Below are 288358 nucleotides of genomic sequence, written 5' to 3'. Positions count from 1 at the left end.
GAGAGGGGGGGGAGGGAGACAGGGGGATAGAGGGGGGAGAGAGAGGGGGGGGAGAGAGGGGATGGGAGAGGGGGGAGAGAGAGGGAGAGAGGGGGAGAGAGGGAGAGAGAAGGGGGGTGGGGGGAGAGAGAGAGAGAAGGGAGGGAGACATGGGGAGAGAGATGGTGGATAGAGAGATGGGGGGGAGAGAGGACAGATAGAGAGATGGGGAGAGAGGGGGGGAGGGGGGGAGAGAGAGGAGAGATAGAGAGGGGGCAGACAGGGGGATGGAGGGGGGAGAGAGAGGGGGAGAGGGGGAGAGAGAGGGGGGAGAGAGGGGGAGAGAGGGAGAGGGGGGAGAGAGAGGGAGGGAGAGGGTGAGAGAAAGGGGGGGGAGGGGGAGTGATGAGGGGAGAGAGAGGGGGGGGAGACATGGGGGAGAGAGAGGGCGGATAGAGAGATAGGGGGAGAGAGGGGGGGAGAGAGAGGAGGGGGAAGAGAGAGGGGGAGAGAGGGGAGAGAGAGAGAGCGAGAGAGGGTGTAAATAGAGGGGGGTAGAGATAGGGGGAGAGAGAGAGGTAGAGAGGGAGAGAGAGATACGCGCCCCCTGCTGGCTCCTGGCTGTTTGAAGGGAAGTGCAGAGTTACCGCCTGATTGCCTTTCAGCATGGTGAGCAGAGATTTCTGTATGAAGAACAGACAGTGACAGTCCCGATGCAAAGACGGTGATGCGATCCCAGGGTGGCGATCGGCATTTCTGCTATGTTGAACTGGTTTGCAGAGTCCCGCAGAAGTAGGCTGGAGGAGAACGGCGGTCCTCCTGTGTTCAGCTCTGAATCCCATGCCAAGAGAGCGAGCCAGTCCCTTGCTGTAGAATATATCTGATTGGTCACAGCACCAGTTTGTCAGCAGATTTGACTGAAACTCTGTTCACAGAATCAGAGTTGATTTCAGGGAGAAAAAGCAGCCAGATCTGTTAGTAAAAGCAGCACACATTACACACATTACACTTTTTAGGCTCACAGTTAACCTCTTGATTGCCTCTTGATGTTAACCCCTTCTCAGCCAGTGCAATTAGTTCAGTGTCAGTGTACAGTATTATCACTGATCACTGTGTTAACTTCACTAGCGACATCAGTGTCAGTTAGCGTCCCTCCCAGCCAGTGTCAGCACCAGATTTCCCGCCACACTATCACATTCACACTATAAATTGCTATAAGTTGCTGATCACCTCCATTACTAGTATAGTCTGTATGGATTAGTGTCTTGATCATGATCAGAACTATACTAGTGTCCCCAATAATAGTGCCCCCAAAATCTCAGTTTGGTTTTTACCAAAGATATGTATCAGAATACATTTTGTCCCAAATGTATTAATAAATTCATTGGATATGCTTTATCACAGAATGTAGAAAATATTGTTTTTCTATATTTTTTCTAATTTTTAAAAATCATTTTCTGTATTTTTTGTTTATTTAATAAAAAAACAAAATACCCAGCGCTGACCAAATACCACCAAAAGAAAGTTCTATTTTTGTGGAAAAAAATGATAAACCTGTAAATTTCATTTGGGTGTTGCATGACCGAGTAATTGACAGTTTAAATAGCATAGTGTTGAATAGCAAAAAATGCCCTGGTCATGAAGGGGGTAAAACCTTCCTGAGGTCAAGTGGTTAAAAGCAAGCATCATTTTGAAGTGTTTTCAAATATTCAGAAAATTTTTGTACAAATTTTTGTCAATACGAATATTCAAAATCTATTAACATATATGGCCAGCCTTAGGCAAAGTTTTTCAAATCCAAACAACTCCACTATCAGAAACTATAGAAAAAAAAAAAGAAGCACTGAAACGTTATGAGCAATCTGAAGATCCATAGCTGTGAAGTGGGTCTTTGACCGGTCAACTGTTGATTCTGAGAAGAAACAGAGTGACTATTTAGGGAGCCATTGCGGCACAGTTTCCTGCCTCGTTCACACTTAGAAAATAAAGTGCTTGCACATGGGGAGCCAACACAGAAAAGCTGGATTGTGTCTCCAGGGCAAAAACAAGGTGAAATGATTTTGCAATGGCTGATGGAACGTGCTCAAGATGCGTCATTCATGCTCACCTTTATTAATGACATGCTCCTGTACAGAGTTGTGCAGAGTTATTATACCCCTTGGGATTTTGGCCAATTACTCCTCGGGCTGGTGATGTTGATGTAACTACACCACACACACTGAGTTTAGTGACTGCAAAACAGAACTATTAAACTTTGATGGAGTTATAAGAGAAACTAGTGTAGCAAGGCGGCAGAAAAAATACCAGGGGAGTTGGGGAAAAACATTGAGCTGGTACTGTGTGGCACCTCCCTGTTACTGTGTATATATTATATTATATTATATCCACTTTTGTATACATGTAAAAGCAATATTTTTTGCTTGAAAATTAGTTAGAACCCTCAAACATTATATATATATATATATATATGGGCGGACTGACCATTTGGAAACTCGGGCACTGCCCGAGGGCCCGGGGTCAGTAGGGGGCCCCATGAGATGCCTGTTACCTTTTTCATAGGCTTCTTTGAGTTTGGGCAAGGACACAGGGGCCCCATGATCCCCCATTGCCTAGGGGCCCCATGAACTGTCAGTCCGCCCCTGTATATATATATATATATATATATATATATATATATATATACAGATACCGGGGGTGGACTGACAACTCATGGGGCCCCTAGGCAATGGGGGATCATGGGGCCCCTGTGTCCTTGCCCAAACTCAAAGAAGCCTATGAAAAAGGTAACGGGCATCTCATGGGGCCCCCTACTGACCCTGGGCCCCATATATATATATTAAGAAGAGGCCCTAAAGAATAAAATGGTGTTTCTTTTATGTCACATGGTATTTGCGCAACGGATTTTCAAAAGCAATTGTTTGGGGGAAATGGGTTTCAATACAAAAAAAAAAAACACAACGCATGACCCAATTTATTTGTAAAATATAAAAGATGATAAAAGTTACACTAAGAAAATACAGTGAAGGAAATGCGTATTTGATCCCCTGCTGATTTTGAATGTTTTCCCACTCACAAAGAAATGATCAGCCTAAAAATCAAATGTTCGGTGTATTGTAACACTGAGAGACAGAATAGCAACAAAAAAATTCAGCAGAAATGTATGTCTAACAAATGATGACTGATCTGCATGTTCATGAGGGAAATCAGTATTTGATCCCCTTCACAAAACATGACTTAGTACTTGGTGTCAAATCCCTTGTTGGCAATCATAGAGGTCAGACGTTTCCTGTAGTTGGCCACCAGGTTTGCACACATCTCAGGAGGGATTTTGGCCCACTCCTCTTGGCAGATCCTCTCCAAGTCATTAAGGTTTGGTGGCTGACGTTTGGCAACTTGAACTTGAACTTTCAGCTCCCTCCACAGATTTTCAATTGGATTAAGGTCTGGAGACTGGCTAGGCCACTCCAGGACCTTAATGTGCTTCTTCTTGAGCCACACCTTTGTTGCCTTGTCAGTATGTTTTGGGTCATTGTCATGCTGGAACACCCATCCACAACCCCTTTTCAATGCCCTGGCTGAGGGAAAAAGGTTCTCACCCAAGATTTGACGGTACATTGTCCCGTCCATCGTCGCTTTGATGCGGTGCAGTTGTCCTGTCCTCTTAGCAGAAAAGCACCCCCAAAGCAGAATCTTTCCACCACCATGTTTGACACTTGGGATGGTGTTCTTGGAATCATAGGCAGCATTCCTCCTCCTCCAAAATACGGCGAGTTGAGTTGATGCCAAAGAGCTCAATTTTGGTCTCATCTGACCACAACACTTTCAACCAGTCCTCCTCTGCATCACTCAGATGTTCAGTGGCAAACTTCAGATGGGCCTTGACATGTGCTTTCTTGAGCAGAGGGACCTTGCGGGCACTACAGGATTTCAATCCTTGTCGGTGTAGTGTGTTCCCAATTGTTTTCTTGGTGACTGTGGTCCCAGCTGCCTGGAGATCATTGACAAGATCCTCACGTGTAGTTCTGGGATGATTCCTCACTGTTCTCATGATCATTGACACTATATTACACCCAAAATATAAACCCACTATATTAAACCCAAAACCAAAAATGTAATATATTGCAGCTTACCAATCATTAAATGTTGGCTGCATTAGTTTTCTTTTCTTTTGCTTATTTGCATCTGTTTTCACCTGGTGATCTTACCAGTAACATACCTAATGTATTAGTGAAACACAACTCTGGAGGAAGGAGCCCAGGACACAGCAGACCGTAGCATTGACAGTCTGGAGGGGAGGCGGTGTTAAATGTGTTAGCAGATTTTAATACAATTACAAATTGAAACCAAACTCCGGCTAACACTTTATAATCAATCACAGCAATAATTTTTTTCTCTTTTTGGGATAAAGGTTTTACATGAACAAATAAAAGCTGTAAGAATCTCTGTCGGTAGTAATTGGATTGTCTCATCCATGTAAATCGATACATTCTGCTGAAGAGATTGAACTTCTGAAAAACAGCAGACTTGCTGGCTGGATCTCCAGATAAAAATAGAAGAATAAAGTCAAAAAAGGAAGCAAATGCAGCAATCACAGCTAGGAATTGGTAAGTTTGCTCTTGGGGTTAATATTGCTTTAATTCTTGATGACTGGATTAAAATCACGGTGCTACTTGTGTGGATATAAATGTTGGGGTGCCTTCCTGACTCTCATTAGAACTGAAGAAGTGGCATGGAGAAGCCCTAAAATGTCTTACAGAACAAGTCCAGTTGAATGTGACTGACTACATGTTCTTCTAGCTACTATATTATATTCATTAATTCGGACCTTGCACAGGAGCGACTCCCACCTCCCTGTTACTTAAGCCAGTCATAGATGAACTGAAATTCAGCTAGTTCAGCAGGGACCAGCCGCTGAATTTTGATCCATGTATGGGTAGGCTGGCTCAACAATCAACCTGTCTTTTGTTTTTTGTTCGATCACTGCCGGCGGCTATAGCAGGCAGCCGTAATCATTGTATTCTGATGGCTGGGAAACCTCCTGCAGTCAGAATACAGAAACTCCATTGGAGAGATTCCCCCATCAACACTGAATGTATTGATGGGGGAATCGAGCAATTTTCTTTCCTGCAACTCATGATTTCTGGAAAGGAATTTGCTTTATGTATGGCCTGCTTAAAAGGCAGCATAATATTTTAGAAACACACCTGTAGAGGGAAAAAATTATAATACACCTGTCTCTCTTGTGGCCTCCTGTGGTGCAGGAGGTGATGTCAACCTCCTGCTGACAAGATCCTGGGGAATGATGAGAACTTCAAATCTTACATCTTCTCAACAAAATTTGAAAAACTCTACATTCTCCAGATCTACAGTAATTGGAAGAAGGATGAAGTCAATGCCACCTAGGAGCTGCAGACGGAACCCTGGAGAAGGGCAGGCAAACTATGTTTTTTTTACCTTTTACAGCATTTTTTTAAAATATTTATACTACTTTTTTGCAAAGTGAAGGATGCCCTTAAAAAGTGGATCTTGCGTTTTATCTGCAAGATCCACTTCAAAGGTTATCCAAACCCAGGAACAAAAATTTAATATATTGCAACTTATCAGTTCTTATGTGGTGGCTACATTGGTTTTCATTTTTACACCTGTTGATTTTTTAACTTTCTTCTGTAAACTACTAATCTACCCATTAATAGAGATGAAGAGAGGAAGACATGTTTGAAGTTCAGCGAAACACACGACAAAACCTCATGTGCGCAGGTGTAGCATTTAGGGGTGGAGTAGATTCTCCTCTTGGCTACTCTTGTCATTGTGATACACACAACAGATCTGGCTGCCCTCTTAGGACTATGGGTATCCATTCACAAGCTACAAAACAATAAAGAAGAGAGTACACTGACCTAGTGCATTACCATAAATTCATTTTTACTAAAATGTATAAAAAGAGATGGGTACTCACAAAAACATGTTGTGTACAAGCATATCAACAGATAAAAACAAGACCACCTTCAAGTCCATCGTACAAGATTGATAATATGGGAAGACCTCTAAATGTCCATAAATGTCTAACGCGTTTCAAGGGTCAGACCCTCTTCTTCAGAGCCAAATTCATGAATAATGAGTCACCTACCATACCATACCATATAGTTAGCCATACACTAAAGATCTCTCCCCTCCCCCTGCCTGAAGGGGGTGTGGAAAGGAGGGGAGGAGAAAAAGGGGGGGGGGAAGAGGGGGGAGGAGAAAAGGGGTACGAAATAAGGGAAGGGAAGGGAATGTAACACCAAATCACATGAGCAACCTGTCACTGGTACCACTCCAGGGGCTCAAACCTATATGATAATAATTACATTTTGTTTTGTGGGTTTAGGTATAGTTAAAAACTCCAAAGATAACATAAGCTCTAGGCAAGCACCTAAATACACAAAAATATTAATCTGTGAAAATAGTTGTAGTTTTGTATGACCAGATTTGTAGATCTAAACCAATCACTAAAATCTCACATAAGCTTTAAGATATAAAGGTTTTTTCAACATTTTTCAAATTTCTTTTAATTTGCTTTGTTCATTAAAACAATACTTGAAGATCACACCTTAAAGGTTGTTGTTCAGGAACCTCCTGTTATGGGGTGACAACCATCCCCTACCTGTATTCCTGCGTTGTCACCCCATCAAAAGGATGAACTAGCAGTGATGGTCCCTCAGCCAACCAAGCTAAACCAGACTGCACACCAAGCAGGCATTTGTCCAGATTAATGAATGTGCTACAGGTAGGCCCAACACAATTGCTATTTCCTACTGCCTGAGGTCCTCCATGTTCCTTATCAATTTGGTTGCTCTTGTAGCGCTACCCCTGCAGGAGCCTCTGAGTATGATGGGTCCTCTGTTCATTGCCTCGTCCTTCCCAAGGGTAAAGACAGTGAAGCACAGCATATGATTCATATTACCCAATAATAGTGCTGTATCAAAAGCAGGCACCAAACAAATTAGGAAAGGTAATCTTAATGTATTATCACTGAGTAAAGTTGATAACCAAGTAAAAAAAAAAAAAGAGGCAATTGTGATAATACAGATCAGTATACACCCCTCCACTCTGTTTTGTTACCCAGGTTGGACTTCAGACATGTCTTCCTCTCTTTTGCCAGACTGCTCTGGAAAGCTCTTCCTCTTTGCATTGCGGGAGCCGAGAAGTGCACATCGGTCCTGGTGTGTACAAATCATTCATGGTGTGAGTGACCAGAGACAGAGACTAAGACCTGGTGGTGGAGACACTTGGAGCAGCACAGCATAGACCACAGAGATCAGATCTACACTGCTGCACAGGCAGGAAGGAGCATCCTCTTACTGTCTACTTCCCACCACTGATCACTGGAGGCATTCTGTGGAGAGGCTGAGAGGACCACCTTCTACAGCAAGAGTTGACAGCTGCACCGCAGGGTCTGGTCAGAGGGCTCACCCATTGTTCACACTGCTAGTAAGGCCTGAGTTATTGGAGGCAGGACATTAAGTATATTGTATCTATACTGCATCTTTACCACACCTTTACTGCATCTTTACCACATTTAAACTGCATGCTGATTTACTAAAACTGTTGTTAAGTGCACTAGCGCTTCTTAAAGGGCCCCACAGTAGCCGACAGAAGAACAGTGACTGCCACTCCTGTAAAACCATCTTGCAAGTCCTTTTTGTTCTCTTCTACCAGTACCTTAGTTTGTATGGGCAGTGCCAACCCAGTATAGAAATTTCCTGTGCTATCTGCCTAAGTTGCACTCTTCTCAGCATTGTCCCCAGTACTCTCTGTGCTCTGTGGTCCTAACACACTTCCTGTCCTAGGGTGACAATGCTGCTCCTCCATAGATACAGTACAGTGTGTAAATTACAAAAAAAGTAGCAAAAACTTGACACTTTAGCACTCAAAAACGGTGAAAGCCTCCATTGAAACCACAAATGGACTAAAGTCAGGCAACCCATACTGGAAGGAAAGGCGGTGCAGCCCTCTTCGAATCAGGGAAATCCTATGATAAAACAAAAAAGTGTGCAAACACCTAGTGCATTATCTTAAGGCACTTTATTCTTAAAACAAAAAAAGTATACTCACAAGCCCAATAGGCTGAAAGCATGTGTACACACCAACACAAAGTGCATTCATTGGCATTTCCATCCCAGTAGGTGAACGGATGACAAAGCCAACTGACGCGTTTCCAAATGGTTGGATAGGATGGAACAGCAGACGAATGCACTTTGTGCTTGTGTGTACACATGCTATCAGTCTAAGGGGATTGTAAATATTATACCTCTAAATGTAGCGCTCCTTATTGCCAAAATAGTAAATTGTAACAGTAGTTGTAAATATGATTTTAATTGTTTTAAGAATTAAGTACCTAAAGATAATAAGGGGCAGCACAGTGGCTAAATAGTTAGCACTTCCTCCTGGCAGTACTAAGGTTGTTGGTTCAAATCCTAGTCACAGCACCACCTGCATGGAGTTTGCATGTTCTCCCTGTGCCTGTGTGGGTTTCCTCCAGGTACTCCAGTTTCCTCCCACACTCCAAAGACATGCTGGTAGGTTAATTAGATCATTTCTAAATTGGCCCTAGTATGTGTATGTATGAATGTAAGTTAAGGATCTTAGATTGTACACCCCTTGAGGGTTAGGGACTGATGTGAATGTACAATATATATATAGTATATATAAGGTACTACGTAAATTGACAGCGCTGTATAAGTACCTGAAATAAAATCATGCACTAGGCATTTTTTTTTGTTTCAGTACAGTGTGTGAACATTGTCACCCTAGGACAAGACATGTATAACTGACAGAATCCCCAGGTAAAAATAAATGCAGCCACTACATCTAAGAATGGGTAAGCTGTAATAAAGTCAATTGTTCTTGGGTTTAGATGTGCTTTAACAAAATAAAACAATAAACTTGCTAAAGAAAAGTTTGTGCTCATTCTTTATTCTGTACAGATAATGAGCTTTGTATTTTCCAGAACTCAAAGTATCATAAACATCCCAATTTCCAAACACAGCATTGATTTGCTTATAGCCTATTTTTCAAGTACCGAAATTTCATCCAGTTTTATCTTACTTTATCCCATCTATGCAACTGTAGCACTTTCAGCTGCAGGCTGCCTTAGAGAAATGTGCCTTAATCCATTATCTGAATCCAAAAGTTACTTTTTGTTAAAGTTTAAAAGCCAGACAAAGTAAAACTAAATTCGAATGGAGGTAAAGGACAAGCAATCAAGGCTTTCCGCGACACACTGTCATATTCTGTGGTAACTCAATGGGGTGCTACTCTAATGGTTTAGCTCATGGTGGGGCGGTACTGAACATCAGGGTACATTGCAGTCTTAAAAGTTTCATTGTGTTTAGAGAGCGTTACTCCTGGGTCATGGCCTTGACATTGAGTAAGAGAAGCCACGTTGCTGTAATGAGGGTCATTTATGAAGTTTTGAAAGAAAAGTCAGACTTGTTGTGTTGTCATGATAAAAGCAGAACTCCGGGCAAAATTGTTATTTTCCCATGTAGTGGGGCTGCTTTAAATAAGAATCCCATGCAACATTTTTATTTCCCTATGCCCACACTGCATGGGTTAACTACTCATTTTGTCTAGGGGCACAAGGAAAAGCTCCCCCACTTCAAGTGGTGGACTGTTCCTGCCACCCTCACTCACAGTCTATGGGCGTGATGGTGTCATTCACAAAATTGATAGCGTGCGGGGTCGCAGGAGTGATGGGGACCAGTCATACGCTCAGATGATCAGTGGATTAGGTAAGTATATCCCCACTCTCCTCACCCCAAGACAAAGCGAGCAGTTAACCCATGCAGTGTGGGCATGGGGAAATAAAAATGTTGCATTGGGTCCTTATTTAAAGGAATAAAACACAAAATAAAAAGGATGGAAGCAACCATTACCCAACCTCTGCACTGCATACAATACTTTGGACAGTGAGCTGAGTTTCTGGTGTAAATTGCCTTGCTTCCACCATTCTTGATTCTACTGTGTTGGAAGCAGTAGCCCTGCTCTAAGGACAATCTAGACATCCATGTCACCCGCTAAATTAAAAGAGGTGCTCAGCAAAATCAACTTGCACTGTAAAATAAATATAAAGCAATCAAATACCACCCCATAGGAGCTGCTAGACTGGGCACTCCTACTGTTTTCAGTGATGACCTACATTTAACTGGACCCAGTCTATTTGGACCCTTCAAAACACAGACACACTAACAGTGTTTATCTGGTTTTATTAGGACAAATGGCAACAAGACCTTCAGAGAAGTATTGGTTAGACAGATGCCATTAGGGCAATTGTCTACTAGCACTACATGCTTGAATTAGAGATGTTTTACAGTATGACTTCAGGACACCTTAGAAAAATTTAACAAATTGGCCTCTTGGGGAAGATCGATCATGATAAAGGCCTTCACGCCTGATGGTTCTTTGTTGGATTCTTGGTGCTGCACACCCAGTGACATATTGTGGTAGAGCTAGAGTTTCTTCTACTGAGTTTCCTTCTCTCTCTGTAGCACCCTCCTAGATAGGTGCTAGGTTAGGTAAATTTAGCTCTGGCTCACCGTAATCAGTGCAGCTGCTTGTGATTAGTTAGGTCTGTACTGTGTTTCACTGGTTGCAGGTTTGACTGTTTCCCCCTAGCTGGAAATATTCTAGAAGATGGTGGGCTGGAGAAGTCAAATTAGCAGCTGAATATTTATGTAGCCCTTGCCAATCCCTGGTGAGAGTTGCTCAGATAGTAGCTGCGAACGGGTATAAATACTTTGAGACCTGGAACAGAAGTGTCTGAGGAGGAGATTGCAGACTAGGGGGGCTAAATGCCCCCTAGGGCAATTTTGCCATGTGCACGCAGCTCATCGAGGCCTCAGCTGGGCTAGCTGGAGGGCCTAGTTTGCTAAAAGCTGCTGGAGCTGATTTGGGGGCTTTTCTTCCGAAGATCTCGTGTGGCATCACTGAGAAAAAGTGTCTGGAAGATATTGACAGGAGGCAACTACCTATCTGGAGACATTAGTGAGTACAGACTGGTGTGAGAGATCCTATAGACTGTGTGTTGTTGCCACCCCTCAGGTGCTATAGAGTCAGCTGTGTGTTCAAAGAGGACATTGTGTCTAATGTTCTGAAGAGCTCAGTCTATTTAATTCTTAGTGAAAGGACTCTGCTCAGAGTATCCAAAGAGGAAGATTCATATCCCCAATTTGCTACTGCAAAGCTCAGTCCATCATCTGCTTGTACAAGGACTTGGCTCATAGTTCTAAAGAAGGAGGTTCAGTCCCCTCAAAATTGCTACTAAGAGTTACTGAAGTATCCCACAGTTACCCTACTCCAGGGGTAGGCAACCTGAGAGCCGCAGGACTACAAGTTCCATCATGCCTCTGCAAGTCATAGCTGTAACTGTCAGTTTTGTAATCTTTGCAATGCCTCATGGGAAATGTAGTTCCACAACAGCTGGAGAGCCGCAGGTTGCCTACCCCTGCCCTACTCCAATCCAAGTTCAAGTGCTATATTAAAGCATCAGAAATGCATACCCCGTAGGCCACAGGTGTCAAACTGGCGGCCCTCCAGCTGTTGCCAAACTACAAGTCCCATGAAGCATTGCAAGATTGACAGTTACAAGCATTAATCCCAAAGGCAGAGGCATGATGGGAATTGTAGCTTCGTAACAGCTGGAGGGCTGTCATTTTGACACCCCTTCCGTAGACCATTAATTGAGCTTAAGGAGTGACTGTGTGCTGGGCAATTCGGGGAAAGATACCTAAGGGACCTTTACCACTGCCGGTTCTAACGGGGCTACCGCTACATCTCTTTTTCTATTGTTCCTACCTACTCCTATTTATAATATTTCTGTTTCACCCAAAGTTCCTTTTTGCAGTACAGACCTCAAACACTGTGCCTATGGAGCTTTTCTTCGGCCCTAAAAGTTTGAGGCTGCTTTTTGTCTGTAGTGGATGGAGAATGGAGCATACCCATGACTTGTTCATAGTTATGAGACATTGACTCTATAATAATGTCTTTTTTCATTATAAATACAGGACATTACTTTTAAATTGATGGAAGCTATGCTAAAAATACTCTTGTTACTTAATTCAGTGTTTGTGTATTGGCATATGCTATTATGAACCACACTATGGTTTTCAGTTAACAACTTGCAGAACATCCACCCCCAATGTACTGTGGACAGGTGGCCCACGCAGGCAGAGTGACATACTGATACATTTATTTATTTATTTCAGGTACTTATATAGCGCCATCAATTTATGCAGCGCTTTACATATATATTGTACATTTGCATCAGTCCCTAACCCTCAAGGGGTGTACAATCTAAGGTCTCTAACTTACATTCATATACTAGGGCCAGTTTGGACAGGAACCAATTCATCTACAAGCATGTCTTTGGACTGTGGGAGGAAACCAGAGTACCAGGAGGAAACCCACGCAGGCACAGGGAGTACATGCAAACTCCTGGCAGGTGGTGCTGTGGTTGGGATTTGAACCAACAACCCAAGTACTGCCAGGTGGAAGTGCTAACCATTTAGCCACTGTGCTGCCTGCCATTGCTGCCTGCTTCTGGTTTTAAGGTGCACACAGCAGGAGTCTTTCAACAAGTCCCCTTCAATCAGTCATCGCTGGGACCTGCTGATCGACTGTGTCCAGTCACAGCCCAGGGGCCCTGTGTTGAAATTCAATACAGGGCTCTGTACAGAGGGATCCATCTCACGGTTTGCTTTGCAGGCATGCGAAACAAAGAGATCTCTTAGTACAAGCAGCACATAATACACACATTACACATTGATAGGTACACATTTAACCCCTTGATTGCCCTAGATGTTAACCCCTTCCCAGCCTGTGTCATTAGTAAAGAGTATATTATTATCACTGATCACTGTATTAGTGCCACTGGTGATGTCAGTGGCAGTTAGTCATTTCCCCCCTCCCAGTTAGTGTCAGATTTCCTACCGTACTATCGCAGTCCTGTTATAAGTCTCTGATCACTGCCATTACTAGTATAACAAAAGAAAAATTCCAATATATATACCATCATTTGTAGTTGGTATAATGCAAACCAATTGATATACACTTATTGGGGTTTTTTTTATCAAAGATATGTAGCAGCATACATTTTGGCCAAAATTTATGAAGAAATTAGATTTTTTAAATTTTTTTTATTGAATATGTTTTATAGGTAACACTTACACTTCCAATTCTTGGACACGTGAAATGGATCTAAGGCTTCCATAGATGCTGTTCATATTCGATATCACACACTTCACACTTCCCTGACAAAAAATCCTGCTCAACGGTCAAAAGACAATATATCTCCTAACTCATTTCCTATTTGTGGTACATTTCCTGGATTGTAATATTATGTTGACAAAATGTTTAACAACGTTATGTTTTGCATTGCCTGTTATGCTTTGACCCATCTGCGACACGGGAGTCGACATACAGCAATCTGTCCAATTTTGGATTCACATCTGTATATGTATTGTTATGCCTGATTTCTTCTAATAAAAATCTTTTTTGGAAAAAAAAATGTTTTATAGGAGAAAGTAGAAGATATTGGGTTTTTTTTACATTTTGGGTCTTTTGGGTTTTTGTTTATATTGCAAAAAAAATAAAAGAATCCAGTGGTGATCAAATACCACCAAGAGAAAGCTCTATTTGTGTAAAAAAAAAATCTTTCGGAGTTGAAGTGGTTAACCAGTTGAGCTCCAGAGGATTTACTCCCCTTAATGACCAGGCCTCTTTTTGCTACTCGGCGCTGCACTAATTCAACTGATAATTGCGCGCTCATGCAATGCTGCACCCAAACAAAATTTACTTCCTTTTTTTCACACAAATAGAGCTTTCTTTCGGTGTAATTTGATCACCTGTGCGCTTTTTATTTTTCATGCTATAAACAAAAAAAGACCAAAAATTTTGAAGAAAAACAATATTTTTTACTTTCAGCTATAAAAAATATATAGTAAACTCAAAGTTAGTTATAAATTTAGGCCAAAATGTATTCTGCTCCATGTTTCTGGTAAAAAAAATCCCAATAAGTGTATATTGATTGCTTTGTGTGGAAGTTATAGAGTCTACAAACTATGGTATAAATACTGCAATTTACGCCATTTTTCTTTGCTATAAAACATGTCCAGTAAAAAAAAATGCAAAAATCAAATTTAGTCATAAATTTCTGCCAAAATGCATTCTGCGACATGTCTTTGCTAAAAAAAAACCCAATACGTGTAAATTAATTGTTTTACGTGAAAGTTATAGCGTTTACAAATGGCGGGAAAGATACTGGGATTTTTAGTTTTTTTTTTATACTAATCAGGGACTTATGGCAGCGACCAGCGACTTATGGCGGGACTGCGACGGACATTCTGACATTGGGGGGTACTAACTTGGGGTCACTGACATCCCCAAAAACACTAATACAGTGATCAGTGCAAAAAAAATACACTGACACTGTACTAATGGCAATGGGGAGGAAGGGGTTAACTTTATTTTGCAGGGAAGGTTTATAGGAGTGAGGGGGAGTGTTTTACTAGGGGGCGGGGTGTGTACTGGACGGGACAAGGCTGATCGAGAAAGGGAAACTGTTCTTTCTCGATCAGCTCATCCTCGAGCTGACAGGGAAGTGACAGACAGTACAGCTACTGCAGCTGTGCTGTCTGTCACTGTTTGCTGCCGATCGCCGGGAGATAGCCGGTAAGGACTGGCTGTGACCCGGCGACTGACATCTGTGGCGGTGATCGGCAGGACAGATAGGGCGGCGGAGCGCCTCGCGCGCGCCCCCTAGCTGTTTACAAAACACACGTTTTAAAACGTGGTTTTGCCTGCGAGTGCCGCCCTGCCGCCGTATATCTACAGTGGCTGGGCGGCAAGTGGTTAAAGCAGAGTAAAGTAAAAAAAAAAAAAGTTTTTGTTTCAAAATTTTCAGTTGTTTTTCATTTAAATCGCAAAAAATAAAAAACAATGATGATCAAATGCCTACAAAAGAAAGCTCTATGTGAAAAAAGTGATATATATTTTGTTTGGATACAGCATTCCATGACTGCACAATTACCTGTTAAAGTAGCGTAGTGCAGAACTAAAAGGTTAATGTTTTTTGCCTGAGGGGAAGCATATGTACCATTCTATATGTAATTATACAATATCCCTCTCACTGTATATTGTGAAAACAACAAAAAGGAGTCAATAGATTGTTATCAGTGGTAGAACTCAGTAACACAATGAGGAGAATTGGGATGAAGTTCCTTCTTCTTGCCACCTGTGAGAGGTCTTGCCTCAAATGCACTAGCTGAGTGGAAAGTGACACCTACGGCATTTATTTCCAAACCAAAGTGAGAGGGATGCTTTAACCACTGCGGCAGAATTGCAATCTATATACCCCAGATAATCGCTCACTAATTTATAAATCAGTTTTAAAGTCTGCTGGCGGTGGGACCCTTTAAAGTTTACAGCGGAGTGCTCAACCTTCCAATGAAGGTACTTTAAACCTGCAAAGGTAAGTATATCTTTGCAAACTGTCCCAGACAGTCAACAGAATGAGTGTAGTGATTCCCTTTAAAGTGTTACTAAACCCACAACAGTAAAATCAGTCTGTATATGCAGTAAAGCATGCTTGTTATACCCACTGTGGAACCTAAGGGGTTAATCCCCTGCATTATGTTAAAACGCTGTTTGATCCTGTCTTCTCTGATCCTCCCTTTCTTCCAGTGTCTCCCTCTTATCTCCTGATAAGACATATCGTGTGGAGTCACTCTGCACATGTTCAGTTTGGTGTGTATTGATAGAAAGTTTTTTTTTTTTCTTTGGGAGAGTGCATGTGATCAGCACAGAGCCAATCAGCACTGTCCAGACAGAGGTCAGAGGTTCTGCATCCTACTAGAGCAGAATGAAAACTCCTCCTACAAGCTTTAATATGTGCTCAGCTGGACACTGATAGAAGTCATAAGACTGCTGTATACTGCTGATGAGAAAAGGTATTTAGCAGTTTATATTTACTGAAATAATTGTATTTCCATGTTGTTTGTACTGTGGGAGACCAGATATAGTGATTGCAGGGTCCTGGGAGACCAGATATAGTGGATGCAGGGTCCGGGGAGACCAGATATAGTGAATGCAGGGTCTGGGGATACCAGATATAGTGAATGTAGGGTCCGGGGAGACCAGATATAGTGAATGCAGGGTCCGGGGAGACCAGATATAGTGAATGCAGGGTCCGGGGAGACCAGATATAGTGAATGCAGGGTCTGTGGAGACCAGATATAGTGAATGCAGGGTCCGGGGAGACCGTATATAGTGAATGCAGAGTCTGGGGATACCATATATAGTGAATGTAGGGTCCGGGGATACAAGATATAGTGAATGCAGGGTCTGGGGAGACCAGATATAGTGAATGCAGGGTCCAGGGAAACCAGATATAGTGAATGCAGGGTCCAGGGAAACCAGATATAGTGAATGCAGGGTCTGGGGAGACCAGATATAGTGAATGCAGGGTCTGTGGGGACCAGATACAGTAAATGCAGGGTCCAGGGAGAGCAGATATAGTGAATGCAGGGTCTGGGGAGAGCAGATATAGTGAATGCAGGGTCCGGGGAGGCCAGATATACTGAATGTAGGGTCCAGGGAGACCAGATATAGTGAATGCACGGTCTGTGGAGACCAGATATAGTGAATGCAGGGTTCAGGGAGACCAGATATAGTGAATGCAGGGTCCTGGGAGACCAGATATAGTGAATGCAGGGTCCGGGGAGACCAGATATACTGAATGCAGGGTCTGTGGAGACCAGATATAGTGAATGCAGGGTCCGGGGAGACCAGATACAGTGACTGCAGGGTCCGGGGAGACCAGATATAGTGAATGCAGGGTCCGGGGAGACCAAATATAGTGAATGCAAGGTCCAGGAAGACCAGATATAATGAATGCAGGGTCTGGGGAGACCAGATATAGTGAATGCAGGGTCCGGTGAGACCAGATATAGTGAATGCAGGGTCCGGGGAGACCAGATATAGTGAATGCAGGGTCCGGTGAGACCAGATATAGTGAATGCAGGGTCCGGGGAGAGAGGATATAGTGAATAGCAGTTTATATTTACTGAAATAATTGCATTTTCATGTTCTGAGTACTGTGGGAGACCAGATATAGTGAATGCAGGGTCCGGGGTTTAGTAACACTTTAAAAAAGCTCCATCATTGGCAATAACGTCCCAAAACAGGTAAAAGTAAAGTTTTGCATACAAGAGAATGGCCAAAGGCCACTCACCACTCCGGTGGATGTCCTCCTAGGTTCAGTCTGCCCTCTGATGGTTACTCCCACTGGCTCAATGGAGGCCGATGAGAGGCAGTATTTTTAGACTGGTAACTACTGGCTATTGCCAACCTTAGCAGTGTTCCATTGCATTTCAATGTGTTCCATTGCATTTACAGCTTCTAACTGTCTTTTATTTTTAAAAAACTGTCCCTTTGCAGAACCAAATCCCTCTGTCCCCCTGACCTTTTCAGCTGTCTTTCATCTTGGTCTGACCTGCAAAATGACTTAACGTATGGCCCTAAACTTTGCTAAAACGTCCCTTCAACCTTTATGATATTGAATCGGTTACCTTGAATGTCCAATATGAAGGCAACATATTGGTAGCACACAGGGCATCTGTTAGAAATCTTGGGACCCCAAACAGCCAACCTGACAGGGCCCTCCCCAAAATAAACACAGTTTACTATGCTTTGGTTTATGAATGAACACAGTGAGTGTTAGGTACCGATCACTCATTGTGTTAATTCAGGAAAGGAAGGGCCTGGTAAATGTGACATATTTACCAGACCCTTCCCCTGCTCTCCATCCTGAAAGATCCTATTGTGTGCTTGCATCTTCCGGTGGAAAGGAGAGGAGGGAAGCCGGCAGCACTGTGAAGGTGGGGGCAATGTATGGTGCACAGAGAGGGTGAGGGGTGCAGCTGCGGGGGGCAACCGATCCCCTGTATGTTGATCTCTGCAGCAGCTGAAAGCCAGCAGGAGGGAGAGGAGAAGCTTTCAGCTGCTACAGAGAAAGCCATTAATCGGTTCCAGTAATTGCCCTGAGTCACTCAGCTGCCTGGGCCCCCTGCTGGCCTGGGCCTTGTACAGCAGGACTGGTGGTACCCCCTTATCCACAGCCCTGGTAGCACATATGGGTTTAACCAGTCATGTTTTTGTATTCATTTTTCATGGTCTGCATACAAAGGTGGCAAATGGAGTGGGGGGGGGGGGGCAGGACCCCCTTCCAACAGCAATAACGTAGTATTACCATTGTACCTAGTTACTATAATAATGTGCACCCACTCTTCCACTTAGTGTTTGTGTGGCTCTTTTGGCTTCTTCTGTATCCTTGACATGTAAATAGCCAGCAAAGAAAGTCAGGGATGGGTTACTTCTTTGAAATTTTCCCAGTAGGTCCTATGTACACAGTCTTTTCCCTGGCCTCATGTGACAATGCTGGGCATTGGGCTATATTCCTCAACTGTAGGTAGGTCACAGATAGGACAGGACCTTACTGCACTGTCTGACAGGGGTGCCTGAATCACAAGAAAAACAGGATTACATGTCCATAACAAAAGTTTTCCTATATGTATTTCAACTGTGTTTAGCTGTTTCCCTGGATTTCATATTTGACTTTGCCCACTGGACATTTTGAAATGGATTTTTGTACAGCAATATATTCAATCTGCATAGGATGAGCTATTTCACATCCAGGAGAAAAAAAACTGAATAAATATTTTAAATCTCCTTTTCATCCATATTCACAGGCATCTGCCCTGCCAGTAGACCTCTCCATATTTCTATAGTCTGATTTATAACTAGGATGAGGGCAATTTCAGCCTGCAAGGTGGAATACTGATTAGAAAGGAAAGTTTTCTTGGACACTTTAGTTAAATAAATATATATTTAGTTAGACATTCTTTGAGAAGGACGAGTAAGAAATGTCCAATGAACAAGTCAATAAAGACAATTTGGGAGATATATTCCATATGTTACGGTGTTACTAGTCACTCCTAGTAGACAGCGAAGGATTACGTAGTGTCCATAGAGTGCCTGAGTTGTCCAGAGATTAATGGCATTGTATGGCTTGGCACAGGTTTATGGAGCAATAATCATAAAGAGGTATGTATACATGAAACCCCAAGGACGTCTAAAATCCGGCAGATGGTGTCATATATTTTACTACCTGATTGCTGCTCAGAAAAAAAAACTCAGATTGTTATCATGAGTCTATTTAACTTAGCTTGGCCATTTTTCTCTGTCAACCAAAGTCATAAGCTTTATCGAATGTACTCATGGGCAAAGCTATTAAATCCTACAGAAACCTGTGGCTGAAACGATTTAAAGGGCAACACCCTATCCTCCTTATCCACCAAACCTTGAACTTCCCCGCCAATAGACTTGAATGGGTCCCGCATTAGAGACAGTACGAGTACTACCCCATTGTAGTCCCATTCTGGGATAAATTTAAATTTTAACCAGCCTTCCCTCCCACTTCTCTCTAACCATGATGATAGTTTTTTTGCCTCCTTACCTTGTGAAGCCAGCAATATTCATCTAAGTTCCTGGAGCACTCTGCCCCAAAGAGGGCAGCTGAATGGTCCCAAGGTTCTTTCCCCAATTAGCCTACTAGCAGCCAGGCACACGGTTTCTGCCACTCTTCGGGCTCAATGTTTAGTCTAGGACAGGGGTAGGCAACCTTAAAGAGGTGGAGATCTACCTGAACAACATGGGAGAAGTCCAAGATCACCGGGCACAGTGTTGCCTCCTCACACCCGATTTAAACCTCTGAACCCTCATGCACACTAGAAGTTTTGATAAGGCTGCTAACATTAGCTGTGTAAAGTCACGTTAAAAATGTGAGTGTTTTAGTTTTTTTTAGCATTTTTGCATTTGCTTTTAGCAGCATTTTCCTGCATTTGCGTTTTTTTTTAATCAAGTTGGGCTGGTGGCCCTGAGTGGAGTTACCCAACCTACCCATTCACCAAGGTATTCATCAAGCTACAATGTGATTTGGTGCCTATAGCGCCATGCCTCCATCTCTATTTAACAAATACACAAAACAAACAAAGTCCAAAAACGCTGGTTTGTGGCTTTTTACTGCGTTTTTCAACGTTTTTTTTAGCATTAAAGCGTTTTACAGCTGAAAAACTCCTCTAGAAACCTACTAGTCTTGTTTTTTTTTTCCAGCCAAAAAACGGTGATTGCAGTCTATGTATGCATGGACACATAGGATAACATTCTGGGGGGTTAGTCCAGTATGAAACCACATAGAAAATAATTATCTCAGAATCCTAAGAAGTGTCACATAAGGGTGCAAGTCTGCGTCTACAGACGTCAAGAAGTGTATTAGTGACAAATAAATCTTCAAAGTGGTGTAAATCCATGTATGTGGGAAAGAGAGTAAGTTGCACTAACCAGACAGCACAAATTATAGCGCATTTGAGTAATCAGGACCAGGGGCGGACTGACCATTTGGAAACTCGGGCACTGCCCGAGGGCCCAGGGTCAGTAGGGGGCCCCATGAGATGCCCCTGGTACCTTTTCCATAGGCTTTTTTGAGTTTGGGCAAGGACACAGGCAGGGGCAGACTGACAACTCATGGGACCCCCGGGCAATAGGGGATGATGGGGCCCCTGTGTCCTTGCCCAAACTCAAAAAAGCCTATGAAAAAGGTACCAGGGGCATCTCATGGGGCCCTCTACTGACTCCGGGCCCTCGGGCAGTGCCCGAGTTTCCAAATGGTCAGTCCGCCCCTGGACACAGGGGCCCCATGATCCCCTATTGCCTGGGGGCCCCATGAGTTGTCAGTCCACCCCTGATCAGGACCACTCCTGGTCATCATCATCCTGGAATGTATGGAACACTACTGGCAACAGGTCTGCACACAGCCTCTCCTCCACTGACACTCTCCGGATCCCGCGGAAGATTCATTTCACTTTTACGCACCCAATGGTAAGCACTTACAAGGGATCCACCTTAGTGGCTCAAAATAAATGAGCCAGAGAAGAAAGTGATGCATTTCGTGCACTTGCACATTTTCAAAGGGGCCCTTTGAAAACGTGCAAGTGCACGAAATGCATCAGCGAGAAGCCTAAGCCAGTGACATTATATTGCCTGAGCCAAGAGGGAGGCTGGTGGCCATCTTGGATTTTGCATTCCTGTACACGATAGCTGCATTATGGTCCAGATCACTTTCTTCTCTGGCTCATTTATTTTGAGCCACTAAGGTGGATCCCTTGTAAGTGCTTACCATTGGGTGCGTAAAAGTGAAGTGAATCTTCCCCGGGATCCGGAGAGTGTTAGTGGAGGAGAGGCTGTGTGCAGACCTGTTGCCAGTGGTGTTCCATACATTCCAGGATGATGATGACCAGGAGTGGTCCTGATCAGGGGTGGACTGACAACTCATGGGGCCCCCGGGCAATAGGGTTTCATGGGGCCCCTGTGTCCTTGCCCAAACTCAAAAAAGCCTATGAAAAAGGTACCAGGGGCATCTCATGGGGCCCCCTACTGACCCCGACTTGCCCGAGTTTCCAAATGGTCAGTCCGCCCCTGGTCCTGATTACTCAAATGCGCTGTAATTTGGTCTGGTTAGTGCAACTTACTCTCTTTCCCACATACACCTGATACATGGATCTACACCACTTTGAAGATTTATTTGTCACTAATACACTTCTTGACATCTGTAGACACAGACTTGCACCCTTATGTGATGCTTCTTAGGATTCTGAGATAATTATTTTCTATGTGGTTTCATACTGGACTAACCCCCACCACGAGGGAGGCTGGCAGCCATCTTGGATCTGCATTTTACATTCCCGTACACCATAGCTGAATTATGGTCCAGATCACTTTTTTTCTCTGGCTCATTTATTTTGAGCCACTAAGGTGGATCCCTTGTAAGTGCTTACCATTGGGTGCGTAAAAGTGAAGTGAATCTTCCCTGGGATCCGGAGAGTGTCAGTGGAGGAGAGGCTGTGTGCAGACCTGTTGCCAGTGGTGTTCCATACATTCCAGGATGATGATGACCAGGAGTGGTCCTGATTACTCAAATGCGCTATAATTTGCGCTGTCTGGTTAGTGCAACTTACTCTCTTTCCCACATACACCTGATACATGGATCTACACCACTTTGAAGATTTATTTGTCACTAATACACTTCTTGACGTCTGTAGATGCAGACTTGCCCCCTTATGTGACGCTTCTAAGGATTCTGAGATAATTATTTTCTATGTGGTTTCATACTGGACTAATCACTCAGCTCATTTCACATACGTTTGTAAATACGTCATATGCTGATGCACTTATGTTTATGTGATGAATTGTATGGATCATTTTATCTGAGCGCTGCATTGTTTGATATTATTGATTAAGAGGGTTGGAGGTTTAACCTTTTTTATGCAAGCTGCTATTTATATGTTTCTAGCGCTCCTTTACCATTTTTTATTGATTCTGGGGGGTTTACTAGCTGTAGAAAAAAACATAAAAAGCCAAAACCAGCCGCTGTAAAAACGTCCCGTGTGCATGAGGTCTAATTGTCGTACTACCATGTCATAATCATGTGCATTGCACGGCAATCATGGGTTTAAATCAAGTGGTGAGGAGGCAACATATCGTCTCCTCATCACCTGTCAAACACACTCGGATTGCTTTCCAGAGGAGCAGCGCTGCCTGATGCACTTGTGAATGAGCCCTTTGTTGCGTTCGGCAGCAGCTCCCTTGGGACTCGTTCACACGTATGTTGAGAGGGGGGGTAAAACTCTGTGGTTGAGTCGCGCTTTTGCTGCCCCCAATCCCCACCCCTTTTAGGTGCTGAGGCAGCAGCCAAAGGTGTACACATGCCACAGCAGGAATTAAACACCCTGTTGCTTTTGGTGGGTGCTACCGCCTGCTAATTGTGACCTATTCAAATAAAAGGGACCACTCTGCAAGCGCCCCCCCAACTGCATGCTTTTGCTGGGTTAAAGCAGGTGGTGAGAAAGCAACACAATGCTGCCTGCTTTAACCCCTTGTTTGCTGTACTGCACAGGGGCTCTTACAAAGCAGCTTCATTCACTTGAATGAGTCATGCTAGGCAGGTGCTACACCCACCATGACAGGACATATAACTCCTGCTGCAGCTTCAGCATGTGTACACCCCCGGCCACTGTAGCTATAGGAGGTGTGGCTGTGGTGGAGGTGGTAAAACATGTCCTAACTATGGGTTACCACCCCCCAAACTTCAAATGTAAATGAACCCTTACAGTTCTGAGCCCCCTAAAAGGCTGCTTTAACACTGATGAGCTGCGGTTTACCTGCACCGCTGGTGCAGCACAGTGCATCTGCAACTTTCCTGGTTTGCTGCACTTTGCCGTAGACTTCTATTATATTCTGCAGGTGTGGTGCACTTTCCTGCATTCAGGAGTTTTGGTGTGCTTCAGAAAGTACACCACACCCGCAGGATTTAATAGATGTCTATGGCTCAGCACAGCAAACCTGCAGGAAAGCTGCAGGTACACTGCACTCAGGGGTGTATTTACCACAAGGCAAACAAGGCATTTGCCTAGGGTGGCATTTTTTTGGGGGGCAACACCGCCCCCTGAAAAAAGGGACACTTGCGGCATGGGGACCAGGTGGGTACCGAGAGAGGCTGCTTGATGGTGTATGCAGAGCCCAACTCTCGTTCCCAGGGATGTCCAAAGCTATGAAGGTGAGTGTCTTTTTCTCTCTCGCCGGGGGGAGGGGAATGTGTGTTAGTGGAAAGCTCTCTTGGGTGGGTGGGGGGGCAGGGGTGGTGTTGGTCAATGTCAGGCTCTCTCCGCTGGTTGGGGGGGTGCGTCCAGTTTTTGTGTGGCCTAGGGCAGTACAAAACCTAAATACACTACAGACTGCACTGCATTCAGTGTGGGTAAACCGCAGCATGTCAGAGTGAAAGCAGACCTGTACTGTTATGCCCAGTGTATTGCTTCACACTGACCTGAAGATCTCTTCTTTCCCGCTGATGGCACCACTCTGGAAAGTACTAGTTGGGATAAGAGGTGGAGTTAAGTTGGCGTCACTCCACAAGGGACAAGAGCCAGCACTACAGAGAATGCATTGGGTTATGCAGCTTACTACAGCTCCAACTTTACAAGTAGTCCCTCTGCATTGCCCTCTTTTTGATGCTCTGGGATGGCAGGTCAGCAAGCCCAGACCATGATCTACCAATCCTCTGGCTAAGATCTACTGGTAGATGGTAATCTACTGGTTGCTGACCCCCGAACTAGGGCATTTTCTCACTGCACCAGTACAAATAATATAAGTTTGGCTGGTGGCCCTGAGTGGCGTTACCCAACCTACCCATTCACCAAGTTGGGCTGGTGGCCCTGAGTGGAGTTACCCAACCTACCCATTCACCAAGGTATTCACCAAGCTGAAGTGTGATCTGGTGCATATAGCACCATGTCCCCATCCCTATTTAACAAGTACACAAAACAACTCATGTCCATGACACTTTAAATGAAGAATGATGCTGGACATATACAGTTGCAAGAAAAATTTTGTGAACCCCTTGGGATTACGTGGAGTTTTGCATGAATTGAGCATAAAATGTGCTCTGAACGTCATCTAAGTCACAACAATAGAAGAACACAGTCTGCTGAACATAATACTACACAAACATTAGATGTTGCCATGGTTTAATTGCACATAACATGTAAACATTCACAGTGCAGGGAGGAAAAAGTATGTGAACCTTTTGACTTAATAACTGGTTGACCCTCCTTTGGCAGCAATAACCTCAACCAAACGTTTCCTGTAGTTGCAGATCAGACCTGCACAACGATCTGGAGTAATTTTGGACCACTCCTCTTCACAAAACTGTTTCAGTGTAGCAATATTCTTGGGATGTCTGGTGTGAATCGCTCTCTTAAGGTCATGCCACAGCATTTCAATCGGGTTGAGGTCAGGACTCTGACTGGGCCACTTCAGAAGGCGTATTCTGTGCTGTTGCAGCCATTGTTTTGTTGAATTACTTGTATGCTTTGGGTCATTGTCCTGTTGCATCACCCATCCTCTGCGGAGCTTCAGTTGGCAGACAGATGGTCGTACGTTTTCCTGCAAAATGTCTTGATAAACTCTGGAATTCATTTTCCCATCAATGACAACAGTCCGTCCAGGCTCTGAGGCAGTAAAGCAGCCCCAAACCATGATGCTCCCTCCGCCATGTTTTACAGTGGGGATGAGGTTTGATGTTGGTGTGCTGTGCCTTTTTTTCTCCACACATAGTGTTGTGTGTTCTTCCCAAACAACTCAATCTTGGTTTCATCTGTCCACAGTATATTTTGCCAGTAGTGCTGTGGAACATCCAGGTGCTCTTTTGCAAACTTCAAATGTGCTGCAATATTCTTTTTGGACAGCAATGGCTTCCTCCGTGGTGTCCTCCCATGTACTCCATTCTTGTTTAATGTTTTCCTTATTGTAGATGTGTCAACAAAAATGTTAGCATGTGCCAGAGATTTCTGTAGGTCTTTAGCTGACACTCTGGGATTCTTCTTTACCTCATGCAGCATTCTGCGCTGTGCTCTTGCAGTCATTTTTACAGGACGACCACGCCTAGGGAGAGTAGCAACAGTGCTAAACTTTCTCAATTTGTAGACAGTCTTTCTTACCATGGACACATGAACATCAAGGCTTTTGGAGATACTTTTGTAACCCTTCATGCAAGTCAACAATTCTTGATCGTAGGTCTTCTGAGAGCTCTTTTCTGTGAGGCATGGTTCACATCAGACAGTGCTTCTTTAAACCAGTAAACCCAAAACAGGTGTGTGTTTTTTAAGGGCAGGACAGCTGTCAGCAACACATCCAATATCATCACACTGATTGGAGTCAAGGTTGGCTCACTCCTGGCTCCAATTAGCTCTGGGAGAAGTCATTAAGCTAGGGCCTCACATACTTTTTCCTCCCTGCACTGTGAATGTTTACATGTTATGTGCAATTAAACCATGGCAACATCTAATGTTTGTGTAGTATTATGTTCAGCAGACTGTGTTCTTCTATTGTTGTGACTTAGATGACGTTCAGAGCACATTGTATGCCCAATTCATGCAAAACTCCACATAATCCCAAGGGGTTCACATACTTTTTCTTGCAACTGTACAAAAGGTAATAACTGTTTGGGGGCGAGTTGATGGAAAAAGTAAAGGTGTGGTTGTTAGGTGTAGGTGGGGTTGGTGAAGCGGTGAGTTTTCAGGAATTGCCTAAAGCCAGGGAGAAGAAGAGACAGCCATTGCTGACCTTCTGAAAAAATGATTTTCCTAGCGATCATTAATAATAGCTTTAATAAAGGGGAGTGCCCATATATCTTGTGTGTGACATCATCAGTTGCCACAGAGTTCCATGGCTTCCCTGCATTGCTCCCCAGACTGAACTCTGAAGGCCAGACATCTCTGTCTCTCCCCCCCTTTCTCTCTATTCTCTCTCTCTCTCCCTCATGCAACTTTATATGTCAGTATCTAATGTTATGCAGTGAGTGAATATATACATGTGCTTTTATTGAAATATTAATACAACTACGCTTGGAAGGTGTCTCTCCCCCCCCCCCCTCTTTTTCTCCCTGTTGAAAATTCCACAGGACCACCCAAGTTCCTACTTCTGAGAGGTGCAGCAGCCATAATAAGTGTTTGCTTCTCCTATGTATTGGACTTTCAAGGACTTACAAAGTTTGTCATCACTGTTATAGCATGTACACATGTAGATTTCATCACTATTATGCCATGTACACTTGTATATTTCATCACTATTATGGCATGTACACATGTATATTTCATCACTATTATGGCATGTACACTTGTATGTTTCATCACTATTATGGCATGTACACTTGTATGTTTCATCACTATTATGGCATGTACACATGTATGTTTCATCACTATTATGCCATGTACACATGTATGTTTCATCACTATTATGGCATGTACACATGTATGTTTCATCACTATTATGGCATGTACACATGTAGATTTCATCACTATTATGGCATGTACACATGTATGTTTCATCACTATTATGGCATGTACACATGTATGTTTCATCACTATTATGGCATGTACACATGTAGATTTCATCACTATTATGGCATGTACACATGTAGATTTCATCACTATTATGGCATGTACACTTGTATGTTTCATCACTATTATGGCATGTACACATGTATGTTTCATCACTATTATGGCATGTACACATGTATGTTTCATCACTATTATGGCATGTACACATGTATGTTTCATCACTATTATGGCATGTACACATGTAGATTTCATCACTATTATGGCATGTACACATGTAGATTTCATCACTATTATGGCATGTACACTTGTATGTTTCATCACTATTATGGCATGTACACATGTATGTTTCATCACTATTATGGCATGTACACATGTATGTTTCATCACTATTATGGCATGTACACATGTATATTTCATCACTATTATGGCATGTACACATGTAGATTTCATCACTATTATGCCATGTACACTTGTATATTTCATCACTATTATGGCATGTACACTTGTATATTTCATCACTATTATGGCATGTACACTTGTATGTTTCATCACTATTATGGCATGTACACTTGTATGTTTCATCACTATTATGGCATGTACACATGTATGTTTCATCACTATTATGCCATGTACACATGTATGTTTCATCACTATTATGGCATGTACACATGTATGTTTCATCACTATTATGGCATGTACACATGTAGATTTCATCACTATTATGGCATGTACACATGTATGTTTCATCACTATTATGGCATGTACACATGTATGTTTCATCACTATTATGGCATGTACACATGTAGATTTCATCACTATTATGGCATGTACACATGTAGATTTCATCACTATTATGGCATGTACACTTGTATGTTTCATCACTATTATGGCATGTACACATGTATGTTTCATCACTATTATGGCATGTACACATGTATGTTTCATCACTATTATGGCATGTACACATGTATGTTTCATCACTATTATGGCATGTACACATGTAGATTTCATCACTATTATGGCATGTACACATGTAGATTTCATCACTATTATGGCATGTACACATGTAGATTTCATCACTATTATGGCATGTACACTTGTATGTTTCATCACTATTATGGCATGTACACATGTATGTTTCATCACTATTATGGCATGTACACATGTATGTTTCATCACTATTATGGCATGTACACATGTAGATTTCATCACTATTATGGCATGTACACATGTAGATTTCATCACTATTATGGCATGTACACATGTAGATTTCATCACTATTATGGCATGTACACTTGTATGTTTCATCACTATTATGGCATGTACACATGTATGTTTCATCACTATTATGGCATGTACACATGTATGTTTCATCACTATTTATGATGAACAGTCAATTTACTGCTCCAGCTAGAATCATTGCAAGTCTCTGGGCAGAGCTATGCTCAGGGGGGGGGGGGGGGCACAGGTTGTGACTGGAGGGCATTTGCTTGCTAGATCAATACAAATAATATATAATGGACTGCTGGACCTGATTGGCCCTGTCATTTGGCCTATACAGTAAATAGACACACAATAGAGATGCTAGTTGCACTATCTATATGTCTGTATAGGAAATATAATCTGGGGAATATGGCAAACATAAAAAAAGGTGTTCAGAATTATTTTCTGAAAAAATTAACTGTGAAAACGTTTCATGAATGTAGAGTGAAAGTAAGCATGGGCTTAGTTTATTTATTTCTTTTGGTAGGATTGCTAACCCTTGTCCTGGTTTGTACAGAAATCCTTGTATTGGTAATCCCTGCATGGCATGGTCTCCGTCACAGCTGAAGTTGTAATGTGCAGCACCACCTGCTGGTAACATCTGAGACTATTTAAAGAGACTTTTAGGGCCCAATCACATTTTTGCGGTAATAAAATGTGACTTTTACCTTATGTTACCGCCGCATATGTTAATGCACAAACCACAGTGCAGCGCAGTTTGAATACAACTAAAAAAAATGACAGTTACGCGCACACACATACAAGAGTGTACCGCAATGTATGTGTCATGCGTTGTGGCATGCTGCATTAAAGAAAAAAAGATCATGTCTATTTTTTGTGTGTTAGGGTGCCCTATCATCTCATTAATAATGAATGGGCCGCCTTGAAAGGGTTAACACTTACCTGTCCCGCCAACCGCATCACTGATCTTTGTTGCCTTGAAGACCCAAGATGGGCTAAAAACCATATTGCATCCATTGTATTTTGCTGGATGCTGGACACACTCCTAATTACATGGCCCCTAAGTCACTACAGCCCGGGTCCACATGCAGTCTTTCGGCACTTAAGGGGCAGCCCTAGGAGCCCCTGAAGACAGTAGTCTTTGGTTTTCTTACCTAAGTTCTTACTTGGACCAGTGAGTAAAAAATATTAGAATTGATTCTAATTGGTAAAATATTTGGTTTATTTCTTTCATATGTAGCGCCCTTCTAGGTCAGGTCGCTAATGAGGTCAATGGAAATTTTCGGTTTTTTTTGGCTCCTCTGTAGCCAGTAGAGTAGAATGAGATTATTTTTGTCTGTTCTGGGTCTCTCAGGTTGCAGGCTCCATTACTTCTCCCAGCCTTCTAGTAGGTGCTAGAATGTAGTGGGCTAGAAGAGGCAGGGCCTGAGTTTGAATATTTATAGGACTCTAGCCAATCCCTGAAGAGGTGTGCCCAGAAGGTGGAGAGAGAGTTCTTAAATAGTTTGAGGCTTGGAGCCTAGGGGGTTCCTTTCCTGGAGGAAGAGATCCCAGCCTGGATGGGGTACGGCCCTTCGGGGTAAGTCAGCTGTGTTGAATGGACTTGGAGGCTATTGCCCTGTATAGTGACTTTATATATTGTTATCCTCTCTTAATTGATTGCAATTCATTTTATTGCCTTACGCTTATGCATTACATGGCTGCTGTACTGTAATGTATATAACCTTCTCATTGTGTGGTTTAGCACATCCAGGAGCCCCCAGTGTGTGTAGTTGGCATACACTTCCATCTAGTTGGTGTTGGGGGGTTAGGGGTGTCAGTGGGCTGGTATTTTTCCCCTCAGCTCCTCTCTCTCCAATCAGTGAGGGGGGTGGCAGGACGGGAGGGTTCTCCATTTAGGGGAGGGGTGCATTGTGGGTCCCTGTGGGGGTTGTTGGAGGGTTGGGAGTGTTCGGTGGGGTGGGTTGTGTCAAGGGTTGGATCTTGGAGGGTTCAGGGTAGGTTAGTCCCAGTGGACTAATTCCATTCTTGGTCCATTCTTGAGGGTCTCCCTCTGGAATTCTCTGGGGGGGGGGGTGTCCTCTGTTATGCAGGATTGTCATGTCTCTGATGGATTATTACTGTTTTTGGTGCATAATAAAGTTAATTTGAGGTTAGCCAATTAGGTGTGCAACCTATTTTCTTCCCTTTCTTTTGTTTTTGATAGTTGATTAGGTAGCACCCTTCTGGATACTCTGCTAGCACCTCATTTTTCAGATATTGTTTGTGGACTCCCCAGCAGGGGCGGACTAACAACTCCTGGGGCCCCCGGGCAACAGGGGATCATGGGGCCCCTGTGTCCTTGCCCAAACTCAAAAAAGCCTATTAAAAAAGGTTCCAGGGGCATCTCATGGGGACCCCTACTGACCCAGGGCCCTCGGGCAGTGCCCGAGTTTCCAAATGGTCAGTCTGCCCCTGCTCCCCAGCATTTCCCATTCCCCTTTTCCCTGTTTTGTGATAAGTTAGTTGAAAGACTGCTGAGAATTCACTGAGGTCCCAGATATGCTAAAGTTGGGGGGGGGCTATTTTTCTGGAAGCTGTTAAGAGACAGGTAAGGGGGTACACTAAGGATCTGGCGTAGAGATACCCGGCACAGTGACTAGTCAGTATTGGAAAGGATCAATCCATGTATCTGGAAACGCAGTGAGTAGAGACCTGGAAGTGGGATCCTAGTGACTGCTTTCTGTTTGACGCTTTATGTGACTGTTCTAGTGGGAAAGTGCCAAAGTGGGATTCATTCTATTGGGAGTCCTGGGAATATCTTGTGCACCGAATTTTGGAGTATCCCAAATCCCCCCTACAACCCATCCAAATTCAACAAGCATTAAACCTTAAAAAGACACTCACTGCCTGGTCATTGGGTTGTGAGACTGTGGAACTGCTGTGTGTCTGGCTACACACACTTAGGTATAGAGCGTGGGACAAATCTGCAAGGCACGTTTGGGGACTCTGCTACACATATTATCTTATTTTTCTGGGATGATATGATTTCTTTCTTTTTTATGTTTTTTATACTCTGATCTTTGAGTTGTGATACGGATAAAATGTTTTGTTTTTTTTTTTTTTGGTGGGGGGGCTATAGGGAGCACTAATGTGGATGCATGGATCTATAGGGAGCACTAATGTGGAAGCATGGTCATAGTTCCACATTAGTGCTCCCTATAGATCCATGCTTCCACATTAGTACTCCCTATAGATCCATGCTTCCACATTAATGCTCTGTATACACACAGCAGTTCCACAGTCTCACAACGCAATGACCAGGCATTGAGTGTCTTTTTAAGGTTTAATGCTTGTTGAATTTGGATGAGTTGTAGGGGAGATTTGGGATACTCCAATATTTGGTGCACAAGATATTCAGAGGACTCTCTCTATTCTGCCTACTCTCTGCATCATGAAGTCATTTTTTAAATTAAAGTGTTACTAAACCCAGGACCCTGCATTCACTATATCCGCTCTCCCCGTACCCTGCATTCACTATATCCGGTCCCCCCAGACCCTGCACTCACTATATCTGGTCTCCCCGGACCCTGCATTCACTATATCTGGTCTCCCAGGACCCTGCATTCACTATATCCGGTCTCCCAGGACCCTGCATTCACTATATCCGGTCTCCCTGGACCCTGCATTCACTATATCCGCTCTCCCCGGACCCTGCACTCACTATATCTGGTCTTCCCGGACCCTGCATTCACTATATCTGGTCTCCCCGGACCCTGCATTCACTATATCTGGTTTCCCTGGACCCTGCATTCACTATATCTGGTCTCCCACAGTACACAGAACATGGAAATGCAATTATTTTAGTAAATATAAACTGCTAAATACATTTTCTCATCAGCAGTATATAGCAGTCTATCAGTGTCCAGCTGAGCACTGGTTTAAGCTTGTAGGAGGAGTTTTCATTCTCCCCTGATTATCCTATTGGGCTGCATAACCCCTAGCCCTCTGTCTGGACAGCGCTGATTGGCCCTGTGCTGATCAAATGCACCCTCCCATGAAAAATGAAAACTCTCTAGCAACACACCAAACTGAGCATGTGCAGCTTTACCCCAAGGCTCTGTTCTATCAGCAGATGGATTGGGGACAGTAGAAGAATAGGAGGGTCAGAGAAGACAGGATCAAACAGCCTTTTTATACAATACGGAGGATTAACCCCTTAGGTTCCTCAGTGAGTATAACAAGCATGCTTTACTGCATATACAGACTGATTTTACTGTTGTGGGTTTAGTAACACTTTAACTAGTTTTTTAAAATATTACCTTTTTACAGGCACTTTTTTGTTTTTTAATAAGCAATGGTGATGTGGTCAGGTGCACCCTGGGAAGGCTATACCGCCAGTGCCTTCCTAGGTGATCTTGTCTGATCTTGCATATGTGTAATACAAAGCAGGTCATGTATACCACATGTGTTAGATCTCTTACAATATGTCCACTTTACAAGGTCTAGGGCAGCTTGTTATTGTTCAAAAACAAGCTTTCCCAGGTCTCATACAGCGCATGAACAAAAGAGATTTGAAGCACGTGCCATATATGATCTGGGGTGGCATGTTCAAGAACAAGCTGCCCTAGATTGCACATGATGCATGTGGCAGGTCTGTGGACCTGCAAAGAACAAATGAGAAAAAGTCAATGACTTGTTGAAAAATGGGCAAACCAATAAAGAAATAAGCATGTCTCTGCTGGTGAATGTGTTGGTTTCCCTAAATACAATAGATAAGTATAAGCAGTATAAAAGCACTTGCCCTCCAGAGGATTTCCCCCCCTTCCTGACCAGGCCATTTTTTGCGATACGGCACTGCGTTACTTTAACCTCCCTGGCGGTATGATTATTTCAGATTTTTGGTGCTGAAAGCGGTACCATTATTTTGCATGGAAATATGTAGTTTTATATTGTAGGCTGTAATTTTTAGGAATAACTCACTGAAATCTGTCCGAACAAGAGTCTATTAAACATCCCGGGTAAGATAAAATTTGAAACACGAAATCATAAATTATAATTTAATAAATGAGTGTAGATAAGAAAGTGAGCGCACTCCAGTGAGCGGCAAATGCACAAAAAGGAACCACGAGCCCTTCCAACTGAAATAAACAAAATAAAATAAAATAAAAGTGCAGCGCTGCACTTTTATTTTGATAATTTAATAAATAATCACAAAAAATAATAATATAATAATAATACATGTTATTCAATAATATAATCAAACCGAAAACACTGAAATTTGAAATATAGCGCCAAGTTCGCACATCGCTGAGCAAAGTCGCAAAATCGTTTTCAGTGTCTGATGAGGAATTTCCCCCACGAATCATTATCACTCAATTCTGCAAGTGGTTCTAATTTACTATCGTTGTTCTCTAGCTGATCTAAACCCGCTTTTGACCTAAAGGGACACTTTTTGGACGCCATGGACATTTCTCAGTTTCCAGGCAGAAAGAACATACAAAACGCAGGCAGGGCGCAGGACAAAGCACTCGGGACAAAATGTATGTGAAATGGGTTGAAACAGCAATGTTTTACTATGAAAAATGTGTTTTGAAAAAAATGACTTTTTTTACATTTTTAAATTCCCCACCGCCGGCAGCTGCACCCGTACGTCCCGACGTCACAGGGACCGGAACACAGAAGCCTGATGCCGGCATCGGCCGGAGGAGATGGCTGGGGACGCTGCAGGGGATGCATCGCGGGAGCGAAGGACAAGGTAAGCGCTGCAGGGACTCCCTATGCAGCGCCGCATGGTAAGCCCGAGTGTAGCTCGGGGTTACCGCTTTTTGCACTGACACGGGAATACCGTTAGGGAGGTTAACTAACAGTTGCGTGGTCATGCAATGCTGCACCCAAATTAAATTTATGTCCTTTTTTTCCCCACAAACGGAGATTTCTTTTGGTGGTATTTGATCATCTGTGCATTTTTTTTTTGCACTATAAACAAAAAAAGAACAACAATTTTGAAAAACAATATTTTTGATTTTTTGCTATAAAAAGTATCCGGTATAAAAATTTGAAAAATCAAATTTCATCATAAATTTAGGCCAAAATGTATTCTACTTCATGTCTTTGCTAAAAAAAAAATCCCAATACGTGTAAATTAATTGGTTTACATGAAACTTATAGCATCTACAAATGGCAGTATATATATTGGAATTTAAAAAAAAATGTCTTCTATACTAGTAATGGCAGCGATCAGAGACTTATAGATGGACTGCGGCGGGCATTCTGACACTGGGGGGAACTAACTGTCACTGACATCCCCAGTGACACCAATACAGTGATCAGTGCTAATAAAAAGCACTGACACTGTACTAACGGCACTGGGCAGGAAGGGGTTAATATCTGGGGTGATTAAAGGGTTAACTGTGTGCTGTTTTACTATGTGTGCTGTGTGTGTTTTACATGGGAAACATGCTGTGCAGAGAAATACACAGCAGCATGTTATTGCTGGCAGGAAAGAGATCTATATTGTTTACACACAGGCCTCTCCCCTGTCAGTGTTACTCAGCGATCGCTGGGTGCCAGCGGGGAATCTCCGGCCGGGACCCATTGATCAACAGCTGTAGCCGCCAATAGTGGCGCACGCGCCTCCTACCCGGAAATGCAAGATCACACACATATATATATATATATATATATATATATTTACACAGCCCTGCCACCCTACAGCAGTAGTTTTGCTACAGAGTGGTAGGGAAGCGGTTAAGCAAGAATGCATATGCTTGTGTATACAAATGTCCACTAGAGGGAGGACTTCCAAAACTGTGCATGAAATAAAACAATGAAAATATGGAATAGCAAACAAGCTAAAATCTATTGAAGAGTTGGCAGCCCCGTATAGGACAGCATGCAAATTAACATTTTTCCAATTTACTGTTTGTAGTGATAACTAAGTCTCTTTTATGGTCAGATGACAATAAACATTCTCTTTTATGATGGATTGCTGAGAAACAAACAGTTGTCTCTATCTCTAATTAAATGCCTATACACTTCCCTGCTTTTTATATTCTTTGTCTGCAGTAAATCACGCTGATTTTTTTATTTCTACGCCCACTCCTACACTGTGAAAATGACCATTATTTTACAATGCAAGCTTCTGCTTCCTTCCTGATAATAAAACACCACTGCTTGTTGTAAGCAAAATGTCAACTGGTTCAAGAAATACTAATCAAACATGTACCATTGCCAGACAGTGTGTTGTCAGAAACTTCACCAAGGATCTACAACTCACACTATGCTGAGCCACGGACAGGTTAAAAAAAGTTAAAGACTGTCATTTTTTTTGTCTGTCTAGATTGCATAGATTTCCCCTCCCACCTTGTTGTGCCACTAGAACAGGCTGTGAGCAGAATCTCTCCAGTAGGAACATGTACAGCAATCAAAACACTTTCATTGATTTCATTGAAACACTTTCAACGGATTAGGACAGCTTTTTACTCCAGAAGAACACAGAAATAATTTTCTGGTTTTGGCAAACCCCTACTGAAGTCAATTTAGAGGGAAGAATGCCCCTTACATTGGTGGTCAGTGGGAAGAATGCCACTTACAATGGTGGTCAAAGGGAAGAATGTTCCTTACATTGGTGGTCAGTGGGAAGAATGATCCTTACATTGGTGGTCAGTGGGAAGAATGCCACTTACAATGGTGGTCAAAGGGAAGAATGTTCCTTACATTGGTGGTCAGAGGGAAGAATGATCCTTACATTGGTGGTCAGTGGGAAGAATGATCCTTACATCGGTGGTCATTGGAAAGAATGCCCCCTTACATTTGCGGTCAATGGGAAGAATGTTCCTTACATTGGTGGTTAGTGGGAAGAATGCTCTTTACCTTGGTGGTCAATGGAAAGAATGCTCTGTACATTCGTGGTTAGTGGGAAGACTGTTCCTTACATTGGTGGTCAGTAAAAAGAATGTTCCTTACATGTGTGATTAGTGGGAAGAATGTTCCTTACATTGGTGGATAGTGGGAAGAATGCTCTTTACATTGATGAATAATGGGAAGAATGCCCCTTACATTGCTGGTCAGTAGAAAGAATGTTCCTAACATTGGTAGATAGTCGGAAGAATGTTCCTTACATTAATGGTTAGTGGGAAGAATGTTCTTACATTGGTGGATAGTGGAAAGAATGCTCTTTACATTGATGGATAGTGGGAAGAATGCTCTCTACATTGGTGGTCAATGGGAAGAATGCTCCTTGCATTGCTGGTTAGTGGAAAGAATGTTCCTTACATTGGTGGTTAGTGGTAAGAATGTTCCTAACATTAGTGGATAGTGGGAAGAATGTTCCTTACATTGGTGGTTAGTGGGAAGAATGTTCTTACTTAGGTGGATAGTGGGGAAAAATGCTCAGTACATTGATGGATAGTGGGAAGAATGCTCTTTACATTGATGGATAGTGGGAAGAATGCTCTCTACATTGGTGGTCAATGGGAAGAATGCTCCTTGCATTGCTGGTTAGTGGAAAGAATGTTCCTTACATTGGTGGTTAGTGGGAAGAATGTTCCTAACATTGGTGGATAGTGGGAAGAATGTTCCTTACATTGGTGGTAAGTAGGAAGAATGTTCTTACATAGGTGGATAGTGGGGAAAAATGCTCTTTACATTGATGGATAATGGGAAGAATGCTCTCTACATTGGTGGTCAATGGGAAGAATGCTCCCTGCATTGCTGGTCAGTGGAAAGAATGTTCCTTACATTGGTGGTTAGTGGGAAGAATGTTCCTTACATTGGTGGTTAGTGGAAAGAATGCCCTTTACATTGGTGGTCAATACTTATAAGTATAAAAATACTGGTCCCAGGATGTTGTCTGCCCACTTCCTAGTTACAACGTACTTGATGATATCACGAGTGTAAGCTCTGCCCTACTCGCTTCGTCACAACCGACGTCATCAGAGGCACGGAACGTCCGGTATTTTTATACTTATAAGCACTTGTTTATTTTAACATTGTGAGTGGTTAGTCAACCTTTTTTTAATAAAAGTACACTTAGAGTTTTACACTATGTGAGCTTCTTTGACTCTATGTTATGTCACGAATGGTTATCTCCTATTACTGGATGTGATGCCCAGATTATCAAATACAGAGATGTGGAGGTGATATCAGGCTCACTATTGATGATAAATCAATATTGGTGGTCATATGTGGAGATTTGGAGGTGATATCAGGCTCGCTATTGATGATAAATCAATATTGGTGGTCACATGTGGAGATTTGGAGGTGATATCAGGATCGTTATTGATGATAAATCAATATTGGTGATCACATGTGGAGATTTGGAGGTGATAACAGGATCGCTATTGAAGATAAATCAATATTGGTGATCACATGTGCTAATTTAGAGGTGATATCAAGCTCGCTATTGATGATAAATCAATATTGGTGATCACATGTGGAGATTTGGAGGAGATAACAGGTCTGCTGCAGATGATGCATTACCTTACCAGCTTTTTGACTCTTTTTCGTTAAAAGGGTCTATTTGTTCCTGTAAAAGTAAACATGTTTCAGGGGTTCAAACACTTTCCCTTTATCAGGGATTTATATATTATGTTACAGAATTGTTTTTTCAATAATCAGTGGATTAAGAGAGCCGATACATCTGCGGGGTTCAAACACTCCCCCTTCATCAGAGTCTATGTATTATGTGACTTCAGATATGCCTGATGAAGGGAGAGTTCTTGAACTTCTGAAATGCATTGGCTCTCTTATTCCCCTGATTGTTTACTAAAAAATCACTCTAGATTCTATCAGAGCTGCTGTGGCACCATTACTGCTTCTACCATTTTAAGTTTTTATTTTTGTTTCCCTGCTGTGTAAAATTCCCGTACTTTGAGAAAATCTCAAGGGGTCAAAACAGCAAAAAGAAATTGGCAAAAGTTGAAACCCTGAGTCTAAAAAGAATCTGTTATTTTTTTATATTGCTGCCTGTGTCTCTATTGGAGATTCTCTTTCTGGCAACACAACATGAAATATAAATAAATCTCTGCAATGTGGACAGAAATACGTTCCTTTATTCCTTCTCCTCTCTACTAATAAAAGTGTTTTACTGCTGTCTGGGTCCCTATTGAAGAGATTCTCTTCACTTCCTATTTGGTTGACAGAACAGGAAGTGATGGGAAATCTTCTAAATGGGGCCACAGACCGTAATAAAAACATGACAGATTATCTAACCCTTACCTGCTCTGTCCAAAATGAAAATATTATATGGGTTATATTAGACAACAATTTACGTTATAAGAACTCATTGTTATTGTAGAATATTTATATTACAGTTTATGGCAAATATTATGTCTTCGAGTCTTATTCCCAGGAAAGCTATCCATAACTATTTCATAGGCAACAAGTTAAAAGCTGCAAGTAATTAAAACAACAAAGGAAAATGAATGCTGATGATACCTTGGCGCGTTGGTTTAATTCAGCAATGGCTCTTGATATTTAGCGCACGTAGTTCCTTATCAAGCTGGAAATTATTTTAGAGTAAAGCTGAAATGCCTCTTAGACTGTAAATGTACTTTAATTACTTCCTGCAGTAAAAGTTCTGTTCATACATTTGTAATTTTGTTACAGCAAGCTGAAAATTTTGAAAAAGTTACCCATGCCATTTTTTTTTCGCTTTCTACCTAAGGCTAGGTTCATATTTCTGCAGTTGGGGAACGCTCAATAAATGGTGAAGGGATGCCATTAACTCTTATTGGCACTCTCTCACATTAGCAACTACGGCGCATTTCATACACATCAAAATGGCACCATGTGGTTCGGTGTAGCAAGATTTTAAAAAAATGGTTGGGGACTTCTTCCATGTTTCTGCAGGTAGGACAGCACCTTGAAATGAATGGGCTGCCCTACGCAGAACGCAACTGCACAGGTGTGAACCCAGCCTAAGAATACTTGCGCATGAAAGTTATTGTAAAGCAATTATGTTATTGACATACAACTGCCAAATTTAAGGGTGTTATTTATCTAGTCTCCAGTGGTGCCCTGTGTTTCCTATCACACACCTGTACATCACTACAGAACACAGTAGTGATGTAGGGGCTGGCAGGTCAAGCCAATGGGCTCAGTGGTGGGACCAGGAATTGACACTCCCAGAAGTGTCAAATTGTAAAGGATCTTTGGACTGCATTTGTTTTGCATTATGGCATAGACTGGCAGCTCCAGCAATGGGTGAGTTGACTATTTACTTCTTTACTTATTTTCTTTCTAGAGAACCCATTTTTTGTCTTCTTTATTTTAGTGAAAGGTTGGTTTCAAAGAGACCATTGCAGGTAAAAGCAAAAAAAAAACAACATATATTTCAAAAGGTAACTTCAGAGCAAAGGGGAATAGTATACAGTATTGGTCTCCACACTGTGGTCCAGGGGCCTGATGTGTCCTTTTGCTTGCTTTTATCTGGCCCTTAGGGCACTGTTCCACCAGCTGTCACCAATGATGGAGCACCATTCCCTCTACTGACATAATCAATGGGGCACTGTTCTTCTGATTAATATCAACAAAGGGGCACTATTCATCCCACTAAAACCAATGATGGGGTGCTGATCCCAGAGCATTTTCTACTTCCACTGGCCACAGTCCTCCCCCCTTAAAGCCTGAAGGACAGTAAACCAGCCCTTTGCTTAGAAAGTTTGGAGAAGCCCAATATAGAGTGTCACTTGAGCGATATATCTGAGTCTGCTGGAGAAGTCTCATGTTTTTTGAATGTCTACACAAGGGAGGTTCTTACAGGTAAATGACATGCATAAAGTATGTTTCAGGCAAATATACTGTTATGGAAAGAATTTTATTGAGACGAATGGTCTGTTACAATGCCTCTTAATCACTCCTCTCTTTATTATGCATCTCCTATAGAGATGAGCGAATCGAACATGACGAAGTGGAATTCGTTCCGAAGATTTGGAAAAATTCTATTCGCGACGAATCCGAAGATTAGCAAACTTCGGATGCACGAATCGAATTTTCCCAAAAATGGCGGCGACATGTGTGGCGACGGAGAAAATGGACAGAGAAGATGGGGCGGGGATCTCTGGGAAGGCGCGCAGACAAGGCGCGCTGACCCATAATGCATTCATGACATGTGATCGCATTAGCCAATCAGCAGCCAGCCAGCACTGTGTAATGGTGGAGCTATAAATCGCGGCCATCTTAGAATTCTCCATTAGCCTCCGGTCATTCAAGAGAGACAGACCTGTGTGTATTAAGGGACAGAGTTAGGGCCACAGAGACTTTAGGGCCACAGAATCGTTACTCAGGGCCACAGAATCGTTACTCAGGGACACAGAATCGTTACTCAGGGACACAGAATCGTTACTCAGGGACACAGAATCGTTACTTAGGGCCACAGCTATCAAAGAATCGAAAATTTAAAGTGACATACACCCTTTTTTTTTTTGGTGGCTGTCGTGCACAGTTGGTGCTGCAGTTTGCCGATTGTGCAAAATAAACTGACTTTCTGCTTCACAACCACTATTGTACGTTCAAAGAGTTAAATCCATTTACACGCCGGGTGGCGGTAATATTTTTTGGGTGATTAGTGCATTCCAGTGACACAAACGTACAGTTTCCAGCCAACGGCAAGCTGCAATTGACCGATTGTGTACAATAAACTGACTTTCTGCTTCACAACCACTATTGTACGTTCAAAGAGTTAGATCCATTTACACGCCGGGTGGCGGTAAAATTTTTTGGGTGATTAGTGCATTCCAGTGACAGAAACGTAGTTTCCAGCCAACGGCAAGCTGCAATTGACCGATTGTGCTAAATAAACTGACTTTCTGCTTCACAACCACTATTATACGTTCAAAGAGTTAAAGCCATTTACACGCCGGCTGGCGATAATATTTTTTGGGTGATTAGTGCATTCCAGTGACAGAAACGTACAGTTTCCAGCCAACGGCAAGCTGCAATTGACCGATTGTGTACAATAAACTGACTTTCTGCTTCACAACCACTATTGTACGTTCAAATAGTTAGATCCATTTACACGCCGGGTGGCGGTAATATTTTTTGGGTGATTAGTGCATTCCAGTGACATAAACGTACAGTTTCCAGCCAACGGCAAGCTGCAATTGACCGATTGTGCTAAATAAACTGACTTTCTGCTTCGCAACCACTATTGTACGTTCAAAGAGTTAAATCCATATACACGCCGGGTGGCGGTAATATTTTTTGGGTGCTTAGTGCATTCCAGTGACATAAACGTACAGTTTCCAGCCAACGGCAAGCTGCAATTGACCGATTGTGCTAAATAAACTGACTTTCTGCTTCACAACCACTATTGCACGTTCAAAGAGTTAGATCTATTTACACGCCGGGTGGCGGTAATATTTTTTGGGTGATTAGTGCATTCCAGTGACATAAACGTACAGTTTCCAGCCAACGGCAAGCTGCAATTGACCGATTGTGCTAAATAAACTGACTTTCTGCTTCACAACCACTACTGTACGTTCAAAGAGTTAAATCCATTTACACGCCGGGTGGCGGTAATATTTTTTGGGTGATTAGTGCATTCCAGTGACATAAACGTACAGTTTCCAGCCAACGGCAAGCTGCAATTGACCGATTGTGCTAAATAAACTGACTTTCTGCTTCACAACCACTATTGTACGTTCAAAGAGTTAAATCCACTTACACACCGGCTGGCGGTAATATTTTTTGGGTGATTAGTGCATTCCAGTGACAGAAACGTACAGTTTACAGCCAACGGCAAGCTGCAATTGACCGATTGTGTACAATAAACTGACTTTCTGCTTCACAACCACTATTGTACGTTCAAAGAGTTAAATCCATATACACGCCGGGTGGCGGTAATATTTTTTGGGTGCTTAGTGCATTCCAGTGACATAAACGTACAGTTTCCAGCCAACGGCAAGCTGCAATTGACCGATTGTGCTAAATAAACTGACTTTCTGCTTCACAACCACTATTGCACGTTCAAAGAGTTAGATCTATTTACACGCCGGGTGGCGGTAATATTTTTTGGGTGATTAGTGCATTCCAGTGACATAAACGTACAGTTTCCAGCCAACGGCAAGCTGCAATTGACCGATTGTGCTAAATAAACTGACTTTCTGCTTCACAACCACTACTGTACGTTCAAAGAGTTAAATCCATTTACACGCCGGGTGGCGGTAATATTTTTTGGGTGATTAGTGCATTCCAGTGACATAAACGTACAGTTTCCAGCCAACGGCAAGCTGCAATTGACCGATTGTGCTAAATAAACTGACTTTCTGCTTCACAACCACTATTGTACGTTCAAAGAGTTAAATCCACTTACACACCGGCTGGCGGTAATATTTTTTGGGTGATTAGTGCATTCCAGTGACAGAAACGTACAGTTTACAGCCAACGGCAAGCTGCAATTGACCGATTGTGTACAATAAACTGACTTTCTGCTTCACAACCACTATTGTACGTTCAAATAGTTAGATCCATTTACACGCCGGGTGGCGGTAATATTTTTTGGGTGATTAGTGCATTCCAGTGACATAAACGTACAGTTTCCAGCCAACGGCAAGCTGCAATTGACCGATTGTGCTAAATAAACTGACTTTCTGCTTCACAACCACTATTGTACGTTCAAAGAGTTAAATCCATATACACGCCGGGTGGCGGTAATATTTTTTGGGTGCTTAGTGCATTCCAGTGACATAAACGTACAGTTTCCAGCCAACGGCAAGCTGCAATTGACCGATTGTGCTAAATAAACTGACTTTCTGCTTCACAACCACTATTGCACGTTCAAAGAGTTAGATCTATTTACACGCCGGGTGGCGGTAATATTTTTTGGGTGATTAGTGCATTCCAGTGACATAAACGTACAGTTTCCAGCCAACGGCAAGCTGCAATTGACCGATTGTGCTAAATAAACTGACTTTCTGCTTCACAACCACTACTGTACGTTCAAAGAGTTAAATCCATTTACACACCGGGTGGCGGTAATATTTTTTGGGTGATTAGTGCATTCCAGTGACATAAACGTACAGTTTCCAGCCAACGGCAAGCTGCAATTGACCGATTGTGCTAAATAAACTGACTTTCTGCTTCACAACCACTATTGTACGTTCAAAGAGTTAAATCCACTTACACACCGGCTGGCGGTAATATTTTTTGGGTGATTAGTGCATTCCAGTGACAGAAACGTACAGTTTACAGCCAACGGCAAGCTGCAATTGACCGATTGTGTACAATAAACTGACTTTCTGCTTCACAACCACTATTGTACGTTCAAAGAGTTAAATCCATATACACGCCGGGTGGCGGTAATATTTTTTGGGTGCTTAGTGCATTCCAGTGACATAAACGTACAGTTTCCAGCCAACGGCAAGCTGCAATTGACCGATTGTGCTAAATAAACTGACTTTCTGCTTCACAACCACTATTGCACGTTCAAAGAGTTAGATCTATTTACACGCCGGGTGGCGGTAATATTTTTTGGGTGATTAGTGCATTCCAGTGACATAAACGTACAGTTTCCAGCCAACGGCAAGCTGCAATTGACCGATTGTGCTAAATAAACTGACTTTCTGCTTCACAACCACTACTGTACGTTCAAAGAGTTAAATCCATTTACACGCCGGGTGGCGGTAATATTTTTTGGGTGATTAGTGCATTCCAGTGACATAAACGTACAGTTTCCAGCCAACGGCAAGCTGCAATTGACCGATTGTGCTAAATAAACTGACTTTCTGCTTCACAACCACTATTGTACGTTCAAAGAGTTAAATCCACTTACACACCGGCTGGCGGTAATATTTTTTGGGTGATTAGTGCATTCCAGTGACAGAAACGTACAGTTTACAGCCAACGGCAAGCTGCAATTGACCGATTGTGTACAATAAACTGACTTTCTGCTTCACAACCACTATTGTACGTTCAAAGAGTTAAATCCATTTACACGCCGGCTGACGGTAATATTTTTTGGGTGATTAGTGCATTCCAGTGACAGAAACGTACAGTTTACAGCCAACGGCAAGCTGCAATTGACCGATTGTGTACAATAAACTTACTTTCTGCTTCACAACCACTATTGTACGTTCAAAGAGTTAAATCCATTTACACGCCGGGTGGCGGTAATATTTTTTGGGTGATTAGTGCATTCCAGTGACATAAACGTACAGTTTCCAGCCAACGGCAAGCTGCAATTGACCGATTGTGCTAAATAAACTGACTTTCTGCTTCACAACCACTATTGTACGTTCAAAGAGTTAGATCCATTTACACGCCGGGTGGCGGTAATATTTTTTGGGTGATTAGTGCATTCCAGTGACATAAACGTACAGTTTCCAGCCAACGGCAAGCTGCAATTGACCGATTGTGCTAAATAAACTGACTTTCTGCTTCACAACCACTATTGTACGTTCAAAGAGTTAGATCCATTTACACGCCGGCTGGCGGTAATATTTTTTGGGTGATTAGTGCATTCCAGTGACATAAACGTACAGTTTCCAGCCAACGGCAAGCTGCAATTGACCGATTGTGCTAAATAAACTGACTTTCTGCTTCACAACCACTATTGTACGTTCAAAGAGTTAAATCCATTTACACGCCGGCTGGCGGTAATATTTTTTGGGTGATTAGTGCATTCCAGTGACATAAACGTACAGTTTCCAGCCAACGGCAAGCTGCAATTGACCGATTGTGCTAAATAAACTTACTTTCTGCTTCACAACCACTATTGTACGTTCAAAGAGTTAAAGCCATTTACACGCCGGGTGGCGGTAATATTTTTTGGGTGATTAGTGCATTCCAGTGACATAAACGTACAGTTTCCAGCCAACGGCAAGCTGCAATTGACCGATTGTGTACAATAAACTGACTTTCTGCTTCACAACCACTATTGTACGTTCAAAGAGTTAAATCCATTTACACGCCGGGTGGCGGTAATATTTTTTGGGTGATTAGTGCATTCCAGTGACAGAAACGTACAGTTTCCAGCCAACGGCAAGCTGCAATTGACCGATTGTGTACAATAAACTTACTTTCTGCTTCACAACCACTATTGTACGTTCAAAGAGTTAAATCCATTTACACGCCGGGTGGCGGTAATATTTTTTGGGTGATTAGTGCATTCCAGTGACATAAACGTACAGTTTCCAGCCAACGGCAAGCTGCAATTGACCGATTGTGTACAATAAACTGACTTTCTGCTTCACAACCACTATTGTACGTTCAAACAGTTAGATCCATTTACACGCCGGGTGGCGGTAATATTTTTTGGGTGATTAGTGCATTCCAGTGACATAAACGTACAGTTTCCAGCCAACGGCAAGCTGCAATTGACCGATTGTGCTAAATAAACTGACTTTCTGCTTCACAACCACTATTGTACGTTCAAAGAGTTAGATCCATTTACACGCCGGGTGGCGGTAATATTTTTTGGGTGATTAGTGCATTCCAGTGACATAAACGTACAGTTTCCAGCCAACGGCAAGCTGCAATTGACCGATTGTGCTAAATAAACTGACTTTCTGCTTCACAACCACTATTGTACGTTCAAAGAGTTAAATCCATTTACACGCCGGCTGGCGGTAATAATTTTTGGGTGATTAGTGCATTCCAGTGACATAAACGTACAGTTTCCAGCCAACGGCAAGCTGCAATTGACCGATTGTGCTAAATAAACTGACTTTCTGCTTCACAAGCACTATTGTACATTCAAAGAGTTAAATCCATTTACACGCCGGGTGGCGGTAATATTTTTTGGGTGATTAGTGCATTCCAGTGACATAAACGTACAGTTTCCAGCCAACGGCAAGCTGCAATTGACCGATTGTGCTAAATAAACTGACTTTCTGCTTCACAACCACTATTGTACGTTCAAAGAGTTAGATCCATTTACACGCCGGGTGGCGGTAATATTTTTTGGGTGATTAGTGCATTCCAGTGACATAAACGTACAGTTTCCAGCCAACGGCAAGCTGCAATTGACCGATTGTGCTAAATAAACTGACTTTCTGCTTCACAACCACTATTGTACGTTCAAAGTTAAATCCATTTACACGCCGGCTGGCGGTAATATTTTTTGGGTGATTACTGTATTCCAGTGACATAAACGTACAGTTTCCGGCCAACGGCAAGCTGCAATTGACCGATTGTGCTAAATAAACTGACTTTCTGCTTCACAACCACTATTGTACGTTCAAAGAGTTAGATCCATTTACACGCCGGGTGGCGGTAATATTTTTTGGGTGATTAGTGCATTCCAGTGACATAAACGTACAGTTTCCAGCCAACGGCAAGCTGCAATTGACCGATTGTGCTAAATAAACTGACTTTCTGCTTCACAACCACTATTGTACGTTCAAAGTTAAATCCATTTACACGCCGGCTGGCGGTAATATTTTTTGGGTGATTACTGTATTCCAGTGACATAAACGTACAGTTTCCGGCCAACGGCAAGCTGCAATTGACCGATTGTGCTAAATAAACTGACTTTCTGCTTCACAACCACTATTGTACGTTCAAAGAGTTAAATCCATTTATACGCCGGCTGGCGGTAATATTTTTTGGGTGATTAGTGCATTCCAGTGACATAAACGTACAGTTTCCAGCCAACGGCAAGCTGCAATTGACCGATTGTGCTAAATAAACTGACTTTCTGCTTCACAAGCACTATTGTACGTTCAAAGAGTTAAATCCATTTACACGCCGGGTGGCGGTAATATTTTTTGGGTGATTAGTGCATTCCAGTGACATAAACGTACAGTTTCCAGCCAACGGCAAGCTGCAATTGACCGATTGTGCTAAATAAACTGACTTTCTGCTTCACAACCACTATTGTACGCTCAAAGAGTTAGATCCATTTACACGCCGGGTGGCGGTAATATTTTTTGGGTGATTAGTGCATTCCAGTGACATAAACGTACAGTTTCCAGCCAACGGCAAGCTGCAATTGACCGATTGTGCTAAATAAACTGACTTTCTGCTTCACAACCACTATTGTACGTTCAAAGAGTTAGATCCATTTACACGCCGGGTGGCGGTAATATTTTTTGGGTGATTAGTGCATTCCAGTGACATAAACGTACAGTTTCCAGCCAACGGCAAGCTGCAATTGACCGATTGTGCTAAATAAACTGACTTTCTGCTTCACAACCACTATTGTACGTTCAAAGAGTTAAATCCATTTACACGCCGGCTGGCGGTAATATTTTTTGGGTGATTAGTGCATTCCAGTGACAGAAACGTACAGTTTCCAGCCAACGGCAAGCTGCAATTGACCGATTGTGCTAAATAAACTGACTTTCTGCTTCACAACCACTATTGTACGTTCAAAGAGTTAAATCCATTTACACGCCGGCTGGCGGTAATATTTTTTGGGTGATTAGTGCATTCCAGTGACATAAACGTACAGTTTCCAGCCAACGGCAAGCTGCAATTGACCGATTGTGCTAAATAAACTGACTTTCTGCTTCACAACCACTATTGTACGTTCAAAGAGTTAGATCCATTTACACGCCGGCTGGCGGTAATATTTTTTGGGTGATTAGTGCATTCCAGTGACATAAACGTACAGTTTCCAGCCAACGGCAAGCTGCAATTGACCGATTGTGCTAAATAAACTGACTTTCTGCTTCACAACCACTATTGTACGTTCAAAGAGTTAGATCCATTTACACGCCGGCTGGCGGTAATATTTTTTGGGTGATTAGTGCATTCCAGTGACAGAAACGTACAGTTTCCAGCCAACGGCAAGCTGCAATTGACCGATTGTGTACAATAAACTGACTTTCTGCTTCACAACCACTATTGTACGTTCAAACAGTTAGATCCATTTACACGCCGGGTGGCGGTAATATTTTTTGGGTGATTAGTGCATTCCAGTGACATAAACGTACAGTTTCCAGCCAACGGCAAGCTGCAATTGACCGATTGTGCTAAATAAACTGACTTTCTGCTTCACAACCACTATTGTACGTTCAAAGAGTTAGATCCATTTACACGCCGGGTGGCGGTAATATTTTTTGGGTGATTAGTGCATTCCAGTGACATAAACGTACAGTTTCCAGCCAACGGCAAGCTGCAATTGACCGATTGTGCTAAATAAACTGACTTTCTGCTTCACAACCACTATTGTACGTTCAAAGAGTTAAATCCATTTACACGCCGGGTGGCGGTAATATTTTTTGGGTGATTAGTGCATTCCAGTGACATAAACGTACAGTTTCCAGCCAACGGCAAGCTGCAATTGACCGATTGTGCTAAATAAACTGACTTTCTGCTTCACAACCACTATTGTACGTTCAAAGAGTTAAATCCATTTACACGCCGGGTGGCGGTAATATTTTTTGGGTGATTAGTGCATTCCAGTGACATAAACGTACAGTTTCCAGCCAACGGCAAGCTGCAATTGACCGATTGTGCTAAATAAACTGACTTTCTGCTTCACAACCACTATTGTACGTTCAAAGAGTTAAATCCATTTACACGCCGGGTGGCGGTAATATTTTTTGGGTGATTAGTGCATTCCAGTGACATAAACGTACAGTTTCCAGCCAACGGCAAGCTGCAATTGACCGATTGTGCTAAATAAACTGACTTTCTGCTTCACAACCACTATTGTACGTTCAAAGAGTTAGATCCATTTACACGCCGGGTGGCGGTAATATTTTTTGGGTGATTAGTGCATTCCAGTGACATAAACGTACAGTTTCCAGCCAACGGCAAGCTGCAATTGACCGATTGTGCTAAATAAACTGACTTTCTGCTTCACAACCACTATTGTACGTTCAAAGAGTTAAATCCATTTACACGCCGGGTGGCGGTAATATTTTTTGGGTGATTAGTGCATTCCAGTGACAGAAACGTACAGTTTCCAGCCAACGGCAAGCTGCAATTGACCGATTGTGCTAAATAAACTGACTTTCTGCTTCACAACCACTATTGTACGTTCAAAGAGTTAAATCCATTTACACGCCGGCTGGCGGTAATATTTTTTGGGTGATTAGTGCATTCCAGTGACATAAACGTACAGTTTCCAGCCAACGGCAAGCTGCAATTGACCGATTCTGCTAAATAAACTGACTTTCTGCTTCACAACCACTATTGTACGTTCAAAGAGTTAGATCCATTTACACGCCGGGTGGCGGTAATATTTTTTGGGTGATTAGTGCATTCCAGTGACATAAACGTACAGTTTCCAGCCAACGGCAAGCTGCAATTGACCGATTGTGCTAAATAAACTGACTTTCTGCTTCACAACCACTATTGTACGTTCAAAGAGTTAAATCCATATACACGCCGGGTGGCGGTAATATTTTTTGGGTGATTAGTGCATTCCAGTGACATAAACGTACAGTTTCCAGCCAACGGCAAGCTGCAATTGACCGATTGTGCTAAATAAACTGACTTTCTGCTTCACAACCACTATTGTACGTTCAAAGAGTTAGATCCATTTACACGCCGGGTGGCGGTAATATTTTTTGTGTGATTAGTGCATTCCAGTGACATAAACGTACAGTTTCCAGCCAATGGCAAGCTGCAATTGACCGATTGTGCTAAATAAACTGACTTTCTGCTTCACAACCACTATTGTACGTTCAAAGAGTTAAATCCATTTACACGCCGGCTGGCGGTAATATTTTTTGGGTGATTAGTGCATTCCAGTGACAGAAACGTACAGTTTCCAGCCAACGGCAAGCTGCAATTGACCGATTGTGCTAAATAAACTGACTTTCTGCTTCACAACCACTATTGTACGTTCAAAGAGTTAAATCCATTTACACGCCGGCTGGCGGTAATATTTTTTGGGTGATTAGTGCATTCCAGTGACATAAACGTACAGTTTCCAGCCAACGGCAAGCTGCAATTGACCGATTGTGCTAAATAAACTGACTTTCTGCTTCACAACCACTATTGTACGTTCAAAGAGTTAGATCCATTTACACGCCGGCTGGCGGTAATATTTTTTGGGTGATTAGTGCATTCCAGTGACATAAACGTACAGTTTCCAGCCAACGGCAAGCTGCAATTGACCGATTGTGCTAAATAAACTGACTTTCTGCTTCACAACCACTATTGTACGTTCAAAGAGTTAGATCCATTTACACGCCGGCTGGCGGTAATATTTTTTGGGTGATTAGTGCATTCCAGTGACAGAAACGTACAGTTTCCAGCCAACGGCAAGCTTCAATTGACCGATTGTGTACAATAAACTGACTTTCTGCTTCACAACCACTATTGTACGTTCAAACAGTTAGATCCATTTACACGCCGGGTGGCGGTAATATTTTTTGGGTGATTAGTGCATTCCAGTGACATAAACGTACAGTTTCCAGCCAACGGCAAGCTGCAATTGACCGATTGTGCTAAATAAACTGACTTTCTGCTTCACAACCACTATTGTACGTTCAAAGAGTTAGATCCATTTACACGCCGGGTGGCGGTAATATTTTTTGGGTGATTAGTGCATTCCAGTGACATAAACGTACAGTTTCCAGCCAACGGCAAGCTGCAATTGACCGATTGTGCTAAATAAACTGACTTTCTGCTTCACAACCACTATTGTACGTTCAAAGAGTTAAATCCATTTACACGCCGGGTGGCGGTAATATTTTTTGGGTGATTAGTGCATTCCAGTGACATAAACGTACAGTTTCCAGCCAACGGCAAGCTGCAATTGACCGATTGTGCTAAATAAACTGACTTTCTGCTTCACAACCACTATTGTACGTTCAAAGAGTTAAATCCATTTACACGCCGGGTGGCGGTAATATTTTTTGTGTGATTAGTGCATTCCAGTGACATAAACGTACAGTTTCCAGCCAACGGCAAGCTGCAATTGACCGATTGTGCTAAATAAACTGACTTTCTGCTTCACAACCACTATTGTACGTTCAAAGAGTTAAATCCATTTACACGCCGGCTGGCGGTAATATTTTTTGGGTGATTAGTGCATTCCAGTGACAGAAACGTACAGTTTCCAGCCAACGGCAAGCTGCAATTGACCGATTGTGCTAAATAAACTGACTTTCTGCTTCACAACCACTATTGTACGTTCAAAGAGTTAAATCCATTTACACGCCGGCTGGCGGTAATATTTTTTGGGTGATTAGTGCATTCCAGTGACATAAACGTACAGTTTCCAGCCAACGGCAAGCTGCAATTGACCGATTGTGCTAAATAAACTGACTTTCTGCTTCACAACCACTATTGTACGTTCAAAGAGTTAGATCCATTTACACGCCGGCTGGCGGTAATATTTTTTGGGTGATTAGTGCATTCCAGTGACATAAACGTACAGTTTCCAGCCAACGGCAAGCTGCAATTGACCGATTGTGCTAAATAAACTGACTTTCTGCTTCACAACCACTATTGTACGTTCAAAGAGTTAGATCCATTTACACGCCGGCTGGCGGTAATATTTTTTGGGTGATTAGTGCATTCCAGTGACAGAAACGTACAGTTTCCAGCCAACGGCAAGCTTCAATTGACCGATTGTGTACAATAAACTGACTTTCTGCTTCACAACCACTATTGTACGTTCAAACAGTTAGATCCATTTACACGCCGGGTGGCGGTAATATTTTTTGGGTGATTAGTGCATTCCAGTGACATAAACGTACAGTTTCCAGCCAACGGCAAGCTGCAATTGACCGATTGTGCTAAATAAACTGACTTTCTGCTTCACAACCACTATTGTACGTTCAAAGAGTTAGATCCATTTACACGCCGGGTGGCGGTAATATTTTTTGGGTGATTAGTGCATTCCAGTGACATAAACGTACAGTTTCCAGCCAACGGCAAGCTGCAATTGACCGATTGTGCTAAATAAACTGACTTTCTGCTTCACAACCACTATTGTACGTTCAAAGAGTTAAATCCATTTACACGCCGGGTGGCGGTAATATTTTTTGGGTGATTAGTGCATTCCAGTGACATAAACGTACAGTTTCCAGCCAACGGCAAGCTGCAATTGACCGATTGTGCTAAATAAACTGACTTTCTGCTTCACAACCACTATTGTACGTTCAAAGAGTTAAATCCATTTACACGCCGGGTGGCGGTAATATTTTTTGGGTGATTAGTGCATTCCAGTGACATAAACGTACAGTTTCCAGCCAACGGCAAGCTGCAATTGACCGATTGTGCTAAATAAACTGACTTTCTGCTTCACAACCACTATTGTACGTTCAAAGAGTTAAATCCATTTACACGCCGGGTGGCGGTAATATTTTTTGGGTGATTAGTGCATTCCAGTGACATAAACGTACAGTTTCCAGCCAACGGCAAGCTGCAATTGACCGATTGTGCTAAATAAACTGACTTTCTGCTTCACAACCACTATTGTACGTTCAAAGAGTTAGATCCATTTACACGCCGGGTGGCGGTAATATTTTTTGGGTGATTAGTGCATTCCAGTGACATAAACGTACAGTTTCCAGCCAACGGCAAGCTGCAATTGACCGATTGTGCTAAATAAACTGACTTTCTGCTTCACAACCACTATTGTACGTTCAAAGAGTTAAATCCATTTACACGCCGGGTGGCGGTAATATTTTTTGGGTGATTAGTGCATTCCAGTGACAGAAACGTACAGTTTCCAGCCAACGGCAAGCTGCAATTGACCGATTGTGCTAAATAAACTGACTTTCTGCTTCACAACCACTATTGTACGTTCAAAGAGTTAAATCCATTTACACGCCGGCTGGCGGTAATATTTTTTGGGTGATTAGTGCATTCCAGTGACATAAACGTACAGTTTCCAGCCAACGGCAAGCTGCAATTGACCGATTGTGCTAAATAAACTGACTTTCTGCTTCACAACCACTATTGTACGTTCAAAGAGTTAGATCCATTTACACGCCGGGTGGCGGTAATATTTTTTGGGTGATTAGTGCATTCCAGTGACATAAACGTACAGTTTCCAGCCAACGGCAAGCTGCAATTGACCGATTGTGCTAAATAAACTGACTTTCTGCTTCACAACCACTATTGTACGTTCAAAGAGTTAAATCCATATACACGCCGGGTGGCGGTAATATTTTTTGGGTGATTAGTGCATTCCAGTGACATAAACGTACAGTTTCCAGCCAACGGCAAGCTGCAATTGACCGATTGTGCTAAATAAACTGACTTTCTGCTTCACAACCACTATTGTACGTTCAAAGAGTTAGATCCATTTACACGCCGGGTGGCGGTAATATTTTTTGTGTGATTAGTGCATTCCAGTGACATAAACGTACAGTTTCCAGCCAACGGCAAGCTGCAATTGACCGATTGTGCTAAATAAACTGACTTTCTGCTTCACAACCACTATTGTACGTTCAAAGAGTTAAATCTGGTTTTATTTTTGGGGTGCTTATTGAATTAAAGAGTATGTCAGACAACACGCAGAGGAGTGGCAGAGGAGGCAATATTTCAGGAGTGAGCAGACGTGGCAGCAGAGGAAGGGATCGAGGCAGCACTAGTCGCAGCCAGAGGCCAGTGCTCCCGGTGTCATCCAGCGGTCGTGTCTCCACCGACAACCCTGCCGTCATCGATTGGTTGACTCGTCGTCTTCCTCTTCCCAGGTCACCTTTGACACCTACAGCCAACGGTCGGTGGGTACGTCAGACACAACCGTTAGTTGGCATGGCCCGGGAGCAAGCCCACTGAAATCACGTGTCCTCGACCTGCCCCTGTCCTTTGGTGTTCCCTCACCAAGCGAAGTATCGCATGCTGTGGGCTCAGCCCCACTGTACAGTGAGGAAGAGCTAACAGAGGGCGGTCAGGAACGGGGGGAGACATCCGCCTCTTCAGCAGCCAGGCGAAGAAGTACTGGCGAGGAGAGTGGCTCGGTAGCCGGTCTAGAGACAGGTCTGTCTCCTGACCCACACGCAGCCGAGGGGGCTAGTAGTGACGCGGAGACCCTAATTGATGATGATAAGGCTGATCGCACTTGGCAGCCTCGTCGTCATCAGGCTATTGCTTCCGCATCATCAGGAGAAGAGGGTGCCAGCTTGCCAGCGAGCAAAACAGTCGGTGGGTTGCCCAGGAGGCAGCAGGGTCGCAGCAGTGTCAGTGGAGGCAAACGGCCACGGAGTAGAGCACCAGCTCCACTGCAGCCTACCACCACGGCCAGTAGTGGTGCCGGTGTGCACGGAGGAAGTAGCAGTCAGCCAGTGAGGAGTAGCGGGGGCAAAGTTTCCTACTCGGCGGTGTGGCAATTTTTCGTCAAGCCGCCCGAGGAAGTAAACGTAGCCGTATGTCGACTATGTGGCCAGAAAGTCAAGCGTGGCCAGGGGGTCAATGTTGGGACTACAGCGTTGCGTCAGCATATGCAGCGTCGCCATTCGGTGGCCTGGGAAAACCGTGATAAAGATACGGCGGTTCTGCCTGCCCCAGCCCCCGCTCCATCACCCGCTCCGTTACTTGCTCCGTCACCCGACGTCAATCGCCCTCTATCAGCCAGTCAAGGCTCCAACACCTCTGCTGAGGGAAGTTGTCGCTCGTTGGCATCTTCCGCTCGTTCAGATGCTCCTTCTCCTGCTACTCCTCTTCACCGATTCCGTCAGCAGTCTTTCTTGGAATCCGTTTCCAAGAGACAACAGTTTGCGAGCACGCACCCGACGGTGCAGAAGCTGAACGTCCTCCTGTCCAAGTTGCTGGTGCTGCAGTCCCTCCCTTTCCAAGTGGTGGACTCAGCACCTTTCCGAGAAATGATGGCTTGTGCCGAGCCGCGGTGGAGAGTGCCAAGCCGGCATTTCTTTGCCAAAAAGGCAGTGCCAGCCCTGCATTCACATGTAGAAGAGATGGTGGGCCAGTCTTTGAGCATGTCGGTCTCTGCCAAAGTGCACGGCAGCGCCGACGTGTGGAGCTGTAACTACGGTCAGGGACAGTACATGTCATTTACGGCCCACTGGGTGAACGTGGTGCTGGCACAGCCGCACCAGCAACTTGGACAGGTCACACCGCTTTTGCCTCCACGTTTGCACGTCCTTGGTCCAGCAAAGATGTCCGCCTCTACCACCTCTTCTTCCGCCGTGTCCTTAGCCGCCACCCCCGTGCCAAGTCCCATTACCCGACCGGCATATCACATGTGCAGGGCGCAACGGTGTCACGCTGTGCTGCACCTGGTATGCCTTGGCGAACGTAGTCACACAGGGGAGGAACTTCTGAGTGTAATGAACAGAGAAATCTACAGATGGCTGTCTCTGCGCAAACTGAAAATCGGAACCATGTTGACCGACAACGGAAAGAACATGGTGTCTGCTCTGTGTCAAGTAAGGTTGTGCCATGCGCCATGCATGGCTCACGTGTTCAATCTGGTTGTCAAGCGGTTCCTAAAATCCACCATCCCATTGCAAGACATCCTTAAAATGTCACGTAAACTTTGCATGCATTTCAGCCATTCCTACACCGCAAAGCACACCCTCCTTGAGCTGCAGCGGCAGAACGGAATTCCACGGCATCGCCTGATCTGCGACGTTGCAACAAGGTGGAATTCAACCCTACATATGTTAGACCGCCTTTACGAACAGCGAAAGGCCATCACCGATTTCCTGATGTTACAAGCGGATAAAGGTACTCCCCTGTGTAACTTAGATGTCAGCCATTGGCAGCTCATGCGTGACACCTGCCGCTTGCTCAGGCCCTTTGAGGAGGCCACACTATTCGTGAGTCGGCAGGACTATGGGAAGAACGACGTCATTCCTCTGTTGCATGTCCTGGAACAAATGCTGTTAACAATGGCTGGTCAGGGTGCGGTAGACGTGGCGCACAGATCTCAACGCCACATGACCCCTGTGGGGGCAGGACAGGAAGAAGAGGAGGAGGTAGAGGAGGACATTGGTGCTCAGGAATTATTGAGTGAAATGGGTGGTTTTTCCACTCAGCGGACAGGAGTGGAGGAGCAGGAGCATCTGGTAGAGGAGGAGGAGGAGACAGAGGACCCAGACGCACCATGGCAGTATGCTGTGGAGATGGAGGCAGGGAGTCCCTCGCATTCCTTGGCACAAATGGCCCATAGCATGCTAGGTTGCTTGCGTAGCGACAGCCGAATAATAACCATCAGACAGAGGGATGACTTTTGGCTGTCCACCTTGTTGGACCCTCGCTACCGTTCAAAACCGTTTCACACCTGCTGAGAGGGAGGCCAAAATAAAGTACTATAAAAACCACCTATGTAGTCAGTTGGTCTCTGCCTTTCTGCGCCAACGTCCATCCTCAGACACTGTGGGCCCTGTGCGCTCGCGTTCCGCTGCCATGGCAGCAGGGGAGGGGTGGGGTGGTAGGAGCAGTGGCAGCTCCACCAGCAGCGTCTGCCTCAGTCTGCAGTCGATGATGAGCAGCTTTCTTCACCAGAGCAGTGAGGAAACTACTAACCAGCCGCAGCAGCAGCAGCATCAGGTGGACCTGGAGCAGGACCTCAAACAACAGGCTTGGGCCTACTTGGACAGCACCCTGCCAACCGAGGTAGACAATCCCCTTGACTACTGGGCAACGAAACTTGACCTTTGGCCCCAACTAGCTGAATTTGCCCTTGAAAGGCTGTCATGCCCGGCCAGTAGCGTGGCATCGGAGCGCGTGTTTAGTGCGGCAGGAGGTATTGTAACTCCGCGGAGGACACGACTGTCCACCCAAAGTGTGGAGAGACTCACGTTTGTGAAAATGAATCAGGCGTGGATTAGTCTGGATTTCAAACCACCAGTTCCTGACACAACTGACTAAATCCGCCATGAATCATGCCCCAAACATGTTATTAGGGACAAATGGAAGACCTCCACCTGATCCGTACATTTGTATATATATTTTATTGAGAGGCTGCTGGTCGGCCGACTCATGTTTTGCACATTTTTAATGACTTATACTCTGCAGGTCGGGCCCCTCATGAATTGGGGTTTTTTAATTATTTATACTTCGCTGGACGACCGTCACATGAATTGAACCTTTTTAATGACTTATACTCTGCTGGTCGGGCCCCTCATGAATTGGTGTTTTTAAATTATTTATACGTCGCTGGACGACTGTCACATGAATTTAAACTTTTTAATTATTTATAGTCGACCAGTTCCAGACCGATGGAATAGCAATTTTTTTAAATATTTATTTCACACGTGTTGTCCATCTCATCAATGAGGTGGACTGTTTATTTATTGGCCACGGTTTGACCCCCTCCTGTTTCTTACATTGTTAACTTGTTGTATCGGTCACGGTTTGGCCACATGTTTGGTTGTCTTGTTAAGATTTTCTGTAATGTACACAGTTACGCTTGACTTGTCGACTTTCCACAATCTACTAAGGTATAGCATCGCATCAAAGTTTTTTTTTTTTTTTTTGGTCTAAACCATTTGTTATAATGTCAATTTGTAGGATACGCCGCTGTAAGGCGACCTACTTTTTTGTCACTGTGTAGACATCTATTTATAGGCCGATGTTTGGCCAGAAAGATATATTTAGTAATAACCTAGCCGTTCAAGCCGCTCACTGAACACCTCGGGAATTGCTTTGTATATCTGTCGCCTTAGGGGCCGCTGTCTGGCGACATAATTTTTTGTCACTGTGTAGACATCTATTTATAGGCCGATGTTTGGCCACAAAAATATATTTAGTAATAACCTAGCCGTTCAGGCCGCTCCCTGAACACCTCGGGAATTGCTTTGTATATCTGTCGCCTTAGAGGCCGCTGTCTGAACAGCTCATGAATTGCTTTCTATATGTGTCGCCTTTGAGGCCGCTGGCTGGACAGCTGATGAATTGATTTGTATATATGTACTTATTGTCCGCTGTCCGGACAGCTCATGAATTACTTTTTGTATATAGCCTTCCAAACCACTCTCAGAATAAGTCATGATATTCATGCTGTGTATAGCCTTATAGGCCAATGGTCAATCAAGTCATGATTGTTATAGTGTGTATAGCCTTATAGGCCGCTGTCTTTACAACTTTATAATTCCATGCAGTATATAGCCCTATCGGCCACTTTCTGGCATCCAGTTGCTGTAGCCCCCATCACCACACTGTGCCACGGGCCCCTGTACCGCCTTCTCATACTGCTGCCAGATCCATCCTCTGCCATGTGCGTCTTTGTCGTCTGCTCACGCTGCTGGGTTCCAGTTTTAAACCTAGGCCTGTGTATGGCTTCCGAATACTGCTGCCTCCACTGCCACCCTGCGCCATGTGCCTCTGTCGTCTGCTCACGCTGCTGACGGCTTCCGCTTTTTAAACTAGTCCTGTGTATGTCTTCCGAATACTGCTGCCTCCACCGCCACCCTGCGCCATGTGCCACTTTTGGGTCTCCTCACACTGCTGCCAGGTCCATACTGATTCATGGCCCCCTGTACCGGCTTCTCATGAACGTGGTTCAGCGGGTTTGCATCACTTAACGGCAAATCGTTGACAAATGCTGGGACGTTCAGTGTTGTGCGCATTAAGCCAGACACCAAAGGGCAGCACAGAACTGTTATTACTCGCTCAAGCATGGCTGAACAAAACCAGTCTCTACCACAAATTGGACCCAGACCTGCCCAGGGTCTCGTAACTAGATTGCACGGAGGAGTAGAGTCCGTTATCGGAATTAAATAGACAAAACGCCACACCAAAAAGAGTGGCCATTTCCAACACCTATTCCAGAAAGAGGAACAACCCGTTTCATATACGGCCCGTAGACGTTTCACGTCTGCCACATTCAGTCGATTTAAGACGCAAGCTCCACTTCCTGTGGTCTCTGACCGTCGATATACCTTTAAGTGTCAGCTTTGAAGCTATATTCCCTCCGGAGCACTGACACTGGTGCCCTTCCGTCAGCATGCCTTTAAGTTTCAGTTTTCAACCATATTCCCCACAGAAGCCAAACTCTTGGGTATCCCAGAAGCTGCTCAGCGGGTCAGGGCAATAAAGCTCCCGGTTCGCAGGTTGTTCCGTCTTATGGATGGAAGTACGACGGTATATGATCTTCTTCGCACCCTCGGCATTACCTCATAAAATTTCTGCATTGCATCTGCAATCACAACGCTGACTTCCCGGATCGCCACTCAGCCATTGGACTCTTGATAGTCGTCTCCCCACACTGCTGCTGGGGGGACTTTAACCTAGGCCTGTGTATGGCCTTCAATTGAAGCTGCTTCCACTCCGCCACTCAGCCATTGGACTCTTGATAGTCATCTCCCCACACTGCTGCTGGGGGGACTTTTTAACCTAGGCCTGTGTATGGCCTTCAATTGAAGCTGCTTCCGCTCCGCCACTCTGCCATTGGACTCTTGATAGTCGTCTCCCCACGCTGCTGCTGGGGGGACTTTTTAACATAGGCCTCTGTATGGCCTTTTATTGAAGCTGCTTACGCTCCGCCACTCTGCCATGGGCCTCTTGGGTATCCCAGAAGCTGCTCAGCGGGTCAGGGCAATAAAGCTCCCGGTTCGCAGGTTGTTCCGTCTTATGGATGGAAGTACGACGGTATATGATCTTCTTCGCACCCACGGCATCACCTCATAGAATCTCTGCATTGCATCTGCAATCACAACGCTGACTTCCCGGATCGCCACTCAGCCATTGGACTCTTGATAGTCGTCTCCCCACACTGCTGCTGGGGGGACTTTTTAACCTAGGCCTGTGTATGGCCTTCAATTGAAGCTGCTTCCACTCCGCCACTCAGCCATTGGACTCTTGATAGTCCTCTCCCCACACTGCTGCTGGGGGGACTTTTTAACCTAGGCCTGTGTATGGCCTTCAATTGAAGCTGCTTCCGCTCCGCCACTCTGCCATTGGACTCTTGATAGTCGTCTCCCCACGCTGCTGCTGGGGGGACTTTTTAACATAGGCCTCTGTATGGCCTTTTATTGAAGCTGCTTACGCTCCGCCACTCTGCCATGGGCCTCTTGGGTATCCCAGAAGCTGCTCAGCGGGTCAGGGCAATAAAGCTCCCGGTTCGCAGGTTGTTCCGTCTTATGGATGGAAGTACGACGGTATATGATCTTCTTCGCACCCACGGCATCACCTCATAGAATCTCTGCATTGCATCTGCAATCACAACGCTGACTTCCCGGATCGCCACTCAGCCATTGGACTCTTGATAGTCGTCTCCCCACACTGCTGCTGGGGGGACTTTTTAACCTAGGCCTGTGTATGGCATTCAGTTGAAGCTGCTTCCGCTCCGCCACTCTGGCATTGGACTCTTGATAGTCGTCTCCCCACGCTGCTGCTGGGGGGACTTTTTAACCTAGGCCTGTGTATGGCCTTCAATTGAAGCTGCTTCTGCTCCGCCACTCTGCCATGGGCCCCTGTACCGCCTCCTCTTGCTGCTGCCAGGTCCAGAGTGTGTCATGGGTCCCTGTACGGCCTCCCATTGCTGCTGACTTTATCGCCAGACTCTGCCATGTGCCACTTTCAGGTCTCCTTACACTGTTGGTGGGTTCCATTTTGTGATAGGGTGCTGTATGGCCTTCCATTGCTGCTGCCTCCACCGCCACCCTGCGCCATGTGCCTCTGTCGTCTGCTCACGCTGCTGACGACTTCCGCTTTTTAACTGAGGCCTGTGTTTGGCTTCCTAATACTGCTGCATCCACCGCCACCCTGCGCCATGTGTCTCTGTCGTCTGCTCACGCTGCTGACGTCTTCCGCTTTTTAACCTAGGCCTGTGTATGGCTTCAGAATAATGCTGCCTACACCGCCACCCTGCGCCATGTGCCTCTGTCGTCTGCTCACGCTGCTGCCAGGTCCATACTGATTCATGGCCCCCTGTACCGGCTCCTCATGAACGTGGTTCAGCGGGTTTGCATCACTTAACGGCAAATCGTTGACAAATGCTGGGACGTTCAGTGTTGTGCGCATTAAGCCAGACACCAAAGGGCAGCACAGACCTGTTATTACTCGCTCAAGCATGGCTGAACAAAACCAGTCTCTACCACAAATTGGACCCAGACCTGCCCAGGGTCTCGTAAGTAGATTGCACGGAGGAGTAGAGTTCGTTATTGGAATTAACTGTGAGGGACTTTTAAACCTAGGCCTGTGTATGGCCTTCAATTGAAGCTGCTTCTGCTCCGCCACTCTGCCATTGGACTCTTGATAGTCGTCTCCCCACGCTGCTGCTGGGAGGACTTTTTAACATAGGCCTCTGTATGGCCTTCAATTTTAGCTGCTTACGCTCCGCCACTCTGCCATGGGCCCCTGTACCGCCTCCTCATGCTGCTGCCAGGCCCGTAATCTGCCATGGGCCCCGTACCGACTCCTCATACTGCTGCCAGGCCCGTAATCTGTCATGGGCCCCTGTACCACCTCCTCATGCTGCTGCCAGGTCCAGAGTGTGTCATGGGTCCCTGTACGGCCTCCCATTGCTGCTGTCTCCATCGCCACACTCTGCCATGTGCCACTTTCAGGTCTCCTCACACTGCTGGTGGGTTCCATTTTGTCATAGGGTGCTGTATGGCCTCCCATTGCTGCTGCCTCCACCGCCACACTGTGGCTCCACACTCTGGTTTTGGCCCCGTGACTGCCCAAATGAGTGAAGTGTGCGGTGATTCTAAGATCGACGGCACTCATCTGCATGTCATACTGACTGACAGTATTATTTCTCTTCCCCAGCAGACTCCAAGGGCATTTAAATTAAAGGTACAGTGTTCTGCACTAATATAAAGGCTCTCTGAAGCCTAGAAACACCCTTTTTATAAGTTAAATTCGCAGCGAATATATTCGGCTCGAAGCGAATTTATTCGGCGAATTCGGCAAATCACCCGAACCAAATTTTTGAATAATTCGCTCATCTCTAATCTCCTATATCCAGCCATCTCTAGATAGCAGCTGTGAAAACTGAGATTGGAAATCAGATTTTTGGAAAAATAGTCAGTTCTTACACAGTCAGTTTGGATACAACTCAGATAATCTGAGATTGAAGTACCACACCAAAAATGAATCAACCCGATACAGATTTAATACAAGGTATGATAAAAGACTTTATCACAAACAAACACATTTTAGGGGTCCGTTATTTGAATCTCCCTCTTGAAAAGACCAGAACAAAGACTCGCTGCTCCCTTGACTACAGAAGAAGACATAAACTAAATTTGCCTATCATCCTACACTAGGAGGGTGCTACACAAAGTAGAATAAAAACCAGGTGAGGTTTAGGACCACTGGATATAAGGGTCATAGACAGGAAGATAACATGCACCAGGATTTAGTTATTGTTGTTCATTCATAGATAACCAATTAGTAATGTAATACATTACAGTATTTATATGGTATTAGGAAGATATAATGTTCACAAAATAACGCTTTGTTTCACGAAAGAACAAAATGTATTCATTTTAAATAGCAAGAAATTTAATATCTTTAAAATATTCATGTGAAATCAGTTAATAATGCCGGTTTGTAATTATCTAGCACAGATATTTTTACATTTATTATGTATTAATTAGGTAAATTATTCAGGTGATGGAAGAAGTATTAATTTCATTATTTTATGATGATGGTAAAAGTGTAACAGAATGTTGTTTATTTCATCAGCGTCATGCAGAAGAACTGGCAGACATGTAGGTACTGCGATGGGTGCTGTAACAGCTCCATTGTGTCTCAGCTGCTCATAGCTGTTTTTGTACTACTAATGACCTTTCTTTTTCCCTCTGTTATTATCCATTCCTCTGTTTCATACACATTTCACAATAGCTGTGATATTTAACCTTGAAGTCTTTAACAGCTAAAAGAAGCCTGTAATTATTGTACATTTACCAAATTATTACTGGAAAAGTACAGAAGTCACAATTCTTTTAAATAAAATTGCAGTTTTCTTTCAAAATCCACCACGCAACAGTGAAATATAATAATTTGTACACTCCTGTTACAACTGCTAATTGGCTCTTGGAACTCATACTGGGGACAAGCCCAGTTGAAGCATATCTAAACCCTAAAACAAAAAATGTTTTATATTGCAGGTAACCACTTCTTAGGTGTGGTGGCTGCATTTGTTTTCTTTTTCTTTTTAAGGATTTTTACTATTATATTATTATATTATTATTTTATTATTTTCACCTGGTGAACCTTCAAATAACACCTTTCCTTATCCGTGACTATGTTCCCAACTCTTCTCCACTTTGTTCCCTGCTTCTGATTCACTATAGTACTTTAACTCCCCTGGAATACTTCCTTCTCTGAACCATAGCAAATAACGCCACTCACCCAAGCTCCACTTAAAGTCCACATGAATGCAGCTGCAATTCAGCCTTCCTACACAGGTGGCACTGTTTAGCAGCCGCCATAGGAAAGATGTTCCTGTTCCTCATGTTCCTCTGAGGCCTCTGTAGGTGTCATCAGGAGAACAACTGTCTGATTGGACTCTGCTGCCCTGGATGACTCAGCAGCCATCTTTAGTGTGAGCAGTGCTAATAAATAGTAATATCCTCCTTAAGTTAGTGTGAATTTGTAAAGTTGCTTGGTCAGGGATAGAAACACGCTGGTCAGAGACAGTGTGGCTAGAGCAGGGAAAGGTTCCAGTGGAGGAGGGACAACGTAGTGATAAATTTGCAATTGAACCTCTGTTTTAACATGAACTGTTAGACAGGGCTAATTTGGTTTTATTGTAGGCCAGCTGGTAAGTATGTAAATAAATATAATGGCGCCTATGGAAAGAAAGAGAAAAAATATATGTGTATGGATCACTTAATTGATATACCAGCTGCAAAATCCACCATAAATAAATAAAGTGTAACAAATAACACAATATATAAGTTGCGCTAGTAAATAAATATTAAAATATATCTGTGAATCAAAAAAAAATATATATAAAATATTATCCATGTAAATAATATTTATAAATACATATAAAAAAAAATTTTTTTATATATAAAAAAATGTCCAAACAAACAGTCCAAAATTTGAGATGTGTAATACAGATCCAAAAACGTGCACAAAAAAAATATAAATGTGACAATCCACATGTGACAATCCACCACCACAAATACTAAATAAACTTACCAGAGCTATAAAAAACTGAAGCATATATTGCTCTGGGAGCGGTGGTATCAGTAGAGTAATAGACCATTCATGGATGTGTCTTCAGGGAGTAATATTTTGCAGAACCCAGATCCAAGCAGACCAATTTCAAATTGAGCGAATGCTCTAGAATCAAATACCATCAAGGAAATCCACTTCTCCAAAAAGATCACCCTAATCGTATCCAAGAGGGGAAATGCCAGACACTCGGAAGAAACAAAAGAACTTCATGGTGCAGTATTATTAAAAAACAGCTTCCTTTATTATGCACTCATTGCACTTATCTCAAAAGGTGTCCCAGCCGACACCAGCGTTAACAGCATACAGGAATCACAATGAAAAACGAACCCAGCCACTCGGCACATGCGCAGTAGCTTGCTGGGAAATGTAATGACGTCACATCAATCAAGCTATGCCCTACGCGTTTCGTCATCGACGTCCTCACGGAGCGGATGGATGTGAGACGTTGCAACCTCATTAAATATGCACTGCACAAGAAACGATCAGCTGTCATCAATGGAGAATCAAGCGGACAAACCGCCCCAATGATGACAGATGTCCGCAGATGATAAAGCCATATAACAAATATATAATCTATTAAACATCAAAGGGCAAGGAAAAAATATAAAAATGTGTATCCAAATATATGTTTAAGAATAAATACAACTAAATAAATAAATATACAAATAAGAATAAAGGGCCAGTCACCCTATTAAAACTATATCTCAAGATTTGACCGCAGTGATTTAAAGGGCCAGTATACATAAAAAGGGGGAACTCTAACAATACAAAAATCATACAAAAAATATAAAAAATAATACAAAAAATATACAAAAAATATCAAGTAGAAGCATAGTCAAGGAACAAGCCAAAGGTCAGTATCAAGTGGTTGCATGTTGGGATCAAGTAGAAGCCTAGTCAAGGAACAAGCCAAAGGTCGGTAACAAGTGGTAGTGAAAATATGGATGGCAGCAGGAGTGACAAGAGTGAGATATTGGCTGGAGAGAGCACAATAATTTGGCAAGCAGGAAGTGCGAAGACATGGCTTATATTAGGAAGTTCATGGGAGGAGCAAAGAGTTCAAGGATCACGAGACACAGGAGGCAAGGCAAGATTGTCGAAAGAGATCAGACAGGGACCTGTCCAGCATCTCAGGAGACTCAGCAAGAAGAGCTACCACCAGACACAGCAGAAGTTGCAGGTTCAGACCCAGGTCCTGACAATGGGGCTCCAGAGGAATCTGTGAGTGAGAAAACTACAGGTCTTCAAACATAAAGTGGATGGCCACACACTGTTATGAGGTAGCACCAAAAACTTTTATTAGACACAAATCCACAAGTAAAACATCCCAGCACCTAACTTTAGTGAGACATGTTGCATTTCACACTGAGGAGTGCTTACTCATAACCTAACACATCTGAGAGCAATATCCTTTAAATCCATCACACACTTTGAAATTGCACAACAGAGCTCAAAAATATACTATACATGTTGAGAAAAGTGCCAAAATCCAATCATTTGGATTCTTTTTTGTTCTTGGTATATATGTTTTTAGAAGGTTTTTTTATTATTAATATTACTCATTCTACTTTTTGGTTTGTCTGTGGGAGATCCTAACTACTGTTTGTGCAATTAAAAAGTGTGTGATGGTATTTAAAGCATATTGCTTTCAGATGTGTTATGAGATATATGAGATTTTCAGATACATACCATAGTTTGTGGACTCTATAACTTTCCTACAGACTAAATAATATACATTAATTTGGGTTATTTTCACCAAAGAAATATAGCATAATACATTTTGACCTAAATTTATGAAGAAAAATTATTTATTTGCAAATTTAATCACAGAAACAAAGAAAAACATATTTTGTTTTCAAAATGTTTGGTCATTAGCAAAAAAATATAAAAATAAAAAAAAATTAAAAACCCAGTACTGATTAAATACCACCAAAACAAAGCTCTATTTGTGTAAAAAAAACTATGAAAATTGGCCTGGGCAGGAATGGAGTAAAAGTGCTTGATATTGAAGTGGTTAAAATGTGTTCACACCAGCGGCTGTTTGTCCTACTCCTGTAGCCTTCTGGGATATGTGATGTACCTATCCAAGGAGACTGTGAAAGCAGGACTTGCAATTCACACCTAGGCAAGAATGGTGGTGTTGAAGTGGTAGGGCTTCAAACATTTTTTTTCTGTTAAAACTATTTAATTAGCTGGACTAGCTTGACTGGAGAAATTTTGTATTGTCCTGCTCAGGTGCCATCCCATTTTGATGGTTATATATTAATCTGAGGAACCTGTTGTAATTTCTATGATTTTTTTAGCTATTGAAGAGATCTTCTTTAAACAACAACCCCAGGCTCTGTGTAAAATCAAGCAGCTTCTAGGTTGGAATGCAGCAGTTTTTAGGAAAGCAAGAGTAGATCATGGTTGGTCACTAGCAACCGAGGTCAGACATCCAGCAGTGGAAAATTGTGCATGGGAGTCAAAGGAAGTGCTAAGAAGTAAAAATATAAGTACCAATATATAGAATTATAATGTTTGATTTCCAATCAACGTCAATAGCGTACAACTACGATATAAGCTATTCTTCCTTACCGAGGATCGCGTTAACAGTTAGAGTTTTGTTGTGTTTGAGCCTTCAAATTCTCTTGCCCATACAATATAAAATTAATGTTTATTTGTGCCCATTACCCATTGGAAAATTAAACAAATATCTTGAAAAAAAATTCTACCTGTGTATGGCCAGCTATTGGTCTATATTCAGAATGCAGCAGGCCAGCCGCTTGGCAAGGGACTCAGAAGCAAGTATAGATCACTGGAGTAGTAGTATCTACTTCAATGATTTCCATCTTCCATGGGGATTGGTAAGGTACGGTATATCTAAGCTCGAACAATGTTTCTATGTATAAAATATCTATAATTGTAATCCTTCTTTAATACCTGGAGAGAGTAATGAAGGCACCAATAGACAAGAAGATGGAAGGTGCCAGTATTATGATGTATTCACCAAATCTTTAGGGAATATGAAGATTGCAGTTGGTGGGACCAGAAATATCAACAGTAAATTCAATCCATGCCCAAGATGGTGTTCCCAGGACAGCCCAAACACAGTGGTAATTTTTGAACCTTTGGTGACCTGGTACACCAAATGAAAAGCAGACATGTTTATTATGATTCATCTCTTGCCTGTTTGAGCACACAAATATGGAATAGGTACAAAGAGATTCCTGAGAACCCAACCAATGGAATGATGATTTCTTGGCAATTGCTATGGCCTCCTCTGTCACTTTTTCCAAGACATTTTTCATTGCAGTCATCATCTGGTAAATTATTCAATAAAGCTTCATATTATTTTTCTCAAACCAGCAACAGTCATATGTTTCCATTTCAATTTGTTCCTCATTATGTCAGCCCAACCTCTTAATTTTATCTCTTTTAGGTGAAGCTTACCGTGGAACAGCTCCAATGAAAAACTGGAGAAACAACATATTATTTCATTTATTACAGATATATACATAGCTCCAACAATTTACATATTGTACACATACAACAAGTTTAGTCAAATCTAACGCTAAACCTACTCTCAGACACATTCTAAGCCTAATCTATCTAACCCTGTAAAGCCACTATTCTGAAGCTGCTCAGGTCCGGAGCATGGATCCCCATGGATGCCCCATAGTAAGTCTAGAGGTGGTGTCATCTTCCAGGCATTTCTCAGCCATTATTGGCTTTCTCTCTCTACGAAGAAGCTACCGTTGGTCCCTATCCATTATGCATGCATATACAAATTAGGGGCAATTAAAGTGAAACTTTAGTGAAAAACCTATCTATCGCTAAATCTACTTTCAACCACATTCTAGGCCTAATCTATGTAACCCTGTAAAGCCACTATTCTGAAGCTGTTCCGGTCTGGTCCCTTGCTGAGTTAGTAATAAAGGAAAAACGGTTCAAAAATCAACTCGCCAGCCAGCTTGCCAACAACCAAATTGACCTGTCTAACAGTATGCGTTAAAAACGGGTTTAGTTAGCACACATTTGCAAATACATACGTAAGCCAGTTATAGACCGGGGCAGGTGCCATGTTTTATTTTCTGTTGTTTTTAAGGTGAGTGAGTGCACTGGGTGCCCTGGCTGCCATTGTGCTATATGCTGGGTGTTCTTTGCACTCCTGTACCTTTAAGAGGGGTGGGCTCCCTTCATGTGCACCTGCCCCTGGTCTATCCTTTAAATGCATGTGCCTCTACTATGGGGACTCTCAAATTTGTAGAGTTAGGACCACAGAATATCGGGGTGCCGTGATGTGGCTCTGTGGCTTACGTATGTATTTGCAAATGTGTGCTAACTAAACCCCTGTTTTTAACGCATACTGACAGACAGGTAAATTTGGATGTTGGCAAGCTGGCTGGCGAGTTGATTTTTGAACCATTTTTCCTTTATTACTGACATGCGTTGCCCGGTTCACGTAGTCCTTGCTTCATAAGCCAGTTATAGACCGGGGCAGGTGCCATGTTTTATTTTACCCATGCTGAGTTATCAGTGGCGGCTTCTGTGTAGAGCAGTGGCACCTGACAACAGATACCCCATAGTAAGACTATGGCAGGGGCGGACTGACCATTTGGAAACTCGGGCACTGCCCGAGGGCCCGGGGTCAGTAGGGGGCCCCATGAGATGCCCCTGGTACCTTTTTCATAGGCTTTTTTGAGTTTGGGCAAGGACACAGGGGCCCCATGATCCCCTATTGCCCGGGGGCCCCATGAGTTGTCAGTCCGCCCCTGGTCTATGGGTTATGTCATCTCCAAGGCATTTCTCGGCCATTATCTGCTTTCCCTTTTTACAAAGAAGCCACCGCTGGAGACCAGACCAGAGTTGCTTCAGAATAAACAAGTATTTTTTCTTTACAGAGTTAGACAGATTAGGCCTAGAATGTGGCTGAGAGTAGGTTTAGCGTTAGATAGGTTTTGACTAAACTTCCACTTTAAGGCCACTTTCACATGTGTGGGTATAAACAGGCAGTTGAGCAACGGTTTTACAATCCACCCCCATCCTGTCCTCCCATCTAAAGTCCTCAATACAGCTAGAGGAAGCTGTTCATATGCCATGGCTGCAATGCTTTGTGCCACAGATGCAGAAAGTTTAATGAGGCATAATGAGTTGGCAGGCAGCAACACTGGTCAAACTTGCCTGTAAGGAAATATGTCTTATTAACTGCCATCCATTTTTGTATAATGCCTCCATTTTAGATGTGTGAACAATTTAGTTTCGGTTTTGAGTTCCACTTGTTAATTCTTTAATTTCTTAGCTATGGTTTCTATTCTGATGAAACGGAACTACTTTATGTGGTATCCCTCAGTTTCTGTTCTTCACGTAACATATTGATAAGAATGGAATGTTTCATTGGTCATCCTAAGATCAAGCAATGCCTACAGAGTTCTGTATAACAGTTCTTGTCTTGCATTAAACATTCAGAGATTTATCTTGCACACTTCGGTGTCTGGAGCTTTATTTCTCCCAATCCTGGTGGGGAAAATAACGAGGACAGGGGGCTACAGACATAGGCTGATTCCTATCACTTGACCATTTAAGTCAATGAGGCCACACCGCAACACTTGGCTTGTGGTTGTGATTTATTACTCTCATTTAAAAGTTTAAAAACAAAAGAAAAATAAAAGGCACTCAGGTGACAGCTAGATCACATATCTTTGGGATGTAGGAGAAAACCCTCTTAAGAACAGGGAAAACATGCAGACAGTGTCTGGTTGAGATTCAATCCGAGGCAGGGGTGGACTGACCATTTGGAAACTCGGGCACTGCCCGAGGGCCCAGGGTCATTAGGGGGCCCCATGAGATGCCCCTGGTACCTTTTTCATAGTTTTTTGTAAGTTTTGGCAAGGACAGAGGGGCCCCATGATCCCCTATTGCCCGGGGGCCCCATGAGTTGTCAGTTCACCCCTGATCCGAAGACCCCAGTGCTGCAAGGAAGAGGGCTAACCACCAAAGCTAACCATACACTAGTGGATTTCCAAACAAATGTTTGTGCAAAAATTCATAGGAACATTCATACGTAAATTCTCAGTACATTCGATTACTTGACAAATGTTGCTAAAAAGTACTTTAAAATGTTGCTTGCTTTTAACAATCAATTGTGGAATGAATGGACTTTCTTGAACAAAAATCACATACATTTTTAGAAATGTATTTGTTGGAGAAAAAAATTCCATCCTGCTGCTTTGAATTATGTCATCACTGTGGCCGAAAAAGAACATGGCTTTGACATACTAGTGTATACCCAGATTACAGTGGTTGTAAACCACATGAAATATGAACAAAGCATTTCTATCTATAGTGTATACTTGTCTCAATAAAGAGCACTAAGTGTTGTTTTTTGTCTGCTGGTTCGTTCCCCTGCTATTAGCATGAATCACTTCTAACAAGTTTTCCTGACACCAAGAGAAAAATGGTGACAAGGGAAGGATCTCCACCAGATTGACAGCCTCAGCTCTGTTCCTGTGAGCTGTGTGGAGGGGGATGTGTCTCATCCCTCCAATCAGCTCTCAGAGCTCTTCTCACTGAGCTCTGCTGAGTGTTATTTCAGCTATCCGCCCCCTATGTTCTGAACCCTCAGACAAGACTTATAAATTCTGCACTTTAAACGGATGTAATAAAGAAAAGACTTCAGATAGACAGGTGCAACTTGTGTAGGAGGATTTGTTTCATCTTTGTGTATCACCTTAGGCCAATCACCTCACTGGGTATATGTAAGGGTTTACAAACACTTTAGGCTAGACATCCAGTCTTCAAGCAGCCAGCAATTAGGGGCCACCTTGTACTAAACTTTTAGAACATATAGTTACTGTGTTTTACAAGTACTCAGTTTTACAACGTTCTAAACTATTGTTTGATTGTTACATTTTATAGTTTTTTTTTCCAAATTTCTGCTCAGCAATGGTTCACTGGAAACTGGATGTACAGTTATTGTTCCCCAAGCTGCCATACAATCTTCCTGTGAATGTATGGAACAAATTCCTACTGAAAAAGAAGTCAATTAAATCCTTTTCCTTTATGTATCACTTTTATCATTCTTTAACTCTGCCAGAGGAAGAAAGGAATGAGTTAGAAAGTTTTCATTATTTAAAGGAGCTGAAGGAACATTTAAAAAAAATTTACCTGTACATATATAAGACTGAAACTTTTATAGGGATTTAAAGTATAGGTTATATACCTATACCTTAGATTGGGGGGACCTTAGATTGTACACCCCTTAAGGGTTAGGGACCGATGTGAATGTACAATATATACTGTATGTGTAAAGCGCTGTGTAAATTGACGGCGTTATATAAGTAACTGAAATAAGTAAATACGTATAACGCATAGTCTTTGAAATGCTGCCTTCCCACTTCTCCCTATGGCACTGCATACAATTTAGTATAAATCACAGTTTAAATACCTTATTTTCTTCATTTTCTTATATGGATGCATGACCGCAAGCAGGGGCGGACTGACAACTCATGGGGCCCCCGGGCAATAGGGGATCATGGGGCCCCTGTATCCTTGCCCAAACTCAAAAAAGCCTATGAAAAAGGTACCAGGGGCATCTCATGGGGCCCCCTACTGACCCCGGCTCTCGGGCATTACCAGAGTTTCTAAATGGTCAGTCTGCCCCTGACCGCAAGGCTCCAGCTCCTATGTGAAATGTACAGGGCCAATAGGAAGAAGGGTCAGCCACACACCGGAGGATGAATATAGTGTGTATTTATTGATCCATAGGACACACAAAACACCAGGACATGAATACAGGACTTGTTAACGCGTTTCACACAATCTCGTGCTTAATCATAACAAAGAAAACAAAAGTGCTCTCTTATATAGGTATTAGTTAATAAAGGACACCTCTCCTAATCAGCACTCCTGAATCCTGAGGATACGCCTACTGATACATTGTAACAAAACATATAAAACCATTGTATCAAAAGTAGTGATCTCAGAGAACAACAAAAAAGGAGGAAAAGAAAAAAGGAAAGTGAAATGGAATAAAAGGAGAAACAAAGAAAGAGATAAAGAATAATGGATAACAATAGTAATAATAATAATAATTGTGAAAAAATAATAATGAAAAATTATAAATGAAAAAAAGAATAACAAACACTGATAAAAGTGAGTAAATATCTCATGAAGATATGGGCTAAGAAGCAACATTTGTAAATTATCAAAATTTAAATATTAATATATGCAGAAAACGCATTCAAAAACACATAAAAAAACGCATGTCTACTTGAGATAAAATACAAAAAACCATACATATTCAGACCGAAATATATCAAAACAGCAGAAAAAAATATATATAAAAAGTAGCGCATCAAAAAACAACGCATCAAAAAAGAAAAAAAAAGAAAAGGAAAAGAAAGGAAAGAAGAGAAGAAAATCCCAAAGGGAAAAGAGAGATGGTATTAAAGATATGTGTGCACATGAATTATTATTATTTTATTATTATACAGGATTTATATAGCGCCAACAGTTTGCTCAGCGCTTTACAGTATTAGGGAGACAGTACAATTACAATACTTTCAGTACAGAAGGAATAGGAGGGCTCTGCTCATGGAGCTTACAATTTAAATGAATGTACAGGGCCGACAATAAGGGCTGAATTCCATAGAGCAGTGATATCACCCACCCGCATTCAATGTTCTAGGCCAGGGGTGGGCAACTGTGGCCCTCCAGCTGTTGGTGAACTACAAGTCCCATCATGCCTCTGCCTTTGGGAGTCATGCTTGTAACTGTCAGTTTTGCAATGCCTCGTGGGACTTGTAGTTCTACAACAGCTGGAGGGCCACAGTTGCCCACCCTTGTTCTAGGCGTTGTTGGGGGGGGGGGAGAGCTACCTCCCATCAGCCACACATTACACAGAGGAGACAAAGCTTTGATGTCACCTATTCACACAGAAAAACAAGAAAAAAGGTATTTAAATTGCATTTAAGCTGTTCTTTATGAAGAGCAATGGAAAGCAGTGAAGAGACAGCGATTAAATAGTTGTTTAGCATAAACATCTATTTTAAAGAGAGATTAGAGAATATTTTCAGTGAGTTATTATTGCAATGTTTACCTTAAGGTCCCTTTCATAGAGGGTGGACTCATCAGTGGATCTACTTGATCAGCGGGGGTCCTGTCTGCTGATCCCCACTGATTAAGCGGATGACACCGCCTGTCCATTTCCATCCGACTACCATCTGCTCTGATCTGATGGACGGACGGAAGGGGAACAGATCCCCATCTGTCTCTTTTTGGTGGATTGGATGTTGGCGGACACATGTCCATTTGCATCCACCGCTCCCTAGAGGAGAATAGCAGAACCGATTGGAAGGTCCGTGTGAAAGGAGTCTTTGTGTAGCTATTGTCTTGCCTCACCAGGTTCCTTTCTCTTTCCTCATCACTATGCCAATGAAATATTTAAAATAAAACCTTACCTACCTTATTTTAGACAGTTGATGTAATCACTGGGTCCTAGGGTTGTCACCTGTCCGGGATTTTGCCGGATAGTCTGGGTTCTGAATTGTGTGTTTAGGATTCAGTCTGCCTGAAACAGGGACACATTATTTAGACCGTACTGTGGCTACCCACTTGGACAGGAGGGGTGGGGGGGTATCATTTACTAGAACCAATTGGCTGTATTTTCCTCCACTTGCAGCAACTGAAAGACAGCTTCTCCTCCTCTCCTTCGTGCCATCATTCAGCTGCTGAAAGTGGAGGAAAATACTGGGAATCAGTTCTAGTAAATGCCGCCCCCACCACCCCTCCTGTCCTCACATTTACTGGCCACTTCCCTTTTTGAATGAACACAGTCAGTGATCGATACTGACCACCCACTGTGTTCAAGCATAACTGAAACATAGTAAACTGTATTATGATTCAGTTTGTGAATGAACAGGAAGCTGCTCAACACAGACCACTTCCCATTCATTCACTGTCCAGTGCAACTGAGGCTGCAGAGAAACTGGGGAATCTCTGTCTTATCCTTTTTTCTGTTTCAAATGTGAGACATCAGGGGTGTGTTTAGACCCCTGATATTTCATCAAAGCCCCTCAACAGGTCTACTAAAAAATAAATAAATAAAAATTAACTACTGACAACTTCTGCTCTACTGACACCATCCTTTGCCCTACTGACACCAATCTCTACCCTACTGACACATCCACTGTCCTACTGACATCATCCACTGCTCTTATGATACCATCAACTCCCCTACTGACACCATCCTCTGCCCTATTAACATATCCACTACCCTACTGACATCTCCCACTGCTCTTATGATACCAACAACTCCCCTACTGACACCATGCACTGCCCTACTAACATGTCCACTACCCTACTGACATCGTCCACTGCTCTTATGATACCATCAGCTCCCCTACTGACACCATGATCTGCCCTACTAGCACGTCCACTGCCCTACTGACATCATCCACTGCTCTTATGATACCATCAACTCCCCTACTGACACCATGCTCTGCCCTACTAACACATCCACTGCCCTACTGACATCTTCTACTGCTCTTATGATACCACCCGCTCCCCTACTGACACCATGCTCTGCCCTACTAACACATCCACTGCCCTACTGATGTCTTCTACTGCTCTTATGATACCACCCGCTCCCCTACTGACACCATGCTCTGCCCTACTAACACATCCACTGCCCTACTGACATCATCCACTGCTCTTATGATACCATCAACTCCCCTACTGACACCATCCTCTGCCCTATTAACATGTCCACTACCCTACTGACATCTTCCATTGCTTTTATGATACCATCAGCTTCCCTACTGACATCATGCTCTGCCCTACTAACACGTCCAATACCCTACTGACATCATCCACTGCTCTTATGATACCATCAGCTCCCCTACTGACACCATGCTCTGCCCTACTAACACGTCCACTGCCCTACTGACATCATCCACTGCTCTTATGATACCATCAACTCCCCTACTGACACCATCCTCTGCCCTACTAACACATCCACTGCCCTACTGACATCTTCTACTGCTCGTATGATACCACCCGCTCCCTTACTGAAACCATGCTCTGCCCTACTAACACATCCACTGCCCTACTGACGTCTTCTACTGCTCTTATGATACCACCCGCTCCCCTACTGACACCATGCTGTGCCCTACTAATACGTCCACTGCCCTACTGACATCTTCTACTGCTCTTATGATACCACCCGTTCCCCTACTGACACCATGCTGTGCCCTACTAATACGTCCACTGCCCTACTGACATCTTCTACTGCTCTTATGATACCCCCCGCTCCCCTGCTGACACTGTCCACTTTTAAGGTAGGCTAAGTTCAAATTTTTACAATGACATTTGTTTTATTAATGTAAGCATATTTTATGGTTACAAGTATGCTTTTGTTTTTTTTACCCATGTCCCTTTAAACTCCTCACACTGTTAACACAATTTGGCCACACTCACTGTTCACCAAGGCACTCCTTGGGGCACCTTAAGATGTCCCAAGTCTTCTACAATCCTATAGTGTATACTACAAGAAAAATTGCTGTGTGCCACTAAAATGCTCAGCTTTGGCTTGAAGAAAAGGTGGCAAACTTTCTTGGTCTCTGTGCCTCACTATGCAATGGAGGAAGGTCATGTATAGTGGGAGGGGATGGCACTCTGAATCAGTATTTCTCTACGGGACCCTCAGTCTTAGTGGGCAAATTTTGGGGTGAGTTATGCAAATATCGAAATGCCATGATGGGTGGGTATCAGTCTGAAGGAGCGCACATTCCTAGAAAAAATTAATTTGCATGCAAACTGCCCTAGGTAATGGCAACATGATACTGAGACTCAGTCAGTCATACTGGGGTTAAAATGGGTAGATGATGCTGGACATCCTCCAGCCAGGAAATGAGGTGGACTTTATGTGACCTGCTGCTGCTTCTAATGCACATTGTGAGAAGCTCACAGTGTGCAGTGAAATCAGAGTAGGCAATTACAGTACAGGAGAAACGCCGGTACAAATGTACAAGCATAGAGATCAGCTTTAAAGTGTTCAGTTAATTCTTAGAAAATACATCTCCTTGTGTCGTATTCTCCAGGTGAACTCTAAATTCAGAGTCAGAGTCTGCTTCACAAAGTCAGTTCTCAGCCACGGAATTCACCGTCCAGGATCTGTATGAACTAATATTTCATATCTGAAAGCTTTACAATTTATACTCACTCAATGGTTCAGTGAAGGCTAAATGGAAATTCATAACTCCCAAGGCTGCTATACAATCATCCAGAGGATGTACAGAACACATTCTTACTAAATAGTAATCATTTAAACATATGCCTCCATGTATCACGTTTATGACATGCCTGTTTACTAGACAAAAAGTGTGTGGCATTGATTTAAATTGACCCACCATGCATTTGAAAATGTTATAGGTTCTTCTACTTTAGAGGTGACGAGCAATGGAAAAAACATTTTATTGAAGAGTTGGTTTGGTGGAGTGGACCTCATTATTCGATTTGTCCGTTTGTATTAGTAAATTGGTCAAAAGTGGTCCAAAAAGCCCTGCATCAAGCCATTGCTTTGATTGAAAATTGTCAGCGCGTCTACCCACAGAGAGCCGATACTTCAAGAAAGCACATACCAGGTGCGGACTGACAACTCATGGGGCCCCCGGGCAATAGGGGATCATGGGGCCCCTGTGTCCTTGCCCAAACTCAAAAAAGCCTATGAAAAAGTTACCAGGGGCATCTCATGGGGCCCCCTACTGACCCTGGGCCCTTGGGCAGTTTCCAAATTGTCAAGTCCGCCCCTGGCACATACTCCTTGCAGAATCCAATAGGAATCCAGCTTTTAGAAAAAGTGCAAACCAGCAAGTGACATTGCAATAGACTTCTATTCACTGCACTGGTGTTGCCAGGGCTTTTTGTTGTCAGAGAATAGGTGCAGGAACCCTCCCCCCTTCTAAGTCACCCCTTGTTTCCGCACCCCCTACCCACATCCCAGTACCGCTCCGTTTAGAGAATACAGAGCCAAGTATTAGTTTGTATGGAATTTTTTATTTATAACATGAAAAGCAGTAACATAAGTCCCCTGAAGCCAGCAACACTAGCCCTACCAGCAATAATAGATTCCCCCAGCAAGAATGGACTCCCACAGCAAAATACCACCCTAGCAACAATAGACCCCTCCCTCAAAATTAGATCTTTTCCAGCAACAATTGACCTCCCAACAACAATAGATCCCTCTCTAGCAACAATAGATCTCCCCAGCAACAATAGACCACCATGCAAAAATAGTTCACCTCTAGTGACAATAGATCCCCCAGCAGTCAGCATCAATAGACCATCCAGCACTCCCCGGCACCCCTTGCCATTACATACATTCAGTGCTTGAGGTGCGTTCCCCTGCATTCCCGCTGAAAAAAAAGGACTGGGTGTTACAATGTGGTGGTTCACACTGCAACTCACTGTGTTGCACGCAGTACTTTTTAGGCACATACCACAGTAATGCTGTAGTGTAAACTGATACCATAACTTACTTAGGTTTAGACTTGGTTTCTCCCAATTTGGCACATGAGGCAAAAAGTTGTTTTCTTCAAATTCTGTCATCTGCGGCCAGTTCAGATCCTCGCATGGGACTTGATGGCTTTCAGGTCTGTTTTAAGTTGACTGCTAGGTTTTCGGGGCTTTTCGTTGCTTACGCTTTCTTTTAGATGGTGGTATCACGCAATTTTGAGTATACAGTGGTTGGGTATGCACAGGATGTCTATAGAAAGCAATACAATAAAATAAACAAGAAGCACTGGATCCGGTGTTCACCTTTTGTCAAGTGGAAGGTAGTAGTTACTCTTGTCAAATGGATCTAGGCTCTGAAAAATAAGAAGTAGGGGAAAAGTCCCAACAGGAGTTGGACATACCCAACTTAGGAGGTTCACATGAAGAGAAGAAACAAAACGCCAAATGATCAGTTCAAAAATCCATATAACCTTAATTCATGATAATGGAGTCACAACCTGTAGAAAAATTATGGTCAACAGGTTTTGGGTTCAACATCCATTTAGGAGACTCTACCACAGTTCATATCAAGAACTCTAGCAACCAACCACAGCCCTGCTGAACCCTCAAAATCAGATGTTTTTCTACTGGTTGTGACTCCATTATCAAGAATAAATGTTACATGAATTTTTGTACTGATCATGAACCACAGAAAGCATGACATTTTGTCTTGTCTACGCATAGGAACTACGCTGGAAACAGTTGCCAATGCAATCCCACCACATATGGTGTTAACAGGGTCAAAAATTGGAATCCAGTCAGGTGTGTAAAAGTAGATTTGTGTCCCTTTTTTTGGTGGGACCTTGTTTCCTGCACCCTGTACCCTGTTTCCAGTAGTGTGAGCTGGACTTCCTCTCCCTAGTTAGGATATATAAAGTGGGGAAGGAACTCTAGGTAGGGAGAGATTGGTGCAGCCATGACAGACTCCAATTTGTGGTGGTAAGAGTACCGTGTTTTTCTCTCTACGGGCCTTAGCTTGAGCCTGTGAATTAACCCTCCAGATGATAGATTGGGGGAATCATCACCATAGCCATGTAGAGACTCAAAGTACTGCCAACCAATCCCTCTATGAAGGATAATGTGATGTGCTTGGTGTAATATGCCTAATCTGCATAAAGGATAGTACATAGTGAAGGGCCTGAAGTATGACTTGGGCATGAGACCAGTATGAGCTCCTGGTGGTACTGTGGACATGAGATGGTGAAGAATTCCCTGGAAGGTGAGAAGGATTGGTAATCCAATCTCCTCTTGTTTCACGGCTCTACAGTAGACTCCCTAATGTGGGAACTGGCTTAATAACCCACCACTAGGGGCGGACTGACAACTCATGGGGCCCCCGGGCAATAGGGGATTAGGGGGCCCCTGTGTCCTTGCCCAAACTCAAAAAAGCCTATGAAAATGGTACCAGGGGCATCTCATGGGGCCCCCTACTGACCCCGGGCCCTCGGACAGTGCCCAAGTTTCCAAATGGTCAGTCCACCCCTGCACACCACTATGGAAACCTCCAACAGGTGTGCAGCATGCATATATGCTGACAGGAGGAAAGAGCAGAGTGGTGATTCATGAGAATTCTGCTGCTTCTTTAAAACCTAAGTTCACCTAAAAAATAAATAAAGAAATAAAAAATCAGCACAAGGGAGATTATTTTACCTTTAGTGAGATGTTTCCCATGTGCTGCTTTTACCAAAATCTTCCTCCTCTGATGCCCCCTACCCCTGCTGCTGTAATCTTCCAGTGCAGCAGGGGTTATTAGAACTAAGAAGCTGTGACAGGAACTCATAATGAGTGCCTGTCTGTGTCTGCCCTGTCCATCCAGCTGCTCCATTCACAGAAGCCATATACTGTGACTTTTGAAGTGCTATGAGATTAAACAAAGCAAGTATATAAAATATAAAACAGATAATTTATTACAACATTGTAATACGGGCAGCACAGTGGCTAAATGGTTAGCAGTTCCGCCTGGCAGTACTAGGGTCGTCGGTTCAAATCCCAACCGCGGCACAACCTGCCTGGAGTTTGCATGTTCTCCCTGTGCCTGCGTGGGTTTCCTCCGGGTACTCCGGTTTCCTCCAACACTCCAAAGACATGCTGGTAGGTGAATTGGCTCCTGTCTAAATTGGCCCTAGTATGTGTATGTATGAATGTGAGTTAGGGACCTTAGATTGTACGCCCCTTGAGGGTTAGGGACTGATGTGAATGTATAATATATATATATATGTGTAAAGCACTGCGTAAAATGGACAGCGCTATATAAGTACCTGAAATAAATAAATACAAATGTAAATCTTGATACTGCACATTAGAAACATTGGCAGCAGCACATGTAGAGATTCATGTAACACCCATATATACCAATATATGTGCCCCATACTTCTAATTTTTTAATAAGATTGACACATTTCCAGGTTCCCAAAAGTGTGTTCATCAAATTATGTAAACTTAAAAAAAACCCTGCTGACCGACCCTTTAAGAACGTCCTGTGAGATGAAACACATCAGGGCGGAGCCTGTGGTGACATCATCACATATGTCAGAGCTTACAGCAGTATAGAGATTTGGTTATGCCCTTTACATGTATTAAAAGTATAGATATACAGAATGCAGACCATTAAAGCTATCATTTTGGCACTGTGGGATGTTGTTTATTTCTCTTGCTGGATTGATGTAAGTGGTGCGAGAGAGGTGATATAACAGATTCCCAGCTGGTGTTCCCAGAGCCTGAGCTTCCATTAGGCAAACTAGGTGGCTGCCTAGGGTGCACTGCCACCTAGGGGCATCTGGGCGCAGCACAGGTCAGCATTCTATCTTTGTGGAACATCACCAAGTTATGAATGATCCTTCAGCTGAGGGGAGGGGTGGCAGAGGGGAGGAAGAAAGGACAGAGGAAGATGCCGGGTGTCCTGAGCCAGCAGCTGAGCTGCTGCTCCTTCCAGTGTTCCTCTCAGACTCAGTCCCTTACTGCAAGCTGGCTGGTGACTGCTGATCACTGTGGAGTTCCAGCCCTTCTCTTCCCATTCAACAGTAGAGGTGGAGCTGCGCCTGTGGAGGAAGTTAATGTCTGATTCTGATGTCTTGTGTCTGTGTGAGTGTGACATCCATCACATGTGCAATGTGTCAGTGAGTGATGACATCATCACGATCCCACAGCCTGCTCTTCTAGTGCCTGCTGATCTGTGTCAGTGTTGGTGGTGGTGTGTTGTGTTGGATCTTTCACTGTGGGATCGCTCAGTTCAGATGTTCTCGGTATGTGTGTGGGCTGGGCTGCCTGCTTTCACAGCATTTTATCTTTGCCCATTGCCTGGGAAATTCCAACTCTGTCAGTGCGGGATCTGTCAGAGTGTGGATCCATCATCCTCCATTCACTGCAACTGTCGCCCTGCCACTGCCAGCCACAGATACAGACCGTCCGTGACACTGATTTTGTTTTTAATATTGGTGCATCTTATGGCACTTATTTTTGCAAATTAAAATAAATTTAGCGGTTTCATGTTTTGCTGATTTAATATTTTCTACTGTTTTTAAAGATTTTTATTTTTTTGTGAGCGGCACAAGTGTCTGATATTGCCTAGGGTACAAAATAGTCTAGACCAGGGGCGGACTGACCATTTGGAAACTCGGGCACTGCCGAGGGCCCGGGGTCAGTAGGGGGCCCCATGACATGCCCCTGGTACCTTTTTCATAGGCTTTTTTGAGTTTGGGCAAGGACACAGGGGCCCCATGATCCCCTATTGCCCGGGGGCCCCATGCGTTGTCAGTCCGCCCCTGGTCTAGACCGGCCCTGGGTGTGCCCTGTGGTTCCCATGTCCTAGTAAACATCTTGCTATAACAGATCCTATGCAGTTCTGAGCACTTTAGGACCACCTATAACTTGGGGTCTTTGTGATCAGTAAGAGGCTGTGTGTGGCAATGGTGGTAGAACTCACCAGGAGATTTTAAATTGCAAATTCACTTGGATGGACTTTTGTATCTTATTATAAAACACAGATACATATGTCACTGAAGGTGTCGTACTTCATTTATTTATATTGTACTTTATTTTTTTATTTTATGTATGCATTTTATTTTGTTTATCAAATTATATGACAATCAGCTGTATCATAGAGTGGGCCAGGGTCACTTTCTCAACGTGTTTCACATATATCCCATATCAGGAGATATGAGGAAATATATAGTTAAAATGTATTGAAGTGAAAGTGCTGAACTCGCTGGATAAAAAAGTATTGGGGGGATCACAGGGGACATAAAATAGGTGAATCTGGATTATGAGGAGGGATCGTAGTAAGTAAATGATGCACCAAAGGAAGAAATAAGGAAACTCTTGTGTACAATATACAAAGAAACATCCATAGACATTAGCCAGGGGGTCCTAAAACTATGAAGTCTGGGCTACATCTGGCCCACTACACAATTTTATGCAGCCTGCAGCAACTGCTCATTAAAATGCCCCGACTGGGTGGCAATGGATGTGCTAGACTGTATATTATAATAGCCGTAACAGCAGAGAATCTCCCGTAGTCCTCAGAGCAGATTCTCCCTCCCCATCTCTATTGTCATTGATTGTTAGGACTGCCAGCATCCTAGCAGCTAATGACATGATTGCTCACCCCCAGCATGTACAGGAGAACCAGGAGGCACTCCTGGATGTAAAAGGGGACCCCGCTGAGCACTCCTGAATGTAAGGGGAGGCTTTCTTGGGTACTCCTGGATGTAAAGGGCTCTTATGGGCACTCCTGGATGTAAGGGGGGACTCTGATGTTCACTCCTGGGTGTAAGGGGGTGGGGTCTGATGGGCACTCCTGAATATAAGTGGGGTTCTGTTGGTACTCCTGGATGTAAGGGGCTCTGATGGGCATTCCTGGGTGTAAGGGGGAAATCTGATATTCACACCTGGGTGTAAGGGGGTTCTGATGGGCACTCCTGGATATAGGGTGGGGGGCTCTGATGGGCATACATGGATGTAAGAGGCTATGATGGGTACTCCTAGATATAAGGGGGGTTCTGATGGGCATTCCTGGATGTAAGCGGGGATTTGATTGGCACTCCTGGATATAAGTGGGGTTCTGTTGGGTACTCCTGGATGTAAGGGGCTCTGATGGGCATTCCTGGGTGTAAGGGGGAAATCTGATATTCACACCTGGGTGTAAGGGGGTTCTGATGGGCACTCCTGGATACATGGGGTGGGGGGCTCTGATGGGCATACATGGATGTAGGGGGCTATGATGGGTACTCCTAGATATAAGGGGGGTTCTGATGGGCATTCCTGGATGTAAGGGGGGCTTTGATTGGTACTCCTGGATGTAAGGGGGGCTCTGATGTGCATTCCTGGATGTAAGGGGGCTCTGATGGGTACTCCTGGATGTAAAGTGGGACATACATGGATGTAAGAGGGAACCCTCCTTGGTGCTTCTTGGTGCAAAGGGAGATCCTACGGTATACTCCTGGATGTAAGGGGGACTCGGATGGGCACAACTAGATGTAAGGGGAGACTCTGATATTTACTACTGGGTGTAGGGGGGGCACTTTGATGGGCGCTTCTGGATGTAAAGGGGGTCTCTGATGGGCTCTCCTGGATGTAAGTGGGAACTCTGATTGATACTCTTGAATCTAAGGGGGAACTCATTATACAAAAACATTTTTTGTCCCGTGAATATATGTAAAATATATAACATGGTCCCTGTGCTGAAAAGACTGGATCCAATCCATCAGGTGTCCAGGTCCCTCAACATCAGGTCCCCTGGTCTCTTGATCCTAAGGCGGTCTTTGCATTACTCCGATTATTTCAGATCTGTTGGATCTTTGTTCCACAGCAGCTTTCAGTGTATTTTTGCAGACTTGTCCTACATGCCCTTTCAGTCTCTGTCTTATGAGATCTAGTATATGTTCATCTTTTGAAGGAATTAGCATCTCATTTGCCATTCTACTGTCCCGAGCCGTTACATCTATCATTGAGTGAAATCCCACATATGCTGCATTTTGGCCTCATTTTGACATGTTCCATTGGGGGGTTGCTTTGGTGCTCCCTAATGGCCCTCGGTTTCTGGTGATCCACATCTGACCACTCTTGCTTTCTTGGATGGTGTATTCCGCTGGGACCTGGATCCCTGTCTCTCACCTTGGATGTCATCTATTTTACATACTGCTCTGACATATATTTTTTAAAGTCTTCTTGTCTTTATGAAGAAGATCTAGAATGTGGAATGATTGAAAAGCGTCGGGATAATTTTCCCTTCCTATCTGTATGGTCTTTGACCTTCTGTTAAAAGTCTTTTAATGTATTTTATAACAAAATGTGTATGTAATAATGTTGATAATTTTTATACCATAATGTCTCTGTAAGATATATGTATAATATTTCAATGCTGCAATAAAGTCCCACTGGGGGGTCATTTGGTACAGGTCCCCCAACACAAGAGAGGAGCAGCACACCCCCAAAAGTAGCAATGGGAATAGACAGGCATTAGACATTAGACTTGCAAATACTGTAGATAAGAGGATCAGCATGAAAGGATGGAGCAATGGACAGCATGACTTACAATAGTAGGAGGGAAGCAGAGACTGCATGTGTAATGAAAAAATGGCTAGACTAATAAATTCAGTACATTATTTCAAAACTATGCAAAAAACAAGATTTTCAATAGATGAACACATAATTATAATATTATTTAAATGCAGATGATCTCTTTCACATGTATCAATAAAGAGAAATGTATAAGATTTGTTTCCCCTGAAGTATTAGCAGTCAAACTAATAAGCAGAATTTGGAAGTAAACAAAAGAATAATTCACTTTTATTATCCCCGAAGTAAATATTTATGAGTGTTTCTGGATTTGAACATGTCGGCTCGGATGTCACGTTGTGCAATAATCACTCACGATAACTTTATTGAAGTGAGATATTTTTCCCAGTCTTCGTACTTTAATATAAAGAAATGATCGCAGATATCCTATATTGCAGCCAACGTGGGGGCTGTGCCGGCAATTAATAATCAGCATCTGCCGGCACAGACAAACGGTGGTGGACTTGGCTTTTATTTTATGGTTTCATTTTGTCACTGAACAAACATTTTCATAATGTAGCTGTAGATAAACTGTACATTATATCAGTAATTACAAAGATTCCTTCTTGTTATGGTCCTGTAATCTGGTGTAATTATAGAATCTATTTTGATACAAATGTACATCTTGTACAATTCGATGGACAGTCACATCTAGCACTTTCCATGTGTTTGTGCTAAAAAAAATAAATTCTCAGTATATTTGTTCTCTAATGACTATGTACTTTAAAGTTTTCTTTACAGCATAAATCCAGCACAGAGTTTTACCCATTTCACTGCCCCCGCTTACCCTCCATGAAGCCCCCCTATCCTATACATACTATACCTGGTCCAATGATATCACATCCTTCCTCTTCTTTTTTGGTGATGGAGGGGAAGGACTTTCTCCTGGACTTAGTGATGCTCACAAAATGGCATGTGAGCGCTGTTCAGTTCTAAATTACCGTAAGCAGAAGCAATGTACAGTGACCCTGACTGTACTTCTGCCAGAAGAGGACAGGGGGCACTGGACTAAGTGGAAGTTGAATATGGCCCTGAAGTTTGGAGAGGGTAAAAAGAATTTGGTAATATTTTTTTTTTAAATATGGGGGGAGGGGAACAAAACAATTAAAATTACTTGGAGTTCTCCTTTAACTCTTTGCCTCCCAGAGACTCTTTATACCATTCCCCACCAGGATGCCCTACGCATTTAGATTTTTCTTCCCTTCGCTCACTTTGCATTTTGTAAATTGATAAAAAAAAACAATTAAAATATATATTTTTAAAATTATTATTACTTTACAGCATTTCTTCACACCTGCCTATAACTTTTGAACAGTGATGTAGGTATATTTGTCAACTTATAATAAAAATAGAGCAGGGTATTTTTAATAGAACAGTGTACCAAATATAAGTGTTTAAAAAAGTGCTTAAAAATTATTTAAACTTTAATAAGGTATATAAATATAACATTTATATAACCTTTCTCAGAGATTTTGGTCCATATTGACATGAGTTACTGTTGCCTTTTTATCATCCCGAACCAGTCTGCCCATTCTCCTCTGGCCTCTCACATCAATAAGGCATTTTCCTCCACACAACTGCCGCTCACTGGATATTTTCACCTTTTTGGACCATTCTCTGTAAACCCTAGAGATGGTTGTGTAGGGATATCCTAGTAGATCAGCAGTTTTTTAAATACTAAGACCAGCCCGCCTGGCACCAACAACCTTGCCATGGTCAAAGTCACTTAAATCCCCTTTCTTCACCATTCTGATGCTTGGGTTGAACTTCAGCAAGTCGTCTTCACCGTGCCTAAATGCATTGAGTTGCTGCCATGTGATTGGGCTATTAGCAATTTATGTTACAAAGCAATTGAACATGTGTACCTAATAATTTGGCCGGTGAGTGTGGAGAGAGAGAGAGAATGAGAGAGAACGAGAGAGAGAGGGAGAGAATGGGAGAGAGCGAGAGAGAGACAGAGAGAGAGTGTGAGAATGAGAATGAGAGAGAGAGAACGAGAGAGAATGAGAGAGATAGAAAATGAGAGAGAGAGAGAGAGGGAAAGAGAGAATGAGAGAGAGAGAGAGAGAATGAGAGAGATAGAGAGTGAGAGAGAGCGAATGAGAGAGAGAGAGAGAGAGAGACAGAGATAGTGTGAGAATGAGAATGAGAGAGAGAACGAGAGACAATGAGAGAGAGAGAAAATGAGAGAGAGAGGGAGAGAGAGAATGAGAGAGAGCAAGGGAGAGAGTGAGAGAGAATGAGAGAGAGAGAGAATGAGAATGAGAGAGCGAGAGGGAATGAGAGAGAGAATGAGAATGAGAGAGAGAGAGAGAGAGAGAGAGAGCGATAGAGAACGAGAGAGATAGAGAGTGAGAGAGAGAATGAGAGAGAGCGAGAGAGAGAGACAGAGAGAGTGTGAGAATGAGAGAGAGAGAACGAGAGAGAATGAGAGAGGTAGAAAATGAGAGAGGGGGGGAGAGAGAGAGAGAGCGAGAGAGCTAGAGTGAGAGAGAGAGAATGAGAGAGAGCGAGAGAGAGAGGCAGACAGAGTGTGAGAAGGAGAAGGAGAGAGAGAGAGAACGAGAGAGAATGAGAGAGATGAGAGAGAGAGAAAATGAGAGAGAGGGGGAGAGAGAGAGCAAGGGGGAGAATGAGAGAGAATGAGAGAGAGAGAGAGAGAGAGAATGAGAGAGATAATGAGACAGAGAGGGAGAGAGGGGGGGGGGAGAATGAGAGAGGGGAGAGAGAGAGGGGGGGTGAGAGAGAGAGGGGAGAGAGAGAGGGAGAGAGAGAGAATGAGAGAGAGAATTTAATCATACACAATTACTGAGAGGTCCACTTAGAGTGATTGTTAGAATATGGGACATGTTTCAGGTATTTTCCTGCCATCATGCTGTGTATCAGGTGGAGAATCAGCCCACAAGCATGCAGTCATTGTCTTGTTTTTCTAGATAATCATTATAAAATGTTATAACATCAAGTGGTTTTCACATAAGGAAACTTAACCTACAATTTATTGTACTTTCCCTTGTCTCAAGTACGTAGTCATTTCTACTTCAAGAGGAAACACCTTAATCAACCAGCAGTAATATAACTGCCTTGGCTTCCTGGCAGAATTAGATAATGTTGTTAAAGCCGGTAGTTATAAGCAGGATTATATGTAAAGGGAATATGAACAAATTGCATGAATGAACTTGTTTGAATGATCGCCCACTTTACTAATCAGCTGACTGAAGTTTGTGTCTCTTGCTACACTTTGATGCAGCCAAAAAAAAAAAAAAGTTGCACTGCCGGCCTGTTCCTTCTGCCCTCTCTGCCATTCATAGCACGCTTATTACTACTCTCACACAATGTATGGCATTCTGTGAATGGGAACTCCTCTTCCATTCACAGAACCCTATGCATTCTGGGAGAAGGGTAATGAGAACAATATGAATGCTGGACAAGGGAAGAAGGGGGTGGGTGAGTGGCGCAACTTCCCTCAGTAGCAGTGGCAGCAGCTGTTAACTCTCCCAGCTTCAGAAGACTGCTGCTCAAGGCAATATCCATCCAGTAACTGTAAAGGTGGCAATGGCGTCGCTATGGGGGTGCAGGGGGGTGTGGTCCGCACCCAGGTGACACCCATCGGAGGGGTGACACCAGGGCCACCTCTACATACTGTACTATTGCTTGTAGAGCTGGAGCAGAGAAGTGCGAATGTGCCCAGCGTGCTCCTGCACCCAGCCGGCACAAGTCTTTCTAAGCAGCTACTTCTCTGTCACGCGGAGTGATCTACGCCCGACAGGAGCTTCCTAGTCATGCTGACATGACGTCATGATTCAGAGGCCGGCAGCGTGGGATTGAACAGAAGAAGAGAGTGCTGCATTGAGGAATGTGTGGGATCTGTTGGACAACATCTCGCTGATTGTCTCAGAAGTCTCAGTGATTTGGTTGGATCTTAAGTCTTCAGAAATCAGTGATGGAATCTTCTCATTGTCTACAGGCAACCTGCTTGTGGGTAACTTAGTCCAGAGCAGGGGCGGACTGACCATTTGGAAACTCGGTCAGTAGGGGGCCCCATGAGATGCCCCTGGTACCTTTTTCATAGGTTTTTTTGAGTTTGGGCAAGGACACAGGGGCCCCATGATCCCCTATTGCCCGGGGGGCCCATGAGTTGTCAGTCCACCCCAGGTCCAGAGTATTTATTTCACAGAAGAATCTACAGTGTATTCACTCTCATGTCCTAGTCCATCAGTCTGGGAAATACCCGCCTCTAAGCAAGCCTTGTGTCTGTTGGCTACCTTCTGTGAAGCTGCCCCCTTCCTGCAATCTATTCTGAGACTTTATCTGCTCTTTGCATGACACACATTGCATGAGTTTCTGAATACAGGTTTACCTCAGTTTACGAATTTAATGCGTTCTCAGGGACGTTTCGTATTGCGAAAAATTTGTAAACCGAAACGCGGTTTCCCATAGGAATGCATTGAAAACCAATTAATCTGTTCCGGAGGTCAGAAAAAAGTAAAAAAAAAAGTCTTATCTGTGCAAAACTCTTTATAAAGTGCACGGGGCCGGCGCTATAAACCTCCCAGGCACAATGCATCCTGGGGAAACTTACTTTGTATTGAGCAAAAAATTTGTATTATTATAAATTATTTTATTATATTATTTTCAATGGATTTTCATTCGTAAACTGAAAATTACGTTAACCGAGGCATTCGTAAACTGAGGTACACCTATATTTTCAGCCCCTGAGGATCAGATAGTTCCTGGCCTGGTAGATCAGACTTCCAGCTCTCGAGTCAGAGAAGTCTTCCTCTCCCACCTTCTGAAAGATTCCATCATTGTAAAACTCTCATCTCTTGGTCTATATCTGAAATGGGATTCTTTCTGCGTCTCCAAATCATCACCTTGGCAGGTGTCAGGAGCGTGGAAACTCTCCTGTTCCATGACAGCTGCTGGTCTCTTTCCAGTAGCCTGGTTTTGGCTGTTTCGCCTTCTCCCTGTCTGCTTGTCTACCTGCAAGGCAATTGATGTAGCCGGTCTCTGTGTAACGTACCTGGATAGTGAGCCTGACGTGAAGAGGCAGGCCTCCCGTACAACTCCGGCTCAAGGACCGCCGATGGTGAGACAGCGGTCGCAGGGGCTCGGTGGAGTATGAGTGCCTGTGATAAGTCCAGTTCAACTACATGACATATTTGATTTGTCCATTTGTATTAGTAAATTGTTCAAAAGTGGTCCAAAAAGCCCTGCATCAAGCCATTGCTTTGACTGAAAATTGTCAGCGGGTCCACCCACAGATACTTCAAGAAAGCACATACCAGGTGCGGACTGACAACTCATGAGGGATGGGGATCATGGGGCCACTGTGTCCTTGTCCAAACTCAAAAAAGCCTATGAAAAAGGTACCAGGGGCATCTCATGGGGCCCCCTACTGACCCAGGACCCTCGGGCAGTGCCCGAGTTTCCAAATGGTTAGTCCGCCCCTGGTCCAGTAACAGCTGATGAGTTGTAGGCAGGGTTCTGATGTAGCCGTGCTGGCTGGATGGATACTCGAGAGCTGTGTTCTGAGGATGCAGGGTCAGACAAGCGGTATCGGTCAGGCAGATCAGGCTTACAGCGGCAGGAGGAAGAGTAGTCGGGTCACAGGCCAAGTCAGCAATGGAAGATCAATCAGACAGGGGAGGAGACAGAAGAAGAATCCAAGACAAGCCAGAGGTCAGGGCAGGAAGCAATCAAGCGGAGATCAGGAACAGGCTGGTTCGGTATCAGGAGACAATCACAGGAATCAGGGAATACAAGCAGGGAAAAGACCATACGGGACAACTACTGCAGCCAGTTTAAATAGCCCTTTTGGCACCAGCACTAGTGACAGGCGCACACCCGTATGCACGAATGCGCATACGTGCACGCACGTGTGAGCGCCTATGTCCAAGTGCCTGCGCATCTGTTTGGCTAGTAAGAACTCTGCGCATGAGCATATTTGTGCGCTGTGGAACTTCACCTGCACTATGGGCAGGCCTTTCCTGACACTCTGGGTGGAGACCAAATCTGATTTAAACCAACCAAGCCCGCTGGCAGGGGAGAATAATTAATTTACAATGCTGTTTGTAATATGCAGCATGGAGGAGCATGGTTCATGTGCTCATTGACGCAGTAAATACCTTCTTCAGCTCTGTGTATACAAAGGAGCATGGGGGGAGCTTTGACTATTGACACAGCCCCAGATGATCCACATTGGCTCACAATTGATATGATCCAAAAATATTTAGACAGAATAAAGGTGAATAAAGCTCCTGGACTGGATTGCATACACCCACGGGTCCTTAAAGAATTGAGCTCTGTCATTTCAAAGCCATTGTTTCTAATTTTTACGGACTCTTTAATGACTGGCATAGTACCACTTGATTGGTGTAAGGCCACTGTGGTACCTATATTTAATACTTTCCCGCCTATAGCAGAATGTCGGCCGGGCGATCCTCTTCTCCCTGTGACTGGGCGTCATGCCGGGGGAGCGCAGCGCGACCGTTGCTCTCAGACTGTGTCCTTTGGACACAGAGCTTCCGCGCTGAAGGTAAAGAGCCAATTAAATTTGCCTTTTAACATATGATTGGCTATGACCTCTCATAGCCGATCATGAATATAAACACACAGTGGTCACTCACTGTTGCTATCTTCTCCTCCTCACACAACATCATGTGTGAGTGTGAGTTTTTCAAACCCTATCACTATTGTGAACCACACTGCCCCTAATAAAAAGAGTCCCTGTTAGTGCCACCAGTGGATCTGTCAGATCAGCCCATCAGTGGATCTGTCAGTGGAGCCATTAGTGGACTCATCAGTGGATTTGTCAGTGCTGCCATCAGTGGATCTGTCAGTGCCACCATCAATGCATCTGTCAGTGCAGCCCATCAGTATACAGCCCATCAGTGGATCTGTCAGTGGAGCCATTAGTGGACTCATCAGTAGATTTCTCAGTGCTGCCATCAGTGGATCTGTCAGTCCATTAGTACATAGCCCTTCAGTGGATCTGACAGTGCTACCATCAGTGCATCTGTCAGTTCCTCCATCAGTGCATTTGTCAGGGCCACCATCAGTGGATCTGTCAGGGCCGTCATCAGTGGATCTGTCATTCCGCCATCAGTGCATCTGTCAGTGCATCCCCATCAGTGGATCTGTCAGTGCAGCCAATTAGTGCACAGCCCATCAGTGGATCTGTCAGTGTAGCCCATCAGTGGACCTGTCAGTGCAGCCCATCAGTATACTTGTTAGTGTACCTGTCACTGCAGCCCATCAGTGCATCCATCGATGTACCTGTCAGTGCAGCCCATCAGTGCATCCATCAGTGTGCTCGTCAGTGAGCCCATCGGTGTACCTGTCACCACAGCCATCAATGCAGTCTATTCAGTGTACTCATCACAGAGTCGACACAACTGCCACCCATCAGCAGTGTACCCATCACAGCCATCCATCAGCAGCTTTTCTCCTCATACAGCCACAATCACCAGAGCCGCAATGTCCAAAAAATATTCTACTAGTGAGGAGGCCCTCAAAAACCTCAGCATGTCGGATGAGAGCAGTGGGGAGTGGGGAGCACTCACCATCTGATTCCAATTCAGAATACAAACCAGTAGAAGGCAGTGGGTCAGTGACCAAATCGAAGGAGGAAGCAGTCCTTCCTAAAAGGATATGGTGCTCTGAAGAGCTGGCAACAACGAGCAGCGCTATACACCCCAATGGTTAATCAGCAGACACTAATGGCACTAGATCCCAGGATGAAAAGCCCAATACCAGCACTGGAGCATCCCACCAGACCCCAAGAATTAGGGCCCAAACATATTTTCCTGATGCCCTGGCAAACCCTTTATGGCTGCCTTCAAGTTCAGGATCAGCTTCAATACCCCCCTTTCACCCCATAGTCAGGTGTGCAGACCAATACTGAAAATTTTTCTGAAATTGATTTTTTTTATTTGTTTTTCCCTGCCGATTTACTATAATACATTGTGAACCAGACAAACCGTTTTTGCTCAGCAGTATATTACTAACAATCCCAGTACATCCTACGCCCGTCCTTTTCTATGGAAACGTTTCACAATGGAGGAGTTAAAATTGTTTTTGGGCCTTATGTTTAACATGGGGCTTACAAAAAGGACCGAATTGCATGCCTACTGGTCCACCAACCCAATCCATCATATGCTCATCTATTCTACTGTAATGTCTCGGTCTGATCTGATCATGCGATTCCTGTATTTCAATGATAACTCACAGTGATCTCCCCGAGATCATTCCAGCTATGACAAGCTATATAAAATCTGCCCCCTAATAAATTATTTTACTAAGAGATTTGCGGAGCTTTATGTCCCTCAGCAACAATTTGTGTGGATGAATCCATTGTCGACTTCACTGGCTGGCTGGGATGCAAGCATTACATTCCCAGTAAAAGGGCCAGGTATGGATTGAAGCTGAACAAGCTCTGCAAAAAAGCTACAGGATATGTGCATGCATTCCACGTGTACGAAAGCCAGCTCCAGCCCCGAGTACCCAACCTGCATTGGCACAAGTGGCAAAATTCTCTGGGACCTGGCATTCCCACTGTTCCAAAAAGGTTATCAAATATACCTTGATAACTATTATACCAGTCTGGCATCTGTACCAAGGTACCACCCAAAAAAATAGAAAGGGCTTCCCACAAAGTTTACTAACCACTAGGCTACAAAGGGTGGAATCCGCAAGTCTGAGAAACAAGGGAGTGTTGGCCACGAAGTGGAGGCATAAGAGAGATGTTTACGTCCTGTCCACCATCCACAATGAAACCTCTGTGGAAATTCACGGAAGACGCGGTCCCATCCAAAAACCTGAATGTATCCACGATTATAATCGGTTCATGGGGGGTATATTTAAATGATCAGATGCTACAGCCCTATTTGTCAACAAGAAAGTCCCTCTTCTAGTATAAAAAAGTTGCAATTTATTTTTTCCATTTGGCCATTTACAATGCATTCGTCATCTGTCAAAAGTCAACAGAAAGACCCACCACCCTCCTCAAATATATAGAAGAAATTATCACTGCCATGATCTACCAGCAAGTATCCCCCCTCCCCCCGAAAACATTTGCTCTGATTGTGTCAGCAGACTTCATGAGCAACATTTTCCAGAAAACATTCCACCCACAGAATCAGGAAGAAGACGGGTATGCGACAGAAGAGGAGTTAGGAGAGACACCAGTGTTCATTGTCCCCAATGTCCCTCCCAACCAGGCCTATGCATCGGAACAAGGGCGGACTGACCATTTGGAAACTCGGGCACTGCCTGAGGGCCCGGGGTCAGTAGGGGGCCCCATGAGATGCCCCTGGTACCTTTTTCATAGGCTTTTTTGAGTTTGGGCATGGAAACAGGGGCCCCATGATCCCCTATTGCCCGGGGGCCCCATGAGTTGTCAGTCCACCCCTGCATCGGAGACTGCTTCCGACATTATCACAACACTAAAATATTAGTTCCCCTTATTTTTAACAGCCTGCCATTTCCCAGTTTCTAAAATCCGTGATAATCGTTTGCCTGCTGCCTCGATTGACCATGCCTTTGCCTTCCATGTTAACTAACCCTGGTCTGTTTACCGATGATGCCTCTGCCTGCCGTCTGGATTGTTTCTAAACCATTTTTCTGCCTTCCACCTGAACTGACCCTGGCCTGTTTACTGGCAATGCTTTTGCCTGCCGTCTGGATTGTTTCTAAACCACATTTCTGCCTTCCACCTGCACTGACCTCGGCCTGTTAATCGACCATGTTTTTTGCCTGCTGCTTGAACTGATCTTTTGCCCTGCTACTGTAGTATTGGGATGCAAGATAACACAGGGGTCTCACCTATGGGAGGGGCCTTGGCCCTTGGCCCTGAACTAAGATAGCCTGGCTAACTCAAGCCCAGGCTGCTACTCAGCCTTCCTCTCTAAGAAAAAACTAGCTATGTCCCCCTGGCTACCTGGAGGGACATTACAAATGTAAAAAAATGTTTGGGCTTTACAACCACTTCAAGACGTTCAAGGAAAAAAAAGAAGCAATACCCATTCTTCCAACATGATCAGTTTCTTCAATTTCTCAGTGTTATATAATTGCAAAATCCTTTTTATTTCACTTTTCCTTATAGTTCCTGAAAGGCACACAATGAGAATCACTTGTACTTTGATTCAATAAAGTGAAATAAAGGTCGAAATGCGGCATAATGAAAGCTATTTGTCAGGAGGTCAAATGATGTGTTTATATCCTCAGTCAGCTCTTTCAGTCTGGAGGCAATTTTTGAAGACATTTTGGGAATATTACATCTTGCTTTTACAGTATCTGCAACAAACAAATTATTTCCACCTCTAAATGGATATCACAAAAAGGCAAGACAGAAATTCAACTGCTTGAAATGTTACCAATAACTCATACATTTCAAGTGCGGTATTTTACAACTAAAGTCCAAACATTCTGACCCCCCTAGAGAAATGATGCAGCATTAAAAAAAATGTAATCTGAAAGTCCCTTTTGCTTACCTAAATCCACAGTCATGTGATGTGTCAGCTCCTAAATTGTCTGTTGTCCAGCGGTGGGGTCCTCTAATGCAGTGGCCTTCAAACTGCAGCAAATGGGCCAGATGCAACCCTTTGCTTGCCTTTACCTGGCCCTTGGGGCACTGTTCCTCCAAATAGACACCAACAGTAGGACATAATTCCTGCCACTAACACCAATGATGTGGCACTATCCCTAACATTGATTCCAATGATGGGGCACTATTCCTCCAACTAGTACTAATGATGAGGCACGATTCCTCCTCCTACTGACCACAGACGCTATGTAATTGTTTTACTCCCACTGACCACGAAACTTGGGACATTGTTTATTTTCACTGATGCCAGGAACATTTCTCCTCCCACTAGCCACAATCTGGCCATTACTCTAAAGTCAGAAGGACAATAACCTGTCCTTTTGTTTAGAAAATTTAGGAACCCCTGCCCTATGCAACCATACATGTCACAACCATACAAGAGGGGCAGCAAAAAAGTTGTCTGAAGGCCCAGATTGCAGCACTAGATTACTGAAAAGGAGCCAGGGACACAGGTGAGTAAAAGATGGCAGTGGGATGTAGTATGGTGGGTACAAGTGATGGGGGGGGGGGGGGGAAACTTAGCACCAAAAGTTTATTTTTGAAAAACCAGCCTGTAAAAGGAAAAACATAATACCTGCCTCATTGACCATAATGCAGATCTTTGCCATTTTACGAAACTAAACTGGACAAATCATCTTCAGCATCCAACCCAATTCCAGAATGATAAATCACTGACTGTGCACTGTATTTCTTCTCACATTCTTCTACATCATCTCTTCTAGGACACAGTAGCGAGGAAGCCTCCAATCGTTGGCGCCACAATACAGAGTACAGCATGTGTACAGGAATGTAATCCTATTTCCCCCTTAGAGCCAGGCACACAGCATTTTCTTCACTCTTCCACTGGCTCATAAAACAGTCTAGGGGTTCTTTTTTTCCCTTTTAGGGTTTTTATTGGAATTGGTTAACCTGGATAGGGATAGGGTGCATGGGTTACCCCCAAAACTGTAGAACTGGATAACTTGAGGGCTTCTCTATTTCTGGCTGCACTTCACAAAACTGTTGGCTGCACTGTACACTGCTCAATGTTCCAAAGGGTCTCTATGCTGATGGTGACCTGTGCTCCTTCCAGAGTTTAAAAGCACTAACTCCTCAGAAATAGGGTTGCTTCCTCATTCAGTCACAGGATCATCGGTTGCCTCCTGCCGAAATCCACCAGGCTCTTCCTAGTGAGGGAGATTTAGACTTACACTACCTTAGGTTAGCTGTACTTTTTCCCACCAACTTCCTCCTGGCTATCTTCCGTGACCTTCTCCAGACCCAAGTTGACCCCTGCACTTGAATTTGTGAATAGGCCCTTGACATAAGCCTAGGTAGGACCCTGGTGTCTTCACAAAGGCTTCTTTAGCACTCCTGCCCCAAGGTGCAGAGCCCCTGCACATGGGTCTCCTCCTGCAGAACCAGACCCAGGAACACTGCCACTGTTGCACCAGCCTCAGACCATTTACGGCTTCCAACCATCCCAGCCTCATCCCTGCGGTGTCCCAGGAGCTTGACTAGCCTACACAGCTCCCTACCATCTCAGCCCATACCCATGGCATCCTAGGGGAATGGCCAGTAGTACATGCAGGATGGAGAAGAGCGGCTTCATATCCTTCCACAGATGAGCTTTTTACTTCTTGTTTCTTCTGAGTGTTTTTTATGCTATGCCAATAAACGCAGCATATAATCACTGCACTGGTGCCTCCTTTGTCCTATGCTTTGTCCATATTGTATATTGTTTATATTGGATATTGTATTATTCTGGAATAATCTACCTCTGTACGCCAGAACCTTTAATATTTTAGCAGCCCACTTTAAACTGGGAGGATACTACAGTCTACATCCAAAATTGTACCAGGTGCTGAAGCTTCTTTGGCCAGCCATTGGCAGCATGGCTGTAATGTATGTATTCACAGGGTCTCTTTTTTTGCCAGCACAGTCCAAGCACTATACAAAACATAATGCCTTGTTTCCTATCAGGCCAGTTCAGTTGCGGTGGTGTGTGTTGAACAGGGGCGAACTGACCATTTGGAAACTCGGGCACTGCCCGAGGGCCCGGGGTCAGTAGGGGGCCCCATGAGATGCCCCTGGTACCTTTTTAATAGGCTTTTTTGAGTTTAGGCAAGGACACAGGGGCCCCATGATCCCCTATTGCCCGGGGGCCCCATGAGTTGTCAGTCCGCCCCTGGTGTTGAATGAAAGTACGGCATATGGTCCACTACATCGCACAGTGCTGCGACCAAGAGAAATTAATGAAATTACACTGTTCATCTTTAAAAATGCAATGAGCCGAAATCGGGGGATCACACTGATGTCATCCTATCCAGCACCAATTGCTGCGTTCTAGCCCAACTGCTGGTGTGAATGGTCCCTGAAACACCTAGACAGAATAACAAATCATTTGGCCAATAAAAAAGTTCACATATCTTTATTTCAACAAAAAAGTAAATCTGTTAACATATTAATGCATACTACAAATCACCTACTAAAAAACTCAAAATCAATACACAATATTGAGCTGCAGTTTTCTATTCCTGCAATGTAATAATGGTTTCATTGCCAGTAGCATCATTATTACATTTGGAAATATTCATTGACCGAAAATAAGAAATAATGTGCGCCAGTGCATTTGCTGGATCCAAACACACTAGACAATGTCTGGTCAGCTGGGAGACAGAACTTGTGATATCTGCTAATACCCAGCAAACATTTTAATCACCTTTCATAGATGACAGGTAACCTTTTTGTGAGCTGCTGTGACATTTTAAGGCTATTTGGTAAATTATTGTTAACCTCCTTGGCGGTATGATTCTTTCCGATTTTTTGTGCTGAAAGCAGTACCATTTTTTTGCATGGAAATATGTAGTTTTTTATTGTACGGCTGTAATTTTTAGGAATAACTCACTGAAATCTGTCCGAACAAGAGTCTATTAAACATCCCGGGTATGATAAAATTTGAAACACGAAATCATAAATTTATAATTTAATAAATAATCATAAAAAATAATAATATAATAATAATAAATTTAATTCAATAATATAATCAAACCAAAAACACTGAAATTTGAAATACAGAGGCAAATTCACACATCACTGAGCAAAGTCGCAAAATCGTTTTCAGTGTCTGATGACAAATTTCCCCCACGAATCATTATCACTCAATTCTGCAAGTGGTTCTGATTTACTATCGCTGTTCTAAAACCGCTTTTGACGTAAAGGGACGCTTTTTGGACGCCATGGACTTTTCTAAGTTTCCAGGCAGAAAGAACATTCAAAATGCAGGCAGGGCACAGGACAAAGCAGTAGGGACAAAATATATGTGAAATGCATTGAAACAGCAATGACAGCAAAAATGACATTTTTTAAAAATTTCAAATTTCCCGCCGGTTCCGGCGCCCGTACGTCCCGACATCACAGGGACCGGAACACAGAAGCCAGATGCCGGCATTGGCCGGAGGAGATGGCCGGGGACGCTGCAGGGGACACATCGCGGGAGCGAAGGACAAGCTAAGTGCTGCAGGGACCCCCAGAGCAACGCCACATGGTAAGCCCGAGTGTAGCTCGGGGTTACCGCTTTTGGTATAGAAATTTTACCCCGAGCTACACTTGGGATTACCGCTAAGGAGGTTAAAGCTCAATTTCACGTACAAAAAAAAGTTCATAAAAATATTCCTCCATAGCCACAAAGGATATATATAAATCCAATTGATGTGCACCAAATGTCTTTCTAAACCCAGATATTACCAAATAAAGCAGCAGTGACATCATCACTGTGGAGCATGTGACCTGTGCAGAGAGAAGAGTTGTGGGAGGGGCCCATCAGGCCCCACCCACTATAGGCAGCCAGCAAATAACTACAGGAGGGGGCAGCAACAAGACCAGTCCCCCTGCACAAGGAGAGAGAGCAGCAAAGAGCGGTCTTTATTACAGGAAACTCTGCACAGAGGGAAAGTCTCACACTGGATTACTGCACAGATCTGAAAGGAATAGACAAAATACACTGAGATTCAAGAAAAAATATGCATAGCTCTAGTACAGTGGTTCTTAACCTGGGTTCGATCGAACCCCAGGGGTTCGGTGAGTCAGTCTCGGGGGTTCGGCGGAGGTGACCCACACCCGACTCATATGATTTGTGATGACATGCCCAGTGGTCGGCAAGCCACGGCTCTTGTGTGCCGGGCGCCCACTCCCCTCCCTCCTCTCGGGCGGCAGGGACTCAAATGCAATGATTGGCCAGTCTCGCTGCCACTCACATCCTGATAGCCAGTGATTGGCTGTCAGGATGTGTGTAGGCGGGGCAGCGTGACGAACGTGAGAGGAGCTAGGCTCCTCTCACAGTCCGCCCTGAAGACCGGAACGGCGCGGGAATACAGCGAGAGGAGAGCAAAGGTAAGTGAATTGACACAGGGGGGACTTGGGGACTTAATATGGGGGATGAATTAATATGGGGAATGAATTACTATAGGGGGGATGAATTACTATATGGGGGATGAATTACTATATGGGGGATGAATTATTATATGGGGGATGAATTACTATATGGGGGATGTATTACTATATGGGGGATGTATTACTATATGGGGGATGAATTACTATATGGGGGATGTATTACTATGGGGGATGAATTACTATATGGGGGATGAATTATTATATGGGGGATGAATTACTATATGGGGGATGTATTACTATATGGGGGATGTATTACTATATGGGGGATGAATTACTATATGGGGGATGAATTACTATATGGGGGATGTATTACTATGGGGGATGAATTACTATATGGGGGATGAATTACTATGGGGGATGAATTACTATATGGGGGATGAATTACTATATGGGGAAGGAATTACTATAGGGGGGATGAATTACTATATGGGGGATGAATTACTATATGGGGGGATGAATTACTATGGGGGATGAATTACTATATGGGGGATGAATTACTATGAGGGGTGAATTACTATGGGGGATGAATTACTATATGGGGGATGAATTACTATATGGGGGATGAATTACTTTGGGGGATGAATTACTATATGGGGGATGAATTACTATGGGGGATGAATTTTCATACCGTTTGTTACAACATATCTTTGCGAGCAATCCTTTTCGAGGATGCTGGACATAAAGACGAAGAAAAGGAACAGACTTTGTTGCGAAAATGACATGAGAGTGGCACTTGCCAAGGTAATGCCACGCATTTCTGAACTGGCCTCTGAAAGACAACAGCAGAAGTCACACTGATTTGCGGTAAATATTCATTATTTTGTTTTTGTGTGAAAATCATGTTTTAATGGTTTTGTTCTTTGTTCTTAATGGTTTTGTTCATTTTGTGCACCTATGTATAAATATATACCTATGTTTTGAATTTTAAAAATCATATTTTTTTTTTCCAATTAAGAAGGGTTCGGTGAATGCGCATATGAAACTGGTGGGGTTCAGTACCTCCAAAAAGGTTAAGAACCACTGCTCTATTTAGACAATATATGCTTATCCTGGAGTTCAGCTTCAAAGCAACCACTATTCCTGAGTCACATCCATAGAAAAGCATGTTCCCTGACAGCATGCTGCAGAGAAGGACCCTTGTTCTTTGATTGGAAGCAGTGGTCTCTCTGTAGTGGTCAGACATGCCCCCTACTACTAGAGCAATCAAATCAGCAAGGACCGTGAGCTTTGCTAAATGGAGAACTATGGGGAATGTTTATCAATGAGGAATTGCTCTGGGGCCATCCTAAAAGAAATATAAACAAATTCTGACTTTTAAAGTCAGTTTACATCTACATCTCAGCATTCTGAATTTTAATCTTTAAGTCTAACCTTAAGAATTCTGATGTTTCATGTCATAATTCTGATTTTTAACCTCAGCTTTCTGACTTTAAATCTCTGACTTGAAATTGCAGAATTCTGACATTTAATTCCAGAACTGTGACTTTTAGTGCCCGGTCATACCAGTGCAATTGCAGGTGTGATTGTGAATTGAAATCGCACCTCAAATCTCATCTAATGAATGTGAATGTCAGTGTCTTAACAATTGGCATTTGCTGCAGTGTGATTTCTAAAGTAGTTCTTGTATTACTTTTTCTGCCGTTTTGTTGCGATTTCACATACATAGAATATAATGGAAATTGCACTGCAAATTGCAAGAAATCGTTGAAAATCTTCACAAGTAGCAATGAAGTCTTCAGAAATCACACCTCAAATTGCACTGAAATTGCACACAAATCACAGCGGTGTGACTGGTGACTTAAAATCAGAATTAAGGCTTTAAAAGTCCGAATTTTGTTTAACAAATCTCTTCTGGGATAGCCCAATGGCTCTTCCATACTCCAGAAAAAAAAAGTTGATACTTGTAGACTAAGTTTTGGTCTAAGCATTTTTAAATATTATACACACCACTCTATCAAAGCATACCTAAAGTCAAATGTTTTTATAATTTTGGAAGCAGTAGAGGAAAAATACATTTTTTATGTATGTGTGTATTTATTTATTTATTTACTGGTGTTCCATTGGGGAAGTGTTACTTCCTTCAGATCACATGGGAAATGATAGGAAATCACCCCAAACTGAGGGAAATCCCCTCTAAGACAGTTCTTGGCAGAACAAGATTTCCCCTCACCAGCTGTTCTGGTGACAACTCCTACATTTGGATTTCCCATTACTTTCCATTTCAGAGACAGTGGGAGTTGAAGCTTTCCTTTGTAAAGAATACCCAATCACATGCAAGGAAAGTAAAAGAAAAAATGTTTTTTGCTTGCACATGATTGGATGATGGAAGTTGGCAGCGCTTTCCCTCATTTATTAAACTCTGGAGCAACTTGCAAAGTACACAGTCTATGTGCCTTTATTAAATCTGACAACTCATGGGGCCCCTGGGCAATAGGACCCTGTGTCCTCACCCACACTCAAAAAAGCCTATGAAAAAGGTACCAGGGGCATCTCATGGGGCCCCCTACTGACCCAGTGCCCGAGTTCCCAAGTGGTCAGTCCGCCCCTTAATCAACCCTGATGGCTATCAATACTAATATAGAAGGTGATCTTCACAAAGACATTGGGGTTGATTTACTAAAATTTTAGAGTGCAAAATCTGGTGCAGCTCTGCCTAGAAACCAATCAGCTTCCATTTTTTTTTTTTTTGTCAAAGCTTAATTGAACAAGCTGAAGTTAGAAGCTGATTGGCTATCATGCACAGTTACACCAGATTTTGCACTCTTCAGTTTTAGTAAATCAACTTCATAGACAGCAATAAAAACATGACAGCGGTGCTGGCTGGTCTGTACCTTATCCAAAAGGAAAAAAAGTTTTGGCTTTAGAAACACCCCAGATATTATCTGTGCACATGTGATGTGTGCTCGCCCATCTTCCATCTCCTTCCCACTAATCCTATAACAGTATACTGTATAAATCACAATGTACTCCCAGCATGTTTGCATTGTTTGAGCCTGAGGTCCCCTTTAGTAAATGAAGTTCATCTGATTGTTCTGCATCTTCCAGACACAAGAATTCGGCACATATTTTTGACACATTCTGCAAAACATCAGTAGACAGAAATTTCCAGACATAACCCCATTTTATACAATCTGCACTTCTCTGGAAAAAAAAGTCTTAATGAGTTCCATAATGTTGCTAAATGTCCTTTGTACCAGCCTGCCAAAAAGATACAAAAGTACAAAGAAAAAGCAGAGCCCTTATCTTGTTTTCCTTGATTGTTTGAAGTTTGGATAAAAATAAAATCTGAAAAATGTATTTTCTGAGGTTTCTGATGACACAAATATCTGTTGCAGCAATACATGTGTAGAAAAACAAATGAAGCAAAAACAAAGTCTTAATGTACAGTCATGGACAAAAATATTGGCACCCCTGCATTTCTGTCAGATAATCAGGGGCGGACTGACCTTTTTCGAAACTTGGGCACTACCCGAGGGCCCGGGCTCAGTAGGGGGCCCCATGAGATGCCCCTGGTACCTTTTTTATAGGCTTTTTTTAGTTTGGCCAAGGACACAGGGGCCCCATGATCCCCTATTGCCCGGGGGCCCCGTGAGTTGTCAGTCCGACCCTGCAGATAATAACCCACTTTGCCCAGATAATTGTTGCAATTACAAATGTTTAGGCATTCTCATGTTTATTTCTTTTGTTTGTATTGGTATGACACAAAAAAAAGTTGAGAAACAAAATGCCAAATCTGACACATTCCACGCAAAACCCCAAAAATGGACTGGAGAAAATTATTGGCACCCGCAATGTAATATTTGGTAGCGCACCCCATGGAAAAAAATAACTGAAATCAATGGCTTCCTGTAACCATCAATGAGTTTCTTCCACCTCTCTACTGGAATTTTGGATCACTCTTCTTTCGCCAACTGCTCCAGGTCTCTCAGATTGGAAGGGTTCCTTTGCCCAATTGCTGTTTTGAGATCTCTCTACAAAAGCTCTATGGGTTTGAGGTCTGGACAGTTCAGTCTAAAACCATTTCTGGGGCTTTTTGACGTGTGCTTTGGGTCATTGTCCTGCTGTAAGACCCATGACCTCTGACGGAGACCCAACTTTCTGACACTGGGCCCTACGTTGCACCCCAGAATTCTTTGATAGTCATCAGATTGCATAATGTCATGCACACGGTCAAGACATCCAGTGCCTGAAGCAGAAAAGCAATCCCAAATCATCAGTGAACCTCCACCATGTTTGACTGTAGGGACTTTATTCATTTCATTAAAGGTCATGCTTCTTTTTTTGAAAACAGTAGAATTATGAGCTTTACCAAAAAGTTGTAATTTTGGTTCATCTGTCCTCAGCACATTCTCCCAAAAACATTTTGGCTTTCTCAGGTAAGTTTTGGCAAACTCCAATCTGGTTTTTCTATGTTTCTGTGTCAGCAGTGGGGTCCTCCTGGGTCTCCTACCATAATATCCCATTTCATTCAGATGGTGACGTATAGTGCGAGCTGACACAGTTGTACCCTGTGCCTGAAGGTCAGCTTGAATTTGTTTGGAAGTTGATCAAGGTTCTTTAGCCACCATTCGAACAATCCTTTGTTGCAATCTTTGATCAGTTTTTCTCTTTCGTCCACGTCCAGGGAGATTAGTTACAGTGCCATGGGCTGTAAACCTCTTGACAATGTTGTGCACAGTGGACACGGGAGCATTAACATACAAGAGATGGACTTGTAACCTTGAGATAGTCCATGCTTTTCCACAATTTTTGTTCTCAAATCCTCAGCAATTCTTTGCTGCTTTCTCTTATCCATTTTCCATGTGGCACACAGAGACACACAACAGAAAAGTTGAGTCAGCTTTTCACTATTTTAACTGGTTGCCAGTGTGATTTTTATATTCTCAGAACCTGTTAATTGATACAGGTGAGTTTAATAACAAATTACAGGAGCATCACAAACTTGGAATGCAATTATTTCTTACAATTTTGAGAAGGTGCCTATAATTTTGTCCAGTCCATTTTTGGGGGTAGAATGTATCAATTTTGGCTTTTTGTTTCTCCGCTTTTTTGTGTCATACCAATACAAACAAAAGAAATAAACACGAGAATGCCAAAACATTTGTAATTGCAACAATTTTCTTGGTGAAGTGGTGTGTTATCTGATAGAAATGAAGGGGGACAAGATTTTTGGCCATGACTATAAAATTTAAATATTTTTTTTTTCATTTTGGATAGAATAAGGGAGAGTTATAACCCCTGTCGGGTTTTTTTTTTTGCCATCTGTGTCCCATTGGGAAGATTTCATTTTACCTCCTGTTCCATAGCCACAAAAGAAAGAGGAAATCCCTTCAAACTAAGGGAATTCCTGGTTGTCACCAAAGCTAGCATCCCCATTGGAAGATTTCCCCTCTATTCTTGTTCTGGTGACAACTCAAAAGTTAGGATTTTCTTTCACTTTCAGTGATAACAGTAAACAGATAGAGAGGATGAATCTCCTTAACAGAGCACAGACAACAATAAAAACCTGACAGGGGTTGTGATCCCTCTCCACTCTAGCAAAAAGTAAAAAAAAAAAATAAAACTGTAGTCTAGGTTTACACTTATGCATTTTTCATTGCATTTTGCAGAAACGCACAGCAGTCCATTTACCATGATTTCCTGACTGGGCTCCCACCAAGGGGTCGCTCAGACTGACAGCCTAGCAGCTACATTTTGGCAGTATTTCTCCCTCCTTTCTCTAGGGCAGCAACAAACCCCTCTTTTACATGGTATGACCGGCAGGAAGCGGTAACCTTCATGAAGAGAGTGGGCAAACCTGTCCAGCCATGTTAACCCTTCCTTCTCTGGAACCACCAGCTCCACAGGTCAACCTAAGTACACAAAAAAGCATGAGCAAACGAATGCTGTAACTCCTGCGCTGGACGATGAGCTCCACAATGTCAGTAACCCCACATGGAGTACTTTTTGGGAATGCAAGCCTTGCTGCCCTCAACGGACCAGGGAAATCCAAAGAAGCTGTGTGCAAAGAAACAAACAGAGGTCGCACGGGCCTAGTGCATTACCTTCTAAAAATGTGATCTATTGAAGAAAAAGTAGTATACTCACAAAATAATAAAATCAAAGGGCTCTGAGGAAGTTGTTCTGCCTCGAAACGCGTCAGGATTTTGATGCCTACAGTCCCCCAACAGCCACCTTCTAGGGAGATTGGACCATGCTGTATTTTTTGTGATGTGCCTTTGATTTTATTCTTTTGTGAGTATACTACTCCAACCTATCCTTCCAGCCCCAAGTCCCATCTTTAACAAACTCATGCAGACTCCACCTCCGCAACATCGCCAAAATCCGCACGTTCCTAACCCCAGAAACCACTAAACAGCTCATCCATTCCCTCATCATATCACGACTCGATTACTGCAACTCCCTCCTTACTGGCCTGCCTCGCCGCTGGCTATCCCCGCTTCAGTCGATCCTGAATATGGCTGCCAGACTCATCCACCTTTCCAACAGCTCCATCTCCGCCACCCCCCTCTGCCAATCCCTCCACTGGCTTCCGATTGCCCAACGGATCAAATTCAAGATCCTAACACAAAGCCGTCCACCATACTACCCTGAACTACATCACTGACCTGCTATCCAAGTACCACCCAACACGCACACTCCGCTCCTCACAAGACCTCCTTCTCTCTAGTTCCCTGGTCTCCTCCTCCCATGCCTGCCTCCAGGATTTCTCCAGGGTGTCACCCATCCTCTGGAACTCCCTGCCCCTACCCATCAGATTATCACCTACTCTCCTCTCCTTTAGGCGCACCCTGAAAACCCACCTCTTCAGGGAAGCCTACCCCACCCCCTGCTAACCTGCTGACCTCCTCCACTCTTCCTACCACCCCATCCCCCACAGCTATCTCCTCCTATACCACTATCCCCTCCCTCCTAGATTGTAAGCTCCAAGGAGCAGGGCCCTCAATCCCCTCATGTTTTGCATTGTATTGTTATTGTTCTGTCCCCCATTGTAATGTACAGCGCTGAGCGAACTATTGTCGCTTTATAAATACTGTATAATAACAATAATAATAATAATATTCAGTAAATCCCATTTTTAGATCCGTGTGCCCTCTGTTTGTTTCTTTGCACACAACCTAAGTACACAGTGCAACATTTCTACATTGTAGCAAGTTGCTTTGACCGTAAGCATAGTTGGCCTGATTAACCTCAAAGCTTGAACACAGCGGAGGAAAACTTCCTAACACTTCAGAAACTTTTAGAAACACCTGCATATACAGTGAAGGAAATAAGTATTTGATCCCCTGCTGATGTTGAATGTTTGCCCACTCACAAAGAAATGATGAGTCTAAAAATCGAATGTTCGGTGTATTGTAACACTGATAGACAGAATAGCAACAAAAAACTCAAAAAAAATGCATGTCTAACAAATGATGCACTGATTTGCATGTTCATGAGGGAAATAAGTATTTGATCCCCTATCATTCAGCAGGATTTCTGGCTACCAGGTGTCTTTCATACAGGTAACAAGCTGAGATTAGAAGCAGTCTCTTAAAGGGAGTGCTGCTAATCTCATTTTGTTACCTGTATAAAAGACACCTGTGCACAGGAGCAATCAAACAATCAGATTCCAAACTCTCCACCATGGCAAAGACCAAAGAGCTGTCCAAGAATGTCAGCTGGCTCTCAGTTTTACAATCAGGGGCGGACTGACCATTTGGAAACTCAGGCACTGCCCGAGGGCCCGGGGTCAGTAGGGGGTCCCATGAGATGCCCCTGGTACCTTTTTCATTGGCTTTTTTGAGTTTGGTCAAGGACACAGGTTCCCCATGATCCCGTATTGCCCGGGGGCCCCATAAGTTGTCAGTCCGCCCCTGGTTACAATACACCTACCATTCAATATTTAGACTGATCATTTCTCTGTGAGTGGACAAACATTCAAAATCAGCCGGGGATCAAATACTTATTTCCTTCACTGTACATTGTTTTAAAAATAGGGAATTCTACATTTTTCTTAATTTAAGAATATTAAGTAGAAACTAAGTGAACAGTAAATATATAATTACTCATTATGCAGTTCTGCACCGCTGAACGTTCCTATTCTGAATGTTTCTGTATCACTTTGCATAATGAATGAGCAATAAGTGCATAATTGAGTGTGCAGAAAACGCCTCTAACTATCTGCATCCCAGGCCAATCATCTGTCCCTAATCACATGGAACACCTCAAATGTCTAAATAAACACAAACAGCCACAGGGCCCACCAGCCTGCTATTGATTTGTACAGGCATCCTGGCCCAGCTGATTGCACGCACATGCGATCACCTCCATGGTACAGTGATTCTTGTTGGTGTCTAGCCTTGAACAGCTGTTGGTGTTGAAGGACCTTCAAGCTGATATACATACTGAATGTGAGAAAACTTTTTAAGGAGAATTCCATCTTTTGCATAAATAAATAAATGCCCCTATATTGCAAACATGTGCACTTATTACTTTTTTGCATTTGAGTCTGCAAAGAACTATAATTGTGGTCATCAGATTGCAAGTGAAATGCTCCGACCTCTGTAGACTATTCCTCCAGCTCAGGTCCATGCCAAGGTACAGACTTTTAATTACAGACGTTTTAATGGACTACAACTTCGGTGACATCACTGCACTTGTCCTCTATTGAGAACTACAGTTCCTTTGCTACGGGGGGCAGATGGGACTTTTTGTGAATGAATGAAACAGAACTACAGTTCCTTTGTTGCGGGGCCAGTTGGGACTTTTTGTGAATGAATGAAGCAACTGTGCCACCACAACCATGAGCAGCTGTGATGAGTGAAGGTTGGACCTCCTAGGTGGTCTTGTGGAAATATATCTCTCTGGTCACCACTACTTTTAGGAATTGGCTGCTTTTTCCTATAAGGAGCTTTTACTGGTACTCTACCGTGACAAGGTTTAATAGTCTCAGCTGTCACTTTTGCCTAAGCGGTTTCTTCATTCCATCTCAACCAGGACGTTGTGTTATCATCTTTTTGTCCTAAACCTCAGACGAAAGAAAAGGTCCTTCACACCTTGGATGTAGTTCATGCCATTACCTGCTGCTATTCAACAGTTGGATTTCCTCTTTGTGCATTCTGAAGGCCCAAAAGAACGGTCATGGAGCCTCCAAATCTGCCATTTCTCAATGGATTCGGCAATGTATTTCTCAAACTTATGTAACACTACCCCCTTAGGAGTTGCTGAATTATTTTCGGGCTCCCTGTTCCTTTGGACCCCACTCTGAAATCCCAACACCTGCTGACACCACAGTACACTGAGCCAGAATAAACCACCACCAGAAAGTAAGCTCACACCCTGATTGAAGTAATCTGGTAAGAGGTTTATAGCAAACTTTAATATAGCTTGATTACACAGCATAAACAGACTTGTCATGTGCAAGGTCAGTTGATACTTGTGTCAGCTTAAATTAACAAAAGACAACACTTATCACAGTCTGAGTTAATGTTAGCAGGACTGCTTTTCAGAAACTAACCTGATACCTTCAATCTGAGGTGGCTTTACAGTCCCCAGTGATCAGCGAGAACTATCAGACCGGAAGACCAGCACACTTTGGGCCCTCAGGACCTGATGGCAGGGAGGTAGCCTGAAATAAGAAAGAGCTCTTTACCCCAACCAACCAATGTTCTCTTAAATGCGGTGAAGATTCTTCTGAGCGCGTGATGGGGCCCAGTTGGTGCACAATAGGAGGAAGTGTGAGTAATGGTTCTCTGAAGAGCAATGCAATAAAGCAAAGGAAGAATAGCACACCCTCTTGAACGCAGCAATGGACTTATGTAGTGCCCCTTTAAAGCACTAGTCACTACAAGATATAAAGCAGTAAGATGTTAGGCTGGCAGAACTGATTGTTGAGACAGAGCTGCTCCTCTCTAGACTACAAGACTATTGGTACAATGGGGGAAGGTCTGTTTAAAAGAGTAAATTGTTGATAGTGGTGACACTGTGGCTCGGCCTGTCGAATAACTGTCAGTGTTCCCTTTCTTTAGTAATCCTTGGGACTCTCTCACCCGAGGCCTGACATCTGGCGAATCCTGGTGGTCTTTCTCTCTCCTCCAATGCAGCCTCCACGCTCCCTCCAATCCTGCCCACAGCATCCCATCCAGTCACCTGCTGGCAGATTAGCTTTCTAGACAATGCAGCAAAGTCAGCGATCCACAGATTCTCCTTGCCTCTCTTCTCTTTTTTTCCGTGGCCTAATCCAGTCTCCCAGTAGTTAGCACACTCCTCTTTCCAGATCTCTCCCCTCTCACCCTCTGTCCAGTCTCCCAGTCTTTTGTATATATATCCCTCCACCCACACGCCAGCTCCTCTGGGAAATGTAGTTTCTAGATACACTGCTCCTTAGCAAAGTCCTGCGGTTCAGCATACAAGTTCCATGAGGCTTTTGTGCAGAGTGTGAATGCCACTGTTCTGTACACTGCCATCTTTTGTTCACTGTAACATACTTGTAGTAGGGTGTTACACCTAAAGGTGAGCTTCTACTTTTTTTTGGTGAGATCAAATTCTGCTAGAAGTGTTGGTGCCTCCTGGGCTAGTAACCATCAGGCTTTGGTAGCTCAGGTTTGTAAATATGATACTTGATCTTCGGTTCATACTTTTACCAAGCTTTACTGAGTTTGTTCCACTGAGTACACTTCCTTTGGGCAACGCGTTTTGCAGGTTGTTGGTCCTTACCTGTTCATGGTTGGTGGCTGACTGCCACCTTCCCCTCACATCATTGCTTTCGAATGCCCCTCCTTCTCATTGGTTCATGGCTTGCTACGGAAACTGGAGCCTGGACTAACAGAGAGGGATTTTGCCTAGGAGAGGACTTTCTGCCTTTTCTCTCCAGTGTCCAATCACCTGAAGGTGTCAGCATAACCCGATTGCTATGAATATGAAGATGGTCTCTGTCCTGTGATGGACTCAAACAAAAGGATTTTACAGGTAAACCAACAATCTGATTTTCTCATATTCTGCCCAGGCATACATTGTACAAATTATACAGATTCCTTTCAACACCTTTTGGCTCCTCTAGTCTGGTGTTTCTCAACCTTTTTTTCAGTCAAGGCTTTAAAATTATGGATATTCTCATGACAACCCATTGTAAAATGTAATGAGCTATTCTAATAGTTTTACATAACGCAGCAACATCCACACGTGTAGGACACCCAACATTAGAGGTGATTATTCTTACAAAGCAAATATTCCTTTGCAAACTGGAACTGACTAGTATTCCAGTGTTTCTCCTTCAGTTTCTCTCCCTCCTTCAGCTAATGTAACCCCCACTGCCGACGGAGAAGGGCGAGGGAGGGGCAAACAAAGATGCTGTGCAGGCAACCGACGTCCTCCTTGCCAACTAATGATGTAATTGGTTGTTAGGATGCTGGCAGGTTGTAAAAGAGCGCAATGAAAACCAAAACTGAAAGGCAGGCTTGATCCACCTGCTGGCTTGTATACAATTTTTAAAGTGTTACTAAACTCCAGACCCTGCATTCACTATATCTGGTCTCCCCGGACCCTGCATTCACTATATCTGGTCTCCCCGGACCCTGCATTCACTATATCTGGTCTCCCCGGACCCTGCATTCACTATATCCGCTCTCCTCGGACCCTGCATTCACTATATCTGGTCTCCCCGGACCCTGCATTCACTATAACTGGTCTCCTCGGACGCTGCATTCACTATATCTGCTCTCCCGGATCCTGGATTTACTATATCTGCTCTCCCAGGACCCTGCATTCACTATATCTGGTCTCCCAGGACCCTGCATTCACTGTATCTGGTCTCCCCAGACCCTGCATTCACTATATCCGGTCTCCCCAGACCCTGCATTCACTATATCTGGTCTCCCCGGACCCTGCATTCACTATATCTGGTCTCCCCAGACCCTGCATTCACTATATCCGCTCTCCCCGGTCCCTGCAATCACTATATCTGGTCTCCCCGGACCCTGCATTCACTATATCTGGTCTCCCCAAATTCTGCATTCACTATATTCGGTCTCCTCAGACCCTGCATTCACTAAATCCGCTCTCCCCAGACCCTGCATTCACTATATCTGGTCTCCCCAGACCCTGCATTCACTATATCTGGTCTCCCAGGACCCTGCATTCACTATATCCGCCCTCCCGGGTCCCTGCATTCACTATACTTCCTAGACTTTTTCTGAAGGGATCCCTTCAATGATGCCTGCCTGACAGGTGTTATTTCCTATTCTTCAGGCATGGAGTTTTGTGCCCAGCTCCGTGACTGGACAAAGGAGAAATTGGCTGATCAGACTACCACGATTCAAGACATCATCCCTTCAGAAAAAGTCCAGGAAGTGACGAAACGCGCCAGTGACACGTGGCGTCTGACCCACTGACGTTTTCCGGAAGTACAGCCGCGGCCATTTTGGAAGTGGGAACATGCGGAGGTTCCCTTATATGATGTGATCTGTAGATGTGTCTCTGTGATGGGTAGCTGATATCTGCAAATTTTAATGTAAGTTGCCAAATACATTTTTATACTCTATGGTACCTTCTCTAATTGCCCATTCATTTATGAGGAGAGTGGAGGAGGAATTCCAGGACTGATCTGGACCCGGGAGCCTGATGCCATCTCTTATATGTTTGTCAAGTCTGTTTGAAACATCATTGGGGAGAGTGGAGGAGGAATACCAGGATTGATCTGGACCCGGGAGTTTGATGCCATCTCTTATATGTTTTACAAAGTTTGTTTGAAACATTATTGAGGTAATTATCCACTACTACACGAGTTGGAGTGCTGTTTGTTTTGTGCAGTGGGTTAAATAATAACACTAAATCGTCACAGAGTATGATAGCACTGGTCATTTGAGTGGATCGCTATTGTTGGTTGCAGTGCTCACAGATAGAGTGTTTTTCACATTTAGAGTTGTTTATATATTTTATATATATGGGTGTATATGTTTAAGCACATATACTGTATATATATACTTATATATATATTTTTTTTTCACATGCACAATTTTAGTGTTTGATGTGACTCACTATGTATGGCACGTTTTTCCTTTTGATTTAAGGCTAATACACTATGTTGTGTTTCTTTTGGTTTTTGAGGTATATGAATATTTGGACATTACTTGAAGATTGAAAATAAGAGATATTTTCTTGGAAGAAAAAAGAGGACTATAGTTTTTTTGGAATTGCACTTGTGGACATTTGGATAAGGAGGATATTTATCTATATTTATTTTATTTCTATTATTTATTTATTATTCTCTATTTTATTTATGATTACTTTTTTAATGTATTAATATAATTTTGGAAAGGAAAAAGACTTTATAATTTATAGTTTTGTCAGCTTTCAAGGGTGGAAGTTAATGTTTTTCCTTGGGTTTATTTCAATAATTTAAAATTATAGTGTGCTAATTTAGCTACTTATGAAGGTCAACATTGCCCGACTTCAGCCGGAAGAATGGCGTAAATTATTGCAGGAACAGAGAGGAATTTTATGTGATAAAGGTTTGCTGAATGTGACATAAGTTTGGTACAGAACTGGAAAAGTGTTGCATAAAGAAGGATAGTTGGAAGGAATTCAAGAAAATGGCGATTGTATAATGTATGTGTATCACAAAATTGAAAATGGAAGTGTGCTAAAACCACCGCCCTATGACGATAGAATTCAGAACAAAGGAGGACAGGAACAGCCCTGCCCTTCGTCTAATGCCTACTTTATTCCCACCACCCCAGCCCTGCCCAGTACACTTCCCACCAACAGCCATCTTGCTGCACCTGTATTGTCACTTCCTGCCCTGCCCAGTACACTTCCTGGTAGCAGCCATCTTGCTGCACCTGTATTGTCACTTCCTGCCTTGCCCAGTACACTTCCTGGTAGCAGCCATTTGCTGCACCTGTATTGTCACTTCCTGTCCAGCCCAGTGCACTTCCGCCTGGTGGCCATCTTGGTACACCTGGAAGGCCTAAATAAGGCATATACCCAGTTCTCCCTGTTCTAAACCAGGATGGTTTCTACCACACTCCCGTTTTCCCCAATATGGAAGTGTCACCTTCACAAGCCGGATACATGTATGACAATGCATTCGAGTCTGATGATTAACAACCACAAGCAGGAAGGATGCCGATAGGTATGACTCCCAAACCTATGTCAGATGTCCAATTGAATGACGATGCATCTGAATGGAGTGATCAACAGCTGCAAGCGACAAGGGCGCCAATAGATTTGACTCCCAAACCCACGCACAGTGGGTTACAACCTAAACAGGAACAGTACACAAGACAGCCCTGACATTCAAGATTACCGGAAGGGGCACCGGTAATGTATGTCGCTTTTACCCCATCACAAGCAGCGGCTTTAGTGACGAGTCTGCCTGACCAAGAGAAACAGCCAATGCCCTTTTACCGCAGGGTAGTGCAGATACAAGAAACTTACTCAGCTGCTTGGAAAGACCTGCTCAGTCTATGCCAAATTAAAGCAGGACATGTTTTCTGGCCAGTTATGCAGACGGCCTTCAATGATGCCTGCCTGACAATTGTTATTTCCTATTCTTCAGGCGTGGAGTTTTGTGCCCAGCTCCGTGACTGGGCAAAGGAGAAATTGGCGGATCAGACTACCACGATTCAAGACATCACCCAAGATAAAGGGGAGTCTGTGGAGAAGTATTATGCCAGACTCATACAGGCCTTTGATGATCTGGGCTTCTCTCAATATGAAAAGGCACACACCCACATGCTCTCAACAGTTTTTGTCTCAGGGCTCAAAGAGGATATCAGGAAAAGGTCTGATGGTGTCCCGCCCTGAGTACCGCTCTATGAAGATGTCTGACTTACTGTTGGTGCCAGAGGCATAGAAAACCAAAAAGGGAAAAAAAAAGCGCCCCTTATGGTGGTCAATGACGAAGATCCCACCTACACTCGTCCACCACCATTGTCCAATATGAGGGAAAGGCTCACCTGTTATAACTGTGGAAACGGGGACACTTTAGAAGAGAATGCAAAGCCCCAAGATATCCCAGACAAGACAGGGACCCCCGGGAAGGGCAGCGCGAATATCAACCACCACGCCCCAACTCTCCTTAGGAAATGGGCAAACCCGTGTCACCCCTTATGGCAGTATCCTCAAACAAGACTGGGGGACCGTGTAGCTGTAATCCAGGATATTCCCCAACCTAAGGCAGCTAAAAAACTGCATGCCTTTCTTGGACTCATAGCCTACTGCATTGCATGGATCCCTGATGCATCGGTCCGTATGCAACCACTCTATGATGCTCTCAAGTCTGTGCCATTTACCTTGTCAAGCGAGGCCCTGGACAATTTTATTCTGCTGAAGCAAGCAATATCCACCGCTCCTGCCTTGGGACTTCCAGATTATGAGAAACCTTTCAAACTGTTTGTGTCAGAAAATCAAGGTCACGCCACGGGGGTCCTAGCTCAAGAACATGGAGGGCAAACCAGACCCATTGGGTACTATTCTTGCCATTTGGACCCCGTAGCTAGGGGTGGTCCTTCATGTTTAAGAGCCGTCTTCGCTGCTCAAGCACTGTTGGACAAAACTTCAGATCTCATTTTAGCACACCCCCTGTTTCTTCTGGCACCGCATGACATTGCTGCCATCCTGAATCAGGTACAACCCCGACACCTGTCCACAGCCAGACATCTACGATTGCAAATCTCCCTCCTCATTCCTGACAATGTGACCCTCCAAAGGTGTCTCACCCTCAACCCAGCCACCCTTCTGCCATTTTTCGAGGGGGGAGAAGAAGGTGAAGGTGAAGAAAGAGATCTCTGCACTACTCCACATGACTGCCTTGAAATGATGCGCATGGAAACCACACATCTTCCTACAGTGAGTGAAATTCCTCTGGAAAACCCTGATTGCACACTTTTTGTGGATGGCTCCAGATATGCAGATGAAGGAGGCAAGTACCACACAGGTTATGCTGTGACCTCGGAATTTGAAATTCTACAAGCAGGAGCATTATCACCAACTTTATCTGCCCAGGAAGCAGAGCTTCAAGCCCTCACTACAGCGTGTAAGATGGCAGAAGGTAAAAGAGCCAATATTTACACAGACTCAAGGTACGCCTTTGGAGTAGCGCATGACTTCGGTATCATCTGGAAAGCCAGAGGGTTTCTGACAGTGGCTGGAACACTGGTAAAACACGGCCCAGCCATCAAGGATTTAATGGATGCACTGCTCCTGCCTGACCAAGTGGCTGTCTTGAAGGTTAAAGCACATGGTAAACTGAATTCTCAAGAGGCCAGAGGGAACCACTTGGTGGATATAGCTGCCAAAGAAGCAGCGAAAAACCAACAAAAAACGTCTGAGGTGGCTGAAGAGGAGAGTGAGACCTCAGTACAGATACTTTTGGCGGTGCATGTGCCATCTGACAAGCAATACCTGATCTCTATGCAAATGGATGCATATACAGAAGAAAGGCTGGAATGGATTGATAAAGGAGCAGACTACAATGGAGAATTGTATTCGATGAAAGGAAAAAACTTGTTTACCAAAACATATGTATCCAGCAGTTGTCCAATGGGCCCATGGACATGCACATCTCTCTAAGAACTTAATGAACTCTTTGATCAGCAAGTATTACTGGGCTCCAGGGATAACGACCTTAACCAGAAATTACTGCGCTTCGTGTGTAGTATGTGCAAAATGCAACCCAGGGAGGACGGAAAAGACACCGCAGAAACATCTGGCAAAACCCCTCTATCCATTCCAGAGGGTACAGATTGATCATATACAGATGCCAAAAAGTGGCCAATTTGCCCTAGTGGTGGTGGGCATGTTCTCTGGTTGGCCGGAAGCCTATGCTGTTACAAACATGACAGCCAAGACCACGGCTAAGAAACTACTGAGTGAGGTAGTCTGTTGATTTGGGGTCCCAGAGGTGATAGAGAGTGATCAAGGTCCAGCCTTCATAGCAACCCTTACAAAAGAGATTTGGACAGCACTGGGGGTCGAGTTTGCCCTACACACCCCATATCACCCTCAAAGCAGTGGGAAGGTAGAAAGGATGAATGGGACTCTAAAAAACAGGATGCTAAAGATGGCCCAAGAGACTAACATGAGTTGGCCAGACAGTTTGCCCATTGCTCTGTTTAGTGCCAGACACACACCCCCGGGGGAAACATGCCCTGTCCCCTTATGAAATTTTGTTTAGCTCAGCCCCCAAACTTGGCTGTTACTTTCCGCAACAGTTGCAATTACAATCTGATGTGTTAACTGATTAAATGACTGCATTATCACGTGAATTAACCCGTATCTATGTCCAAGTGTTTTCTCCATTCCAGATTCTGAGTCAGATACAGGAACTCACAGCCTATTACCCGGAGATTGGGTATTAGTAAAGACATTTATGAGGAAACATTCCCTTGAGCCAAGATATGATGGTCCATTCCAAGTTCTGCTGACCACAGCCACTTCTGTCAAGGTGGCCGGGAAGAACACTTGGATACACGCCGCCCACTGCAAGAAAGTCCCAACCCCTGAGGACAAGGTGTCATCTACACCATGACAGCTATGTTGTATATCCTTTTTCTTATGAGTCTGACAGAGGCTCAACAGGTGGATATCACCGAAATAGGTGACACCACTATATTTTGGTACAACTCATCCAACATTCATGTAGCTATTTTCACTTTTGATTTCTGTAGTATAGATCCCATGTGGTGCTATGACCATAATCTATATGGTTTTGACACAACGAGCATGTTCCGATAGTAGTGACCAGGTATATATATATGTGTCATGGATGAGTACTGGGGACCAAAAGATTAGAATCAGATTGGAAGGGATTTGGACTGGTGAGTATGATCTTGCAAAGGTCATTATGCCTCTCCACATCCTAACAGAAGATACCCCTGACACATACACTGACTCAGCATCTAGGCACAGGAGGAAGCGGACAGCTCCCTCCGGAAGTTTTGACCCACATGTGTATATAGATGCCACTGGAGTCCCAAGGGGGGTGCCTAATAAATTAAATAATAAATAAAGCCAGAGACCAAGTAAAAGCAGGCTTTGAATCCCTGATTCCCATGATAACTGTTAATAAAAATGTAGATTGGATAAATTACATATACTACAACCAACAGAGGTTTGTGAATTACACCAGAGATGCCCTCCAAGGAATCGTTGACCAGTTAGCCCCTACATCCTACATGACATTCCAGAATAGGATGGCTCTGGACATGATTTTAGCAGAAAAAGGAGGTGTCTGTAAAATGATAGAAGGAACCGGAACATGTACATATATTCCTGACAATACTGGCCCGAATGGTAAGGTTACTCTGGCTATAAAGAAATTAGAAGATCTGTCAGTGGAGCTGAAGAAGAACTCAGGTATCACAGACCCGTGGGATCAATATTTTAGCTGGATGAGTGGGTGGCAAAAAGTGCTCGCCCAAATAGGGGTAACGGTATTAATAATTCTAGTTCTTTTAGCTCTGATTGTATGTTGTATTCTATCATTTGTAAAGAAGTTAATAAGCAAGGCTGTAGACAACAGCACACCTATATTTCTCCATCAAGAAGAGGAGGACCCCTTTGTGATGGAAGAGGATGAACCTTTCACTCCTCTACAGTACCTCCCCGTCAACAGCAATTTCACAATTTTGTAGGGATAGCATCTGACTTCCTTATGTACAAAGTCTGTGGCAAGGGGGGTGATGAAATAGTCATCACCTGTCTAACGTACAGCATAAAAGAGTTCCAAGGTACATAAGGACAGATGAGCTAGGTTTTATAGGGACAGAGAAAAATAGTCATTTTAAGGGGGGACTGTGATGAATTTGGTAAAATGCCTATTCTGTTTCCTGCTTAAAATATACATTTTATACATATTTACTTTGATACTTTTTCATATTTCTAAATATATGTGTTGTGCGTATATATATATATTTTTGTCTGCTGGGCTTTGCAGTCCTCCTTAACTTGTTTGCTCAGAGTGATGTTCTCAACCCTTCCCTTCGCACTGAGAGGATTTTACTTAGATTTTGACTATGTGAGGGGGAGTGAAAAAAAGATAACGGGCGAGAAGCAAGCTTCAAGTTTCTACATTTCTCCTATATTTCAGCCAAGCAAAATGTGCCTTTTAGAATGTGACTGTATATACGTAATAGTGACGTATACTCTATTGTTTTCTATGTATTGAAGGTTAAGCACCGCCCTGTAATAAACAGAGATGAGATGATGTGAAAGTGGTTGTACTGGACAGTTGTCCGTGTAATTATTTTCCGGCGTGCACGCAATCCATATCTCAAAATTAGGAACAGCAGCAGAAATCCTACCCTGAGCCGGATTGTGGCTCTCACAGCCTTTTTACATTCACTATATCTGGTCTCCCCGGATCCTGCATTCAGTATACTAAACAATATGATAGTGTGACAAGAACACACCTATCTGAAAAAGAAGGTTTCTAAGTAATCCACGCGGAGTAGTGTAATTCAGTATATCTGGTCTCCCCGGACCCTGCATTCAGTATATCTGGTCTCCTCGGACCCTGCATTCAGTATATCTGGTCTCCCCGGACCCTGCATTCAGTATATTTGGTCTCCCCGGACCCTGCATTCAGTATATCTGGTCTCCCCGGACCCTGCATTCACAATATCTGGTCTCCCAGGACCCTACATTCACTATATCTGGTCTCCCCGGACCCTGCATTCACTATATCTGGTCTCCCCGGACCCTGCATTCACTATATCTGCTCTCCCCGGACCCTGCATTCACTATATCCGCTCTCCCCGTACCCTGCACTCACGATATCTGGTCTCCCTGGACCTTGCATTCACTATATCTGGTCTCCCCGGACCCTGCATTCACTATATCTGGTCTCCCCAGACCCTGCATTCACTATATCTGCTCTCCCCAGACCCTGCATTCACTATATCCGCTCTCCCTGGACCCTGCATTCATTACATCTGGGCTCCCAGGATATTGCATTCACTGTATCTGGTCTCCCAGGACCAGGGGCGGACTGACAACTCATGGGGTCCCCGGGCAATAAGGGATCATGGGGCCCCTGTGTCCTTGCCCAAACTCAAAAAAGCCTATGAAAAAGGTACCAGGGGCATCTCATTGGGCCCCCTACTGACCCAGGACCCTCGGGCAGTGCCCGAGTTTCCAAATGGTCAGTCCACCCCTGCCCCGGACCCTGCATTCACTATATCTGCTCTCCCAGGACCCAAAAATTCACTATATCTGGTCTCCCCGGACCCTGCATTCACTATATCTGGTCCCCCCGGACCCTGCACTCACTATATCTGGTCTCCTCGGACCCTGCATTCACTATATCTGGTCTCCCAGGACCCTGCATTCACTATATCTGGTCTCCCCGGACCCTGCATTCACTATATCTGGTCCCCCCGGACCCTGCATTCACTATATCTGGTCCCCCCGGACCCTGCATTCACTATATCTGCTCTCCCCGGACCCTGCATTCACTATATCTGGTCTCCCCGAACCCTGCATTCACTATATCCGGTCTCCCCGGACCCTGCATTCAGTATATCTGGACTCCCCGGACCCTGTATTTACTATATCTGGTCTCCCCGGACCCTGCATTCACTATATCTGGTCTCCCTGGACCCTGCATTCACTATATCCAGTCTCCTCGGACCCTGCACTCACTATATCTGGTCTCCCTGGGCCCTGCATTCACTATATCCGGTCTCCCCGGAATCTGCATTTACTATATCTGGTCTCCCCAGACCCTGCATTCACTATATCTGGTCTCCCCGGACCCTGCACTCACTATATCTGGTCTCCCACAGTACACACAACATGGAAATGCAATTACTGTAGTAAATATAAACTGCTAAATACCTTTTCTCATCAGCAGTTAGAGCAGTCTTGTGACTTCTGTCAGTGTCCAGCAGAGCACTGGTTAAAGCTTGTAGAAGGAGTTTTCTTTCCGCTCTAGGAGGATGCAGAACCCCTGACCTCTGTCTGGACAGTACTGGTTGGCCCTGTGCTGATCACATGCACTCTCCCAAGAGAAAAAAAAACCTCTCTAGCAATAAACATCAAACTGAGCATGTGCAGACTTGCCACTGCTGCTCTGTACTATGGCAGAAGGATTGGAGACAGTGAAAGAAAGGGAGAAACAGAGAAGACAGGATCAAACAGCCTCTTTACACAATGCAGAGGATTAACCCCTTAGGTTCCACAGTGAGAATAACAAGCATGCTTTACTGCATCTACAGACTGATTGTACTGTTGTGGGTTTACTAACACTTAAAGCGATTTGCCAAGGCACCTCTGAAAATGTGTGAAGGCACCCCGGGATGAGAAAGGCTGCTCTAGTCATTTCAGACTCTACAAATGTGTATCTGTCATTGTTCCAGGCTCACTGAGGAAGAACAACTGAATGTCAAGTACAAAAAAAAAAAGTGTGAGCCGCAGACAGAGAAGTAAATACAGAATCAGGTGAATGCCAAGTTGTGAGATTGCTGGGGACTATTACTCGGTGTTGGGTTTATTTATTGCTGGAAGCCATGCACTCCGAACAGTCCTTGTCCGGGAAGATTCATAGAGGAGGTCATGTGGATGGGAAGGTGAACACAAACCAGTCTAAGTGCCAACTATGACAAAGCACAGGAAGCAATGTAACAGGGACAATGGAAAGCAATCCAGGGCCAGTGTCATGACTGCGACCCGCCTCCTGGTTTTATCCTCTCCGGCCAGCTCTCCCGAGATTTCATGTCTCTCCAGCCCTCCCCGCTGCCATTGGCTACGTGTGAGTCACTGACAGTGTGTAATCCAATGTGCTACCAGCAGGGGCGGACTGACAACTCATGGGGCCCCCGGCAATAGGGGATCATGGGGCCCCTGTGTCCTCGCCCACACTCAAACCACACCCAAAAAAACCTATGAAAGGTACCAGAGGCATCTCATGGGGCCCCCTGCTGACCCCGGGCCCTCGGGCAGTGGCTAAATGGTCAGTCCGCCCCTGGGTACCAGTATGATAGGAGTATAAAAGTAATATCACACCCCAGTACCAAACTGCACTCCTGTACTGGAGAGTCCCACTATCACAATAGAGGCAGCCCCCTTCACATCAGAGTCCCCCCATTACATCAGAGTCAGTTCCCTTCACATCAGAGTCTCCCCATTACATCAGAGTCAGCCCCCTTCACATCAGAGTCCCCCCATTACACCAGAGCCAGCCCCCTTCACATCAGAGTCCCCCCATTACAACAGAGTCAGTTCCCTTCACATCAGAGCCCCCCCCCCCATTACATCAGAGTCAGTTCCCTTCACATCGGAGTCCCCCCCCATTACAACAGAGTCAGTTCCCTTCACATCGGAGCCCCCCCCCATTACATCAGAGTCAGTTCCCTTCACATCAGAGTCCCCCCATTACATCAGAGTCAGTTCCCTTCACATCGGAGTCCCCCCCCATTACATCAGAGTCAGTTCCCTTTACATCAGAGTCCCCCCGATTACATCAGCATCAGTACCCTTCAGATCAGGGCCCCCCAATTACATCATAATAAGCCCCCTTCACATCAGAGTCCCCCCCCCATTACATCAGAGTCAGCCCTTTTCACATTAGAGTCTCTCCATTAAATCAGAGCATTCCCCTTTTTCACATCAGTGCCCCCTTTCCTCACATTAGGGGCTCTTTTCTCAAATTAGAGTCCCTCTATTACATTAGAGCCCCCCCCAATCAAGTTTTAGTCCCCCCATCACACTGAAGTCCCCTTTTCACATTAGATTCTCTACTATACATCAGAGTCCCACCATCACACTAAAGTCAGCCCCCTTCACATCACTGTACCCTTATTTCACCAGAGTCTCCCTTTCACATTAGAGTACCTACTACATATCAGAGTCCCACCATCACATCAGAGTCCCCCTTCACACGTGAGTCCCTATTACATCACAATTGGCCCCCTACACATCAGAGTGCCTCCAATACATCACAGGCCCCCTCCCTTCACACCAGTTTCCCTTCTTCACATTAGAGTCCTTCTATTACATTATAGTCCCCCTTCACATCAGAGTCCCCCTTCACATCAGAGTCCCCTATTACATCGAATTTGGCCCCCTTTACATCAGAGTCCCCCCCCCCACCTCCCTTCACTCCAGTTTCACGTCTTCACATTAGAGTCCCTCTATTGCTTTACATTGCTTCATTATTTTAGAGTCCCCCTTCACTTGAAAGTCCCCATTGCATCACAATCAGTCCTCTTCACATCAGAGTCCCCCATTAAATCATAGCCCCCTCCCTTCACACTGGTTTCCCTTCTTCACATTAGAGTCCTTCTATTACATTATAGTCTCCTATTACATCAGAGTCCCCCTTTCCCATTAGAGTCACACTTTACATCAGGGTCCCACCATTACATTAGAATCACCCTCTTCACATCACAGTCTTTGCATTATATCAGAGTCACCCATTTCACATTAGAGCCCTCCATGACAACAGAGTCAGCCCTTTTCACATAGGAGTCCCCCCATTACATTAGAGCCCCGTTCAAATTAAAGTTCCTCCATTTTATTAGAGCCCCCCCATCACATCAGAGTCCTTCTATTACATTATAGTTCCCCTCGGGGTGGACTGACTATTTGGGCACCCGGGCACTGCCCAAGGGCCTGGGGTCAGTAGGGGGCCCCATGAAATGCCCCTGTTACCTTGCATAGGCTTTTTTGGGTGTGGTTTGAGTGTGGGCAAGGACACAGGGGCCCCATGAGTTGTCAGTCCACCCCTGGTTTCCCTTATCATTTTAGAGTCCCCCTTACTCTTTAGAGTCCCCCCCTCTCGAATCACAGTCCCTGCATTACATCTGAGCTCCCCTTCATATGAGTCTCCTCCATCACAGCACACCACACCAGGGTTTCTCCATCACATCAGAATATCCCTATCACATCAGAGTCCCCCTCCTTACATTAGAGCTCCCCTTCACATTAGAGTCCCCCCATTACATCACAGTCAGCCCACTTCACATCAGTATCCATCCATGACATCAAATACCCCCTGCCCCCCCCCCCCCCACACACACACACACACACACTCACACAAACACACACATGCACACCAGGTTCTCCTCTTCACATTAGAACCCCTCTATTATTATTATTATTATACAGGATTTATGTAGCGCCAACAGTTTGCTCAGCGCTTTACTAAATGAAGGCAGACATGACAGTTACAATACAATTTGGTACAAGAGGAAACAGAGGGCCCGGCTCGTTAGAGTTTACAATCTAGGAGACATTGTAGTTCCCCATTACATCAGAGTCCCCCTTCACATGAAAGTCCCCTTTTACATCTGAGTTCCAGCATCACATCAAGGTCAGTCCCATTCACATCACAATCCCCTCATTACACCAGAGTCGCCCACTTCACATTAGAGACCTGCATTACATCAGTACTGTGGAAGGAATAGTGCCTGCAGAGCAGTTGGTGAAAGAAGGTTTATTAAAAATGATTCTAACTTAAATGTGATAAACTCAAATAAATAAATAAATACATTTATAATTGTGACAGTCCCATACATCATGATTGTGATCCAAAATCGATATTTGATATTTGAAAATATCAATTTTGGATCACAATCATGATTTATGGGACTGTCATAATTATAAATTGATTTATTTATTTATTTGAGTTTATCACATTTAAGTTATAATCATTTTTAATAAGGCATCATTTATTGTTATTATTTTACAAATTAATTGAAATATTTATCACATTAATGTATTGATGGTAATTATGGAATAAGACACATTTGATTATATATTTAGTCAATTATTCACTTTACTGGGAATGCTTTGGAGATATTTAACCCCTTGCCTACCGGGCACTTATACCCCCTTCTTTACCAGGCCAATTTTCAGCTTTCAGCGCTGTCGCACTTTGATTGACAATTGACAATCTTGCATGAACGCAAGATTGTACCCATATGAAATTTGTATCATTTTTTCTCACAAATAGAGCTTTCTTTTGGTGGTATATAATCGCCGCTGTGCACTTTACTTTTTGCGCTACAAAAAAAAAATTGCAAAAAAAGTGAAAAAAAAAGTTTCTTTTTTCTATTATAAAATTTTTCAAACAGGTAATTTTTCTCCTTTACTGATGTGCATTGATGAGGCAGCACTGATGGACACTAATAGGTGGCACTGAAGGGCACTGATAGGCGGCACTGATAGACAGCACTAATGAGGTGTCACAGATAGGCAGCACTGATAGGTGGCACTGACTGGCATCACTGCTTGGAACTGACTGGCGGCACTGCTAGGCACTGACTGGCGCAACTGCTGGGCACTGACTGGTGGCACTGACTGGCAGCACTGCTGGGCTGCACTGATAGGCACTGGTGAGCACAGGTGGGTGGCACTGGTGGGCACAGTTGGTGGCACTGGTGGGCACAGTTGAGTGGCACTGGTGGGCACAGGTGGGTGGCACTGCTGGTCACAGGTAGGTGGCACTTCTGGGCACAGGCAGGGGCAGACTGACAACTCATGAGGCCCCTGGGCAATAGGGGATCATGGGGCCCCCGTGTCCTTACCCAAACTCAAAAAAGCCTATGAAAAAGATACCAGGGACATCTCATGGGGCCCCCTACTGACCCCAGGGGATCATGGGGCCCCTGTGTCCTTTCCCAAGCTCAAAAAAGCCAATGAAAAAGGCACCAGGGGCATCTCATGGGGCCCTCTACTGACCCCGGGCCCTCGGGCAGTGCCCAAGTTTCCAAATGGTCAGTCCACCCCTGGGCACAGGTAGGTGGCACTGCTGGGTGGCACAGGTGGGTGCACTGCTGGGCACAGGTGGGCGGAACTGGTGGGTGGCACTGCTGGGCACCGATCATCTGGGCACTGATCATCAGTGCCCTGATGATCGGTGCCGATCCCTGCTCTGACAACTGTTGGTTCTCGGCAGTACTTTCCTCGCACTCTGACAGCATGAGGAAAGTGCAGCCGAGAACCGGCAATTGCATTTCCCGGTGATCAGAGTGTCATTGGACACGGCTGATCACGTGGTAAAAGGCCGCTGTGATTGGCCTTTCACCACATCACGTGATCAGCTGTATCCGTAGGACACAGCGATCATGGAGATCGCAAGGTGCGCGCGGAGAGTGCGTTGTGGGAGGACGTCATATGACGCCCTCCCAGAACTGGCCAGCCACAGTGCAGCCGTCATTCGGCTATCTGCGGTTGGCAAGTAGTTAATTAATTTAAATTTTGGAGCGCAACATTTTTGTTTGTATTGTTATTTAGTAAGATACTATTGCGCATGATTATGAGGATGTGAGTAATGTCAGCGAACCACAGTATTTAATAATTTATAATCACAGTGGCTCACAAGTAAATATTTATACATTTGGTGATAGAAGGTTGCTCCAATGTTCCAGTAGATAGGTGAAAGAAACTCATTGATGGTCACAGGGTGCCATTGATTTCACTTATTTCTTTCCCAGGGGTGTGCTACCAAATATTAAAGTGAGGGTGTTAATAATTTTGCCCAGCCCAAGAGGCAAGTCCTCGAAACGCATCAGCCTATGGGATGTCTACACTCCCTACTGCGGACTGTTACTCAGCACGGTGTTGACTAAGCTGTTCTTTTATGATGTGCCTTGACTTTATTGCCATTTGTGAGCAGGGGTGGACTGACCATTGGGGTACTCGGGCACTGCCCAAGGGCCCAGGATCAGTAGGGGGCCCCATGAGATGCCCCTGGTACCTTTCATAGGCTTTTTTGGGTGTGGTTTGAGTGTGGGAGAGGACACAGGGGCCCCATGATCCCCTATTGCCCGGGGGCCCCATGAGTTGTCAGTCTGCCCCTGTTTGTGAGTACAACACCTACTTTATTTCTTATTAAACATTTCTTTATGGTAGTGCACTAGGCCTGTGCACCTTCTGTTTGTTCTTTCCTCATTTTGGGGGTTTTGCCTGGAATGAGTCAAATTTGGCTTTTTGTTTCTCCACTTTTTTTTTTTTTTTTTTATTTTGAAGTTTCTCCAATTTTTTTGTGTCCTACCAATACAAACAAAAGAAATAAACATGAGAATGCTGAAACATTTGTAATTGCAACAATTTTCTGGGAGAAAGGGTGCATTATCGGACAGACATGCAGGGGGGCCAATATTTTTGGCTATGATTGTATAAAACATTTGGTTTAAAACTATGAAAAGTTAAAATATACTGACTACCAGCCAGGGGCAGACTGACAACTCATGGGGCCCCCGGGCAATAGGGGATCATGGGGCCCCTGTGTCCTTGCCCAAACTCAAAAAATCCTATGAAAAAGGTACCAGGGGCATCTCATGGGGCCCCCTACTGACCCCGGGCCCTCGGGAAGTGCCCCAGTTTCCAAATGGTCAGTCCGCCCCTGCTACCAGCCATTATCATTTCCCTTTAACACAACGGATCTTGAAGTACACTTCTCTTGCTTTTTTATGGAGAAGCATCATAGTGCTCACTATTTATTCTGTCTGTGGTTGGGGGCTTCCAGGAGATGTTAGTGACACTGGAAGTTCTTGGATGTGTTGCATTCTCTGTACTGGAGGGAACATCTGGAATTCTTTGTGCTGAGACTAGGTCATAGCAGCAAAGCCAAATGCAAATGCAACCTTATGTTCTCTGCCTGGATGATAAAAATCCATCACACAATCGGCTTCCAGGGACAAGATAATAAGAAATAACTCTGTAATATCCTTCTTAGTATAAATCATATAAAGCAAACCGGAGTCTGGCGAAAAGTAACCCTGAGAGATTATATTCAATCAAATTTTAAAGAGTAACAGCATCTGTTGAAGACCTTACTGTGACCAGAGGAGATGGATTTTATTAGAAGGTTATTAACCACTTGCCCTCCAGAGGATTCCCCCCTCCTTCCTGACCAGGCCATTTTTTTGTGGTACGGCACTGCGTTACTTTAACTGACAATTGCGTGGTCATGCAACGCTGCGCCAAATTAAATGTATGTCCTTTTTCCCCAATGAATAGAGCTTTCTTTTGATCACCTGTGCGTTTTTTAATTTTTTGTGTTATAAAAAAAAACAACTGAAAATTTTGAGAAAATAACAATATTTTCGACTTTTTCCTATTAAACATGTTCAGTAAAAAAATGTTTTTCAGCTTTCAGCGCTGTCACACTTTGAATGACAATTGCGCGGTCATGCAACTCTGTACTCATGAAATTTTTATCATTTTTTGAGACAGATAGAGCTTTCTTTTGGTGGTATTTAATCACTTCTGTTTTTTTTATTTTTTGCTATACAAACCAAAAACAACTGAAAATTTAAAAAAAAAAAATGTTCTCTTAGTTTTTGTTATAAAATTTTGTAAATAAGTGATTATTCTCCTTCACTGATGTGCGCTAATGAGGCTGCAATAATTGGCACTGATAGGCTACACTAATGGGCACTGATAGGTAGCACTGATGGGCACTGATGAGGAGGCACTGGTAGGTGGCACTGATGGGCATTGACAGGCATTGCTGATGGGCACTGAAAGGCAGCACTCATATATGGCACTGATAGGCGGCACTGATAGGCGGCACCGATAGGCGGCACTGACTGGCACTGATAGGCAGCACTGATTGGCACTGATAGGCAGCACTGACTGGTGGCACTGATAGGTGGCACTAACTGGCATTGATAGGTGGCACTGACTGGCATTGATAGGTGGCACTGAAAGGCAGCTCAGATGGGCACTGATATGTGGCATTGATGTGCGCTTGTAGGCACTGATATGTGGCATTGATGTGGCACTGATGAGCATTGGCAGGTGGCATTGATGAGCACTGACAAGTGGCATTGATAGACACTGACAGGTGGCACTGCTGGGGGCTACACTGATCATCAGGGCACACTGATCAGTGTACATGTCCTTTCTGAGTAATGCTGATTACTGGCTCTCCTCTCCTCTCGAGCTGTTAGCGTGACAGCTGGTGAGGAGAGGAATGCTGATAGCCGGCATTTCTTTACATGCGATCAGCTGTGATTGGACACAACTGATCACATGACTGAGCCAACGTCTTTGGCTCTTTCCGTTGATCGGTGATCTGCTGTGTCCGAGGGACACAATGCACCACCATTCGCCGCGCTGCATGCCCCTGGAGCCGCGCACGCACGGTTAGAGTGGGAGGACATCATATGACGTCCTCCCAGAACGAGAGAACCGCCTTGTGCCCGCCATTTCCTTATATGGCGGGCGGGAGGCGGTTAAAAATCTGATTTTGTCATACATTCAGGCCAAAATGAACAAACGTCAATCAAGCAACCAGGGGCGGACTGACAACTCATGGGGCCCCCGGGCAATAGGGAATCATGGGGCCCCTGTGTCCTTGCCCAAACTCAAAAAAGCCTATGAAAAAGGTACCAGGGGCATCTCATGGGGCCCCCTACTGACCACGGGCCCTCGGGCAGTGCCCGAGTTTACATGACATGCTAGCAGTAAAAAAAGGAGCAAATGTACAGAAATTTCCCTTAGGCTTTATAGATTGTAGTCCATTACATATCTATGAGCTGGTGTGCGCTAAATGCCAATGTTCTTGTAATTATAAAAGTAATAACAATTACACTAAACAGGAAAACATAAACCCCAATCACACTCTTAGGTCTTCTCTAACAAGACAGAGATAATCCCAGCTTTGTGATATGACTCGATGCTTTCATTTCTCTATGTGGTCACTGAGCCCAGCACAGGGGACATCCATCTCCCAAGATGGCTATAGAAGCTCTAAGATCATTTCTGTTACCATGTTACTGTTTATATGCTAAACAACCAAGACTTTTCCATGTTTCAGCTTTTAACTTGCAACTATGTATCCAACATTTCCTTCCTGAATTGACATTAATAAATCGCAGAAGCAAACACGCATTCATTTAGATCTTGCTGAGCCGAGGGTGAGAAGGTCAGATCTTTATGTAGAAAAGACACGTGGGTCAATTTATAAAAGCATTACATTTGTGCTATCATTATAATCTGCATTATTTCCTAATATATTGTATATCATGGGAAATGTTATTTTTAGTGCTTTATAGAATGGATTATTTTGGATTTTACCCTTTTGGTGCCAGAGGCATTTTTCGCATTTTTTTGCACACATGTTAAAATAATTTATTTATTATAGCCATCAATTCACGCAGCGCTTTACACATATATTGTACATTCACATCAGTCTCTAACCCTCAAGGGGTGTACAATCTAAGGTCCCTAACTCACATTCATACATACACATACTAGGGACAATTTAGGCAGGAGCCAATTAACCTACCAGCATGTCTTTGGAGTGTGGGAGGAAACCAGAGTACCTGTAGGAAACCCACACAGGCACAGGGAGAACATGCAAACTTGAGGTAGGTGGTGCCATGGTTGGGATTCAAACCAATGACCCTAGTACTGCCAGGCGGACGTGCTATCCACTCAGCCACTGTGCTGCTCTATGTTAAAATCATTATTTTAGGCTTAAAAGCAATTATATTGCAGCTGACCAATTCTTAGATGGTATGGCTGCATTCGTTTTCTTTAGACTTTCTTTTGTCTATTTTCACCTGGTGATCCAGGCAGTAAGTCAGTTGTTTTTCAAAAGAGCAAGCTCTCTTTTAGATGTATCAGTTTACAAGGATGACAAAACCATTTACCACTGACTGGGGTGCTTACAATGGTCAGCTTTTATTAATTTATGTAAAACGTTTATCCCAAAAGGAAAAAAAAAACAGTTTGCTGTAACTGATTTTAAAGTGTTAGTTGGAGGTTAACATCAATTTGTTAGTGTATTTAAATCTGATAGTATATCTAACACTCATTCCCCCTTCCCCAGAATGACAATGCTGCTATCCGAAGGTTCCCCTGTACTCCTTCATCCAAAGTGGGGTGTTCTAATCAGGGGCGGACTGACAACTCATGGGGCCCTCGGGCAATAGGGGATCATGGGACCCCTGTGTCCTTGCCCAAACTCAAAAAAGCCTATGAAAAAGGTACCAGGGGCATCTCATGTGGTCCCCTACTGACCCCGGGCCCTCAGTTTCCAAATGGTCAGTCCGCCCCTGGTTCTAATACAGGAGGTATGTTACTAGCCAGATCACTGGGTGAAAACAGAGGGGAAAAGAGAAAAACTAATGCAGCCACCATATCTAAGAATGATTAAGCTGTAATATATTACATTCTTGGCAAACAGAAAAATAAATATGCAGTGCTAAAGAACATGAAATATCTAATGTTGATAATAAAAGGTAAATATGTGTAAACATATGTTACAGGTGAGCGCTATTATTGGCGCAAAAGTAGTGAAGTGATGAGTGCGTCTATGAGTGACGCATCAATATAGTACAAGCCAAATGATAAGGTGACAATGGTGGTGAGTCCAATTGATTTAGTTGAGGACTAAATTGTCCAGTGCTTATCTGTTCCTGTCCTAATTTATCATTCTAGCTTTGGAATGTGCGCACACTGGAAGAGACTCACGCTGACACACAAGTTCAGTCTATGAACACTTCTAGTTTATTATAATGAGAAAGTGAGCTTATATATGCAAAATGATGCAAGAGTCATGTGAGAACAGCATAAGCATTATATTAGTCTTTGATTGGTCATTTCCACACGAAAACAATCTCCGTCATGGTATAGGTGTGGTCTTCTTCCAAGTCTTATCTTATAGAAAGAAAAACATTCCTTTGTCTCAAGTTGGCACGATGGGAGGGGGGGTCGGTGCGTGTGAGCAGACATTTCTTAAGCAAGGATTTCTTAAAGTACCACAAAGCCCAGCAGACAGAAAATATTCACACAACATATGTATTCATACTAAACATTTATAAATATGAAGAAAGAAATAGTATTAAAGTATAAAAGTAAATATGTATAAAAATGTGTGGAAAAATGTGTATATATATATATATTCAATAGGAAACCAAATAGGCATTTTACCATATCCATCACACAATCACAAGATATAATAGTCCATAATGCGAAGTGATCCGTGCTCCGTGCTGATAATTGCTGGTGCCAAGATCCAGTAAAATTATACACTTACCAGAAGTACATATAATATACGCATTATATGTATATCCTTATAATAGGGTCATCTGGGTCTGGTCTAGGACTGCCGGGTCATCAGGCTCAGAAGTGGACACTCAGGATGATGCAACTCACACTCAGGGGTCTCATTCCGCTCACAAACCCATCAACACATCTCCAAGTAATGGCTTCACATTCCAGGATGGCTCCACCTTATGGGGCTCGTAATGATCAATCCAGAGGACAAAAATAGTTCTGATAGTGTAGTAAGTTTATTTATAAGAATATAAAAGTATCCAGGTAAAAAAACAACAAACTCACATGTGGTCACAAAATGAAGGGGAGTGGCAGCAGAGGGGAGGAAGAAAGGACAGAGGAAGATGCTGGCTGTCAGGGGCAAGTGTAGCAGCTAAGCTGCTGCTCTTTCCAGTGTTCCTCTCAGACTCCATCCTTTACTGTAAGCTGGCTGGTAGCTGCTGCTCACTGTGGAGTTCCAGCCCTTCTCTTCCCATTCATCAGTGGAGGTGGAGCTGTGCCTGGGGAGGAAGGTAATGTCTGATTCAGATGTCTCATGTCTGTGTGAGTGTGACCCGGCCGGCCATCCATTACATGTGCAATATGACATCATCACGATCCCACAGACTGGGCCTGCTGATCTGTGTCAGTGTTGGTGGCGGTGTGTTGTGTCGGATCTGTCACTGTGTGGGATCCCTGTGTTCAGGTGTTCTCTGTGTGTGTGTGGGCTGGACTGCCTGCTGTCACAGTGTTTTATCTCCCCCCATTGCCTGGGGAATTCCAACCTGTGATCTGTCAGAGTGTGGATCCATCATCCTGCACTCACTGCAACTGTCACCCTGCCACTGCCAGCCACAGATACAGTCAGTCTGTGACACTGATTTTGTCTTTAATATTGGTGCTGGTGGCATGTTATGGCATTTATTTTTGCAAATTAAAAGAAATTTAGCAGCTTCAGGTTTGGATGATTTCATATTTTCTATTTTAAAATATTTTTTTTGGGGGGGGGGGGCGGGGGCGCAAGTAGCTGGTCTTGCCTAGGGCACAGAATAGTCTAGCACTGGCCCTGGTTGTGCATGTAATGTGTTATGTGCATGTAAATGGAGGTGGGGCTCAAGATTTTTGGTGTGCTTTTTAAATGCTTGGGTGTACCATTAATTTCTTTACACTTTTTTCACTTAACTTTATTTGTATCACATGGGAGCAAAAAGTGTAATAGCATATATATAGTGACAGGTTCTCTTTAGTGATCAGGAGTGTTTTAAACCTCTGATCTCCCCTGCACTCCAATGAAAGCATTAATAAACCCAAAAGCAAACATTTATTAAATTGCAGCTTACTAACTCTTAAATGTGATGGCTGCATTCATTTTCTTTTTTAGGCTTTCTTTCTTCTATTTTTATCTGGTGATCCAGCAAATAAGTCTTATGTTTGTCAAAAAAGAACAGGCTCTCCAGCAGAATGTATCAGCTTACAGGTATGAGACAAACCATTAACCACTTACAGGGGTGCTAACAATGTTCAGCTTTTATTTATTTATGCAAAACCTGCTAGTACATCTAACATCCCCCCCCCCAGACTGACAATGCTGCTGTTCAAAGGTGTCCCCCGGTGCTCCCTCATCCAAAGTGGGCATAAAACAATTCCTGCACCTTGCCTCTGTACAGGAGTTTTCTGTAATACAGACCAATAATTTCTGCTCTCTCTCCTTGTGCAGGGTGACTGGTCTTGTCTCCACCCCAACTGTAGTTTTCTGCAGGCATCCTGTAGTGGGTGGAGCCTGCTGGGTCCCTCCCACTACTCACTGCTGCTCTCTCTCCTTGTGCAGGGTGACTGGTCTTGTTTCCGCCCCTCCTGTAGTTTTCTGCAGGCAGCCTATAGTGGGTGGAGCTTGCTGGGTGCCTCCCACTAGTCACAGCTGCTTTCTCTCCTTGTGCAGGGTGCCTGTAGTCTCCGCCCCCTACTGTAGTTTTCTGCAGGCAGCCTATAGTGGGTGGAGCTTGCTGGGTTCCTCCCACCAGTCACAGTTGCTTTCTCTCCTTGTGCAGGGTGCCTGTAGTCTCCGCCCCCTACTGTAGTTTTCTGCAGGCAACTTGTAGTGGGTGGAGCTTGCTCGGTCCCTCCCACTACTCACTGCTGCTCTCTCTCCTTCTGCAGGGTGACTGGTCTTGTCTTCGCCCCTCCTGTAGGTTTCTGCAGGCAGCCTATAGTGGGTGAAGCTTGCTGGGCGCCTTGCACCAGTCACAGCTGCTCTCTCTCCTTGTGCAGGGTGCCTGTAGTCTCCGCCTCCTCCTGTAGTTTTCTGCAGGCAGCCTATAGTGGGTGGAGCTTGCTGGGTCCCACCCACAGCTCTGCTGTCTGCACAGCCTGTATACATCACAGTGATGCTCTCACCACTGCTTTTGAAAGGTAATATCTGGGTTTCAAAAAAATGTGTTGTACACAAGGAAGATGAATATTTTTTGTGACTATTGTGGGATATATTTCAATGTAAGTGTTTGTGCACAGAGATCAGATTTAAAAATCAAAAACAATTTCTAAAAAATATGTATGCAGCTTCCATCTTCCCTGGTTGAACTAAATTCTATGCCAATGTTCCAGCTAATGGTACCGATGCATAATTCACATAGTCATGAGGAAACATTGTACACCATGACCTGGTGGGTATTTATTTTCCTACTTCAGGTACAGCAAGGGTGACATGAAACAGATCTTTAAATAACCACAGGATGTGAAAGAACAACCATCAGATTTGTAGTGTGTGTTTAACCCCTTGCCTACCGGGTACTCTTACCCCCTTCCTGCCCAGGTCAATTTTTAGCTTTCAGCGCTCTCGCACTTTGAATGACAATTGCGCGGTCATGCAACACTGTACCCATATGACATTTTTATCATTTTTTCACACAAATAGAGCTTTCTTTTGGTGTGTTTTTTATTTTTTGCACTATAAAGGAAAAAAGGGCACTGTATATTTTGTTTCTTCCTACTTGTATCTTCAAAATAAATGGATCTTATGTGCACTGTTCTTTTAGTGCCTGGATTTTTAGGAGATTTTAAGAGGAGCTGAATTATGGAAGTTGTGCCCAAAGCCAGAGGGTAAAGGACTGGTCACCAGTACTACCTGTGGTCCTAATGCAGCTGATCTTTCCCCATTACTGACTTACTATTCTTTTGTTCTGTACTGTTTGGAGGGGCTTCGCTTCCTCATGTCAGTGCTGCCCTATAATAACTGGATGGTGGGGTGCTGTTCAAGAAACATCAGGAGAGATGGAGGAAGCACAAGGCCATTGAATACATGAAGCAGGGAGGGTCTTGCACTGCAGCTCCTCAGGTACAGTTTCCTCTGCAAAGAAACGGCAAACCCAGATACTCCTGCGCTTAGGGATGGACTCTGTATGGATAGGACCACATCACAAATTTCTTGGGATATGCACGCCTTGTTGCCCTCAAATGACCGGGGAAGTCCAAAGGTACTGAGCAGAGAAAAACAAACAGAGGGCGCACCGGCCTAGAGTATTACCTTTAAAAATGTATTTAACCTCCCTAGCGGTCTGATTATGTCAGTATTTCTGTGCTCAAAGCGGTACATTGTTTTCAATGGAAATATGTTGTTTTTTTATTGGAGGCCTGTAATTCTTAGGAATAACTCACTGAAATCTGTCCGAACAAGAGTCTAGTAAACATCCCGGGTATGATAAAGTTTGAAACATGAAATCATAAATTATAATATAATAAATAATCATTAAAAATAATAACATAATAATACATTTAATTCAATAATGTAATCAAACCAAAAACACTGAAATTTTAAATAAAGCGCCAAGTTTGCACATCGCTGAGCAAAGTCGCAAAATCGTTTTCAGTTTCTGATGACGAATTTCCCCACGAATCATTATCACTCAATTCTGCAAGTGGTTCTAATTTACTATCGCTGTTCTCTAGCTGGTCTAAAACTGCTTTTGACCTAAAGGGACGCTTTTTGGACGCCATGAACGTTTCCCAGTTTGCAGGCAGCAAGGATGGTAAAAATGCAAGCAAGGCACAGGACAAAGCACTCAGAACAAAATGTATGTAACATGGTTTGATACAGTAATGTTATACTATTAGATTTTAGTGTATTGAGTGAATATGAAATTTTTACATTTTTTAATTTCCCGCTGGTTCCGTCTCCTGTATGTCCCGTACGTCCCGACGCTCGCAGGGAATGGAACCCAGAAGACAGATGCCGGCATTGGCTGGAGGACATTGTCGGGGACACTCAGGGGGGACATCGCGGGAGCGCAGGTCAAGGTAAGTGCTGGAGTGATCCCAGAGCACTGCTGCAGTGTATTCCCGAGTGTAGCTCGGGGTTACTGCTTCTGGTACTGAAAGTTAACCCCGAGCTACGCTCGGGAATACCGCCAGGGGGGTTATTAAATTATAAAAGTAGGTATTGTACTCACAAAATGACGATACAGTCAAAGGCAGATCATGAAAGAACAGTTCTGTCCAATCCATAATGGGAACTCTGGACCTCCAACAGGCTAACACGTTTCAAGGACTTGCCTCTTCCTCAGAGCTTCCTCTGCAGCAAGGAGAACCTCAAGCCACATGGTAGTGATATCAGCAGATCTCTCTTTAAATCTGAAAAGACTATCAATCAGTGGCAGCAGTGCTTTAAATGATCTCACAAAGCAGATATACAGCTATGAGCCTGAATGCACAGGAGGTGCTCTGCTATTTTTCAGGACAAATTCGAGACAAAAAGAAGATTTTCCATGGTACTGCTTAGGTGCAATTTCTAGATGTTCTCTACAACACTTGTGGAGTTCAGGTCTTATCCATAAATTTGTATGCACAAAGAAACGCAGAATGAATGTTTTAAATTAAACTCTCAGTGATCGTTATTGCATAGTTCACCGTAATGACCCATTTAATGGGATGTATAGCACATGACATTTAAATTCATTGTTCAACACAAATTAGAAAATTAAACAAATTACTGTGAATCGATAGAACAGAGCCATTCCTCTATATTATAAGAAGCCCCAGTTAAAGGGATCTCCAGCTTGTAATATCCATTACAGATCATGTAAACTTAAACTGTTGATTTTACTACTGATATGAAGGTTTTGCTAGGGTTTTGAAAAATGCAGGTCCATAATACTTATGTTTATATACTGCCCTCTAGCTTAGCTAGGTTTTGTTGTTTTATTTTTTTAGGCAGAGGCTGAGTAGCAGCCTGGGATGAGTCAGCCTGTGAGTGAGGTAGGAGTTCACCTCAAGACAGGTTAAGGAGGTTCTAATGTCAGAGATTCTGAAGCCCTTCCACCTCTCCAGAAACCTGAGAGCTTTCTGGAGGAGGGATGGAAGAGGGGAGGAAGCTCAGATTTTCGTACTTAGGGGGACCTTGGCCAATCCCCTGGCAGGATGCTGGGCATGGTGACCAAGGCAACCCTTAACCACTTCCCATCCGTCCCATGTATATAAACGGCTGAACGGGAGCAGCGCAGAAGCGGGTTGTTGTTCATAAATGGCGCCCACCATTTTGGACTGTGCTCGCTCCCCGGGAGCGGGCAGCACCGATCGCTGTATGGGACCTCTGTGTGAGGTCCCGATCATGTGATCACTGAGTCTATACCTCTTTTAATACAAGAGAGGATTTTGCTCGCTTTAGAAACCTCAGCTTGGCATTTCATGCCATTATTAAGCTTGTGATCTACTAGAATTCCCAGATCCTTCTCCACCATTGATTTCCCCAGTTGTACCCCCCCAGTATGTATGATTCATGCATATTCTTAGCCCCCAAGTGCAGAACCTTACATTTATCAACATTAAACTTCATTTGCCACATAGTTGCCCAATTACACAGAGCATTGAGGTCGGCCTGTATAATTTTTGGAGTTATTATCAGCAATTGGCTCAGACAGTTAGGACTGGAGAGCCTGGGATTTCTGACTAATTATATTTCAAGTAGTCTCAAAGTGGTAAGCTAAACAAACTTAGATTACAAAGGTTCTCTTTATACATTACTGCTGTATTTCACAACATGATGTGAATGGCAGTGAGAAGCACCACATTACATGGTTTTAGCTAAGTCTTTCTGTAGGCTCTGATGTTGGAGGCTCCTTGGGCTCCCAAGATGCAAAATCGAGGGATCTTTATCTAACAGGAGTACAGGCTGACAGCTGCTGGCTTCTATTTTCATGCCAGCTGATCATGTTAACATTTTTACATATGTGACAGGGTTTCTTTAACTTCACCTACTTTAAGGTCCAAATGTTAAGGATGTAAAAATAACCAAACTTTAACACCTAAAAGTGTTTCTCTAGCCTAAACATTTTTTATTTTTATAAAAGAGTATAAAAGTGTTAACACCCCTGCAAGGGCGGACTGACAACGCATGGGGCCCCCGGGCAATAGGGGATCATGGGGCCCCTGTGTCCTTGCCCAAACTCAAAAAAGCCTATGAAAAAGGTACCAGGGGCATCTCATGGGACCCCCTACTGACCCCGGGCCCTCAGGCAGTGCCCAAGTTTCCAAATGGTCAGTCAGCCCCTGCACCCCTGTCATGCGTGAACATTGTCACCAAGACATGGTGATGTTTTACATGGGAAATCTAAAAGATCAGAACAGGAAGAGGGGGAAATATTCCATGGGAACAGAGGTTCTGGTGAAAACTGTCTAAGAATGAACTCCCCCTCAATTTGTAGAAATCTCTTCTCAGTACCTGTTGGGTTGCTGAGACAGGAAGAGATGGAGAAACTCCCCAACAGAATACAAGCAGTAAAACAAAAGAAATACATTATCAATCTCTTATCTTTTGAAAACATTTATTTTAGATAAAAATACAATTTAATACATTTGTAAAGTCCATTCACTGAAATATGAGGACTAAACCAAAACTAATGCAAAAGTGGGAATAACTTTTTTAATACCTTACATAGGTTGTTCACATTTCACATGTTGATAGGGATACTCTTCCTCTATAGTAATTCTTCTTTTTCATTGCAGGTAAATAATGGATTCCAAGCAGAAGCAATGTGCTGTCTTTGAGTTCTTGATGAAGGAGAGGTGAGGGCTGTCCAACATCCACAGGAGGCTACAGAACAGGGGCGGACTGACCATTCGAGCACTTGGGCACTGCCCGAGGGCCCGGGGTCAGTAGGGGGCCCCAATGAGATGCCCCTGGTACCTTTCATAGGCTTTTTTGGGTGTGGTTTGAGTGTGGGCAAAGACACAGGGGCCCCAAGATCCCCTATTGCCCGGGGGCCCCATGAGTTGTCAGTCTGCCCCTGCTACAGAATGTTTATGGAGTTGACACAATTAAAAGGAGCAATGTCTTGTCATTGGTGACTCTTCTCAGTGGTGTCATCTCTAAACTTTCTGTAACCTCCTGTGGATGCTGGACAGACTGCAGACCTGCTTCATCAAGAACTCAATGACGACACATTGCTTCTGCTTGGAATCTATTATTTACCTGCAATGAAAAAGAAAAAGAAAAGGTACTATAGAGGAAGAGTTACCCTGTCAACATGTGAAATGTGAACAACCTATGTAAGTTATTAAAAAAGTTATGCCCACTTTTGCATTACTCGGTTTAGTCATCACTTTTTTTAAAACAGGAATTGTTTTCAGCGGGAAAGCAGGGGAATGCAGTTCAGGCACCTCCCGCACTGAAAGTATGTAATGGCAAGGGGTGTTGGGGTGTGCTGGAGGATCTGTTGTTGCTGGCTGTTGGGGGATCTATTTTGTGTGGTGGTCTATTGCTGCTGGGAGGTCTATTTTTGCTGTTGGGTGATCTAATGTTGATGGAGGTCAATTGTTGCTGGAAGGGATCTACTGTTGAGGGAGGTGTCTATTGTCTATTGTTGCTGTCTGCTTGAGAGTTTACTGATGCTGGGAGATATGTTGTAGCTGCTGGGAATCTATTGTTGCTAGGTTGATATTTTTTTTTGGGGTCCATTGTTGCTGGTGGAATCTATTGTTGCTTGGGAGGGTGTATTGCTTCTAGCTGCAGGGGATCTATTTTTCTGCTTTTCCTTACAAATTATTTAGCACAAAAAAATTGATACTTGGCTCTGTATCCTCCAAAAGGAGTAGTACTGGGAGGTGGGTAGGGGGTGGAACAAAGTGAAGGTGCTTGGAGGTGGGTTTAGGAGAGCATAGACAAGAAGTGACTCAGAAGGGGGGAGTTCCTGCACCTACTTTTTGAGAAAAATAAAAATCCCTGTGTATAACAGCAGTAAAAGAGTGGGGAATACTGAGAAATGTGCCTGTAGGCATTTATCATAGAGAAAGTCATCCATGTCTGTAAAGGACCTTTCAGCAAGGAACAGCTTGTTGATGTCAGTCTCCGCCCGTATCACCCACCTACTGAATGATATATCAGACTGGATGTCGCTCCATTTCCTCAAATTGAACCTTTCCAAATCGAGCTCCTGATTTCCCCCCCAGCCCGTGCCCCCCTCCTCCCCACCCTCTCCATCATGACCAACAACGCCACCATCAGTCCCACCCCACAAGCCAAAGTTCTAGGTGTCACGCTAGACTCAAACCTGTCCTTCCAACCCCATGTCCAATCGTTGGAAAACTCATGCAGGCTCCACCTCTGCAACATCTCCAAAATACGTTCATTCCTAACCCCAGACACTACTAAACTACTCATTCACTCCCTTATTATCTCATGTCTGGACTACTGCAACTCCCTCCTCACTGGCCTACCTCATCACAGACTATCCACGCTATCCTGAACTCAGCGGCCAGACTCATCCACCTTACCAACCGCTCCGCATCTGCCACCCCCCTCCTCTGTCATTCCCTCCACTGGCTTCCGATTGCCCAACGCATTAAATTCAAACTACTAACACAGACATACAAAGCCATTCATAACGCTGCCCCAAACTACCTCACCGACCTGATACCCAAATACCACCCTACCTGTAATATTCGCTCCTCACAAGACCTCCTACTTTCTAGCTCCCTGGTCTCCACCTCCCACGCCCGACTGCAGGACTTCTCTAGGACTTCCCCCATCCTCTGGAACTCACTACCCCAATCCATCAGACTGTCACCTACCATCCTCACCTTTAGGCGCACCCTGAAAACCCATCTCTTCAGAGAAGCCTACCCCGTCCTCACCTAACAGTCGATCTCCTCTTACCACTCCATCCCCCACAGCCACTTCCTCCTGTACCACTATCCCCTCCCTCCTAGATTGTAAGCTCGAAAGAGCAGGGCCCTTGACCCCCTCGTGTATTGTTACTGTATTGTCTCATGTACTGTCAACCACCATAATGTACAGCGCTGAGCAAACCTTTTAGAGCTATATAAATACTGTATAATAATAATAATAATTATAATCTAAAAATGTCCCTCGGTTAGATCAGATCACAAAGAAAGCAGCTCAGCCTTTTGTTCCAGAGGATTGAGTGTGAAGCATGAAATAGATCAAAAAAAGCTTTACGAGTAAACAGGCATATCAGTTGCTTTGCTGTATGTATAACAATAATGTCAGTGTAGTTTAGATCATGTGGATAAGGCTTTTATCATATGCAAATAGGAGATCAAACACAAAGGAAAAATACAGTTAGGTTAATAACATTGCTGTTGCTGGTGTGCTTTGTTGTGTTAAATATTTATTAAAGATATTCACAGATATTTATGTTTCCATTTTAGGATATGCATTTAACACATAATGATACAATGCATCCAGAAAGTATTCACAGCACTTAACTTTTGCCACATTTTATGTTGCAGCCTTATTCCAAAATGGATTAAATTCATTTTTTTCCGCAACATTCTACAAACAATACCCCATAATGACAATGTGAAAGAAGTTCGTTTTCAAATCTTTGCAATTTATTGAAAATAAAAAACTATACAAACCCCATGTACATAAGTATTCACATCCTTTGCTCAATACTTTGTTGAAGCCCCTTTAGCACTAGTCACAGCCTCAAGTTATTTTGAGTATGATGCTACAAGCTTGGCACACCTATTTTTGGGTGATTTCTCCCATTCTTCATTGCAGTACCTCTCAAGCTCCATCAGGTTGAATGGGGAGCGTCGGTGCACAGCCATTTTCAGATCTCTCCAGAGATGTTCAATTGGGTTCAAGTCTTGGCTCTGGCTGGGTCACTTCAGTTGTTATGTTGGCTGTTTGCTTAAGGTCGTTGTCCTGTTGAAAGATGAACCGTCGCCCCAGTCTAAGGTCCAGAGCGCTCTGGAACAGGTTTTCATTAAGGACATCTCTTTACATTGCTGCATTCATCTTTCCTTCGATCCTGACTAACCTCCCAGTTCCTGCTGCTGAAAAACATCCCCACTGCATAACGCTGCCACTACCATGCTTCACTGTAGGGATGATTTTGACCAGGTGTTGAGCGGTGCCTGATTTCCTCCAGACATGATGCTTGGCATTCAGGCCAAAGAGTTCAATCTTGGTTTCATCAGACCAGAGAGTTTTGTTTCTCATGGTCTGAGAGTCCCTCAGGTGCCATCTGCCTTTTACTGAGGAGTGGCTTCCTGCTGGCCACTCTACCATACAGGCCTGATTGGTGGAGTGCTGCAGAGATGGATGTTCTTCTGGAAGGTTCTCCTCTCTCCACAGAGAAACGCTGGAGCTCTTTCAGAGTGTCCATTGGGTGCTTGGTTACCTCCCTGGCTAAGGCCCTTCTCACTCGATCGCTCATTTTGGCCAGACGGCCCGCTCTAGGAAGATTCCTGGTGCCTCCAAACTTCTTCCATTTATGAATGATGGAGGCCACTGTGCTCATTGGGACCTTCAATGCTGCAGAAATTTTTCTGTACCCTTCCCCAGATCTGTGCCTTTATACAATCTTGTCTTGGAGGTCTATGGACAATTCCTTGGACTTCATAGCTTGGTTTGTGCTCTGACATGCACTGTTAACTGTAAGACATTATATAGACAGGTTCATGACTTTCCTAATACTGTCCAATCAACTAAATTTCTCACATGTGGACTCCAACTAAGTTGTGGAAACATCTCAAGGCTGGTCAGTGGGAAAAATTCAAAACAAACAACAGATTGCAAAAGAAAGTAGACCAACCCCCCAAAAAAATTTCTTTCAAATTTATTAATAGTAAAAAATCAGGTCTCAGCATGTAGGCCCTTTACAAAATAATCTAGTGTGGGTGACTGGGGACAAAGAGAAGGCAAATTTATTAAATCCCTTCTTCAGCTCTGTATATACAAAGCAGCATGGGGGAGCTCTTGTCCATAATGGGGATGATGTTGACACAGCCCCAAATGATCCTCAATGGCTCAAAATTGATTTGTTCCAGAAATATTTAGAAAGAATAAAAGGTAAATAAAGCACCCAGACCCAAAAGGGGAAGTTTCACTTTAAGGCTAAGTCCCCAGATACCTGCTCCCACTTCTGCTGTCAATCGCCTAGGTGATCGGAAGCGGAAGTTGTCCTCCTCCCTCCCACCCTGACAGGTCCCAGAAATCTACGGGGCCATTCACAAAGCGCAGCGCTTCTGGCGCATGCGCAGTGGGCACCCGGCTGTGAAGCCACAAGCTGTCACAGCTAGGTGCCCACACTGAAGATGCCGGCGCCATAAAAAAAAATCTGAAGAATATATTTAAAAAATATATATATTTTTAAAAATATATTTTTATAAAATATATTCTTCAGATTTTTTTTAGCATACAAAAAGTCATTTTTACATATATTTATAAATGCATTACAGAAATGTACATTTATATTTTTAAAGACATTTAAAAATATTTTTCATATATTTTGTAATAAAAATGCATTTCAACATGATGTATATATATATATATATATATATATATATATATATATATACACACACACACATACACACATTTATTGAAATATATTTTGAAATATATTGAATATTGCCAAAATCATAGCATTTCAAAAATATGTCAATATATTTGGGAAAAGAATTTTTAAAATATATTTTAAATATATTTTTCTTCCATATGAGAAGCTTCATTGGGTACATGAGCGCGCACTTGCCAATTGAAGTAACACAAAAATGCCCCGGTAATGAAGGGGTAAAATCTTCCGGAGCTTAAAGTGGTAGTAAAGTCACTTTGTATATTTTTACCTACAGGTGAGCTTATCATAAAACTTACCTTTAGGTAAAATGAATATCTCCTATACGTTCGCCGCAGAGCAGCAGCTGGTGACCATACCGGAGCATGCGCTCTGAAGGAATGGTATACTCGTGCCATTCCTTCAGAGCTGTGTACCATGGCCGAAAATGTCCGCATGCATGGATGGCAGTGTCGTCATCGGTGGCTTGGCCATTCAAGCAGCTGCGACCCAAGAACCCAGAAGGAAGACCGAGTGAAGATGGAAGCCTTCTGAAGTGGTGACAGCGTGCTGCTGGAGGGCTTTGTTCTAAGGTAAGTCTTTCATAATGTGTTTGTATGCAATGCATACTAGTACTTTGTATTACCTTGCAGCAGGAACCTTTTTTTATGTTTTTTTTTTTTTTTTTTTAATGAGTTTACTACCACTTTAAGTGGATACACTAATCATTCAAGTATAAGAGCATTTTTCAGCCCAAAACACCCAAACATTTCCACAGACAAATTTAATTTTATTATTTTTATTTATTACAGATACTTACATAGCACTGTCAATTTACACAGCACTTTACATATATATAGTACATTCACATCAGTCCCTAAGGTCTAAGGTCCCTAACTCACAGTCATACATACACATATTAGGGCCAATTTAGACAGGATCCAATTAACCTACCAGCATGTCTTTGGAGTGTGGGAGAAAACTGGAGTACCTGGAGGAAACCCACCCAGGCACAGGGAGAACATGCAAACTGCAGGCAGGTGGTGCCATGGTTGGGACTTGAACCAATGATCCTAGCACTGCCAGGTGGAAGTGCTGGTAGTACTTGATAAAATTCAGAGGACTCCTGTAAGCCAAAGAAAGTTAAAGCGCTGCCCTGATTTGAAAAAAAAAAGCTATATTTTCAACATAATAATCACTTTTTTGTCTTGACACCCCCCCCCCCCTTCATCCTATATTACTCCATCTGTTCCAGCGACAAATTGAAAATTACTTTCGAGTCCAAAAATGAAAAGTTGGTGTCTGAAAGAAGCAGGCCAAAAATGTCTACCTTTCCCGAGTCCAACAGATTAAATTTTCTATTTAACTGGCATGTTGTAAGATAAATAGACTGAATTCCAGAAGTCTCCATAGAGATGAATAATAGCAGACAGATAAGGTGGTCCATGCAGATTTTTGTTTAATTAAAAATATATATTCTCAAAAGGTTTGGATGAGTTAAAAAAAAAAAAAGTTTCATTGATATGTGCAGCTGTCAGACGAATTATATATTTTTAATTATAACTTCAGCTACCATTTCTGGAAGTGCTGCTGACAACCCAGACAAGACAGAATATTCACAATCCTTTTTTCACCTTCAAATATGTTTCAGATGCTGAGGGTGATGAAAATTCTATGGAGCATTACGATAAATATTGAAAATATTCACAGATATGTATTTATTTGTTTTGAGAAATTAATTTACCACATTATGATACAGGATGTTGTGGCGCGCAGCGTCAGAAAAAAATAGTACATGTCCAGTTTTCACCATGTCGTGGTGCATTTGCAGCCTATTCAAGGAATGAGTTGCCTTATCGCAATGCACATTAACGCGCCCAACACGTTGTTTTACCATCATAGTAACATGGATATCTGAATGGACCCAGAGGTGCAATGGATTTAAATGGCACCTGAGGTTACAGAAGCTCTATCAACCTATTTGGACCCTCATTACTGTTTAATTTTTTACATAAATTAAAACAGACAGTGAAAATAGGTAACCTAAAAAAATTAAAGAATAACATAAAAATAATAAAATAAAAAAGTAGGTAAAATAAAAATTTATAACCAGCAATACACAAACAATTAAATACTCAAAAATACAAAGAACACTAATTATTATTACTACTGTTATATTATTATTGGTAGTAGTATATTGCAGCTGAGCAATTATTGTGGCTTTGGTGGCTACATTGATTTTCTTTTTCTTTTCTTTTTTTTTTCCTTCATGTTCACCTGGTGATCCTGCCAGGTAAGTCTGTTATCTATTTTTAACTTAATTTAACAGACCAAGCAAAGGCAGCACAGTGGCTAAATGGTTAGCACTTCTGCCTGGCAGTACTAGGGTTGTTGGTTCGAATCCCAGCCATGGCACCACCTGCCTGGAGTTTGCATGTTCTCCCTGTGCCTGTGTGGGTTTCCTCTGGTTTCCTCCCATACTCCAAAGACATGCTGGTAGGTTAATTGGATCCTGTCTAAATTGTCCCTAATATGTGTATGTATGAATGTAAGTTAGGGACCTTAGATTGTACACCCCTTGAGGGTTAGGGACTGATGTGAATGTAAAATATATATGTAAAGTGCTGTGTAAATTGATGGCGCTATATAAGTACCTGAAATAAATAAATAAGGTGGTAGTTAGAGGGATGAGACTTACCATTTCCAGGGTGCTTGCATTGGTCAGCTTTTATTCATTTATGTAAAGCCTTTATCCCAAAAGGACAAAAAAACTGTAATTGCCCTTAGAGCATTAGTTGGAGTCCAGTTTAATTTTGTGAGTCAAAGTCATGTGAATCTGTTAGCCTTTCACAAACTAGGATTGCACCAATACCTATATTGGTGCCGATACTAAGCATTTGCACTATTATCGGTACTCGTGCAAATCTGTGCAAATGCTCCAATACCTGAAACTGATACCTTCAGGCTCAGTTCTTTCAGCTGTCAGTAGGATTCCCCACTGACAGCTGACATGCAAACACAAAAAATCTGGCAATTACCTCTTGTTAACCTCCTCAGCGGTATGATTCTTTCCGATTTTTTGTGCTGAAAGTGGTACCATTTTTTTGCATGGAAATATGTAGTTTTTTATTGTAGGTTGTAATTTTTAGGAATAACTCACTGAAATCTGTCCGAACAAGAGTCTATTAAACATTCCAGGTATGATAAATTTGAAACACGAAATCATAAATTATAATTTATTAAATAATCATAAAAAATAATAATATAATAATAATAAATTTAATTCAATAATATAATCAAACCAAAAACACTGAAATTTGAAATACAGAGGCAAATTCGCACATTGCTGAGCAAAGACGCAAAATCGTTTTCAGTGTCTGATGACGAATTTCCCCCACGAATCATTATCACCCAATTCTGCAAGTGGTTCTGATTTACTATCGCTGTTCTCTAGCCGGTCTAAAACCGCTTTTGACGTAAAGGGACGCTTTTTGGACGCCATGGACTTTTCTAAGTTTCCAGGCAGAAAGAACATTCAAAATGCAGGCAGGGCACAGGACAGAGCACTCGGGACAAAATATATGTAAAATGCATTGAAACAGCAATGACAGCAAAAATTACATTTTTTTTAAATTTCAAATTTCCCGGCGGTTCCGGCGCCCGTACGTCCCGACGTCACAGGGACCGGAACACGGAAGCCGGCATCGGCCGGAGGAGATGGCCGGGGATGCTGCAGGGGACACATCGCGGGAGCGAAGTACAAGGTAAGTGCTGCAGGGACCCCCTGAGCAACGCCGCATGGTAAGCCCGAGTGTAGCTCGGGGTTACCGCTCTTGGTACTGAAATTTTACCCCGAGCTACACTCGGGAAAACTGCTAAGGAGGTTAAGGAGAGGGGACTGCATGTCCTTCACAACTGATGGCTCATTCAGCTGTTAAAGGGCTTCACCTGCTGACAGCTGAAGTGTAAACAAAAGAAATGTTCTAGCAATTGGAGCTGTCAAAAAAAAAGCAGCCTGACAATGTTTATCAACAACATTGCTCAGTCTAAAACAGAAGGAAACATTGTTCCATTTTGTATCTATCTGTTTATTCATCTACAGATCAAAGGGATGAACTTCCATCTGCAGATGAGGTCAGTTAAAAGCAACCTGTCAAGTAAAAAAAGTTTTGGGTGTTTTTTTGTTTTTTATTAAATGTTCCTCTGTTAAACCCCTTATTAACTCTAATTTACTCTAATCAGTCTTAAATAATTCCTTGTTCTCCTTCTTCACTTAATTATTATTTTCCTGCTGATTTTATTAATGTGTTCATTTCTATTTATTAAACTGTTAATGATTAAAACTTTTTTTTTGCTTTGTTCATTAAAAAAAATAAATGTATTTCATTTGTAAATAACTTTTATATGCTTTGTACCAGAATCACAATTGTACTGTCATCTTAACCACTTCCAGACCGGACACTTTTACCCCCTTCCTGACCAGGGCAATTTTCAGCTTTTAGCGCTATCACACTTTGAATGACAATTGCGCGGTCATGCAACACTGTACCCAAATGAATTTTTTACCATTTTTTTTAGACAGATAAAGCTTTATTTTGGTGGTATTTATTCACCACTGGGATTTGTATTTTTTTTTGCTATGTAAATGAAATGTCCAAAAAATTTTTTAAAAAGTGTTTTTTTTATAAAATTTTGCAAATAAATAATATTTCATCATAAATCTTAGCCAAAATTTATTCCGTTATCTTTTTAGTAGAAAAAAAAAATCCAAATTAGTTTATAAGCAAAAATTATAATTTTTAAACATTTTTATTTTATTTTTTTATATTATTATTTTTTATTTATTTATTTTTTTTTTACATACTGTCACCCTAGCAGTACAGTGTCACCATGGTGACACTGTACTACTTGTGAGGGGTGATAAAGATTTTTTTTTTTTTTTTTACACTGATTGCTTTTACACCCATATAGGATGTAAAAGCAATCATTTCTCTTTCTCTCTGTGTGCATTCCTGCACTCATTGAGAAATACAGAGTGAGCTGTGATTGGTCACAGCTTGTCACATGGTACAAGGCTTTTGTGAATAGCCTTGTACCATGTGACCTCTGTGATCATTCACAGATTTCACACATAGTAAGCAATGATGTCACAAGTGACATCTTGCTTACTACTTTGCATGTGATCACTGATTGGCCAATCAGTGATCACATGATCGGGACCTCGTACAGAGGTCCCGTCCGACGATCGGTGTTTCACTGTGTCCGGAGGACACAGCGGGCACCGGATCGCGGTGCTGCGCGCTCCCAGGGAGCACGCACAAGCAGGGAGCACGCACAAGCACCCTGCAGTGCCACCGTCCGGCCGTTTATATACAACGGCCGGTCAGGAAGTGGTTAAATAGGACAAATTACAGAATAAAATGTGCACTTTTTATGTGCAGTAACACTATTTATTATTAACACTGCTCAAAAAAAGAAAAAAATAGTTTTTTATCATTTTGTTACATTCAGTTGTCTAAGGGTTGTGAAAAAAATACCACTTCTGCAAGACAATTTTCATAAAAAGAAAGCCTTGTTTGTCCTTAAAGTGTTACTAAACCCACAACAGTACAATCAGTCTGTATTTGCAGTAAAGCATGCTTGTTATACCTACTGTGGAATCTAAGGGGTTAATCCTCTGCATTGTGTAAAAAGGCTGTTTGATCCTTTCCTCTCTGTTCCTCCCCTTTTTCAAGCGACCACCACTTATGTCCAGACTGAACCGTAGGCATACACATGCTCAGTTTGGTGTGTATTGCTAGAGAGTTTTTATTTTTTTGGGAGAGTGCGTGTGATCAGTACAGGGCCAATCAGCGCTGTCCAGACAGAGGTCAGGGGTTTTGCATCCTCCTAGAGCAGAAAAAAACCCTCCTCCTACAAGCTTTAACCAGTGCTGGGCTGGACACTGATAGAAGTCACAAAACTGCTCTAACTGCTGATGAGAAAATATATTTAGCAGTTTATATTTACTAAAATAATTGCACTTCCATGTTCTGTGTACTGTGGGAGACCAGATATAGTGAATGCAGGGTCCAGGGAGACCAGATATAGTGAATACAGGGTCCTGGGAGACCAGATATAGTGAATGCAGGGTCCTGGGAGACCAGATATAGTGAATGCAGGGTCCTGGGAGACCAGATATAGTGAATGCAGGGTCCTGGGAGACCAGATATAGTGAATGAAGGGTCCTGGGAGACCAGATATAGTGAATGCAGGGTCCGGGGAGAGCGGATATAGTGAATGCAGGGTCCGGGGAGACCAGATATAGTGAATGCAGGGTCCGGGGGGACCAGATATAGTGAATGCAGGGTCCGGGGAGAGCAGATATAGTGAATGCAGGGTCCGGGGAGAGCAGATATAGTGAATGCAGGGCCCAGGGAGACCAGGTATAGTGAATGCAGGGCCGGGGGAGACCAGATATAGTGAATGCAGGGTCCGGGGGAGACCAGATATAGTGAATGCAGGGTCCGGGGAGAGCAGATATAGTGAATGCAGGGTCCGGGGAGAGCAGATATAGTGAATGCAGGGCCCGGGGAGACCAGGTATAGTGAATGCAGGGCCCGGGGAGACCAGGTATAGTGAATGCAGGGTCCGGGGGGACCAGATATAGTGAATGCAGGGTCCGGGGAGAGCAGATATAGTGAATGCAGGGTCCGGGGAGAGCAGATATAGTGAATGCAGGGCCCGGGGAGACCAGGTATAGTGAATGCAGGGCCGGGGGAGACTAGATATAGTGAATTCAGGGTCCAGGGTTTAGGAACACTTTAAAATAACAATATGTGTATTAGGTTATCATAAGTAATGACAAAGTTACAAAGAACAAACAAATCCATAGAAAAAATGTAAAAATTGCTCTGGTCCATAAAGGGTGAATGAATGTTAGAGCTGAAGTGGTTAAGGAGCGGGGCCGCTGCATCTTTAATAATCGACCACTCATTTAGCAATCAGACGGTTTCCCCTGCTGACAGCTGAAGGACAAACAAAACAGTTTGTGGCAGGTATCGGTAATTACAAAGTAAGTGCAAAGAAAAGTATCGGTACTCATACTTGCTGTAAAAAAAATGGTATCAGTGCATCCCTATCACAAACCTCCGCCCCCAGACTGGCAATATTGATGTCCAAAGGTGTTTCCATTGCTGCTTAATCCAAAGTGAAGCCATCATAGGAGGTGTGTTACTGGCCAGATCACCAGGGGAAAATAAAAGGGAAAAAAGCCTAAAGAAAAAGAAAACTAATTCAGCAAGCCTATTTAAAGTGCTTCTAAAGCCTCAAGGATTTTTTCCTTAAAATTGAACATTAGGCAAAAAAAAAAAAATGTTGAACATGCAGGAATTTTATGCTTTGTCCCTTCTGCATGAAAGTTACTTGCCTGTCTGCCCCGTACAGTGAGCCATGCATGCGCAGCTTACTGTACAAATTCGCTAACGCCAAATCTGACTGAACTCTCACACATGCGCAGGAGTGATATCATCCTCGCCCAACCAATTTCAGCAGCTGGCGATCAAGACCCTGAAGGTGTCAGCAGCCGGCAGGGAAGTGGGACCCCGCATCGCTGGAGCTGAGGTGAGTATAGTTCCGCTTTAATGCATTCTATGCATTAAGGAAAAAACCATATTGTGTACAGAATGCCCCCCTGTCCCTCTTATACTTACCTGAGCTCCACCACGATCCAGCACTGTGAATGAAAGCTGTGGCTCTCCTGGCTTTGTCCCTCCACACTGGTCAGACCAATAGCAGCGAGAGCCATTGGCTCCCACTCCAGTGACTAGGAAGCGAGGAGCAGGGCCGAAACCCACTGTCTGTGTCAATGGACATAGCAGCAGGACTCAGGAGCAAGCCTGCATGAGTGCCCCATGGGAATCTGCTTCCTATTGTGGGCACCAACAAGACAGGAGGAGCCAGGAGTGCTGGAGGACCAGGATCGAGGCTGCTCTGTGCATTCCTATTGCACAGAGCAGGTAAATATAGACATGTTTGTTTTGGGGGGTTTTTGTTTTGTTTTGTTTACTTTACAACCACTTTAGGGACTTTTAAGCTGCAATATATTATGTTTGTTTTTGGGTTTATTATTGCTTTAAATAAACTACTTTAAATTTCTTTCCCCCCAAAAAAAAAAACTTACACACATCATATAACAAAGGGAAAAGAAACAGTAGAATATTTTTTTGGCCTTTTTAACCAAATTTTCTCTAATCAATTCAATAAGTAAAACTAAGAATTTCCATTTCGGCTAAACAGTTTTTTTTTTAATCAATTTAACCCAAATCCCTATAAGTGAGAAGAAACCTCCGAATGGGACAACTTTTCCATTGGACAGCTGTCAAATTTCAAGTGGTTGTAAATCTCAGACATGAAATATGAGCAAAGCAAATCCCTCTACAGTGTGTACTTTTCTCAGTTACCAGCATTAAATGTAATTTCTGTTTGCTGCTTCATTACTCTGCTATCAGCATGAATCACTTCTGACAAGTTTTCCTGACACCAAGAAAAAAATGGTGACAGCTGTTTCACAGCCTCAGCTCTGTTACTGTGTGCTGTGTGGAGGGGCGGGGGGTGTTTCTTCCCTCCAATCAGCTCTCAGTGCTCTCCTCACTGAGTTCTGCAGTATGTAACTTCAGCTCTCCACCCCCTTTTTTCTGAACTCTCAAACAAGCTTTATAATTCAGCAATTTGAACAGATGTAGAGAAGAGGTAGCTGCAGATACACAAGTACAACGTCTGTAGGAGGATTTTTTTTCATCTCCATGTATCACCTGAGGCCAGTCACTTCACTGGGTATATGTAAGGGTTTACAACCATTTTACGTCTAAGACTTAAGTGAGAGGGCATCTCCCCAAGGGGGATACAAAGAGCAATATAACATTCACCAGACCCCTCCCTACTCTATCCAGAATGAAAATTGTTTTGTTGGAGTCCCACCTATGGTTACAACACAAGTACAGAATCTCCTTAATGCAGCATATGGGTTCCACAAAGTATACATTGCCTACATTGCATGGCAGGTGGTATTGATTGTAAAAAAATATTTGAGTCGTCTCTGGTGATGTGGCAGCGCAGCCTTGAAGCATATGGAGCGAAGGTGCTGGTCTAGCTAGCACAATATGATATATTAGCTAAGCAGCACATGGGGCCCACAACAGTTTCAAAGAAATATGAATGTACGTAACATGTGCACGTCAATAAGAACATTTTTTTATATTCCTTTTTAATATTCTCATTTTTTTAATATTCCTCCTATTTATTCACATTACTCTCTGGAGATTTTTCCCACAATACAAAAAATGAATTTATCAGAAATCATTAGTAGTTGTAAAATTTCTGCATGATAAATCTTAGCACAGCGATGACTTATTGTAAATGTGTCAAAGAGCACACCAAATGAAAAATCATTTGGAGTCCAAAGTTTTTATTGTCCAACTGGTCACAAAAAGCAGGTCAAAAGACAGCCAATGCATTTCGGGGGGCCACACAATCCCTCTTCATTCTCTTCAGCCTAAAACATGAAGGCAGATTGTGTGGCCCCGAAATGCATTGGCTGTCTTTTGACCTGCTTTTTGTGACCAGTTGGACAATAAAGACTTTCGACTACCAATAATTTTTCATTTGGCACTCTTGTTACATTTGGATTTCTCAACAGGGGTGAATGTCTTCTTTGGGAGGTCCTTGTCTTTGTGGTGAGTTGCCAAATACAGGCCATTTGGTTTCAAATAATGACTCCACATTTTGATATTCTGTGAAAAACACAATTTTATCCAGGTCTTATTACAATTTAATTTCTAAAGTAGGTGTTCTGAAATTTTGATTTATCTCTAATATTTTGCTTTAAGGACAAAATTTTGGACAGCATTTCTGCCTTCCATTTTGTTTGTGTTTTATTGTTGTCTGTGTCCTTGTTAGGAAGATTCATTCTCTTTAGTTGTCCTTATTACCTGTGTCACTGGGAATGAAAGTGAGGGGTAAATTCAAAATTTTGAGTCGCTACCAGAACAGGAATAGGAATTGTTCCAATAGGAACACTTGTTCCTGTGGTGTCTGAAGAGGGGATATCCCTCACATTGGAAAGATATTGTCTCGCCTGTTGAGTCTACATTACAGAAAGTGAGGGAAAATCTCACTAATGCGATACAAATGGCAAAAAAAACTGATTGTGGTTATCAGTTAAACAGTGATCTCGCAATTGAGGCCCAAGGGCTAGATGTGGCACTTGCCTGCATTGGGCCCTTGGGGCACTTTTTCTTCAGCTGATACCAACAATAGGGCACTATTTTTCCAACTAACACCAATAATGGGATACTATTCCTCCTACTGATACCAACAATAGGGCACTATTTCTCCAACTAACACCAATAATGGGATACTATTCCTCCTACTGATACCAACAATAGGGCACTATTTCTCCAACTAACACCAATAACGGGATACTATTCCTCCTACTGATACCAACAATAGGGCACTATTTCTCCAACTAACACCAATAACGGGATACTATTCCTCCTACTGATACCAACAATAGGGTACTATTTCTCCAACTAACACCAATAATTGGCTACTATTCCTCCTACTGATACCAACAATGGGGCGCAATTCTTCCCATTTAAACTAATGATGGTGCATGGTTTACTCCCACTAGCCACAGTCTGGTCCCACTAAAGCTTTAAGGACAGAAAACTGACCCTTTGGTTAGAAAGTTTGGAGACCCCAGATAAAATGAATAAAATGATAACAGTTTTGGCTTCATATATATTTGTAATAAATAAATTAAAAACTAATTTAAAAAGCTTCCCTCCTGTCTTAGCAGTAGTTTCCCAAACCTGACGCTCCCATTCATGTTATGTTATGTTTATAATGTAGCATCGGACATCACTGCAACGTACTATAGTTTATACAAGTGGTAAACCCCATACCCATTATACAACACTTTGCTGGTAGATATGTCATTCGATGGTTCCAGAAAATATCATTGGACCTAATGTCAGTTTAACCGCAAGATTGTTCTGTGCCCCTTTCATCTGTAACTGTCAACCAATGTCACTTATGAAACTTTGCATATACATTATACTAGTTTCTGATTCTACTCTAAAAATAAAGAATGCATTAAAAAGTTCATTAAAAGGTCAAATAATTTTAAAAAGTTGCTTTTGCTGCATTATTCACCTCCATTCTAGAGCTGTATCCTGTAGCACATCTTTTTGTACATACAATGTCCTCATTCTTCTAGGTTGAATGACAGCTGTCAACTTTCAACCCACTTCCTCTGAGCCCAGGATATCATGGACAGTGTCCAGCACCCCTCCACAATCTAGGTCTTATTACAGGGACTGTAAGAATTTGATGAAGAATACTTCCAGCACTGATTAGTAAAAGCAAAATTTTATTTCCCAGAACTAAAAATTCCAGATCCATGCACCTCTGTATGATGATCCCAAAACATGTTTAAGTAATTTATATAATGAAACATTTATTCTGTGGCTTACATTTAATAAAACTCACTTGCTGGCTGATTAAGGACATAGTTTTGGGCTCACAGCTGCACCCTAGGAAGGCTAAGCCACCGCTGCAAGTTTACTGTGAGATCTGAGTAGAAAAAAAAGCATGAATGGGATTTTTCCCCAAGATCTCACCAGATTTCACAAAATCTTGCAAGAACTCAGGAAGAAGCCAGCCGTCCCAAACCCATGCTCCACCTCTTAAGCTAGGTATGAGGTAGGTGTAGAGTTCAGTGCTGCTGCCTGGGTTGCTGATCCCCAACAGGAGATACTAAACCAATATAGGAAGGTGCACACCTGACAGATGTCCTTGCTAAAACATAGCTTTTATTAGCACAACCGGTACATAGTTACGTAGTTACATAGTTAGTCTGGCTGAAAAAAGACAAAGTCCATCCAGTTCAACCATTAAAAAAAAAGTTATAATTTTATACCCACAGTTGATTCAGAGGAAGGCAAAAAAACCCAGCAAAGCATGATCCAATTTGCTCCTGCAGGGAAAAAAATTCCTTCCTGATCTCCCGAGAGGCAATCGGATATTCCCTGGATCAACTTTACCTATAAATGTTAGTATCCAGTTATATTCTGTGTATCCAAGAAAGAATCCAGGACTTTTTAAAGCAATTCACGGAGCTGGCCAGAACCAACTCTTGAGGGAGTCTATTCCACATTTTCACAGCTCTCACTGTGAAGAAACCTTTCCGTGTTTGGAGATTACATTTCTTTTCCTCCAGACGTAAAGAGTGCCCCCTTGTCCTCTGTGATTGATGACCTCAGGGTGAATAACTCTACACCGAGTTCACTATATGAGCCACTGATGTATTTATACATGGAGATCATATCCCCCCTTATGTATTATACATGGAGATCATATCCCCCCTTATGTATTATACATGGAGATCATACCCCCTTATGTATTATACATGGAGATCATACCCCCCTTATGTATTATACATGGAGATCATATCCCCCCTTATGTATTATACATGGAGATCATATCCCTCCTTATGTATTATACATGGAGATCATACCCCCCCCCCCCCTTATGTATTATACATGGAGATCATATCCCCCTTATGTATTATACATGGAGATCATATCCCCCCTTATGTATTATACATGGAGATCATACCCCCCCTTATGTATTATACATGGAGATCATACCCCCCTTATGTATTATACATGGTGATCATATCCCCCCTTATGTATTATACATGGAGATCATATCCCCCCTTATGTATTATACATGGAGATCATATCCCCCTTATGTATTATACATGGTTATCATATCTCCCCTTATGTATTATACATGGTGATCATATCCCCCCTTATATATTATACATGGAGATCATATCCCCCCCTTATATATTATACATGGAGATCATATCCCCCTTATGTATTATACATGGAGATCATACCCCCCCTTATGTATTATACATGGAGATCATATCCCCCCTTATGTATTATACATGGAGATCATATCCCCCCTTATGTATTATACATGGAGATCATATCCCCCCCTTATGTATTATACATGGAGATCATATCCCCCCTTATGTGTTATACATGGAGATCATATCCCGCCCTTATGTATTATACATGGAGATCATATCCCCCCTTATGTATTATACATGGAGATCATATCTCCCCTTATGTATTATACATGGTGATCATATACCCCCTTATGTATTATACATGGAGATCATATCCCCCCTTATGTATTATACATGGTGATCATATCTCCCCTTATGTATTATACATGGTGATCATATCCCCCCTTATATATTATACATGGAGATCATATCCCCCCTTATGTATTATACGTGGTAATCATATCCCCCCTTATGTATTATACATGGTGATCATATCCCCCCTTATGTATTATACATGGAGATCATATCCCCCCTTATGTATTATACATGGAGATCATATCCCCCCTTATGTATTATACATGGAGATCATATCCCCCCCTTATGTGTTATACATGGAGATCATATCCCCCCTTATGTGTTATACATGGAGATCATATCCCCCCCTTATGTATTATACATGGAGATCATATCCCCCTTATGTGTTATACATGGAGATCATATCCCCCCCTTATGTATTATGAATGGAGATCATATCCCCCCTTATGTATTATACATGGTGATCATATCCCCCCTTATGTATTATACATGGAGATCATATCCCCCCTTATGTATTATACATGGAGATCATATCCCCCCTTATGTATTATACATGGTGATCATATCCCCCCTTATGTGTTATACATGGAGATCATATCCCCCCTTATGTGTTATACATGGAGATCATATCCCCCCTTATGTGTTATACATGGAGATCATATCCCCCCTTATGTATTATACATGGAGATCATATAGCCCCTTATGTATTATACATGGAGATCATATCCCCCTTATGTATTATACATGGAGATCATATCCCCCTTATGTATTATACATGGAGATCATACCCCCCTTATGTATTATACATGGAGATCATATCCCCCCTTATGTATTATACATGGAGATCATATCCCCCCTTATGTGTTATACATGGAGATCATATCCCCCCTTATGTGTTATACATGGAGATCATATCCCCCCCTTATGTATTATACATGGAGATCATATCCCCCCCTTATGTATTATACATGGAGATCATATCCCCCCTTATGTATTATACATGGAGATCATATCCCCCCTTATGTATTATACATGGAGATCATATCCCCCTTATGTATTATACATGGTGATCATATCTCCCCTTATGTATTATACATGGTGATCATATCCCCCCTTATATATTATACATGGAGATCATATCTCCCCTTATGTATTATACATGGTGATCATATCCCCCTTATGTATTATACATGGTGATCATATCCCCCTTATGTGTTATACATGGAGATCATATCCCCCCTTATGTGTTATACATGGAGATCATATCCCCCCTTATGTGTTATACATGGAGATCATATCCCCCCCTTATGTATTATACATGGAGATCATATCCCCCCTTATGTATTATACATGGAGATCATATCCCCCTTATGTATTATACATGGAGATCATATCCCCCTTATGTATTATACATGGAGATCATATCCCCCTTATGTATTATACATGGAGATCATATCCCCCTTATGTATTATACAAGGAGATCATATTCCCCTTATGTATTATACATGGAGATCATATCCCCCTTATGTATTATACGTGGTGATCATATCCCCCCTTATGTATTATACATGGAGATCATATCCCCCCTTATGTATTATACGTGGAGATCATATCCCCCCTTATGTATTATACGTGGAGATCATATCCCCCTTATGTATTATACATGGAGATCATATCCCCCCTTATGTATTATACATGGAGATCATATCCCCCTTATGTATTATACATGGAGATCATATCCCCCCTTATGTATTATACATGGAGATCATATCCCCCTTATGTATCATACGTGGAGATCATATCCCCCCTTAATCTCCTCTTCTCAAGAGAGAATAAATTAAGTTCCTCTAATATTTCCTCATAGCTGAGCTCCTCCATGCCTCTTATGACTTTGGTTGCCCTTCTCTGTACTTTCTCCAGTTCCCCAATGTTCTTTTTGTGAATTGGTGCCAAACGACTAAGGCCGTTTGCCAAAACATGTAAGCTTCTCTTGCTGTAATTTTACCAGTTGTGCTAATAAAAGCTATGTTTTAGCAAGGACATACTGTATTTTGAATGCACGCCTTCCTATCTTGGATCAGAAAAAGCCTATTCAGTCTTTTTTTTTTCTACAGAGACATCATTGATGGGCCAACTGTGAAAACATGAAAGAAGAAGCCATTGATGATGTCAGCTATTGAAAATGGCGCTATCTTATGGAAATATACTATCCTAGGAGGCAAGACATTCTAATTAAATATGTTGATTTTGCTATAGTAAGCACAACTATGGAGTTTAATTAAGGGAAGGGAGGAAAAAGTCCGGTTTTAATGATTATTAATATTGGGTTAAAGCAGAGTTCCAGACAAAATAAGGCAAAACGTTTTCTTTTTTTTTTTTTGAGATTTGGACAGTAATGAGTGGTTAGAGCCACTGTCATTATTTTTAAGGGGATAGTGAAAAGCTTAGAGAGTCTCCAAAGAAACACCTTAAACAGGAATTAAAACTTAAAGTGTTACTAAACCCACAACAGTATATTCAGTCTGTATATGCACTAAAGCATGCTTGTTATACTCACTCTGGAACCTACGGGGCTAATCCTCTGCATTGCCTAAAAATGCTGTTTGATCCTGACTCCTCTGATCCTCCCCTTCTTCCAGTGTCCCACGCGTATCTCCTGATAAGACATATGCACATAGAATTTTGTTTTTCTTGGGAGAGTGCATGTGCTCAGCATAGGGCCAATCAGCACTGTCCAGGCAGAGGTCAGGTGTCCTGCATATTCCTAGAGCAGAATGAAAACTCCTCCTACAAGGGTTAACCAGTGCTCTGCTGGACACTGATAGAAATCACAAGACTGCTACAGTTGTGCTCAAAAGTTTGCACACCCTGGCAGAAATTGTGAAATTTTATCATTGATATTGAAAATATGGCTGATCATGCCAAAAAATGCTCTATTATTGAAGGATGATGATCATATGAAGCCATTTATTATAAAATAGTTGTTTAGCTCCTTTTTAAATCATAATGATAACAGAAATCACCCAAATTGCCTAGATCAAAAGTTTCCCTCCCCTGGAATGTTTGTCCTTGGTACAGACACACAAGGTGACACACGGGTTAAAATGCCAATTAGAGGTTAATGTCCCACATCTGTGGCTTTTTAAATTGCAATTAGTGTCAGTGTATAAATAGTCAATGGGTTTGTTAGCTCTTACGTGGAAGCACTGACTAGGCTAGATACTGAGCCATGGGGATCAGAAAAGAACTGTCAAAAGTCCTGTGTAACAAGGTAATAGAACTTTATAAAGATGGAAAAGGACATAAAAAGATGTCCAAAGCCTTGACTATGCCAATCAGTACTGATAAATCACTTATTAAGAAGTGGAAAGTTCGTGGATCTCTTGATACAGGTAGACCAAGAAAGATTGCCAGAAGAATTGTTCGGGATACAAAATTGAAATGATATCAAAGTATTGAGAACACCCAACTTTCCAATATAAAGAGATAATTAAACAAAAGCTTAGGGTGTCTCCAAAGAAACAATACCAAAACCAAAGAATACAGAAAAGTACAAATCTTTATTTTTAAATCTTATTACTGTAGCCATAGGACGACCTTAGAAATTAAAAATATTTCACATTAACCAGCAATGCTTCCAATAACCCCCTAAATCGGTCAAGAACAAAAATGTCCAGAATTATTTCAGTGAGTCGCACATGAAGGAGCCTCTTGAAACTACACAGTGACAGATGGATAAATTATCAACATTCTTTGTGTATGCCTTGGAGGGACTTGAGAAAGTTCACAGAATTCGAGGGAAAGATTAAAAAAAAAAAACATCATCCTTGTATCAATAAATTGAAAGAGGTCTTCACTGTTTATGCAGCAGCTATCAGATGAGACCTTTTAAACAAGAACAGACATTTTCAATACAGACTTGCAAAGATGGTCACAGTAGTAGAAGCAAGGGGATAGCCTCATATCAGTGTTGAGAATAGTCTTTACCCCGATGGTGTTAATAATAATCTGTTTATCAGAAGGTTTAGAGGAACAAGGTTTTGTATAAATCAATAGGAAACAGATGTATAGCTTCTGTTTCCAAAACTAGAATACATGACAATTGTCCCCCAGAGATAGCATATTATTGTTGAGACTGCAATCTAAGGATTAAGATTATTCCCAACACCAATATGAGGCTATCCCCATGCTGCTACTACTGAGACTATCCTTGCAAGTCCGTGTTTGAATTGTATGTTTGAAAATTCTCATTTGCTGCTTAAAAAGAGTGAAGACCTCTTTCAATTAATTGATACAAAGACAAGGGTCTGTTTTGTAATCTTTTTCAAGTTCTGCCAAAGCATACACAAAGAATGATGTTGATAATTTATCCATGTGTTTTGGTGTAGTTTCCAGAGGCATCTTCATGGTGTGACTCTGAATAATCCTGGAGAATTTTGTTCTTGATGATGATATATATATTTTTTTTTATTAATGGCTGAACTGGATAGACTTTTGTCTTTTTTCAACCAGACTAACTATGTAACTATATTCACCCTGAGGTCATCACAGAGGACAAGGTGGCACTCTTTACATCTGGAGGAAAAGAAATTTCATCTCCAAACACGGAAAGGTTTCTTCACAGTGTGAGCTGTGAGAATGTGGAATAGACTCCCTCAAGAGTTGGTTCTGGCCAGCTCCGTGGATTGCTTTAAAAAATTCCTGGATTCTTTCTTGGATACACAGAATATAACTGGTTACTAAGATTTATAGGTAAAGTTGATCCAGGGAATATCCAATTGCCTCTCGGGGGATCAGGAAGGAATTTTTTCCCTGCAGGAGCAAATTGGATCATGCTTTGCTGGGATTTTGCTTTTCTCTGGATCAACTGTGGGTGTAGGATTATAATTGTTTTTTTTTAACGGTTGAACTGGATGGACTATGTAACTACTGTATGTAAGGTAAGGGCTTATTGGAAGTGTGGATGGGTGACTTTAAATGCTTTTCATTTTTTATGGTAGTCCAATGGCTACAGTGATAAGATTCTAAAAAGGATTTTTTTTTTACTTTTCTGTATTCTTTAGCTTTTTTATTATTATTATACAGGATTTATATCACGCCAACAGTTTGCACAACGCTTTACAAAATGAAAGTAGACATTACAGTTACAATACAATTTGGTACAAGAGAAAACAGAGGGCCCGGATCGTTAGAGCTTACAATCTAGGAGGAAGGATTGAGTAATACAAAAGGAAACAGCTGATGGAGGAAATAAATGGCGGTTTACTAGGTAGAAGCAGGATAGGCTTCTTTAAAGAGAAAGGTTTTCAGGGATCATCTAAAAGGTGGATAGATTAGGAGATAGCCGGACAGATTGGAGTAGGGACTTCCATAGGATGGGAGAAGCTCAGGAGAAGTCCTGGAGGCTAGCATGGGAGGAGGCGACAAGGGAACTAGAGAGCAGAAGGTCTTGGGAGGATCGCAGAAAGCGATTTGGTTGATATTTTGAGACCAAGTTAGTGATATAGTTGGGGGCAGAGTTGTGGATGGCTTTGTAAGTTGTTAGTATTTTGATTTTTATTTCTTGGGCGAGTGGAAGCCAGGGGAGGGATTGGCAGAAAGGGGTAGCAGACACTGAACGGTTGGTAAGATGGATGAGCCTGGCAGTAGCATTCATGATGGACTGGTGGGGGATAGCCTATGTAAAGGTAAGCCAATGAGGAGGGAGTTGCGGTAGTCGAGGTGAGAGACTGTGGTATTATTGGTTATAAAGGGGTGTATTCTGGAGATGTTGCAGAGGTTTTGTCGGCATTATTTGGACGGAGAGTGGGTCTGAAAGGATAGTTCAGAATCCAGGGTTACACCTAGCACCCTGGCATACAGAGATGGGTTGATAGTGGTGCTATTGCTCCTTGAACTTATTTTTTTAAGCCAGACTAAGCTTTTGTTTGATTATCTCCTTTAAAATTATATTGTAAAGTAGGTGCTCCTGAATTTTGATTTATCTCTATTTTTTGTGCTTTTTCACTTTTTTTTCTAAATTCCAGCTTCCCTATGTACCAGTATAGCATGAATCTACTTCTTTTGTAGAAATTCAAAAGCTTTCCATTTTTTCTAAACACCTTTATGTCAGTGTCCAGATGGCTGTCCAAAAAGCTTCTCCATTACTTCTGCCTTATTTCCGAGAGAGACACAGGAAGGAGTTGACCAGTTGACCTCATTAGCACACACCCTGCATCATCTACCCTCCTGCCTCCCACCCACTTCCAGGTGCACGAATATTAAATGAAAAGCAATCAATCAGAGATCACTGTTCTCACTAAATACACAGACATTGATTTTTATTTTTCTAAAAAAAAATCGTGGACAAAGGTGAACTTATCTTTTAAGGACAACATTTTGGACACAATTTCTGCCTTCCATTTTGTTTAGATTTTATTGTTGTCTGTGTCTTTGTTAGGAAAATTCATTCTCTTGTTTTGTCCTGATTATCAGTGTCACTAAAAATAAAAGTGAGGGGTAAATTCTAAATTTTGAGTTGCTAGCAGAACAGGAATAAGAATTCTTCCAATGAGAACACTTGTTTCTGTGATGTCTGAAGAGGGGATATCCATTACATTGGAAAGATATCGCTTGCTTCCTGTTGAGTCTACATTGCACGTAGTGAGGGAAAATCTCACGAATGAGACACAAATGGCAAAAAAAACCCAACAGTGGTTAACATCTAAAGCAGTGGTATCCAAACTGAGGCCCAAGGGCCAGAGGTGGTCCTTTTCTTGCCTGTATCGGGCCCTGGGGGCACTTTTCCTCCAGCTGATACCAAGAGTAGTACACTATTTCTCCAACTAACACCAATGATGTCACACTATTCCTCCTACTGATACCAACAATGGGGCGCAATTCCTCCCATTAAAACTAATGGTGGTGCATGATTTGCTCCCACTGGCCACACTCTGGTCCCCTTAAAGCTTGAAGGACAGTAAATTAGCCCTTTGCTTAGAAAGCTTGGAGATCCCAGATCTAAAATGATAACAGTTTTAGCTTCATATACATTTTTAATAAAAAAATTAAGAACTAAAAGAAAAAGCTGTCCTTCCATCTTAGCAGTAGTTTTCCAACCCTGACGCTCCCATTCATGTTATTATTATTATTATTATTATTATTATTATTATACAGGACTTATATAGCAGCAACAGTTTGCTCAGCGCTTTACATTATGGAGGGAGACAGTACAGTAACAATACATTTCAATACAAGAGGGATTAGAGGGCCCTGCTCCTTGGAGCTTACAATCTAGGAAGGAGGGGATAGTGGTACAAGAGGTAATTAGCTGTGGGGGATGGAGTGGTAGAAGGAGTAGTGGATTCCAGTATTAGCTGGGGGCAGGGTAGGCTTCCCTGAAGAGATGGGTTTTCAGAGTGCGCCTAAAGGTGAGAAGAGTAGGCGATAGCCTGATAGCTTGGGGTAGGGAGTTCCAGAGGATGGGTGAAGCCCTTGAGAAATCCTGGAGAAGAGCATGGGAGGAGGAGACAAGGGAGCTAGAGAGTAGGAGGTCTTTCGAGGAGCGGAGAGTACGGTTTGGGTGGTATTTAGAGACAAGGTCGGTGATGTAATTAGGGGCAGTGTTATGAACGGCTTTATACGTCAGTGCTAGTGTTTTGAATTTTATCCGTTGGGCAATTGGAAGCCAGTGGAGGGATTGGCAGAGAGAGGTGGCAGATACAGAGCGGTTGGTAAGGTGAATGAGTCTGGCAGCAGCATTCATGATGGACTGTAGTGGGGATAGCCTGTGGTGAGGTAGGCCAGTGAGGAGGGAGTTACAGTAGTCAAGGCGTGATATAATAAGGGAGTGAATGAGTTGCTTAGTGGTTTCCGGGGTTAGGAACGGGCGTATCTTGGAGATATTGCGGAGGTGAAGTCTATATGAGTTTGTCAGTGATTGGACCCGGGGCTGAAAGGACACATTGGAGTCTAGGATTACACCTAGTAACCTGGCGTGAGGGATGGGGCTGATGGTAGTGTTGTTGATCTTGATGTAATGTTTACAATGTAGCATTGAACATCACTACAACGTACCACAGTTTATACAAGTGGCAAACCCCATAACCATTATACCACACTTTGCTATTAGATATTTCATTCAATGGTTCCAGAAAATATCATTGGACCTAATGTCAGTTTAACCGCAAGATTGTTCTGTGGCCCTTTCATCTGTAGCTGTCAATCAATGTCAAATCAATGTAAAGGTGGTCTGCACAGACTACCCCATACAACCTGGATCATGCCTAGAGGGTGTCTAGGACCAGGCTACCCATATCAAACTATCTTGTGTTTGAGGATTGCCAAGTAGCGATGGGAACTCAAAAAGGGAAATTCTTGTACTACTTGTTTTCCAGGGATTGCAGATATATTTATAGAAAGATCCTACAACAACATAATTATAATGGAACAACCTACAAGAAATAACGTGTTTTACTGCCTCTCAGTGATAAAACCACACTTCCAAACAATTCATGGAAACATACTCTGGCCTTATGTACAAATATTCTATTGTAACGACTTGAGAAGGATGCTGCAGATAAAAACACTGAACAGTTGTGTATAGCTATTGGGAACCGGCATAGACTTGGAAAGAACAGACGTAATGTTCTCTGATCAGCACAGATGGCAGACCCGCGAGAGATTGCCGGCAGAGAGCTCCCAGTCTACACATTCTTCTCAAATATAAAATCCTCTCTGCTGCCATTTCTCCCTTACAGGGATCATTATCCTATTCCCTTATAAAATATTGAAACTCAATTTTGTACTTCTTAATGAACCAATGTTAAAGTAGAGAAGGGGAAAAAAGTTCTTAAACCGTCCACCAATAAACTATTCACATTCTTATAACTTGCAGCACTGGGGTCCTGAGCAATGCGACTGTCTTTGGCATTGGTGCACATGCACAAAAATCCTCAGTGTATACGCAATATGCGTCAATCACTAGTCTGCCCTGGCATTAGATATCATGCATCACATCTGCCTTTAGATATAGTTATATAGCAGGGGCGGACTGACAACTCATGGGGCCCCCGGGCAATAGGGGATCATGGGGCCCTTGTGTCCTTGTCCAAACTCAAAAAAGCCTATGAAATAGGTACCAGGGGCATCTCATGGGGCCCCCTACTGACCCCGGGCCCTCGGACAGTGCCCGAGTTTCCAAATGGTCAGTCCGCCCCTGTTACATAGTTAGTCTGGCTGAAAAAAAAGACAAAAGTCCATCCAGTTCAACCATAAGAAAAAAAAAGTTATAATCCTACATCCACAGATGATCCAGAGGAAGGAAAAAAAACACAGCAAAGCATGATCCAATTTGCCCCTGCAGGGGAAAAATTCCTTCCTGATCCCCCGAGAGGTAAATGGATATTTACTGGATCAACTTTACCTATAAATGTTAGTACATACAATTTTGAGGAAAAGCTTTTGGGGAATGTCCCCTTCTTCAAGGTCTAAGCAGTAGTACTGCCTGGACCTTGAAGAAGGGGACATTCCCCGAAAGCTTGTCCTCAAAATTGTATGTTAGTGCAAATAAAAAAAGTATCACGGACAGTACTCAATTGTTTCTGACCTTATTGTAAGGGATTTGGTCATAACCTTGGTTACCGCCTAACACCCATTCCCAAACTGGACGATTGGTCATTGTTCTCAGGAGACACCCCTTTGAGATGATAGAAAAAGAGTGACAGCCAGGAGAAAAAGGAGCTCTCCTTTAACATCGACCAGGAGCCATCTAAGAGACTTGAGAGCAAAGGCAACCTTTCGGTCGGACACTTGGACTCTGCTCAAACCAAGGACTTTTGCAAGTATTCTGCCTTCTGAACTCCTTTCTTTTATTTCTCTGTTGTTTTATTGCTCTCTTTATATCTTTGTTACATCTTTTTCTGTAAATATTTTAATTGCACCATTTTGACCTTTTTAGTAATAAATCCTATTTTCTGAAAAGTGTTGAACTGTCTCTAAAGCTTTTAATGCAAACTAAAAAATCCCTGTCTCTGAAGAGTGCTACTGTATGTAATAATCCTCTGAATACATCTGTCTGTGGTGACAGTGTGTGTTACAGACGCTTATACTAATATCATAGTGTTACTGCTAAGATTTGTGAGTTTCATCCTTCTCTGTAAAAAGGCAGTGGTGGCAGTGTGAAGGGTTAATTGTGTAATTAACCTGACCCGTAAAAATCGCTCTCAGGCTGCTGGCACATAGATTGTGGCCCCACGAGCTGGAGAATCTTTGTGCAGGGCGCAGCTGATAGTGGCTGATTGTTATGCAAGTGACAGCGCGGTGCGAGATCGGCTGGTCCTTCAGTCACAAGTTGGGGAGAAGGGCTGGGGTCTGACGCCGTGCACCGTCACAAGAGCCACTGAAGATGTGAGGGACAAAGCTGCGAGAGAGGCAGGAGGAGCCCAAGCCACAGTCACTGATGTCCGCAGTTGTATCAGGCACCAGAGGTTTACTGTTGTAACCCATCTTCTGTATGAACTCAAAGGCCTAAAGTCACTATGACAAGCCTGGGTTCACACAGGAGCTGTGTGGGAAACTGCAATCAATTCGAAAAGGAATCACACTACATTCCTGGTCAAGTTGCATGCAATTCTTTGCAGTGCAATTTGAGCCTATTCATTTTGTATGGACTCCAAGGTATAGGTTCTTGGTATTAGTGAGTACATTACCGAAAGTATTGGTTCTCATACTCGCTGGTTAAAAAAACGGTATCGGTGCAACCCTATTGCCAATGCATGTTATTGACTGCAAGAAGCTAAAGTGATCTTGGGTCTCTAGCCTTTTCCAAAACTTGTTTTCCATAGTATATTTTGGCTACCACTTCATACAATTGTTTGAACCGTGGGTGAGCTTGTAAGAGTGAAAGTCTTTTAGAAATGTCATCCTTGGAACTTTTGACAGAAGCTTGAAAGGAAACAGGTATAGATGAATCAGAGTAACTTGCCAGCCACAGGTGTGATAATTACTAGAGGATCGCAAACATGAAACACATAACTACAACTGTGTTGGAAATATCTACAAATATATGTTGCGCTCCTAAATACTTCTCAATAAATAATAATTAAATTATTACCATTAAATTAGTTCAAATTATGATACAAATAACTAATAAAAGTGTATAAATACCAAAAAATATTTAAATAGTTTCAACTAATCAATCTCCTCCAAATATATATCAAAATAATTCCACATGAAATACTCCTCTAGAAAAATATTTTACCAAGTGCTCATAAATCATCTAGTGACATGATGTACTTATTAATACCCTCAATTTCATTTATATTCATAATACCCTCATTTAAAATAATAAAAATAGTAAACCAATTAATAACCCTCAACTAAAATGCATTTAAATGATCCCCCATAAATAAAAATAACCAAATGCTCATAAATAATTAATAGTGATTAGTATGAATCCAAATATCATCAAAATAATAGTCCCATTGAATAAACAATACTTTATATATAGTGACTTGGTGCTTGTTGTTCTTCAATTTGTGACTTGTGTGAATCCTTCAAATAGTGAAGATGTGCGCTCACCTCCTTTGATGCCTGCAATTAGGCTATACACGCTTTCGGTTCACTTTCCCTGGAACCTGCTAGACATATACTTTTGCTGGTGAAATAGGGAGATCCTTCCTTTAGGAGTAATGGATGTATCCTCTGGTGGCTGATTATCCCCTCAGGGATTACACACTCCTTTTGTTATCTCAGACCTCCTAATTATCCTCTCCTTGTATTACTCCGCATGCAGGAAGAAATAGAGGACATAGTGCTTTACCTTTTAAAACTTTTTATTCCCACCATCCAAGTATTAAACTCACATTACACAGGTTTAAGTAACGCAATATCCCATTGGAAATCCTCTGCTGGCCTCTGAGTCATACACCTGCCGTCTATCGTGTTGTGCGGCTCCTCTCCGAGTGATGACGTAGCCCTTCCCCTACGCGTTATGCCTCCAATCACGTGGCTTCATCAGGGGGTTGTGATCAATTTAATGGTAATAATTTAATTATTATTTATTGAGAAGTATTTAGGAGCGCAACATATATTTGTTGAAAGAAAACAGACTTTCTTGTCAGTGGTATAAACTCCAAGAGTTCACATTCCTATTCCATCCTCTCTCTTTCCATTTTGAAGTTCCACATCAGTTCCATAATCTTAAGATCAATGGTCCGGGGTGTAACTACAAACCACAGAGACCCCCAACAGCATTTAAATGGACCACCACTGTGTGGCAGAAATCTCACTTGGTATTTTTTACTCCTAATAAAAAGCTATTTTATCCCTGGTGGTCTGTATTGCACACACACACTCTCCGGCCACTTTATTAGGCACACTGGTTCAATTGCTTGGTAACACAAACTGCTAACAGCCAATCACATGGCAGCAACGCAATACATTTAGGGATCTAGATGTGGTAAAGATGACTTGCTAAATTTCAAATCGAGCATTAGAAAGGGGATTTAAGTGACTTTGAACATGGCATGGTTGTTGGTGTCTGACCGGCTGGTCTGAGTATTTCAAGAAACTGCTGATCTACTGGGATTTTCACGCAGAATCATCTCTACGGTTTACAGAAAATGGTCCAAAAAAGAGATCATATCCAGTGAGTGGCAGTTGTGTGGACATGCCTTGCTCATGTCAGAGGTCAGAGGAGAATGAGCAGACTGGTTGCTGCGACATTCAGATGGTAGGGTCAGAATTTGGCATAAACAACATGAAAGCATGGATCCATCCTGCCTTGTATCAATGGTTCAGGCTGGTGGTGTCATGGTGTGGTGGATCCATCCTGCCTTGTATCAATGGTTCAGGCTGGTGGTGGTGGTGTCATGGTGTGGAGGATCCATCCTGCCTTGTATCAATGGTTCAGGCTGGTGGTGGTGGTGGTGTCATGGTGTGGTGGATCCATCCTGCCTTGTATCAATGGTTCAGGCTGGTGGTGGTGGTGTCATGGTGTGGTGGATCCATCCTGCCTTGTATCAATGGTTCAGGCTGGTGGTGGTGGTGTCATGGTGTGGTGGATCCATCCTGCCTTGTATCAATGGTTCAGGCTGGTGGTGGTGGTGTCATGGTGTGGAGGATCCATCCTGCCTTGTATCAATGGTTCAGGCTGGTGGTGGAGGTGTAATAATGTGGGGAAGATTTTCTTGGCACTAGCAAGGTGGACCACTACTCTTATTTTCACACCTTTCAAATATAATGAAAGAAGGTTTGCATTTCGGTGACCACATTTTTTTTCCTGGTCCTTTATAAATTACATTCAATCTGCCTCTTTCATTAAAAGCACTAAAATTATGTTTCTGATACAAAATATGGGAAAATGACTGCATGAGCTCATAAAATAAATGCTTTTTCAGTGTTCTGTGTTTTTGTATTGCCTTTTGGTTCACATCTATATTTTTTAGTGCATTCTGCAGAAGCATACTACAGTCCATTTAACATAGTTTCCTATGGATCCAAATCACATCTGAGCATTTTTAGACTGTGCATTTTTTTTAAAGGGCCAGGGACTTTTTTTCCTGCAGCAGATTGCATTTTGCATGCAATAGAAGTAAAAAAACCCACACCAAAAACACAAGTGTTGCGTTTTTGATGCGTTTCATTTTTTTTGGCCAACAGGAAAGTATGACAGTTCTGTTCATGTAGGACGACTTTGATGCTACTTTACACTCTTTGGCAAGCAAGTGGCATCAAAGTAGCATTAAAGTTGCACCACATGAACAGAACTGTCATACTTTCCTATTAGCCCAAGAAATGTGTCCTTAGACGCATAAAGGTTTCTGCACTACTTTGATGAGGCTTTGATGCTGCTTGAGTGCCAAAGCATGTAAATAAAGTCACACCAAAGTCGCACTACATGAACAGAGCTGTCACACTTTCCTATTAGCCAAAAAACCCAACTAAAATGCAAAGTGCGTTCAAACATGCAAAATGCGCAAGACAACTCATCAACCACAACCTGCATAGATGTGAACCTAGCCTTACTGTGGAGCTACAAAAATGGGCAAACAGAATAAAAGTTGAAAAAAGTTTACATACAACTGGTATTAAAAAAACTAAACTGATTATGGTTTATTATGGGTGCATTCACACCTGAGCGATTTTCTGCGTAGCCTCCATGGTGGTATTCCCGAGTGTAGCTCGGGGTAAAGTTTCAGCACCACAAGCGGTAACCCCGAGCTACACTCGGGAATACACTGCAGTGTTGCTCCGGGATCTCTTCTTCACTTACCTTGTCCTGCACTCCCGCGATGTCCCTCCTGCAGTGTCCCCTGTAATGTCCTCCGGCCGATGCCGGCATCTGTCATCTGGGTTCCGTCCCCTGCAAGCGTCGGGAAGTACGGGGGGACGGAGCGGCGGGAAATTTGAAAATGACAAAAAGTGACATTCACTAAATTCACTAAAATCACATAGTAAAACATTCCTGTATCAAAGCATTTCACATACATTTTGTCCCGAGTGCTTTGTCCTGCGCCCTGCCTGCATTTTTACTGTTCTTTCTGCCTGGAAACTGAGAAACGTCCATGGCATCCAAAAAGCGTCCCTTTAGGTCAAAAGCGGGTTTAGATCAGCTAGAGAACAGCGATAGTAAATCAGAACCACTTGCAGAATTGAGTGATAATGATTCGTGGGAGAAATTCGTCATCAGACACTGAAAACGATTTTGCGACTTTGCTCAGTGATGTGCAAACTTGGCGCTATATTTCAAAATTCAGTGTTTTTGGTTTGATTATATTATTGAATTAAATGTATTATTATTATATTATTATTTTTTATGATTATTTATTAAATTATAATTTATGATTTCGTGTTTCAAATTTTATCATACCCGGGATGTTTACTAGACTCTTGTTCGGACAGATTTCAGTGAGTTATTCCTAAAAATTACAGGCCTACAATAAATAAAATACATATTTCCATGCAAAAAAATGTACCGCTTTGAGCACAGAAAACATAATCAGACCGCTAGGAGGGTTAAAGCTTGTAGCTCTAAAACGCTCAACAAGCCAAATCCCATTCATTTCAATGGCCCCTGTTCTCATATGAGCGTTCTGTCACCTGAAGCAAAACGCTTGTTGCTAAAAAAGTACATGAGCTTCTTTCTGGCAGATTACAAGCATTTTTGATCCCATAGACTTCAATAGAAAACCCTGAAAATGTGTGACCTGAGAGTTTTATGAGTGTTTTGTCACACATTTTTTGCTCAAACCACAGCTCTCCACCCCTAATTTCCTCCACCTCTCCTCCTTCTAGTGCTTTCTATTGGCTAAACAAAAATGCCTGAACCTGTAAAACATTTGTAATGTGATTCTAAGACGCTTGTAACACAATTCTAAAATCGCTCAAAAACTCTTAAATAAAAACGCCAGGAAATCGCTACACTCAGATGTGATTGCAGTGTTAGGGGTAAGAGGGGGTTAAAAGGCAATACTTTTTATTTTTATATTTATTTTGTATTTTTATTGAATTTAATAAAGTAAACAGTTCAAAATACAATATAACAATACTGTTAAAATGCCATTACCAAGCCCTGCAAATGCCACTTGTAGCAGTCAGTTATGCAGTAGCATTTAACCACTTGACCTCTGGAAGGTTTTCCCCCCTTCATGAACAAGACATTTTTTGCTATTTAGCACTGAGCTAATTTAACTGGCAATTGCACAATCATGCAACACTGTACCCAAATGACATTTATATTATTTGTTTCACATTTCATTTTTTGATCACCACTGGGGTTTTTATTTATCATATAAATTTAAAAAAAACTAATTGTGAAAAAAACTATATTTTCTATTTTCTGTTATAAAACATATCCATTAAAAAAAAGCTGAGAATCAACTTTCTTCATAAATGTATTTTGCTACATGTCTTCGGTAAAATAAAATCCAAATAAGTGCATATTATTTGGTCTGTGTGAAAGATAGCGCCTGCAAAACATGGTGTATATATATTGTATGTGAAAATTGATCTGTCCTGATGTACTGACATCCTAAATTCTTGGGGTCCTAAAATGCCTCAGGAACACAAATACCCCCCAAATGACCTCTTTTGAGAATGTAGACAGTCTGAGGTATTTAATAAAAGACATGGCAAGTTTTTTCAAGTTGTAATTATTTTGTCAAAATGTTTTGGAAAATGAAGAAATAAAATGTTTTAATTCACAATTCTTTTTTTTTTTTTTACATGCTGTCACCAGTGCTGTACATCATCATCACACTTACTCTCTGCCTACTGTAATCATACTGCGGACAGGCGGCACAAGCAGGCTGGATCATGTACATGTAGTACATGTACATGATCCAGCCTGCTTGTGCCGCCTGTCCGCAGTATGATTACAGTAGGCAGAGAGTAAGTGGCTAAAGCCACTGCTGAGCCAAGGGCAGGACCTGGCCCTTCGTGTGCATCCAACAGCCATCACTACAGGTAATCTCTGGCTGTGCAGACAGCTGAAAATAGCTGTGGCTGCTGGTGTCCTGTCATTATAGTGAACAGGGCCAGCAGCTGCACCTAGCCACTTACAGCCCCAGCGGGAATCTGAAGATCCCTGCTGCTACAATTCTCACCAGCCTAACTCGCCGGTGTGAATGTAGCCGTAACCCACAGGTGATGGGAGCAGCTAGAAGACTGAGAAGACTTGTTCCAGAACAGCTAAGAGTCTGAAAAGACTTGTTCCAGAGCAGCTAGGAGTCTGAGGAGACCTGCTCCAGAGCAGCTAGGAGTCTGAGGAGACCTGCTCCAGAGCAGCTAGGAGTCTGAGGAGACCTGCTCCAGAGCAGCTAGGAGTCTGAGGAGACCTGCTCCAGAGCAGCTAGGAGTCTGAGGAGACCTGCTCCAGAGCAGCTAGGAGTCTGAGGAGACCTGCTCCAGAGCAGCTAGGAGTCTGAGGAGACCTGCTCCAGAGCAGCTAGGAGTCTGAGAAGACTTGTTCCAGAACAGCTAGGAGTCTGAGAAGACTTGTTCCAGAGCAGCTAGGAGTCTGAGAAGACCTGCTCCAGAGCAGCTAGGAGTCTGAGAAGACTTGTTCCAGAACAGCTAGGAGTCTGAGAAGACTTGTTCCAGAGCAGCTAGGAGTCTGAGAAGACTTGTTCCAGAGCAGCTAGGAGTCTGAGGAGACCTGCTCCAGAGCAGCTAGGAGTCTGAGAAGACTTGTTCCAGAGCAGCTAGGAGTCTGCGGAGACCTGCTCCAGAGCAGCTAGGAGTCTGAGGACACTTTTTCCAGAGCAGCTAGGAGTCTGAGGACACTTGTTCCAGAGCAGCTAGGAGTCTGAGGAGACTCACAGGTGACAAATGAAGCTGGAAGACTGCCTAACAGACTATCAGTTAGACTGCTGGGTCATGCCATGTCTCTGGATTCCCGTTTGACAGCCAACCCTACTCTGTATAAGAAAGACACTATCAAAATGTACAGCTCTGTGTTAGCATGGGTCAGAGTGCTAGCGGCCCCCCTGCCTCACCCGTCCTGCTGTCCAACAGCGAGTCCGTGAGTGTGTGGAGCCGGAGGTGGCGGTGGAGAGTCACTGGTAGGGAGAAAAAATTATGGATAAGAATGGAAAAATGGTGTATTCAACCACTGAGATCGCTAAAATGTTCCAACAATATTATAGCAATCTATATGAAATTAAATTAAAAAAACAAGAGTTGGTAGAAGAAAGGAAAAGTAAAATACAGGCATATTTAAAAGAAGCGGGATTGCCTAGACTAGAAGAAGAGAAATTAGCAGCCCTGGATAAACCTATTACGCAGGAAGAAATGTATGCAGCTCTTAAAGGTACAGCAACAGGAAAGAGCCCCAGACCAGATGGATATACGCTGAGATATTATAGAAAATGTAATGAATTACTTACCTAAGATGTGTGTATACATGAATGCTCTGGGTGAGTCATTACAGGCATACATTACAATTTTACAGAAAGAAGGGAAAGATCTGTCCCAATGTGCTAGCTACAGGCCCATATCGCTATTAAATATACATACCAAATTATATGCAAAGGTACCAGCAAATAGAATGAAGGAGTTGATGCCAGAATGGATTCATACTCCTTGCTTTTGCAAAAAAGTAAGAAAGAAAATCAATCGGTGATTGTTTTATCAATTGATGCCAAGAAAGCTTTTGATAGGGTAAATTTGGGATTTATGTTTGATACATTGGAAGTCTTAGGTATTGGACCTAAGATGATGGAATGGATTAAAGCGTTAAACAGTTCCCTAACTGCCGCAGTCAAGGTAAATGGCATGATGTCACAATTTTTTAAAATGCATAATGGAACTAGACAAGGATGCCCACTCCCTCCATTACTCTATGTGATATTATTGGAATTGTTATTGGTGACCGTTCGAGGGAATGCAGACGTAAAAGGAATTGGGATAGGGGATGTAGAGCATAAAGAAAAGGCGTTTGCAGACGACATGCTGTTTTACATGGTGAATCCCAGAGTAACCTTACCCAATTTAATGAAAACTTTAAAATACTATGGAGATTTATCAAATTTGAAAATCAGTCCCATGAAATCAGAGATACTAAATATTAATATAAATAAATATTAATGTCTCAAAGACAGAAAAAACAGGTCTTACAGGAAGCTTTTCCTTTCATATGGAGGGAGAAGGAAATTAGTTATTTAGGTGTAAAATGAATCCCCGTTGATATGAATATTTATCAGGCCAATTATATCCCATTAATAAATGAACTGAAGGAGGAACTGAATAAAATAACCAATGGAACAATCTCATGGATTGGCCGTATAAATTTGGTAAAAATGATAATAGTCCCTAAGGAATTGTATAATTTCCAGATGCTCCCAATATACCTATTAACAGGGGCAGACTGACAACTCATGGGGCCCCCAGGCAACAGGGGATCATGGGGCCCCTGTGTCCTTGCCCAAACTCAAAAAAGCCTATGAAAAAGGTACCAGGGGCATCTCATAGGGCCCCCTACTGACCCCAGGCTCTCGGGCAGTGCCCGAGTTTCCAAATGGTCAGTCCGCCCCTGCCTATTAAAGTCATTTTTTGAGATAATAAAAAAGATGATATTAAAATATATATGGGCAAATAAAAGACCAAGAGTCAGATATGACATATTGTGTAGGGATAAAATTAATGGGGGTTTGAACCTACCAGATTTCAAAAGATACTACTACTTGCTCTCACAAATAGCAGACTGGATTTATAATTTACGGGGGAAAAGCTGGGTAAAGATGGAATGCGCACTTATTGAGACACAGTTTAATAAGATTATTTGGATTCCACAACAGTTTAGAAAATTATCAAATAATACAAGCACTTTAACATGTAATGTTTTTAGGATTTGGGATAGAATTCACACACAAGAGGGATGGGAATATAATTCACCATTAATACTGCTGTGGGGAACATAACGTTTCCCCCCAGGAAATGAGAAGGTGGCAGGTAACTGGATAAGAGATAGAAATGCACGCGTAAAGGATATGGATAAAGGGGAATTGAGCACTTATATAGTTAAAAGATAAGAAGGAAATATTTTATGTATTAGACAAGTGGAGATATTTTCAATTAAGACACTTTGTCACAACTCTCCCGCAGCCACTGAGGACAAGGGAAGAGATGAACCCATTCGAGCAACTCTTCAATACAGACACAATGAGAAAACATCTGACCTCTCATATATAAATTTCTTACTGCTATGTCTGGAGTTGTCTCTCCAGCGTTCTTAGAAAAGTGGGAAAAGGAATTAGGAACAAAACTGAATGATAAAGAAAAAAATTGAATATTTAAGATGATAGATGGCACTGTGGATATGAACACAATAGAAATGAATTATAAATGTTTAGCTAGGTGGTATGTGACACTGATTGTGGCTCATAAACAACAGATAGAGAATTCACCTCTATGCTGGAGAGGATGTGGAATGGAAGGTACAATGGCACATATCTGGTGGGAGTGCCCAAAAATACAGCAATATTGGGAGGGAATAATGCAACAAATACAGGAAATATCTGGGATTAGCGTGTCCAAGGACCCCTGGGTGTGCTTCTGTCATAATACGGTTCTCACGGAGAAACAATATAAGAGTTCAATGATTTTTCATATGATTATCGTGGCAAAGGGACTGATTCCTAAGTTTTGGCAGGCTCAGGAAGCTCCTAAAGTTATGGATTGGATAAGTAGAGTGGAATTTATTTATAGGATGGAGGAGTTATATTACGGGGTGAGGATAAAGTTGATAAATTTAGGAGTATCTGAGATAGATACTTTAAAACATCAAGGAGATATTCAGAACTGATTAATATAAATATCAGAAAGGAAGGATAAAGGAAGGGGGAAATAAGAGAGGTGGAATAAAATAGAAATGTGGAACAGGAAGAAAGAGGTGTGGAAATAGCAGGTGACCACTGCTAAGGGGAGGGGAGGGGTGGTTGGAGGGAGGGGACTGGGTAAATGTTTACATATATATATGTTGATTTGGAGAATATATGTTTGAGTAAATGGAAATTGTTATATTTATACTGTTAATAAAATTATTAAAATTAAAAGAAAAAAAAAAAGAAAAACACTATCAGCAAGTCTTGATCCACAGAGCACAACCCTACTGTCCAAGTGACCTTCACGATATGCAGAATTCAGTGGGAAAGCCATGTAATAGGTAGACCTGGTGGTCCAGCTGGTCTTGTCCCAGGGTCCCAACAGTATAGCAGTACTTCTGCCATTGCAGTAGTTAGTTTCTCTGCTGCTGGAATTACTTATACGGGAGTATCAGTTTTCCATTTTTCATTCATCTTTTGATGCAGAGTTCTACCCATCCCACCAAGAGTCCTGCAAAGCATTTTACATACATTATTATGCATATCACGTTTAAGTAACTTCAATTTAAGATAATCAGAGTAGAGGATGAAAACACTGTAAGGACAAATTGTCTATTACTTTGTTGGCTCTCACTACAGTTAGATATCTCCTGAATGGCAGTCCACTTGGCAGACTTGCTACCCTCGATGCCTGCTCAGCTCCATTGTACTCTCCAAGATAAAGCGACTAATCTCCCATGAGCAGATAAACGGCTGAAAATTTAGCCAGGCAATAATAGTCCAAGTGATGCTTCTTCCTTCTATATCTCTTCCTCTGGATGTATTCCATCTGATCTAGAAAAAAAATGCTCAAGTCATCTGATACAGTAATGGTCAATTGTGTGAGGTTGTACATTATAAGAGACATACACAGAACACAATTTGGTTTCTTTGGTAAGGCAATATAAAAAACAGAGATGATATGAAAAGTGAAAATAGATATTAGATGAGCATTTGCCATGTTAGGTTAGGATCTCATGTCTATGTGGAGGCATCTGTCAGTTTTAAACTGAGAAAGCAATAGCACTTTTCAGAAGACTTTGTCCAATCATTCCTGTTTCCCCCCTGAGATAACAGATAAGAGCAGGAGGACTGGCTATTCTTTTCTATTCTAACCCACTTCCATTGCTTAAAATTGAACTCCAAATAATTTTCTCCAAGCAATTTTGTTTTTTTGCCATGTAAAAAAAAATAACAAACATAAATATTCCCAATTTCCACTTTCCCACGCTGCACTCCCTGACATCTTCCTTGGTCCAGCTCCGTTGGTCCTTCTTGGGCCGAAAGACAGTCATGTAATTCTGTATATTTTCAGTGAGTCTGAGCAGTCCTCTACATGCCTCCTAGGGAGTGTCATCACACAGGCTGGACTCATTGTACTCCAGGACAGAGCAGAACTCATATGTTTGTAATGCCCTCCAGGTTAGTAAGATAGCCTGTTTGTTGTTTTATTTTTTAGGAAGAGGCTAAGTAGTAGGGGATGAGTAAGTCTATGAGTGAAGTAGAGAGTTCACCTCGGGACAGGCTGGGAGGCTCTAACAGGTCAGGGCTTCTGGAGCCTGAGAGTTTTCTGGAGGAGGGGTGGAGGAGGGGAAGAAGCCCAGATCTGCATGTCTGAGGGGCCCTGGCCAATCCCCTGGCAGGAGGCTGGGCATGGTTTCAGGGCAAACCTCAAAAATGACAGAGCCTGTGCACAGTCAGTTCAGTGTCGGGTGGAGGATGGAGTAAGAGGCTGGAGTGTGGAGCCTGGAAGTGAGAGGCTGGAGTGTGGAGCCTGGAAGTGAGAGGCTGGAGTGTGGAGCCTGGGAGGGGGCCCAGGAAAGGTGGGGGGGGGGTTGGAATGCTCCTAATTGAGAGACTATTTGGTCCACATATATACATAGTTATGAGCAACACAGTGGCTAAATAGTTAGCACTTCCACCTGGCAGTACTAGGGTTGTCGGTTCAAATCCAAATCATGGCACCACCTGCCTGGAGTTTGCATGTTGTGCCTGTGTGGGTTTCCTCCCACAATCCAAAGACATGCTGGTAGGTTAATTGGCTCCTGTCTAAATTGGTCCTAGTATGTGTATGTATGAATGTGAGTTAGGGACCTTAGATTGTACATGCCTTGAGGGTTAGGGACTGATGTGAATGTACAATATATATGTAAAGCACTGCATAAATTGATGGCACTATATACAGACTTGTAATAATAATAAATAATAGTTGCTAAGGTGTTTGTCCACAAGTTTGCAGTTCTTTGGGCATCCCATACAACCCCATCCAAGTTTCAAACCCCTTAATAAAATCACAAAACCAAGGACTGTTTGCTAACTCTGAGTGCAAAGTGTGGAAGAAAATGCATGTTGAGTGGTTGTGCAGAGCTTTAAAGGGATGCAAAAAACTCAGCAACTCCTAAAGGGTGTCAGGGCAGGAGCTGAGGAACGGACAGGCAGGCCTAACAATGTAACGCACTGGCTGACGACAACCACCACCCACAGACCGAAGTCCCTCAGGGCGCGGAGTCTAAGTCCCAGGCTGCCCTTCACCAGGGCCCCTGATGGTGGGGATGGACTTGACGCAGCCAGGAACCAGGTCGCGGCCCCCGAGACACCTCAGCTGCGGTAATATCCGCCGCCAATGGCGTGTAGCTGGTGGAAGAGACAAAAGAGTAGTCAGACAGGCCGGGGTCAACAACAACAGGACAAAACAGTACAGGACAGCAGACGAGAATCACAGGTCACGAGCCGGGTTCAGCAACAGAGGGTCAGATCAAAGGAGAATACAAAGAATAGTCAAGTCACAAGCCGAATCAGAATACCAGGAGAGTCACGAGAGTCAGAACAGAGTAATAGTAACACCAAGACACAAGACACAAGTGCAAAGAGCATGTGCGGGCCACAGGCTTATATGTCATTAGCCACACCCCTCTGGGGGGTGGACCTCAGAGACCTGAAGGCATAAAAAGGATTCCCACCATGCACAGCAGAATCCAAGATGGACGCCAGCACATGGAGTAACATAACCTCAAGGAAAAGGTAGGACCTTGACAAAGGGGTAGTGCTACATGTTATCACATGTCCACCACTCAGTCCTGGAAGAATATTCAAGAACTGCTGGAGATAGAAGAGGCAGCTGACATGATGTCCGTGGCTAGAAGACTGCAGGGAAAAAAAAGTATGCATATGTTTTTCTTTTTTAATAAAATAAATACCAAGGGGAGAGGCAGATGATGGAGGGGTGGGTATATCCTGGAGATCCTTTTTAAAGGTTTAGTCTACCTTCTGCAAGAAATAGTAAATGCACCAACATTGATTTAATAGAAAATGTGCATTTACTAATGTAGCCAGGTGCTTGGCTAAGAATGGAGAGTGAGAGAAACACTGGCTGCAGCTGCTCTCTGTTGCTGCTGCCCTCAAGTCCTAAACTGGTTAAGGGCGAATTCACATTGCAAAGTCTGCTGTGCTAAGGGGCATTGTGGTGTGTGTGTGGGGGGGGGGGGGTTTGTACCAGCTTTATTTGAATTGTACAAAATGAACACTTCATTCACTGCAATGTCAGGTAGTGCAATGTGCTGTGCTGCCTGATATCGCGGTGCAATTTGGCCTGATGTTCTGCAATAAAATGCAGCAAGTATGCATTTTACTGCAGCATGCTGCAGCACAGTTCTAGGCTGCATTGCAGTGTGAATGGGACTCATAGGAAACAATTGTTTCCTGTATGTTCCTGCGGCAACAGACATTTTACAATGCGGTAAAATGTCTGCCACCGCCAGGGGCGGACTGACAACTCATGGGGCCCCCGGGCAATAGGGGATCATGGGGCCCCTGTGTCCTTTCCCAAACTCAAAAAAGCCTATGAAAAAGGTACAGGGGCATCTCATGGGGCCCCCTACTGACCCCGGGCCCTCGGGCAGTGCCCGCGTTTCTAAATGGTCAGTCCGCCCCTGGCCACCGCATATGTTTTGAATTGGCCCTAACAACTATATCAACAAGAAGAGGGAGCTTCTGAGCAGGAAGAGTTCAATAAACTGAGTCAGGAAGCACTGCACTGTGGGAACTGTAGTCCAGAGGAGAAACTCTACTGTAATCAAGAGCTTTTGAAATGCATTTCCCAGAGAGAGATTGCCACGAGGAGGGGAAAGAGCTGCATTTTCTCAGGCTGTACAGGACACAGGAAGGAGCCTGGATAGTGCACATCACTGTCCAGTGTGCAACACCACTGCTGTACAATGGCCCTACGCGTTTTCTCATCCGACGTCCTCCAGGATCATAAGGAGCGTATGCTCCTGGAGGATGTCGGATGGCGAAATGCGTAGGGCAGGGCCTCGGAGGTGAAGTCACTATGTATGGATGAGCTGCCGATGTCGAACTGTGACTGGAGCAAACCTATGACCAACATTATTGTATGTGTTATATACTAGTTTCGGCTGTGACACTTTTCAATGTGAATAAATCTGACGTTTTTAACTTAATACAATGTCTGGATGGTTTTAAGCTATGTAGATTCCTCTTTCTTTCCTTTATGATCCCAATTGAGTGCATGAAGATTCAAATTAAGGAGTTGCAATAGTCAGTGTGTGCTTATGCAGATCGTTGCCCCCAGAGCCAAAGCGCTTTTAGCTGGTTTATAACTTTACCACCATGATTGTGGATTTCACGTGGGTGTTGGGCTATACAAGACAGAAAGTCTAATGATTACAAGAATTTCTGAAGAATATTTATTTATGATATCACTACATATGTTTATGGCATTTATTTATTTATGTATTCACATAGATATTGAGTCACCATTTTTGCATGCTATAATTTAGTGCACTACTGTAGTTTTTTTCTTTATTTGCACCAATATAGATGAAATTTTCTCTGATACACTAAGAGGTATATTATTAGTGAGGAGCACTGTCTTAATTGAATAATTATCCCATAATAACTAAGTGTGACCAGATGGTGAGCTGCAATATTGTTGGGACTGGTGGGCTGCTGCTGTGGGTATTTACTATCTGCTGTTAGAGAGACTGAGCCCTTTAGGAACTGACCATACCTCCATCTAGTAGCCTTATTGCTATCTAAAGGCTTGACTGGGACTATTCTCATGTGCACCAATGGTATAACTGGGCCCCAACACTGATCGGCTGAAGAGATGGGCCTAAAGACTTTCACTTTGCAGTTTTTACACAGAGACCTTCACCTATTGGTTATGCTAAGAGGTATCTATCAAGGGACATTGCACCATAACCCGAGTCATTCTCCTAGAGTTCACTCTAGACTAGTTATGGTTACTAGTTATTATTCACATTGCGGTTAATGCTTACAGTATATTATTATTATACAGGATTTATATAGCGCCAACAGTTTGTGCAGCGCTTTACAATATAAGGGAGAAAGTACAATTACATTACATTTCAGTACAGAAGGAATAGGAGGGCCCGGCTCATGGAGCTTACAATCTAAAGGAAGGGAGAAGTGATACAAAAAGGTGATAGCTGCGGGGGATGATCTGGTGGAGGTGATTCAAGTACAGTTCTTAGGTGGAGGTGGGGTAGGCTTCCCTGAAGAAGTGAGTTTTCAAAGATCGCCTAAAGGCAGACAGGGTGGGGGCTGACCGGACATGCTGTGGTAGGGAGTTGCAGAGGCTCTGGAGAAGTCCTAGAGGCGAGCGTGGGAGGAGGTGATGAGGGAGCTAGAGAGGAAGATATCTTGGGAGGAGCGGAGTGGGCGATTTGGCCGATATCTGTGGATGAGGTCGGTGATGTAGCTAGGGGCAGTGTTGTGGATGGCTTTGTAAGCTGTGGTTAGTATATTGAATTTTATACGTAAACAGTATATGCACTGTTTATTGCTGACTTTGCAAATTCCCAGTCTAGTGGTACAGAACTCTAAACTACCTTGGCATAGCAAATATACTGTCTAGCGAACTTTGTCTGAGCCTACCTTCTGTATGCTCATTTATGCTCAAACCACCATTTATTCTAACTTGTACCATGACATTCAGGAGTTTATTTACCAATATTTGGTCCTGTGGCTATTTCCTAGTACTAATTCTCTGTCAAGTTAAAGGTGTCTATACTTGTGTTCCTAGAAGTGTTTGCAGTAACTTCAATCATTCAATCATATGTGCTGAGGTTGTTCTTGAAATCAAGGCACAGAGAGCCCAAATTACCAAGCGGCTCCTGCGGGGATAGTGCTGCACTAAATTTATGCATTTCAGCATATGGAGTATTGCAACCATGATCAGTGCATCAGGGGCAATATACAGGTTCTATCAATGTTTACTCCAGCCTCACACCATACAGAAGTACAGACCTGGCTGCAGGAAGTACAACAGATCTACAGGGCATTGAGAGAGATCCGCCAGGGAGCTCTCTATCAAAGATGGGTTCGGGCATGTTTGGATCCTAGTTCAAATCCACTTGCACTTGTCCAGTCTTCTGCAGCCCATAATGACTCTATGGGTGGCTACATCTGATCCCTTTTGTTTAGCTCTGGAAAAACATCTGCCTGCCAACTGAGCTGCATGGAGCTTCCAATCAGGTCTGCTTGAGATGCTGACAGGCGGACCCAATTGGAAAGCCTGTGTGAAAGGAGCCAATAAAACTTTGTGAATGAGGAAAATAATGCATTATGGCCACTAGATGGTGCTGAGTATCACAGGAAAAACGTAAGCTCCTCAGCTCCATCTAGTGGCCATAATGAGATATTTTCCGCATTTAAGCTATTTTTTGTTTGGTCTATGAATAACATTCAATCAGCATTGAATAGACTGTGAACATTCGATTATGCCAAGTTGCACAGAACAAATTTACATGCCGTTTCAATAGACCCTCATACGTACAAAGCTGTTCATAACACTGCCCCAAACTACATCACCGACCTGATATCCATCTACCACCCAAAACGCACGCTCCGCTCCTCACAAGACCTCCTACTCTCCAGTTCCCTGGTCTCCTCCTCCCATTCCCGTCTCCAGGACTTCTTCAGGGCTTCCCCCATCCTCTGGAACTCACTACTCCAATCCATCAGATTGTCACCTACCCTCCTCACCTTTAGGCGCACCCTGAAAACCCATCTCTCAAAAAAGCCTACCGAGCCCTCACCTAATTGCTGATCTCCTCCGCTCTTCCCACCACTCCATCCCCCACAGCTAATTCCTCCTGTACCACTCTCCCCTCCCTCCTAGATTGTAAGCTCCAAGGAGCAGGGCCCTCGAACCCCTCGTGTATTGTATTGTTACTGTACTGTCTCCCAATATAATGTACAGCGCTGAGCAAACTATTGGCACTATATAAATACTGTATAATAGTAATAATAATAATACTGTAGTTACTGCTCCGTAAGCAGTTATTTTGCCAATTGGTGCACAGAAAAAAATTGGTTCATGGTAAGCAAGTCAGATGTTTTTTCTTGTTTTATTTGGCAGAAAGTGATATAAAATAGAAGACAGCAGAGAACAGCATTCAGCACAGTTACAGATCAGTAAAGACCCCCCACTTTCCTCCGTCCAACTCTGGATATATAAACACTTCCATTTTATAGAGCTTATTTCGCCTGCCATGCCCTTGCAGTTTATTATCTCTGATTAATCTCTGTATATACAGAATTTTCCAGGTTTTAAGTTTTATGATACATCTGTCTTCCTTTTTTAATGACAGTTGTTGATGGATTTTATTCAGCACAGACATGAATGTTTTGAGTGGTGAAATGAAGCAAAGTTATCAATTGAAGTAACAGTCTGCTGTCATAACTACATATGAAGAACCCACATTTAAAGTGGCCCTAACATCAGATGCATTATTTCAAAAAGCATGCATGCTGTGAAATGTGTACATTTTACACTTATTGATTACATTTATTACTCACAATACTTTTCCTGACAATGTCTTAATCTGCTTTCCTCTCCAGAAGGACAATACCAATTTTGTTCAGGCATCATTCAGAGTCAGCTCATGTGAAGACTGTGATTGAGCTCTGCAGTCACCTTTGCAGCAGTTGTTTTCTTATTCCGAGTCACAATCCTGCGTAATGTCCTTTTGTCTCTTTCGGTCAGTTGACCATATTGACCGTGCTTATGCTTAGCAAACAATGTTTTCCCGGAAACTGTATAAACCGTCATTATCTTTCATCCTGAACCTCACGACACGGCAAATAAATTGACAACTTCAGTCACAGCTAAGCGGCACCAACAATTTGTCCTCTTTTGAAGCTCAGTGAGCTCTGACATGACTCCATATTACTAGCAGTGCATGCAGTGAATGAGGAAAGTGAGGCTTCCCACCTGTTAGCTAGGTGTCCCATCACACAGCAGAAGCAAAAGAATGTTACATCACTTCTGCTTTCAACGCGAAACATGTCATCACTTTTACAACTGCAAATCAATTTTTGGTCTAACCCCTGTATGTAAATCATATGACAGCTATGTAGAAATCTACAAATCACATTTGTCAGCAAAATATGGGGGTAAGTAAAAGTGGTTGTAAAATCATACATATACCCAGGGAAGTGACGGGCCTCAGGTGATACACCGAGATGAAACAAACCCTCCTGCATAAGTTGTGCCTTCAACCTTCTCTCCACTACAGTCTCTTAACCACTTGCCCTCTTGAGGATTTTCCCCCCCTTCCTGACCAGGCCATTTTTTGCGATACGGTAATGTGTTCATTTAATTGACAATTGCACGCCACACCCAAATTAAATTTACGGCCTTTTTTTTCCCATGATATGAGCTTTCTTTTGGTGGTATTTGATCGCCAGTGCGTTTTTTAATTTTTGCACTATAAAAAAAAGTACTGACAATCTTGAAAAAAAACAATATTTTTAACGTTTTGCTATTAAACATGCCCAGTAAAAAATTTTAAAACATCTAATTTCATCATAAATTTGCACCAAAATGTATTCTGCTACATGTCTTTGCCAACCCAAATATGTGTAAATTAATTGGTTTCCATGAAAGTTATAGCATTTACAAATGGCGGTATATATACTGGGATTTTTTTATTTATTTTATTTTTACTAGTAATGACAGTGATCAGTGATTTATAGAGGGACTGCGGCGGAAATTCTGACACTGGGGGGAACTGACTTGGTGTCACTGACATCCCCAGTGACACCAATACAGTGATCAGTGCTAAAAAAAGCACTGACACTGTACTAATGGCACTGGGCAGGAAGGGGTTAACATGAGGGGCGATCAAAGGGTTAACTGTGTGCAGGGAGTGTTTTACTATGGGGTGGTGTCTGTGTGCTTCACTGTAATCGCACTGCTGTGGATGGTTGTACTGTGAACAGCCATCCAGAGCAGTGTGCCCGTGCTGACAGGGAGGAAAACTGTTAGTAAACAAAACTGTTCTCCTCCCTGTTTGGAAATCACCGGGCGCCGGCAAGTAATTACCGTCCGGGACAGCCGTGGCCGCGAATGGCGGCGCAGGTAGGGTGTGCACGCAGCTCGCACGCGTCCCCTACCCAGAAATGCAAAATTTTATATATATATATATATACATATACACATACACACACACACATACACGTGATCAGGGGCGGACTGACCATTTGGAAACTCGGGCACTGCCTGAGGGCCCGGGGTCAGTAGGGGGCCCCAAGAGATGTCCCTGGTACCTTTTTCATAGGCTTTTTTGAGTTTAGGCAAGGATACATGGGCCCCATGATCCCCTATTGCCCGGGGGCCCCATGAGTTGTCAGTCCGCCCCTGTACATGATTTTGCACACCCGTGCCGCCCTGTAGCAGTATTTCTGCTATAGGGCAGGCGGGAAGCGGTTAAAACACACATTTTACACAGCATCTCCGAGCTCCAGAAGGCAGGAGGTGGGATCTGTCATCACACGCTGCACAAATATAGGAGAGAGTTGAGTGTAATATGAGACCTGGGTAGAAAGAAAGGATACACCCCTTCTAAACAATCTCATAAAGAAACATGCACAGCTGGGACTGTCAATCACTCTCTGTGTACTGGGGGTTGGGCTTTCTCCTGGGATTCTGTGGTGTTGACATAACCTACCACACATGACTCATGCAGACAGCAGAGAGAAGAGAGGGCAGACGGAAATCACACTAAGTGCTTTGGATTACAGCAAGCACACACTATAGAAGGATATGCTTTGTTCATTTCTCATTTCAGAGGTTTGCAACTGCTTTAACTAAGTAGGAATAAATTACTTACTGGTAATAGTAAAGGAAACTGTCCACGGAATGTTCACAAAAGAGATCCCTTTGGTGCATACATTAATATACCATAAATAATATAACTGTAAGTATAATAAATCATTAATTATTGGGCATTCAAGAAATCAGTGAAGAAAAAAATCCTTCTTCAGGAACATGCATATTAGTAAATCATTAAAATAAGTTGACATCACAGTATGTTCCAAAGAAGGACTGATCATGAATGATGTAACTGTGCTCAAAGTCCCAAAGAACGGTTCTTGAACAATTGAGAAACAGATAGAGACAAGACAACCTTTGGAGAAGTATATGTTAATGAAGTATAAACGCAATGTACTGGCCAGGAATTCAAAATTATAACAGCTGTAAAATAGGATAGTTTTCACAGGGTGAATATATCTTGCGGCAACCAGGGACGTTGAAGATAAGACCATGGAAATGGAGGAGACCATACAAATGGAGAGGATCCAGAAGACATAATTCAAATGGTAATAGTTATGATGTATCAAGAGGTGCAGCAAACAAAAGTCACTTGTCTCAAATCCCCACAATATGAGATAAGGGGGTCATTCAAGAGGGTTATGCTCTGAATCATGCTGAAACCTCAATGTCATATGACATATCCATCTCCAGTACTCCAGCATAGATCTTTATACAAGAAAAGTATATTGCTAGAGATGAGCATGACAAACTAATTTGTTTCATTTCAGATTAATTTGTTAAAGCGGAGTTCCACTCAACCTATCAAACAATAAAAGTCAGCAGCTACAAAAACTGTAGCTGCAGACTTAAAAAACAGACACTTACCGCGGTGTGTCCCCTGCAGCCCGTTTCACCGGCCGTCCTGTATTTCAGGAGGCCGGCATCTTCAGTGTGGGCACCCGGCTGTGATAGCTTTCGGCTTCACAGCTGGGTACCCACTGCGCATGCGCGAGTAGCACTGCGCTTCGCGAATGATCCTGTAGTCTTCTGGGACCTGTCACATGTCCCAAAAGACTACAGGGAGGGAGGGAAGGAGGACACCTTCCGTTTCCGATCACCTAGGCGATCGGACCGGAAGTGGGAGCAGGTACCTGTCAAATTCGGGTACCCACTCCCCCCCCGCTCCCCAAAGGTGCCAATCCTTAATGGGGAGTGGGGGAGCAGTCCTTAAAGCGGAACTTCCCCTTTTGGGTGGAGTTCCGCTTTAATTTTGTTTATTCAAATTCATCATGTTTGTGGAATTCGTTTCATATATTCAGAATTTGTTTAGTGTATTTGGATTAGTTTCATATATTAGAAATTTGTGTTGTATATTCAGATTAGTTTTGTAACATCGGCTAGTCCAACGCACAAAGAGAAATGGAATGAGATGAGTGGATGATATCTGAATAAATGAATGGAATTAAATTAATTTTTAATTCATTTGTTATGTTCATTTGTTACAAAGAGAAATGGAATGAGCTGATTAGATGATATCCAAAAGAACGAATGGAACAAAATGAATTCTTTGTTCAATTGTTATGTTATGATTTGGATATTCTGATAGATCCACTGCCATCCAACCCAAACACAATAAGTAGCAAATTGGAATCATCATCTTATTTCACTTTTATACCTTACTGTATTGATTGCACTATGTTTCCATATGTAGTGCATTTTATTTATAATAATGAAAAGCGGTAATGCAAAATAAAAACAAAATGGATCTGAAAGAAAGCATGGAATTAAATTAAAAGGCCAAAACTATTGCATCCTGTTATCTGTATGAAACAAATAAATACAAATTAATTTATTTGTTTCATTTTAATTTATTTTTAATTTGTTGAAATTCCTTACTATTGTGATTGTGAGATTCGAATACATCCAAATCTCGAATTAAAAGTTTGCCAAATTTCGATTCATAACGAAATGAATCGCACATGTCTATATATTGCTTATACCAGCAATTCTCAGCCAAGGTTCTGTGTAATCCTAAAGGTCCTCAGGAGATTGATAGGGGTTCTTTGAGCTGTGACTGATTTACATCCCATTGGATGGTGGCTTCATTGTTCCAGGACCAATACCACTTGGCACAGCTAGCAGCAGGAAACCCCTGATCATTTTAGCTCTCTGTAAGGGTGGCATTCTGACTACCATTGTAAGGGGAGCATTTTTCCTACTGACCAATTTTGTAAGGGTTTCATTCTTCTCATTTGCCACCACTGAAAAAGAGTTTCATTCTTCCCACTAACCACCACTTTAAGGGATCATTCTTCCTATTGAATACCACTTAATGGTTTTATTCTACTCACTGTCCACCTCTGTAAGGGCTTCGTGCTCCCCAATGACCACAACTGTAAGGGTTCAATCTTCCTACAGAACACCACTTTAAGGGCTCATTCACACCATGGTGCAGAGACTCCAGTTTTTCTGCATGCATTCTGAAAGGGCACAACAAAATCAATTGTTCTTTATGTGCTTGTTCACACCACAACACTAGTATCATGTGCAGATTTTTTCTGCACAGGAATCTGAAACGTGTATAAAACTTATTGGAGAACATATGAAAACTGATGTAATCTGATGTCTCTGCAAGTGAAATCTGCATGTCAGTTTCCAGCACTTTTCCTGCACGTATGGTGTGAACAAGGTCTAAGGGGTTTATTCTACCCAATGACCACCTCTGTAAGAGCTTTGTTATCCTCAATGACCACCACTTTAAGGATTTCATTCTCCCCACTAACCACCTCTGTAAGAGCTTCATTCTCCTCCATGACCTCCATTTTAAGGGATTCATTCCACACACTGACCATATTCGTAAGGGCTTCATTCTCCGCAGAGACCACTTTAAAGGTTTCATTGTTACTGACAACCACTTTTAGGGTTTCATTCTACCCAATGACTACCTTCTTTAGCACAGTGCACAGTGAGGTTCTGCAGTGAAAGTGTCGAATGAGCTGTGGTGAAGGACACTGTGGTGTGTTTAAGGTGAAGATCATTGTGACGGGAGCGACTTTTGGGGGTGGGGGCCCCCTGTATCATCTCCCCAAATCATTATGTTTAACCCACCCTGTGCCTGTTTAAGGGTACAGGGTGTACATGTGAATGTCCCAGTATTGTGCATTTGTGTGTTGTCCTTTGTCTAGGCCACATGGCTGTCCATTGTCTGTTTGCCATGTGCTACCCCCCATTGTGCTGTGCCTTCCTGTCCAGCCAACTATTATGGGATGTACTGTTTGTGTATTGGTGTGGGGGTTGGTCAATGTTCTTTGCCGCATGGCTGCATCCCATTGTTCTGTGTCTTGGGTTGGTTGGGGTGGTTCCTTGTAGCCCTTCCCACTGATAGGGCGGGCTGATGATGTATTTCCTGTTCCTGGTTGTGTTTCCCCACCCTCTGTATATATTCTGTGTTTTGTGTTAAAATAAAGAGTTGGCTTTCTGTCTTAAGAGCTGGGTGCTGTCTTTTTCCTGAGGGATTTCAAGGGTGTGGTCCGTGGATGGTGTTCGGACAGGGGAAGCTGCGGGATCACGGAATATACCCAAGTGCGGTCGGGTACCGGTTCCGTTACAATCATCTTTTGGAAAGGATTGCACGATTATTCGGTGGTTTATGGGATTCTTATACAGACTATTTATGGACTTCTTATTCACTATTTGAATTTATGTTTGATCACTGAGTGCCACTAAGCACTAGCACAAATTATTAAGGGTTGTTCACTTATTTATTTACACTCACCGGCCACTTTATTAGGTACTCCTTGCTAGTACTGGGTTGGACCCCCCTTTGCCTTCAGAACTGCCTAATTCTTCGTGGCATAGATTCAACAAGGTGTTAGGAACATTCCTCAGAGGTTTTGGCTCATATTGACCTGATAGCATCACACAGTTGCTGCAGATTTGTGGTCTGCACATCCATGATGTAAATCTCCCTTTCCACCACATCCCAAAAGTTCTCTATTGGATGGAGATCTGGTGACTGTGGAGGCCATTAGAGTACAGTGAACTCACTGTCATGTTCAGGAAACCAGTTGGAGATGATTTGAGCTTTGTGACTGAGAATGTTTTTATAAAAATATAGTTTGTTCTATGGTTGCCTTAAAAATCCCATGAAAAAGAGGTTTTCAATCAATGTGATTAAATAGGGATGTTGCCAACCACACCCACAGAAACCTTTCATTTTCTTGGTGCCCACAGTTGAGATGCCGGCATCTTGGAGGAGAGAAGGGACGATGAGCACATCGCTGGACCCTGGGACAGGTAAGTGTGTGTTTATTAAAAGTCACAAGCTACAGTTTTTGTAGCAACTGACTTTTAATAAACACAAAACCGGCTGGAACGCCACTTTAAATCCCCTTTCTTCCTCATTCTGATGCTCGGTTTGAACTTCAGCAAGTCATCTTCATCCCGTCTACATATCTAAATGCATTAAGTTGCTGCCATGTGATTGGTTGATTAGTAATTTGTGTTGCCAAAAAATTGAACAGGTGTACCTAATAAACAGGTACATAAATACATGACCATTGCTTAGAATTTTATGGAAGCGCTCCACTATTTGTGAGATAAATACACCTCTGTAAGGGCTTCATTCTTCCAACTGACCACCAGTGCATTTTCCCATTGACCTCAATGATCTGGCTTTAGCAGGGGTTCCTGAGACCTGAACATTATCTTAAGGGTCCCTCTTGTTGAGAAAAGCTTTCCATTACATTTCTTATATTGGACTTGTAGCCAGCAAGTTGTCATCATTATCTTGGAACTATTCCTTTTTTTAAATTCCCTTTCTTCCTCATTCTGATTCTCGGTTCTGAACTTCAGCAAGTCATCTTCATCACGTCTAGATGTCTACATGCATTAGGTTGCTGCCATGTGATTGGCTGATTAGTAATTTGTGTTATCAAGCAATTGAACAGATGTTCCTAATAAACAGGTGTATATCAATGATCATTGCTTAGAATTTTATTGAAGCTCTCCACTATTTGTGAGATAAATACACCTCTGTAAGGGCTTCATTTTTCCTACTGACCACCTGTGCATTTTCCCATTGACCCCAATGATCTGGCTTTAGCAGGGGTTCCCTGCGACCTGAACATTAACCTAATGCAGGCCATAGATGGGTCGAAAATCGGCCGTTTTTTCGGCCAAAAATAAAATTGGCCGATTTTTGGATCGTTAGTGGGCTAATTGTTCGGCCGTTTTTTGGTATTTTGGCAGATTTTTTTTTATCGGTAAAGTTGGAAAAAAAAAAATTTTCGCGGCAATGATGGGCAAATCGGCCGATTTTTTACCGATAAAAAAAATCTGCGCATGAGCAGTGACCTGCAAGAGGAAGACAAAAAGAAGAAGAGGATGAAGAAGAAGAGGATGAAGAAGAAGAGGAAGAGGAAGAAAAAGAAGAGTAATTCCAGTCCGGCAAAAAGTGTCCCTGCAGAGAGCTCCGCTATTTCTTTGACAGTTCCTTGACATTTATAGCGGCTGCAACAATGTATCTATTTGTTTCCGAATAAAAACATCTGTATCCTAAATGGATACAAATAGATACATTGTTGCAACCGCTATAAATGTCAAGGAACTGTCAAAGAAATAGCGGAGCTCTCTGCAGGGACACTTTTTGCCGGCTGTAGACGGGATGAAAATTGGCCGATTTTTTTTACCGTTGCTGCTAACGTCGGCCCCTTGAACGACCGATTTTTCGTTTTTTTTAAAAGAAAAATCGGCCGATTTTCGACCCATCTATGGCCTGCATTAGGGTTTCTCTGGTTGAGAAAAGCTGGCCATTACATTTCTTATATTGGACTTGTAGAGAGCAAGTTGTCATCATTATCTTGGAACTATTCTTTTTTCTGTTAGTAAGCTGATGAGAAAGGCATACAGCAGGCCAGTATGTATTCATCCTCACCCTCATGTCAGGAATTTATTCATGCAGACCCATAAAGTTACTGAAATTTGCATTTTAAAAAATGCATTCTTGACAACCAGGCTAATATTCTTGAACATGCTTTTTCATATTTCAGTTCACTAAAGAACCTTTTGAATATACCAGGTACAGCACTGTTTGATCTAAATGGCACAGGCATTGAGCTTGATGAATTCTGTAAACATTGAGTAAAAAATCTTGTTTGACCTGAAACAACAGGTTCAGTCTGCCCTTTAAGCTGCACATTATCACCCATCTGTTATCTCACAGTTTCCTCCTAATACAAGGTTGTGAATACGAAGTTACTGGCCTCTTCCCTTATTAGGTATAATCTCCTTTATGCAGAATACAGAAGATTTATATTGAGTTTTCTACAATTCGATAACCATAGTTGGCATTGTAGATCTACTATCCCACATGTGGCTGGGAGCCAAATGATACTATAAAAAAATATATCCACTAAAAATAATAGCATACTTATCTTTAGTGCGCAACTAATGGCATCCTGGTAGGGTTTATACAGTTACACAAGGGGCACATCAGGGTTATCTTTCAACTGAGTGCATCATAAAAGGTACAGATTATATCAAGATGGTAAAAAGTACCTTGTGTAAGTAAAATAAACCACAAGTATGTTAATGTGAACCTGGGGTGGCCCTGTCAGGGTAAATAATCAGGTTTACTTTATTTATTATAGGTATTTATATAGTGCAGACTATTTATGCAATACTTTACATACACTGTACAGTACATTGACATCAGTCACTGACCCCAAGGAGCTTACAATTTGAGGTACCCAACAGGGCTGCTGTTAGAAACCATGGGACCCCATACAGCCAACCTGACAGCCCCTCCCCCTTAAAAAAACACAGTTTACTATGCTTCAGTTACAAATGAACAAAGTGAATGATCAGTACCAACCACTCATTGTGTTCATTCAGGAAAGGAAGGGGCTGGTAATTGTGAAATATTTACTGGACCCTTTCCCCACTCTTCATGCTGAAGGATCCTATTGTGTGCTTGCAGCTGCTGGTGGGAAGGAGGGAATCCAGCAGAACTGGGGGGAGCACAGAGGGAGGCCTGGGCATCAGGGGGGAAACATATGATGGGAAGGAGGGAAACCGTCAGCACTGTGGGGGTGGGAGCACAGAGGGGGTCTGGGCAGCAGGGGGAAACATATGGTGCACAGGGAGGGTGATGGGTGCAGTGGTGGTGGTGGTGGGGGGGGGCAATTACTGGTACCCATCTCCTGTATGACTCTCTCTGCAGCAGCTGAAAGTCAGCAGGAGGGAGAACAGAAGCTTTCAGCTGCTGCAGAGAGCCATACAGGGGATCAGTTCTAATAATTGCCCTCCCAACCAGCTGATCACCCTCCGTGCCCACATCCAAATCAACAAGCTGCCTGGGCCCCTCTGCTGGCCTGGGCCCCATAGAGGAGGGCTGGCGGTTCCCCAATATCCATGGCCCTGACACCTAGTCTCGTATACATATTCACACAGAAATACTAGGGCCAATTTAGACAGGATCCAATTATCCTACCAGCATGTCTTTAAAGTGACTCAGACAAACAGTGGGAGAATATGAGAACTCAAAGCAGATAGTGTGTCCTGACTGGTATTCACACCAGGGACTGCAGTGTTACAAGGCAGAAGGGATAAAAACTAAGCCACTGTGCACTTGATCTAAGTAAAATAATGTGCACTCTAGAAAACCCATCACAATGATGTAGGCAGGTGCCTACTAGGGGTGCAGTTGCTGTAATTAGTTAGTGAGCTGTCCAGGTGGAGAAGAGTTAACATGGCTTCTGCACTTTCCCGGGCTTTTTTGGATTCTCTTCCCTTCCCTGCATATAAAAAGGGGGAAGGCTGGGCTCAGGAGGTGAAGGGACTGCATGGGAAAGGAGTGAGAAGTCTTCCTGCAGCAACCCGCAAACTGCCTGCACGGGAATCTACCTCACTGATGACTTTGCCAATTATGGACTACTAACTGGAAAGGTATTCCTGGGCAGTTTAAGATTAGTTAGGGAAAAAACATTTTTTTTCTACTATGAGACTGTAATGCTACAAAAGTTTCAGTAAAGTATTTTAAATGTTCTAAGACTGGTCTGAAATTATTCAAAGGGGTACATGTAGGCACATGGCAGATCTAGAAGAACAGGGCACGTAAAGCACACAAGGGTATGAGGAAATGGGAATGGAAGAGCACCATAATGGGTTAACTTAACAGGAGTTGGCGGAAGGAGAGTAGTTGCTACAGTTAACCATGGACTGGTGAGAATGTAATAGCAGCCAGACAGTGGAGAGTAGTACCAGACATGGGTGATGGGTCCTCCAGTTATGAGGGAGTTGGTGTGCTGGCTCCTTCCCTAGCGGTTGGTTTCCCCTAAAAGTAATCAGGACTGAACCTACGGTCTGATGACCCCACAGACCTAGTCTATTGGTACGGGGGAAAGCTAAAGGATGAGTTAAATATGTACACACATGAGCTCACTGCTAGTGCACAGCGGGACCCTGTTCTGTCACTGGGAATGAGGTGGCAGAGGTAAGCTGGTGTCACGGTCTGGGTCAGGTTCAGAGACCAGTTGCTACAGCAGTGTAAGGCTTACCTGAAACCATCAGGGTTGGTACACCAGCGGATCACCCTGGGAATGATGCAGGCTCACCTGAGGTGTGGGGTCTAAGTATTAACCGGTTTTCCCAGAGCTCTTAATGGTGGAGTTGGTAATACCAGGTCGCAGATCTCAGGATCACCCCACCAGGGAATGAACAAGCTGGAAACCAAAAGCGGATCAAACAGATTAGGGATCAAACAGAAGCGGAGTCAGTCACAAGCCAAGGGTCGGTCACAAATGGTAGTAGATAGGATGAGGCAGAATCGTAGTCAGTAGCAAACCAAAGGTCGGTAACGAAGATGTAGACAGCAGCAGGACCGGTAAGTGGGATATTGGCTGGGAAGGCACAATAATCTGGCAAGGAGGAAGTGCATGGACATGGCTTTTATAGGAAGTTCATGGGAGGAGCAAGGAGTTCAAGGTTCAAGACAAACAGGGACAAGGCAGGATCATCCAAAGAATTGTCAAGGGAGCTGTCCAGCATTCCAGGTGGCTCAGCAAGAAGAAACATTGCCTCTCACTGCAGAGGGCCCAGGTTCAATCCCAGGCTCTGATAGCTGGACTGGTGCAGTGGGGCACAGGCTCAGCAGTGTCCCCCCTTAAATGCTGCATTCGGAAGGCCAAGGTGTGCAGTGTTATGGGACAGGATGTTTCCCATAGGAGCTCTGTATGTTACACAGCTGCACACGGTATAGTTTTCCTCTAAGCTGAAGTTCTGCCTTAATGTTTACTTTCACATGAACGCAGTCCTGCCCAGGGGCGGACTGATCATTCAGAAACTCGGGCACTGCCCGAGGGACCAGGGTCCGTAAGGGGCCCCATGAGATGCCCCTCATACCTTTCATAGGCTTTTTTGGGTGTGGTTTGAGTGTGGGCGAGGACACAGGGGCCCCATGATCCCCTATTGCCCGGGGGCCCCATGAGTTGTCAGTCCGCCCCTGGTCCTGCCTGATCCCGGGCACTGGTGAGCGTGCACGTGAGAAGAGATACCCCCATGTGCAGGGAGAGTAGGCCCCGCCCACAGTGGTGGCTACAATAATTAAAGTGAATAAACACTTGTATAGTAATATCTATAGCACTACATTTTCACTAACAATTACAGCACCTCTAAACTATTCAAATAAACACGTGCTGCACTAGTGAAATAACATATATATATATATATATATATACACATATTTCCACATATGAACAAACATAAAAGTCCTTCAAAGTACCTTTAACACACTGATTATCTTGCATGCTGCTTGTGTGACGATACCGTCCACCATCCGTGCTCTGCCACCAAAAGATATGCTCTCACCTGGATCCTTTGACCTCAAATATCATGCTTGGTCAAAATGTGCTTTTGTCCCTCAATGAGGACAATGCAGAATATTCCAAATATAGCAATCTTGTATTCCCAATCGTCCTAAAATGACACTCTCCTTCTCCTCTCCTCTGCTCAGTACCCTGCAATGAAACACTGTGATAGTGCTTATCCTTTTTTTAAAAAATGTATTATTTAAACCAGATAAAAATACACTCACATGGAACAGGTGCTAGATCGCACCAGATATGTACAGCCTTATATTACGATATAGATGTCACATGTAACTGTAAGATTACCACACCTCCGTGTTGATCGAGCATTGTGATGTCATCCAAGGTCCTTCCCTATGCATTTCATCACAGGACACATGACTTCTTCAGGGGAGATCCTTAAACCTGTGAAGTAATAACAAAAATCACTGAAGATACAAAATCCCATATAATAATAATAAAATGCACTATAATATCTGTGCTCAAATCAGACGTTGTGATAGTCCTTTAAACAAAAAAACTTATTCCAGCGCCAAAACTTTCCAAATAACACTCTAAAAATGCTGCTGTGCCAATCGTGAAAACACAAACAATATAAATATAAATAAACAGCGCAAATTTAGATAATTAATCAATATAATAAATCATTAAAATAAGTGCATAAATTATTCGTGTTTCCCCTTAATAATAAACAAAAACACCCAAAAGTCCATGTGCTGAAGACATAATTAAATTGTAGAAGTAAAAAAATATAAATGAAAGTGCCAACTTCTTTTCTTCAAAAAATATTTTCACCTTCCACCAGTGCACACACCAACATTGAATACACTCACCAGAACTTGGTGAGTAAAAGACCTTTTAAGGAATTTTAGGGATCCTAAACCCTCTTTGGTGCCATGCTAGGGAAAATCTTCACCCTCCGAATAGACTCCACCATCCAACCAAAAGAAAAAAACTCACATAGCATAATATTGTCACACCATAGTAACTTATTCCAAATAGAGATTAAGGCCACTCACATGTTAATCACTTGCTAAAGGCATGTTTATTATGTATAACAGGCTTCAGTTCCAGCAGATATACAACCTTTTCCTTCCAGGACTCTCACATCCACAATGGAACAAGGACAAAACTCCTCTTAGACCAAACAATGAACCAAGATGGCCGCTGGAACGCACCGCTCCGCGTGCGTTCCACTCACCGGAAATGACGTCAGGCGCATAGATTGTGGACCGGAAATGCGTCAACGCGTTTCGCCCCTCCCATAGGGCGTTATCAAGACACCCATCTCCCGTCCTCACTCACTTAAATATCAATGTAATGCCCTCCCCTCCAATTTAATTGGTCAGACCACCTCCCAGGATAATTACAGAGGCTGCTCCTCCCACTACAATATCTTTATAATTTAATATAATTCATATTAACAAATGTGTATCTATCTAAAAACAGATTACAAAATCAAATGAAATAAATTAAAATAAAATAAAATAAAATAAAATGAAAATAAAAATAAATAATAAAAAATAATAATTAATAAAAAATAATAATTAATAAAAAATAATAAAATATAAAATATTAAAAAATAAAAAATAAAAAATAATAATAATAATATTTTTATTTTTATTTATTATTATTTTTTATTATTTATTTTTATTTTCATTTTTATTTTTGTTTTTATTTTATTTTATTTTATTTTAATTTATTTCATTTGATTTTGTAATCTGTTTTTAGATAGATACACATTTGTTAATATGAATTATATTAAATTATAAAGATATTGTTTTTATTTGAATTGTTTACATCAATTGTTAAAATTCATGTTGTTGTTATGTGGATTGGCATCTTGTAAAGGTCTCTCACGTCTTGTAGTGGGAGGAGCAGCCTCTGTAATTATCCTGGGAGGTGGTCTGACCAATTAAATTGGAGGGGAGGGCATTACATTGATATTTAAGTGAGTGAGGACGGGAGATGGGTGTCTTGATAACGCCCTATGGGAGGGTCGAAACGCGTTGACGCATTTCCGGTCCACACTCTATGCGCCTGACGTCATTTCCGGTGAGTGGAACGCACGCGGAGCGGTGCGTTCCAGCGGTCATCTTGGTTCATTGTTTGGTCTAAGAGGAGTTTTGTCCTTGTTCCATTGTGGATGTGAGAGTCCTGGAAGGAAAAGGTTGTATATCTGCTGGAACTGAAGCCTGTTATACATAATAAACATGCCTTTAGCAAGTGATTAACATGTGAGTGGCCTTAATCTCTATTTGGAATAAGTTACTATGGTGTGACAATATTATGCTATGTGAGTTTTTTTCTTTTGGTTGGATGGTGGAGTCTATTCGGAGGGTGAAGATTTTCCCTAGCGTGGCACCAAAGAGGGTTTAGGACCCCTAAAATTCCTTAAAAGGTCTTTTACTCACTAAGTTCTGGTGAGTGTATTCAATGTTGGTGTGTGCACTGGTGGAAGGTGAAAATATTTTTTGAAGAAAAGAAGTTGGCACTTTCATTTATATTTTTTTACTTCTACAATTTAATTATGTCTTCAGCACATGGACTTTTGGGTGTTTTTGTTTATTATTAAGGGGAAACACGAATAATTTATGCACTTATTTTAATGATTTATTATATTGATTAATTATCTAAATTTGCGCTGTTTATTTATATTTATGTTGTGATAGTCCTACCTCGTGTTTCACAGCAATATTAGCCCCATAACGTGGGCTAGTTTGTACTTTCCATGCTTCACCCTTTCCCATGTGATGAAACACTCACTGAATCCACATGGCCTTGAAAATACCCATCACCCACTTAAAAAGTGAAGGTGAAGCCCCTGAAAAAATACATTATTTTATAGGTTTACTTTTCTTTCCTTTATTTTTTAATTTACTTATAATGTGCCTTTGAACCTGGTAGAAAATGTTACTACTCCAGGAGATCATTGGTGTTATGCAGCTGGCTCTGCCGAGTGGCCCTGGAACTATGCAGGCACCATCAAATGGGAAGTCAACCTGCCACAGCTCAAGGAACCTCTAGCACCCTCTGAAGGAACCCTGATTGAGAATAGCTACTATAGTGTCACGTGTCATTTCCGAATCTGCTGGGTCTGCTGACATCACATCCAAGGTGATGGTGCTTAGCAGCAGTCTGAGGGCTTTTGGATGTCTACACCAGTGTTTCTCAACCTTTTTCAAGTCGGGGCACCCTTGAAAAGTATTTTCAGTCATGAGGCATCCCTGTCCAAGGCTTGGTTCACGTTACTGTGTGTCGCAGAACGCACACAAAATCGTGCTCATTCCTGACACACAGACAAACGCTCTGCTCTTTAGGGGTACCCTTTGAAAACACATCAGCATGGGAAAAATCTCATGCTGGATATCTATACTGATATGGACTGGGTAATGTGTTAGGAACGAAAGGATGTCCCATTGTTTGATGTAAATTAAAATTATTAACCTACAGAGGACTGAATTCAAAGACATCCCGAAAATCAAAGTGAAAAAATGATGCAACAGGCTTGTCCATTTTACTGAAATTTCACTGCAGTGTCCTGGAGTATTTCTTCCTAAACCTGGACCAGGGCATCTCTGGGCTCCTGGATAGTCTGAAGTGCAACCTGGTGGCGTCAGATAGACAGAAACATGATATCCCAGAGGCGTTCTATTGGATTTAGGTCAGGTCAGTGTGGGGGCCATTCAATGGTATCAATTCCTTCATCCTCCAGGAACTGCCTGCATACTCTCCCCACATGAGGCCGAGCATTGTCGTGTACCAGGAGGAATCCAGGACCCACTGCACCAGTGTAGGGTCTGACAATGGGTCCAAGGATTTCATTCCGATACCTAATGGCAGTCAGGGTGCCATTGTCTAGCCTGTAGAGGTCTGTGCGTCCCTCCATGGATATGCCTCCCCAGACTATCACTGACCCACCACCAAAACGGTCATGCTGAACGATGTTACAGACAGCATAACATACTCCATGGCTTCTCCAGACCCTTTCATGTCTGTCACATGTGCTCAGGGGGAACCTACTCTCATCTGTGAAAAGCACAAGGTGCCATTGGCGGACCTGCCAATTCTGTTCAATGGCAAATGACAATCAAGCTATATGGTGCTGGACAGTGAGCACAGGGCCCACTAGAGGACATTGGGCCCTCAGGCCACCCTCATGTAGTCTGTTTCTGATTGTTTGGTCAGAGATATTCACACCAGTGGCCTGCTGGAGGTCATTTTGTAGGGCTCTGGCAGTTCTCACCCTATTCCTCCTTGCACAAAGGAGCAAATACCGGTCCTGCTGATGGGTTAAGGACCTTTTACAGCCCTGTCCAGTTCTCCTAGAGCAGTGGTTCTTAACCTGGGTTCGATCGAACCCCAGGGGTTCGGTGAGTCAGTCTCGCGGGTTCGGTGGAGGTGAAGACCCACACTCGACTCATATGATTCGTGCAGTAAATATTCATTATTATGTTTTTGTTTTTGTGTGAAAATCATGTTTTAGTGGTTTTGTTCTGTGTTCTTAACGGTTTTGTTCATTTTGTGCACCTATGTATAAATATATACCTAAATATATACCTATGTTTTGAATTTTAAAAATAATATTTTATTTTTCCAATTAAGAAGGGTTCGGTGAATGCGCATTTGAAACTGATGGGGTTCAGTACCTCCAACAAGGTTAAGAACCACTGTCCTAGAGTAACTGCCTGTTTCCTGGAATATCCTCCATGCTCTTGAGACTGTGCTGAGAGACACAGCAAACCTACTGGCAATGGCACATATTGATGTGCCATCCTGGAGGAGTTGGACTGCCTGTGCAACCTCTGTAGGGTCCAGGTATGGCCTCATGATACCAGTAGTGACACTGACCCTAGCCAGATACAAAACAAGTGAAAAACAGTCAGAAAATATAAGTAGGGAAAAAAAGGTCAGTGGCCTCCACCTGTAAAACCATTCCTGTTCATTAACACCAAAGTAGCTGAAACTGATTAACAACCCCCTCTGCTAAGTAACTGACCAGATCAATATCCCGGGAGTTTAATTGACTCGATGCTATACTCTGATAAAAAAGTGTTCCTTTAATTTTTTTGAGCAGTGTATATATAATGCTTGAGGGTTCTAAATAGTTTTCTAGCAAAAATAAATTATGTTTTTTTACATTGAGGGGAAGACAGTCAGAATTAGCCTGGACTGGAAGTGGTTAACCACCTAAAACCAAAGTAGCATTAAACTCACACTCATATGTGCTAAATTGCACTAGTGAATATTTAATCAGTTCACCACTTTGAAGCTCCATCCTGGATATAGACAACTCACACCACGCTGTCACAGTAAACCTCCTGCATATGTGCCGTGTTCCACCTCCAAATGCATTTTATCACCATACATTTTTCTCACAATTCTGCATTCTTGGGGCTGAAAAGTGGCCATTTTATGTCAAACTGGAACAACTATCCTTTAACAAGGGTGGCAGCCTTATACACCATCTGTCAACCCTCTACAGTATAATTCTGTTTTAACATCTTTTCCCTGGCAAGTAGACAACAATTCACACCATTGTACATGTAGCATGGACAATTATCTGCCTCAGATTTCATAGCACTATGGGATTATATCAGCCTTTTTTAACCTTTTCAACACAGAGGAACCCTTGAAATAACTTTCTGGTCTCAGGGAACCCCTGATAAAAATTACTCTATATACAACTCATGGTACATTAGTGTGATGGTCAGTGGGAAGAATGTTCCTTACACTTGTGGTCATTGTGAAGAAATACCCCCTTAGAGAGAGTTTAAAAAGATCAATGGTGTCAATGGGAACTTATCTGAGAGGCAGAAATTGCTCATTGTTCAAAGAACCCCTAGCAACCTCTGGAGGAACCCTAGTTGAGAAACCCTGGATTTGATTATGTACTTAGAACATGGTAGTTTCACAAACTTTCACACCTCCCATCCTGTTCTTGGATGGGATGTTCTAATTTGAGCTTGTTCAATTAAGCTTTGACAATAAAAGCTGGAAGCTGATTGGTTTCTATGTGGAGTTGCACCAGATTTTGCACTCTCCAGTTTTAGTAAATCTCCCCCTCAGTATCTGCATTTACACATTGGTAATATATCCCACATAAATGTTGGGGTACGTTACAAACCCTTAGTATTTAAGAAGCTATATGGTTGAGTGGCAAACCATCTATAACATGATGGAAAAAAGTCCAGTTGACTAACTGCTACTAGGTATGCCATGACCTAGATAAATGAAAGCCGTTACAGTTATCAGATATCTCAGTTTCTGTATAGTTTTGAAAACATATATACATATAGGTGTGAATGTTAGTAATATAGGAGACAGATAGACTTCTTCTCAAGACTTTGATGTTGATTGATGCATTCTACCAAGCAACCAGGAGCAGAAACAGGATACAGCCTAATGGAGAAACTGATAACATCTTAGATAAGAAACAAATAAGAGATTAATGTGATAACAAGTAAAACAAAAAAGTCAAAAGGCCATAATCTGATAAATCTAAAGGCTACTGAATGGCGCAAGAGTGTTAGGATAGAATACAGACTGCCACCATTTTGCTGTTCCTTCGTTGTTTAACCTTCACATGTGTCTTGCGTCATCCATGCTTGGGTTATATCCTCTTCACTGGCTCCATCTCAGTAAAGTCAGGTGGTAATTCCTCATTTACACATCTAACCACTTCCCCTGGTTTCACCTTTTCTATGCTGTGTGAGAAGCAAGATGTTGGTGTCCAACATGGAATTAACTGGGTCTTGGAGGACAGACTGGAGCAGGGGTTTTGTATACTGACAATGCAGCATGACATGTGAAAAGTTCACATCTGACAGTAATTTTTCTATAAACATTGGTATAGGAAAGGGATTCTGTAGCTGAAGCCAATGCCCCAACATGTGATATCCACTGACAGGTCACAGTGTGGTGAGCAGCACTGATTCCTGGCCTCAGCCTAGGGCTGCTATCCTGGTTCCCTATCAACCAAGTATGTTCTTTCCTTCCTTCCTAAAGCCAGTCATAGATGCAGGGCCATCTTTAAGGCAAGGCAAAAGGGGCAGCTGCCCTGGGCCCAGTCATTTTTGTGGGGCCTAAAGCAGCTGACCCATATTTGTCAATTGTCCCTGTTTACATACCTTTGTCCCTTGAAGTCTTCCTCCTGCCCTGTGTCTCAATATCTCAGTGTGAACTGCCCTATTGCAGTGTACAGATTACCCAGATCATATCAGCATTCACATGTAAATAAACGGCATTGATATGTAAATAGCAGCAGCATTTACATGTAAACAGCAGCGACATTCATATGTAAATAGTGACAGCATTCACATGTATATCATGCCCCCCTGAAGTTCCATCCACCATCATCTCTACTGAATGCTGCCCACTGGAGAAGTAAACAGGGGCATGCTTTAAAGTCCTGCCTGCAACTGTGGTCACTGGGCGTACCATCAGCCTGTTCTACAAAGGTAAGCAAAGTGGTGCGGGTGGGGTGTGCAAAGGTAGGCAGAGAAGGAATTACAGTTTGGGGTGCATAGGTAAGCACAGAGGGGATGTACAGAGGTAAGAAAGGTGGTTACATAGATGAGCAGAGCAGGCATGTAGAGTTAAGGTGGGGAGGCTGGAGTAGAGAGGTTGGGGGAGGTTTGGGGTGCAGAGGTTATCAATAAGTGAGTTGTAATGATGTGCTAAAACCTTTATCAACCAATGAGTAGGTGGTAATGATGCACAGTAACCTATAGCAGGCAACCAGTGAGTGGTAAGGATGTGCAGTAACCTCTAGCAACCAATCAGTGAGCAGTAATGATGTGCAATAACCTCTATCAACTAATCAGTGAGCCGTAGTGTGTGCTGTAACCTTTTGAAACTAGTCAGTGAGCAGTAATGATATGCTGTAACCTCTGGCAACCCGTCACAATCACTGCCTGATCTTCAGCAGTAAACTGATTTTAAGTTTAGCTGGTTTGTCTCAGAGCAGGTGAAGAGTGAAATTGCATGGGGGGGGAGCAAGAAAATATTTGCCCAGGGTCCAATCAATATTAAAGATGGCCCTGCATAGACAGTCAGTGTTGATGGGGGAATCCCTCCCACAGAGCTATTGTGCTCTCCCAGCAGGAAACCATCCTTGCAGGGAGAACACAGTGATTATTGCTAGTGGCTATAGCAGCTGGCAATAATTCCTAGAAATATCCGGCAGACAGGTTGTCCCCAAGTCATACAACAATCGAACTGGGAACAATCAGCCTGCCCATGGATGGTTCGAATCTTGGCTGGTCCCTGCTTAACCAGCCGAGATTCGAACCATCTATGGTCGGCTTTACTGTAGTTGCCAAAGTTGGCCAAGCAGTATTTAGAAATTGTGGGCTATGTCCCCAACAGAAGTCTACGGGTAGCAGGTGTTCCCCATTACTCAGAGTGATGCCTAAAATGGAGCTCCAATGACAGTAATTTATACTGCTTATTTGGTGGAACTACCCTTGTATTATTTGATTATGGACAAGGATTTTTCGTTTATCACATTGTCTTTTGCTGTTGTAGTAAAAAAAGATTCCAGGTTTGCATTTTTACACCATCAAGATGAAAATCTGCATAAACAGCAATGAAATGTATGTTTTAGCCATTTAACTATTACTTTTGCTTGGAAGAAATGTTTCATCAACTTTACAAGGTTAAAGGGGTTATAAGCTCTAAAGGTATTTTGTCTAAATGCATTATCTCCATTAAGGTAAAAACCTTCCATTACTAGTTTCCCCCACCCCCCTAAGAGCTACCTGAGATCTCTATCAATTCAGAGCTGTGCCTGGCTGCAGGTCTTCTCTCCCCTCTCCCCACTCTCACAGGCTTTCACAGGTCAGGGGCATGGGTTAAGGTGTGTGCGTTTGTTGAGAAATCACCTAACCTTTATAGTCATGGCCATCTTGAATAAGGACAGATGATTCCTGCAGCATTTACTTCCTGGAATCCACCTGCCTTTAGCTCAGACATGCAAGCAGGAGAGTGTGCTTAGCTGAGAAAGCCCTCCTACCCTCCTCCAGATGAAAGAAAAAATTCCCATGAAGACTCCTAGGATATATTGGATTTTGGGTATGGTGGTTCAAAGGGGTTAGCAGAGTTCAGCCACAAAAGGCTGATTGTAGACCCATGGGTCCACCAGAAAAGAAAAGAAGGTGGGAGAGCCTTTATAGTTTAGTAAGTGACTAAAAATAAGATCACTGTCTCAAAACAAACCAGACAAAAAAATGTTGATAGAAAAAGAAGATGACTTATTTCTGCTGAGGTTATGGTGACCCTTAAAGTGTAGATACATGCAATATTCCCTGATTGTAGGTGATGAATAACCTGTCTCCTTGCAGTATGGTAAAGATCGCTCTCGATGCCACAGGGGTCCCATTCGTGGATCCTAAGCAGGCTTCTCAGGTGGGTGCTGAATTGGGTAAGTAGAAAGACGTATAAATAAAGCCAATCAGAGAGGCTTCCATTGCCTTGTGTTTAGGAATGGATTGGAGCAGGGGCGGACTGACAACTCATGGGGCCCCCGGGCAATAGGGGATCATGGGGCCCCTGTGTCCTTGCCTAAACTCAAAAAAGCCTATGAAAAAGTACCAGAGGCATCTCATGGGGCCCCCTACTGACCCCGGGCCCTCGGGCAGTGCCTAAGTTTCCCAATGGTCAGTCCGCCCCTGGATTGGAGTCATCTTGCTTAATTGAACATCAAGTAGCTTTATTACACCGAAAATTGTGTTTTGTGGCTTTAAATTGCCACTTCCTCAGTTCAAGGTGATACAAGTATGTTTAATCATCTCCAGTCCGTCTGCTTTCAGTGTGAGTTTAAAGCCACAACATACATTTTTCTGGTGTAATAAAGCTAATTAATGTTCAATTAGCCAAAATGCCTCCGATCCATTCCTAAAGAAGAAATCTGGGAATTTTTTTTATTTTCGCATGCAGTGAGGCTGTGACCGCACTGCATGGGTTAAATATTCATTTTTGTCTAGGTGCTTGGAAAGATAAGATATGCATACCTAGTCTGCTGATTCTCCAAGTGGTCTAATTGTCAGTCAGGAGGGCTGAGTAGCAGCCTGGGTGTAATAGCCAGGTGGGTCAAATTCTGGGCAGAACTGAGAGGCTCTGCAGATCAGCTCTCTGGAATTTTCTGCTCTAGGATTTTGAGAAAGATCTAGAAGCAGTGGGTGGAGGTGAGGAGTGGCTGGTCTGTACTCTTAGAGAATCCTGGCCAATCCCCAACAGGAGGCTTGACAAGAGGCAGGACAGCTTTTAAGTGTAACTGAGTCTGCTCAGCAGCAGGATAGTTCAGGTGGAAGATGGGAAGGAAGTGAGGCTGGAGAGCAGGAGCCTGGGAGGGGCCCCAGATGGGAGAGGGGCTCCCCTACAGGCAGGAAGACTTTGGAAGGAGGAAAGCTTAGGACATCACTGGCCTCCTGAGAGAGGACCACCTGTGAGGCAGGGAAGGAGCGGCCCAGATCAAAGGCCTGGCAGCTGCCACTGATCCACCAGCAATGCAGCAGAAGTACTAAGTGAGTAAATCTACACCCCCTGAGCCAGATAGGGGAAGGAGCACTCTGGTGTGAAACCAGATTAGCAACTACCCAGGACTGTCTTACTCTAAATTAGCAAGGACTGGATCCCCTGCTCAGGGATTACCATCAGATAGCTGGATGAGAGGAGGATTCATCTAGGATCTGGGGTTGTACAACCGGAGATGCTGGCTAGCTCTCCAAGAAGAGGATTTTGCTGTAAAAACTTGTATATAGTTCCAGGAAGTTTCACAGTTCCATTGGGCATCCCGTACAGCCCTAACCCTATCACAGTTCAGATCCCCTAATAAAACTTCAAAACAGCTCAAGGACTGGTTACTGTCTCCTGGATGCAAGTTAATGTGGAAATGTGTGTTTCCTGGCAGTGCAGGACTATAGGGTGACCCAAATCTCAGCAACTCCTACGGGTGCTACATCCCTAACAAGGTATTTAAACCTAAAAACAAAATAGTATTACATTGGAACTTACCAGTCCTCAGATATGGTTGTAGTAGTTTTCTTTTTTTTTTACCTATTTTTACATGGTGATCCTGCCAATAACACACTTCTGTCCTAGGGCAACAACGCTCACTTACTGTGCTGTGTATCTGGAGGAGCAGTGTTGTCATAACAAGGCTATTCTCCTGCTTTGAACTGCAAACTCTTCTCTTTCTCCTCCTCTCAATACCTTAGGTGAGAAGGGTACTGTGGGCCTCAAAGAAAGCTGAGAACAATGTAACAGCTAAGAGTGAATCACTGGCAGAGTACAGGAAGTTACCAGGTGACAAGATTTCTGGCAGGATCAACAGGTATTTTTTTTTTCACTTATCAATCACATATAACAAAATGATTTCAATGGTATATTTAACTGACCAATAGGGAGCAAATAAGAAACGTCCATTGTTAGAGTTTACACACACTTTACCAATGACTATACTGTACTTTGTGTGGCTAGTTTAGAGGAGGCCAGCAACAAAGACTATTTAACAGAGGCTGGAAAATATCTCATCAAAGTAACAGATTTTATCTCATGCAACAAACCTCAAATGATATTTGCCAGTAGGTGCTTTCCTTTTTGCACCTGTCATCCAGTTCTGGGAGAGCATCATATGACGTCCTCCCAGAACACGTGCACGTGCCCCCGGAATACAGCGCGCACCTGGCACTCTCTGCGATCACTGTGTCCTTTGGACACAGCTGATCACATGGAATGGTAAAGGGCCAATAACAACGGCCTTTTACCATGTGATCAGCTGTGTCCAATGGTAAAGGGCCAATAACAGCGGCCTTTTACCATGTGATCAGCTGTGTCCAATGGTAAAGGGCCAATAACAGCGGCCTTTTACCATGTGATCAGCTGTGTCCAATGGTAAAGGGCCAATAACAACGGCCTTTTACCATGTGATCAGCTGTGTCCAATGGTAAAGGGCCAATAACAGCGGCCTTTTACCATGTAATCAGCTGTGTCCAACTGCGAGCCAAATGCCAAGCATTTGGCTGGCAGTTGGGGTGCAACCCCATTGATCTCAATGGACAAGTCTAACAAGTAATGCTGCCTGTCAAACTCTGCAGCTCAAATAAAATTGCTGTGGTTGTGAGGCAAAGCATCACTACCGAGGCATGTGTTCAGCCCTCGGAGAATGTCACCAGCACACCGAGGATCACCAATATGGGTCCAAAGGTTTTAATGAACGATCACATAGTTACAGTATGGCAACATTTCGGAGTCTCCCAGGACCCCTGAAGTGACCGCATCACATGCCTGATGAAGGGGTCCTGCCAGACTCCAAAACATTGCCTTGCTGTAACTATGTGATTGTTTATTAAAACTTTTGGATTGGGGCGGACTGACAACTCATGGGGCCCCTGGGCAGTAGGGGATCATAGGGCCCCTGTGTCCTTGTCCAAACTCAAAAAAGCCTATGAAAAAGGTACCAAGGGCATCCCATGGGGCCCCCTACTGACCCCAGGCCCTCGGGCAGTGCCTGAGTTTCCAAATGGTCAGTCCGCCCCTGTTTTGGACCCATACTGGTGATCCTCGGTGTTCTGGCGACATTTTCCCTTGCTGATTCTGTTTGGTTCCAGCCGACGGTCGCTGCAGCACCTACTTATACACACAGCCATTTTTAACGCAAGAACGTGTGCGTTTGGATTGTACACTTGCATATGTACAGCCCTGTCACACTGTAATCAAAGAATTTCAGTGAGCAGCCAGGGAGAGGTAAAATCGGGGTGCATCTACCTTCAGGGGCCTAACTGCAATCACATAGCCCCCAGCTAACCACTTGCCAGTGGGTAAATCTATCACAAGGTCTACCGGCAGTGGGGCTCTTCACTTCCCCAGGGACTTTAGAAGATTTACATATTATACCATATGCCCCTCTTAACTTTTAGGAGACTTCCATACATTACAGGTACAAATTAGACTAAAAGGTGCAATTTTGCACCTCGCTGCAACTTCAATCCAAGTGTTTGGCTGGTGGTTGAGAGTGGCCCTGTTGATCTCAATGGGCGAGTTTGACAAGAGATGCCGCCTGTCAATCTCTGCAGCCTGAGTTAAAATTGCTGTAGCTGTGAAGCAAAGCATCGCAGTTGCAGGATGTGTATGACCCTGACAGGCTGTAATGTTAGAATTCTGGTAGGCCAGTGTGAAAGAGCCCTGAGAGAAGCTGATTTCTAATAGAAACATCCCAATAATTGATACAATATCAAATTACTTATAAAGCAATTTACTGTACATACAGATCAATACTCAGACCTTTAATGTAAAGAGTGTCCATGCTAAACAGTAATATGAAGTTTATGTAGTGCTTCCTCTTATTGTATACGCTCACCAGCCACTTTATTAGGTACATTTGCTACCCAGTGTAGTACTCTGCTGCTGTAGCCCATCTACTTCAAGGTTCTACTTGTTGTGCATTCAGAGATGGTATTCTGCATATCTTGGTTGTAACGAGTAGTTATTTGAGTTACTATTGCCTTTCTGTCATCTCAAACCAATCTGCCCATTCTCCTCTGACCTCTGACATACTGAAGGCATTTTCAGCCACACAATTGCCACTCACTGGATATTTTCTTTTTTTCAGATTATTCTCTGTAAACCCTAGAGATGGTTATGTGTGAAAATCCCAGTAGATCGGCAGTTTTTGAAATACTGCAACCAACAACCATGCCACGTTCAAAGTCACTTAAATCCCCTTTCTTCCCCATTCTAATGCTCGGTTTGAACTTCAGCAAGTCGTCTTCACCGTGCCTACATGCCTAAATGCAATGACTTGCTGCCATGTGGTTGGCTGATTTGTTATCAAGCAATTGAACAGATGTACCTAATAAAGGGGACGTCGAGTGTATATATACAGTATATATTGTTTGGTATTGAAGAGTTTCTGATGAACCTGCTACCATCTGTATGAATCATACTTTCATTATGGGATTGTAGTGTTGTGTGGGAATAATACATCAACCCTGTCAATATAAATTAAATTTCATGTCATGTTACTGAAGTGGAAATCTTTGACTTAAAGTGGATTGTTTTCTGTCAAAACACAGCATCCATTTTTCTCCTTAGTTTTTTAGTATTTAATATATTGTGAATCCAATTTTTTGAGTGGCTTTCTCAAACAGGCTACTTATAAAAAGAATAAAGAATAACACCGAACCTTTAAAATCTCATATTGTATCATCTTTAATTTAAGCTTCATTAAAATAACAAAAATATTCTGCTATGAGGGTCCTTGTTCAGGCACTTCTTGCTATATGGTGACAAAGCCACGTCTCTGTTTCCCAATTGTTCTTTTATGTTGTCATCCTGTCACATGGGCTTTAAAAGGAGACTGCAAGAGGCTGTTTTAATACACATTGCACAGGCATGGTCCACTGTTGTCACCGTCAGGAAACCTGGCCTAAGAAATTACATTGTAGAACTACCCCCCAGGAGTGGCTAGCGATGATGGGTACTCATACCATTTCCGGTGATTAGCTGCCCCTAACTGGGACTGACAATACACCTGCACACCAGTAGCGATATAATTGGGCTTTATTAAAGATGAGAGCAGGGGCGGACTGACAACTCATGGGGCCCCCGGGCAATAGGGGATCATGGGGCCCCTGTGTCCTTGCCCAAACTAAAAAAAGCCTATGAAAAAGGTACCAGGGGCATCTCATGGGGCCCCCTACTGACCCTGGGCCCTCGAGCAGTGCCCGAGTTTCCAAATGGTCAGTCCGCCCCTGGATGAGAGAAGAAAATGTAGTTCTCTGTTGTCAGAGTGTCTGTTAATTTAGATTTCAGATTTGTAGTAGATTGCCCAGACCAATTTAGAGCTGACAGGAGTAGCACCGGTGTGGTCTTCTGCTGCTGTAGCCCATCTTCTTCAAGGTTCTACGTGTTCTGCTTTCAGAGATGGTATTCTGCATACCTTGGTTGTAATGAGTGGTTATTTGAGTTACTGTTGCCTTTCTATCATCTCCCACCAGTCTGTCCATTCTCCTTTGACCTGTGACTTAAAAAAGGCATTTTCGTCCACACAACTGCTGCTCACTGGATATTTTCTCTTTTTTGGACCATTCTCTGTAAATCCTAGAGATGGCTGTTGTGAAAGTCCTAGTACAGCGGTTCTCAACCTGTGGGTCGCGACCCCTTTGGGGGTCGAACGACCCTTTCACAGGGGTCGCCTAAGACCATCGGAAAACACATATTTCCGATGGTCTTAGGAACCGAGACACCGCTCCTCTATCCGTCTCCAGGTGTGGGCGGGATGACATGCCGCCCCTGTCATCTGGACACACCCCCGGGATCAATCCTCGCTGGTGATTGGCCGCCGCAACTGTAGCTCAGGAGAGGCACACAGGCGGCCAATCACCGGCGAGGAGGTGGAGCTTGGAGAGGAGGAGCCGAGCGGCACCGCGAAGATCGAGCGAGTGAAGAGGAGGAGAGCGGCCGGAGAAGGAAGACAGCTGACCGGTAAGTGTCTGTATCCTGGGAGAGGGAGCGAGCAAGCGAGCCCAGGCTGGAGCAGGGGTCAGCAAGGTAAGTATCATTTGTGTCAGTGGGAGGAATAGTGCCCAATCATTGGTGTAACTAATACCAATGATGGGGCACTATTCCTCCCACTGACACCAACGATGGGGCACTATTCCTTCCCCCACTGACACCAACGATGAGGCACGATTCCTCCCCCAAATGACACCAACGATGGGGCACTATTCCTCCCTCCACTGACACCAACAATGGGGCACTATTCCTCCCTCCACTGACACCAACGATGGGGCACTATTCCTCCCCCCACTGACACCAACGATGGGGCACTATTCCTCCCCCACTGACACCAACGATGGGGCACTATTCCTCCCCCCACTGACACCAAGGATGGGGCACTATTCCTCCCCCCACTGACACCAAGGATGGGGCACTATTCCTCCCCCCACTGACACCAAGGATGGGGCACTATTCCTCCCCCCACTGACACCAAGGATGGGGCACTATTCCTCCCCCCACTGACACCAAGGATGGGGCACTATTCCTCCCCCCACTGACACCAAGGATGGGGCACTATTCCTCCCCCCACTGACACCAAGGATGGGGCACTATTCCTCCCACTGACACCAAATATGGGGCACTATTCCTCCCCCCACTGACACCAAAGATGGGGCACTATTCCTCCCCCCACTGACACCAAGGATGGGGCACTATTCCTCCCCCCACTGACACCAAGGATGGGGCACTATTCCTCCCCCCACTGACACCAACGATGGGGCACTATTCCTCCCCCCACTGACACCAAGGATGGGGCACTATTCCTCCCTCCACTGACACCAAGGATGGGGCACTATTCCTCCCCCCACTGACACCAAGGATGGGGCACTATTCCTCCCTCCACTGACACCAAGGATGGGGCACTATTCCTCCCCCCACTGACACCAATGATGGGGGCACTATTCCTCCCCCCACTGACACCAAGGATGGGGCACTATTCCTCCCACTGACACCAATGATGGGGCACTATTCCTCCCACTGACACCAATGATGGGGGCACTATTCCTCCCACTGATACCAATGATGGGGCACTATTCCTCCCACTGACACCAATGTTGGGGCACTATTCCTCCCACTGATACCAGTGATGGGACATTTTTCCTCCCACTGACATCAGTGATGGGACACTATTCCTCCCACTGACACCAGTGATGGGACACTATTCCTCCCACTGACACCAGTGATGGGGCACTATTCCTCCCACTGACACCAGTGATGGGGCACTATTCCTCCCACTGACACCAGTGATGGGGCACTATTCCTCCCACTGACACCAATTATGGGGCACTACTCCTCCCACTGCAAAATTACAGTTATGAAGTAGCAACGAAAATAATTTTATGGTTGGGGGTCACCACAACATGAGGAACTCTATTAAAGGGTCGCGGCATTAGAAAGGTTGAGAACCACTGTCCTAGTAGATCAGCAGTTTTTGAAATACTCAGACCAGCCCGTCTGACATCAACAACCATGCCTCACTTAAATCCCATTTCTTCCCCATTCTGATGCTTGGTTTGAACTTCAGCAAGTCATCTTCACCACGTCTAGATGCCTAAATGCATTGAGTTTCTGCCATGTGATTGGCTGATTAGCAATTTGTGTTACCAATCAATTGAACAGGTGTACCTAATAAAGAGGCTGATGAGTGTAAATCATCAATACAATGAGATGAATAGAGCTGGTGTTCACTCTCTTGACCAGTAGTGACAGGCCTTGCCTAAAATGCACTAGGTGAATGGAGAACCCTGCAAGCAGTAATAAACAACAATCAATACAACAAATGTCTCTGCATTGGAGTGGGAGGGGTGCATATACCTTCAGGGGCCTAATTGCAATTAAATAGCCTTCATCTAACCACTTTCCAGTGGGTAAATCTATTACAAAATCTACTGGTGGTGGCAGGGGTGGACTGACAACTCATGGGGCCTCGGGCAATAGGGGATCATGGGGCCCCTGTGTCCTTGCCCAAACTCAAAAAAGCCTATGAAAAAGGTACCAGGGGCATCTCATGGGGCCCCCTACTGACCCCAGGTCCTCGGGCAGTGCCCGAGTTTCCAAATGGTCAGTCCGCCCCTGGGTGGTGGGGCTCTCTACACTCAACCATGAAGCATACAACCTTCGCGGAAAGGTTTTTGCAATCCACAAGGGTGAATATAACTTCACAAATCCCCAAAACAACTGACAGCAGAAAGGATAGGGTGATCCCCTTTAAGAAAGCTTCACCATAGGTAGAAGTGTCCTCAAACATGTAGACAAAATTAAACACAACAGTGGATGACTAGAGGCAATTCCAACATCTGAGAAATGTCCTACTGGATGCAGTCTGTCATTGGTTGATCAGTTCTGCAGGCTGGATGGAGGTGGAAAGAAAATAGGCTGCAAAGCTAGCACCCCAGATAGCTAAGTGGAGTCTCAAGTAGAGGGGAAAAGGGTGAAAACAAGTATTTTATGTAAAAATGGTATTTGTTTATGATAAAGAGCACTTCAGCAAACTAAACATCACCCAGTTAGGGTTTACATCTACTTTATGTGAAAGGCTTTTCCTAAAGCCTAAGTTTAGCATAAATAAAAATTAAAAAAAATCAGCACAAGGGACATAGATTGTAGTTAGTATATTGTGTCCCTTGTACTGATTTTTTGAGTAAATCTTCATCTTTCTGACTCCCAACCTCCCAGCCCACGCACGCACGCCACCACTGTAATCTATCAGTGCGGTGGGGTTTTATACAGCTGCAGGGCTGTCAGAAGCTTTCATCAAGAGAGCTCAGTCATGCCCGCCCTTTCCTGCTTGAACTGCCAATCATAGAAGCTGAACTACAGCCACTATGAATGACACAGGATCTCTGAATGGGGAATGGGCGAATGATTGATAGCTCTGTTCCCTCCATTCATAGATCCTTTGTCATTCATAGAAGCTGTAGCATCTACTAACTGTAAGTTATGTTCCTTGGGCTGATTTTCCTGTTGAGAGCTCCTGACAGCTCTGCAGCTGTATTAACTTAGCAGCATCTGAAGATTATGGCACTAGGGGTGGGGTGAGGGTAGTAAGAAAGATAAAGATTTCCTCCTGAAACACGAAGAATCAGCACTAGGGACACATCCTACTAACTGTAAGTTATGCCCTTGTACCAATTGTACATTTAAAGTGGTTGCAAAATCTGAAAGTTTTTACCTACATGCATTCTAAAAACCTTCAGTATGCAGCTCCCCCCTCAGCCCCCCTAACACTTATCCTAGCTCGAGCCCAATCTAGCGATGAGCACGAGAGCAGCTGCTGTCCTGACTCTCTTCCTCCTCATTAGCCCAGAGACAGCTTGGGAGCCATTGGCAGGGCCAAGCCCCAGTCTGTGTGTCTTATGGACACACAGATTGAGGCTCGGGAGCGAGCATGCATGAGTGCCCCCAGACAGGGGCGGACTGACAACTCATGGGGCCCCTGGGCAATAGGGGATCAGGGGGCCCCTGTGTCCTCGCCCACACTCAAATCACACACAAAAAAGCCTATGAAAGGTACCAGGGACATCTCATGGGGCCTATGACTGACCCCATCCCTCGGGCAGTGCCCGAGTTCCCCAATGGTCAGTCCGACCCTGCCCCCAGAGCATGGAGCTTGCTCTGAGGATACCTGGTGGGGGGAGGAGCTCAGAGCAGCTGCAGGGAACCCATGAAGAGGAGGATTGGGGCTGCTCTGTGCAAAACCACTGCACAGAGCAGGTAAGTATAAAATGTTTGTTATTTTTTTTATTTAAAGTGTTACTAAATCCACAACAGTACAATCAGTCTGTATATGCAGTAAAGCATGCTTGTTATACTCACTGTGGAACCTAAGGGGTTAATCCTCTGCATTGTGTAAAAAGGCTGTTTGATCCTGACTTCTCTGCCCCTCCTCTTGTTTAAATGTCCACACAGATAAGACAGACTGAACCCATAGGCCTTCTGCACATGTTCAGTTTAGTGTGTATTGGTAGAGAGGTTTTTTTTTTCTTGGGAGAGTGCATGTGATCAGCACAGGGTCAATCAGCACTGTCCAGACAGAGGTCAGGGGTTTTGCATTCTCCTAGAGCAGAAAGAAAACTCCTCCTACAAGCTGCTTTAACCAGTGCTCAGCTGAAGTCACAAGACTGCTCTAACTGCTGATGAGAAAAGGTATTTAGCAGTTTATATTTACTACAATAATTGCATTTCCATGTTGTGTGTACTGTGGGAAACCAGATACAGTGATTGCAGGGTCCTGGGAGAGCATATATAGGGAATGCAGGGTCCAGGAAGAGTGGATATAGTGGATTCAGGGTCCGGGGAGACCAGATATAGTGGATGCAGGGTCTGGGAAGAGCGTATATATAGTGGATGCAGGGTCCATGGAGACCAGATATAGTGGATGCAGGGTCCGGGGAGATCAGATATAGTGAATGCAGGGTCCGGGGAGACCAGATATAGTGGATGCAGGGTCCGGGGAGACCAGATATAGTGAATGCAGGGTCCGGGGAGACCAGATATAGTGAATGCAGGGTCCTGGGAGACCAGATATAGTGAATGCAGGGTCCGGGGAGACCAGATATAATGAATGCAGGGTCCGGGGAGACCAGATATAGTGGATGCAGGGTCCGGGGAGACCAGATATAGTGAATGCAGGGTCCGGGGAGACCAGATATAGTGAATGCAGGGTCCGGGGAGACCAGATATAGTGAATGCAGGGTCCGGGGAGACCAGATATAGTGAATGCACGGTCCGGGGAGACCAGATATAGTGGATGCAGGGTCCGGGAGACCAGATATAGTGAATGCAGGGTCCGGGAAGAGCGTATATATAGTGGATGCAGGGTCCATGGAGACCAGATATAGTGAATGCAAAGTCCGGGGAGATCAGATATAGTGGATGCAGGGTCAGGGGAGACCAGATATAGTGGATGCAGGGTCCGGGGAGACCAGATATAGTGGATGCAGGGTCCGGGGAGACCAGATATAGTGGATGCAGGGTCCGGGGAGACCAGATATAGTGAATGCAAGGTCCGGGGAGACCGGATATAGTGGATGCAGGGTCAGGGGAGACCAGATATAGTGGATGCAGGGTCCGGGGAGACCAGATATAGTGAATGCAAGGTCCGTTGAGATCAGATATAGTGGATGCAGGGTCCGGGGAGACCAGATATAGTGGATGCAGGGTCAGGGGAGACCAGATATAGTGGATGCAGGGTCTGGGAAGATCAGATATAGTGGATGCAGGGTCAGGGGAGACCAGATATAGTGGATGCAGGGTCCGGGGAGACCAGATATAGTGGATGCAGGGTCCGGGGAGACCAGATATAGTGAATGCAAGGTCCGGGGAGACCGGATATAGTGGATGCAGGTTCAGGGGAGACCAGATATAGTGAATGCAAGGTCTGGGGAGACCAGATATAGTGGATGCAGGGTCCGGGGTTTAGTAACACTTTAAGCCTTTAATATCACTTTAAACTAAACTTAGGCTTTAACTCCCAAAATGTTCACTAATAACATTTTGGCAACTTTTTACCTTAAAGTTATATTTTCAACACCAGTCAATTACTATTACTTAGAAATATAATTCTGGAGCAATTTCTGCAAAAAAAGTACTTTAGAGATGATAATGTGCCCAAAAAACCACTGGGACAGAGAAAAAGGTGGTTGAAATGAAAGAGTATTGAGACCACCCCATGGAACAAAAGCCATTTATTTTTTCCACCAACAGACCTTAAATCATTATCGCTTAGTAAAAATTAAAAGTTTAAAATCAAAAGAGGCCAACTTTTAGAAAATGACTTTAGTCTCTGTCCAAATCACTGAGACGGCAATTAGAAATTTCATTATGAGAGGATGATGAAGCCATTTAATTAATGTTCTCTTCAGTTTTCTTCGGGTACATAAAAGAGATGTGTTCAGAAGGTGGAAAGAGAATCGTCTACAGCCTCCGGTGTCAGAAAGCCACCTCCAAGAAGAGAATTATTCACTAAACATGGCTTCATTAAAACCATAAGTGAGATTAGTGCCGCGTGGGGTGAAAAGTGGAATGACATGAAATAAATCTGCCACAAAGAAATAAAAACTTCATAAATGACCTACACACGAATTCTAAACGAGCTGAAAGACAAGATACTAATAAACCATTTTTTAAGGGGCTTGTTTATATTTCATTTTTTATTTTGCAATGACAAGAAAATGTTATGCATGACATTTAAATACATGTGCACCCATATACACACTCACCCACTCAGGTGCATTTGATGGATGGGATTTCTGGTCTGGTCCTGACTCCTGTTTACACACATCCACCACCTCCTGTGCTCAGGGGCTCAGATCAGAGGAAGATCAATGCAATGAAAAGGTATGTTCATCCAATACTGATCAAAGGTTGTGCAGCTCTAACATGAAGCTGGGGAAGCTAGATATAGACTTTAGTAAAGAACAAAAGAAAAGAGCGCACCAACCTTGCGCATTACCTCATTAAACAGTTCATGTATTTATTAATAAATTATACTCACAAGAGTAGCAGTAAAAAAGGCATATAACATCCATAGCCAACGCAGGGTTAAACGCCACGTGCGAGTTCCTTCCGGAAGGGAGATAAACTCTTGGTCAAGCTAACGCGTTTCGAAGGGTGATCCCTTCTTCCTCAGAGCTTAGAAGGTCTACAATGAATACCTGGATTATTGATAGAAATATTCAATTTGGATTCAGTTCCTATTCATAGGAGGCATTCAGCCACTATGGGGTTTATTTACTAAACCTGGTTGACTCATAATCTTGTCCACTTCTGCATAAAAACCAATCTGCTTCCAGGTTTTATTGCTGAAGCTTAACTGAACATGCTGAGGTTAGAAGCTGATTGGCTACCATGCACAGGTGCCCAAGATTCTGAGTCAACCAGGTTTAGTAAATAAACCCCATAGTGGCTGAATGCCTCCTATGAATAGGAACTGAATCCAAATTGAACATTTCTATCAATAATCCAGGTATTCATTGTAGACCTTCTAAGCTCTGAGGAAGAAGGGATCACCCTTCAAAACGCGTTAACTTGACCAAGGCCTTACTCCTGTTTCACCCAGCAACAATGAAGTTGGCAAAGGAACTTGAATGTATGCCCAGTGAGGGGTGTGCCTGAGAGTCTGGATGGGTCTCAGCAAAGAATCATGGGTAGATGGAGGTGATCTTGGTTGTGCCAGTGCTTTCCCCACTAGACTTTGTGACCTTGCACAGGAGTAAAGTGCTGATTAACGAGCAGTGCCCTCTGAATCCTCCTGTATTCATTAGTATTGTATTTGTACTGTCTGCCCTTTTGTTGTAAGCATTGTGTAAACTGTTGGCGTTATATAAATCCTGTATAATAATAATTATCCGGCCAACATCCAAAATATGCAAAAAATCAGAAACCACATAAAGGAACCCCCCCCCCCCCCTTGGGACTTTTAAGGCAGAGGCCACATGTACAATTTAGTCTTAAAAGATAAATGCCAATTTTTATTTTGGAAACAAGATGTAAAAAGGGCCATCAGGTCCTAATAAAATGACATTTTGTTCAAAGTGAAACCATATGTGTCATGATACCATAAAATGATAAATAACCGTTTACATCAAGATACACCCAAAAGCTAGCAACAAACAGTCAGCTCGGTCAGCTTGGGTTAAATCTTCAAATGAATCCCAACATGTTTCCGATGATAATTTCCTTCTTCAGGGGTGAAAAAAACATGGGTACACTGATTCTAAAATATAGTACGTATAAATAGTAGTAAGTCACAAGATAAACCATAATACAATAAATCTGCAGATATACATACACTAACTTCCACAAACACTAGGCTGTTTCACATTTAAACTTACAATTGGTATATGTATGGTGATGGTTCATTAAAAGCATCAATGTATTGTATGGAACCGATACACACCGCCATCCATGTGAGACAGCCATTGAGCCCATCCAGACCTACTGTATAACTAAAAGGATCCCAAGTACACACCAGAAAAGGAAAGGTATGGGTTTATATATACAACCTATAAATGAGTACAAATTATAGCAATGAATGCATAGGTCAAATTCAAGGGGGTAGCAATGTCATACATAAAGATATTGAGAGTCTTACCAACTATACATGGGCATACAGGACTATATGTGTCCGGAAGGATCACTTCAACCAGAAACCAGAAACTGGTCTAAGAAAGAAGGCAGTATAAATATCTATCTATGTAGGTGGATGTGGGAACCCACCCCCAGCTGCGACCAATTGGCTCCCTCACTAGATGTGCTGCTGTTTGGCCCACCATGTGGTGATGGCTGCTGAAAGCATTTGCTGAGAGATCCTCCAGATCGAGTAGCACACGGCACTGCCCCACCCCTGGGGGTCTCCCCTAAAGTAAAAATTGGCATTTGTCTTTTAAGACTAACCTGTAAATATGGGCCTGCCTTAAGGGGGGGCTCCTTTCTGTGGTTTTTGAGGTTTTTTCTTTGTGACTTTCTGCATGGTGACTGGCATCTGATGTTTTTGGCTGTCCATATTGGGTCAATGAAGTTACAAGCATCCATTCCCCCATTGAGTAGGTCAGCTGAAAGGTGGGAAATCTCCTTCCCACAGCTCATTTGCCCAGCAATGACAGCTAACTTCCATGTTTGGACAAACTTGGGTTCAGGTCAAACCAGAACCCAAGCTCAACACTATCAACTGTCCCCCAATTTTGCTCCTGAGTTGCCACCTTTATATTGGCCAGCACATCATGTATCTTCAAACAATGTTCAAAAGCGATTACATCATAGTGAAAGAGTGCAACTTTCGGGGCCATACAGAACACCACCTGTATCAGGCATGTGATGTGGAACGTACTGCATGGTCCACAAATGTTGCACTCTTCCCTCTAAGGCAGGCATGTCCAAAGTCCGGCCCGCGGGCCATTTACGGCCCCGGGGTCGGTTTAATACGGCCCTCCAACAGCCCTCCCTGCTCTGTGTAATGTGGCCCTCCCACGGCCCTCCCTTCTATGGCAGACAGTCTTCTGCTTGAGAGCAGAGGGCAGTGCGCATGCCTGACTGCGGCGCGTTCTCCCTGGTCTGTGTAAATGTGGCTGTCGCACGGCCCTCCCTTCTGTGGCAGACAGTCTTCTGCTTGAGAGCAGTGCGCATGCGTGACTGCGCCGCGCTGGGAGCGACAGAGGGTGGTGACGTCAGGGCCGGGCTTCCAGCGTGAAGTGTGTTTCTCTTCCCCTCCCGGCTGCCGAACAGAGATGTCAGCTCCAGCTACCTTTTTCACCCTTCACATTAGTGCAGGTAAGTTTTTTTTAAATTTATTTTCAATACATTGTGAAAACTCAGCTGTCAGTTGATCTTAATGTTATGAAATGAAAAGTGTGTCGTTTGCAATTAACTTGGCATAAAATAATTTATTTGCATTTAATTGTAATGGTTCAAAGAATGTTCGGAAAAATGTTCGGCCCTCCACCATGTTCACTTCATCCAATCTGGCCCTCTTTGAAAAAAGTTTGGACACCCCTGCTCTAAGGTGATCACTTTGAATAAAATATTTTGGACCTTATTAAAAGATCCATGGTGTGCTGGCAAATATGTATGTTGATCTGTGATGTTACCAGTTTCCAGGTGACTGTTGCTGCAGCACCCTGTATATCTCTCAGCTCACTCCAGGAACATGTAAAATTGGAATATTGGTGATTGGGTTCACCCTGCCACATGCACCCCTGGTGGAGATTGCAAGTGGATGTGCCGGCACACCTCTCACAGACATGGTCACTATTGCCACCTTTTTTGAAGTTGGTCCATCGCAATGATGTGCAGCTATGTTGGAGTGAGCATATGTAGACAGAAAGTGGCTGAAAGAGGCCAGAAGAGACCAGCAGCACCGAGATGAAAAGAAGGATGAAAAAAGCGAGAATAATAATGTTTTTAAAACAAATGTCAGTTGTTTATGGTACAAGGTGGTTTTGCAATCTAAATGTAATCCAGTTAGGATTTAGATCTGCTTTATTTGAAGTAGTTGTGAGCATACAATGGTATAGACATTTTCTAATACAGTTATAACTATGCAGGCACCATAACTGCTTTTGACTGGTTTCAGAAATGATCCTTCTTACATTTTTTACAAAGTTAAAAAAGTTCTGTCATGTGACCATGCATCTGTTCTTCCTGATAGTGGGGGGTGGGGGTCATGTGCGGAGATGCAGCGTGCCTGTATTCCATAGTCTGTACAGCTTCAGCTAAAATGAAGGCTGTGCTTGAGTAGGGGGCGTGTTCAAGAGGCAGTCTGTGATTGAGAGGAGGTGTGTGCCAGAGGCTGGCTGTGATTGGTCAGTGGGTGTGGTGGCTGAACAAACTACTCAATATAAGTATGCTGAGTGTCTGCACAGTGTCCTGTACCTCTGAATGGCCAGCCAAAGGATGAAAACCGACCATGCTAACACAGATCAGCTTCTGTACTTTGTGTGGTCAGTTTGGAACAAGGAAGAAAGGCGACTGGCAGGATCAACCAGATACTTCAGATGGAAGAAGTACAGGCTATGATTTATAAAATATTTAGGGTAATATGCACTTTAATAATTATATTTGAATTGTCATTCACATATATTTTCAATATAGTTTGTGACACTGAATGGGAAGTAATATTTTGATTATTCACTGGATCACTAGAGATTCTCATGATGGCACATATAAGCACTTGCAGTGTGGCATTTTGTTTCCATGACATTGATAGAAATTACTAATCTGCACTGCTAATATTAGAAACGTTTTCTTCTATATCTCATTTCCTTAACTACAGTATGTTCACAGCTTCTAAAAATATATACAAGAGAGCTTTATTCATTAAGACTCCATTTACACCACCCCTTCCACTTTCCTCTGTAGCTTCAATCTTCACTAAATCAACATTTACTTGTAGATTTGCACAAATTAAAATAATTTTCCTTTGACTACTTAGATTAGTGTTTTATGTGATACGTATAAATCTGTCAATTGAGATGTAAAATATTCTTCCGAGAACGTCTAAGGTAAACTTCCCTCATTAATTTTTAAAAACTCTGACTTCAGAGTTTAGTGGAAGTTATATAAAAATTGCACATTTAATAAATGAGCCGTGCTAAAAGACAAAGGTATCCGGTCGTTCCATAGTCTGTTCTTTAGTAGATAACATCTGTTTGCCGGTACCTGGACTTGTCTAGTCTATTCAAACACATTACCATCATATGGAAATTAATTACGGTAAAAATGCCAAGGAATTACAATACAAATAGGATTGGAGGAAAGTAGATTCTAAAGTATTGGATGTAAGTGCATTAGTTGTATATATAATAATGCAAGGGAGCAGAACGTTGGAGGATTGCCAAGTGGTAATGGACTGTGGGAGATAATAAATGGTTGGTGCTCTCTATTCTTAAAGAAGAGAAATTTTATAATCTATTAGGCAGGGGAGGTCAACTTACTAGATATAGGGGGCCTGAAGTGTAGTCACTGACATTGCCAAATGACTGCACATTGTGTAATGCTAAAGAAATGGTAAGCCATTGGACACTGTGAGAGATAATAAATGGTTGTTGCTCTCTATTCTTAAAGAAGGGAAATTTTTGTTATCTATTAGGCAGTGGAGGTCAACTTACTAGATATAGGGGGCCTGAAGTGTAGTCACTGACATTGCCAAATGACTGCACATTGTGTAATGCTAAAGAAATGGTAAGACATTGGACACTGTGGGAGATAATAAATGGTTGTTGCTCTTTATTCTTAAAAAAGAGAAATTGTATTATCTATTAGGCAGTGGAGGTCAACATACTAGATATAGTGGGCCTGAAGTGTAGCCACTGACATCGCCAAATGACTGCACATTGTGTACTGAATACAATTCTCTTTTGGACTCTTCCACCATTGGTTTGGCACTCCTATCCGATCCTTCACTTGTAGACCTTTTCCCTGGATCCCACCGAATTGGGGTACCCATGACAGCAACCTCACCAGAGTTACTGAGTTCAATACATTGTATGGACTCATGATCATGAGACACTGAAAATGAATATGCAGCACCTATCGACACACCTTTTCTAAAGTCTCTTTCTGTCTACCATGGTATCTCCATTCTCTGTGTGTTTTCTATAGCATTACACACTATGCGGCCAGTTGGAGATGTCAATGTCTACACCTCAAGCCCCCTGTATCTAGTAAGGTGTTAGACCTTTTATCTGTAGACAGAGGGCTTGATTTACTAAAACTGCAGAGTGCAAAATCTGCTGCAGCTTTGCATAGAAACCAATCATCTTCCAGTTTCTTTTTTTTTTTTTCGTCAAAGCTTAACCACTTGAGCTCTGGAAGATTTTACCACCCTTCATGACCAGGCCATTTTTTGCTATTTAACACTGCGCTACTTTAACTGGTAATGGCATGGTTATGGAATGCTGTACCTAAATGAAATTTATATAATTTTTTCATACAAATAGAGCTTTCTTTTGGTGGTATTTGATCACCACTGGGTTTTTTTTTATTTTTTTATTATGTAAATGAAAACAAAATGGCAATTTTGAAAAAAACAAGATTTTTATACTTTCTGCTATAAAACATATCCAATCAAAAAAATTTAAAAACATTAAATTTCTTTAAAAATTTAGGCCAAAATGTATTCTGCTACATGTCTTTGGTAAAAAAAAATCCCAATAAATGTATATTGGTTGGTTTGTGTGAAAGATATAGTGTCTACAACCTATGGTGTATATAATGGAATTTTTTTTTTTATTATAGTAATACTAGTGGGCAATCTGACACTAACTGACACAGGGTGGGAACTGACTGAGACTGGCATCACCAGTGACAATACAGTAATCAGTGATAATACTGTACACTGTGAGTGTACTAATGACACTGGCTGGGAAAGGATTAATATCTCAGGGTAATCATGGGGTTAAGTGTGTGCCTAACAAGTGTAATGTGTGTAATGTGTGCTGCTTTTTACAAAAAATCTATTTGTTTCCTTCTCCCTGCTGTGAAGAGATCCCTCCATACAGAACTCCGTGTTGACATAATTGTGCTGTGTCTAATCTCAGCAGGAGTAGGTGGGGGTGCATGGCCTGAACCCAGAAACAGGCAGGGGCATACAGGTGCCTGTAGGAGTTGCCCATTCACAGTATAATGTGGGCAAGCAGTCCTAAAGTGGATAACTGAACAAGCTGAAGTTAGAAGCTGATTGGTTTCTTTGCAGAGCACTCTCAAGTTTTAGTAAATCAACCCCAGAGACTTTGAACATGTTACCAGGAATGTTCAAAGACTGCAGGAATGCTACAGACATGGCTAGCAACTAGGGATATGCTGAATGCGACTTTCCAAGACTAGGGACCTATTACTACAGTCTGCTTTAGACCACTGCCATTACAGTCCCTTTCAAATCTGCACCTCTTACGACCCCCATAAAAGATTGCTGGAAATAAATGTAAAATTCCTTTGAGCAAGATCCGTAATAAAAAGTTCAGAGAAAAAAAAATTATACAAAAAGAGAAAAAAAGAATGAACAGAACAGAAATAGTAGGAAAGTCTAAAATAAATAATCAAAATTTAGTTAGTTGATAATGGTTTAATAAATATTTTTTCTTCACTGTCCTTGAATAAGCATCTTGCCAAGGAAACAGTGACTAATGGTCACTGGAGCCCAAGGGCTGCGTAATAATCACTAAAGGGCCGTATAAGTCCCTCAGACTGCAGATTGGAAAGCAGAGCTCCAAGTTGCACTTATTAATGTGGGATAAAGAGGGCATCTAGAAAAATCTCATCTCCAGAAATACTCATAGGGAACTATCTTGGTGGAATTGTCGAAAATGTGGGTGCGTTTTTGTAAGTCTCTCATTTTCAGTATAATTTGTAATAAAATACTGTAAGCACATATTTTACATTATAATTGTAGTACTACCTTCTTGGGAGTTGCAAGAGATTTGGGTCCCCATATAGTCTTGCACATCCAGGCAACACGCATTTTCCATTCAGACCTGCATCCAGGAGACAGTGACCAGTCCTTGAGCTTGTTTTAATGTTTTATTAGGGGATAATAAAACTTGGATGGGGTAAGGGGTGTACAGGATGCCCAATGGAACTGGAAATGAGGACAAACGTCTTGAAACTATTTAGACGTCTGTACAGCAAAACATCCTCTTATGGAGAGCTAGCCAGCCTTTCCCAGTGTACCACCCCAGACCCCAGACTCTCCTCTATCTGGCTGCCTGGAGGAATCCCTGAGCAGGGGATCCAGTGTCTCTCACTTCAAGACAATAGGATAGTCCCGGGCGGCAGTGAATTTGGTTTCCCAACAGAGTGCCCCTTCCCCTATCTGGTTCAGGGGATGCAGGCCTACTCATTCAGTCCTTCTCCTGTGCTGCTGGTGCATTGGTGGCTGCTACCAGGCCTTCCAGCTGGGCTGCTCCTTCCCTGCCTTACAGCTAGTCCTGACTCAGGGGGCCAGTGAAGTCCCTAGCCTCTGCCTGCAGGTGAGCCCCTCTCCATTTAAGTCCCCTCACAGGCTCCTGCCTCCAGCCTTACATTCTGTCTATCACCACCCGAACTGTCCTGCTGCTGAGTAGGCTCAATCACTTTTAAGGGTCTCTCTGTCCATTTGCCAAGCCTCCTGTTGGGGATTGGTCAGGCTCCCTCAAAAGTGCAGATCAGCCACTCCTCAGATTCACACACTGCTTCTAGAACTTTCTCCAAAGTTCTAGAGCAGGGGGAAATTCCAGAGGGCTGGTCGGCAGAGCCTCTCAGCTCTGATCAGAATTTGACCCCTGCTAACTATTACTTCCAGGCTGCTACTCAGCTCTAGCTAACAAATGGAGTAGCTAGTAGGGTGTTACATTATTATTATTATTATTATTATTATTATTATTAATAATAATAATAACAACAACAATAATAATACTAATAATAATAACAAAATTAATAATAATTACATTTGTATCAATTTGGTGTGACTTTTATTTTTACATACTTACTTGTCCATGTTTTTATTATTTAATTAAATATAGAAATTTACAGATTATCCAGTAGAGGGAGATCTGTAGTTGACTCATTCAACCTCCCTGCTAAGATAAGATGCCAGCCACACAGAGAGTGCATTGTTTTAATTGAGTCCACCAACTCATAGGGGTTGATTTACTAAAGGCATATAGACTGTGCACTTTGCAAGTGCAGTTGCGCTCTGCAGGGGCATTTGTCTCAGAATTTAGTAAAGTAAGAAAAACTTCACTTTGCAAATTATACCCAATCACTTGCAAGGAAAATAAACAAAACAGCATTTTTGTTTGCATCGGATTGGATGATGGAAGTCAGCAGAGCTTCCTCTCCTTTACTAAGCTCTGAAGCAAATGCCCTTGCAGAGTGCACAGTCTATTTGCCTTTAGTAAATCAACCCCATAGAGTTCTATTTTGTGGAGGAGAAGTAGAGCACAACCAATGTGCAGCACTACATGGAAAGCAGAGGAGTCTGTGCATATAATGAACCAATATTGCTGCTGCCATATACAGTATTATATTACTAACATAACATAGGGGATGTTTGTTGCAACAGAGCAGTTGCAACACTTTTCTGGCATTATTGTTGTCTATGGTTGTTGTTGCTGAAAGAATTCCGAAAAACAGTACATCAGATCTATTGCTTAAAGCGGAGCTCCACCCAAAAGGGAAAGTTCCGCTTTAAGCCCTTGTCCCCAGCTCTCCATTAAGGATTGCCAATTTGGGGAGTGGGGGGGGGGGCGGGTACCCGAATTTGACAGGTACCCTGGTACCCGCTCCCACTTCCACTGCGATAGCCTAGGAGATCGTAAACGGAAGTTGTCCTCCTACTCTCCCTCCTCATAGTCTTCTGGGGCCGGCACAGGGGGCACCTAGCTGTGGAGCCGCAAGCTGTCACAGCCAGGTGCCCACACTGAAGATGCCGGTGCCAGGGAGAGAAGACGGTCGGTGAAACCAGTGGTGGTGAGGACACCGCTGGACCGAGGGACAGGTAAGTGTCTACATTTTAAAAGTCAGCAGCTACAGTCTTTGTAGCTGCTGACTTTTTTTTTTCCAGGTGGAACTCCGCTTTAAGAACAGCACTTTTACATAATGTTGCAATGGCTGCAACAAATTCATAAAGAAATACCACCTTTTTTGGAAATAAGGACACAGGCTGGTAATAAGACCAATGTCATCTTGGAGTAAGTTGTGTAGGGGGTGCAAAGTTTGTTCCTCAATGCTGTTTGTTGCTGGGAGCCTGGAGGCCCCGAGGGCACCAGTGTTCTAGCAACCAACAACACTCAGCCACATAATGTCATTGTTTGCTGGGACACTGGTAGTCCCAAGCCTTCTGGCGTAGCAACCAACAACACTCAACCACATAATGGCATTGGTTTCTAAGATGCCAGTGGCCTCCAAGGATGGCAGTGTTCTAGTACCCAACTAACCAACATCATTGGTTGCTAGAACATCAGGGGCCTGAGGCTGCCAGTGTCCTAGCAATCCATAAAGCTTGGCTACACAGCATCCCTGAGACCTGTGCACAAGGCAGGCTTTGAGACAAACTCAAATATATTATTAATAAAATGAGTGCAACAATATGAAAAAAATTAAGAATAAAAACAATCAACATTCAAAAAAAAGTCCATATATGTGAAAGAGAGTGAAAAATGTCCCAAAGTTGACAATACTGAACTGTGAATCAATTCAAATAATAAGAGCTCCCCAAGTGAATGACACCAATGTTCACACACTCCTTACCAGATGCAGAGAGCTCAATAAACAGAGATCAAAAAAATACAGCTACAATATCCCGGGGGGGAGTCCTCTTTTTTGGTGGGACTTTAACGGCACAATTTACTTGTATGATAAATTTCAACAATTCAAAAGAGATTATTTATAAAAACAGTATTAAATTTTATTTTTACAATCTTCAAAAATAAATATAAAGCTACAATACATATTGCGGCGGTGTCATCAGAGATGGTATTGCAAATATAATCATGGATCATGCATGGTTTGCACTTGGCGCATTTCGAGATCAACAAAAATCTCTTCTTCAGAAGTACTCAATAAAGCATGACGTATGATTCCATGTGGGATAAACACCGCCAGGAAATATTAAGAACAAATTGTTATGTGAACACAGCCACGGATTTCTCATATATCGCAGACAAAAATGATGAAACAAAAATTAATAAAGAAAAAACTGAGACCAGTGGATGAAAAATGCCACCCAAACGCCTCCTGAAGGGGAAAAGTCAGTTATAGACAAGGGAGGTGACCAACTTCTCTCGCACAATGTAATGGAGGTCTGTGGGTGTACTGGATACACTGGCTTCCATTGTGCTATATGCTGGGTGTCCTCTCCGCTCCTGTACCTTTAATGGGGGGTGGGCTCCCTCGGATCACCTGTCCTTGATCCATTAAATACATGTGCCTCTACTATGAGGACTCCAAATTTTGTAGAGTTAGGACCACAGAATGTCGGGGTGCCGTGATGTGGCTCTGTGGCTTACGTATATATTTGCAAATGTGTGCTAACTAAACCCCTGTTTTTAAACGCATATTGTTAGAACAGGTTCATTTGGTTGTTGGCTGGCTGGCAAATTGAACTGGCTTTCTTATCCCCCTCTTTGATAAGTTCTACCTATCCATGTTCCTTGTGTTATAGCCATTGTTAGACTAGGGCTGGCTTACAAGTTGAACTGGGTAGCCCAGGTAGTTTATGTTTAATGCCCGTCCATGTTCACTGCTGCAAAAGTCAGTTTTAGACAAGGGAGGTGACCAACTTCTCTCGCCTCCTGAAGGGGCCCAGTCCAAATGCACCATCAACAAGATTACCTGCTGGTTGGTACTGATAGGGCAGTGCTACTATGAGTGCGCCGCGATGACCACAAAGAATTTGTGTGAGAAAGTGTTGATGACCTGATAAACATCAGGATTGAGATGTGAAAGACAGCCCAATATAGGGCAATATACCAGGTCTATTCTCACTCAAATTCTTTGTGGTCATCACGTTACACTCATTACAAATTTATCATACAAGTAAATTTTGCAGTTAAAGTCCCACCAAAAAAGAGGACTTTTCCGCCCCTTGTATTCATTAGGGATGTTGGCACCAGGGGCAGACTGACCATTTGGAAACTCGGGCACTGCCCGAGGGCCCGGGGTCAGTAGGGGGCCCCATGAGATGCCCCTGTTACCTTTTTCATAGGCTTTTTTGAGTTTGGGCAAGGACACAGGGGCCCCATGCTCCCCTATTGCCCGGGGGCCCCATGAGTTGTCAGTCCGCCCCTGGTTGGCACTTTGTGTATTATATCCCTTCCTCTCTCTAGCTACAATATCCCCAAGGGCAATTTCAGGTTATGGCTCCAGACAGATGAAAGGACCGCAGCATAAAGAGATCAAATGCACATCGTAGTGACCAAGCCACAATATCTCCAACAGCTACTCGGGTCTGTTGCGCCTCCATTCATATGGCCTATGAGGTAAGAAAGGGCAAACTCATAGTGCAGAAAATCTTAAAATCACAAACAACAATAAATTGCACTATACTGAAACCAAGTTGACGTCACAAATCTAGACTCCGGAGTTGTTAAATTAAAAAAACTTTTAAAAAATGGTCCCCTGGAAAGAAGAGTAAAACATCTCTCTGATGTCCATGGTGCTGAATCTGACATTTCTAAGGAGTGTTGATTTCTTCTCCTGACAGATCACTTTAAATAATAGCTGGTGGAGATATGGAATTGTGTTTATTTAATTATATTATACATTTAATAAAAGTGTATTTTTAATAATTTCCAATAGTCTTATGCTTGCTTTATAAATTTGCTTTCACTTATTTGATTTTTGCAAACCAGAAGTCACCTTAGAGGACTACTCTACACCTTCCTATCATTCCCTCTGTTCCCCAATTTATCCTTCCCTGTCCTCTTATAATGATTTAATTGCTGGCACTCTCTATTGCCAATACATCCTCCTTCACACAGACAACCATCCATGTAAGAGGCATACAAATGGCATTAAAAAAAGCACTTCATCCCATACCTCCTGCAACAATATTGACAGAGAGCACCATAAAAGTTTGATTGATTTCATTATGACTATATTAAGTGCCCAGAGTCCAGCTAGAGCAGCATATTAAGCGTGTGCCATGTGCTCCTTCCATGTAACTAATTAAGTGAAAACTACTAATGTGACTTATTACAGAAGTGCGGCATTATTCAGTGACTTGTTCTTAATGACTGCACAGAACACAGACCGAGGAGTTACCAGACTCATTTTCTCCTTAGTGAAGGTGTGAAAAATATGTGTGTGTGTGTATACAGGGGCAGACTGACAACTCATGGGGCCCCCGGGCAATAGGGGATCATGGGGCCCCTGTGTCCTTGCCCAAACTCAAAAAAGCCTATGAAAAAGGTACCAGGGGCATCTCATGGGGCCCCCTACTGACCCCGGGCCCTTGGGCTGTGCCAGAGTTTCCCAACGGTCAGTCTGCTCCTGTATATATATATATATATTTATTTGTACAGGATGTACAGGAGAAGCAGATACACAGACAGGAAGATTCAATAAAGTACCATGCTGCTCCACAGCACCGTGGTAGTCCATTAAAAACTACAAGCCCACAGCCACTAAGGCTGTCAGGACTTGTAGTTCATTCATTCACAGAACACTGTGAGTGAATGATGTGGCCATGTGGGCAGAACCTCACATGGCCGCGCTGTTTTTAAAGCTGACAGTTAGTACAGGGAACTTCTCTCCGTACTTCTGTTGGGGTGGTGGGGTTGCAGTGGGCAGTGGCTGCGGCATTGGGAAACATCCAAGTGTATAATTCCGGTATCCAAAAAAATAATTAATTATATTAATCATAAATGTTTTAAACTGTATAAATCTAACAAAGTCCCACATACACCTAGCAAAGAGCCCAAAAAAGTCACACTTTCACCCCGAAAGTGAATCAAAATGCAAAACCTTTTTTGTGCCAGACAATAAATTAAAATGAAAAATAAAATCCAAATCGCGTTTCGTCACTTCTGGAAGTGACGAAACGCGTGGCGTCTGACGTAACGGTGCAAACCGGAAGTGGCGGAGCGGCCATTTTTACTACTGGAAAACTGATTAAGAACATTCCAGGAAGCTGTTCAGTCGATATTATGCAGCTGATAGACAGAGATTTGAATGTAAGATATATGTAATAAATTTTTATGCTTTCTGATATTACTCTAGATGAGCTTCCTTTCTATTTTATGAGGATGAGGAGACATTAGATACTTGCCTAAAAGTGGAACCCCATCATATATACCCGCACCGCCATATAGCAGAGCAATACAAAACAGCATGCCTCCCTAGTAAAACACACACAGCACACAGTTAACCCTTTGATAGCCCCAAATGTTAATCCCTTCCTGTCCAGTGCCATTAGTACAGTATCAGTGCTTTTTATCATCACTGATCACTATATTGGTGTCACTGGAGATGACAGTTCTCCCACAATGTCAGAATGCCCAATCCGGCTATAAGTCGCTGATTGCTGCCATTACTAGTATTAAAAAAAAAATCCCAGTGTATATGCCGCCATTTGTAGAATCTATAACTTTCACGTAAACCAATTAATTTACACATATTGGGATTTGTTTTAGCAAAGACGTAGCAGAATACATTTTGCCCTAAATTTATGACGAAATTAGATTGTTTAAATTTTTTTTACTAAATATATTTAATAGCAAAAAGTCAAAAATATTAGGGTTTTTTTTTTCAAAATTGTCGATCTTTTTTTGTTTATAGCGCAAAAAATAAAAAATGCACAGGTGATCAAATACCACCAAAAGAAAGCTCTATTTGTGGGGGAAAAAAAGCATAAATTATATTTGGGTGCAGCATTGCATGACCATGCAATTGTCAGTTAAAATAATGCAGTGCCGTATCACAAAAAATGGCCTGGTCAGGAAGGGGGTAAATCCTCTGGAGGGCAAGTGGTTAACTAAAGATGCAAATTTTTGGGACCTTCTGTATGTCCCTTTCTTAGGCATTATAAAGGGTTCATGAAGAAAGGGTCTAGGAAAGGTTCTGAAAACTTGCATCTTTGAATACCTTTTGCCAACCCCTTTACCTACACACTTGCACTGATCAATGGCTAACATAGTACAAGACAGGGGTGGACTGACCATTTGAGCACTCGGGCACTGCCCAAGGGCCCGGGGTCAGTAGGGAGCCCCATGAAATGCCCCTGGTACCTTTTATAGGCTTTTTTGGGTGTGCTTTGAGTGTGGGCAAGGACACAGGGGCCCCATGATCCCCTATTGCCCGGGGGCCCCATGAGTTGTCAGTATGCCCCTGGTACAAGACTACTATTGCTTCGAAAAAAATTAACATAAGATACAAAACATGTAAAAATATATAGTGTAGCGCAACAATGAATACCACATCAACATGAAATAAAAAATAAATTCCCAATAAAGTCTTCTTTTATTTTTTATTTCATGTTAATGTGGTATTCATTGTTGCGCTACACTTTATATTTTTATATTTATGTATAATAACATTGGGTGTGGTGAAATCACTGATACAGTTTTATAACTGGCAAAAATTTAATGTTTTTTTCTTTAATTATTTGCGCTGATTGAATTGGTTTTTTAAGATACAAAACATCTGTTAAGAAACCTATAAATTGAACATAAAACTGATCCAGAACCATTTTAGATTTCCTTTGAGATGTGTGATTTCTGTTCTGAACAATCGTTCATAGCAAAGATCTTTCTTAAATGAACATTTCCAGGAAAATCAAACTGGAATCTATCTCCCATTTAGCATTAATGAAAAATCGTTTCGTGTTGTATTTCTGTCCTAACCTCTTGAACAGCAGTCTGTATATACTCCTTCACTGCCAGGCAGTTTTTCAGTTTTCACTGCTGTTAGTGTTTGACTAACAATTACTCTGGCATGCAACCCAAATAATTTTTATATCATGTTTAAAGAGAAATTGAGCTTTCTTTTGGTAGTTTTAATAAGCACTGGACAGTTTTTACTATATAAAGGAAAAAGACAAAAAAAATTTTGAAACACTTTCCCTTTCTTCATGCTAGAATTAAAAAATACCAGGACAGTGTGAACACCCCTAAAAATAACCCCTTTAGAAAAGTAGACCCTTTTTTGCCACAATTTTGAATAAACATGCTATTTAAAACATGGATTTTGGTAATGGTGTACTGGATATAGCACATACAGCTCATAAACAGAGGGAGGAGGGGATGAAGGGGTTAATTTAAAGGTCACAGACAGTGGGAGGCAGGGGCGGACTGACCATATGAGAACGAGGGCACTGCCCGAGGGCCCGGGGTCAGTAGGGGGCCCCATGAGATGCCCCTGGTACCTTTCATAGGCTTTTTTGGGTGTGGTTTGAGTGTGGGCGAGAACACAGGGGCCCCATGATCCCCTATTGCCCGGGGGGCCCCATGAGTTATCAGTCTGCCCCTGGTGGGAGAATGAAGATGAAAGGGTTAATGTGCAGGATAAGGGAGGTGGTGGGTATTATGTGGGTCACCTAGAAAGGCAAGCTGGAAATCAGATGTATGGGGAGTAGTGAAAAGGTTAATAATCTGCTGCTGATGATGATGATCCCTACTCTGTTTGGAAACTAATGAATGGCTCAGTATTTTATTAGATTCACTTTCTCCTCTTACTGTGTTGTAAGAGGAAGGGATAGACTCACAGATGTAAACAAACACTGTTTGCATCTTCACATCACTGTGAATGGTTTCTCTATGACCAATCACCGCAATCCTAAGGTACAGTGCCACTCTGATCAGCTCTGTATACAGTGTTTATGAATGGAGATGTCTGAAGATGGCTTGGTTCACTGACATTAACAGATACACTAGCTGCCCAAGAGCTAATTTGGAGGGACGTTATAAACAGCATTCCAGAAATAGACATCCACCATTTTATTTTAACACTACCCTGCATGACTGTGTATTGTCATGATTGCCTGTTGGTTGTTAATGTATTGTCATGATTGACCATTTTTTGCTGGAGTATTATCATTTATTCTAACAATTGCAGCATAAAAGACTTATAGAAGAAATAAATGTGGTTGGTCCTGGCATTGGGACCCGGGAACTCACCGGCAGATGCACTGCATTGCCAAGGTCTGATGAGTACGATTCAGGGGGAAAGATGATATTTGTACTGGAAGTGCTTTTGTCATGAAAGGTGACAAGGGGTTGTAATGGGAAGAGGGTAAATTTTGGTTGGGAGGCACTCTGTGCTTTGCTCTACACTATGTGCATTACTTACTCCTGACCCCTGCATTCTGTGCATTATTTACTCATAACCCCTGCACTCTATGCGTTACTTACTCCTGACCCCTGCATTCTGTGCATTATTTACTCATAACCCCTGCACTCTATGCGTTACTTACTCCTGACCCCTGCATTCTGTGCATTATTTACTCATAACCCCTGCACTCTATGCGTTACTTACTCCTGACCCCTGCATTATCTGCATTATTTACTCATAACCCCTGCACTCTATGTGTTACTTACTCCTGACACCTGAACTCTGAGCAGAATGCACTCCTGACTCCCCCCCCCTCCCCTCTTTGTGTTGCATACTCCTGACCTCTACACTCTGTGTGTTATGCAGTCCTTACCCCTGCATTCTGTGCATTATTTACTCATAACCCCTGCACTCTATGTGTTACTTTCTCCTGACACCTGAACTCTGAGCAGAATGCACTCCTGACTCCCCCCCTCCCCTCTTTGTGTTGCATACTCCTGACCTCTACACTCTGTGTGTTATGCAGTCCTTACCCCTGCATTCTGTGCATTATTTACTCATAACCCCTGCACTCTATGTGTTACTTTCTCCTGACACCTGAACTCTGAGCAGAATGCACTCCTGACTCCCCCCCTCCCCTCTTTGTGTTGCATACTCCTGACCTCTACACTCTGTGTGTTATGCAGTCCTTAACCCTGCATTCTGTGCATTATTTAATCATAACCCCTGCACTCTATGTGTTACTTACTCCTGACCCCTGCATTTTCTGCATTATTTACTCATAACCCCTGCACTCTATGTGTTACTTACTCCTGACCCCTGCATTCTGTGCATTATTTACTCATAACCCCTGCACTCTATGTGTTACTTACTCCTGACCCCTGCATTCTGTGCATTATTTACTCATAACCCCTGCACTCTATGTGTTACTTACTCCTGACACCTGAACTCTGAGCAGAATGCACTCCTGACTCCCCCCCCTCCCCTCTTTGTGTTGCATACTCCTGACCTCTACACTCTGTGTGTTATGCAGTCCTTACCCCTGCATTCTGTGCATTACACACTCTTTACCCAGAGCAGTGTAGGCTCCATTTTTATTTAACCTTACCTCAATAAGCTCCTCCCACTGTCAGCACAAATTGAGCACACCCATTATTCATCACTGTTAGCCTACCCCTGCCCTTCCCCTGTTCCACCCAATGTAAAGTGGCTGTGGTCAGTCGGGTGTCCCTAAATGTTCATTTTAAAAATCTGGTCGTCTTACCCTATAACAAGAAGTGCCTGAACAAGGTCCTTCATGGCAGAATCATGTGGTATTATTTTAATGAAAGCTCTAGAATTAAAAAAAAAATAGGTTGAAAACTTTTGAATTTACACGCACATGAACTTTAATGGCCCCCCAGTCTTAGTCTGTAGGGTTCAATATTGAGTTGGCCCCACCCTTTGCAGCTATAACAGCTTCAACTCTTCTGGGAAGGCCATCCACAAGGTTTAGGAGGATGTCGATGGGAAGGTTTGACCATTCTTCCAGAAGCACATTTGTAAGGTCAGGCACTGATGTCAGGGGAGGAGGCCTGGGTCACAGTCTCCGCTCTAATTCATCCCAAAAGTGATCTGTCGGGTTGAGGTCAAGTTCCTCCATCCCAAACTCACTCATCCATGTCTTTATGGACCTTGGTTTGTGCACTGGTGCGCAGTCATGTTGGAACAGGAAGGGGCCATCACCAAACTGTTCCCACAAAGTTGGGAGCATGAAATTGTCCAAAATGTCTTGGTATGCTGACGCCTTAAGAGTTCCCTTCACTGGAACTAGGGGGCCAAGCCCAACCCCTGAAAAACAACCCCACGCCATAATCCCCCTCCACCAAACTTTACACTTGGCACAATGCAGTCAGGCAAGCATCGTTCTCCTGGCAACCCCCAAACCCAGACACGTCCATCGGATTGCCAGACAGATTTTACTAGCGTTTCAAACACCAAATGCTTGTAAACGCGGTTAACCACATTTATAAGCGTTTGCGTTTAGAAACGTTTTCTAACTGTTCCATATCCAGATGTTGTCCAGAGCCTTTTTTCGTCACCAGAAATGCATGCAAAGCATTTTCCATGTATTCAAATGGACCCGCTACACCACCGCAGTCAGTTCCAGGTTTCGTGTGAAGGAAACAATGGTAGAACGTGCCACATTATGCTCATAAAGGGATCCATAGTGAATACAACCAGAAAATCTCAACACATACTGCTCCCTCTGCTTTTGCTCTCTCTATTTCTTTGAAAATATTTGAAATAGTTAATTATTTTCTATTTTTCAGTGCATTCTGGGCATTTGGGAAGGTCTCCTGAGGTTATCTTTTGAAAACGCTTCTAAACGCAAACGCGCATAACCGCAGTATGCAAACGCAGCTAAACTGATGATTTTTAACCTACATTTTCCATCTGTCAGTTTCCATCATTCAGAAGAGCTTTCCAAACGCCCCATGTACATGAACCCTTAATGTGCATTTTTGGCCAAAACATAGCTGCTTCTGGACGCACTTGCAGTGGTTTTTTTCTGCCCCTAAACGCCCCTGTCTCTAAACTCCTCTAAATGACAATCAGTGCATGGACACCTAAGCTAACATGGAGGGGCGTTTGGAGGCCAAAAGAAAAAAACACCATACACCCATAAGAACAATGTCAAAAAACATGTAACGTGCATGAGGCCTTAGGATTTGTATAACGCTCCATCATGTAGGGGTTAGGTTAACATTCAAGCTCAGGTCCCATCTAAAGTGTTAAATAAATATGATAGTCTATGAATATCTCTGATGTATAAATATAGTACTGTAAATACACAGACAAAAATTCTCTCGATGTTTCTAGTATCCTGGTGATGGAGTGTTAAAACAATCAATTGCCAGGAAACAATTTGCTTGTTCAGTATTCTGCATCTGTCAAAGTTCCCAATGGAGACATAACACATTGGACACATCAGATACTTGGAATCTATATCATGTTTACCAGGGAAGTGAGACTAGCACACTCAGCCATATGCTGATAACAGAGATTTATAGAGACTGAAACTGATGACAACTAGGAAAGAAAAAATACTTTAAGGTGTATCTAAACCTAATGTAACACTACCCCCTTAGGAGTTGCTGAAGATTTGGGTCCCCCTATAGTCCTGCACAGCCAGGAAACACCCATTTTCCACAGACTTGCATTCCAGAGACAGTAAACAGTCCTTGAACTTGTTTTTTTTTTTTTTTTTTTTATTAGGGGTAATAAACTTGGATGGGGTTGAGGGATGCATGGGATGCCCAAGGAACTGCAAACTGAGGACAACTTCTTAGAACTATATACAATTCTTTACAGCAAAAATTATCTTCTGAAGAGCTAACCAGCATCTCCTGTTGTACCACCCCAGACCCTAGATATTCCTCTCTCCAGCTGTTCTGGGTGAATCCTTGAGCAAAGGATCCAGTGCCTGTCACTTTAACCTCCTTAGCGGTATTCCCGAGTGTAGCTCGGGGTAAAATTTCTATACCAAAAGCGGTAATCCCGAGCTACACTCTGGCTTACCATGCGGCGTTGCTCTGGGGGTCCCTGCAGCACTTACCTCGTCCTTCGCTCCCGCGATGTGTCCCCTGCAGCGTCCACGGCCATCTCCTCCGGCCGATGCCGGCATCCGGCTTCCGTGTTCTGGTCCCTGTGACGTCGGATTGCCATGTGTATGTCATTGCTATTTCAATGCATTTCACATACATTTTGTCCCTACTGCTTTGTCCTGTCCCCTGCCTGCATTTTGACTGTTCTTTCTGCCTGGAAACTTAGAAAAGTCCATGGCGTCCAAAAAGCGTCCCTTTACGTCAAAAGCGGTTTTAGAACAGAGATAGTAAATCAGAACCACTTGCAGAATTGAGTGATAATGATTCGTGGTGAAATTCGTCATCAGACACTGAAAACGATTTTGCGACTTTGCTCAGCGATGTGCAAATTTGCCTCTGTATTTCAAATTTCAGTGTTTTTGGTTTGATTATATTATTGAATTAAATTTATTATTATTATATTATTATTTTTTATGATTATTTATTAAATTATAATTTATGATTTCGTGTTTCAAATTTTATCATACCCGGGATGTTTACTAGACTCTTGTTCGGACAGATTTCAGTGAGTTATTCCTAAAAATTACAGCCTACAATAAAAAACTACATATTTCCATGCAAAAAAATGGTACCGCTTTCAGCACAAAAAATCGGAAAGAATCATACCGCCGAGGAGGTTAAGAGAAGACAGTCCCGTGTAGTAGCTAATCCAGTTTCTCACCAGAGTGCTCCTTCACCTTACTAGCCCAGGTAGTATAGGTCCACTCAGTCAGTCCCCCTCCTATGAGCTGCTGGGTCTGTGGCTGGTCTCAGGCCTTTTGCTGGGCCACTCCTTTCCTGCAGCATAGGTGGTCCTTGCTTTGGGGGATCCGGTGAAGTCCTGAGCTTTCCTCCTTCCATGCTTCTCTGCCTAGAGGAGAGCCCCTTCCCATCTGGGCTCCCTCCCAGGCTCCTGCTCTCCAGCCTCTTACATCTCCATCTTCCGCCCAAACTCTCCTGCTGCTGAGCAGGATCTATCACTCTTAAGGGCTGTCCTGACCCCATGCCAAGCCTCCTGTTAACCCTACTGCACTATGAGAAGCCCCTTTTTTTATTGTATATCTGAATATTATACCCTGTGGGTTCTGGTGATGTGGAGTTTCCAGCGAGCAGGAGGCACAGAGGAATTGGAGTTATGCCTAGCTTGACCTATGTGATGTGGGTCAACTTGTGGAGGTGAGCGTGCATGTCTGGTGGTGGTGGATTTTGCAGTACACCAAAGGGGAAGATTCACTGAATTGCATATTGTACCGTCATTAAGGACTGTCACTTTTATGAACTTTATTGTTACCATTTCACTTTTTAGTCACTTTGTTTATTTTTATTACTATTTATTCATTTATGATTTAATATCACATTTGTCACGTGTTTAGTGACTCATTTGTAGTGGTTTTTACACCCCCTGGCAGGGGGTCACCCGGGTGTTTATTTTATTTTTCTTATATCACTTTTATTTTTATTTTTTGTCTCACTTTACACTTTAGCAGGTCTTAACTTTTATTAGGATAGGGCAAAGATTACCTATTGATGCCCTCTTGGGTATTCATCGTACGGTTTGATTGAAGCTTTGTCGGATGTTTACTTATTTACTTCTACTGATTTATGTATTTAATATTCTTCTTACACATTGAGTTAGGGGTTAGTTATAGCGCAGCACTATCTATTTACTTTATTTACATAGGTGTAGTAGTGGAACACTTTTTGTTGCTTGCTGCTTTTTAGTTTTGTTTTATTAGCTTTTTGGCAGCGCATAAGATTCTCCTTATTATTGTAAACAATATTTTTTACTTTCTGATATAAAATATAGCCAATAAAAAAAAAGTCTTCATAAATTTAGGCCAAGTTGTATTGGCTACATGTCTTTTGTAAAAAAAAAATCCCAATAAGTATATAATATATGGTTTGCGCAAACGTTATTGCATCTTCAAACGATGGTATATACTGGTACTTTTTTAATCTATTTTTTATACTAGTAATGGCAGTGATCAGCGACTTATAGTGGGACTGTAATAGTGCGGTGGGCAATCTGACACTAACTGACACTTTGTGGGAACTGACTGATATTACCAGTGACTGTAATCTAGTGATCAGTGTTAATAATGTATACTGTCACTGTACTAATGACACTGGCTGAGAAGGGGTTAACATTTAGGGGCAATTAAAAGGTTAATTGTGTAGCTAACAATGTGTACTGTGTGCTAATTTGCAGGGAGAAAAAAAAGGGCATATTGCTGATGTCTGTACCCACATGGAAGAAAAATATATTTGAAATATATTTTAAAAATATTCTTCCCAAATATATTGACATATATTTGAAATACTACAATTTTGGCCGTATTCAATATATTTCAATATATATACATACATATATATATATATATACTGCATGTTGAAATGCGTTCTTTATATATTACAAAATATATGGAAAATATTTTTTAAAATATTTTTTTTTTAAATATATTCTTCAGAATTCTTTAACAAATTTATATAAATATACATATATTTGTAAATGCATTCCAAAAATGTAGATTAAATGTATTTTTAAAGACATACAGAATATTTGAAAATGTATTTTTAAAAATACTTTTCATATATTTTATAAGAAAAACGCATTTCAACATACAGTATATATATATATATATATATATATATACATATATATATGTATATATATATATATATATATATATATATATAAATATATTGAATTTGGCCAAAATTGTAGTATTTCAAATATATGTCAATATATTTGTGAAGAATATTTTTAAAATATATTTAGAATATATTTTTCTTCCATGTGGGTAGAGAGCTTGGTGTTGTTTACCAACACAGGGCTCTCTTTTGTCATTTGTTCAGCCGAGCAGCACATCCCATCCATAAAACATTATTAAAGCTGATAGGCTTGTGTGTAGCGAATGACAGCGCAACCGAGGAGGCAGGCGTGTACCCGAAGATCTCAGATTACTTACATGTACATGATCTGGCGCAGGAGAGCCACTGGCCCGCAGTAAATCTGCATGGTCCAGTCAGCAAGTAGTTAACTACTTCATGTCCTGAGACTTTTACCCCCTTCCTGTCCAGGCCAATGTTCAGCTTTCAGCGCTATCACACTTTGAATGACAATTGCGCGGTCATGCAACACTGTACCCATATGAATTTTTTAGCATTTTTTTGAGAGAGATAAAACTTTATTTTGGTGGCATTTATTCACCGCTGGGATTTTTATTTTTTTTTGCTATATAATTGAAAAGGTCCAAAAATTTTGAAAAAAAAGCTTTTGTGAATAGCCTTGTACCATGTGACCTCTGTGATCATTCACAGATTTCACACGTAGTAAGCAATGATGTCAGAAGTGACATCTTGTTTACTACTATTCATGTGATCACTGATTGGCCAATCACTGATCACATGATCTGTGCGAGGTCCCGTACAGCGATCGGTCCGGTGCCGCAGGCTCCCAGGGAGCGCGCACAGTCCAAAATGGCGGGCGTCATTTATGAACGGCAACCCGCCCCTGCACTGCCACCGTCCGACCGTTTATATACATGGGCCGGACGGGAAGTGCTTAACCTCCTTGGCGGTTTTCCCGAGTGTAGCTCGGGGTAGAATTTCTATACCAAGAACGGTAACCCCGAGCTACACTCGGGCTTACCATGCGGCGTTCTCCGGGAGTCCCTGCAGCACTTACCTTGTCCTTCGCTCCCACGATGGGTCCCCTGCAGCGTCCCCGTCCATCTCCTCCGGCGGATGCCGGCATCTGGCTCCCGTGTTCCGGTCCCTGTGACGTCAGAACGTTCGGGCGGCGGAACCGGCGAGAAATTTGAAATTTTTAAAAAATGACATTTTTGCTGTCATTGCTTTTTCACTGCATTTCACATACATTTTGTCCCCACTGCTTTGTCCTGTGCCCTGCCTGCATTTTGACTGTTCTTTCTGCCTGGAAACTTAGAAAAGTCCATGGCGGCCAAAAAGCGTCCCCTTACGTCAAAAGCGGTTTTAGAACAGCGATAGTAAATCAGAACCACTTGCAGAATTGAGTGATAATGATTTGTGGGGAAATTCGTCATCAGACACTGAAAACGATTTTGCGACTTTGCTCAGCGATGTGCGAATTTGCCTCTGTATTTCAAATTTCAGTGTTTTTGGTTTGATTATATTATTGAATTAAATTTATTATTGTTATATTATTATTTTTTATGATTATTTATTAAATTATAATTTATGATTTCGTGTTTCAAGTTTTATCATATCCGGAATGTTTAAGTAAGTAATTACTAAGAATTGCAGGCCTACAATACATAACACCAAATTTCCATGCAAAAAAATGGTACCGCTTTTGGTACAAAATTCCTGACATAATCATACCGCCAGGGAGGTTAAGGAATGACAATGTTATTGCCAATTAAGCAGGACCCTATCAGAATTGTAAAAAATGCTCTGGTCTGTGGGGGTGTACAGGTATGAAAGTTAAAATGGGGATCGATGCTCTGGTGAAAACTGTCTGGGATGGGTATTGCCAACACTTTTGGGAAATTTCCCTTTATTTTCTGTTGTATCTCCAAGGCAGGGAGTGAAGGGAAAGCTAAATTTCAAAAAAGTTAGGTGTTACATACAATTGAAGGTTATTTTAGTAAATCCATAAATGAATTGAATGTTGTTTTTTTATATAAATCTACCTGGAGTTCAGCTTTAAAATGACCTGCGTTTTGCTTTCCTTAATTGCGTGAACACGGTTTTAATTTAGTTAAGCTTACATTTAAGACTTTAGACAAGCACACATGATCAGTTAATTGCTGGGTTTTGTTTTTATTAATCCTTGTTTTCCCAGTGTGATCCTGGCATGAATAATTCTCCGCTCCACTGGAAGCAACGAGCAAAGTGGGAGAAAAGTCAGAGATTATCTGAAGCTTCCTAGCAACGTTCCATGCTCTAATCCTGACCCCCCATCCGCAGTCACACAGGGATTATAGATCGGCCAGGGCCACCACAGACACAAGTGTTTAACCCTATGTAATGCATCTTTTTTTCTACAACTGTGCAGAGAAGTGACTTACAAGAAACTATTTTATCTTAAAGCAGAACTCCAGGCTGAAACCTCTTTACATGTCCTTGTTGCTTGTTTCCTATGTTCACTGAATGTGAACCTTCCTATCTATGTACTAATATTATCAGCTTAATGATTAAAAATAGTTAATGTTGATTGAGAGAGTGAAGTTCTGCTTTAAAATGTAACAAGGTTTCATGAAAGTGTATGTAAACCTGTGAACAAAATTGAATATATTGCATTTTACCAGTCCTTGGACATGATTGGTTACATTCAGGGGCGGACTGACAACTCATGGGGCCCCCGGGCAATAGGGGATCATGGGGCCCCTGTGTCTTTGCCCAAACTCAAAAAAGCCTATAAAAAAGGTACCAGGGGCATCTCATGGGGCCCCCTACTGAACCTGGGCCCTCGGGCAGTGCCCGAGTGTCCAAATGGTCAGTCCGCCCCTGGTTACATTCCTTTCTATTATTCAAGCTTTCTTTCATTTTTTTTGAGTGGTTCTGCCAGTATCACACTTCCTGTTCTAGGGTGGCAATGCTTTATCACAGGGAGGATGGCGGGATTAGGAGTAAGTAACACATATAGAGTACAGGTCAGGAGTAAGTGAAAATGCAGGGCTTAACCCCCTCGATCTTGGTATTCCCAAGTGTAGCTCGGGGTAAAGTTTCAGCACCACAAGCGGTAACCCCGAGCTACACTCAGTAATACCATGCAGCGTTGCTCCGGGATCTTTTCTGCACTTACCTTGTCCTGCGCTCCCGCGATGTCCCTCCTGCAGCGTCCTTGGCCATCTCCTCTGGCCGATGCCGGCATCTGTCTTCTGGGTTCCATTCCCTGCGACGTCGGGACGTACGGGGGACGGAACTGGCGGGAAATTTGAAAGTTGTAAAAGTGACATTCACTAAATTCACTAAAATCTGATAGTATAACATTCCTGTATCAAACCATTTCACATACATTTTGTCCCGAGTGCTTTGTCTGGCGCCCTGCCTGCATTTTTACTGTTCTTTCTGCCTGGAAACTGAGAAATGTCCATGGCATCCAAAAAGCGTCCCTTTAGGTCAAAGTCGGTTTTAGACCAGCTAGAGAACAGCGATAGTAAATCAGAACCACTTGCAGAATTGAGTGATAATGATTCGTGGTTAAATTCGTCATCAGACACTGAAAATGATTTTGAGACTTTGCTCAGTGATGTGCGAACTTGGGGCTATATTTCGAATTTCAGTGTTTTTGGTTTTATTATATTATTGAATTAAATGTATTAATATTGTATTATTATTTTTTATGATTATTTATTAAATTATAATTTATGATTTCGTGTTTCAAATTTTATCCTACCCGGGATGTTTACTAGACTCTTGTTCGGACAGATTTCAGTGAGTTATTCTTAAAAATTACAGGCCTACAATAAAAAACTACATATTTCCATGCAAAAAAATGTGCCGCTTTGAGCACAGAAATATGGACATAATCAGACCGCTAGGGAGGCTATGATTGTGTAATATACAGGGGTTAGAAGAAGGGAACACACAGAATGCAGAGGTCAGGAGTAAGTAATTTACAGAGTGCATGGTGTCAGGAGTAACTAACACCCTGGGAGCCGGGGTCAGGAGTAAGTAACACACAGAGTGCAGGAATCAACATAAGTAACACAGAGGGTGCAGGGTTTAAGTGTAATAAATGCACAGTTTGTGGGGGTTGTTAGTAAGCAACACAAGGTGCAGAGGGTAGTAATAAGTAACCCACATAGCGCAGGGGTCAGGAACCAGTAACCAACAGAGTATCCTATGCAATGCCTCTTACCTCTCAAGACAAAACTGGCTGTAGCACAAATTCCCCCCTCCCTTCATGAAATGTAATCACTGGACTTTGGTATTGCATGGCATCTGCTGGTGAGTGCCCCTGTTCCTAACATCAAAACCACCCCAATTTTCTTTCTTCAATTTGTCACATTTGCAGCTGCTAGCTTCTGTGACCACCCAAGGACATCCGGTTACAGAAAAAAGTATTATGGGGGAAATTTCTGGATTGAAGCTGATTATTACAACAAAAGATGATTTTATTATTTAGTCTTTTAATGGGGTACTCTTTCGATGCTTTTGGCATTTTTTCCACATATCTATCTCAATCTGTTTCTAGCCCCCCCCCCCTTGTTAGGAGGGTTTTCATCCATGATCCAGACCTCAAAAGATAACTTGGTGCTTCAGGTTTGGGGTATTACATGGGTGTAACATTGGTACTCCAGGCTGGAAACGGGACATGGTGCTAACATTGGTCCTCCAAATTGCAGTTGAGCATGAATCTAAGATTGGTTTTTCATTTTAGGGCTGAGAAAAGGGCTAACATTGGTCCACTAGGTTAGGGCTAATATTGGTCTTCCAGGTTGGTGGTTGAGCATGTGGATGAACATGAACACTGGTCCTCAAGGTTGAGTGTTGGGCATGGTTGGAACATTGAAGTCCAGGTTGAGGCTGAGCATGGGTCTAATATTGGTCCTCCAGGATGGGGCTGCACATAGGGCCAATGTTAGTCTTCAATGTTAAGGCTGAGAATTGGGCTAACATTACCCTTCCAGGTTTCAGCCCGGGTGTAGAGATAACATTGATCCTGCAGGTCGGGAGTTGATCATAGGGCTGACAATATTCCACTAGGTTAAGATCTTGGCATGGGGAAAATATTGGTCCACCAGGTCCATCATTACTCTGTACTGAACTGTAAACTAGACCTTGTTTCAGTGTGATCCTTGCCCCTGTCTTTCACAGCTTTGTTGTGCTGGCCTGTAGGATGGTAATTTCACCTGCTTATACACTTCTAGATTATTTGATGTAAGTCTACTTTGAGATGGACTTAACACTATCTTTAGGTGTAAACAAATCTGTTTGCACATATACTCTAATGGCAGCGATTATTGCAAAGCTTAATTTTTGTAAACGTAAGAACTTGTGTGGTAAAGCCACTACATTACAGACTGGATGTTTACCAAAATTTAACACTGTTATGTTTTAATGAGAACCATCAAATCATGTTGTAGACATCTGATTATGGATCTGCTGGGCGCCACTGAAAATGACTTTGCTTGCCCACAGCGGCACACGTGTTTTAGGTATCTAACCCCTGTACTAACATGTCATCTATGTTACATTGTTGTAGCTTCTCATTTCAATGTAAAAAGTAATCTATCTCTGCCACAAACAACCTCCAATTACAAGAGACATTCTTGACGTTAAGCCTCGTAAACTGGGGACCTCAAACATGGCTAATTTCATTCAATCTGAAAGTCATCCAATAAGGCGCATCATTTCTGAGGAGATCCGACAACTGCAAGAGCCAAGAGGAATGCTTGGTATTTTCAGCCTGGAGGAAAGTAACAGATGTTTGTCAATGTTAATTGAATATAATTTAGCAATGGTCTATGTAAGCATTGAACATCTTTTTCAATTTGTTTCTTTTCTTTTTTTTGCATACTGAAGAGTTGTATTAACTGATGTAAGCTCCGTCTTCCAATTCTTAAAACATGTAAACTGGAGCAGAAACAGTCAATTTATAATATGATTGGACCCTTCATATACACAACTGTTCCATCCTAGGAGTTCCCACTCCAACATGCATATTTTTTTTTTTTTTGCAATTTTTTACAGTACATACCTTTTCCGGATATCTTCAGGACATGTAGCTCTTCTCTGCCTCTGGGCAGTAAATGGTGCTGATGTGATAAAAGGTTCATGATGCTCTACACATACAATATGTTCTTAATCTTCTGAAGAAAATGATGCTGGGTGTAATTAAGAAAACTGAGAATATCATGTGGCTAAAAGGAATTACTTTGGGGCAGAAATCCTACTTTTCTAGATGGGATAAGAAAAAAGTAATAAGGAAAGCCCTTGTTTTTTGCATTTTTTATGTTTTTTTGTTTTATCTCTTCTTGAAAATCTCCCCAAGTTAACAACTGGCTTCCTTTAAATGATGGGTTGAACACGGTTTTACTCAGGTCCGACATTTTCTTTCTTCACGAACGTTCCCCTCATGGTCCTCCATACAAGAAACTTATCAGGCCCCACGGTCTGAATTTTACCGTTATATCCAGCTTCGCCACTGGATATCCTCTCTTAGATGCAATTCCTCATTCCCCTATAGGTCCATGACATTTGAGCACCTTTGTCTGACTTCTCCCCGAGCACTATCCCCCGGGCACTATCTCTCTCCTATATTCTTCACTGAATTCTGTAACTCCTTCCCCCTTGTCTTATGTCTCTTGTTGGGAGAGGAACCTGGGAGCTTTAGTAGGCTCAACAGACTGGATTAAAGCTTGGTCAATTATTTCCCGTTGCTCATTCAACAGGTCCACAATGGAAGCAGCCTACAAAGTTCTTTTGCGATGGTATTGGGTTCCTGCCCGCATCGCATGTGCCAATCCCGGTCTTACCGATAGATGTTTCCGCGGCTGTGGAATGCGAGGTGATATGCTTCATACTTGGTGGTCATGCCCACGGCTCACTGGGTTTTGGTCCAGAGTATTTGGTCTCTTATACGCTATCTTCCATGTTCCCATCCTGAAGGATGCAAATTCGGCCTTGCTTCACTGCCCGATTGTGGGGTTGTATGCCCATCAACAGAAGCTAACCACTTATGTCTTCATTGCTGCTAAACAGGTCATTGCCAAGGCATGGAGATTGCCCTCTGTCCCTTTCTGTAAGGTCAAACTTACCCTGACCACCTTGATGTTACACGAAAAGATGGCTAGTATTGTTTGTGATTCACATGCTAAATTCCTGAAAATCTGGTTTCCTTGGTGGACTTATGAGTTCCCTACTCTATCCCCATTGGGCTTAGGAACCCTCTAACTCCCAACTGTGACGCAGACCTGCAGGAGGCTACCTCTCTTTTTCTATTACGTTTCTGGCTTTGCTGCTTTCTTTTTCTGTTCATTTTCCCTTTTCCTTTGGTTTAATCCTCCACATATGCGCACATATGCGCACATGTTAGAGTTTTTAAATGGCAGCATGGAGGAGGGGAGGGGAGGGGAGGAGATGCCATTCATTCTGCAGTTTAGTTTTGCTTTAAATTCAATTGAATAAAGAAAAGAGCCACTAAATGTTCATTTCCATCCAGACATGCCTCTCATTTAATATACACTGCTCAAAAAAATTAAAGGACCGCATTTTATTTAGAGTATAGCATCAACTCATTTAAACTCCCAGGATATTGATCTGGTCAGTTAAGTAGCAGAGGGGGGTGTTAATCAGTTTCAGCTGTTTTGGTGTTAATGAAATTAACAACAGGTGCACTAGATGGGCAAAAATGAGACGACCACCAAAAACAGGTGGATTCACAGGTGGAGGCCACTGACATTTTTTTCCCTACTCATCTTTTGTGACTGTTTTTCACTGGTTTTGCATTTGGCTAGGGTCAGTGTCACTATTGGTAGCATGAGGCCATACCTGGACCCTACAGAGGTTGCACAGGCAGTCCAACTCCTCCAGGACGGCACATCAATACGTGCTATTGCCAGAAGGTTTAATGTGTCTCCCAGCACAGTCTCAAGAGCATGGAGGAGATTCCAGGAGACAGACAGTTACTCTAGGAGAGCTGGACAAGGCCTTAGGCGGTCCTTAACCCATCAGCAGGACCGGTATCTGCTCCTTTGTGCAAGGAGGAACAGGATGAGCACTGCCAGAGCCCTACAATATGACCTCCAGCAGGCCACTGGTTTGAATGTCTCTGACCAAACAATCAGAAACAGGCTTCATGAGAGTGGCCCAAGTGTCCTGTAGTAGGCCCTTTGCTCGCTGCCCAACACCATAGAGCTCGATTGGCATTTGCCATTGAACATCAGATGTATTAGGTCTGCCACTGGCACCCTGTGCTTTTCACAGATGAGAGCAGGTTTTCCCTGAGCCCATGTGACAGACGTGAAAGGGTCTGAAGAAGCCGTGGAGAACAATATGCTGCCTGTAACATCGTACAGTGTTTTGGTGGTGGGTCAGTGATGGTCTGAGGAGGCATATCCATGGAGGAACGCACAGACCTCTGCAGGCTAGATAATGGCACCCTGACTGCCATTAAGTATTGGGATGAAATCCTTGGACCCATTGTCAGACCCTACACTGGTGCAGTGGGTCCTGGGTTCCTCCTGGTGCACGACAATGCCCAGCCTCATGTGGGGAGAGTATGCAGGCAGTTCCTGGAGGATGAAGGAATTGATACCATTAAATGGCCCTCACGCTCGCCTGACCTAAATCCAATAGAACACCTCTGGGATGTCATGTTTCAGTCTATCCGATGCCGCTAGGTTGCACCTCAGACAGTCCAGGAGCTCAGTGATGCCCTGGTCCAGATCCGGGAGGAAATACCCCAGGACACCATCTGTCGTCTCATTAGGAGCATCCCCCGATGTTGTCAGACATGCATACAAGCACAAGGGGGCCATACAAACTACTGAGGACCAGTATGAGCTGCTACAATGAAATTTCAGCAAAATGGACTTGCCTGCTGCATCATTTTTCACTTTGATTTTCCGGGTGTCTTTGAATTCAGTCCTCTGTATGTTGATCATTTTAATTTCCATCAAACAATGGGGCATCCTTACGTTCCCAACACATTACACAGTCTTTATCAGTATACATATCCAGCAGGAGATTTTTCGCCATTGAGATCTACTGTGTTTTCAAAGTGTTCCTTTAATTTTTTTGAGCTTTGTAGTTATTAGGCCATCCTGCACTCCTTTGGGTTTCTATCGGAAGAAACAACTAGTATGATAGAGTGCTAATGCATTGCCATCATCCCTTAAATAATACATACAAAGAATTCCCTCTACCGTTTAGAACTAATATTTGGCAGAAATGCAATAGTAATCTTGAATATATAAAAAGGATTATAATAGCTTTATTGGTACAATTTCATAAAAAGACGAATGCAATCAATACGTCTCAAACGTGTATATATTTTGCACAGATTGTAAAGGCTATAATTTTACAATCTGTGCAAAATGTATACATATGTGTTTGAGCCACAAGCTGTATTGATTTTATTTGTCTTTTCATGAATTTGTACCAATAAAGGTATTAAAATGTTTTTTATATAGTCAAGCTCACTATTGCTTTTCTGACAAATAACTGCAGGGAGAATTCTTTGTATATCTATCGGAAGAAAGGACAACTTGTACCCAATCCCAAAGTGATCCCATTCCCATTCAAACACACAGTAGCCAGTATACTCTAACAGTGGCAGTATTGACTGTTTCTATATCACCTTAACACATTTAGGTTTATATTTGTAACCCATTCCTAAAATTATTCATTAAATTAAAACTTTTACCCAGGGACGGACTGACAACTCATGGGGCCCCCGGGCAATAGAGGATCATGGGCCCCTGTGTCCTTGCCCAAGCTCAAAAAAGCCTATGAAAAAGGTACCAGGGGCATCTCATGGGGCCCCCTACTGACCCTGGGTCCTCGGGCAGTGCCCGAGTTTCCAAATGGTCAGTCCGCCGCTGCTTTTACCTTTAATTTTAAAAGTGTATATGGATTAAACTTTTGATTGTTCACATTTTTGTAAATCCAATATATTTATCTATGAAATACCATATATTCTGACTTAATGTTTTTTTTTTGCTGAGCAAAGTATAATTGTTTGTATCTGGCAGAGTTTGTCATTGAAAAATTGTTATATGGTAATGTCAAGGCAGAAAACTGCCAGTTTGTTGTCAAATGGTTTGTTGTCAAATGGTTTGTTGAAAACGTCTTGGGCTTTTCGGGGAAAATTTATTATTTTTTTCCCAGACAAGTGCACAAAATAAAAAAAAGGTAAAGTCAACACTTGTAATTGCTTCCTCTTCATAATACAGCTGTCATTTCTCGGTGTCTGAATTAGCGATTAAGGATGATCTGCTGAGCAGAGAGCGAAGTTTAGATAAACTCCAGCAAATGTTTTAACAGAGAGCACTCCATCCATCACCATAAATCCCTTGTAAAACCCATGGCTTTCATCAGAATGTTAAAATAATGTGAATTTTAACCTTTATGTTCTGCTCATTGTCAAAACAAATACATTAATGGCAGTTTATTTTTTAGAGTAATAAGTATCTGACAATATGTCAGTAGGGTTTTATGACAGCAAGAACAAAATATAGCAACAAACTAAACACAGGAAACTTAAACTTGGAGCAAATAGTATAAAAAAAAAGTTTTGACTTACGTTTGGAAAATGGAAGAAACGCACAAGCAATAATTGAAAAGTTTAACAATTTGAAAGTTTGGAACCTGTATACATCCAATTATTTTGCGGGACATTTTAATGGGTTGCTATGGACAATTTAAAATGATTGTCAAGTTCTTTTTTATTAAATAACAAACATGCCATATTTACCTGCTCTGTGCAATGGTTTTGAACAGTGCAGCCCTGATTCTCCTTTTCTGGGGTCCCCTGCTGGCTCTCTGGGCTCCTCCTCTTCTCCGTGTGCAACCATAGGAAGCCACTTCTCATGGTAGCACATGTGGGCTTGATCCTAAGCCATGCTCTGTGTGTTAATTGACACACATGGTGCTGCTTGGCCCCTGCCAACTGATCCCTTGTCACTAGATTTGATTGACAGCAGCAGGAACCAATGGCTCCCACTGCTCTCACTGAGACCAGTGAGGAGGGAGAGAGCAGAGAGCGTGCTGCTCTCAGGAACAATGTTGACTCAAGATCTGGCTCGGGTAAGTATTTGGGGGGGGGGGGGGGGCGTGACAATAGAAGGTTTTTCGTCTTAATTCAGAGAATGCATTAGGTAAAAAAACTTTAGCCTTTACAACTATTTTAACCCTCAATTGATGATTGAATGGGGATTCACTTTGTGCTTAGGTGTTATTGCTAGCCAAACCTCATCCCCATACCCTGATAACCCTCTCCCCTCACTTTTTCTTTCTCTACTCCCCCTAATTTGTAAACTTTCTTTTCTGAAAAAAATTTTATTTTTTTAGGTCCTTTAGTGTCTTGAAAAATGGTGGAGAAGTCTTCTCTTGATAAGAGCCTCCCCCAATACGGCACTCAATTATAAAGGGAGTACTTTACCCAAATTATCCTCAGACCCCGAAGACATCTAGAATACAGATAACCCTTTCCTAAAGGAGTGCTCATCATTTTTGAGACAACCAGGGTTACATACCATACAATTCTATGCAACAACAGATTGTACCCCTATCTGTACTTTCATTTTATACCATATGTCAAGATGTGTACTCTTGTACAACTGAAGTTGCTATATGTATGTGTACTTGTATACTGTATATTACCTGTTCCATAAAAAAAGTTTGTTATCTTAAGTAGTAAGGGGTGTTGCTACTTTGATGTGTTTGCCTTCACATGGTTACCCAGTTTCCTGTAAGTTTTTCATCAGCTGCATTTGATTGGATACTCTTTTGATTTTTCAGTCAAGGGATACTGGGCAGAAGGCAACCAACAGGGCCAACCAGTGAGTGAATTTTGGCCAGCTTTAGATGAGGTGTATGCCTTCTTTGTTTTAGGCTTTTTTTTTCATCTTTACCTGTGATCCAGCCAGTAACATGCTTCCTTTTCATACTGTATCTGTGGAGGAGCAGTGTTGCTACCCCAGGATAGAAAATGTATTAGGACTACAGAAAGCCTCCCTTATCTCCCTCTTTATTTATTTCAGGTACTTATATATTGCTGTCAATTTACACATAAATATTAAACATTCACATCAGTCCCTAACCCTCAAGGGGCATATAATCTAAGGTCCCTAATTTACATTCATACATATACTAGGGCCAATTTAGACAGGATCCAATTAACCTACCAGCATGTCTTTGGAGTGTGGCAGGACACAGGAGCACCCGGAGGAAACCCACGCAAGCACTAGGAGAACATGCAAACTCCATTCAGGAGACGCCATGGTCAGGAATCGAACCCATAATCCCTTTACTGTAAGGCAGACGTGCTAACCACTAAGCCACTCTGCCGCCTCAATAACAATCTCAATAACATGGGGCAGAGATGGTTTGCAGTTCACATTGGTGAATGGGGAGAGTCAATATCAATGCTTGAAATAACACTGCCGAGTGCACAGGACAGCACTGGATTTCTGACAAGATCAATAGGTATTTTTTGCACTTATTGAATATTATAACAAAATGCTTCAATAGTATTTATTAACAAAGCAAAAGGGGGAAAATAGGAGATGTTCATTGTTAGGTTTTGCATATACTTTAACCACTTGCTGACCACCCCAAAGCAGATGTACTGCTACAGGGTGGCCGCACTGTGCAAAATGACATATACTTACGTGATGATGCACTTCCTGGTAGCGGGTGCATGCACACTGCTGGCACGCTCCTTCTGCTGTGATTTGTCACAGCAGAAGCTGATCAGCGGATGCCAGCCAATGGATTACTGCCGGCACCTACCGATCTTCTTGGAGACAGAGAGAACACAGCTCTGTCTATGTAAACAAGGCAGAGCTGTGTACTTTCAGTGGCAATGTGCTGGATCTTTTTCCCCTGCAAAACAGGGAATAGAATCCAGCACATTACCTAGTGAAAACAGTGCACACAGTACACATTACACATAGCTAGGCACACAGTTAACCTCTTGATGACTGTAGATGTTTAACTCATTTCCAGGCAGTATAATTAGTTCAGTGAAAGTGTATATTTTTAGGATTGATCACTGTATTAGTGTCACGGGTTCCCACAAAGTGTCAGTTAGTGTCAAATTGTCCGCCACAATATTGCTGATCACCGCCATTATTAGTATAAAAAAAATAATGTATTACAAATTCCAGTATATATACCACAGTTTGTAGATGCTATAACGTTTGCGCAAACCAATCAATTCAAGCATATTGGGGTTTTTTTTTTACAAAAAATATGTAGCTGAATTCATATTGTCCTAAATTTGTGAAGAAATTTGCTTTTTTAAATTTTTTTAATTGGATAAGCTTTATAGCAGAAAGTAAAAACATTTGTTTTATTTTTATCTGTTAAAAAATATATATATTTTTTTAATTTTGGTAATTTTTTGTTTATAGCACTAAAAATAGAAAAAACCCAGAGGAGATTAAATACCGTCAAAAGAAAACTCTATTTGTGGGGAAAAAATTACATAAATTTCATTTATGTACAGCATTGCATGACCACACAGTTGTCAGTTAAAATAACGTAGTGCTGTACAATAAAAAATGGCCTGGTCATAAAGGGGGTAAACCTTCTGGAGAGCAAGTGGTTAAATGCCCCAGAATGCTCGGTCTATAATTTCTGGACCATGGATCATACGGGAAAGCAGTAATGTCCATCATGAATCTATGTCTGTTTCAGGTAAATGTTTGCAAATTTCTGAGCCAGATAAAGGAGGATAACAGGATATGAGCTGACTATTTTCAAAGGGAAACATGTCGCTCACCCACCTAGAATCACAAGATCATTTTTTTTTAATTCACCTGTTATCTTGCCGAGATTCAGTAGTTTCAAATGAAGACTGGGTACTAGTACTGTAGGTACCAATTGATTCCATAAACTTCACAACTGCAAAATCTGGTGAAGCGCTGCAGAGAAACCAATCAGCTTCCAGGTTTTATTGTAAAACCTTAATTGAACAAGCTGAAGTTAGAAGCTGCCATGCACAGTTGCACCATGTTCTGAGTACTCAGGTTTTTAGTAAGTCTCCTCCATTGGGTTTCTGCATGTGTCTTCAAAAGCCCTGAACACCCAGGTCCCAACTTTTCTAAGAGACCCAAAGGTCCACCATTTCTAAAAGTGGGAAGTAGCTCCTAAGTTGTTCTACAGTAAAGAATTGTGAAGCTACTTAAACTGATCAACATCTACTGGTATGGAGTTGTTCAGTTTGATGGTTGCTTTTGGGGCATTTTTAAGCTTTGCTAGGTTTTGCGTACAAAATAGACTATAGTGAGAGTCACATTATAGTGAGAGTCACATCCACCTGGATCTTACCAACCTTTACATGTTAATATAATTCCAAATGTTTCTTTCAATATTTTAAATATGTAGATTTCATTTAGACTTATCAGAAATAATTAACAATGTAATTCAGGGTTCTCAAGATTTTCTTCCTTTAGTTTTGGAAATAATCTCTTGCTACTTTAAAAACTCCAGTGGTTGGGCAGCAGACCACTGTGCACCATAAGCCTCAATGCAGTGGTCCAGCAACTCCTTCCCCCCCCCAAGTTAGAGCTGTTACTCCCCAATTAGCAGGAAGTGTGAGTTTTGCAGATTTGAAAGCTCTAGCTCTGACTTAGCAGAGGGTGTGTTGAACTTCTTCAGAGGGACCACTGCTACCACACTGTGAGCCAGGGCCAAGCCAGAGCTAGAACTCTCTGATCATCAGGAAGCATGAACTTTGTGGATTGGAGAGCTCTAGCTCTGACTCAACAGAGGATTTGCTGAACCTCTGCAGAGAGACCACTGCTTTTGCACAGAGGATCATTCTCTGCAGCATGCCCACCCCCAAGTCAGAACTGGAACTCTACAATCAGCAGAAAATATGACCTTTTCGGATTGGAGAATTCTAATTCTGACTCAGAAGAGGGTGTGTTGAACCTCTGCAGATAGACCACTGCTTCCCCACAAAAAGCAGGGGCCGTTCTCTGCAGTATGCTGCCAGGGAACAGGCTTTCTACTCAGGCTGAGGCTGCTTTCTTAAAAAATAACAGAAAACAGAAAACTTTGCCCTTTGGATTACTACAGCAAGGCTTACACTAAGCTTGCAATCTTAGCTGCAGGGATGGTACAACTGGCCCTTTAAATAAGGGTGATCCTGTTCAGGCACTTCCTGATATCAGGTGACAACGGTCTCCCAGTTGTGTTACTGCATTGTCCCCCTGTCACAGGCATTCCTAGTGGAGGATTTAAGCAGCTTTGCCAACACACTCTACTCAGGTATGGTCCAGTGTTGCCATTATATTCAAGCCTGTATGTAGGTGGTGCTACAAATGGCGTCTAATTGAATGTTTCCTTTATTGAAGCTTTGACTGTTTTATGTATACATGCCTGTGTATTTCTATGTAAGGCTATTTGTGGTAGCTGTGTTGCGGTGGTAGATCCTGAGAAACAAAGGTTACCTCTGACGGACAGGTTTTTTATGCTTTTTTAGAGGAACACTGCCCACTGCAGAACATACCATATAAAGAGGGCTCATTGGTTCCAGAGGAAGGTTCGTTTCATCAAGATGTAGCCATGATGCTGCCGCTCAGCACTCCTGCCCTCAGTCCAGGTTCCAGAAGGGCCTAGGACTTATATGGAATTATGCTGCCAGTAATGGATTTACTGCCCATTATGGATTATTGCTACTAAATTATAGATTTAATGCCAATAATGGACTCTTGGCTTGCAAAGGACTTTGAATGGACTTTACTACCTAAATAGGGTATGACTACCTTATGGGGCACTTCAACAGGGGCATTTAGAGAAGTTGTTTTGAACGTGTGGGGAAATATCTTGTAGAACTGTTCCTTTATTATCCTTATCTACTTCAATAAAATAACTTTATTGTTCAGTTTAATTGCCTGGTTTGAAGTCATTAATGGGGTGCATAGTGGTGTGTCAAAGAACAGAGCTTATTCAACAGGACAAAAGAAGTTAGAGAAGATATAATACAGAGGTCCAAGGAGCAGAGAAGCTGTCTAACTGATGCTATATTGATGCTGCAATGACTACCGTAGTTGTGTCAAGTGCTTAAGCAGCCAGCCAGCCAGCCAGGAAGCGGGTGACATGACATGGGAGATGAAGGCTCTGGTTTTGAAGGGGTTTGATGCTTGGCCCTTTTACTGGCGACCAGTTCCCCACATACTAGGACCGTCCTCACAACACGGAGTACCTAGGGATCTAGCCTGGGAGTTACCAGTGATGTAGTGAGGCCTCAGGAGAAGAACAAGCATGGGTTTATCAGTAGTGCGCTTCCTGCATCCAATAGCAACGTACTGATCATGGTCACTGATGGTGAGGTGACAGGACTTCTGGGTTGGTGGAGACCAGTACAAGTTATGCTGTACCTGTTCTAAATGCTGCACACCAGGGGGGAAGGTAAAGTCTAACAGAAGTTGTGTTTGTTTAGTACATATGTGTCAAGAGTGTAGGAGCTTGGCAATGGATTATAAAAAGTTAACAGTGCTCTTATGGAGAGGTCTCACTTTTAACTGCTTCCCATCCACCCATTGCCTATAAAAAGCAGACAGGAAGCAGCACTGATGCAGGCTAATGTACCTGTACGTCAGCCCACATTAGCGGTTACTATGCAGCTCACAGAGTGCACACCTGGGAGCCCAGAGATCCGTGTGTCACCCGGACGCAGCGGATCACATTATCACTGTATCCAAGTGATCACATGGTATTTTACTATGTGATTGCTGTGTCTAATCACAGAGTAAACAATACAAAGTAAAAGTAAAGCCTATCAGGCTGCTTGTACACTCACAGATTGCATTGCCAGCCATTCCAGTGTCCCTGATCACTGCCCCAGTGTAATGTAAATAAAAAATGCTTCCAGCCCGTCACCTGTCCCAGTGCTCACAAAAACACTGCCATACACCATACCAATGTCCTGATCACTGCCATACCCCATACCAGCATCCTGATCACCGCCATACCCCATACCAGCATCCTGATCACTGCCATACCCCATACCAGTGGCATAATCTCTACCATATGCCATACCAGCATCCTGATCACCACCATATGCCATACCAGCGCCTTGATCACCGACATACACTATACCAGTGCCCTGATCCTCGCCATACCCCATACCAGTGTTCTGATAAACGCAATACCAGTGTTCTGATCACCCCATATGCCATACCAGCGTCCTGATCACCCCCATACCCCACACCAGTGTCCTGATCACCGTCATACCCCATACCAGCATCCTGATCACCACCATACCCCATACCAGTGTCCTGATCACCGTCATACCCCATACCAGCATCCTGATCACCACCATACCCCATACCAGTGTCCTGATCACCGTCATACCCCATACCAGCATCCTTATCCCCACCATACCCCATACCAGAGTCCTGTTCACCACCATACCAGCATCCTGAGCACTGCCATACTTCATACCAATGTCCTGATCACCGCTATACCCCATGCCAGCATCCTGATCACCACCACACCAGCATCCTGATCACTTCCACATCTCATACCTGAGTCCAGCATTTTAGGGTCCCAACTGATCAATTTTCAGATATACTGTATATCCCACACTTTGTTGACTCTATAACTTTCACACAGACTAAATAATGTACACTGTTTTGGGTTGTATTTACCTAAAAATGTAGCAGAATACATTTTGGCCTAAATTTATGAAGAAAGATTCTTTTTTTTTTTGCAACATTTTACAAAAAGCAAAAATTATTTTTTTTTTCAAAATTGTCAGTATTTTTTCATTTACATAGCAAAAAATAAAAAAAACCCAGTGGTGGTCAAATACCACCAAAAGGAAGCTCAAATTGTGTGAAAAAAGTCTAAAAATAATTTATATGGGTATGTCGGATGTATGGGTGTGTGTGTTGCATGACAGTGCAATTGTCATTCAAAGTGCAACAGTTCTGAAAGCTGAAAACTGGCCTGGACTGGAAGGGGTGAAAGTGCCTGGACATGAAGTGGTTAATTCAGATCGGTACCTTCATGCTGATTTCACGTGAATGCAGCCGTTGCTCACAACTGGGGGCACTGGCGAGAGCTCGCTCTGGGTCTCTGCACTTGGGCTCATCCACAAAGCGGTCTAAAGTAATGATGTTGAGCCAACAGAGGAGTGAGTGCATGTGGGTAGGAAGTAGCTAGATGAGTTTGAATGAGATCAGCAGCACTCTAATGCAAAAAAGGATGAAAACAATTGAAAAAAAGTATTTTCTGAAAAAACATGAAATTCGTTTCTGCCACCCAGTGCATTAGTCAGCGAAATTCCATCCAGTTAGCATTTATAGATACTTCAAGCTGTAAACATTACATTCACTTTTCAAAGTGCTTATGAACACAAGTGATGTGAGAAATAGACACCTACACAGCATTAAACAAAGTAAAGTGGTCTCAGGGAGGGTAATACATTGTGAGTGCTGTCATTAAAGTGCAACGCAGGTCAACACGCTGCTTGGCAACTAAATGAATAATAGACGTGGAGGAGCTCATCTATGAGGAAAGATGAACTGAACTGACTTTATCTAGAAGAGGTGGTTAAAGGGGGGAAATCACATGTATAAAGATAAAAATTATTTATATAATAAAAACAGTGGAAAGTTGTCTACTTTAAAGTAGAACTATGGCCTCTCACTAAAAACATGATGCAGCATTTATTAAAAGTGGATCTGCACTTACATTTTTCTCTTAATGTCTCAGAAAAGTCCCACAAATACTGTACTTGTTGAAGTCCATCTAATGCTGTCTCCTGTCATGGGGTGGCAACAATGCTGCATTGCTCCTGAATTCAGAGCAGAGTTGTCCCTCTCATGTAGGCTGTACCTGCTTGCACTTCTGTAGGAGAAGTTGTGGGGGACATGGCTATTAGCATATTGTCACTGCAGGATTCTTGAGGCTGTAGCTTGTCAATCAGCACCTAACGAGTAGACTTCTCCCCCGCAACATCTCCAAGATACGCCCGTTCTTAACCTCTGAAACTACTAAGCAACTTATTCACCCCCTGGTTATCTCTCATCTTGACTATTGTGACTCCCTCCTCATTGGCCGACCTCATCTCAGGCTATCCCCTCTTCAGTCTATCATGAATGCTGCTGCCAGACTCATCCACCTTACTAACTGTTCCATATCTGCCATCCCTCTCTGCCAATCCCTCCACTGACCTCCACTCAGTGTCCTCCACCCCCCTCTGCCAATCCCTCTAGTGGCCTCCACTCAGGTTCCTCCATCCCTCTCTGCCAATCCCTCCACTGACCTCCACTCAGTGTCCTCCACCCCTCTCTACCAATCCCTCTAGTGGCATCCACTCAGTGTCCTCCACCCCTCTCTGCCAATCCCTCTAGTGGCCTCCACTCAGGTTCCTCCATCCCTCTCTGCCAATCCCTCCACTGGCTTCCCATTGCCCAATGGATAAAATTCAAAAAATTAACAATAACATATAAAGCCATTTATAACTCTGCCCCAAATTACATCACCGATCTTGTCTCCAAATATCACCCAAACCATCCTCTCCGCTCCTCGCATGACCTCCTGCCCTCTAGCTCCCTTGTCTCCTCCTCCCATGCTCGTCTCCAGGACTTCTCCAGAGCTTCCCCCATCCTCTGGAACTAATAAAATGAAATAAAGCGAGCGCTCCTAAAATAGAAGTAAATAAAAGCAGCTAAAGCACTCAAGGGAATCACAACAGCCTCGCGTCCTACAAATGGTAAAATATAAAGTGCAACGCTACAATGGATAATCATCAAAATATAAGTTCGTCTGAAAGTTCGTGCAATAAATCAACTTATGTGCGGTACCAATCGAGCACTTCCCCAGCTGTAGATATCTCATAAAGGCTTTTGACAGAGGAAATGACAGAAATGCGCACTCACCGACCGCGCATAGGAAATGCGTATAATGTATCCATCCACCAAGATGTAACACAGCGGGTACAGTATCCCTCAGGGAAAAGTTGTCATCAAGCAGTGATCAGCTGGGCTCAGAGGACTCCTTTAGGATGTGGGTAGACCGCCTGGATGTATGGCTCCCTCCTCCTCCCTCCTATGGATGTTGAATGCAGTAAAGGCTTTAGGTTACAGCAACTCTCAAATTCAGCCTTATCTGTTCTGGACTTTCCATGAGCAACTTACTTTCTGCCACCTATAACATGGCCCCAGCTAGCTGTGTCTGTCACTGGTACTAATCCAGACCTGATAAGCACTTCAACTTTCAAAGCACTTCCTTCTTTTAGATCTATTGCAGGTTAATGGTTCTCGTGATGCAATTAATTACTTGTGTTGTTAACAATGTGATTAATTATGTAACTTGTAAATTAGTAATTAATGCTCCAAGGTGCAAGGCAGATAGAATGATTCATTACAAGCCAAAGGAAATTTAATCAGCAGCAAAGTGTTTGATGTAAATTATGTTAACACATAATCATTTTTTGTCAGCAACATAGTTACATAGTTACATAGTTAGTCTGGCTGAAAAAAGACAAAAGTCCATTCAGTTCAACCATTAAAAAAAAAAGTTATAATCCTACACCTACAGTTGATCCAGAGGAAGGCAAAAAAAACCCCAGCAAAGCATGATCCAATTTGCTCCTGCTGGGAAAAAAATTCCTTCCTGATCTCCCGAGAGGCAATCGGATATTCCCTGGATCAACTTTACCTATAAATGTTATATCCAGTTATATTCTGTGTATCCAAGAAATAATCCAGGCCTTTATTAAAGCAATCCACTGAGCTGGCCAGAACCAACTCTTGAGGGAGTCTATTCCACATTTTCACAGCTCTCACTGTGAAGAAACCTTTCCGTGTTTGGAGATTAAATTTCTTTTTCTCCAGACGTAAAGAGTGCCCCCTTGTCCTCTGTCATGACCTCAGGGTGACCTCAGGGTGAAGAACTACACCAAATTCACTATATGATATCCCCCCTTATTTATTATACATGGTGATCATATCCCCCCCTTATGTATTATACATGGAGATCATATCCCCCCTTATGTATTATACATGGAGATCATATCCCCCCTTATGTATTATACATGGAGATCATATCCCCCCTTATGTATTATACATGGAGATCATATCCCCCCTTATGTATTATACATGTAGATCATATCCCCCCTTATGTATTATACATGGTGATCATATCCCCCTTATGTATTATACATGGAGATCATATCCCCCTTATGTATTATACATGGAGATCATATCCCCCCTTATGTATTATACATGGAGATCATATCCCCCCTTATCCCCTCTTATGTATTATACATGGAGATCATATCCCCCCTTATCCCCCCTTATGTATTATACATGGAGATCATATCCCCCCTTATCCCTCCCTTATGTATTATACATGGTGATCATATCCCCCCTTATGTATTATACATGGTGATCATATCCCCCTTATGTATTATACATGGAGATCATATCCCCCCTTATGTATTATACATGGAGATCATATCCCCCTTATGTATTATACATGGAGATCATATCCCCCCTTATGTATTATACATGGATATCATATCCCCCCTTATGTATTATACATGGAGATCATATCCCCCCTTATGTATTATACATGGAGATCATATCCCCCCTTATGTATTATACATGGAGATCATATCCCCCTTATGTATTATACATGGAGATCATATCCCCCTTATGTATTATACATGGAGATCATATCCCCCCTTATGTATTATACATGGATATCATATCCCCCCTTATGTATTATACATGGAGATCATATCCCCCCTTATGTATTATACATGGAGATCATATCCCCCCTTATGTATTATACATGGAGATCATATCCCCCCTTATGTATTATACATGGTGATCATATCCCCCTTATGTATTATACACGGAGATCATATCCCCCCCTTATGTATTATACATGGAGATCATATCCCCCCTTATGTATTATACATGGAGATCATATCCCCCCTTATGTATTATACATGGTGATCATATCCCCCCTTATGTATTATACATGGAGATCATATCCCCCCTTATGTATTATACATAGAGATCATATCCCCCCTTATGTATTATACATGGAGATCATATCCCCCCTTAATCTCCTCTTCTCAAGAGAGAATAAATTCAGTTCCTCTAATCTTTCCTCATAGCTGATCTCCTCCATGCCTCTTATCAGTTTGGTTGCCCTTCTCTGTACTTTATCCAGTTCCCCAATGTTCTTTTTGTGAATTGGTGCCCAAAACTGAACTGCATATTCCAGATGAGGTCTTACTAATGATTTGTACCGGGGGAAATGATATCTCTCTCTCTGGAGTATATACCTCTTTTAATACAAGAGAGGATTTTGCTCGCTTTAGAAGCCGCAGCTTGGCATTGCATGCCATTATTAAGCTTGTGATCTACCAGAACTCCCAGATCCTTCTCCACCATTGACCCCCCCAGATCCTTTTCCACCATTGATTCCCCCAGTTGTACCCCCCCAGTATGTATAATACATGCATATTCTTAGCCCCCAAGTGCAGAACCTTACATTTATCAACATTATACCTCATCTGCCACATAGTTGCCCAATTACACAGAGCATTGAGGTCGGCTTGTAAGTTGAAGACATCCTGTAAGGACGTTATTCCACTGCACAGCTTGGTGTCATCTGCAAAGACTGAAATGGGATTTATGATACATAATACAGTATGTCGAGTGAGGGCCCCCTGTGGTGAGAAGAACCCCAGCAAGACCCATATGATGGCGGCTATCACTGTAGTAGTGCCGAATACTGCAGTGATTTCCAGCTTTCCCAGAGTTCCCTCAGGTATGGTATATGAATACGTACATTGTGCCAAGCTGGACCAATCTTAGTAAGCAATAGAGATAATTCCTGTAGATCAGCTTTGAATTTTTCTTTTTATATATATATATGTGTTTAATATCTGCACAGAAAATAAATGTTGATTCTGCCAGAAATCTTGTCACCTGATAACTTTGTGTGCTAATCCCTGGAATTTGGGCTTTAAAGTGACACCAAATATTATCATTAATCTAAATATTCTCCAAAAAGCCATACAAGTCTATGACTTAATGAGCCTGTAATCTATTTGTCATGAACATGTTTCATAATAAATTCTTCTGTCTCCTTGTAATGTCCTTGTAATGAATAAGGGCAGATCCATCTGCCCTTAGCTCAGGCACAAGGCTGTCTTAATGCATGGGCACCTCTGGGCATGGCCCAGGGGCCTCGGGTGCATGTTGGCCCCATGATAATTTTGCATTGCATCATAATTATCAATTGTCCCAAATTTGCTGGGACAGTCACGCTTTTTAGTAAGCTGTCCTGGGATGGCCTGGCAACGTCCCAGAAACTGTACTGTGCCCTCGTGATCCCAGTATTGTGCCCTCCTGACTTCACTTATACTGTACCCATTATGTTGATTAGTTTTTGATTTATGACTTGTTTTCTTATTGTTCAAAATCAATTTTATTGAAAGTACTAATAAATATATGTTTCATTCTATCAACTATTACTTTATATACTTTAATTCTTGAGAGTAGATGTGTAAATTGGTGCAGGCTGGTAGGGGCCCTAGTGCATTACTTTGCCCAGGGGCCCATGATGCTATTAAGACTCAGGCATGCAGGCAGGACAGTGTGTTTAGCAGAGAAAACCTCTCCTCCCTTCCTGAAGGCTTCTGGGATGAACTACATCACTTTGGCCTAGACCAGAAACCAGGAACTAACTGAAGAAATGTAAAAAAAAGCGTAAAGCAAGTAACACCCCGGTCACATCAAAGCCGATTTTGAAATCGTGCGACTTACAGTGAAGTCGCACACTTTCAAAATTGGATGACTTGCCGATTTGAGGTGCTATTTGCAAGACATCTGATACAGATGTCCCTGCAAATCGCACCAAAAGTAGTACATGCACTACTTTAGAAACCGGTGTGGATCCGACCAAGTCAGAACCGCACTGATATGACCGCTCTAATAGGGTGTGACTTGGCATACGATTTGCAAGTCGAATGGCAAGTCGCATCCGATGTGACCGGGGGCTTAATCCAATATACCTTTCTATTGTATATATTTACTAAAGCTAGAAGCATACGGAATAAAAAATTGTTCATGTTGATTGAGAGAGAAGTTCCGTTTTAATTGGTAATTTTACTTATACAAAATCTCTACACTAAAAGAGGGACATTTGAGAAGTAATGAGGAACAGAGGAATTTGGTTCTGGATGAGGAACAGTTCGGAGGTCTGCTGTTCATTGTGAAAAAAACAAACTTTAGCTACATTTTTGGATATCGTTTGGAGCAGTTAAAATGCTTTTTTCTGTTTCAGTTCTTTAATTTTGTCTGTGACCCCACTGGGGAGATTTGCCCTATTTCCTGTCCTTGTGACACCTGGTAGGCACATGACTTACTTGGAAGTGAAGCCAGCATGAGGATGAAATCAGCAGAGGCTGCATCTTCATCCAGAGGTCAGCAATGGAAGATCCATATTTCTAATCTGACAAATAAATGGCCCAGCATTTTCTTATTACACTAAAAAAAGAAATAGTTTTTGCCTGTAAATGGCAATCACCGAGTGACCTTCAGCTTAGTCAGAATCTGCCGCTGTGATTGTACTGGGATGCACGTCCCGTTCTCAAATGTATTTGAAGATATCATTCTCATGACTCACTCCCATGGAATAATTGTCAAATCCCACTTCATAGGGTAAATGGCTGCTGCTCTCTGCTGTGCTGAATACATTGATTGCTCCCACTGTTGACTCTTATGTGCTATTCATCCACTTACTGATAATGATAGCTAGTTTATGGGATGTCAGTTTCTTACAGGCAAACTACAATGATTGTTGTCTATTTTTGTAGTTTTTTTTTTTAATGTTTTATATTTTTTTATGAAACTTCTTTATTTTAAAAATATACATTTAAGACATGTAGCACTACCTCCTTAGGAGTCGCTAAAGATTTGGATCCGCCCATTGGTCCCATGCAGCCAGGCAACATGCATTTCTTTCATGTCTTGCACTTGGGGTTAATAACTCAGATGGGGTCGGAGGGTGTATGGGATGCCCAAGGAACTGTTAAATGGAGGACAACTTCCTGAAACTAGGTACAAGTCCATAGAAGAGTTTCTCTTCTTGGAGAGCTCTCCAGCCTCTCCTGGTGTACCACCCCAAACCCCAGATAGTTATCCTCTATCCAGCTGTCTGGAGGAATCCCTGAACAAGGGGATCTAGTCCATCTGGGAGCTAGTTAGGTTTCCCACCCAAATGTTCTCCCCTCTACTCCAGTCCAGCAGGTGTAGAAGTACTCACTGTCCCTTTTCTGCAAGCTGCAGGTTGGTAGCTACTTTCAGGCCTTCTGCTGGCTGACTCCTTCCTTAGCTCCACAGATGGTTCTCTCTTGGGGAGCTGGTGAGGTTCAGCTTTCCCTCTGTCCTATTCCTTTCTGGAGGCAGGCCCCTTCCATGGGCCCCCTCCCAGGCTCCACACCAGCTTCTGCTCTCACACCTTCCACCCGAACTCTCCTGCTAGTGAGCAGGCTCAGATACTCTTAAGGGCTGCCCTGACCCCATGCCAAGACTCCTGCTTGGGGATTGGCCAGGATCCCTTAAGAGTGCAGACCAGCTCCTCCTCACCCCCGCTCGCTGAGTTCTAGAGACTTCTCCAGGTACCTGGACACTACAGAGGCTGCACAGGTGGTCAAACTCCTCCAGGATGGCACATCAATACATGCCATTGCCAGAAGGTTTGCTGTGTCTCCCAGAACAGTCGCAAGAGCATGGGGGAGATTCCAGGAGACAGGCAGTTACTCTAGAAGAGCTGACAGGGCTGCAGAAGGTCCTTAACCCATCAGCAGGACCGGTATTTGCTCCTTTGACAGAGCTGGATTGGCATTTGCCATTGAACACCAGAATTGGCAGGTCCACCACTGGCACCCTGTGCTTTTCACAGATGAGAGCAGGTTTACCCTGAGCACATGTGACAGACTGGATCTGGAGACAGGGTCTGGAGAAGCTGTGGAGAACGGCATGCTGCCTGTAACATCATTCAGCATGACTGTTTTGGTGGTAGGTCAGTGATGGTCTGGGGAGGCATATCCATGGAGGGACACACAGACCTCTACAGGCTAGACAATGGCACCCTGACTGCCATTAGGTATCGGGATGAAATCCTTTGACCCTTTGTCAGACCGTACGCTGGTGCAGTGGGTCCTGGGTTCCTCCTGGTGCACGACAATGCCTGACCTCATGTGGAGAGAGTGTGCAGGCAGTTCATGGAGGATGAAGAAATTGATACCAATAAATGGCCTCCACGCTCACCTGACCTAAATCCAATAGAACACCTCTGAGATATCATGTTTCGGTCCATCCGACGCCACCAGGTTGCACCTCAGACTGTCCAGGAGTTCAGTGATTCCCTGGTCCAGATCTGAGAGGAAATCCCCCAGGACACCATCCATCATCTCATTAGAAGCATGCCCCGATATTGTCAGGCATACATACAAGCACATGGGAGCCATTGAAACTACTGAGGACCATTCTGAGGTGCTGCAATGACGTTTCAGCAAGATGGACTAGCCTGCTGCATAATTTTTTCACTTTGATTTTCGGGGTGTCTTGAATTCAGTCCTCTGTATGTTGATCATTTTCATTTCCATCAAACAATGGGGCATCCTTACGTTCCTAACACATTACCCCGTCCATGTCAGTATAGATATCCAGCATGATATTTTTTCCCATTGAGATCTGATGTGTTTTCAAAGTGTTCCTTTAATTTTTTGAGCAGTGTAGTTTGATACTTCCTGATACTGCTATGGTCTAATACTTATGGCAGAGTCAGAAAAAGTTGAAATCCAGGCAGACAGCTAACTACATAGAAGTAATGTATTTGAGAAATGTGTTACTTGCCAAAGGATTTTTATTTTAATGTCATCCAATTCTGAGATTTGGAGAGCTCTGCCCAACAGTACTGCCCTGTCTGGCAGGGAAGGCGACCTAAAATTCCCAGCGGCAGTTTCCATTTCCATATGTTTTTGCTGAAAAATTAAAAAGGACAGGATACCTACAAAGATACGGAGGTACACATGAATGCACACTATATAGGTGGAATCCAAGTGCAAATATATTGTATTTGATATACTAAAGGCAAATAGGCTTTGCAAAGTAATTTCCCCAGAGCTTAGTGAGGTGAAGTTCATCCAATCATGTGCAGGCAAAAATGTTGTTTTTTTTTTGTTTTGTTTTTTTCAAATTTTCCTTGCACATGATTTGGTACCATTTCAGGCCTGGAGCCAGTTTGCAGGGCAGTGTACAGTGGGCAAGCAGGGCAAAGGATGGGATGTCAGAAGAAAAGTGTACAGGAATCAGTGAGGCAGTGTACAGGGGTCGCTGCTGACAGGGCAGAGCCTGGGCACAGGCAGCAGGGTTTCTCCTCCACACAGCCATATTCTGCATGCTGTGTAGCTGGTTACTGCAGCTGCACTTGCATTCCGATCAGGGAATTTCACAGGTCAAAACTGCAACATAGCAGCCAGTTGCACATTATGCAGATCATGGCTGTGAAAGGGAATCTAAGTTTGGATATGTGTTATATGGGGAGGAGTTTAGCTGCCTGGCACAGCATTTGAGGTGGAGGGAGGGTGCAGGTTTGACAACCCTCTGCATCTTTTTTATTGACAAAACATGAAAAAATTACTGAAAGTGAACATTTTTAACTTGCAACCTGAGAAAATGACAGAACAGAATAATGGCACTCATATGTGCGTTGCGCATTTTGTCGCACTTTGGAATCATGTGCAGAATTGTAGTAATTCTGTATGCTATTCCAAATTGCCCCTTTAGTGGCAGAACATACTACAGAAGATGATCAGAGAGTGCAAACATTATAGAAGAGATGGTCAGAGACTGAAGAAATGATACAGGAGATGATGTGATGGATATGGTAAAATGCCTACTTGGTTTCCTGTTGAATATATACATTTTTCTATACATATCTACTTTTATATTTCTAAATGCTTTGTATGAATATATATATATGTGCTATGTGTATATATTTTTCCTGCTGGTCTTTGTGGTACTTCCTAAGTTTGTGTTAAGAAATCCTTGCTCAAAAATGGCTGCTCAGCAACCCCTCCCATCGAGTGAAGTTTAAGAACAAAGGAAATATTTCTTTCCAGTAAACACCTAGGAGAAGATCTCTAGGAGCCCTGAAGGAAGTTTGCCTAATCTGGACATGACCAATTAGAAGCTTATACGTAGACTAGTAACACCTATGACTCTTGCATCATTTTGCATATATAAGCTCATTTCCTCATTCCAATAAAGCAGAAGTTTTTACAGACTGAACTAGTGGGTCAGTGGGAGTTTCTTCAAGTGCGCACTCCAGAGCTAGCATGATTAATTAAGGCAGGAGCAGATAATCACCGGACACTTAGTCTGTACTAAATCAATGATCACAGACTGCAAACATAATACAGGAGACGGTCAGTGACTGCAGACATGATACAGGAGAGGGTCAGAGACTGCACACATGGTACAGGAGAGGGTCAGAGACTACAGATATAATACAGGAGACGGTCAGAGACTAAAGATATAATACAGAAGAGGGTCAGAGTCTGCAGACATGGTACGGGAGAGGGTCAGAGACTGCAGACATAATACAGGAGATGGTCAGAGACTGCAGACATGATACAAGAGACAGCCAAGGACTGCAGACATGATACAAGAGATGGCCAGTGACTGCACACACATTACAAGAGAGGGTCAGAGACTGCACATATGGTACAGGAGATGGTCAGAGACTGCAGACATGCTACAGGGGATGGTCAGAGACTGCAGACACAGTACAGGGGATAGTCAGAGACTGCAGACACGGTACAGGGGATGGTCATAGACTGCAGACATGGTACAGGGGGTGGTCATAGACTGCAGACGTAGTGCAGGGGATGGTCAGAGACTGCAGACATGGTACAGGGGATGGTCATAGACTGCAGACGTAGTGCAGGGGATGGTCAGAGACTGCAGACATACTACAGGAGATGGTCAGAGACTGCAGTCATGGTACAGGGGATGGTCAGAGATTGCAGACATGGTACAGGGGATGGTCAGAGACTGCAGACATGTTACAGGGGATGGTCAGAGACTGCATACATGGTACAGGAGATGGTCACAGACTGCAGACATGGTACAGGAGATGGTCACAGACTTCAGACATGGTACAGGAGATGGTCAGAGACTGCAGACATACTACAGGAGATGGTCAAAGACTTCAAGCATATGTGTGTCTAGCAGTGAATGGTGTTTTTGCAGTGTGGAAAAATGTTGGTCACCTTATTATATGTGAACAGGGCCTTACAAAATATAACAAAGTTACAGAAAGCACAGTTAGGTGGACAGTAAATAGTTCATAAGTATGCAAAGCTGCCAGCCTGACCAGGCTAAATCCTGCAAAGGAAACATAAAAGAAACCATCAAACAAATCACAGAGGGCTCACACAGGACTCTATCACAAACAGTTCTATATAAACAGCTGAAAGCCATTACTAGTGATGTGTGACCACTCAGGTGGAATTGTAATGCCGGATGCAGCTTCTTAGAGAAAAGTAACCAAGTGGGACAAGAGTGAGGGGAGTCATTCTCTACTCAGGGTGATTATTGCCTAAGCCGCACACTGATCATTAGACGTCTTGAAGATGCTGCAGCCTGTAGAGTCCTCCGTGATTTGTTTGTTTGAATGTTATCATACCTTCTAGGAAGCCTGTACTTCATGTATTTTGAATCCTGCCCTTCCCGACCGCATTCAGCCCCACTCCGGCTGCCAGCATCTTCTCTTCTGAAACAAATGTGGCGGGCTGGGGAAGGGGCGGGTTACAGTGCTGTGTGATTGGCGGGACGTGGAACAACTCACCAGCAGTCCCTCCCTCCTACTCAGATTAGCAGTTATTGGCTAACATGCTGCTCATCCAGAATTACAATAATTTTCAGACGGTCGACAGCACTGGGGGTGATTTGCTTTGGGGGGGCGCAAATGAAATCTGGGGGGGGGGGAAAGTCCACCTTAGCACCCCCCTAGATCCCGCCATGTACCATTTAATAAGTGAAACTTCGCCACATTCACTAAACTCTGGTGAAAATGCCCTTGCAAAGTGAATGCCTATTTACCTTTTGTATACGAAACCCATTGAGTTGTATATTAATGATGCATTGACAATAAGCACACTGGTCAAAGAAAGGTGGTATTTCATCTTAACCCCTTCATGCCGATGTAATACAAACATGTGGCCTCACAGAACTGGGCTTTTTTCTGTGGGGCCACATATTTGCGTACCTGTCTTTGTGCGGGGAGCGCGCTGCACAACGTGCTCCCAGCACAAAGACCGTGGTGTCATTGAGAGCCCCGAGTCCCGTTCTAACAATCGGGACCCGGGACTCCCGAATCTGGTTGACATGATCACTGTGATAGCCTCTGATTGGCTATCACAGTGATCAGTCACTGTACAGCCCGGCCCCCTTGTGTTTTTTTTTCTCTCTATGAATGGAGGAGAGAGATACATTGCATCTCTCTAAGGGCTCGTTCACACTTGACTTATTTCTAACTCTTGCCAAATGCCCCTATAGCGTTTGACAGGCGTTTGGGAAGCATTTTTAACGCTCCTCAAAAGCTACCCCAAATACCCTATGCACGGTTTTGAGGCGTTTGCATTAAAACCGCACCACAAATGTCTATAATGAAGTTAAATGGTATTAATGCTCTGCAAATGCCTCCCAGGCGTTTGAGGAGCAGCACCATAGACTTGAATGGGAGGCTTCAACTCCTCCTGACTTGACATAGTCAGGAGAAGTAACATAGTAATGGAAAATCCAAATTTCTTTATTAGGCAAGTATTCACTTCATGCAATAATAATAATAATAATAATATTGACATTTTTGATTAAATAATCCTGTCAATTAATAATAACACCATATGCAATGTAAATTTTAATATAATTTATTTTCCAAATGTTCATGGAAAAAAAATCATCCTGAATAGTTTTTTGTCCTTTATTAAATCTGAGACATGGACTCTTCTTGAAAAATTGCAAATTGGTACCATGGTCAGTCCTTATATCGTGGCTGTCTGGTACAACCATACCCCCCATATTCACAACCTGGGAAAGTATAATGTAAGAAACTGAGAATGTCTGACGTTAAAGTGTTTGTTCAGAGACCATGAAAATAGAATATAAAGAACAGAACGGCTTCCAGCATATCCTTGTTACATTATGTAGAGATAAGTTCAGGATTTTCAGTTTACTTCTGCAAACACAAAATAGTTCTGACAATGGATTATTTTGTTTTCTTTTATACATGCTTTGAAATTAGAAGTGAATGTGTGGGGATAGAAAGAGGATTTAAAGGCGCAGACACCAAGACATTCTACCAGGTGAGTCACTAATCTGTAACAGGTTCACAGTGAGTGTTCTGTTGCAAATGTCACTTTGTGCATTAACATACCTACACAGCCCCAGTCTGTCTGGACAATATGGTCACCTGCTGATTTCTCACCATTCATAGGCAACTTAAAGTGTTGCTAAACCCAGGACCCTGCATTCACTATATCTGGTCTCCCAGGACCCTGCATTCACAATATCTGATCTCCCCGGACCCTGCATTCACTGTATCTGGTCTCCCCGGACCCTGCATTCACTATATCTGGTCTCCCCGGACCCTGCATTCACTATATCTGGTCTCCCCGGACCCTGCATTCACTATATCTGGTCTCCCCGGACCCTGCATTCACTATATCTGGTCTCCCCGGACCCTGCATTCACTATATCTGGTCTCCCCGGACCATGCATTCACTATATCTGGTCTCCCCGGACCCTGCATTCACTATATCTGGTCTCCCCGGACCCTGCATTCACTATATCTGGTCTCCCCGGACCATGCATTCACTATATCTGGTCTCCTGGACCCTGCATTCACTATATCTGGTCTCTCCGGACCCTGCATTCACTATATCCGGTCTCCCCGGACCCTGCACTCACTATATCTGGTCTCCCCGGACCCTGCATTCACTATATCCGGTCTCCCCGGACCCTGCATTCACTATATCTGGTCTCCCAGGACCCTGCATTCACTATATCTGGTCTCCCCGGACCCTGCATTCACTATATCCGGTCTCCCCGGACCCTGCATTCACTATATCTGGTCTCCCCGGACCCTGCATTCACAATATCTGGTCTCCCCGGACCCTGCATTCACTATATCTGGTCTCCCTGGACCCTGCATTCACTATATCTGGTCTCCCACAGTACACAGAACGTGGAAATGCAATTATATTTGTAAATATAAACTGCTAAATACCTTTTCTTATCAGCAGTATATAGCAGTCTTGTGACTTCTATCAGTGTTCAGCAGAGCACTGGTTAATCTTGTAGGAGGAGTTTTCATTCTCCTATGAGGTTGCATAACCCCTGACCCTCTGTCTGGACAGTGCTGATTGGCCCTGTGCTGATCACATGCACTCTCCCCCCCAAAAAAACTCTCTAGCAATACACACCAAACTGAGCATGTGCAGCTTGCCCCTAAGGTGCTGTTCTGTCAGCAGATGGATTGGGGACTGTGGAAAAAGGGGAGGATCAGATAAGTGAGAATCAAACAGCCTTTTTACACATTGAGTAAGCTTTAACGAGCAGGGCCCTCTGTTTCCTCTTGTACCAAATTGTAATGTCTGCCTTCGTTTTGTAAAGCGCTGTGCAAACTGTTGGTGCTATATAAATCCTGTATAATAATAACAATAATAATTGCAGAAGATTAACCCCTTAGCAGGGGCGGACTGACCATTTGGAAGCTTGGGCACTGCCCGAGATCAGTAGGGGGCCCCATGAGATGCCCCTGGTACCATTTTCATTCGATTTTTTGAGTTTGGGCAAGGACACAGGGGCCCCATGATCCCCTATTGCCCGGGGGTCCCATGAGTTGTCAGTCCGCCCCTGCCCGTTAGGTTCCATAGTGAGTATAACAAGCATGCTTTACTCCATATACAGACTGACTTTAGTGTTGTCAGTTCAGTAACACTTTAACTCTTTAATAAGACACAGAAGGTGGATCCAGTGTAGTATGTTATATTAACTCCCAAATAATAATAACTCCCCAGTTATTTTTATATATGTAATAATAACTCTCTCTATGTAAGAATAACTCCCCTACTTTTGAAGAAACTAAATGACATAAAAGTTGAAAGTAAGAGCTTAAATTAATATGCCTTATCTGTTAATATATACATAGGAGTGTTAACAGGTTATAATTATTGAAAGTTATCATTAATTAATTATTTGGAGGATAAATTCTTTAAAACGCCAAATTCCAAGTTATAAATGCACTCGTTTAATATTAAACATTTAATTTAAAAATGTAATTTATTTTAGATAACTTACGCCTTTTTCTGTTTGGGAGTTATTATTACATAGAGAAAGTTATTATTACATATATAAAAATGACTGGGGAGTTATTATTTCATACATAAAAATGACAGGGGAGTTATTATTTCATACATAAAAATTACTGGGGAGTTATTATTTCATACATAAAAATTACTGGGGAGTTATTATTTCATACATAAAAATGACTGGGGAGTTATTATTATTTGGGAGTTAATATAACATACTGTGGGCAGCACAGTGGCTTAATGATTAGCACATTTGCCTTGCAATAAATGGGTCATGGGTTAGATTCCCAACCATGGCACCTCCTGTATGGAGTTTGCATGTTCTCCCTGTGCTTGCGTGGGTTTCCTTCAGGTGCTCCAGTTTCCTCCCACACTCCAAAGACATGCTGGTAGGTTTATTGGCTCTTGTCTAAATTGTCCTAGTTTCATCCCTGGCCATGTGGGATCTCCTGCAGGGTAGAGGTTGGGGAAAGGCCTGGCAACCTACCCTGTAAAAGTAATTGCTAAGAGAATTCATGGAAAAAGTCGCTTACAAGTGACACTCCATGCAATCGCCAAGGGTCAGATACAACTGAATGGATAAATAACATACTGCACCAGCACAATTTTATTTCAGCTAATTGCACTACAGAGGATTTTTTTTTCCAGTCCTTTGAAGTAAAAAAAACCCAATAGCTTTCCTAAGCCCTGTCCCTGAAAAATACTAACACTGACTGAGAGTACGTGGAAGAAGCAGGGAGGCTCTAGCTGGGACTGAATTAACTAATACTAAACAAGAGGGGGCGACAGAGGAAGAAACCAGGATCACATAGTTAAACAAGTTGTAGTGGCCCAAAACTGCCACTAGATGTCAGCATACAACAGAACAATAGTAACCTAATGCAATTCAATGCAACACTGAAACATTACATAAAAGTGGGGCAGAACAGTGAGCAAAAGCTAAAACAGTCTGTTCTCCTGTCTTTATAGGGTCAGTGGCTCACTAGATAGTGAAGCCAGGGTCGGAATTACAGACCTGGAACCTGCACTTTTAATACCGCATCAGCAACACAGTGATTAAATGGTTAGCACTTCCGCCTGGCAGCACTAGGGTCGTAGGTTCAATTCCCAACCACAGCACCACCTGCCTGGAGTTTGCATTTGCTCTCTGTGCCTGCGTGGGTTTCCTCTGGGTACTCCGGTTTCCTCCCACACTCCAAAGACATGCTGGTAGGTTAATTGGATCCTGTCTAAAATTGGCCCTAGTATGTGTATGTATGAATGTGAGTTAGGGACCTTAGATTGTACTCTCCTTGAGGGTTAGGGACTGATGTGAATGTACAATATATATATATGTAAAGTGCTGTATAAAATTGATGGCGCTCTATAAGTACCTTAAATAATGACAGCGGTCTCATTGCAAACATTACATTCCCCCTTTAAATTCTGGCTTGCGCTGCATGCGGCACTTCATCCTTCTACTCTGTATCCTTTTGCTTGTCAGATGTCTTCCTATTGATTGATAGTAAAATGTTGCAGCATGTTGAAGTGGTGTATTACGTGGGCGATGCCTCATCTTTTACAGTAATGCAATACATTTTCTATACAGGATAGATTACTGCCTCCCATTTACCTGGAGGACGTACAGCATCCCTCATCCCCCGTCTCTTCCATTTAGCAGAATTTCAGCTTGAAGCTTGTCAGGCGTTTAACGTCACCCCCATGGAAAATAAATAAGTAAATTGCAGATATTTATTACAGACGCATGACATAAATCTATAGGCATAAGAACAACGCATGCTGTTCCCTATCAGGTGAACGTTATCAATAGGCATTTGTCATGAGACATGAGACGATTTAACCTTGAGGTTGCCAAAGTCTGGTCCATTAATCCAGTATTTCTTAACCACTTCCAGTCCGGACACTTTTACCCCCTTCCTGCCCCCAGGCCAAACTTCAGCTTTCAATGCTATCACACTTTGAATGACAATTGCGCGGTCATGCAACACTGTACCCATATGAATTTATTAGCATTTTTTTGAGACAGATAAAACTTAATTTTGGTGGTATTTATTCACCACTGGGATTTTATTGCTACATAAATGAAAAAGTCCAAACATTTTGAAAAAAAGTGTTTTTCTTATAAAATTTTGCAAATAATCTTTCTTCATAAATATTGGTTAAAATGTATTCATCTATCTTTTTAGTAAAAAAAAAAAAAATAACCCAAATGAGTTTATAACCAAAAATTATAATTTTTCAAAATTTGTTTTACATTTTCATTTTATCTTTTTATATTATTATTTATGTGTTTTTTGGGGGTTTTTTTACATACTGTCACCCTAGAACAGTGATGGCGAACCCGTGGCACGCGTGCCACAGCCGGCACGCCGAGCCTTATCTGTGGGCACGCCAGGAGAATCCAGCGGCGCGCTGTCTTCCCGGCTGTAGTGTGCGTGACAGCCGGGTCCCAAGTGCGCATGCACAAGAAGCAGTGCTCTTTGTGAATGGTAAGGCGGTACCTGGGACACATGACAGATCCCAGAAGCCGCCGGACCAATCACAAAGCGCAGCGCTTCTCGCGCATGCGCACTGGGCATCCGGCTGTCCGCCCACACTACAGAAGCCGGGAAGACAACGCGCGGCTGGATAAAGGAACAGGTAAGATAAAAAAAAAAAAAAACTCTGCGGAAGTAAGAGCAGGTACCTGTCAAATTCAGGTACCCGCTCCCCCTCCCTCCCCAAAGGTCAGCAGTCATCCCTGTGCTGTCCGCAGTCTCTGGTCATCCCTGTGCTGTCCGCAGTCTCTGGTCATCCCTGTGCTGTCCGCAGTCTCTGGTCATCTCCTGTACTGTCCGCAGTCTCTGGTCATCCCTGTGCTGTCCGCAGTCTCTGGTCATCCCTGTGCTGTCCGCAGTCTCTGGTCATCCCTGTACTGTCCGCAGTCTCTGGTCATCCCTGTGCTGTCCGCAGTCTCTGGTCATCCCTGTGCTGTCCGCAGTCTCTGGTCATCCCCTGTACTGTCCGCAGTCTCTGGTCATCCCTGTGCTGTCTGCAGTCTCTGGTCATCCCTGTGCTGTCCGCAGTCTCTGGTCATCTCCTGTGCTGTCCGCAGTCTCTGGTCATCTCCTGTACTGTCCGCAGTCTCTGGTCATCCCTGTGCTGTCCACAGTCTCTGGTCATCCCTGTGCTGTCCGCAGTCTCTGGTCATCCCTGTACTGTCCGCAGTCTCTGGTCATCCCTGTGCTGTCCGCAGTCTCTGGTCATCCCTGTGCTGTCCACAGTCTCTGGTCATCCCCTGTACTGTCCGCAGTCTCTGGTCATCCCTGTACTGTCCGCAGTCTCTGGTCATCTCCTGTACTTTCCGCAGTCTCTGGTCATCTCCTGTACTGTGTCCGCAGTCTCTGGTCATCTCCTGTACTGTGTCCGCAGTCTCTGGTCATCTCCTGTACTGTCCGCAGTCTCTGGTCATCCCTGTACTGTCCGCAGTCTCTGGTCATCCCTGTACTGTCCGCAGTCTCTGGTCATCTCCTGTACTGTCCGCAGTCTCTGGTCATCCCCTGTACTGTCCGCAGTCTCTGGTCATCCCTGTACTGTCCGCAGTCTCTGGTCATCTCCTGTACTGTCCGCAGTCACTGGTCATCCCTGTACTGTCCGCAGTCACTGGTCATCCCTGTACTGTGTCCGCAGTCTCTGGTCATCTCCTGTACTGTGTCCGCAGTCTCTGGTCATCCCTGTACTGTCCGCAGTCTCTGGTCATCCCTGTACTGTGTCCGCAGTCTCTGGTCATCCCTGTACTGTCCGCAGTCTCTGGTCATCTCCTGTACTGTCCGCAGTCTCTGGTCATCTTCTGTACTGTGTCCGCAGTCTCTGGTCATCTCCTGTACTGTGTCCGCAGTCTCTGGTCATCTCCTGTACTGTGTCCGCAGTCTCTGGTCATCTCCTGTACTGTCCGCAGTCTCTGGTCATCTCCTGTACTGTCCGCAGTCTCTGGTCATCTCCTGTACTTTCCGCAGTCTCTGGTCATCCCTGTACTGTGTCCGCAGTCTCTGGTCATCCCTGTACTGTCCGCAGTCTCTGGTCATCTCCTGTACTGTCCGCAGTCTCTGGTCATCTCCTGTACTGTCCACAGTCTCTAGTCATCTTCTGTACTGTTCGCAGTCTCTGGTCATCTCCTGTACTGTGTCCGCAGTCTCTGGTCATCTCCTGTACTGTCCGCAGTCTCTGGTCATCTCCTGTGCTGTCCGCAGTCTCTGGTCATCCCTGTACTGTGTCCGCAGTCTCTGGCCATCCCTGTGCTGTCCGCAGTCTCTGGTCATCTCCTGTACTGTGTCCGCAGTCTCTGGTCATCCCTGTACTGTGTCCGCAGTCTCTGGTCATCCCTGTACTGTGTCCGCAGTCTCTGGTCATCCCTGTACTGTGTCCGCAGTCTCTGGTCATCCCTGTGCTGTCCGCAGTCTCTGGTCATCTCCTGTACTGTGTCCGCAGTCTCTGGTCATCTCCTGTACTGTGTCCGCAGTCTCTGGTCATCCCTGTACTGTCCGCAGTCTCTGGTCATCCCTGTACTGTGTCCGCAGTCTCTGGTCATCCCTGTACTGTCCGCAGTCTCTGGTCATCCCTGTACTGTCCGCAGTCACTGGTCATCCCTGTACTATGTCCGCAGTCTCTGGTCATCCCTGTACTGTCCGCAGTCTCTGGTCATCTCCTGTACTTTCCGCAGTCTCTGGTCATCCCTGTACTGTCCGCAGTCACTGGTCATCCCTGTACTGTCCGCAGTCACTGGTCATCCCTGTACTGTGTCCGCAGTCTCTGGTCATCTCCTGTACTGTGTCCGCAGTCTCTGGTCATCCCTGTACTGTCCGCAGTCTCTGGTCATCTTCTGTACTGTTCGCAGTCTCTGGTCATCTCCTGTACTGTGTCCGCAGTCTCTGGTCATCTCCTGTACTGTGTCCGCAGTCTCTGGTCATCTCCTGTACTGTGTCCGCAGTCTCTGGTCATCTCCTGTACTGTCCGCAGTCTCTGGTCATCTCCTGTACTTTCCGCAGTCTCTGGTCATCCCTGTACTGTCCGCAGTCACTGGTCATCCCTGTACTGTGTCCGCAGTCTCTGGTCATCTCCTGTACTGTGTCCGCAGTCTCTGGTCATCCCTGTACTGTCCGCAGTCTCTGGTCATCCCTGTACTGTGTCCGCAGTCTCTGGTCATCCCTGTACTGTCCGCAGTCTCTGGTCATCTCCTGTACTGTCCGCAGTCTCTGGTCATCTCCTGTACTGTCCGCAGTCTCTGGTCATCTTCTGTACTGTTCGCAGTCTCTGGTCATCTCCTGTACTGTCCGCAGTCTCTGGTCATCTCCTGTACTGTCCGCAGTCTCTGGTCATCCCTGTACTGTGTCTGCAGTCTCTGGTCATCCCTGTACTGTGTCCGCAGTCTCTGGGCATCCCTGTACTGTGTCCGCAGTCTCTGGGCATCCCTGTACTGTGTCCGCAGTCTCTGGTCATCCCTGTACTGTGTCCGCAGTCTCTGGTCATCCCTGTACTGTGTCCGCAGTCTCTGGTCATCCCTGTACTGTGTCCGCAGTCTCTGGTCATCCCTGTACTGTCCGCAGTCTCTGGTCATCCCTGTACTGTCCGCAGTCTCTGGTCATCTCCTGTACTGTGTCCGCAGTCTCTGGTCATCCCTGTACTGTGTCCGCAGTCTCTGGTCATCCCTGTACTGTGTCCGCAGTCTCTGGTCATCCCTGTACTGTGTCCGCAGTCTCTGGTCATCCCTGTACTGTGTCTGCAGTCTCTGGTCATCTCCTGTACTTTCCGCAGTCTCTGGTCATCCCTGTACTGTCCGCAGTCACTGGTCATCCCTGTACTGTGTCCGCAGTCTCTGGTCATCTCCTGTACTGTGTCCGCAGTCTCTGGTCATCCCTGTACTGTCCGCAGTCTCTGGTCATCCCTGTACTGTGTCCGCAGTCTCTGGTCATCTCCTGTACTTTCCGCAGTCTCTGGTCATCCCTGTACTGTCCGCAGTCACTGGTCATCCCTGTACTGTGTCCGCAGTCTCTGGTCATCTCCTGTACTGTGTCCGCAGTCTCTGGTCATCCCTGTACTGTCCGCAGTCTCTGGTCATCCCTGTACTGTGTCCGCAGTCTCTGGTCATCCCTGTACTGTCCGCAGTCTCTGGTCATCTCCTGTACTGTCCGCAGTCTCTGGTCATCTTCTGTACTGTTCGCAGTCTCTGGTCATCTTCTGTACTGTTCGCAGTCTCTGGTCATCTCCTGTACTGTGTCCGCAGTCTCTGGTCATCTCCTGTACTGTGTCCGCAGTCTCTGGTCATCTCCTGTACTGTGTCCGCAGTCTCTGGTCATCTCCTGTACTGTCCGCAGTCTCTGGTCATCTCCTGTACTTTCCGCAGTCTCTGGTCATCCCTGTACTGTCCGCAGTCACTGGTCATCCCTGTACTGTGTCCGCAGTCTCTGGTCATCTCCTGTACTGTGTCCGCAGTCTCTGGTCATCCCTGTACTGTCCGCAGTCTCTGGTCATCCCTGTACTGTGTCCGCAGTCTCTGGTCATCCCTGTACTGTCCGCAGTCTCTGGTCATCTCCTGTACTGTCCGCAGTCTCTGGTCATCTCCTGTACTGTCCGCAGTCTCTGGTCATCTTCTGTACTGTTCGCAGTCTCTGGTCATCTCCTGTACTGTCCGCAGTCTCTGGTCATCTCCTGTACTGTCCGCAGTCTCTGGTCATCCCTGTACTGTGTCTGCAGTCTCTGGTCATCCCTGTACTGTGTCCGCAGTCTCTGGGCATCCCTGTACTGTGTCCGCAGTCTCTGGGCATCCCTGTACTGTGTCCGCAGTCTCTGGTCATCCCTGTACTGTGTCCGCAGTCTCTGGTCATCCCTGTACTGTGTCCGCAGTCTCTGGTCATCCCTGTACTGTGTCCGCAGTCTCTGGTCATCCCTGTACTGTCCGCAGTCTCTGGTCATCCCTGTACTGTCCGCAGTCTCTGGTCATCTCCTGTACTGTGTCCGCAGTCTCTGGTCATCCCTGTACTGTGTCCGCAGTCTCTGGTCATCCCTGTACTGTGTCCGCAGTCTCTGGTCATCCCTGTACTGTGTCCGCAGTCTCTGGTCATCCCTGTACTGTTAATTAGTTTGCACTACTGTACGAGTTGTTTTTTCTAAACCAAAAGCTCGATATTCAGGTTTCATTGCAGTGTTGGCACTTTGAAAGAAATAAGTTGGTTTTGGGTTGCAGTTTGGGCACTCGGGCTCAAAAAGGTTCGCCATCACTGCCCTAGAAGTACAGTGTCACCATAGTGACACTGTACTACTTGTGGGGGGTGATGAAGATTTTCTTTTCTTTTTTTACACTGATTGTTTTTACACCCATAAAGGCTGTAAAAACAATACTCTCTCCTTCTCTCTGGCTGCATTCTTGCAGCCATTGAGAAATACTGTGAAAGCTGTGATTGGTGTTTGGAGAGCTGTTGTGAATAGCCTTGTACCATGTGACCTCTGTGATCATTCACAGATTTCACTAGTAGTAAGCAATGATGTCAGGAAGTGGACACAGAGGGGCACCGGAGCGCGCACAGGCAGTGAATGTGGAGGCCGTTTATAAACTGCACTGCTCCCGTCTGGCTGTTTATGTACATGGGCCGGGCGGGAAGTGGTTAAAGTGTGGAGAGTTTACTGCAGGCAATACTTTAGTTCATTATGGGTGGTACGTAGAAAGTAAAAGGATTTAATGGGTAAGTCCACCCAAAACCGATCCAGAGGCCCAGTGGTGTATTTCGGTTTCATGCTGCTCTAGGTATCATAAAAATCACCCCCCCCCTACGGAGAGACCCTAACACCGACTAACACCACCCTCCCCCCACAAAAAGAGCCTGACATTGACCAACAACACCCCAGCCCCACCCCCCACTGGAGAGAGCCTTCCACTACTACCGCACTGGCAACCCCCCACCCCAGCAAGAGAAAACACACTCACCTTCACAGCTCCAGACATCCCCGGGAACAAGAGTCAGGCTCTGCATACACCATCAAGCAGCCCGCAGCCTCTCTCAGATCCCACCTGGTCTCCATGCTATGTGTGTTCATTCTTCCATCCCTTCTTTTGGGGGGTGGTGCTGCCTCCCTGAAAAATGCTGCTGCCCCCCTGAAAACTGCTGCCCTAGGCAAATGCCTTGTTTGCCTTATGTTAAATGCACCCCTGCAGAGGACTATGCATAGTAGATAGAAAACTAATGTCATACGGATTGATGGTGTAATACATACAGTCATGGCCAACAATATTGGCACCCCTGCATTTCTGTCAGATAATGCACCCCTTCTTCCAGATAATTGTTGCAATTACAAAAGTTTAGGCATTCTCATGTTTATTTCTTTTGCTTGTATTAGTGTGACACAAAAAATGTGGACTGGACAAAATTTTTGGCACCCCCAATGTAATATTTGGTAGCACACCCCTTGGAAAAATAACTGAAATCAATGGCTTCCTGTAACCATCAATGAGTTTCTTCCACCTCTCTACCGGAATTATGGACCACTCTTCTTTTGCCAACTGCTCCAGGTCTCTCAGACTGGAAGGGTTCCTTTTCCCAACTACTGTTTTGAGCTCTCTCCACAGGTGCTCTATGGGATTGAGATCTGGACTCATGGCTGACCAGTTCGGTACTGGCCAGTAGTGTCAAAACCAGGTACCTGCCCCCCCCGGAAAAGGTGCCAAATGTGGCAGCGGAGGGGGGAAAGGGCAGACAAGTGAAGCTTCCCCTTTTGGGTGGAGCTCTGCCTTAATGTCCTGACTACTAATAATTATTATATTTTCAGTTTAATATTAGTTTCCTTTTTCACTAATCAGTAGGTCAACGCGTTTCGTAAATAAATCCACCAGTAGAAAAATGGGTTTTAAGATGTGCAGATTACCACAAGCTTGGATATTCATATCGTAAAACAGATTTCCCAACAGAATAAAACCTAGCAAACACTCCAGAAACAAGATGGTACCATTCATACAGGCCAGCAGGTAGAGGAGTCCAGGACTCGAAAATGGCCTATCACAAGATGGTACCATAGGAGATAAAGCTTCCCTCCCATCTGTATATTTACCCCCATGACAGCAGTAGATCGGGGAGTTTTTTCCTTAGGAAAAATGAGTGTCTGTAGCCACATTTAAAATCTTAAATAATAATTTTAATACAAATAAAGTTAAAATGAAGCAACAAAATAGTTTTTTAAATTTCTTTTTATTTAAAATAACATTAATAACTGTTTTGGTGTCATTTTTTTTTAAACTTAATTGTATGTAATTCTCTAGAAGGTTCTATAATAGAAGTTGTTTTAAAATTTTTGTTTTGATCAACCTCCAAAATAATTCTTTTTTCTTCCAGAATCCACTGTTCTCTATCATCAGTTTCTCATAAATATCGTTGAAAAATTGAGGTATTTTTCTTTTACTTATTACTGCAATCATTCTTCAATTTATAGTATTAGCTGACTTGTGTTCCGGAGAATTCACTCCATTCTTCTTAGTCTGTTCATTTCAGTTAACAGTGAACCTTCAGGTTTTGTGAAAAATGTCTAAAATGTATGCTTCAGGGGTTTTAGCCAACTTTACTCCAAAATGTTACCTGCTCCTGGTCTGAAGGTATTACAAATGCTCTTTGCCGTAAAATTGTCACTACATCATGTTATGTGCATTAGCACTTTGTGGTGCCATTCGTTTTAATGGCACTCCAAAACACTAAGGCAGTGTATATTCAGCACACAAGCCAAAAATGATGCATGTCCTTTTTCGGACATTTTGGTGCATTGCTGGCCAGTTCAATTGAATGAGTTACTTTAATGCAGTGTTTCTCAACTGCAGTCCTCATGGACCCCCAACAGGTCATGTTTTCAGGATTTCCCTCAGATGAAACAGCTGTGGTAATTACTAAGGTAGTGAAACTGATCAAATCACCTGTGCAAAATAATGGAAATCCTGAAAACATGACCTGTTGGGGGTCCATGAGGACTGGAGTTGAGAAACACTGCTTTAATGCAACACACGTTAATGTTGGGGGAAAAAAAACAGGTTAACCAATGTAGAACTTACACCCAAAGGAGCCACTGGATATATTGGGTTCACTGTTCTGGTGCTACAATTCTGTAAACAACTTTGCCCCTTAAGATACCCCAGGCTGGGTAAAGGATTGCTTCAAACAGATATATATGCACAAATATAAGTATCCTGCACACAACTATAAGAAAGGCACAAGGATTTGACAACTGTGCAACAATGAATCAGTCAGGAAACAAAAAGGATTTATGCTATAACAGTTATTAGCATTAGGTTATAGTGGTTCACCATTAACCATAATACCATAAGAATACATGCAGAAAATCACAACAACAATGAATATTATCAAGAATAATAGACGATATCACAATTGATTTTCCTATCTGAAAGTGACCAGGGAATGTCCCAAGGTGTGCTTAGTATGTAACCTAACGGGGGGTGTCTCTGTCTATGAACAACTCAACAGTCAGTAGTTAAATAGCTCCTGGCTATCAGACTTCTGCCTGCCATATGATGGGGCCCAGTCTTTAAGGTGGTGCATGATTCTGCATGCAGTGGATTAAGGATTCTATGTAATGGTTAGTCTGCTAGCAACAGTACTGTGAACCCACATAAGCGACTGCTCACAAGTCCTGTGATCTCAGCAGACTCTGGTCCAGGCACTTGGCAAACAAGAACTCCTCTGGTGATGTCCTCAGCTCCAATCTCCCCTCTGCAGCTCTGGCTCCCAACAACTTTAGTTGTGGTATCTGGCCTAAGATTAGGCTTTTTTGCAGGTTGGGCAGAGCAAGCAGAGATTTGTCTCCTCCGGTCCCTTTGTAGCAGGAATCCTTTTTCTCCTTGCCCAGGAAAAGTACTCTCCCTCCTCCCACTTTCTCACCTCCACTCTGGGAATTGTAGTCTGTCCTCCATCTCACAACAGAATTCTCTTTAGAAATTACATCTCCCTTCATCTAGCTGGTTGCACCAACAAGTCTTTTTAGCCCTTATGTCCCGCCAGATCCCTCTAATGGACAGAGACTGAACTGCCCTGATTTTATCAACATGGGAGTCCTGAGTGAGTACAAGAACAACTGCAGCACAGTTGCTCCCTCTGGCCAGCTAAGCACCAGACTACACAAATGTTCAATATAAGAGAAGTGTGGACTTTTGTTTTTCCCAATTATACTTACCTAGGTGGATGCAGCATCAGTCCAATGCTGCATCTGTCCCCGGCCGGCTATAAGTGTGAGAACTCAGCGATCACATGAGTTCTCACAGCCGCTCCGAGCAGAGAGAGGTGACTGTCAGTCACTGTTGACTTGCCAGCAAATAAGGACTGATGATATGCCCATTTACTCTCATCCTTGTGACCTTGTGAGTGTATTTTAACCCTTCCCTTTACTTGTTTTTAAATAAATTGATACTCTTAGATGGTGGCACCTTCTGTTTCTTCATTGTTTTGGTAAAGACAAGTGTGTTATCCTGTCTGGAGACCGAGGTGCTCTATATCAATACTCCATGTTGGAGAGGATCTATGTCCATGGGACTGAGAGAGTTGAGGCAGCTACGCAACTGTGGGAGACCAAGAGCAGGCTGGGAGACTGAGAAGACTGGGACAACTCGGCGAGTCATTGGGACTGAGGCTATCTATGTCTCGGAGGAGTGAGAGATCCCAGGGTGTCAGCAGAGCCCCTATCTAAAGGTCAGGAGTGGTCCCGTGCAGCAAGGTGCTGTAATCAAGGCTGAATGAGCCATATTGCTGGGCGATACAGTCACAGGGACTGGTAAGCAGAGCAGTGGTGCTGCTGAAAAGAGCCAGTTGGTTTAGCATTTTTGGTTGTTGTTTTGATGGTGTGAAGCTGACACCATTGCATGGGCAACTGTTGTGAACTTTTAGCTTCATTTTATATTAAAAATGGTCTGCAAGCCTTTAAAGTGTTACTAAACCCTGGACCCTGTATTCACTATATCTGGTCTCCCACAGTACACAGAACATGGAAATACAATTATTTTAGTAAATATAAACTGCTAAATACCTTTTCTCATTAGCAGTATATAGCAGTCTTGTAACTTCTCTCTGTGTCCAGTAGAGCACTGGTTAAACCTTGTAGGAGGAGTTTTCATCCTCCCCTGATTGTCCTTTGAGGCTGCATAGCTTCTGACCCTCTGGACTGTGCTGATTGGCCCTGTGCTGATCACATGCACTCTCCCAAGAAAAAAAAATCTCTGACAATACACGTCTAACTGAGCATGTTCAGCTTGCCCCCAAGGCTCTGTTCTATCAGCAAATGGGTTGGGGACAGTAATATAAAGATAGGAACAGGCAGGATCAAACACAATACAGAGGATTAACCTCTTAGTTTCTACAGTGAGTATAACAAGCATGCTTTGCTGCATATACAGACTTTTTTATTGTTGTGGATATAAGTTAGAACTGGCATGGAATTTACTAATATGCATCTACCACTGCGCTAACCAACCCCGATAGAATAGATAGATAGATAGATAGATAGATAGATAGATAGATAGATAGATAGATAGATAGAGCTGGATGGGTAGGTTGGTGGGTGAGTGGTTTGAAGTCCTGAAAGGAAAGTAGAGCTATGCAGCGAGATTGTTTTGTCAGCTTGACTTTCAAGTATATTTAAAGCCAAAATGTTTTTCTGTTCTGGAACGAGTATGGCAGGCTTAGATCTCCTGTTAGGTTTAATTATTTTCTGTTCCCAACTGGGGAAATTCACCCTCTCCATTGACAAAGTAATGGGAAATCGAAGATTCTAGCATTGTCATGGGAAGAAGAGATTATTAGAAATCTCCCAATGGGGACACTTGTGACAACTATCCAAGATAAGGGACACAAAGAAACCTGACAGGGTATCTCATCCATTCCCTACTGTGTCCCAAACTAATAAAATTACTTTGGCTTTACACTTCTGTAGCACCCTCCTAGATAGGTGCTAGGAGCAGATCATTTTAGTTCTGGCTTACTGGATCCAGCAGAGCAGCATTTTTGTTGTTAGGTAAATTTAGCTTGTCTCACTATACTCGGTGTGTCTGCAATTCTCGGATAGGCAAATTTGATTGTTTAGGTTTTGCTCTGTGTCTCACAGGCTGCAGATTCAATTGCTCTCACTCTGTATCTCCAGGGTTACCTAGGCAGTTCTGGAACATAGGTGCGGAGTAATGTAAATGGGCAGCATGAATATTTATACAGTCCACAGTCAATCTTTTTGGGGCCTGCACAGGTGACTGCTGG

The 288358-nt window shown here is 43.1% G+C and overlaps 1 protein-coding gene across 1 annotated transcript; it reads left to right on the top strand.

Moving 5' to 3' along the window:
- The first annotated feature begins 114180 nt into the window (after window positions 1-114180).
- On the top strand, window positions 114181-115866 carry LOC149450211 (uncharacterized). Its single transcript, XM_089692208.1, has 2 exons — window positions 114181-114544; window positions 114791-115866. The coding sequence occupies exons 1-2, from the start codon at window positions 114181-114183 to the stop codon at window positions 115864-115866; spliced, it is 1440 nt and encodes a 479-aa protein (XP_089548334.1).
- The last annotated feature ends 172492 nt before the right edge of the window (window positions 115867-288358 follow it).

The sequence above is a fragment of the Staurois parvus genome, unplaced genomic scaffold (genome assembly GCF_062004578.1).
Source record: "Staurois parvus isolate SC_StPar_1 unplaced genomic scaffold, SC_StPar_1.0 ptg000578l, whole genome shotgun sequence".
In the NCBI taxonomy this organism is placed as follows: Eukaryota; Metazoa; Chordata; class Amphibia; order Anura; family Ranidae; genus Staurois; species Staurois parvus.
Note: the sequence above shows the minus strand (reverse complement) of the source record. Positions and strands in the feature narration are given on the sequence as shown.

What these genes read in the sequence shown, in the direction of transcription:
- LOC149450211 (XM_089692208.1), top strand. Translation starts at nt 114,181, where the DNA reads ATGGTGGTCAATGACGAAGATCCCACCTACACTCGTCCACCACCATTG. An exon ending in GATCCCTGATGCATCGGTCC is followed by an intron (nt 114,545 to 114,790) that starts GTATGCAACCAC and finishes TGGACCCCGTAG; the next exon opens with CTAGGGGTGGTCCTTCATGT.